General features: G+C 43.0%; 5 protein-coding genes, 1 long non-coding RNA gene and 1 other non-coding gene across 11 annotated transcripts; 2 read left to right on the forward strand and 5 right to left on the reverse strand.

Annotated features, from left to right (window-relative positions):
- Positions 1 to 30,902: 30,902 nt before the first annotated feature.
- Positions 30,903 to 63,571, reverse strand: MSH4 (mutS homolog 4). The gene is made up of 20 exons (XM_056355548.1): positions 60,979 to 63,571; positions 58,804 to 58,965; positions 54,480 to 54,643; positions 53,440 to 53,550; positions 52,207 to 52,322; positions 51,369 to 51,542; positions 48,847 to 49,019; positions 47,966 to 48,033; positions 43,842 to 43,916; positions 43,320 to 43,384; positions 42,617 to 42,786; positions 40,762 to 40,898; positions 40,234 to 40,337; positions 39,294 to 39,418; positions 37,339 to 37,539; positions 36,040 to 36,158; positions 35,395 to 35,523; positions 33,744 to 33,918; positions 32,058 to 32,146; positions 30,903 to 31,715 (listed from the first exon to the last, which is right to left on the reverse strand). Exons 1-20 carry the CDS (start codon positions 61,241 to 61,243, stop codon positions 31,530 to 31,532), a joined length of 2,808 nt encoding a protein of 935 aa, XP_056211523.1. The 5' UTR covers positions 61,244 to 63,571; the 3' UTR covers positions 30,903 to 31,529.
- Positions 63,572 to 63,712: 141 nt separating this feature from the next.
- Positions 63,713 to 75,067, reverse strand: RABGGTB (Rab geranylgeranyltransferase subunit beta). Its single transcript, XM_056355547.1, has 9 exons — positions 75,061 to 75,067; positions 74,650 to 74,758; positions 73,519 to 73,716; positions 70,899 to 71,004; positions 69,399 to 69,451; positions 69,169 to 69,279; positions 66,920 to 67,045; positions 65,954 to 66,103; positions 63,713 to 64,638 (listed from the first exon to the last, which is right to left on the reverse strand). Coding segments are annotated over exons 1-9 (996 nt in total). The 5' UTR covers positions 75,063 to 75,067; the 3' UTR covers positions 63,713 to 64,497.
- Positions 74,433 to 74,515, reverse strand: LOC130157297 (small nucleolar RNA SNORD45). The gene has a single exon (XR_008824779.1). It is a non-coding gene; the product is annotated as a small nucleolar RNA SNORD45 (small nucleolar RNA).
- A 14,442-nt stretch (positions 75,068 to 89,509) lies between the features above and the next one.
- On the reverse strand, positions 89,510 to 101,426 carry ACADM (acyl-CoA dehydrogenase medium chain). The gene is made up of 7 exons (XM_056356186.1): positions 101,403 to 101,426; positions 100,604 to 100,666; positions 95,862 to 95,990; positions 95,679 to 95,748; positions 93,216 to 93,316; positions 93,049 to 93,129; positions 89,510 to 90,611 (listed from the first exon to the last, which is right to left on the reverse strand). The coding sequence occupies exons 1-7, from the start codon at positions 101,424 to 101,426 to the stop codon at positions 90,528 to 90,530; spliced, it is 552 nt and encodes a 183-aa protein (XP_056212161.1). The 3' UTR covers positions 89,510 to 90,527.
- A 9,758-nt stretch (positions 101,427 to 111,184) lies between these two features.
- Positions 111,185 to 205,513, forward strand: SLC44A5 (solute carrier family 44 member 5). Of its 3 annotated transcripts, none has more exons than XM_056356231.1 (22): positions 111,185 to 111,619; positions 156,481 to 156,529; positions 165,337 to 165,410; positions 172,739 to 172,823; positions 176,339 to 176,423; positions 179,417 to 179,545; positions 180,326 to 180,386; positions 181,908 to 182,031; positions 183,267 to 183,350; positions 185,892 to 186,004; positions 186,446 to 186,577; positions 188,894 to 188,993; positions 191,019 to 191,111; positions 192,035 to 192,122; positions 193,336 to 193,598; positions 194,669 to 194,763; positions 195,150 to 195,253; positions 196,529 to 196,602; positions 198,427 to 198,497; positions 199,921 to 200,009; positions 200,653 to 200,737; positions 200,794 to 202,669. In XM_056356231.1, coding segments are annotated over exons 1-22 (2,037 nt in total). In that variant the 5' UTR covers positions 111,185 to 111,582; the 3' UTR covers positions 200,796 to 202,669. The 3 variants fall into 3 exon arrangements, with proteins under 3 accessions (XP_056212206.1, XP_056212204.1, XP_056212205.1); XM_056356229.1 differs by lacking the exon at positions 200,794 to 202,669 and adding an exon at positions 202,680 to 205,513 and having other exon boundaries at positions 111,273 to 111,619; XM_056356230.1 differs by lacking the exons at positions 111,185 to 111,619; positions 200,794 to 202,669 and adding exons at positions 111,693 to 111,921; positions 202,680 to 205,513.
- A 2,285-nt stretch (positions 205,514 to 207,798) lies between these two features.
- On the forward strand, positions 207,799 to 214,948 carry LOC130157170 (uncharacterized). 3 transcript variants are annotated; one of them, XR_008824710.1, is made up of 4 exons: positions 207,799 to 207,876; positions 210,147 to 210,934; positions 213,541 to 213,641; positions 213,744 to 214,948. It is a non-coding gene; the product is annotated as an uncharacterized LOC130157170 (long non-coding RNA). The 3 variants fall into 3 exon arrangements; XR_008824711.1 differs by lacking the exon at positions 210,147 to 210,934 and having other exon boundaries at positions 207,802 to 207,876; XR_008824709.1 differs by lacking the exons at positions 207,799 to 207,876; positions 210,147 to 210,934 and having other exon boundaries at positions 211,700 to 213,641.
- Positions 214,949 to 220,140: 5,192 nt separating this feature from the next.
- On the reverse strand, positions 220,141 to 231,151 carry LHX8 (LIM homeobox 8). The gene is made up of 8 exons (XM_056356101.1): positions 230,731 to 231,151; positions 230,385 to 230,543; positions 227,775 to 227,896; positions 226,054 to 226,274; positions 225,493 to 225,596; positions 223,162 to 223,257; positions 221,514 to 221,697; positions 220,141 to 220,734 (listed from the first exon to the last, which is right to left on the reverse strand). The coding sequence occupies exons 1-8, from the start codon at positions 230,875 to 230,877 to the stop codon at positions 220,658 to 220,660; spliced, it is 1,110 nt and encodes a 369-aa protein (XP_056212076.1). The 5' UTR covers positions 230,878 to 231,151; the 3' UTR covers positions 220,141 to 220,657.
- Between the last annotated feature and the right edge of the window lie 57,207 nt (positions 231,152 to 288,358).

Genomic DNA, 288,358 nt, shown 5'->3' on the forward strand with positions numbered 1-288,358 from the left:
GACCACTGACTTAACCAGATTAACCGTTTCTGACTGGATTTTCTTTAACGAAACATGTCAAAGCACCATCATGAGGGATCTTGCTTTGCCTTTAGCCAAGTCTAGTAGCAAACAATGTACTGAAGGAGTCCCAAACCTAGCAGGGGCACAGGAACACAGGCTGCCCACAGCCCTCTTCCAACAGCATCCCCTGCTCCCATGATGGGTGTGTGCCGTGTGCCGTGTGCTGTGTGGTTCAGTTTGTTGGGCAGTTTGTGGCGGCAGGACCTCTCTCAGCCTCCAATGTGAGATTGGAAAAAGGTTTTGTGGCTTCACTATTATCTTTCGTACTTTCACACCAACCTGAAAACTCTGGTGTCTACACTCAAAAAAGTGCTGTCCTATCTTTCATCGGCTTACTGGGTGTGGACTAAAAATGCATGATTCCAGAGGACTCAGGAATTTGGGTATTGATGACTGTGTAGGATACTCTTTTTCAAGTAAAAGTGTGATACATTGCAACTTGGTTTTCCTACCCACTGATAACAATCCCAATTTTTCTCTAGAAATAAATATTTTACAACTATGAATAATTCATAGGCACTTTTCATGGAAGTTAATCCGAGACCTTACAATAAAGATCATTGCAGCAAAGTGCCGTGCAAACAAAACCAAGGATGGCTCAGAACTCTGCTTGTTTATCTGACCATCAGAGAGAGTCAGGTCATTAATATAATTTAGATTAATGAATTGTTGATATTTATGAACATATCATAAATGGTTTCTTTGCTTAAGGGCTTTTTGGCTTTTTGCTTTCTTATGTGCCTCTTTTATTGCCATTAAGTTAAAAGAACAAAACCGCTACCAGCGGTGACTACAGACTACCACTCAAGGCTTCAGCATGCCTGTTCCATAATAAATAGAAACGGCTCAGGTGCTGGAAGTGTCGGTGTCACACTCAGTAGATCCCTTTACTGTTTCCAGCTCACTGGAGCTCTTAAGTAAGCGGCCTGTCAGTGTGCCACAAGATGTCTAATTGTGCATCCATGTCTCCATTCATTGTCATTGGAACAGATGCAGAAGATCATAGCTGCACGTAGAGCTGCAATGTTACGGTTGGAAACTAACCACAGAACCATTATGGAGGAACTGCTGGAGGAGAGAGCCTGCAAGATTCAAAGTAAGCCAAAGACAACCCAATGGCTACAGAGCTGTTCCAGAGCAGGAATTCGTGCTCTAGATTGTGTGAGCTTGGATTGTCTTCTTCCAGAATAGATGATACAGAAAATCTGTGTTGGTCTAGTGCTTTCATGGGGGGTGGACCACCAGGTTCACACCAGGTTCACGCTAGGGATGGAGGAGAGGTACGTGCAGCATGTACAGCATCTGACTTGGAACTGAGACTACCTGAGAGATCTTTGGGCCAAAGATAAGGCTTTCTCCATGGAACACTAAACCTGGAGTCCAAACTCCACCTCATTTCACACACAGACTTTTCTCAAGAGTCTTATCCTTGGGTGCTCAGGAGGCTGGAGCTCACTGAACGTCTCTGAATTTAGGTGCTTAAATGCCTGCTACACTGCTTCTAAAACCAAGACTCATTGTTTTCAGTAGCTAAAGTCTGGCCATGCTGATAGACCAAAGCTAGCGCAAATCTGCCCCTCAGCACTGCTGTCTTTATTTTGTGTAACGTTTTTCCGTGGGATTTGACGCTGCAGACAGAGCTGTTTCCTCCCTACCAGTTCAGTATCTAAATACATGTCTTTGTACATGCTTTAGCTGTCGTTTAACAGTTACCTGTACGGTCTCTCTCTTTTGCTTTACACATAAGTTTAAGGGTCTAATTTTTAAATAGCTTTATTAGGTTTTCCCACAACATTCCCTAAATCGAGCCATACTGCTTAGCTTTGCACTGCGTTAATTAGAGACACAGTCCAGAGCATAACGTGAACTAAGAACAGTTTATTCCCCTCTCCTGTAGGCAGAGATGGTATCTAGCATACCCTTTCTAAATCAACATACACAGTTTTGCAAATAATAAAAGGCTCCTCTTCCCTGCTTGAGGATATCCTTGCCTTTCCATTTGTGTTGGTGTTCTCTGATGATAAAACTTGGCTGTGGGTTAGCAAGGGTCTGGTGGCCGGTTTGTGCTCCCTGGTCCAGGCGTGGCTATGAAATGCCCTCCTGTGCATGGAGAAGGCACTGCAGCAGCTGCGGGCTAGTGCGCTGTAAAGAGAGCGCTAGAGCATGAGTGTTATTGCTGCTGTTATTGTGGCTAGTGAGCAATGGTCAGAAGGCGGAACCCCATGGGACTGAGGGTAAAGACACCAAAAATAGAGTGTCTGTATCCTAAAAAGCTAGGTGCTACTGCTGTGCTGAGTGACAGTTTGATGTCACTGGTTTGGAGATCAAACTTTATTCCACTTTGGTTATTAAACTTTTGGTTGTTACTGAGTCCAGGGTGAGTTGTCCTAGCAGTGAAACCTTTGATCGTGTAATATAAATGGAGGACTTTTCTGCCTTCAGACTCTGTCTGTCTCACTAACAGAATGAATCTCCCAGGTCATCTGCCACAGCTCCTGGAGAAGCACTGTCATCTGCATTTTTGCATCCTGAGTTGCTGGCCCCCATCTCACTCTCCCCAAAGAACTTGCAACCCAAGCTTTTAAATATATCTAATTCAAAAATTTAAAAATCTTTGATTTGGGGATGCTCACCCTGAGCTGGGTCAAAGTGACCCTTTTCAGATCAGAGCCCTGGGAGCCAGGAATTCTGTGCAGTTCTGAAAAATCAGAATCTGGTCACATAGATATAGAGATACCTGCAACCAGTGAAAGATGAGGAAATCCTGATCCTCTAAGGAATTCACCTAAGGTCGCAGAGCCTTATCAGTTACTATCAGTTTCCAACTCGGCCTCCATGCCCTAGAACTGCATCGTGAATTGCGCTTGGCTCACAGTGTCTGCACTCCCGGACCGTGGTTTGCTGGGCTTCACCTAGCAGTGTCATGTCTGTGCATCTTCCCCAGAACTGAATGCTGCTCACCATCTGGAAAAGGCACAATTAGAACAGAATTTTGAAAAACTGCCGCTGTCACTCCAGGTCAGCAGTTTCATTGTTTCCCACTCCTGTAACGATGTGGTGGAGCAGCTGCCGGGGCAGCCCCAGCCCCCTCACCAGCTGCCAGCACACCAGGCTGTTGCTTCTTACCAGCTATAGTACCCCTTGTCCTCTGCCTGTCCAAACTGGGATCCAGCAGCAAAGGTGCCCCCTCGGTCTTTTGCCTTTCCCCTTGGCTGGTTCAGCAAGATACTGTCTGAAAGAGAAGAGAGGGCAAACCTAAAGGGATGAAAAGGCAGCTGGATAAAGCAAGGAAATGTCCTTTTGACCCTGCTGGTTGCTGGCCCAGCCCAAGGAGCACAGTTGAGCTCTTCCCTGCATGGTGGGGAGGGCTCTGGCACCTGCGGTGGCTGTGAGCGTCACCTTGTCTGCACGGTACCTTCCGGCAGGGACCCCAAGACTCAGGAATGGTGACCTCTCCCTGCCTGGCCCTGTGCCTGTGCTTTAAACTCTTCCCTGCTGCCTGAGTGTGGGGGAGCTGGTCCCACATTGTAGAGACATCTCCACTCCCGCTGGAGAGCAATGCAGTCACTGATGAGGGATGTCCCAGGGCTGGCCCTGCTGTGCAGTCAGGCTGTGGCAGCCAGGGTCAGCCCGCCACATCGTGTCCCCCATTCCGCTATTTAACACCAAGCTCATCTTGGCTTTTTCAGTCCTGCTGATAACTCCATGCTGTTTGCACTCTCTAGATGAAGAATTCCCAAGAAGTGGAGAGCAGAAGCATGCCCCTGGGGTTCACACCAAGTTTGAAAATCTCGTGTGAACAAGTAAAGGTGCTGCAGCAAATAATGCAAGCTTTGTTTGATTTCATAGGCAGACATTAATTACAGTTTTTAAAAGCCCTGACTAGCACATACTGTTGCACGCAGCAACTGTCACTGCCTTCCTCATGCTGCTGTGACAGCTCAGGGCATGTCAGCAGTTTTGCAGTAAGCGCTGATGTAATGTTACAGCCAAGAAATGACATACATGAAAGATAAGAATATCAGTTCCACAGCAACTGTGTGTTTACAGGTGTTGTATAGAGAGAGTTAACAGGAATGCCTTTGATCGTAACAGAAATAGGACTGCTTAAAATAATGCGTTGTTTCTGTGTGTAACTCCGAGATGAACCGACAGTCATTTGAAGTCCACACCGCTAACTCATTGTTGCTTGTTACCATGTTAGAAGCCTAGAAAGGTGAAGGAGGCAGGGATGGGATATCTGCCACCTCATTCAGACTCTAGGGACCACGCAAATAATCTCTTTCATGCCTCTGTTACAAATGCCAGCTTCTTAAGGAAGGGCATGGTTGTTTCTCATCCAGCCGAAGGTGCTGGGGTGATTTAGCATCAAAGACATTTCATGAACTAGTGCCAGCCAGCGTGTCATGGTTTAACCCCAGCCAGCAGCTAAGGCCCACACAACCGTTTGTTCAGTACCCCCCAGTGGGATGGGGGAGAGAGCCGGAAGAGTAAAAGTGAGAAAACTGGTGGGTTGAGATAAAGACAGTTAAATACGTAAAGTAGAAGCCGCACACGCAAGCAAAGCAAAACAGGGAATCCGTTCGCTACTTCCCATCGGCAGGCAGGCGTTCAGCCATCTCCACGAAAGCAGGGCTCTGTCATGCATAATGGTTACTAATGGTTACTCGGGAGGACAAATGCCATAATGCCAAACGTCTCCCCCTTCTTCCCCCAGCTTATATACTCAGCATGACGTTCGATGGTATGGAATATTCCTTTGGCCAGTTCAGGTCACCTGTCCTGGCTGTGTGCCCTCCCAATTTCTTGTGCCCCTCCAGCCTTCTTGCTGACAGGGCCTGAAAAACTGACAGGTCCTTGACTTGGTATAAACATTACCTAGGAACACCTGAAACCATCAGCGTGTTGTCAACATGGTTCTCACACCACATCCAGAACACAAGCCTGCACCAGCCACCAAGAAAATTAACTCTGTCCCAGCTGAAACCAGGACACAGTGCCGGCCAGCTGCAGGCATTACAGGGATTTGAGATTCCCTGAGGCACTGGATTATCAAAACACTGGGTGTTCCAGTGGCCTTCTGTAACAACACACCACCTTGCAGGGATTTCTAAGCCTTGTTCAGCTCCCCTGGTGGTTTCTCAGCACAGATTGACTTGTATGAGTGTAAGAGGGGCGATAGCATGGCTGGTGTGTTCATTGGTGTGTCTCCCCTCCAGGACCAGACAGACACCCTCACCCTTCAGAACCAACCTCCTAAGGCCAAAGCAGAGCGATCTGAAGAGGCTCTGAAGGAAAAAAAAAAGGAACAACTGCAGGTAAATGGCAACTGTAACTCTACAGTCACCAAGATCCATCACTAAGTATGACTCACATCACACGATTCAGTGGATAGCAATAGGATCCCGCCCCAGATCTGAACTTTGAGGAGGAGTCAGAAATCTTAGTCTAGGGCCATCATTTTCTGATTTTATTTCTTTTTCTTTATTCTTTCATCCAGCATTTGTAGCTCTGTTTCCAAAACATTTTGTTAACTCCATCTAGTATGACCTTACTGCTGTCTATTCTTCTTTCCTTTCTTCCTCTCTTTTTTCTTAATTTTTTTTCACATTTAGATTTCTTTTTTTTTTTTTTTGTACCTTCTGAACCAAGTTCTTTGGTATCCCTGCGTTCTTTCATTTTTTCCTGAACTTGCAGGGAACAGCCCTGTCGTATGAAGTATATATTCAATTGTTGTCTGCTGGGGATGTGCTGTTTTTGACAGTGTGTAACTAAACACACGCTGCAGTTATCTATCTGAAATGAAACAGCCCTGAAATGACCCCCAAAAAGTTTTCTTTTAACTCAGGGCATTTCATCTGGTTCACAGCACAACCCCATGGGCAGTTGTCTCAACATGATCAAGGGGACAGAATGAGAACAGTGGGGTAAGCAAGGGGCTCAGTGAGTTTTTAGGTGAGAGAACTCCTTAGGAAAGGAGTGCAAATCTCTGAAACAGGCCTGGCCATGGGAAACAGTAGCAACAGTCCCTTTCACCCTCTGCCACAGCATTTAATTTACGTGAAAGGACAAATTCTGCTGTGCCACGGTGATGTTAATGGCAAGTACCACCAGGCAGTTCACTGGAGTGAGTTACACCGGCAGAGTCCAAAGAGTTTAACTCAGCAACACTATGTCATCAGTCTAATTCAGAGAGCATCCTTGGCCCGTGAGTTGAACCCAAATATCCCCTACATCTGAAGTTCTTGAGCAGAGGAGGAACTTCTTCCCAGCAGATCTGATCTCTGTTAACAGGCGCTGTGGTGCAGGGGTGCAGGCAAGGCACAACACTCATTTTCACCTCCGGCCCCCTCGTCTGCTTTCCTTAGCTTTATGTTGGTACTTGTCCCAAGCCAAAATACCTGCACAAGCATAAAGCACCTCATGCTCTTCCCACGCTACGAGCAGGAATGAAGTTGCTGGACAACCTGGCATCCCATCTTTCTAGCCATGAGGCTGTCCAGCCAGAGGGGTGGTCTAGGAGAGAATATCAGGGTTCTGATGGGCTGTGGAGGCCCACGTCCAGGTGGTGTTCACATCACTGGGACTCCTAAACCACTGGGTGCATTGAGGAAAATGTACCTTACGGCTGAAGATGCGTTTATGGCTTACAGATACCCTAATTGCTGGTATATTTGCTCGATTGTACGAGCTCCATATCTGCACATAGAAAATGATTTGAAGAACTTAAAACGTGTTCTGGAAATGAAGAACCAGCAGATTGACTGGCAGGAAAAGACGATCATGGAGCTAGAAACCAATGTGAGTTGTCATTTTCCCTCCAGAGGAGGCATCACAGAAGTAATAAAGTAAAAGTTTGGTTACAGCAGATGGACTTAAAAGAGGTGAGAAAACACAAGAGGCTGGGGCGAGACACAAAGAAGTTCATAAATGCCCACATAGCGTGGTGTTCCACTGTCAGCCTACAGAGTTGCTTCTACTATACCACGTCTCAGATTTTCACTCAGAAATTGGGATCTTTTCCCATCCCTTCACCCACCCATGACACCCTTGCTTTCTCCCACACATCCATTGATCCGTGTTGCTTCTCCATGCAATATCTGCTCAGCCTATGATGTTAGACAGTGACGCAAGTGGTGTAGGAAGAATGGAGGAAGGGGAACTTTGTGGTAGCCCAGGCCTTCATCTTGTACACCAGCCTGCACCGTACGTCCCTGCGGGAGTCAGGTAGCCATTCAGGGCTGGAGAGGGCAACTGGAGGAAGGCTGAGCCATGTGTGTCTTGCTGCTGCTTGTGCAGGCATTTAGGGCGCTCCCGGCTGCAAGTATGAGTTAGCAATGTTCAGCAAGCAGTCCCTAGCAAGGCTTGTGCTAGGAAAGATCTCTCTAACCCTAAAGTAATGCTTTGCTGCAGCCTATGCTGTTTTCTCATTCTTTGCGTGTGGGGGTCCATATCAAAGAACTCCCCAGTTCACCACCAATTACACTTTTTGTTGGAAAGGGGATTCATTTTGTAAGGCATAACCTACAGTGACAGCACACGCATAGTGTGGGGGCAGGATGAGGCAACACCACAGCTGGTTCAGCACAGCATTCAGCAAGATTTGTTTCCATTTACGGGGAAATCTGAGAACTCTGGTGATTATTTTGCTGAACAGATGCTTGAGTAGAGAAAAGTGCCTGTTTACAACTGAGGCTTGTTAACTGTGCTCCTTCCAGCATGCCGCTCCTGGAGCTAAGCCAGCTTCTGGAAACGCGCATCGTAGTGTTAGACTGGAAAAAACCCCACCCAAACAACAGCCTAAATAGTTCCTGGTCATTTAGCTGCTTTTGCTAATCAGCCACATACAAGCACACAGTCCTGCTCCTGCCCTTTATGGCAGTCAAACACTGAATTTACTGTGGTCCAAAGGCACAACAGCTTTCTGTTGAAAGATCTACCGTCATAAGTGCCAGAACATCTACAGGGCATCTCCACATGCTCTGAAAGATGGAGTGCCTCATGAGGGAGGAGGAGGGCATTTCAAACACAGGGTCAGGCTTGGCTCCTTGTCTGCTGAAAGGGCGGCTGGAAATGCAGGTGGCAGGAGAGGAGTGGTATAGGGTGAGGGTTGCAGCAGAGAGGGAAGGAGATGCACAGGTCTTCTCCCACGCTTCATGCTGTCATAGCTACTACTTGCTAAAACTATTAGGGAAGCAGGTGCCCGTGACAGTGATTCCTCTCTCAGAGCATTTCAAAACAGGGCCAGAGTCCTTGTCCTGCTCCAGCATAGTATACGGGGTTAGGCCAGAATGTCTGAGAATCAGGAGTATCCCTTATGGTTACATGCATGGACTGGAAGCCACTGCATAAAACTGATGCCTCTGCTGTAAGATGTGAGTTATTGCTAACTCCAATGCACAATATTTTGGTTCTTTATAGAAGATTGGGAAATTCAATAACCAAGCTCACACAGAGATAAGGGTACGCTGTGGTATCTTGTTTTCTTCCAAGTGTTGAATTCAGCAAAATTCAAACTGCTGGAAAACTAAGAACTAAGGTGATTAAGTATGCCAAATTCAAAACTGGGAAAAACAGGGCATCTGAGGCTGTGGTACCTGCCTATAAACATCTTACTGACGTTTTAATACGCTGCTATCGACATCCTCAAACTCTGTCCTTGACCTGCCCTGAGTAAAAGCTACCTACAGTTGGGATAGGATTCACTTCACTTAATTGTAGCTTATAGTTAAATGTCTAGTTTAAGCCTGTCATTTAAGCCAACACTGTCAGCAGTGGAGAGGAGTGTCTCCAAAGCGCAGACCACCTCATGTGAGTGCAGCACCAGGCTAAGGCTGCTGCTGGGTGTAATCCGCCCTGTTGGGTAACGCTTTGCTCCCCGTAACTGGGGAATCACAGTCCTAGAGGATTTGTGTCTGGTGAGGTTAGTTGAGCTGGATGATGCACATCATACCGCCTTGCACTCCTCCTTCGTTGCTAGACTGACCACTCACACCACAGTGCCCTTTCCATACTGGGCATCCCCATGGTCCCCAAGTGCCACTAGCTCCCTGTCCAAGAACAACGGCTGGTCCTGCTGGCTCCTGGGGGATAAAAGTTGTGGGGGCACCACCGAGGAAGATGTTTTATTTGCGCTGGACAAGACCAAGACCCTCCTGCTCCTCCATTAGAAGTAAGGGATAGTTCAGCTCTGCCCCTACTCAAGGCTCTGCTGATGACCCCACTTACTTCACCAGCATGATGTGGTGTGAGTCAGACCTCTAAGCGTCAGCTGCAGTCAAGATGACCGTCTCCATATATTCTCAAATTTTAGAAGTTGGTCTAGGGACAAATGAGATAAAGAACAAATTGTCTTGGATCAAGTGTTGGGCTTCCTTCAGAGTTAACCAACCTTCCTTTGTTGCAGGCCAAAAAAATTAGAAAACTGGTAGAAGAAATCACCATGCTGCAACAGCAGAATGAAGAACTCAGAGCCAGGATTGAGCTAAATACTGTCATCATAAGGTTTGTGCTGATATTTGCAACCTATGTGAGCTTGAAAGGAGACTGCAGATCTTAATTGCCCGAGGCTGACACTTATTTCAGAAGGGGAAAAGCTTATTTCCTCCTGAAAGTGTATTGGTGTCCTGATCTGCTTGTTTTGTTAAAAAATCCTTTTAATATCGGGATTTGCCTACTTTATCATAAGGAAGGCCGCATGTCTGTCTGCGTATGCCCGTGATTTTGGCATGCTGCTGAGGGCCAAGTTGCCAGTGGCTTCTGATCTCAGTGTCAGTGCCCTGAGACCCGTTAGTCAGTGGGTAACAAGGATGGGAAATGGGGCAAGTTCAGGAGAGACATCCTAACGATGCCCCTGTCACCCAGGCGGAGTTATTCATTGGTGGGGTTTTTTTCATCTGCACTGTCTGTTAGCGCCCTTGTCACAACTTGAGAAAGGTGACAAGGTTCCTTGTGTTAGGCGGTAATAAGTAGAGAAGGGTAGGATGGTCCCTGCCCCGGAGAGTTTATAATCTGCTGTCAGGCAAAGGACCACAGCTGGAGCCAGGCAGCAGGGGTACCAGGGGAGATGCTGGAGCTGAACTTGTCCCAGCACACCCGCTGCCTAGCTGATGTTGCCAGGGATTATGCCATTGGCCTAAAATGCAATTTAATGTTTAGCTGTCTTTTTAAAGCTTCAGCATCTCATCTCTGATTTAATTTTAGTTTTTGTCTTTCTGGTGTCTCCGGGATTAATGGCTTATTGTCTCCTGTGTGTAGATATTTTCAAAAGGCAGCATTGTTTGTACTAAGATGTAGATTGGGGTGAGGATTATGTTTCCTGTCACCTGAGTGTAAATGCCTGTAACACACTTGTCACTGTCTGAGGTAGGTGTCTACAGCCTTTCTGTGCTTGGGGAGGGAAAACCAGGAATTTGTAAGGCCTGGTTCACCAGACCAGTTTGAGACACCTGCTTTTGGGCTGGATGAATTGTGCCCTGGAAGGGGCAGTCTCTCTCCACACCTGTGACAGCAGCCAGGGTGCCTGGTTCAGTGCCTGGCATCTCTGCGTCACAGCTACCTGTTCCTGGCTGCGTCCTGCCAGCGTCCACCTGCGGCACTTTGCTTCTTGCTTGTAACTATGCAAGCACTGGTTTTAAAGAACATCTTTTGGGAGAAATTCTGAATTTGGTGTCAGCCTAGAAAGTCAGCTTGGAGGACAGTTATTTTCAACTGTTACAGTTTGGGGACAGCTCTAGGGACAGTGTCAGGCAGGGTTTTAAAGTCAGAGTCGTTACAACATGCAGTTTCCTGGCAGCAGTAGCCACCTCGACTGCTTATTTCTGTTGTACTGGCACTGCCTGGGAAGAGGCATGAACAAGCTTAGGGAGCTGTCCTTGCTGGGGAACGGTGCAGGTTAGGGCTTTTCCTGCTGATTCGGATTTGCAATTTGGGTGCCCAGGCGGCTGTGGCAGACCAGCAGCAGCAGGAGGAGGGAGGGCAGCAGCAGGGCTGGGAGCCAGAGCAAAGGGAGCCTTTGCAGCACGGTCAGGAGGGGGGTCCCAGAGGCAGCGGGGGGCTGAGGGATGCACCACAGAGATATCTGCAATCACAGCCAAGGGCAGGTGCAGGGGAAGGGAGATGAGCCTTGCAGGTGGGTCATGCACCAGCTTTGGACACAGGAGCTCCACAGAGCCTCTGCTTGGACTTCCCCAAGCGCTGGAATAAATCATCTGATTTCCCAGCATCTGAGATTCTCCCTCCAAATCTGTCATCGTGTTTTTGGTCCTTTGGCCTAAGGATGTTTGAGGAATGGTAGTTTCCAGCACCCTAGAAATTAGGAGGACCAGGAGGGTGTCTGGTCTCTGTCAGCATAGCCCAGGCACCTGCTGACCTGAGCCGTTTAGGCTTTAACGTGAGTTGAGGGCATGACTCAAGCACCTTCCCCTGCTTCTTATCACGTCGGTGTGCCCTTGCAGACCTGCGTGCCCCTGCGACAAGCCTGTTCCTAATACCCAGATGAGCTTTACCAGCCAGTCACACACTAACAGCTACACAAAGGCAGGGAAGGCATGTGTGCTTTTTTGTCTTTTGTTCTCCCCTCAGTGAATGCCGGCTGGAAAAGGACCTAGTAGGGCTTTGTGTATAACTTTTATGGCCTGTCTTGTCAGACACTGCAGAAGAAGAAGTAATTGCCTGTGTGACGAGGCTTTTTCTATGGAGTTATTTCTTTAGGGTGAGCTCCCATGTGGAATTTCTCGTGCCTCTTAGACCATGAGTTCGTGCCACAGCTGGCTCCCCAATGGGACTGTGAATAGGATATTCATCCTCTACCAGGTAAGCAGCTTTCTGAAAACTTCTGCCAGCTTGTGTCTTTCAGTCCTTCTACTCTGCTAGCCACTGCTTCATGGCTGAAAACTTTCAGGGAGTGCAGAACAGGCATACTCTTGATCACCTGAGCTCCATTTCCATAGGAACTGAGGCTAAAAAAGCAGACATTCTTATAAAATGATTTTTAAACAAAATCAGAAATGCCAGCCCAGCCCCACCATTTCAGAGACTTTTGATGACACAAAGAGAGTGGACCAGCAGTCTGTGACATCTTCCTTGGGCGTCAGCCTATAGCCAGAAAAGGAATTGTCCAGAATTTCATGTGTGCATCCAAAATCCATACCCAGCTGCTGCTGAACCCTGGAAATACTTAGTGGGGGAGGATAGGCGCCTCCCTCTTTATTTCTGTAAAACCCTACATTTCCTCTAAAACAGGTTAGGTACATGCCCAGAGCTGCCCCAGGCTGATCACATCAGGACCTGGCTCCTGCCCAAGTGTAATGGGGCTGCAGAAGCCAGATGTTCCTGCGTGCATCCTCCAGCGGGTGGTGGTGCCAGCACATGCCAAAACACATCTCGATCTGTCCCCACAGTCTGCCTGCACCACCCCACTTCTTTTTAAAGCAGTCACTTGGTTAGATAAGACAGACTCACGGAGGTTGTGGTGCCCATAGGAGATTTCCATGCCCTTCTTCCCAAAACACCATCGGGTTTTAGGGCATTCTGGGGAAAACATCTCCCTGGTCCTCACTGGTGACATTTCTCTGGTGCTGCAGTCAGGAACAGAGGGTTCGTTAGGACCAAGGAAGGAGGAGCTGCAGAAGGACCCATAGCCTTGTTACCGAAATCTCGGAATGAAGAACTTATCGACACCAATGTGATGTAGATAAGCAGACACTTCTTTATTGACGGCCGGGTGCGTGAGCGAGTCCTCTCACGATCAACACATGCCAGGTCTCAAAATCAGACACCATATATAGAACTTATTCATACATATTCATTAATTATTCATGCATAACCATGATATTTCCTGTAAATCATTAACATACTCTCCTCCTATATCCGATTCTGCGCAGTAGAGCTTAGAAAGGTCTAGAAATGGGTCTGGGGTACGATTTGGGTAGGTGGTATGTGAGTCGGTGGTTGCGATCTCCCCCTGCCGGAATTCCCTGCTACTAAAGTTCACGGTGTCTTGGCAGGTAACCACAAGCTGTTCCAGTCGACTCCTCCCAATTTCCATTAATCTCATATTCTGACATCTCAATACACTTTCTACATACAGAAGACTGGTCAGATACAAAGAAACCTTTCAAACCCTAAATTATTACCGAAGTTTCAACAATAATTCCAGCCCATTCTTCTGGCCTTGGTACGGGATGTACAGAGGATCTCATAGCAGCTTTTACTATATAACTGTAAGTTTCATTAAAATATATTTCTTATCCTTCTATTTTTCAATTTTATAAAATGATTTTATAAAATCAATTAATCAATCCAATAAAGTCAATCAATCTTAACTTATTAGCAAATCTGTAACATTTCCCCCCTTTGAAAGTGTTGAAAATAATTTTTCAATACTTTCACATTATTTACATATCATTTGTTTCAACATATTTTGGTGGTCGACTATGTCTTGATGGAATAGTTGGTACTTCTCTCATATGGTTGACTGAAATTCTATTGGTAAACTGTTTCTTCAAACATGCATGTACTAGCATGATCATCAGAAAGACTATTAGTAACAGAAACAAAGTTTTGATTATGGATTGTATCCAAGAGCTCAAATTCCATCCCGGTTTGTTAAAAATTTTCCCTAACCAGTCTTCTGACATATCTTCTTGAATCGATTCTGTTTCTTTTTCAATTTTATCTAATAAATCCAAATCATGTTCCACATCTTGTGTGACATTTGAAATGGGGATGCAACAGTGGTCCAGTTTATCCTTGAGATATCCACATACTCCATGTTCTTTAAGTAGGAGCATATCTGGTGCCATTCTATTTTATAAAGTCATTCTGGAGGTTGCCTGTAATTGTATATTCAATTCCTTAAACCCCTTTTTGGTAACGTTTGCTAATTTTTCCACTTGACCAGTTAACTGATAGAGCCATGCTCTGTTTCTGTATGAAGCTATAGGATTTAAAAGTGATTCAAGTGCCCAGCCAATTTTCACTCCTGTAGATAGTTCATTCCAATTATCATCATTTGTCTCAGATCCCTTTGTTCGTTTCAATTTTAAATTCTCTAGGGATCCTCTAAATGGTGATTTCTTCCAAATCGGACACAATGTTGGCATGCCTAAAGTAATTTGTTTCACCTTACCATCTAATGGTAAATGAGTTGTCCAGGTTCCATCACTTAATGCCCAAATTAAATGTCCTGGACTTTGAATAGTAGATTTTCTGCAACTAAACAGAGTTCCTTTCCTGAGTGTAAAAGTACCGGTTAAATTGAGAGTATTCTTAAGATCTCGACAGAAACAACCATATTTCAAAGCAGCAGCCAAAGGAGGAATTCTTTGAATTGTTAAGTCTGCATTGCTGCAGTCATACACTTTTTCCACATTTCCACCATGGTGCTATTTTATTTTCCTTTTCTCTCAATAAAGTTGTTTTATCATTAACTAAGGGTAACACTGCAAAAACTTTTCCATCCCAGGTGAAACACCAAAAAGTTCTGGCCATGTACTGAAATTGGGAAAATATGGACATAGACCATATAGAGTCCCATTGCTCTACTAATTGTGTACCTTGGCCAGTTTTGTTACACTTCCATTCCATGATATTTTTTGCTTACATTGGCTTTAAGTTGTTCATCATAAGAACACCATCCTAAGTGGAGTTTTGAACCCCCAGGAAGAAAAACTCGAGCTATGGCACTAGGTCAGGATCCTGTTATAAAATTATAATTCAGTAGTTTTTTTACAATCCGTTTCTTTACCTGGCAACTTCCACTGTTTTCTAATAACCTTTACTTGTTCATACCATTGAGTCACTGGCCTTTGTTCACAATAGGTGGTTTCATTTTTATGTTCCAGATTAGTCAGATTCATAGTTAAAATTCCCCACGGAATAGGTTCACTTACTGCCCTCGGTATTGGCAAACAAGCAGTGATCTGCGTGACATTTTGTAAATTGGCAAATCCTTTAATCAATCCTACCATCAAATTTTCCTCAGCCATTTGTTTGGGAATGTCAGTCACTTGTTCTGTTTCTATTTGTCTTTTGTTCCTGTCCACCAAGCCAGCCCATGATCCCACCAACACTACCGACCAAAATAAAACCCAATATAAAAATTAGACATGTTTCAGCGTCAATTTTAAAGTCTCTGGGTCACGATTGACAATCTTCCATGGAGTAGGTGCTTTCTTCACTCGCGTATAATGTCTCCAAGCATCTGATTCTGCTATCTTGATAGCTGTAAAAGTGGTTAACAGTATCTGGAAAGGTCCTCTCCAGCGCTCCTGCAAAGGTTCGGAGGCCCAGGTCTTCACATAGACATAGTCTCCTGGTTGGAAATCATGCACTGAATTTTCCAGGGGTAAAGGTCTATTCCAACTTACTGCACTCGGAATTGCAGCCGAAGTTTTCCTTAGAGAAAGCAAATAGTAATACACATCTTGTTTTCCTTTTACATGTATGTTTAGATTTGGTTCTGGAGACTCATATGTTTTTCCATATAATAATTCATAAGGACTGACTGAGGTTCCACTCTTTGCGATCTTTTCCTAATTGTCGTTGTCCTTTTGAAATCTCAAAGCCGAGATATATCACAGTCTGGCAGGCTGTCTGGGCTTTCTTCCTGGATACCTTGTACCCATTTAGTCCCAGGAAATTCAAGAGGTCGATAGTCACCTGTATACAAGTAAATCTTTCTTCTGTAGCAATCAGTATGTCATCCACATATTGTAAAAGTAAATGTCCAGGTCTTGGATTTATCCTGTTTCCAGATTTCAAGTTCCTTTGCTAACTGATTTCCAAAGATAGTTGGACTGTTTTTAAATCCTTGGGGTAATCTAGTCCATGTCAACTGCATCTTTCGCCCGGTTTGAGGATTTTCCCATTCAAAAGCAAACAGTTTTCTGCTTTCCTTTTCCAAAGGTATACAAAAGAAAGCAGCTTTTAAATCAAGCACTGTAAACCACTGATAAGTCTCCCTCAATGCTGTTAACAGTGTATAAGGGTTTGCTACTACAGGATAAATATCCTTAACTATTTGATTTACTGCTCTCAAGTCTTGCACCAGCCTATATTCACCCAAGGGTTTTCTGACTGGTAAAATAGGAGTATTATACTCAGATTCACATTATTCCAAAATTTTATACTCCAAAAATTTATCAATCAATTTCTTCAATTCCTGTCTCACTTCTGGTTTGATTGAATATTGTTTAATTCTCACTGTTCCTGTGCCTTCCTTCAAATCTATTTTAACAGGCTCTGCTAGTTTCGATTTACCAGGAATATCTGTTTCCCATACAGTAGGGATCACTGCCAAATCCACCTCCGGTGGAATTTCTTGTTCCTTTACTTTTTCTTGTATCATCAGGATTTCTCCCGTTTTTGACTCAGGTATTTTCAAGAAAAGTTCTCCTTCGTCAAAAACAATCTGTGCATTTAATTTGGATAACAAATCCCTTCCTAACAACGGTATCTGACATTTTGGTACATACAAGAATTCATGTGTGATTATCTTATTTCCAAATTTTAAATCCAGGGGTTGCAGGAATGGCCTGGTTTTGTTTCAATTTTTCCTTTACAAGTATTTAATACGAAAAAGGTCACTCCTGTATCCACTCCCAATCTCACAGGTTGAACAACTTTTTATTATTTTTTTTCCACTTTATTATCAAAAGTTACAGATAATTTGGTAATGGCTATAATAGTTAGCTTACATTCATCCTGCCAATCCTTTCTTTGTCTTAAGCGACAAATCCACATTTGGCATTTTACTTCTCTTACTATTCTGCAGTTAATGCTGTATTGTGTTATAATTCAGTGTGCCATTCATGGGCCACTTTTCCTGATCATCCAATATATAAAGGCCACCAATTAATACTCAATAATCTGGCTCTTTTGCAGATCATCCTGTAAATTTCCCCAATGTGCCAATAAACATCCCAACAAAAAATTTTTCGGGATTTTGTCATTTACAGCAAGATTACCCATGCTTTTACTTTTAAACAACTGAGTTAACTTAGTTGCCATGGTATGATCACTCACAGTACAATACACAATTATTCAACTCTGTCACTCTGATCCGCGGATCCACGCTCCACACTCGCTTTCGTTCTCAATTGCACGTCTCACCCTTACAGCCACACTCACACTTTTCCACAATTGTTAAACAAAAATATGAAACAATATTATACACTTAGTTTTCTTCTCAATACACAAAGTACACAATTCCATAACACAAAAAAAACCCTTCTAACTTCTTGTTAGAGGCACTACCTTAGAGAACACTAGAGCATGTAGGTTCTCTTGTTTCCACTTTTGTCCAACCCTGCAATAGCTTTCGCTTATGTCTTACGGGCAGGCGCCTAGGCTTCCTCTTCCACAAGGATCCTTATAGTCCAACCCTGCGCAGCTCTCACCGCGTCTGACAGGCAGACTTACTCAGTGAGACTCAAACCCACTGGTGGGTCTCCAACCCACTCCTTACCATACGCTTATTATAGTGGGACTCCTACCCACTTACTACAATTACAAGAAGAAGTGTCTTACCAAAAATCCAGGGAATGTTGCGAAGAGCCTTACGGATCGGGGATCGATGGGTATCCCCGAGAAATCCTCGGTGCCGGCTGGAACCGATCAGGTCCCCGACTCCTCCGGTCTCCTTCAGCGAGGTCCCATCTGGGTCGCCAAAACTGTTACCGAAATCTCGGAATGAAGAACTTATCGACACCAATGTGATGTAGATAAGCAGACACTTCTTTATTGACAGCCAGGTGCATGAGTGAGTCCTCTCACGATCAACACACACCAAGTTTCAAAATCAGACACCATATATAAAACTTATTCATACATATTCATTAAGTATTCATGCATAAACATAATAATTCCCAAAAATCATTAACATACTCTCCTTCCATATCCGATTCTGTGCAGTAAAGGTTAGAAAAGTCCAGAAATGGGTCTGGGGTACGATTTGGGTAGGTGGTCGCGATCTCCCCCTGCCGGAATTACCTGCCACTTAAGGTAACTGTTTCTTGACAGATAACCACAAGCTGTTCCAGTCCACTCTCCCCAGTTCCCATTAATCCTATATTCTGACATTTCAATACACTTTCTACATACAGAAGACTAGTCAAATACAAAGAAACCTTTCAAACTCTAAATTTATTACCTAAGTTTTAAACAATGATTCTAGCCCATTCTTCTGGCCTTGGTACAAGACTGTACAAAGGATTTCATAACAGCTTTTACTGTGCAACTAAGTTTCATTAAAATATTTCTTATCCCTCTATATTTCTATTAAAAATTTTATAAATTCAAATAAAGTCAATCAATCTTAACTTATTAGCAAATCTGTAACAATACCTTCTCACAGCAAGTTTTAACTCGGGCACCCACAGCCCTGTCTCTCCTGTTCCCTCAGCCCCTTCTCTCTGCCACTGCCACCTTCTTTCTCCTTTGTCTTTGTAGCAGCCAGCACTCTCAAGTAACCCTCAGCTGTGGAGCAGCAAGCAGACCTCTCCCCACAAGGAGCTGGGCATCCTGGGAAGACAGGGTTTCTCCCTTCCCATTAGGCAGCTTAATGCCAGCTTTGTAGGTAGCCACAGGTCCGAACTTCCAGGAATTTGCTGGTGCTACATTGGGAAGCACCAATGCTATCAGCTTGGCCATATGGAGAGTTTTCCCCCCATCCTAGTCTTTTTGCTGCCACGCCTACATGCAGATCCAGCCAGGAGCAGGGCCAGGCAGGAGTTCCCAGTGGGCCCTGTATTGTGCCCATTATATGTGGCTAGGTGTTGGAAGCAAAGATGAAGCACTGCATGGTGGCCTCTGTGTGAAGACCTAAGGGGCTGCCCTGGGCTGGACACAGCTGCCTCCACAATACTGAGCTGTCTGTGAGTTTTGTGGCATGGAGAGAACCCATACTGGAGTTACAGGATGAGTTATTCCTTCCCCTGCCCCGCCATGGCCTTTCAGTTACCATGACCCTTCAAAAAACAATTGAGGGTAGCCTCTTCCAGAAGTCCTCCTTGTCTGAGTGCTTCACAAGCTGGCAGAAGGAAGATGCCATGGGTATCTGCATGTGAGCTCCCTGCTACCCAAGTACCTGATAGGCCAGAAATCAGAAGATCGCTTCAATGTTGACTATGAGGTCACCTCTGACTCTTCATGTGACAGGCCATCCACAGGATTACCACTTCTGCTCAGTGCTTTCCTTCATACCCTAATGGATGCCACTGCATGGCACAGCACTATCAAAACTAGGCAGCTGCAACAAGGCTTGTACCATCCCATACCAGGTTAACTTCAATAAATAGCTCCTGTGCCTTGCCCCAGCACTGCCACCAATCCCCCACAAGGTTTCAACAGTTCATCTACTGTCCATGCTGTTTCTTCATCCTCTTCAGACCAGTCCACCCTGTTTCTTGCCTCTGCCTTCCTACTTCTCCAGGCTCCTCTTCCATCCAGCCTCTCTTCATCCAGGCCCCCTTCTTCTCCCAGGGCCTCTCCTACATCCAGGGCACCCAACACCCTCCCTCCACTTCTTCCAGGCCTCTCTTCACATGATCCTCCTCCTCCATACCCCTTAGAGCAATTTAACTGCTTAGCAGGAACCAGCCACAGCTGCACATTATCCACATCAGCCGACGCACCGCCCCTGAAGCCAGCCCACAGCTGGATATTATCAATGTTAATTAACCTGCTTCATTCCTCTTCTAAGAATTCTTCTTCAATTCCCCCCCTTTTTTTTTCTTTTTTTTCTCTTCCTTCTTAATGATGGTTTAATGATGATTTAATAATCATCACAACCTTTTCACAAATAAACTTTTCATACAGTCAAGACAACTTGTCCGTGAACTCTTTTCTTTTTCTTCTTAACAACTGCATGGTCTGCTTGTAGCTGTAAGTCATCCCATAGGCCCTCCAGAGGTCCCTTCTAAACCTCAGTATTCTGGGGTGTGCTGAGTGTCATGGGCCCTTGAGCAGCCACCAGAAGGCAATGCCTTCAAAGGCAGCTGGTGTATGAATGTTCATAGAATCACAGAATGCACAGAAAGCAGAACCTGGGGAGGGATGAGGCTATGAACTCTGGTATCCCTGGCATGCCTGAGGTTGGGACACCATGTCCACTGAAGTCCATAGCAGGATGACTCATGTTTGCCTGGAGTTCAGGGTTTTTCCCAACTCCTCCACATCACGATGACTCCCAGGTGCTCTGGGAGACTGACCTGATCTCCCTTTGTAGTTTGAAATGTATGGAATGGGCCACCTCCCCTCTCCTCAAAAGAAGGCTATCCAGGACTTTTGCCACTGGCAAGACCTTGCTGAGCAAAACAGGTCAATTTGGGTGTGGGTCTCCTTCAGGGAAGGACGCGGGCATCTCTTTGATCACCCTCGTATGCCTTGATTTGCTTGTTTCCAAGGGGTTCTCCTCTTCCCAAGCTGAGCTCCCATGTGGGAGGGTCAAGTTGTCAGGGAATATGGCTGTGGAGATCTGTCACAGTCTACCTCTGAGACGGGAGGAGAGCAACTAAGGTTTAAAAAATCCCCGCCCCCCCCCCGGCTAAACAACCAAGTAAACGTTTTAATTATAACAAAGCTACTTGAACTTGGAAAATGTAAAAAGCCTTGGCAAGGTGGGTTCTTGTTGAGAAACAACCATAGGAAGAAGAAGGAAAGAAAAGGAAGGAAAGGACAGAACACTGATAATGGTTGATCCTCTGGTGATGGGCACGCACGCACGTGGCTCCTTGGTTTTGCCTTTTATAGTCTAGTCCCTGCCTCTCAATTGCACCAGTTACACCCCTTGAGGATCTACCTCCTGATTTTCTGCACAGGTGGCATTGTAGGGGGTGCTTGCAAAGGGTCTTTTGGGTGGTCATAAGCCCCTTTCTCAAACAAACTCTGAATGGACTCTGGCCCTGTAGGGTGTGTTGCCATGCCAGACCTGACAGAGCACAGAACTGTGCACCCTCCAGCACACCCCCTCGTGTGAGCCAGCTCCTTATCCTTGCTGTGCTGAGCATGACTGCCTCACCAGGATGTTTGAACATCAACACACAATAACTCTTTCAGTCCCTCACAAGATCCCGTGGAGAAGTTACTTGAGAGAGACCTGCCTGACCCTCTGGTATGCTTTTTGTTGTTATGAATCTGCCTTCATTCACTGGGCACATGGGAGGTAAAAACAGGCTGTGACAGAGCCTGATAAGAGCAGGCAAGGTCCTCATGGCCCCTCACTCCCGCCCACAAAGAACTGTCCTCCAGCCAACAATGATCCTTCGTTGCCATTGAGCTTTGCCACACCCCTGGCGAGGTGTGTCTCTTTTTCTGTATGGGTTTGTGCAGTCTTGGCCTGAACTTACCCACTGTCTCCTGTCTTCTACAATGACCCACTGGAGAAAGGTCTCTCAGGGTTAGTTTGAGTGTCTGCACTGGAAACGTTTGAGAGGTAACTCAAAGCGTTCCTCATAGCTGAATGTGACCATGACTGGTGGCCACACTCACCATGAAGAGGGCAATGTGACAAAGGCAAACCCACTTAAAATCTTCCTCTCCTCTAGACTGTGACCTCCAAGTTGATTTGCCTTATGAATCTGGGACATAGAAGAATTGTTTCAATGTTAGGAAGCAGCATGCTTGCCAGGCCCTGGTCCTGATAGGGGACTTCAGCCACCCAGACTTGTTCTGGAAAAGCGGCACAGCAAAATGCAAACAGTCCAGGAAACCTCTGGAGTGTATTGAGGACAACTTCCTAGTGCAGGTGAGGGAGAGCTCGACCAGAGGAGAGGCACTGCTGGACCTGTTGTTTACTAGTACAGAAGACCTTACTGGTGAAGTCAGGAGTGGAGGTAGCCTGGACGACAGCGATTATGCCCTGGTAGAATTCTCAGTCTTGAGGGGTACAGGATGGGCCAAAGTAGAGGCGCAACCCTAAACCTCACACAAGCAAGCTGTCAGCTGTTTAGGGATCCCTTAGGAAACTGCCTTCAGAGATAAAGGAGCAAACACGAGGTGGGAGACGCTGAAAGGCATTTTTCTCAGGGTACAAGAAGCTCTCAAGCCCAATGTGAAAGCAGTCAGGCAGAGGAGGCAGAAGGCCAGCTTGGCTAAATCAAGACCTCTTAGCCAAATAAACCACAAAACCAAAATGTATGGGCAGCAGAGCCAGGGATACACATCCTGGGGCGATTGTAGGGAAATGGCCGGGGAGTGCAAGGAGGGGATCAGGAAAGCCAAGGCACAGCTGGAGCTGAACTTGGCTAGGGATGTGGAAAATAACAAGAAGGGTTTCTTCAGGTACTCAGGACAAGAAAGGAAGACGAAAGAAACTGTACCCACAGTGAGTGAAATGGGAGACCTGCCTACAACCGACACAGAGAAGACAGAGGTACTCAGCAACTTTTTTGCCTCAGTCTTCACTGGCAAGTGCTCTAGTGACACAACCCAATTCACAGAATCCAAAGGCCTGGACTGGGAGAATGACATACCACCCACTGTAGGAGAAGATCGGGTTTGATACCATCTAAGGAACTGTAGGAGAAGATCGGGTTTGATACCATCTAAGGAACCTTAACGTGCAGCTGAAGGTCCTGAAGGAACTGGCAGATGAATTTGCTAAGCCCATATCCATTAAACTTGAAAAGTCATGGCAACTGCTGAAATTCCTAGTGACTGGAAAAGGGGAAAAATAACCCCCATTTTTAAAAGGGAAAAAAGGACGACCCAGGAGCTGCAGGTTGCTCAGTCTTCCCTCTGCCCAGCAAGATCACAGAGCAGATCCTGCTGGAAACTATGCTAAGGCACATGGAAAACTAAGATGTGATTGATGACAGCCAATGTGGCTCCCATAGAGGCAAATCAAGCCTGACAAACATTGACCTTCTACAGTGGAGAATCTACAGCACTGGAGGATGAGGGAAGAGTGACCGACATCATCTATTTGTGTGAGGCATTTGATACTGTCCAGCACAACATCCTTGTCTCTAAAATGGAGAGACATGGATTTGATGGGTGGACTACTCGGTGGATAAGGAACTTGCTGGATGGTTGCACTCAAAAAGTTGCAGTCAACAGGTCTATGCCCGGGTGGAAGCCAGTGATGAGTGGTGTCCCTCAGGGGCATATTGGGACCAGTATTATTTAACATCTTTGTCAGGGACACAGACAGTGGGATTGAGTGCACCCTCAGCAAGTTTGTAGACGACAATAAGCTGAGCAGTGTGGTTGATACTCTAGAGGGAAGAAATGCCATCCAGAGGGACTTTGACAGGCTAGGGAGCTGGGCCCGTGTCAACCTCATGAAGCTCAACAAGGTCAAGTGCAAGGTCCTGCACCTGGGTTGGGGCAATCCCAAATGGATACAGGCTGGGCAATGAGTGGATTGAGAGCAGCCCTGCAGAGAAGGACTTGGGGGTATTGGTGTATGAAAAACTGACTATGAGCTGGCAATGCGTGCTCACAGCCCGCAAAGCTGGTTGTATCAGAAGCAGTGTGGCTAGCAGGTCGAGGGAGGGGATTCTGCCCCTCTTCACTGCTATTGTGGGACCCCACCTGGAGTACTGTGTTCAGCTCTCAGGCCGCCAGCACAGAAAAGGTGTGGATCTGCTTGAGCGAGTCCAGAGGAAGACCACAAAGATGATGAGGGGTCTGGAGCACCTCCCCTGTGAAGACAGAGTGAGGGGGCTGGGGTTGTTTAGCCTAGGGAAGAGAAGGCGCCCAAGAGACCTTCAGGAAAGATGGGAAGGAACTCTTTATCAGGGGGTCTAGTGATAGGATGAGGGGTAAAGGTCTTAAACCAAAAGAGGGTAGATTTATATTAGACATTAGGAAGAAATTAATTCTTTATGAGGGTGGTGAGACACTGGAACAGATCATCCAGAGAAGTTGTGGATGCCCCCTCCCTGGAAGTGTTCAAGGCCAGGGTAGATGGGCCATTGAGCAGCCTGATCTGGTGGAGTGTAGCCTTGCCTAAGGCAGAGGGTTGGAGGTGGATGTTCCTAAAGGTCCCTTCCACCCCAACCCATTCCATGATTCCTTCTATGATTCTAAAGTGGTACGAAGCAGCGGGAGCAAAACACTTCAGATGAGAGAGGCAAGGGCTTAATTAACATGAGGTGTTGGCAGGCAGGAGCTGCTAGGTATTTAGATGCTTCATGAGGAAGGAATGTCAGCGGCCCCCCAGGGCCCTGGTACACAGCATAAAAGCCTGCGCTGCTCCAGGGCCTGCATCCTCCTCTCTTGCCTCCCTTTCCTGGACAAACGAGGTAAGCCTAAGTCTGCTCCATCTCTCGCTGTGGGCTGAATGGCTGTCACGGTGGCTACTCAGGTTGATCCTTGGGCTGCCTCAGCTTGGCCCTGCAGTAGAACTCTTTAAGGGCTGTCACCTCTTTCCCTTTTGATGGGGCTGGCTGGGGAAGAGGAGGGGGGTTCTTTCCAGCAGAAGGGGATCAATGGGGCTCAGCGGCAGGGAGGTCTGCCCAACAGACCTTCTGCCACCAGCAGATGGTCTCTAACCAAATGGCCCAGTGCATCCAGCACCTTCTTCAGCGCAATGTTTTTTCTGGAGATGGGGTATGATCAGTCCTTCCACAGGTGCTTGAAACCCACTCTGCTGGCTCCTGCTCCACAAGTGAGTCAGCCTTCCTGAGCTGTGCCACTTGCAGGGCACAATGAGGGTCATGGCACACATAGGCACGCTGTCCGTTTTTAAACCAAAGTGTGTCCATGGAGAGAGCTGAGGAAAGGAAGGGCAGACTGATACTGAGGTTTGTGCTCACTGCCTGCTCTGTGTTTCAGCTTTGCCTCCCTCACCGAGAGATGTCTTGCTTCAGACCCTGTCCTCCACGCCCCTGCGGCGCTTCTGGCCCAAGCCCTCTTGCAAGCAGCTGCAGTGAGCCCTGTGTCGCCCGCTGCGCAGACTCGACCGTGGCCATTGAGGCCTCCCCGGTGGTGGTGACCCTGCCGGGCCCCATCCTCACCTCCTTCCCTCAGAGCACAGCCGTGGGATCCTCTCTGTCAGCTGCTGTTGGGAGCTCCCTCAGCGCTGGGGGGGTTCCCATCTCTTCTGGGGGCTCCTTTGGTCTGGGGGGGTCAGGGCTGTGTCTGCCTATCCCCCGCTGCAGTCTGAACTGCTGAAGATGGTGGATCACCCCCTTTGGAGTGGGAAGGAAGACAGAAACCCTGCAGCAGCTCAGGCATTCCCTTGCCTTAAAGGCAGGCTGGGTGTCCTTATCCCACCTGTCAGGATGGACCTGTGCCTGCTGCTCCTCGCTGTAGGGCAGATACCACACCCACCCACCACCCAGCCATGTCTCCTCTGGCTCTGGTTTTCTCTGAGCCCCCTTGAGAACGGGCTCATTCTCTTCTGCTTTGCTGAACCTCCTGATGAGACGGGGGAGGGTGCTGGAGTTAGGGACTGCTCTTTGTGGCCTGGGATTGCCACCAGGTAGAGCAGAATGGAAAAGGCAAGCGCTTTGTGTGGAGTTCGTCCTTGGGAAATGGGCCATTCTCTCTCTGTACCTCCCTGAACCCTGCAGACATGTGTCTTGGGCTCTGTTCTGTGCCACTGCATTTCCTCCTTCCCATTAAAGACTTTGTGCAGCATTGCTGGAGACTCGTGGTGGTTTGGTCTCCTCCTCCCTCAGTCAGCTACCCGCTCTGCAAGGGAGAGCACTCCTTCTGTCCCGAGCTTGCCATCAGTTGCAAACAGAGCTCCCTGAACTTACACCAAAGCACTAGAAACTAAGGAAGCAGGCAAGAGAAAGACTGAAAAACATCAGAAGAATGGAGCACGAGTCTGCAACCTGGTGATCACTGCCCTGTGATCAGCGCTCCAACAAGGCTTCTGCAGTACCGATCTCTGGGCGCCAGGTGGCAGCAGCGCTCCACTGACCCTGTGCTGAGCACGGGCCGGGATCTCGGCCCAGTTCACACCGCCCGACGACGGGAGCTGCTCGCTGCGGCTGCGGGGTTCCCTTCGCTCTGCGCTTTGCCCACTCGCAGCCCAGCCACTATTACCCGTTGCCTACGTACCACAAAGCACCCGCGTGGCTCGAGCGGTTAAATCCTTTGCATCTGACAGTTTTAACAGCTGTTGATGTGGTTCTTTCCATCCCTGCCCCCACCCCATTACAGAGGGAGAGCCAGCAGCATGGTGAACCCATGGCACAAGGGGCGGGGGGGCGTGTGGATGGTGGGGTCCTACGGATAAGCCCCAGCAATTGCTGTTGTTAAAGGAGAAATTCACACACACGTGGGTACCACTGGGCTTGCTTTAGTCACAACTCCGAGCTGGGCCACCACCCCAGTGAGCGAGAGAGAACCAAGTGATACAGCACAGCTTAAATGCGCTTATCAAACCATTAGTCAGCTTTTTTTTTTAGTTTGCTAGTTGCTGGGGCTCAGACACAAGAGCAGGATGTCAGACACCCTTTTCCCCTGGGTTATGGGACACTAACCCACACACTATGTAGTACACTATGACTCCACTGCTTGCTTCAGAAGTACGACTTTGTAGTCATTAGATAAGCAAAACCAAGCTTACTCAGCTTCCACAAGAATGTCGGGCTGTTGTATTAGCCGGTACCATGGAGCTGTGGATGGTTCTAACAGTGTGGGCTTCTCTGAGCTTGGTCTTTGCCTCTTTCAGGTGTCCCTTCTGCAGACCCAGCTGGCACAAGGACGAAAATGCAGGCGGGACTGTATTGTGTGCTGTGCAAACACCAGCCAGGAGCTGCCAGGCCTTGTCCAAGAGCTCTTTGACTCCTTGGCAGCTGTGGTCTGGGAGCCCAAAGCTGCTGTTGTGGAAGCTCAGAAGCTGGAACAGCCTCTGAACCTTCTTTTCCTGCAATGGAACAGCTGCAGCATCACAGGGTTCCTGTCTTGTGCCCTACTCAGAGACACATTCTGTTTTGCTGTAGGGTGCATTTGCTGTTTGCATTTGGAAGCATCTGTTAGTAACAGCAATGTTGAATTGTGTGGGTTTTTTTTTTTAAATAGAAGAGACTTTGCAGGACTGCACTTTTTGAGTAGGAAAAAGCAGTGGTATAAATATGTGGCTTAGGGAAAGCTCATACGAGGTTTGTCCTTGCACAAGTAAGCCATTACGAACTGTTGCACGATTTAACCTCTTGACTTCATAGCCGTTCCCTGTGATGGGAAAGTGAGCCGCTACCGGAGTGAAGGGGTGCAGAGCACGCGGCAGGGCTGGAAGGTGGGACAAGGGAGCGGGGTCTTTCCTTCACCTGCCTCTCACCCCCCCCAGGGAGCCGCTCTCGGCACAGCCCGCGCCCCGCGGGCGGCCCCCGCAGAGCCCCGGGGCCGCCAGGCTCAGAGGAGCCCGCGGCGGCACCGAGCCCCCGCCCGCCCCGGCGCGGAACGGCAGCCCAGCCCCTCCTCGGCCGGCTCCGGGCCGCGCTGCCCGGCGGGGCGTGGGCGGGGCCGGCGGGGCGTGGGCGGGGCCGGCGGCCGTGGCCGTAGGAAGGGCCGGCGGCGGGCCCGGCCCGGCCCCGGAAGGCGGGTTTAATTTCCGGCCACGCGGCGCCCCGGCGCGGCTGCGGCGGTGCGGGGCTTCCCCGGGAGCCTGGAAGGCTTTCGGGCCGGGCCGTGCGGCGGCGCGCTGGGTGAGCGGGCGGGCCCGGGCCTCCCCGTCGGGCAGCGGCCGGCCGGGGGGGACGTGGCGGGCCGGCGCTCGGCCGCGGCAGGGAGCGCCTGGTGCCGGCGGCGGGCGGGCTGAGGCGGGAGGACGGCCCGGGCGCGGCGGGGCTGCCGGCGGTTCTCGTCTCCCCGGCAGTGGCGGTGCTCAGCGGGCTGCTCGCGGTGCTGCCTTTTTTTCACTCGGAGCTGCGCCGCTGCCTCAGCGAGGAGGCGAGGAGCGGCGGCGGGGCCCGGGAGGGGGGTCGGCCCGCGGCGCCCTGCCGCCCCCCCGCCGCCTCCGGGTGCCCGGGCAGCCGCCGCAGCCGCCGCAGCTCTGCGCGGGGCTTTGTCTTTCCCCCAGCCGCCGGCCGGGGCCGTGGCAGCGGGCTGGGGCCGCAGGGGCTGCCCTGGGGCCTGCGGTAACGCTGGCGCAGGGGGGCGGCTCGGGAGCCTCTGCAGCCCCTGCGAGCGGGCACGACGAAAAAGAAAGCCGGCGGCGGGATCCCCACCCCCGCGATTGCTGTCTGTCTTTAAAAAGTATTACAAAAGGCAAGCGCGAGGAATTGGTTCCGCGGCCACCTGTCTTGCACTGACCTGCCCCTTCACCTTCCCTCTATCTTCTTTAGATGCTGAACAGTGCTCTGTGCAACGCTCCTCAATGCTTTTCTGAGATTTAGAAGCGACTAGCTGGCAATTGTTCAAGTGTAGGTTAAACTCCTGCTACATTATTTCCATTCATCTTCCCCCTCCTGATCATTCTTTCATATAGATACTGTATCACTTTCCTCACATTGTAGTGGTACTGTATGATCCTGACCTGATGGATTTATTAAATATCCTTGTTTCAAATGTATTTTTTTATTTTTTACAAATCCATCTTTTTCGGTATTGTAGCTTGTATTGGCAGAGAGCAGGCGGGGGGGGAGGCAGACAGGGCTCACATGTTGAAGCGGAAGAGGCCTTCGCAGGTGAAGGGTCGCCCGCTGCAGCTGCTGGCCCTGGCCCGCTGCCCCAGAAGTGCTCCCGCCACCCAAGGGCCCCTTCCACCATGGAGAGGCGGCAGCAGAGACGGAAAGTTACATCTGTCTCCCATTTGAGATGTCCTTTTCTGTCTCCCATTTGAGATGTCCTTTTCTGTCTCCCATTTGAGATGTCCTTTTCTTGAGAATTATGAGCACTATTTAATGACACACACTTTAGAGAAGAAAAAGCTCAATCATTCACTTGAGTGCTGCGATTATTCTCCAGCCAAACTGGCCTTTGGACTGTTCTGCGGTACTGCAGGCTCAAGATCAAGCCTTATTACTGAAGCACTAGAGGCACTTCTGTTATTGTGACCAGTCACTTAAAAACTGCTTACGGTTACAGTACTTCTTACCATGTATCAAATTAATTCCCAGTATTGTAGTCTAAAGCAATATAGTCTATTCAGGGAGCTTTTTTTTTTAAAAAAAAAATAATTTACACCTCAATATATAGTTCTGTTAGTATAAAAACCATGCAGGCCAAGTCTTGGGTGGCCATCTGTGAAGTACAAGTTGAAAATACATACACCAAGTGGAAAGCGTAAACTCAGCCTTGGTCTTTCAGGCCCAAAGAGGTGACACTGAATTCTGGTATCTTTTTGGTTTATGAGATTTTTGCTTTTTCTGCTTATAAGCTGCTTTGTCCCTCTGCAGGCCTGCTGCTGACAGGAAATTTGTGGAGGAAGACAAAGACTTTAGAGAGTGTATGTCTTGCTATGCTGGCTTTGGATACTCCAAATAATCTTCTTTCTTCTATCAGGCAGCCTTGTCTCACTGACACATGGTGATAACAGCCTTGGTTTTGAGGAAAGTCTGCATTAAAAAGCTAAAGTTAGTGCAGACATTAAGTGCGTTGTATAATTTTCTAGGACAAGATGTTTACAAGCTATACAAAATCGCAGTCTTGTCAGAGATAATGGTCTGTTGAAGTTTCAGGACTTTATCAGACAAACGTTGCATGCCTTTTGACTTTTACTGTCAGATGTTGACCAGGCTTAGTTTTAAATTTTCTCCTCAGTGTTCCAACACTGAGATTGCCACCTTCAGTAAGGAACCGCAAGAGAAGAAAGAGCATTTAAAAAAGCAGCAGTCTGACTTGCTACTTGCAGTTGCAGAGAGGGGACATGAAAGCACAATCTGCTTCCCTGCAATTACCCCGTTGTAAAATTTCCGAGATCCCTTTGCTTCCATCACCATTCTCAGATTAGCAATAAAGCTCACTGGACAGCCCCCTGACGGTACTTTTTCACCCCTCTGCCTCCTCCATGGAGTTCTGGACAGTGCTAGCAAAGATCCTAGAATTCAAACCAATCTGTCTATGGACAACTGTTACTAGTGATGCAAAAGTGAGTCTGAAATTACCTATATTTTAGTGTTCTGGTCCTGCTCCTTGGCATCTGGATGTCAGGAAAAAAGAACCACCCCAAAACAGACCCTCCTTAATTCAGATGTGTTTGGAGAGAGCAGTACGCATCTCTCTCACTCACAGTTCCCTCACTCTCCTGATGGACTGACTGAAAGTAACACGAAGGGTCTGAAATAAGGTGCACAAAAGAGGGAAACAGTTCTTATGGGGTCAAACTACCCCAGGCTCTCAGGTGTGAACCCCCAGAGCTGTTTTTTCTGGTGCTGCAGTGGCTGACCCCCACAGGGAGATAGGCACCCTGTCCCGTCAATGTGTGAAACGTGTATCCCTTGCCATATAGTTCCTCTTGTTAAAAAACCTGAATACAAAATATTTTCTTTCTGCCGTGATCCTCACTGGGGTAGACAACAAATATAGTATTACTGATGGTTATGAGTGATATATTTGGCAACATTTAAGGCCTAAAGTAAGCAGAATTGTGGTAAAAGCTTAAATAAATAAAAAAACTTCTTGGGTCAGAAAACACAGTGTGCCTACTACAACTGTTATTCTGTTGTGCTGCTGTGTTTACCAAGGTAGATACATAAAAAGGAAATTATAACTATATATAAAAATATATTTGTTGTTACAGATTGGATATTGGACTGTTGTATATTACCCATTTTACAGACATGCATAATAAGTTACACACACACTTATATATAAAGAAGTATGTAAGAACCCTTGGCCAAAGTTGGTTAGAAGGAAGTAAGGGAAGATAAATTCCTTCAAGCTGGAATACATGGCTATAGTCACTCAATGAAGCTGTATTTAAAAAAAAAAAAGAAGAAGGATATTCCACTTTTAATTGACTTCCTGCTACTCACTTTCTAAACAAAAACTGATCAACAGTGTCAGTATCACAGTAATTTGTTGTAACTGTGTTACAAAGCAGCTCTGGCTGCCCAGTTCTGGAGAGGAAACAGTCCTGAACTACTTGCATTATGTTGGATTCAGCATAATGCCTGAAAGCACTAGAACCCTCCTTGAGAAGGGAACAACAGGATTTATGGATGCATGTTCAACAGTGCAAGTAGAGCTTGCCTATGCAAGACAAGCAGACCATCTGTTTCAAAGACTGCTTTTTGTTAGGCAAGATCTTCAGTGTCAGATTAAGAGCTGTAACAGCAGATATATCATGTAGGAAATAATGTTATACAACTTCGTCTCTAAAATAAAGAAAGGGATGGTTCATTATCATAAAGAATTGTGTTCCTGATACGCCCTAAATGGTTATATTTCAGATATGGTTTGGGGGAAAACCCACAAAAGGTATGGTCTTTCAGTAGTGAGTGTAAGTTAGACTAAGAATTCAGAATTTAAAAACTTGTGAAAAGCAGTGTTTTCTAATACTACGGGAAAAAAAGGAATCATCTTGCAGTCATAAAAATTAGAGCAACATCCTCTGTTAAACATTACTGTTGCTCATCATTTTGTCTGGGTGCAGGACAACTAGCTTCATACTTCTTCTTCAGGCCTTTCAAATATATACGCAAACTGTCTGGATCCAATCGAGAATTTCTGACAGTCTGAAGCAATCTCATTGCTAAATGGTAAACAGCTCTCTGTTTCATCATCTCAGGAGTGCTCTTCTGCCTGTGCTGTTCTTAAAAACATACACATGCATTAACACACAAAATCAATTATGTTCTATTACTAAAATACTAATAATTAGCTATTTTCCAGCCTATTTCTGATCTGATTCTTGATTTGTGCACCAACATTACATTCAACACTCCTTAACCCCAAGGACTGCTCTGTATTGTCACCCAACAGTGACCTTCAGTACAATCTTGTATAACTGGCTCCAGAAATACAAACCTTAATGAAATAATTTTCATAAAACCAAAGGCAGTGCTTATCCTATAGCCTTTCAGAAACTGAAACATATTTGAGTTTTTGTAAAACTGTGTATTACAATATTATAATATTCTACTACATACCAAAATTTGTTTTGCAATACGATTTGTGATTTCCTTTGCATCCAAAATTACAGATGACGGTAGGGAGGAAACTTCTGCAGCTTTTAATCCTAAACATGTAAAACACAAATCAGGATTTTTGATGTCATTTTTTCCCCCTACCTTCCTGTCTGCCAGAATCGACTTAGCCTGCTTTTTAAAAGGTGAAGTTTTCATTTTTATTGAAATAATTTTGATACACATTTTGTGTGGCTTGCTTTTTTTTTTCTTTTTTAAAAAAATGAACATGTTTTTGAGACCTAAAATGTCTACTCTGTTGTTATGCCACCTCTAAGGTACACTTCCACATGAAGTTACTGCTGATAATACTGTAACTGGGCAGGTTGAGACACATTAGGGAGTAAAGAAAAAAAACAGCAGTGGTGACAACAGCTTTCTGGTTTTTAACTTGGCAGGCCAGAAAATACTTGTGCTAAATGCGCTCTCCATTAAATCCAGACATCCAGTGGATATGGATGTCATGTTCCAAATTCTACTCTGTTGCCAGCAGCCAAACTGCCAGATACTCAGGGTAAGAAAGAGATGTAAAGTATTTTCTTCTGCCCTAACATGATTTTTTTACTTTTTCCTTTGCGTGTGGCCCTGGGTGTTCTGAGGAAATTCTGTGCTTCATTGGGTGCTTTAACACTGCAGGGTTAAAACCAAAAAAGGGTCAAGAAGAGCCCTTGCACTCTTTCTCAGAATGTAACTTGCTCAAGTAAGGTAAAGCCAAGACACCAACATAGAGTTACTAAAGGTCTCCTATTCCCTGAGAGTACTCTCTAAACATACAATTCTTTCTTCTGAGTTAGCGGTGTCGTAGCATCTGAAATTAACCTTGCATTGCCAAAAGTAAAGAAACTTATTCTGAAAGTCTGATAAAGAAACATTTTAAGTCCAGTTAACTGAGGCCTGGCTGGAATAATTTGTAGTTGTCAATTACCAGCAGCTTGCAAAAATCATGTGTAGCTCATTTCCTATTGATTGAATGCCACCTAAATCAAGGATCCAACTTCAGAATCTAGTATTTGGAAACACAGATGTCTGTTATTCTTTAAAACATACAGCTATGCTTATTGTCACTTGCTCATTTCTTTATTGACCCATAACTAATCTATTGATCTGTTCAGTCTTCAGTATGATTTATTGTAAAATTAAGAGAAGTAAACCCACTTTCCGGAGAACGCTGATGCTTTAGTGGAACCTCTCAAAAGAGCCTTAGGCTGATACAGTAAAATGCCTGTCCTTGCTTAAAGAAACTTGCTCCTTTTTGCTAATCAAAAAAGGCCAAGCTGCTATTTAACTGATATATCATTACTTACAGCAGACCCATAAGAGACTTGTACATTACATAAACCTCAGCATTCATGGCTTTGAGTCTCCCCCACATCTTCACTCGCTTCTATAAGCAGAGATTAAATCACCTCAAGTACTGTGTGCTCAGAATGGCTCATCTCATTCAGAGGTGAATCAAGTAGCTACTGACATTACTAAAATGGTTTTTTCACTATGAAATTTCATGTAAGTTCGTCATACTACCCCAAACTCACATGTTACAGACCTGCAGTTATTACTCTGCAAGAGAGATACAAGCTCAGCAGAAATCTGTCAGCAGAAAGTTATCTTATATAATCTTTATTAAGTTAAAGTCACAGTGGAATCCATTACCATAGTTCTTTTCCTCTGTATATCCTTTAGAGAGTGTGTAAGTATAAGCAATTTTCTCCTTATTTACAGCACTGCTTCTCACATGTTGCACTTCAAAATGGTAATTTTCCACATTGGGATATAAAGCATCTATATGACATAGTTCCAGGAAATGAGTAGCAAATAATGTAAATGCCTAAATAAGGAAACAAGAAAAAGGATTTCTTTTGGAAATTATCCTGGAATAAATAACAATAAATAAGAAAAATTAAATAATCTCACAGATGTCAAACAAATCTCACAGGAGTAAAACAAAAGCTCTCTTTAAATTACTAAAGCAAATTAAAATCTTTAAGAAATGAGTTCTACCATTGTCAAGGATTTTTTTTCCAGCTGGGGATTCTTCTCCTTTCTCAATAGATGAAAAAAAAGAGTATCAGAAGGAACAGGAAATCCATGATGTTTACAGAATTTCACTAGGGTTAATCTGAGTAATTGTCAAATGGTTGCCTTAATACTCTCAAGGAATGTTTTGCCAAAAATACAAGCTACAGAAAATATCCAAGTTTTTCAAACCAAACCACTGAAGTACTCTGAATAAACTCTGATGAGAAACTGAACACCTACATGCTTATTTCAAAAAACTGACAACAACCTCAAGATGATCACATAAGTAATAGAGGTGAAACTTCCAACCCATCTAAACCCATCTTCCAGTTTCCAAACAAGCCTCTAACCTTTGTGACCAACTCGTAAGTTATGTGGAACTACCACTGTACTCTGGAAAGGTAAGAGTCAGTAAAGAAGTTTATATTTAACATTCAAGCATACACAGCTGTACTAAGCAAAACTAAAGAGACTGGGTTATTCTCCTTCTAGATAGAAATGCAAGCTTGTGAGCAAGCTGGAAAGAAATGGTAACCAGTGTACTGGTTTTGGCTAAGACAGAGTTAATTTTCTTCATTGTAGTTTCTATGGTCCTATGTTTTGGTTTTGTGATCAACAGAGTGTTGATAACACAGTCATGTTTTAGCTACTGCTAAGCAGCACTTGCACAGCATCAAGGCCTTTTCTGCTTTTTGCCCTACCCTGCCAAAAGCAGGCTGAGGGGCACAAGAAGTTGGGAGGAGACACAGCTGGGACAACTGACCCCCACTGACCAAAGTGATATTCCATACCATATATTCACACAGCAATACAAGCTGCATAAAAGATGGATGTTCAGAGCTACGGTCTTTGTCTTCTCAAGTAACCATCACATGTGACAAAGCCCTGCTTTCCTGGAAATGGCTGAACACCTGCCTGCTGATGGAAGGCAGTGAAGGAATTCCTTATTTTGCTTTGCTTGTGCACGCATCTTTGCTTTACCTGTTAAACTGTCTTTATCCCAGCCCACAAGCTTTTGCACTTTTACTCTCCCTATTCTCTCCCCATCTCACTGTCAGGGAGGGAGCAAAGTGGCTGGGTGGTGTTTAGCCAACTACAGGAATTAAATCACGACCACCAGTGAACCAAAGTGCATCTTATGTCAGCATTTTTTCTCTATCACTGTAATTCTTACTATTCATCAGGTATGAAAAATATCATACCTAAGCAAGAAGGCTCTATAAAATTGAAGTTAAATATGAGAAAATACTATATAAGGCTTACATTTTTTCAGAAACAGAATTACCTTTAAATTCAACAGATATTCACAGACAGCATAACAAATGCCAATACCTTCTTCAGCACTGGTACCTCTGCCAAGTTCGTCAATTATGATGAGTGATTTGTCATTAGCGTTTTGTATGATGTATGTTATCTAGGAAAATATTTAATGTGTTACCATTCCTATAAATGCATTTGTTAAAAGGTCTAATAGAAATACTGCTGTTAATAGGAATACTTTGTGTTATTCAGATGAAATTTAATGCAGAAATTTTTAAAAATCTTGTCAGATCTACAAATTTTACCTTTTGACAGCCTTTAAATAGCTGTCAATTCTAATCAAGCAAAGACTCATACTACAGCACTCCCTCTTCCATTGAACACATCACTTTCCCTCAAAATCGTATCAGTTTTGAAGAGGGAATTGAGAGGGCTTAGGCTCCTACAATTAATCATTTAAGGTCTAAGAGATTATAAAATGTTGAAACTCCTGTCCAACAGAGTACTGATTTTTACTCTTCTTGGGATATCTTTTTATTGAAGATATGCCTGGTTTTCTGTGATTTATTATCAAGGTAACAGATGAAAGCTGGATTTTTGACTACTTTTCAAAGTACAGTCAACAACAGTAAAAATGGGCCTTGGATCCTGGATTAACAATGTTTAATACCTCTTTCATTTCCTTCATGAATGTTGATGCACTTGTTTCTATATCATCATCCATACCTATTCTGGTAAAAATTTGCTCTGTGATTCGAAAAGAACAATACTCTGCTGGGACATAAGAACCTACAAAACAAGTAAATTATGAGTTTCTTGCGTCAGTACGGCAAATGCCAATTTGCCTGAATATGTCAGTGGGGAAAAAAAATAACCGGTTTTACACTTGGTCTTTATGCACTGCAGAGAATGCATTTTATTTGATAAAGTTTCACAATATTATGTTCTACCATTACTTTGTAAGAAAAGAATTATTATATAGACGCAATAATTTGAGAAGTTTATCAGTAAAACCTTAAGAAATCATATACCTGAAGCTGCATTTCAGTCTAAAGGGATGCAAAAGTAAGAATAAACACTAGGATTAATTTACGTTTTTGTAGCCATTGAATTACTAATCCCAAATTACCTCAGTTTCCCAAAACCAAGATTATATTGTGTTTATCAGGCTGTGAGGCTTATTAGTTTTATTGAATAGAGAAGAACAGGAAGCCTCCCAGAAGACTTTACAAACCTCCTCTATTCATATTAAACTTGTTTTTGAGACCAGCTCCTGAAGAACTTGCAGTTATTGGGGACTGGACCACAAACACAGGGTAGACAAATATTATTCCCCACTGCTAAGTAGTTTCATTCTAATAGAGTTAGGGTCAGCCCATTAAGGTCTTTCTCCTGTGCCATGAACCTTACCTTTAAGGTAAAAATTCTGAGGAATTCCTGAGTCTAGGGATGAGTCTCAGTTAAGACTTTACAAATACTTGGTTTACTTTTATAATTTTAATAATAGAAACTTGCCCTATTTATTACTACTTTTATTCGAAGCAGTTGATTATTTATCTATTAATTCTACTTGGGTACGTTACATTTCTCTGTGTAACTGAGGTATACTCAGGTTCACCTGTTCCTTCTGGATGACTAACACAATCATAGCCCAATGGGCCTACTTCAAGGACAGTCGCTAAGGTGCTCCAAAGGATTAAAGCATACAGCTGTGCTTCTCCTAAAGACAGACTGGGGAGTATTCCAGATGCACAGACAGGGTCCCATAAGTTTCCAATGGCAGACTGAAAACCTTGCAGTGGTCTCTGTCAGCAACACAAGAGCTGGTAGAAGCAAACACTTAAAAATTACCTGTAACTATTTAGATAGAAACTTATTCTAGAAGCCAAATCATTCAACTCCATAGATATTTTTAACTAGATAACAATAAATGTGCCACAGACTTCTAATACGGTGTACACTTACTCACCAATCTGTGCCATAATTTGACAGAGAGCAATCTGTTTTAGGTATGTTGATTTTCCACTCATATTTGGTCCTGTAATGATGACAAAATTGTTACCCTCTGTCAAATATGTGTTGTTAGACACAGGTTTTTCCACAGCTATCTTTTCAAGAATGGGATGCCATCCCTGCTTGATTGCTAAAGTATCCGTAAATTCTGGACGAACTAAATGACAAAAAGGATATAAAACATTGCAGAGTTAGTATGGAAACTTTTAGGTTATTAAAGTAGGGCATTCTGAAATAAAGTAATTCCTGCAGAGCAGAAGTCAGACTCTGTAGTTCTGATTCCTCCCCAGTTTTTACTTTCCTGTAGCGAGCAAGACTAACATGCAGAATTTAGGAAGAATCACCAGCCACGTATGGGTACAGATTCTCGTCGTCAAGCAAGTCTTCATGATTCATTACTACAAAAAGAATCCTATAACTAACACTTCATTGCTAAATTAACACTGTGTTTGTGTTCTGTAATAAGTAGGGTTGGACTGCAGTAATAAAAAGAAATAGAAAAGACTAAAACTTGGAAAGTAATTAAAACTGAAAACCTGAGAGCCAGTTTCATAGCTAATATATTTTTAATAATTTATTTTTATACTGCTAGAAGCTTATAAATTACAGGGGTCACGAACTCTAGTACTACTACATACGTAATTTATTATATAAGCATGGGAAAGGAAGTAGCGTTCCTTCTATTTTTGTTCTATTTTATTGTATTATTTGGATATATATTATGCCTACACATATCCATTTGATACCAGGACTCTCCGTATGTATTTCTGTCAGAATACAGTTCTTTTCTGAACCTCTTCTGTATGTCTCCTCTTTGTCCACCTCAGTGGCAGTACCCCAGGCTAACAAAGAAGCGTTGTTAATTTTGGTGGTCTTTCTAAATGCAGCAGCCTTCAAGAAAGAAGTGCCATAACAGTTTTCCAGGTTTAACATTGGGGAACGCTAACTACTTGGTGTGGATTTTAGTCATTCAATGATTTAGATGAGAGAGTCAAGTGGCAAGGGGGACTGAAACCTACAAATGAGAGTCCAGTTCTTTTGGTGGATACACATTCATGCCTGGCTGTGGGGAGAAGCTAAGTGGCTTTGGTCTTATTATTACTGCTGAAGAAAACTTGTGCTCTGATTAATTTGGTGGGAGAAGGTTGCCTCAAGCGTTACAGTTATTGTTCAGTTACATATCAATTCCTGTGCTATGGGAACCATCAGCACATGCAGATTCACAGTCCATGCTGCAAAGTAAACTGATCCTGCTCATGAACTGGAAACTACACAGCAGCATCAGTAACGATGAACTAATACATCTCCTCAGATGGCTTTCAGACCTGAGTCAGTATCTACACCATATTGTACTGTAGGTATCTCAGGTCATCATTAATTGAAGACAACGTGCTCATTTGTACATTGCATAACCGGGCTAAGGAAGCAGGATGAACAATATGCAGGTAAGCACATGATGCTGGATTCCTTAGAAGACTACTTCCAAAAATGTCTAAAAGTGCTATAGAAGTTGAAGCAGAAACAAAGGTAGCTACATCTTTTGTTTTACAGTAAATACTTAATGCTGGTCTGGTTATATTATCTTCTGCCCTTCCAGAACAGAAGTGTAAACTCAGATGTCCACAGATTTCTGCTTTTGAACCAAGTATGCTTAAACTGGCTAACTTGAAAAGACCAGCTGTGAAGGCTTACAGCAGCTAAATGGCAGAATGTAATTTAAATGAATAGAAGCAGAAAGAACATAGGCACAAAACTGGCAAGGACAGACCAGAGATACACACCTAAAGCATACAGATACCCACAAGAATAAATAATGTGGGCTCAGCAATGGAGAAAAGACAAAACAGACTGGATATTCTCCAGCAGGAGTGTCTTTATCTGGCCTGTGACAGAATCAAAGAATAAACTTACCATAATCGGAAAGAGTGCAGGCATGGGCAAATGAAAGCAGCATATCCAGCATTGACACGATGTCAGACAGCTTGTATAGGCAATGAATGTGTTCATAGATCTCATTCAGGAGTTTACACACTATTCTGAAATAAGACACTGATTTTAGTTGTTGCACAGTACATTCTGCCATTTCATACAACCTAAAGAAATAAAGCAAGTTAATAACGTTCATACTGCACACATTAGGGTAGGAGGTTACTCACAAAATGCAATCACCTCTGCCAAATGCAAACAAATGTATAAATTTCTTTGAAGCAAATTAAAATCTTATACCATCACCTCATATCAAATTCTGCTATCAGACACAAGACGCATAACTCAAATACCAACAGCTCATAAGAAAGCTTCACAGAGAGATACAGCCATGGAATCAAGTATGTTTTATTAACATGTCAAATGTGACTCTAATTCCCTTAAGCTTCACTTTAATAAAAACCCCACATGGTTTCTAGAAATAATTTCCATAGAACTGACATGCAACATTACACTTAGGAAGTCTTCTGATATAGACAGCAGAGCAACACAACATGCAGCAAGGACAAAATACAGAAACAAACAGTTCTTCTCTAAATGCAAGGAACTGATTAAAAGTAATGATTCTGCATTACAAAACTAAAGCATTCCTTCTGTCATTTTGTGTAGATAATTCATCCATAAACTTTTAACAAATATGATGGCCACCCTTATTAATAAATGTCTATATATTTGTAACCACATTTAATACAATACACACTTTGTGAGGGGTTTTTTTGCCTCAGGAAGTACACTTGACCAGCGTCACTTTGGATTATTTCTGTAAGTAGTGGTAACAGAAAGCATTAAGGAAACTTGTAATTAGCTGTTAATTGGCCAAAATCAATCTAGTTAGAAAATATGAAATAGTTTTAAATGGTCTTACAAGTAGGTCATGTGATATATTTCTCTCAGGGATTCCTGACATCTTTCATTCATTTTTATTAAATCTGCTGAAGTGAAGCTATATGTGTTTTTCATTTTAGTGATCTACAAGGAATTCAAAACAACAAGAACGTGACATATTATCAGAAATAAAAACAGTTTCTAAAAAGCAAACTGGGAAGACTACCGGGCAGGGGGAAGCAGAAAAAACAATGCCTGGTTTCGTTCTTCCCATATAATTTTTTATGAAAAATCCATACAAGAGAATGCAGTTACCAGCAAGATATATGACTTCATATTTACACACAACATAATTGCAGGTAATTGCCCATTTCTGACTATATTAAGTATGAGTAGAAATAGGGCAGTTATGAAAAAGTACAATTATACCTTTATTTACTTGTAGATATCTTCACTGAAATTATTTTGTTGCTTAAATTACTGTATAATGTGTACTTTATTCATGTATTATACATTTTATATACAATAAGTATACAAACATATGAAAAAAGTTATCTAGTACAGATACCTTTGTAAATTCTGGAGGAAGCTGGCCATGGGGTAAAGTTGAACAATCAGCATTCAACTGGATAAAAAATCCACGAGCAGAGCTGAAACCTGTTTTCATTGGTAGGCTGTACTTTTCTGCAAGTTGTGTTACCATACCTACATACCACAAATAAAGATTTGACCCAATTTACATGCATTTATGTGCATACACACACATATATATTTGTGTTGGCACAAAGTACATTGTTAATGTGATTTACAGGCACTGAACGTGTCATGCAAGTAACATAACAAAAGGCTTTCTGCGGTTGGTCTTCAGGGAGTTAAGTAACATATTAATGTAACAAATGTGGCCGCACAAAGCTATTGGGAAAAAATTTCCAGTGAAAAATCAGATAAATCCATGTGTTCTTTAAAGACAGATCATGCATTTGATCAACTCCCAGGTGAGCCTAACTACAGAAAGGAAAGTCTGCTCAAGCACTCAGCAGCAATGTCTAATCACTAGACAGAATATGAACTGCAGACTACGGACTCTCAGTTTTTAACCAGTTCATAATTCTAAGCAACTTTCCTCAGACTAAGAGTAATGGTGTACATTTGTAATCCCCCCTTAAATCCATCTTGTTCCTAGTTGAGAAGGTACCATATGCAGGGAACTGTTAGATGATAGAAGAGTATGTACTGTTAAATCATGAGAATTCTGAATACTGCAAAAAGGGTAACTGTTGTACTCCTGTGAGAGGAATGGAGTTACTCAGTGGTGCTTCCTTGCTGCTCATTGCTCTAAGCTTGACCACTCTCATGTTCCAACCACTCACAACATACACTAGCAACTTAGGCCATTCTGAATATAGAATCATAGAATGGTGTGGATTGGAAGGGACCTTCAGAGTCCAGCCCCCCTTCCACGGGCAGGGACATCTTCCACTAGATCAGGCTGCTCTAAGCCACAGCCAACCTGACTTTGGTGACGGGGCATGCACAACTTCTCCGGGAAACCCATTCCAGCATCTCATCACCCTCTTTGTAAAAAATTTCTTCCTTACCTCCAATCTAAATCTACCCTCTTTCACTTTAAAACCATCGTCCCTTTTCCGGTCAATACAAGCCCTGCTAAAACAAGCCCTTCTCCCTCCTCCTTACAAGCCCCCTTTACATACTGAAAGGCTCCCCACAACCTTCTCTTCTCCAGGCTGAACAACCCCAACTCTCCCAGCTCGTCTGCACAGGAGAGGCTCCCCAGACTTCGGACCAGTTTTGTGGCCTCCCCTGGACCCGCTCCAAGAGGTCCATGACCTTCTTGTGCCAGGGACCCCAGCGCTGGATGCAGTGCTCCGGGAGGGGGCTCACCAGAGCAGAGGGGCAGAATCACCTCCCTCAGCCTGCTGAACACGCTGCTTTTCACGTAGGCCCGGATACTTCTATTTTTACTTAATGCAGGAAGATTGCTTAAGCACGGTAACAGACATTTTGCTAAAATCCCTTTTGTTTGTATATTTCAACTCTTAATAGCTTGGCTAAAAAGTAGACCACAGATACATGAAGACTGCTTAAAATATAAAGAACAAAGATACCTTAATTCAAGAAGCTAAACCAAAGATTTACATGTTTTATGCAGAATGTTTTAGTTGGAATAATTCTATTTAACTTTTTCATACTTCTAGAGGATAAGGAACAACAAGAGTTTTAGATATAGGAATCACAGTATCTCAAAAGCACTTCAGTTACTTATCAATGACAATCAGTTTATACTGATACTAAATACTTTATACCCAGAAGAAAGTTAAAATACATATGGATACATGGCTTCTATATGCCAGATGCAACATACTTTGAGCTCCAAATAAATAAAAATCTTGGTTTAGAAATACCTGCTATGTCATCAACAATTTCTGTGTATGTTCTACGAGCTATGTCAAGGAATTCATTGATGTTAGGTTTAACAGCATAGCATTTCTGGGTCCTCATACTCAGACATCCTTTTGTGTACCTTGTATCATCATTAATTACAGTTGCAATCTTTTCAAGTATAATTCCAAATCTGCAATATCCATTGTATCAATAATTAGCTACCTATTACTTTACCATTTTTATTTTCAGTATCACCCAAAAATTAGAGTATTACAAAGAACCAAAGTAAATTACCTACTGTTAAAACCAAGCATAATTCCGTATCTGTTTTTGCCTCAGAATGAAGTACGACTATACCGAAGTCTGACCAAAGATATCATTCAAATCTTTGGGAGATATGAATTATTTCTCAAATACACAGGGAACAGCTGAGTTTTGGATTATTATTACTCTAGGAAACCACTACTTTTGTCTTTTCAGAATTATTTCTAATGGAATACAGTGCATCAGCAATTGCACTATCATAGCTAACCTTCTGTTGTTTTTTTTTCCCTGTATTTGTTTATTAGTTGAAAATTAGAATTTTGACAATTAAAATCAGCTTTTAGACAGAAGAATTGAGCTAAACCTCTAACTACAAATAAGCAAAAATGCAACATCTTTAATCTTAAGTTCTTAAGGTGAGAGTTTCTAACATACTTGCTACACTATTATGATAAATACCTTGTATCCTCAAGAGAATTGTAGTAAGCCTTTAGCAGCGATGTGTTACAGCTTCTTAAAGCAGCCTGTTGAAGATTAAAATATGGACACAAACAGTTACTTCTTTCTGTAGCCCAAAAAGGGCTTTTGTATGACTGAAAATTCTTAGATTCACCCAGGCTCATCAACAGTTGCACAACAGCAGCTTACAGAATCTGAGCAGGAATGTCCGTTAAATGCTTGTTACAAAATCAATTATTCAATTATTCAGGTAATGGTAGGAGTTCAGTTCTTAAAGAGTATTAGACTCAAATGCGTATTTTCAACTGGCTTAAGAATTTACACATTGGCAGTACTGTGTCCTGCAAGTTATAAATAACTTCTTTTTTTTTTAATTTGATGATCCCTATCGGTTCCTTCCAACTTGAGATATTCTATTCTATATTCTATGAAATTTAACAAACTGCTCTGTAAAAAATAAGGACAAAATGGTCTTTATTTGTTGTTGGTTTTTTTTTTAAAAATAAAATAAAGACAGCTTACTTTCAGAGGCTCCACAAGCTCTAGAGTATGCTTCAGGTAAATTAAATTAGTTATTTTTGATTCAGCAGTTTTAACCTGTTGAAAAATTTTACAAGTATTGGAGCTGTTTGTATGTCTGCCTGCTTGAGAGAGTACCTAAGAACTAGCAGAACTCATATTGTTAACTGTAAGTAAGGTTTTATACTTCTAAAGAAAATTGTTAAAATACTTTATAAGCTCACTTTGACAACTCGCCATGTAACTGCGTAAAAAAGTGTAGTTAAATTTTACATTGCCTACAGTGATAGTCTGCCCATCAGTAGGTAGTATTTTCATACATCTGCATGGACAATGATTGACTCTGAGAACACTGCTAACCCAAACCATGAACACTTCTTTGATCTTCTACGTATACATAGCTCTAAACTACATAGCCTGTACTCTTTCAAAGCAAACACATTATGTTTTGTAATTCAGAAGCATAGCTCTTTCCATAAATGCTGTTAAACACAAATTAACTCAACTTGGTTGACTCATCTTTGGATAATATATTTATATCCTTACACATACACCCATGTAATTAAAAAAAGTAAATAAAAGCAATAAATGTTTAAAAATTTTGCTTAAAGACCACTCTTGAAAATGTTTTGTCCACACACACATCCTACCTTCTTTTGCATGCCCCATTAACAATTATAAGAATTTTGCTGCTGATATTAGGGCACAGCGTATGTCCTGCATAGGATATACAGTACATATGCACTGTGTAAGAGGATTTTAAGAAACCAACATAGCTAAGCACATTATTTGGCTCTGAAGAAAATCTAGCATTAGTTTTCAACATGGACACAGGAGTATGACCCCATGTGAAATCTTTTCTTCTTTGCATATAACTCTACTTTTGTGATAGAGGACACCTCTCGCCTTACCTTACCTTCTATATAAAGTTGTTTTGGACTAAATGTATTTAACAGAAGAATCATAATCTGCAAATGAATATGGGGTCTCAGTCCCATGATGGAATCAGACATCCAAAGGACAGACATGGTCATATGTGAAGAGTTGGTATTTCATAATGGAATGTACCTTTTCTAAAATAGTTCTTTAGGAATTTTAACTGGTGTTAGAAGTGGATCTTTGTACATGCTGCACTTTAGGGTCAAAGGGAAAAACTGAATGAATACAATTATAGCCAGAAACTCTTCTACGTAATGTTACTTCTTTATGATTCATTAACGACTAAAATGCAAGCCTATCCTTTACAGTATCTGAAACTGATTTGTCCACAGTCACTCTGACAATGTAAAGCACGACAATTCAGAGAAGCAGATGACTTTGGTTTTGTGCTAGAGACATAGTCCTACAGATTTATGTGCTATGTCAGTGGATGAGCCCTAGTTTAACTTTTATATTTCCTGGAAATTCATTTAGACCAAAAATACTGGTACCTTCTTCCTGTCAGAGAAGCAATCAATATGTCGCATGCTTGGAACTTCATCAGAAACGGAATCTACTGAATTTGTTCTTCAGATGGGTGACCAAGTAATGCAGAGCAGATGGTCCTCATTTCCACCACAAGTTGGATATTGATCCAACTTCTAAGGATCCTTCATGATTGAGACAAGAGGGTCTTTTAAGGATTTTTTTTTTTTTTGGTCCAGATAGCTTTAATTTGCATATATATGCAGATTTCAGAAAAGGAAGTACTTCATATCACCAATTACATGATTTTTCAATCAACACATCTCAGCAAGACTGTCACTTGATGGTCCTCCTTAGGATGACAGAATGCTCATGTTGAACATACTGCTCGCTTTTAGTGATTGAAACTGTAGGCTTTTCAGCTGAAGACTTCATTTGTTGACCGGTGGAACATTTTGCAGTGACAATTCGTATGGTGAATGGGATCAGAACATACTGAATGGGTTAATCTAGCATTTGATAAAAGCAGCTGAGTTAGCACTCAAATTAACATGTCTGTTGCATGAATACGAAGCTCTGCTATATTGGACCAAATCAAGACTGAAAACGCTTCAGCTAAGTTTGGTGCACATGGTCCTATATGTACATAGAGGCACCCAGGCTGACAGTTTTAGTCATACAGCTAATCTTTTATTCACGTTACAGATCTCTACAAGGAAAGCCAGGAGCAATCAACATTCAGCTTTTTGGATATATCATTAAAGAGATTTTTCTGGATTAATTACACTCCTACTGGAGTCTGTATCTGATTTCTTTAACTGGCATTAGAGAAGTCATTTACGTAAGCAAGTAATTCAGCATGTGAGAAGACACCGAGAGGTGAGAAAGTTGTAAATATCTGTGATGCTGGCATACCAGCATAGAAACAGGTGAGCATAAGCCTCAAAAGCATTGGAAGAAATATCCTACTCAAGTACAGTAGGCAAATGTAACTTATAATGGAATGATGACAATATGCTGAGCAGAAAAAAGCTAAGGTTCAGTTATCTCAAGCTCACTGGTTAACCATAGTGTCTGGTCTCAACCAAGATCCAGTAGTAAGCTACATGTACTACATGTATTTATGTTTTGATATTTGTATTGCATGTGTTAATATACAGATTGATATACAAGGCAAGGTCTGACAAAAAAATAATCTTGCTTTGAAAAATGTTAATAGCCACTAGGCGGGAGAGAGCTTTTATACCCACCCCCCTTCAGCAATTTTTGTTTACAAATTAATTAAGAACAGGAGCTGACCTCCAGTCTAATAAAGACACATTGGCACACTGAAGGAAGGGAACCCTTAGTTTAATTAATCACAACTATCTCCTGGTAAAAACCATAAAAATATTCCAGTGTGATTTTCAAGGCAAAAGATTAAATCTGTCTTGACCTCCTAGAAGACTTCAAAAGGGAAGTTCACTATAAATACTGAGGAGGAAAGACTGTCAAGTTCCTGAAAGCACTCTAATGGGTGCAACATGAGGCATAAGGCATTCACACAGAGTGAAACTGCCAAATGCATAAGGGATAAAACACCTTCCTGCTAAAGCTGATAATCCTGCATAAGCAGATAAAGTATCGCTTGTCTTTCAACTAAACTAAGTTATGCTCTTATGAACAAATGCTTTTATCTGCATTTCATTTTGGTCCACCTTGCAAGATGTGCTATTTAAGGTAACAGGTAAGAGCAGGGTACTCTCTTAATCTGTAAGACAAGACCCTGAGAAAACTTAAGAGTAATCAGTTCTCCACTACTTCACTTATTGTTTGCATTCAAAGGTTAACAGAGAGGCATGGGTCAAGCTGAGAATTGGACAAAGAAAGGACTTTTAAACAGTATTCATAACCTAGGTATCTCTGTGTGCTTGAGACATAATGTTCTCTGCTTATGAGCATAGAAGAAACTTCTGTCTCATTTGATACTGCTTGCTTATGCTGTCCATGTGAGTATGCCATTTTCTGTCAGGTGATCGCTGTTCAGAGGAAGCACTTAACTCCTGCACGAAAGCTGTGCATAGCTCATACTATGTGTCTTGGAAAGCTACAGGTAAGTCCCAGTTCTGGCTTTGTATGTTTACACAACTGACTTTGTAATTGAATACAGATTTATCTGTATTATAAGCACAGTTGAGCAAAGTCACAGCACTTCTTAAGAACCTTTTTAAAAATGTTTTTTCAGGCAATGAAGACAAATACCTATAGATTTGTATTTCATGAAAGCTAAGAAGTTATTTAATTTCTAGTGAGAAAGATGCTTAATTTTCTTTAGGCTATCAAAAACTGCATTAACCTCCAAAAATAAGAAAGCAAATTTCTGCTACACACTTTTTTCTTTTATGCTGATGTGAAGAAAATTCTCCCCTCTCATCTTAATACTGTCAAACTGGATGTCCACTTATGAAGAATAAAAGTGGGGAGTGATGAATGAGTAAACATTTTTGGAAGTCACGTTTGCGTAGAATGTGATATTGAAGCAAACACAAATTTTTCTAACATTCTCCTATGAGAATCTTCTACTGCTGTAACATAAGCTATAGTCTCAATCTATAACATTATTCCATGTTTTTTTAAGGTGCAGTCTTTTTCTTATCATATCATGCAAATTTAAAGTTACCACATTTATATATTGCATGTTATAGACAGATAACTGATCATCTAAGGTGTACTTCAAAACATACTGTATCTTGCTTTGGAATTTGTACCAAAACTGAAAGTAGTTGTTCTGTATCCAGGAATTTTGAGATAACTGTAAAACAAAAGTAAACAGAACAGAAATTGAACAGTAGAATTGTAATAAAGCCAAATTTTTAAAAATGCACACAATTACTTAGCAATACTTATGCTGATCTCTTTCTTTCATTCTATCTTCACAAATTATTTACCAGAAAAAAAACCCAGGTTAAATCCAGCTTCTATCTAAATTATTTTGTCATTACTACACTTACTATGCCTAAGCATGTAGTGATTATTGTACAGGTGGACATTTATCAGTTCAGCAATATTCTTTTTGTTAGATTTAATCATATGTCTCTTGTGATAAAGATTAAGATTACATGACTCAGCTTCAGGTGGACTAACTCATACTCTGGTATTGTATTTTTTCTTATATTTCTCTGGACAACTATTTATGAAGCAATCAAAAAAAAAATATGCATCCAAACACATATTGCATCAATGATACCTTCATGTGATTTTAACATATACATTATGTATACTTGTATACTTCCAACATAGTGTATATCTAGCCATAGAGGTGAAGAGACAAACGCAAGTTGTTTGAAAAATCTATTGGCTCACTGACTTCTATCCATTTTATCAGAGAAATTCACTTTTCTTAGCAAAATACTGGAGAAAAGTATCACTACCATAAAGATTACTTCAAAAAATAAAGTGTGCACTATATAAGTGTCACCTGATGTCACCTGACAAACTATTAAAAGAATACTTTTCGAACATATTAAGCACGGCATGCTTTCATGGATTAGAAAAAAAAAGTTTAAAAAGAAATATAATAATATGTATTCCAAAAACTACCTATTAACTACCAATTAACTACTACCTGCTTGAAGACCAAAAAAGAGCTCCTCATCCTGGAGTAATTCCTGAACACAGTCCAGTCTCATGTTAATTGTTTCAGCATCAACTAATGGCTCCAGGATACTGGATCTAAGTCTTCGACTTCCACCTGGAGTTTTAGTGTAATTTAGGACACCAAAAAGTGTGTGGCTGTTCCTTTTGAGAGGGGGGGAAAAAATTATGCAAAGAATACACTCATAAAAATAAAGATGGTAAATATCAAGTGAAATTTTCAGGCAAGGGTATCCTACAAATTCGAGATACGCTTTTTGGGATGCTTAGCACCCCCCATTTGACACCATTTTTTGTGGTAGCATTCTATTCCTACTGCAGCAGTGTAGTTCACCTTTGTCCTCTCAACTGAGCTAATGAAAAGTGAACAAAACTAACCCTCTAAAAATGAGGCAAACTCTAATCTGAGATCAAATACTAATCAGAACATTTTCATCAAAATACATCTCTGAAAAATATTTAAAATACTTAGAAGCCCAAGAGAGAAATAAGCGTCTATTTTGTTTTTTTAAAGAACTACCTCACAGCGAATACAGGAGCCAAATAACATGCTTATGAATTATAAATATTATTTTCATATTCATGGCTTTTACATGTTACACATCCCCGGGTCTCACACATAAGTGTTGACTGTATCTGTTTAAAAGAAACAGCTTTTTTTATACATATATAAATATATATATAAATATAATAAATATTTACATCTAGTACATACCTAAACAGTTTCAGACAACTGAAGCTTTCAATGCTACTGGCTTGAACGAAAACCAGTGAAAACACTGGGGCCATATAAACATTGATTGAAACCAGAACTTGTATAGGAAGAAATCTGATACAAGTATACAAAACAAACTGCACGAAAATAGATAGATAGTACAGAAACTCCTGAAATATCACATTATAAAAGAACAAAGCAACAGTCCAGAGAATTAAGAAAGGGGGAAATTCAAACCCAGTTTTATTAAGGACATATTTACCACAATACGCAACTCATGACAAGACTTAAGGGGAACTCTACATTTGGGATAGTATCTACACCGCCTACCTTTAAGCAACTGAAGGCTCATTTCCTCCTGCCATAAATTAAGAGAGACAAGCCCCTCCACTAGCACAAAAACTTGATTTAGGCGTTTCTGGTGTGTGCCTGTACTATTAACTTTTACCTGTTAGTATCTGATACAAAGGTATCTAACCACACTTTAGAGGTAAAATCTATGTAATGAAAATAGCTGTGTATGGCCTGATTCAAACTTGCCACTGGGTCAGCAAAATTTCTCCAGCAATAATGAGGGGGGTAGGGGGAGAGAGAGTGTCTTGAAGCAGTTTACTGTTGCTCAGTTCCTCCTGTGACCTCCTTCCTCTCAAAATAATCTGTGGAATTAGCAGCAGCTTTCAGAGAAATATTGCTCTGAAAATCTCACCGATCTTAAGAGTGGCTGGCTCCTAGAGTTACATACGAAGCAATGAAGCAAACAAGAAGGAACTGGGGGCAGAGCATGACAGATGAACAGAAAGAAACTGTAATTACCTCCCAGTTCTGAAGAACAGATCTAACTGTGTACTGCCCACAGAAATTCTGGAAAGGGAAGAAAGCAGTGGCAGAAGTCTAAGGATGACTGATCTAGTCAAAGATGTCTCTGCCCACAGCAGGGAGTTTGGAACTAGATGAACTTTAAAGGTCCCTTCCAATCCAAGCCATTCTATGATATCTCTCCAAGTGGAAAGCTCTTATGAGTAATAATTGGGAGTGTGAGGAATCTCCAGGCTCCCCTTTTCGTATCGAGGTGATGAGTAGACTTCTGAACAGAGGTGGATCTCAGAACTTGGCAGGCAGCAAAGTACAAGTTCCAAGTCTTTTTTCCAAGAAACTTTCCATGTTTCTAACAAGAATAACAGTCTTGAGAAAGTAAGCCTTGCAGCTGCTTCTGCCTAGAAGGCAAGTAAGTCCCGGTGAAGGAAGTGCTCCAGGCACTGTTCTCATTGTGGAGAAATACCATCCAATCAAGTACCACATTCCCTGTGACCATCCTTACAGCAATTACTGTGTTTGCCACTATTCCTTACGGCTAAAGGAAAACAAAACAACCTTTCAAGCCTGGAGCCTTTATCTTGTGTTAAATGAGTAAAACCTAGGCATTTTAATCCAACATAAGCAACTTCTTGCAAAAACGTTGCTTCCTTCATTTTGCAATCTGTGAAATTTTGCATCATCATTTGTAAGTTTGAATAAAATACAGAAATCAATGTAAAGATGACTATGTACCATCTATTCCTGCAATTTACTTGTAGGATTTCCTAAGCTAGAAATTTTTTGCCAAATTGTAACGCATTTCTCTGTCCAAATATTATTTTTTTAAAAAAGCTCTGAATAGTATGTAAGTTCTGTCATACAGAAATGAATGTAACAGTCAGTTCTGACACAAACATCAAGGATACTTGGTGAAAATACAACTTTTATATAAAAGTGTAATTTGTAAACTTAAATATTCTTACCGAGGATCTCTGTTATTAATTACTAGTTCAAGATTTTGCGCTGATGAAGAATCTATCATAGCTGTTTTCTCACTCCCCTGGAAACGCACCTTGAGTGACTTAGGAGCATAAACTGAATTTTGAATAAATTCAACATATTTTAGCAAAGCTGCAGCAGCTGCAAGACAGTAATACCTTCGAAAGAAACAAGCTTTAATGAATGTTAAATAGTGCTATTTAAGTACCACAAAACCAAGCAGTGCACTACAGAAATCACATTCACACTTCTGCTTGACAACTACTGGGATAAGCACTGAAAAAGCAGAACATTTTAAGTATGTTCTAACCCATGTACAGTGCACATATGTGCATGGTAAACCAAATATTCATGAATGTTTGACTGTCTGTACACTTGATAGCCCACCTCTACAAAGCTGCTATTGTTAACATACATATTTCAGTAGTTACACGTGACTTGAAATGAAGACCCAGGTCACCAAGTATCATTACTCAAAAGTGATGGTAAAAGGAAAACATCTGCTGAGGCCAGAAAGGCTGGCAATCACAGCTGTTACATTGTATTGTTAAATAAAGAAGGAAAAGGAGAATATGGAAGTCTATGAAAACTCAAAAAAAAAAACCAACCCAGAATCTGTAACAGGCTTTCTATTTAAGTTTCTAGATATATCAGAAACACTGGGGGGCAAAAAAAAACCAAAACCAAAAAACCCCCCAAAAAACCCAGCTCTGTTTTATTTTCTGACTTTCGCAACAAGCCACAGACCTGTGTACTATGTATGTAAAAAGCTGTTAAAAACTTATCTGGACACAGTATGCTTTTTTCCTTATTTAAACATACTTTGACTGAACCTCCATGAAAACAGTGCTGAATTCAGATGCACACAATTGTTCTATGTATTCCAAACCCTTTGTTTCATTGAAGTACTTTCTCTGGACAGTTGTAAAAGTCACATTCTGTGAAGATGGGGTGAAAAGCAAATAGTTTAAAAAGTTACAGAGAGTTTTTCACCAGACAGATTTCCCTATTTTGCTAGTGATACATGTTTCCAAGAAAATCTATCAACCCGTTCAACTGTCTTTACAGAACTATTCATTCTAGCTTCTTAGCACAAGTAAGCCATACTATTGGAACTCATCTTTCCTTCTCTCTGGTAGTGAGCACATACAAAAAGGCTCATATGACTGCTTTAAGTCAATTAACATAGGCTTTTTCTTGGGTATTGCTTTTCCTCTCAAGAGCTAGCTAGTCCACATTGTGAATTTAACTTGGATTTGGATAAAGTTAATGACTTTTTGAGACGAGTTATTTTCATGCTAGCACTGATGCTCAGATTCAAAGTGTAGTTTTCCCTTGCCAAGGTTTAAGCCCAAAGGTAAAGCCTTTTTTAAGGTAAAGCCCAAAGGTAAAGCCTTTTGATAAGGTAAAGGCCTTATCAAGCCTTCAATGGTAAATAGGGAATAAAGATATGCAGGTTAATGTAACTGAATATGCACAATGCACCAGTGATTTATGCAAGAAAAAGAGGAGAGAAGTCAGTAAGGGAAAGAGGACTCATGAAGGAGCCATCAGCAGTGTAGACATGGAAACAATTCAAGTAGTAATTACTACAGTTTTTTAAATGTTCTGAGACTTGAATACTCATAAATTATGCATGCTAGTTCATCTCAGCCTCTTACTTCGTCAGTGCTCTTTTTCCTATTCTGTGATACACTAGCCCCATCTATTTATCAGGTTGAGAGAACAAAGGAGCAGCAAAGGACAATGCTTGCTTTTTTGATCTCTGATTCTTTCCAAGGTTCAGTATTGCTCAAATTACTTCAATGCCACACATTTAAAACTTCCAGCTGTAATTACTAATATACTTAACTCTGTAATTGTCAGGATTAGAACTAGCAATGCTGAAGCTGCATTTAGATTATCCTTTACCGTGGTAAAATTTGACCCGAAAAATGATACAAAACACAAAATGTGGCTGTGTTTAAGGTTTCAGAAGTTGTAGAAAACTTTCAAATCAAGAATCAAAGTGATCAACAAGAACTCTAGAACAGGGAATGAAATTTAAGAGCTTACCTTGAAATGTTCTGTTATCAGACTGAACAATTTTGTTGTGCTCCCTGCATCACAAGCAGTGTTTGACATTATTATTTCTAGTGGTGTTAAAATCTTGAGTTTAGTAATAACCTGAACAAAAAAAATTACATAATCATCTGAATGTGTACATTTTTTCATGCACTCACATTTTCAAGATGCACATTTCATTTTTATTTTTAGTACTGTCTATTACAGAAGTATTTCTGTAGCTGCCAGGTGCAATACGTACTTACGTGTGTTAAGGCCAGGATAAGCTTTAAAAGTACTAATGGTCAAAAAAAAAAAAAAAAAAGACATTATACAACACATTGATAGCCGTTTATATTCTGAGTTACATCTACTTAGTCTCCTAATTAAATTTATGTTTTACTTCTTTGACTACTGTAAAGATGCTACAAGCCACATTATTTTCCAGCATGCGTATCAACAACAAAACCATTTAACTAAGATGTTTTACTAACACTGCTGTTGCATAAATCAGTTTACTCTCACAATTAATGTTGAGTATGCAGTGCTGGTAGGCAGAACACCTGCCTGTAGACTTGAGTAAATTTCATTTTGAACTAACTGAGAAGGAGTATTTGTGCAACCATACAAAGCTGACCCTGCAGTTATTCTACTCCTGCCCAGCTCCCCCCCCTCCCCCCCATTTACACAGCCCTGCTCTCAAGAGTTGTTTTGTTTTGCCTGATGAAAATATTTGCAAGTTCTACTACCACCTATTGTCCAATGCTCCTCAAAGCCAGGCATCTCACTCCCACATAGTCCAAACACTATTTTTCTGCAGAAAGGCTATTTTTCTTTTGCAAAATATTATTTCCTCTTTATCTAAAATCTGAGACACATGAAATAGCAGTCCCTTCAACGCTGCACGTTTTCTAGAACTTGTTCCTTTAACTTTTGTGAAATTTCTTCTATAAATTAAAAAATTAATTTCCCATTGGTCATAAGCTTTTTTAAGACAGACAAACAAAATAATTAGCCTGTAAGGGATACTGCAATTAAGTATGCAACAATACCTTGGCATAAGTTGTATTGTCTGCAAATTGTGACAATATGACCTCAGGATTTTTTAAGTCAATACTGGCCATTCCTACTTCACCTCTGGCAAGGCCTCTTCCTTCTACTACAGCTACAATAACTGATGCAACGGTATGAGCAGAGACTGCAGATGAGGATGTAGCTGTAAAACATTCCATATATTCAGTTACAAGCCACCACTTTACATTAACAGAATTATACTTTGCCATTCCAAGTTAAATATGTGTTTATATTCCCACATCTGTGGAAAGCCCTTTCAGTTTACCAAACTTCATTAACAATTAAAAACTCCTTACTTGCCATACCATACAGACAAGGCACACCTTCCCAAGTATGAACATCATAACCTGACATTAGAAGACTTACTGAATGCATTTGAGACTGTCAGAACTAATCACATTTCTGTAGCAAGTGAAAACACCACTTCTGAGTCACCATCTCTGTACTAAACAAAAAAGATGTTTACTACACTCCTAAAGGCATGGCTATTATTAAACATTTGCCATTTTAAAATCAAGACAATGCACAGCTATTACCACTAGTTAAAATTGGATATATTAATTGCAGAGAGATACTGTAACATAATATTCTACTAAAAGCACAACTTGGATCAAGGTGGCTTAGATCTCACCAAGCTAGGGGAAACAAATGTCTTTTTCATATACATATATATTTAATCTGATTTTACACTAAACTTATTAAACTATTCTAAAATGCATACATATAAAGTATGCTTGAGAACCAATAATTTGATTTTCATTTTCATGTTTTTTTAAGAAACATTCTTAGCATCTTAAAATTGCTTCAAATTAAATTTTCCCAAATATCACAAACTCAACTAATCTCATCTCCTTCTTCAAATATCCACCCATGATTCCAAGACACGCCTTACAAAAATAAATGTAAAAATTAAGATTAAAGCTCCTTAACACCTAATGTCTTCCTTTCTGAAGACCCTAAACCTCACTGTATTTTCTTATCTAGTCTTCTTTCTTTTCCCACGTAGATAAAACGCCCAACCCAGCTGCTCTAGCAATTTACCCAACATAACATAGCAAATCTACCTTGGGATGGTACTGCAGACCTACAATAAACCTGATGTTTATACCTGAACTGAACTCTATAGACCTATGATTCGTAATCTCACATTATTCAGATCAAAACAGCTAATTTCATAAATGGGGCTGTTCTGTGTTCAGCTATGGCTGACTGCAGTATAGTTGACTGGAGACGAATTTTGACACATTCCTTCATCTCACTCCTCCCATACCACTTCATACAGTACTGAACTTTAACAGCACCAAGTCAAAAAACAACTGTCTCCTAGTGCTACTGTTTTGGTGTTTAAAACCTAAGCTGTGAGCCAATAAGAAGCATAGTCTCAGAGATGAGGCATCCTCTGCAATCAGAACTGGCGGGGATAAGATGATGGACAAAATGAGCTGACCCTCCCGCTTCTCCCCAGCTTCCCTCTGGGTGCCTGCCATCACAGATTGTACAACAGTATGTCTTAACCAAGACTAATAAAGTCCACACATGCCAAATTATGCCTCACTACGTAAGAAGCACTGCTTTGAAGCACTAAATTACAGTACTTCCTAGACACAACATTTACCTAATGGGGTGATACCATTTTAATTCTGTGTACTGAACTTTTAATCTATGAAAGACCGAAAATATGTATATAGTGCTTCTTTTAGTATCTCAGCTAATTTTTGTTTCATCTTTGCAAAATGGTGTTACATTCTTCCAGATTCTGTTGGAGAAGCTACTAATGACATTTTGCTTGGAAATCTGTGACCCAAGATTGTCATACTGTGTTACTTAGATGAGGAAATGTGCAACCTGCTGAGCAATACTGAAGTTATGACCCCACTATGAAAAGCAATTGATACATACACTTTGGCATAATTTCTCAAACTGGAAAAACCTTTCACAATCTCAGTCATCTTAACTTTCAGCTGAAAGCCAAACTAAACCTTACAATAGCTGAATTTAACAGATTCTTTACTTAAACCTTCTTGAATTCACTTAAATACTCAGAAAAGACGTCATTATTAAATAACCATTAAGTCTAAAGTATCCAAAATAAGAAAAATACTTGCATATAAAAGGCATGCCCCATTTACACTTTCAAAAACATCTAAACTATATTAGGATTTGGTAGCATAGGCATATTTACTGATTTGAAACACCAATAAACTCTACCTGCTTCATAGTGATCATTTACATTCTTTTCCACCATTAACTTCCCTTGTTCTTCACTGAATTTGCTCTCAAGAAGCAACGGGATAAGAGCATTGTCAAAACAGGGAGATCCCACTGAAGGGGTGTAATACACCAAACCTGCCATTTTCTTCTGAGTAAACTCAATCTGTACCCCCAAAATCAAAACTAATTCTTACCAGAAATCAGGAAGGGCAAGATCAGAATTGGAGTTTATCTAAGAATTTAAGATTAAAAGGCTATTTGAACTGCAATTGGCTACCACCTGCACGAAATCTTTGATGCTGCACACACCCAAGCCTGAACTTTCATTTATTCTACCTGTGTTCTGTAAGCCACAATATGTCAGCAACAGCATTCCCATGAAGTTTCATCTGAGGCCTGCTGAAAATGTAACTGTTATTCTGAATCTTCTAATCAGAACAACCCCTGGCCCATAACATCAGCTGATCCCAGTACTATCTCTTCTTTTCAAAGCAACTACAAGTTGAAGATAGTAATAAGCATTTCAAATAAAGTATGATAATTACACAAATTTTATTTGGACGCTGGTTAGTTTTTCAGTTTGCCACACTACAAAAAAATACAGCAACCAACAAACTTTCTTCAAAATGTGATATCCTGGACACGTTGCCTTTACTACAGATCAATGAAAGACTGATCAAGGAATCTCACATACAATACAGCAAGCATAAACAAATGTACAGATGCACACACACAAACACAGAATCACATAATTGTTTAGGTTGGAAAAGACCTTTAAGACCATCAAGACCAACTGTAAACCCAGCCCTGCCGAACCCACCACTAACCCATGTTCCTAAGCACCACAGCTATGCATCTTTTAAATACCTCCAGGGATGGTGACTCCACCACCTCCCCAGGCGGCCTGTTCCAGGGCTTGACAACCCCTTCCATGAAGAAAAGTTTCCTAATACCCAACCTAAACCTCCACTGGCCATTGCTTCTTGTCCTATTGCTTGTTATTTGGAAGAAGAGACCAACCCCACCTCGCTACAACCTCCCTTCAGGTTATAGACAGCAAGGTGGTCTCCCCTGAGCCTCCTTGGTGGCTAAACACCACACATGTAAAATCAGAGGAAACTGAAGACTTGGGTTTGTTTCACTGTTAAGTTGCATAAAGTCTAGAGAAACCTGTCCTATGGGTTTCAACATCATAGTTATTCTGATTCCCCAATTCCTGGAGTAGTCACAAAGAAAACTGTGGATCACAACAGCTTTAGAAAATTACAGAATTCATGTTAGTTGCATTTTGCAAAACAACGATTCAGTAGCAAGTAGAAAGCTAATTTGTATTCCCTACCAGGAATAAGTAATTTTTAAAAATAAATTTTAAAATAATTTAATTGCTTCAGAAAATTACCATTAAATAACTTCAAGAACACTAAAGACTCAATTGATAATTAGTCAGAATGTGAAAGAACTAACTTTGAATCTCTTTACTTCTGCACTACCAGAGCACACAGTCACATAACATGGCACAAGGCATCATTACCCTGTAACACAACTTTATTCATAAGAAGCACTGCAAAATGTACACCTAATGAGCCACTGCATAGGTGTTGTTCTGAAAAAAGTGCTCTACACCTTTGAAGATGCCAACACAAAATGCATAAAACTTGTATCAAGAAACAAGCCCCTAATAATGATACATGATATACAAGCCCCTAAAAAGAAACCTTGATTAGAAACGTGCATAAATTCGGCCTTTTCAGCTCAGTCACCACACAAAAGCAACATGTCCACAAAAATAATCCCACTTTGGACAATTAACAAAAGTCTGAATTCTAAGTACGTTGGTAACTTAAGCATGAATGCAAAGCAAACAACAAGAGGCTGCAATACCAAAACATCTAACCAGTATCTGAAGTAGTATTTTCCTCTATAGGTGCATCTTTCATTGGCAGGCATCCTCTGTCATACAGCGCATGTTATGTTTTGTGCTTTGAATATATTTCATTATCTTACTGTATCACATTAAAAATAAAGTATGTTTAATAAAATAATGTTAGAAATATAAGTAGGACTACTTCCTCTAAAAGCTGTTAATTTTACCTGAATATCCTATAAGAGGAGTACGGTTTCTGCAAACAGGTCTACTACAAGAGAGGGGTGTTCTTCCTATACATGTGCTATTCAGGCCTTGCAGAGAAGAACCTGTGAGATTCAATGTGCTAGCATTTTCTACACAGGAACTTTTGTCCCCGAAATATGAATCTGGTGGGGGAGGGAAGAAAAAAAATTAACTTTTGAAAGCAGACACATTAATTTTTTTATTCAGAAAGCAATATATAACTATACAGCTTAGAAGACTTTTTTTTCATACCACAGAGATATCCAAGCAATAACCTTTACTGTCATTCCACAAAAGCTCTCCAAAAGTAAAACAAAAGTCAGTCTGTTTTCAAAACAAGTTTTTATCTATATGGTTATCTTCAACAATGGCATTACTTGCAGCACCAACAAAAATCTTTGTTTACGTTGCCGGAGTGAAATAATACAACAGAAGTAACTTTACAATGCATAACTTCATGTCCTAATGAATTCCAGATTTATGAAAGAATGCTCTACTTCAGCTCTACCTCGCATTTGCCCATCAGTTGTAAAATGTGTATCTGGAACTGCACATGTTTATGAAAAATTTGTTTTAAAGCTCAGCATTTTTTTCAGAAAAAGGACAATAAAAGAAAGCAAAGAACCATGCTCAAAAACACCTCTGCTTGAGAATGATCTCCCTTTGAATTTACAGGGTTCAACTCTCAGAAATCATAAAATAATCTAGGACATGTTTGTTACCTACAGTATCTTAAGATTTACCTACATTTTTAAGTCCTGTGAATCTTTTTTTCCTCGTATCAGATCACTATTTAGTTTCAATAAATTATTTGAAGTATTTTACTTATTTTCAGTACCCTTGAGATAACTAAAAACAACATCACATCCTTAATCTATCTTGGGTAACTGCTTTTCAAGATCAAAAAATGATTAAAATATAAGGAGTTTTTCCACTTAAAACTTACAAAATTCCAAGTATTAAAGAGACACACAAACACAAATGTTTTTGTCCCTTCTGTTACATTAAAAATAGATCTACAAGATAAAATACTTCAGTACTGTTCTCAGATGACCCCTTGACTGCATGACATTTTCTCATGGTTGGTACAAAAATATTCACAGTATTGTTTTGGTGAGGTAGGTTGGTTGATTTTTTGGGGTGTGTGTGTGATTTTTGAAAATCTTATGAAACTGTGACAGCTGAAAAAAAGCGTTATTAGTTCAGATCGTTAAATATTTTTTTAAAAAGAGTGCACAATTCAGCACTGCAATACATACAGATTATTTTAAAAATAGCATTCACTTAGATTTTGGCGTAAGTTCTCTCAGAGGTTTGGGAGAAGAGACTCTGCTGTTAACATGGGGAAAAAACCCACACTTTGAAAGACCAGATGAACCAAACACCTACAGATATTTTTTAAAACCAACGTTTAACACATAAGTTGTGCCCTGCTCAAATCCGCATTCTAGGTTTTGTAGGTTTTGTTTGTTGCTTGGGTTTCTCCTAGGATTCACGACCGATCACAACCGCATTACCTTCTTCACATTTTATGCATACTAGAGACGTGTGTACTTCAGAATGCACTTCAGCAAGCGTTAAAATTATTTCCAATTCTTTCTATAGCTTTTCCACCGAAAAAAACCCACAAGCTGAGCTACGTTTTCCCGCCTGCCAAGACACTGCCTCTGCCGGCAGGTTCCAGCCTCCGGACGGGGCGAGGCGGAGGCTCGCCGTGCCGGGCTGCGAGGGGGGGGGGGTCGGGAGACGGGCTAACGGGCCAAAGAATCCGAACCACATCAAACCCCAAAACCAGCCAACCCAGAAACCAAAGCCCTTAACAACGGAACGTGGTTCAGGTCCCCAGTAAAGCAAACGTCTCGCAATTCCAACCAGCTTATTGACCCCATCGGGGAACTCAGATACTGCTATCTAAAAAACTTACACTAAGAAAACAATAAAACTTTAAATTAGTGCAAGAAACGACCACCCTGGCTCTGTCGGGGTGAACGGAATAAAAAATAATAACAAAAAAGAGGTCGCCAAGACAAAGGGACGCTGCTCCCCCCTTCCCAGTACCGCCGGTGCGGGCTCTTTCGAGGCCCGTCCCAGACTAGGGGGCAGAGGGCAAGTAAAGGGATGAAGGCCCGGACAGAGACGGCAACGCGGCACCCCACCTCCTCTTCCCGGAGCCGGCGGCTTCACCCTGCCGCCGCTGGTGGCCCGGCTGGGAGCGAGGCCTTCCCCACTGGAGCCACTCGGCCTCGCCGCGCCGCTGGAAAAGGCGTCGGTGCTTCCCGGCGTCTGCAGCAGCCCCAGGGCGTAGCGGGTCGTCGGCTCCGCTCGCCCGCCCAGCCCCGACGTGGAAGAGCCAGAGGCCGTATGGGACTCTGAGGAGGTCGCCCACCCGCCCGCGCTCGCCTTACTGCTGTCTTTTAACATGGCCGCCTCGCCCAGACCAGCCACCGCACCGAGCCCCGCGGCGACCCACCCGCCCCTCAAAATGGCGGCGGCCGGAGCCCACCGCAAACGCGTGCGCAGACGCCTTGCACGCGCACAGAGAGGGCGCGCGGGCCGGGGCGGGGCGCGGGTTCCTGGCTAAAGGGCCACGCCGCCGCGCCTGAAGCCGGTGCCACGGGCAGCGCAGCTGCTGGGCAGGCAGCGAGGCCCAGGCAGCAGCAGGGGAGGCTCTTCTAAAGGGTAACGCGCTTACACAGCTTGCCCTACACCCGTTCTTTGACTTTCAGAGACTTTCCACAGGGGCAGCACACCCTTCCCCCTGCGCAAGAGATCCCAGTAAAAAACACCGCTTGTTTACATCTAGAATGGTCTTAAATATCTGGCCTTCTATGTGCACTTTTGAACGCCGGAACACTGCTTTGCATGTCAGCATATAACGTAACATGTTAACTGCTTCAATTATCATTTTGACTAGTCAAATTTTGCCTCAGGAATGTAACACACCTGCATTAAAATACACTTCAGGCTGAAGCCAGGCCACAACTGATGGCTCCCAGCTCCAGAGAACTGCTCAGCTACAGGCCCCCAGCCGCCCCTGTGGCCCTCCAGCTGAGTGGCCCCAGTCAAATGTGAACCCCAATGTCTGAACCTCTCGCCCCACCGCAGCACAAAGGACTCAGTCTGGCAGCTGCTTGGCCCTTACTGCCACCACCCTGAATGGCGAGTCCCACGTCGGACCTTCCACAAGCCTTCCAACTCCTGAAGCTGGTCTTGGACCTTCTCTTCTCTGACAGAGATCCAAGTTCGTGGCAAGAAAAGCAGAAACAAAAGGGACATCCGTCTTCCACCACCCCTTCTTTCCTAACAGCCACAAACGGCAAGGCTGAGTTCACCTAACCAAGCTGTCTCAACAAAGCTGAAAGGGAGCATCCTTGGAATAAAGCACATGCCTCTGGACTTGACCGTTTTCTCAGAAGGCAACATAATAGCTGCCCATTCACACCATGCACACACAGATTTTCATTTAGTAAACGTATCTACAGACACACAATTTTATGTATCCAAATTACTCATTATCCTTCCACAAATTCTCATACGGTGTCTTGCCAAATTTATTGTTGGGAATGTCAGCTATGCTATAGCACTTAAGATGAAGTGCCAAGATAATGTCAGGAACTTTCCATACAAAGATTTCCATGGGAAAAAAAAAAGTTATTGAAGTACAAATTTCTGAAAGCCTTTATTAAAAGACCTATAACCCAAGACTCAGAACAGTAAATTAATTACTGCTAAGCTTCTAACTACATGGGGGGCGGGGGGGGGTGGGGCGGAGGAATCTTCAGTACTTTTAACAAAAGAAGAGGTAGACAGTAACACCACCAAAATGACAGGAGTCTGAACATAAACACACTGGGCAGCTGATTTTTTTTTCACAGTACATCTAATAAAAATGTTATTTTGTTTGCGTAAGAACAATTGTGATGACTCTCCTACAAATAAAATGTGTTAAAAAAACGATGTAAAGAATATTCTTCCATTCTTAGGAAGTTTTTGGTTTGTGCACATACTCACCCTTTTTTTAACCTATCATCTTTTAAGATCTTTACAAATCACAGCTGATTTTAGGAAATGAAGTAACCAGACCTTCCCCAGAGAAAAACTCTGATAGTATTAACGGGTTTTCAACCTACAGTGAAATGTTCTACACTGTCATATAGCATCACCCACACGTTAATTCCCAGGGTGTCTCAAGCCTATACTAGATTAGAAATTCTGAAGAGGATTCTATTTTGTCTACACAACATGGAAAAAATGGCAAATTCCTATGTACTGAACAGTGCTTCCTTAGATCAAAAGAAGTGGCACTTGCACAGGTTACCTGGAACAAGAAAAATTTTAAAATTTTCTGTTAAACACTGCAGTCAGATAAAACCTGATCAGTGCTCTCATTCCCTCACACTCAACACAAAACCTACTGTAACTTTCTTCCAAAGCCTGAAAAAGAAATTAATTCCAGACTTTGACCAAAGAATTCATCAGGCAACTGGACAGCTAAATCTAATTATGCTCTAGCAGGGTTTTTTACCTTATCTAAAAGCCCATAGAGAAGGCTTTAAAAATTCATTAGAATTACTTGAGCATTCATTTTCTCTGAAATCTTCTACAGATTAAGGTCTACCAAAAAGTTACTTTGTGCCGTTCCAGCTAACTCTACTAACACAAATAGGCTGGATAAAACTAACCAGGTGGCCTTTAGAGCTGTGTTTAAAACTTTAGACCTTCCTTAAGTACAGAGATTATCAAAGACTTCCTCCTCTTCACAATTACATTTTACCGCACATTTCAACTGAAATACCATTCAGTCTCAGCCAGGGTGTGTGGAATGTACATTAAGAGGCAATTTTAGGGCTTCTGTGAAAACAAAGAGGACTTCATCCTTCAGAGAACAAGTATTTTCCAGGGTTAGTTTTATTCTCAATTACACCATAATCAAGTTGGCAATTATCATCTTAGGAGCTATGAAAGCAGGATTTCAACCCAGCAATGAATTTAGGATCAGCTCTCAGTTACAAGTCTGTCCTATTAAGACCTTCTCTGGAATGCTTTATGTTTGCAAGTTTCACTAAACATACTTGAGATAGATTTTGCTGATACTTGAAAATGGAACCTAAGGGACTCATTAAAAAATGAAGACATTTATATACTTAATGGAACCATAATTTTTGCTTTCACCGGTACCAATTACTATCAGAAGAAAAAGCTTGTTTGACAGTATAGAAAACTGATGGCAAATGTCAACAGGATGAATTAAATGCACATGTGTATGGCATTAAGTGCATGGCTTAAGTAGGGTTTTGTTTGGCATTGGTTTGGGTTTTTTCCCCCCATATTCTTTTAAAGTGCTTTGTGTGACCCACCACCAAACATGCTTGTGTAAAGACATATGCTAGCATAGTTGGTATCACAGTAATACAAAAAACCAAGCATTCACACTATTGCTTTGACTTGAATTTTTCTACATCTCTTATATACAACTAAAGAACACGTTACACTCAGATAATTAGAACCAGCCTGTTCTGATAGTTTACAAAGTGAAAAAGCCCACAGTAAAGCTACTGCTTTACTTTCATAATGTAAACACATCTCAAAAGTATATGCTAAATTTCAGAGATGAGATTACTTAAATCAATAAAACCAAAGTAACTGGGCATATCAACCTTTTTTCTCTACAAGGCTTAGCTCACAAGCTCAGGCTGTATATTTATTCTTCGAAGGACATCTTCTGGCATACAAAAGACAGGATTGACGGCCTTAATCTGTTCTTCTCCTAATAAAGATAGTCCAGCAATTCCAAATAAGGTGTGAAACGGATCCACCTGGGAGAAGAAAGAAAGTTTGTGTCTGTTTCCAAAAGCCAACCAGCTTTTCATTTGTATGGAATGAAGCTTTTGCTTGCTAGCAAGAGAACTGCAAATCTCCGTGGCTGGAGAAGGCACCACAACTGAACAAACTCCCATTCGTGCTGACATGTGTTGACAGGTAAGACAATTTCCACAGCGTGCATTTACAGTACTATGATTTACTGAGAGACGCTTGTCAATATCAAAGCCAGAAAAGCATTAAGACTTTTAAGTGCTAGGCTTTTCTTGGAGAATTCTGAAAAGGGAAAAAAAGTCTTTCTGTGAGCTCTTAGAAATACAAAAACCTTCCCATTTCAAGAACATCAAAACACTTTCCAAATGACAGACCAGAGTCAAGAGATTCGTCCCCCTTCCCCCAAGTGGGAATAGTGTATCAGCTTGCAAGGAAATAGAAAGCTACTGCAGTTTTTAATGCATTTGTGGAGAAAAAAGAAGACATGATCAGCTGCAACAAAAACAGCTAAGACTTCCCCTTGACAGCTGACAAATAAGCAGCAAAGCGTTCTATAGGAATTGCACTGAGGTCTCATAACACTTTTAATTCTACCTGCCCATCACCCTTGAAAGATAGGAACTTTACTTGCAATTTTACCTGGACAATCTCAATTACTTCCACTTGAAACCAGAGAACAGACCAGCTAAACGATAACCGCTCTCTCAATCAAGCAGAAAATCCATACCACCAGCCTCTTCACAATGTTATCACAAAAGCTTCTTCCTCCCTCATCTAGACAAATGCCAGTGAGAGGATTTATTCAGTGGCTGGGCTGGCACAGGGCAGAAGTTAGTGTCTAAGGATTCTTAATAAAACTTAAGACTCATTCAGATCAGGCAAAACCACCGAGAGAGTTGAAGACTACTTAACCTGCACTGGACTCTAGCCTGCATATCATTTTAAAAACAAAACAAACCCCAGAACATCTCGCACATCCCCCAAAAACCACCATCAAACACAGTATTTTAGTAGTGATCTTCCAAGTGTGAGAAATTAATTTGTGTGGTATGTGTTATGGGAACCAAACCAGAATTTTTAAGGAGCAACAACTGACTTCAGTGGCAGATACCACAGTGCAAGTGCAATATAAAACATGTGCTTCCTAAGTGAGTCTTCAAAGACAACTCTACCCTATTGTTTGCTTCAGAGTAAACTGCAGGCTCTGCAGAACACTTACACCTGGATCACAAGTGAAGTTACACTCAAATGATAAAACTTACTTTTTCAGTTGAAATGTTCAATTCAGTACATTTTATGTAGTAAAGGATTCCTTACCATATCTCCTGGTCTGTCAGCAAATCCTCCAGTCTCCTCATCCTGGCAAGCCAAAATAAAGCAGCGCAGTTTCTCTCTGTCAATCCAATGTAACCTGCCAATCATCTTCAAAGATGCTAGCACCCACCACGAGTAACATACATCAGGTAACTGCCAAGCAGAGAATATTATTATTTGATTTTGTTTTAAACACGACGCTGCAAATTTTATTGGTGATTCTGCAGATTACTAGGTGTGCTGTCATAATAGTGTTGCAGAGAAACACCAGAGTTGCAGAGTTTCTTTGGGGTTAAAGAGAAAAAAATTCCTGGATGCAGTCCCTTTTCAGAGGACTTCCTTTTTTTCCAGGAAGGAAAAGTCTCTTTTTCAACTCTCTTTCCTTCAAGAAACAAAACCACAAGAATGTGATTTTGAAACAGCTTTCACATTCTGCGAGAAAGGCTGAAAAACCACAGTGCCTTTTTCAGAAGTACAAAGAACTTCACCTCAACTAGTTTCATAAAAAAAGCTACAGTACTATGCACCAAAAACCAACTAAACAAAATGGTTGGTTGGTTATCTATTTGCCAGTGGAGATTATCATAGCTACACAATTTCCTAGTGTGATGCGAAACACTAAACACCCAGGATTTACATCCAGTACAACAGTAATTTTTGTACAAATCCTAGAGAAGAGATCATTCCCAATGTCAGAAAATACTCAAGCCCTGATTTAACAGGAACCTGGTTCAGGTGGTCAGCAAGACATAATTCAGCACATATACTTTCTTGAACGGAGGACTCAAACTAAGCACAGCTAAGGACTGCATAACAAGTGTTAGTCACAAACTGAAGAATCAAAATGAAGGCCTGACTTTGTAAAGTTTACTAAAAATTTCTCAGCAGTCATTAAATTTTCCAGAAGTACTTCAGCTTCAGAAAAAGTATCTATTGAAGTTTGAACAAACAAAAGAAACCACCTACTACCTTCTCTGGTCGTCCGTTGAGACCTCCAGAAGGTAACTGGCGTTCACAAAGCCACCAACCCAGCAAGTCAACATTTATTTGATGCAACTGGTCGGTTATAGCCAGAAATCCTGTGCAACAATAGATCTAAAATTACAGACATAAATATTTTGTGTATTTAAAAACTAAGTATAGTTTGGCAGACTAAATACAGAAAGACCTCAAAGCAGGAATATAGCCATGCAAACACAATACAAAATAAGCACACAATTCGACTTTTAGTTTCAGTGAGTTTTACTTCTCCATTAGAAAAGCATGTTATTGTTACACTTGGGTTTGTGCAAAAGTACCAGTCACGCATCGTAATTATAAACCAGTAAGATTTTACTAATATAAGACACTAGTGCAAGGTTTGGAAAAAGATCCTCAAAGATCAGGCAGAGCCATACAGTTTTATTTTAAAAACACACACTGGGGTTCGTTGGTCAAGCCTGGGATGCTCAAACTGATTTCTGCAGGCTGGATATGGCCTTCACAAAAATTTTGCATCCAGCCCATGCTCTGTTCATGTGTGTGCGCCCCTCAGTCTAAGGCTCGTGGAGAGCCAACTGAAGACCAAATGAATTCTCTAGCAGAAACAGTTTAACCCTGATCATTAACTATCCTGGCAATCCCACATGCACCTAGTCACATCAGGCTTATTACCAGCATGCCATGTACTGTATGTGCATTGATTAACCTCTGTTTATTTTTTAGAGTGCAATGGTCACATTTCATGCAGTCACTAAGAAAGCAGCCAAGCACAAAGTGCAAGAACCAACAGTATCAACTGAAGGCTGCTCATAATTGCCTGTCCTAATAAAACACACCCCTATAAAGCCAACATCCCACACCCCGCACACCCCGCCCCCGTAAAAAAAAAAAGCCAACAAAAGCACACATCAACAAGGATGTGGCTATCTAAGAATAGTGCAAAATAAATGTGACACTCCCAGAAAACTTTTGAACTACTGTGCAGACAAAGGAGTTGGCCTTTGCAGCATTTTAAGGAGCTTATGAACATGCACTACGTATCTAATCCTCCCAGGAAATGCCAGCTGCAAACACAGTGAGTTCAGCTCTGACTGCCTTGACAACTATAACATGGTCCAGCCATGTAGACCATACAGGCAATGGTACTGTAGATAAGTGTACCTTATCTTAAAGAGTGTTTTATCAGATTTAAATTATTTTTCCCATTTTAAAAAAAGGGTATGGGGTGGGTGGGTGTTTTTTAAAAAACCCAACAAACAAACAAAACCCCCACTGCTTTTTCTCAACAAAACACCTCTAATACTTTCATGTGTTGAGGTAGGTAAATCCTGGCTATGACGCTGCTCACCATAATTATGCAAAATAAACAGGTGATTTGCAACAACATTACAGTATCTTATTAAAGGTTGATACTGATTCATAAATTCAGGTTAAGTGCAATGATCCCTTCTATGAAAAAAAATAAAAATAGCAAAGGTAGTTTTTATGTAAGTTTTCTGCTGGAAAATGTCATTGAGATTTTCTTCCTTGAAAGATACCTTAATTTTCCAGTTATAACACTGCATTCTCTTCTCAACTAGATTTTACTGAGCATTTTTCAGAATTCACTGTTACTAGTAAAATACTCTTCAGTGCCTACAACAAAACATGATAAACATTCCCACGCCCGAGTTAGGCATCTCATCTTAAAATTGACTTTCCTCAAAAAATTAAACAAGCCTTGCATTAAGAAGGTTCACGTCTCATTTCTGAGTACATCACTGATAAATATCAAACTATACGTATACTGTTTTTACTGATAGCATGCAAACACTACACTAAACATCAGCTATTTATCAGTAAAAATACTATACAATTGACCTTTATGTTTCATTATGATCTGTGGCAGAGTCAGTGATGGATCTTGTCCAACGTCTTCATTAACATTCATTCCAAATTCTCCAAAAATCCTCATACTATTCCAACACCACTATGTGAAGACTGAAATACTCCTAAAAGTTGTTCCCTTATGGTCTTTTTTTTGGTTTGTTTTCCTAGACCGTACCTTCCCAAGTCTCTACTCATCCTAGACTTATCTACCTATTTGCCCATTTATTTTAACTAAGATACTAGCATCAGGCATTTGGGAAACAATAAAGGTGGATCAATTGACGTCACTGATAGATGCTGTAAACACACTTATAGACAGTATGTGATGCTTGCTCATTTAAAACATTTCCATATAAAGAAAAACTCACCTGCCCTGCATGTGATTCGGAACCCGGTCTACAACCAAATCCTCCATCAAAGTTCATACAGGACAAAACGAATTCTACTGCTTTCCCCACATCAATAGCATCCAGTCTTCCCTGCAAGTCAGAAAAGCAACTAATGCACTTTATATTCCACCAAACCCATCAACTACAGGAACTTCAGGAGTAGCACAGAGAAGATTCTGTACTTGTGAAGGTAATGATTTAGGGCTTACCAGAAGCGCAAGAGTTGCTGCAGCACAGAAGGAGAACCTTGTATCTATTTCTCCTAGAATGTGGGGGTAGGAAATAAAATAAAGAGTTTTAATTTTTTTTTATTGTTAATTAAATCACCACTGAAAATATGGAACAAAACATTAAAATACTAGGTTTTACACAGAACAACTATCAGCCAAAAACTGCCCCTGTACTCTTTCCTCTTCCAGCCCACGAATTATTTAATCAGTAATTTAGAAAGTGTACACTACAACAAGTGACCTGTTAAGTTTACTGCACGTAAAGCAAACAACTCATTTCAAACTGGCGTACTGTCAGATATATAACCAAATCAACTAGTGGCAATTTACAAATAACTATAAATTTTAGAGTTCACCTGTAGCGCTCTACTAGATAATTCCAGAGCTGTGGACTCAAAAATACTCAGATACAGCACTTGACCTGCCTTAAATCTGGGCAGAAGTAGAAGCTATTTTTGTTTCAGAAGACTGACGAAAGTTGCAAGTTTTCTTTTGCATACTTATACCTGGAAGCTACACCTGTATCAGAAAGATTGCTCAGCAAGTCCATACCAATGTAGCTCTCCTAGCACAAACTCTGAGCAATTAATATTTGAAGTAAAAATTTAAAATTGAACCCAGACACAAACATTCATTTTTTTGGTCAAACTGATCTAAGACACTTCTTCTTAAGAAATGCACAAGCTGAAACATAAAAAAAAACCCACATGCTGTTCTGAATCACACCAGCTATTGGACCCCTTCAGTTGTGCTGTAATGGCCTCTAAGAGGTAACAGTAAGCCATTGTGCATTCAGTATGTTTGTTTCAATACTTTAACAAGAAGGATCCAGCGAACTATGAACTATTTTAACACATAGCCTAACAGCTACCTTTACAAGTAGCATACATATACTGCCATAATCTTGATTGCTGAATTTTACCAAAACTATGAGCAATATGCAACAGATTTTATTAAAATGTAAGCATTCCATGGGGACAGATATTTTATATTGACTAAATATTTATGCTGCAGCTTAAAAATACCATCTTTGTTCACAATTTAAGTGCAGAAACAAAATCAGTGTTAACAGAAGTTCGTAAGTACAAAGCCAGCTTTTCTCATTCCCATATAGTGAAAAATTCTTTCGCAGCCAACATGGATAAAGACCGTAACTGCCTGCCATTGAATGGCAAGCATAAAACATTCCCTATGGAATAGCATATCTAGCATATCCAAGTACTGTCAAGTTACAAATGGTCAAAAGTCATCGTCTTTAAGATCTGGACAATTTATTTGTAATACAAGAAAGGAACTGAAGTTTTTCATTCCTTTCATAAATATTAAACACAACTCTGCCCTTCACAAAACCTCCTTTTTCAAAATTCAAAATAGAAGTGTTCACATACAATACATAAGCAAAAAGACCGTCCAAGAAGACTTCAGTTCATGGACTTACATGTCAACCTAGTCACTAAATTTTAAAGATCTGAAAATTACCCCATTTGTCTCCAGCAAATGATCCATCTTCTTGTTGCAAGTTCTGTATATATTCAACAATTTTATTTACATCAACAACATGGAGACTATCATATAAGGTAAGAATCTGGAGAGGGTGGGAAAAAGACACAGTAACAATCAAAGAGAGGCAAAAATTTTAAAATTTTTTAAAAATTGCTTTTTAAAAAATCCTGGATTTATAAAAGACTTTAATTGACTGTGAATACTGTTTGGTAAGGTTTACTGAAATAAAATTTCATTCACTGCAGTTCATCTATCTCTATCTAAAAACTTTAAGAAATTCTCAAATGAAAACACAGGCAATTCAAGCTGACCACTTTCATGCTTTGCTCTTTCCAACTTCTATCTCTCTTTTCAAACTCATAATGAGGTTTATTTGTTTTTATGTTAGCATTATGTAGAACACAGATTTGCATTACAGTTAATTTTGTAATGGAATAATGACATCCTAGACTTACAAATTTGCAGTTTGTGCACTGCTGCTACTTGGATATATGCAAGTGTAAGTTAAGCAGCTAGTTACTAACACCACTAACAGTCCAAGCCCATCAGCAATGATTGGTTTTGAGTTATAAGACTTTTATTTACATTCAATTTAAAAATAAAATTAACAGAACCAAACTTCAGTAATTTAAGAAGTATGAACAATATGATTACACACAAACTGTAGAGTCAATGTATTTCTGGAAGAAAAATACAGGTCATAGTAGCGAACACAAAGGTTTCTGAGCTAGCATTGATTTGAACCAGTGAAATCTCTATGACACAATGTCATGTGAAAACAACACCATTTCTGAGCCCCAGCTGGCTTTGTGGGTTTACTCATAACTTGCATAATCTGTAAAGACAGTAATTAAGAATTTACTATAAACAGCACAACAGAAAGACCAGTTGAAACCAATCAATATTATAGTGCCAATTCTGAAAAATATCAACTTCTATGACTTTGCACACCTAGGGTTAGCTGGAATCTTTTCAATTGTTAAGATAAAATGTAAGTCTTATGGAGATGCAAAAAAAAAATGTACAACTCCAACAGAAAATATATAATCATAGTGTGCTCCTTAAAAAGCAAATCTGAACAAACTACTATTAACTGTGATCAAAGGAAGATATGACATGACCCTTTAAATATTCTGGACACATACACAGAACTAAATGGTGTTTTCTCACTAAGAACGTGCACTCTCACTAAGAACGTGCACTCTCACTAAGAACGTGCACTCTCACTAAGAACGTGCACTCTCACTAAGAACGTGCACTCTCACTAAGAACGTGCACTCTCACTAAGAACGTGCACTCTCACTAAGAACATTATGGTTAAACACAAAAACTTTACATCAGCACTTGCTAACACTTTTTAATTTGCATAAATCTAGAGCAGTTAACATGAAAAACACTTGATGTTACTAGGAGATATTATCTAAGAACTACCATCTCTAATAAGTAAAAGTAAGCAACCTCACATCATAGCCTTTTCTCCTTATACTGGATTGTGAAAGGACTGATTGGACAGTCTGGAAAAGCTCAAGCTTCACAACATAAATAAACTTTAGCTCCAGAATTACTGGTACGCTGAGAACCAGGAAGCTAAAGTAGTGATAAATGTCAACTTTAGAGCAGATAATACACAACAACACTCATCACCAACTCAAGAAAACAGCATTTTTCTGTCCTACCCAAGGGTTTCAAATCCAACACACTTTCTTCCTAAAACTGGAAGCTATCTTATTTATTTGTAGCACCCTTTAAATATTTCTTCCAGAAGACTGGACTAGAGATACAGTATGCAAGCAATCAAGCAATTGTTCAGAAGTGTTTGAGACTTTTTGGTATTTTTTTCCCATGATGGTTTGCAGGAGGGGGGAAGGGGGGGGGGGGGGGAAGAGAGGGGGAGGGGAGGAGACACATGAGAGTGAGAGATTAAATCTATATTGGAGATAATTACAGTGAAAAAATAAGACTGAGAATCACTTATTCTCAGGGGAAGCGTACTACCAAATAAAATGCTCAACAAACTGGTATAATTTTAAAGTTTTACACTAAAAAAACGTATTTGAGGAACACAACAAGAACAGAGTACCACAATTTTTCTTTTGTACAGTACTAAAGTGTAAACACACTACACAATCATGCATGTTACATAAATTATATAAATACTACATAACTATCTATTAGTGCATTATAATATATAAGAATCATAATATAGTAATATATACATTAAAAAATAAAATCCAAAACTTTATTCTGGTCATATGTATGTTTCACCTCAATGTACACTAAGAACTTATAAAATCCAAAATTATCTACAAAAAACTCCAGTAAAACCTGTGACTAAGAACTATTTCAAGACTGTCACAAAACTTACCAAGAATGCAGTCACCATTAAATGATCATTAAAAGCACAACGTTCCTAATTCTGACAGTTTTTTAGGAAATTATACAGCTAAATCCTGAAGTTTTTCCCATTAGATCATTTTTTTTTAAAGTAACATACTGGAAGTTTTTGCCATTGGCATCCAACAGCACCCACGTTCATAAGGCTTCCATCATCAAAATAATTAAGTGTTTTTTTCTAAAATTACCCTGTTACATTTACCTGGATGGCACTGAGGGTATACAGAAGATGAGGATCATGACCTATGCTGGCACTTACTCCACCACATTCATGTTGACATGATCTGATGAATGACAGAATTTCTTCTTTGTTCATTCGGTGCAGCTGCCCCATGAGATCCATTGCTGTCAGCCCCCAGTACACACCACTCATCCTCAAATATTCCGACATACAGTATTCCTAAGTAGTGGATTATTTTAGTTCTTAATCAGATAAGCACATCATCAACAAAGAGCAATGAAAAAAACATTTACAAACTGTAATGCACCAACCATCTTCCATCCCATTAACAACTTACTTCGTATCAGCCACTCATAAATATTCTGTACACACATGCATACGTACAGGCACACACAGGTATACAGCTACGTGTACTACGTTCCCTTCCTCCCGTTATTTCCTAGTTCAAAGCATCAAGCTCAATATCAAATTAAACCTGTACAAGCAGTTAGGCACCGATTCACTTCGGCTCATCAGCTATCACCTTACCCAAACTACTGCTCAAATTACCACCCCAACTAGTCCCAAAAATAACAAGTTAACATTTAATGAACGTTACAAGCGTCCAAACTCCTACAATCTAAAGTTGCACTGGGAAGTGAAATTTCATACCGAGTTCTTACACAGATCACGCCTCCTACAGAACCCATCAACATTATTTTCTACGTGCAGAACTTTTAAAGCACGAGAGCAATCGCAAGCAATAGCGCTCAGAGTCCTTTCGTGGACTGCAAAAGCAACCGCAACTCCTTCTGACGAGCAGTTACTGCTGCTTTCCACCCGGTGGAACCAGCACCCAGTTCTCGCAGGCTACACCCCGTGCCCCGCGGCTGCGCGGATGCAGCCACGCTCCCCTGCGTCCTAGGGGATGAAGAAAGCACAAGCAGTTCATTTCTCAGGTCTTAGAGTAATTCTAGAGCTGAACTGATAATCTTGAAGCTTATACTCAGCTAATACACGCCGAAACTCATCACGGACCTCGGGAAACCGACTGCAGGGCGAGAAACAATTAGCGTGTGCGCGCACACCAGGCCCTTGGCTCCGAGCATGGAGGTGGCGGTTGCCATGACCGTTAACAAAAGCATAGCTGTACCGAAACAGATCGATACCTACGTAATCATCTTTCTTCGTTCCATACGAAGCGATATAGTCCGCGTGCTTCTCCGAAAGTAACGTGTTCGGGGCGTCAGGTTTTATTATAACATCCTTTTGCGACGTCCCCTGAAAAAGCACGGACACAACGCGAGCGGCACGGTCAGCCCGAGGGGTGCCGGCACCCGCAGCAGGGCCGCTCGGGGGCTGGGTGCGCGCCTCCCGCCGGCGCGGCCCGGTCCCGCCACGCCCCGCCCGCGGCCCGAGACCCCCAACAACGCCACGACACCCCCCCCGGCTGGCCCGAAAGAGGCCGGGGGGCAGGCGGAGGTCCCGGCGGGACACAGGCCCCGCGGACGCGGCTGCCGCGCCACCATCACCAGGTGCGGGCGGCGGGAGCGCTCCCGGGGCCGCTCCGCAGCCGGCGTAGGGATGGCCGCCGCCGCCAGCCCGCGCCGCCCCCCGACCCGCGGAGCGGCGCGGCGCGACCGGGAGCCTCTGCGCGGCGCCCCGAAGGCGGCGGCGCGTGCCTCCCCACCACGGACACCCGTACCCACCATGGCCGCCGCCCGCACCGGAAGGAGCGTCGCCCGGCGGCGCGGGGCGGGGCGGGCGCTGGGCCCGGCAGGGCCCCACTGCGGCTGCCTGGCCCCGCCTGGCCGCGTAGGCGTGCGGGGGGGGCCGCGGAGCCGGCGAGGGGCGGAAGCAGCGCACGCGTGGCGGGCGCTGGTACCGGCTGTCCTGCACGGCAGCGAGACCGACAGCGTTGGCTGTAGCTGCAGTTTCCTGCCGCTGTCACCGAAACCGGGAATCACACCTCGTCACACCACTGCAGCATTAAGAAGCGGGCGCGCCTTTATTGCAGCGCTGGGTGCTCGGGGGCATCTCCACAGATCAAGCACACCTGTGCAGATGTTACCGTTACATTTATATACAACAATTACAAGGTCGTAAAGTCCCAGTTACAATGATAGGTTAGCAATTTGCATATAATTGTAATATTTGCTGCGTAATCCTTTTCTGTTACTACACTTGTTCAGGGGAAGGGTCTTCACCTGGGCAAGGGTCATCTTGACCTGTGGGCGTGATTTTTAGTATTATAATGAAGGTAGTTCACTTCAGGACACCTTAAGTTAGTTTTGTTGCCAAGTTGGACGGCTGGATATCGGCCTTGCCAAGCTGTCCAATAACTCATCCTATACACAACAGAACCTGGGTGCTCTGCTTATCCTCTGGAGAATAAGGACTAAGGGTATTATGGTCTATAGCACAGGGACTTCCAGTAACAGTCTTGGGTAACAAGCAGCAAAGCAATTCATACGTCATTGGTTAGTAAGTGCTAACATAATTCTAACATGGAGGTTAACTCCTTAAAATCAAAATGCTCTTATAACTAACAGTTACATAAACACAAAATATAGAAAGATTCAGTAAAATCTTAAAATAATCTGCAACACTGCTGCCTCAGCCCTACCGGAAAGCAAATCCAAGAACTTAGCCACAGGGCAGGTAAGGGTAACTGTCCTTTTGTTAAAGAACTCCACCCTTTGCTTCCTAATTAAAATTGCCTGGGGTGATGATGATGCTGATTACCAAGGCTGGATGCTGGCACATGGAGCACACCAGGTGGGGAACACCATTCCCATCCTGTACAAGTACCGTGTGTGACGCTGGCTGGTACAGAGCAGCTGGACTGAGGCCTGGGTTTTATGTATGTCAAATACCTGTCAAGAACATCGCATCGCTGGTCTTCCCACAGGTAAACATGTTGGTGGTTTACAGTGATTAAACACTTTCTTTAAAGAACTGATTTCCCAGGTGGCCTACCAGAGGATACTCCCGAGCACTGCAAAACCAATACCCGATGACAGTAATTGTACAGTCCAGCACTAAATCCAGGTGACGGAAGAGAGACCACAGCAAGACAAAGGCATTTTGGTGAGAAACTGCCAATGAATTCACAGAATTCTTGAGGTTTGAAGGGACCTCTTAGGATCAAGTGCAACCCACCCGCCCCAGCAGAGACAGCTAGAGCAGGCTGTCTGGGACCATGTCCAGCTGAGTTTTGAGTATCTCCAGAGATGGCAACTCCACCTCTGCCAGTGTATGACATCCCTCACAAGAGAGAGGAGGAAAAAAAAAAAAAGTGTTTTCTTGTGTTCCAGTGGAATTTCATGTTTTAAGTTGCACGCATTGCCTCTTGTCCCATCAGTGGATGCTGCTGAGGAGACGCTGGGTCCCTCCTCGTCATTGCATCCCATCACGAATTTATGCACATACATAAGACTAACCCTGAGCCTTCTCTTGTACAGGCTGAAGAGTCTCAGCCTCTTCTCATGTGACAGATGCTCCAGTCCCTTAATCATCTTGGTGGCCGTGCTGGACTCTCTCCAGTTAAGTCCGTATCTTGCTTCCACTGGGGAGCCTAGAACTGGACACAGTACTGCAGGTATGGCCCCAGTACTGCAGAGTAATTTGTTCAAGCAGCTCAGGGAACATCCATTCTGCCAGCACTGCCAAGAAGGGTCTATCCAAGGTTAAAAAAAAAACCAACACGATTCCTTCTTCTCAGCTGTTCTTGCTGGAAACATAGTTAAGTATATACATAGATGGAAAGCAGTAATAGGTTTAAGTACACTGTATTTGAAATAAACATGATTTTGGAAGTCTTTCTTAAGGAAAAGTTACACACTTTTGCTTGGAGTGAATCATCCTAATTGAACATTTACTCGCTTAGGTGAGTGCAACAGTGCAAAAGGCCACAATTCTCTCAAGCCAGTATCATTACTATTGGGTAGTACCTAAATCCTCAGAACAGGCACACATGCAGACTGTAGCAGTGCAGGCCTTCACGCTGCCAAACCGGAAAGGCTATTCAGCTGCTGTTCGCACAGCATAGTAGGAGCTGAAGTACAGCCACTAACATACTGCAGACACTGAACAACTTACCCAAAATACAAGTTAAGTGATGTGACAAGGTAAATTAATAAAAACCAAACACACTTCTCTTAAAAAAAATTATTAGAATGCAGCAATGACCATCAGACATAACATTCTGATTATCTAATTTTATAGTGAGAAAACATTGTATTATAAGGTTCTCATTTCTTGCCTGTTTTGTATTTGAAGAACTGATCACTTTGGAATGAATGCAAAATTATTAGAAAATACCAGCTTTGTTAATCAGGAATGAAGTGAGGGACTGGACAGGGAGAACAGAAACACTGCTTAATAATGTACAACGTAAAAAGATTTTGAAGGAAGGTTGGGGGTTTTTCCTCCATGCCTTTTTAATTCTATTGAGAAATGCACTAAAATCCTCTTCCCTGAGAACACAGAACACTACAGCAGTGCCAGATACATTTTATACATTTCTTTAAGCCTTAATTTTGCCAACAAGTTCACGAGCTATGACCATCCTTTGAATCTGAGCAGTTCCCTCATAAATCTGAAAAGAAGAATTGCAGTAATGTTAGCTGATGATTTTTTAACCAATCTATACTTTTAAACTTTCGTGGCACTAACCCTGTGTGCATTGGGATGTGCAGAAAGACAAGAAAACTGAGAAAATTCCAGTGTGACAGAGTAATACAGCGGGCTAAATGGAATAAATAGCGTACAAGACACTGAGAGACAGTCTTGTCCTCTCAGGTGCTCTTATCTTAACTCCGTAAGGTTCTCATAAAAATAAACAGATGTTGTGGGTGAAGAAGGATGAGGAAAATTCTTATCTGAGGAAGCAAATACATAATTTAGGTTTTACAAAGTAGGATTTAAAACTATAGGTGGAAGGGAGGAGGTGACTTGTGCCAAAGTGGTGTATTTTCTTTGACTAGCCTTTCAAGGTCATACCAAATATTCTCTTTGATCTATTTGTTTCCATTTCTTCTTATTAACTAGTACTCTTTCCAGAGCAGGGGTTTTTTTTGTTTTTTTGTTTTGTTTTGTTAATAATGTATTCTTGCATTTTCTTCTAGAAACAGTCAGCATTATCCCTCTGTTTTGTTTGTTTGCTGGCAGCGAAGTCAAAGATAGACAACAAAGTATATATGAAGCTCTAGTGCCAAAGAAGGCCATGTGCTCCACAGGTATATTGCAATGTAATGCAAGGGCTGAGGCAACCTAATTTAGAGGTTAAAGTGTTCCAGCTCCCAGTTCTGCCAGAACTTGGTTTGGGAAACTGCTCAAATTCATGCAAATCTACTTTTCCATTCACTTATTGGAATAATCTTCCCAAGAACCTCACAAAGTCTTTTGAAAATAAAAACACTATAACCTGTATTCACATTAATTTTTTGGTTCAGAAGAAATTTTTCATTCCCAAACTGAATTCTCTGACTGCTGCTGCTTACCCCATGTTGATACTGTTCATAGAGCAAATTGTGTTTTGTGAACAGTAGATGCCTTCTGGAGCAAACCAAAATGAAAGCTCTGCTTTCACTATATACCAAACACCTACTGGGACACCAGTCCCGAATGAAGACATAATGGTCCAAGCCTACAACTGGATCCTTACAATTTTATGTGTATCGGGGACATACAATTCAAGGGACCAAACAGGCTTGCTATGAAGTCAGCCTGCCCAAACTGCTTACAGTGCAGTTGTCCGGGCCTCAGCAGCTATTCGTGCAATCTACTAATCTGCTCCTACTGTGCTAAATTACTTGCTGATGAAGACAGCCATGGACCTCAAGTGTAAAGACATCAAAACTGACAATCTCGTCAAGTAATTACCAGAGGTTTATAAGCCAATGCTAATATAGTGTCAACAATCATTGTCAATTAAAGAAGGGAAGTTTTCAAAATCTGAGAAAGAAAACTAGATTCCAAGTTTCTACCAGAGTAGCCTAGATTTGTAGTCAGACAAACCTAAAGCAGAGTAAGGACATGTAAAAATGTTACCAGTAAAATCAGTATTAGAATACTGTAATACTGAAAAAGATGAAATATGTGGAAGAAAAGTTGGAAAACCAAGTTTTTGTACATGAAACTTACGGCCAAATGCATATACCATCTGGAATTGGGCAGTAATGCAGTAATGTGCAGTGAAGTGCAAGGTATATTCAAGGGATGTGGACAAAATAATTGCAAAGAAAAAAGCCTTTCCTGAATTGTTTTTGGGATGAAGTGGAACAGAACACCACCAAAAATACTAAATATGATTAGTCTGAACAATTAAAAAAAAGCCTACATAGCCATGCATTTGTGATGGATCAGTGTAATGGAAAATCTAAATAACTGGGATACTGTAAAATCAGTCTCAGCTTTCACATAAAGTTCTAACGGTCACATCATCTTTCTCTACAAAACCATGCAACCTGCCAAGCAAAAAGCCCAATCATAATAAAGTTCACTTAGTCATTCATTCATTTCCTCACTCACAGGAGTGCAATTAGTTCTAAGAAACTTTAGATTCCATAACAATGGCTGTCTTTCCTTAAATAGAGAAAAATAAATTCTTGGCTAGTGAGATTAGTTTTCATTTTAGAAGTAGCTGTAAGAGAAATACTAACTACCTAGATTCTTAAGAATGACAGCTGTTATAGCTAACTAACATTACAGTTCATGGTCTGCATGCATTTCTTGGTATCATCTGTTTTGGTATGTTTTATCTAGTCACTAATAAACATCACTGGTTTTGCTGAACACAAAATATTCTTGCTGAATAAAGAACTGTAGCATAGTGTACGCTAACAGAAGAATTACAACATGACATAGAATAATTTCTTGGCAGTAACACTGCAGAAAAAAAAACCTGGGGATTATGGGTGCCTGGGCTAAACATGAGTAAATATGGGAGGGTTTTGCTGTTAAAAAAAAAAAAAAGAAAAAAGGCTAATCACTCCAGGTTGTGTCACACTTCTGTTAACACAACAAATGCAAGATCATCATTCCATGATACTCAGCACTGCTGATTTTCAGTCAGAGTGTTCCACAGAGCTTACAATACCAAAGCTGCAAACAGAAGGTTTAGAGCACAGCAACAAAAACAAGGCTGGAAACAGAAAGCAAAAAAAACCCCAACCAACCACCAACCCAACCAAACGAAAAAAACCCACAAAAAAACCAAAACAAACCACACAAACCCCACAACTTACAAGAAGAAAGGTGAAGAAGCTGCTTTAGTGTTCAGGCTGAGAGGAAAGCTAAATTATAGGCAGGTGCTAGTCCACAATACATGTTGGAAGGTCAGAGGATTTCCATCACTGAAGGTTTTCAAGACCAGCATTATACATAAACCATCCTACTTTCAGAATCCCAAAGCAAGCACTAGTATTTTGATCGGTTTCTTCTACAGTGTTTTTTTCTAAGAGCTCAAAAGCTTCAAAATTAAGAGTACAAGAATTTCAGGGAGTTACCACATTGGGGCAGGGGGGAGAAAAGACCAATTTATTTCTCTTAAGTAGGTTGAGTTGGTCCAGTGCAATAACTTTTCTATGCCAGAATTTGCCTGATTTTAATGACTCTTTCTTTACATTGAAGGATTATTGCTTTTATCGTAAAAACTTTTTTTATATGTGTACATCATGATCTGAAATAAGTAGCCATGTTTATTTTATATAAAATTTAGGCATTATATAAAGATCCCATTCTCTCTTTTACTTACCTGGCAGATGTTAGCATCTCTCATTAGTTTTTCTACAGGGTATTCAGTATTAAATCCATTTCCTCCAAAAATCTGTACTGCATCTGTAGCTACTCGGTTTGCAATGTCACCAGCAAATGCCTTTGCAATGGAAGCATAGCAGGTGCTCCTGTGACCAGCATCACCTTCCCATCCAGCTCTCTGGTAAGCCATCCTAGCAAATTCCACTTTAATTGCCATTTCAGCAAGCAAGAAAGATACTGCTTGGTGCTATGAATGACAAAGTAAACTAGGTTAACATTGCCCGCTTAAAATTCTATGACATCCAAGAAAGAGATAATCTTCTTAATACAATAATCTCTCCAACAAACCCAGTAAATTCTACTAGAGGAGTTCTACAGAATATAGGTCAGGCTCTCATAATTGTATATTGAATTAGACTTTTTAAGTTTTTAATTCTCAAATCCATTTAGTCAGAGGGGTTAAATACTGTGAGATTGGTATTTACCTTGCTATTTATTCACATTTCTTTGAAACTGGTAAGTGGTGTGATCAGCAGGGTATTCTGTTAGTATTAATACTGTGCATCTTGTTTCACATACCTCAGAGGTTTTTCTCCTTTCCTGAAAATCCCTGTTTATTAGCACTGAATAACTTAAGTACATCCTGCTCATACACGAGTTTCAGGTTTTTGGGCTTTCGGTTTTCTTTTTGCTTTTACCATTATCATTGATAAATTATAAAAAAAAATCCTGAAGTACTGCACAGCTAACTTTACTCAAATGGTGCTGACCTACATAGTTGGAAACATAAAAATGGCAGTGAGATAATATAAAAATTAAGGAACTAAACCAATCAAGGAATAACCTTGAAAAATCAGTAGTAGTACATCTGGTGTGAAAGCATAGCTTCTATTTATGTTCTCTCTCCTTCTTCCCCCTCCCCACCCTCACTTACTTCAACAATTGCTTTCCCAAAGGTTTTTCTCTCCAAAGCGTATCTAGTAGCTTCATCAAGTGCTCTTTTTGCTAATCCAACAGCACCAGCAGCTACCTGAATTGAATATAGCACAGAATGAAAAAATCAGAAATACCTGCTATATTTTACAAATAAGTTATTTCTGATACTGATGTGAATAAGCTGTAAATAATATGGTCAAGTTTGTATTCATAAACCAATATTCATTTTAATGCATAAATAAGCTTGTAATTGTATAGCGACAAAGGGGTTAAAATGTCTGAAAGATCATATAGACTGTTCTGGCAAGAAAGTTGCAAATCTCTGCAAGGGGAGCTGTCCTCCTTATCTGCAAAGCAAGCTGCCCTACCAAGGAGATAACGGGACAGCAGGATGGCCTTGAGTAAAATTACGAGGGGTATTGTAAAAACCCTGGGAAAGATTTCTACAAGTCTGCCAACTCATCACTTTTGAGACCTAAGGTGAAAAGTACACCATGAGGAAGACCTACGGCCTTCCTCCCATAGACCACTGCCCACATTCTAAAGACCCCGGCCCACAATTTTTGGAAGAATCTGCGCAAGCGTGGAAGACTGATAAGCTAATTAGCATACGGAGCGAGGGTAGGCGGGTTCAGGTAATGAATATGTATAGGCGTTAATGGAATATTCATTGTTTCATTATATAAATATAAGATAATCTGCCCCTCTGGGTGTGTACGATTGGTGGAAGGATCCCCCATACACCCGGCGCCGACAATAAAGAATATTTAGTCACTAAAATCTGGTTTTGGACCTGTGAATCAATCTGGCAACCCAGATGGGACACCTCTCTGCCTGGCCGTAGGACCCGCTGGGAAGTGGACTCCCTTGGGTACCCCCAGGATTTTTCCCGGAGGGACTCCCCAACTCACCGGATCACTGCGGGGGCAGACAAGAATCCCATTATAGTAAGTGACAATATTCTTTATTGCTTTATTCTGGTATTACCGGTTATCTGTTCTCTGGAGCTGCCCGTAAGACGAGAGGATTGACTCCCGCAGGGTGGCGTCTGGGTATACTTTGTGACTCGTGTCTCAAGTATACGTCTGATCTGGAAAACTCAGGTATACTTCTGTAGCTAGCACCCCAAGTATACTTCTGGTTCCGTTTGGGTTTTATCGGCATTTAATTGCCATCTGGAATCTGGCAAGTTTGCTTATAAAGCTTATTTGCTGCAGTGTTGCTTATTTTGGTTACCGGATTTATGGAATGTGGAATTTGACTTTGACAATTGTTACTGTGATTTCGGCTATATTTTTGATAATAATAGTGAGTTCTTGGTGTTGCTGTAGAAAGATACCTGCGTGCTGCATTTTGTAAGTATTAATTCTGTAAGTGATACGTGTGTTCTGCGAGTGTAAGCTGGAAAAATGGGAGGAAAGCAGAGTGGTGGGATTTTAAAGAAAAGCCCGTTAGGATGCGTTTTGGGTCACTGGAGGGATATTGGAGGGTCTGTTGGTGGAAATGTGAATAAGAAAACATTGATAAAGTACTGCAATCAATGGTGGCCACTTTATAAGCTGGAAGGAGGGGAAAAGTGGCCTTGTAATGGAACTATAAATTATAATACTTTGCTGCAGTTAATGTTGTTCCTACGGAGAGAAGGAAAATGGGATGAAGTAATGTATGCTGATATGTTTTTCACTCTGAGGAATCACCCAGAGTGGCAAAAGGGGTGTGGAATTAACCTAGCACCACAAGATCCCTTAATATTAGCAATGGAAAAGGATATGAGGAAGGATGGGATAGGAAAACTGAAGAGATGTTGTTCAGCATGTAGTATTGGTCAGAGATGTTTAAAATTAAGTGAGTCAGAAGAAAGGGTGGAAGATTACGTTCCACCTTTACCGATCGTGGAAAATGGGAAAGCTGAGGGATCCGATGGTGAGGAACCCAGAGACAATGTGAACCCTAAAGGGTTCACTCCAATTACTGCTCGTACACGGAGCAAAGCAGGATTAGGGAGCAAATCAGGACCAGTAATACAGGCTCCCTTGCGACAGGCTGTGGGAACTAATGGGCCTGTTAGAATCAAGATTCCTTTTTCCACTAGTGAATTAGATTCATGGAAAGAGGCAGTAAAAGGTTATAGAGACGATCCGGAGAGGATAGCCAGTAGGTTCGAATTAATTGTGAAAAATTTGGATCCGGACTGGAAAGATACAGAAATAATGTTAGCAGCTTTATCTGAAACTGAGAAACAACTGATAATTAAAACTGCACGAACGCATGTACAAGTTCAAATAGCCTCAGGAGTTTTACCTGGAACTGTGGAAGTCCATGTTCCAAGGGCAGATCCTGACTGGGATTATAATGATGATAATGATTATAGATTATTAAAAAGATATCAAGAATGGATAAGAATCGCTTTAGAAAATGCCATTCCTAAGTCCATGAATTGGTCCAGGCTATATATTATAAAACAAGGACCATCTGAGACACCCTCAGAATTCTTAGATCGTTTAAGAACAGCTATGCAAAAATTTACAACGATAGATCCTTCCTCAGAAGAGGGTAAATTACAGTTGGTTTCATTATTTCTAGGACAGTCAACAGAAGACATAAGGAAAAAACTCCAAAAATTACAAGGGGCAGACATGAGAGACTTAGAAAAACTGGTAGAAGAAGCATGGAGAGTGTTTAGAAACCGGGAAGGGGAGGAAAGACAGAAACTGGGACAGACTATTGCAGCAGCAACAGTAGCCGCATTGAATAACCAAGGACCAACTTTTCAAGTTAAAAATAGGGGAGATGGGAAACGAATAAGGACCCAGCAACCACCTCTAAGATCAGATCAGTGTGCCTATTGTAAAGAAGTAGGCCATTGGAAAGGGGAGTGTCCAAAGCGAGGGAGAGCTCGAAACATGATAGCAAATGTTTCATCGGATCAATGAAGTCGACCAGGAGAATCTACCCTAGCAGATCCTCTGGTTAAAATAGAGCTAGGGAAATCAAGACAGAAAATGGAATTTTTAATAGATACAGGCGCCTCTTATTCAGTGCTAAACCAGAAATTAATGCCAGAGGATAAAGACTTTGTGACTGTAGTGGGAGCCACTGGCCAACAACAAAAAGCCTTTTTCATAAAGCCGTTAGAGTATAAATTGGGAAAACAGATGGGAATACATAGGTTCTTACATTTACCAGGATCACCAAAATCTTTTATTAGGCCGAGATTTATTAGAACAACTAGAAGCAGAAATAGTCTTTGAAAAAGGGAAAATGGAGTTAAGGATAGGAGAAGAACAGCTAATAAATGTATTGAGTTTAGCATTAATACAGACTGACCCTAAAGGTGAGATACCTTCGGAGATCACAGATCAAGTATATCCAGGAGTCTGGGCCACCGAAGTTCCCGGAAAGGCCAAGAATGTGACTCCAATAACCATAAAATTAAAACCAGGGGAAAAACCTGTTAAGGTTAAACAGTATCCTTTAAAGATAGAGGATAGGAGAGGAATTAAAGAAATAATTGATAAATTTTTACAGTATGGGCTACTAGTCGAATGTGAATCGGAATACAATATGCCTATATTACCAATCAAGAAGGCAGATGGAAAAAGCTATAGGCTGGTTCAGGATTTAAGAGCCATAAATAAAATCACTGAGGATATACATCCAGCAGTGGCGAACCCATATACTCTGTTGACTAAAGAATAGTCAAGTTTGGTTTACTGTACTGGATTTAAAGGATGCTTTTTTCTGCTTAGCCTTAGCTATGGAAAGTCAAAAGTTATTTGCCTTTGAATGGGAAAACCCCGACTCAGGCAGAAAGACACAGCTTACGTGGACAGTATTACCTCAAGGGTTCAAAAATAGCCCCGCTATTTTTGGGAATCAATTAGCTAAGGAACTCGAGACTTGGACGCCTCCAGACACTGAGGGGACTTTGTTGCAATATGTGGACGATCTCTTAATAGCTACTGAGACTAAAGAGAGTTGCATTCGATGGACTATAAGTCTCCTTAATTTTCTGGGTTTAAATGGATATCGAGTTTCCCAACAGAAAGCCCAACTGGTTCAGCAATGCGTGACTTATCTGGGATTTGAAATCTCGGGAGGACAACGAGAACTGGGAACCGAACAAAGTTATTTGTCAAACTCCAGAACCCCAAACGGTAAAGGAACTACGAACTTTTCTGGGAATGACAGGTTGGTGCCGTCTTTGGATTTATAACTATGGACTGGTGGTGAAACCTCTGTATGAATTGGTAAAGAATGATCAGTCCAAGTTAGTCTGGACTGGAGAAGCGCGAAAGGCTTTTAAACAACTTAAACAAGAACTGATGCAGGCTCCGGCCTTGGGATTGCCGGATCTCTCAAAACCCTTTTGGTTATTCTCTCATGAGAGACAAGGGATAGCTTTGGGAGTACTAGCACAAAAACTGGGTCCCTATAAACGAGCAGTAGCTTACTTCTCTAAACAGTTGGATGAAGTAAGCAGAGGATGGCCTGGATGTCTTCGGGCTGTTGCCGCGGTTGTTATTAATATACAGGAAGCTCGAAAGTTTACGATGGGACAGAGAATGACAGTGTTAGTCTCCCATACAGTCTCAGCAGTTTTGGAACAAAAAGGAAACCATTGGCTCTCACCGCAGAGATTTTTAAAATATCAGGCAATATTAGTGGAACAAGAGGATGTGGAAATTGTTGTCACTAACGTTGTGAACCCAGCTTCTTTCCTCAGCGGGACTCTGGATGAACCAGTGATACATGATTGTATAGAAACGATGGAAACTGTGTATTCGAGCCGACCTGATCTTAAGGAGGAACCTTCAGAAGATGCTGACGAATCTTGGTATACTGATGGAAGCAGCTTTGTGAAACAAGGGCAACGTAAGGCAGGGTATGCCGTTACCACCACTAAACAGGTAATCAAGTCTAAACCAATACCCCCTGGGACGTCTGCCCAGAAAGCAGAGATAATTGCTCTTACACGGGCATTGGAATTGGCAGCAGGAAAGAAAATAAATATTTGGACAGACTCTAAGTATGCATTCGGTGTGGTGCATGCTCATGGAGCAACCTGGAAAGAACGAGGACTGCTGACCGCTCAAGGAAAACAAATAAAGCATGCTGAAGAAATCTTACAATTGCTAGAAGCTGTGAAACAACCGGAAAAAGTAGCTATTATGCATTGTCGGGGACACCAGAAAGGGAATGCTGATTTTGAGATAGGAAATCGATTGGCAGATCAAGAGGCTAAGCGGGTAGCTGAATTAACCAACGTAAAGACTTTTTCAGGACAACCCTTAGAAGAGAAATGGAATGGACCGTATCAAGTACTGTTGACAACTCATACTGCTACCAAGATTAAAGAACAAGCCGCTTGGATCCACTATTCAAGAGTGAAGAAAGCTCCAGACTCACAATGGGAGGCTACGCGGATGGAACCCCTAAAGTTACGGCTGTGTCGAAAGGATGGACAATAATTGTTATGGTAACAGGATTATGGTTGAAAAATGTCAATGCATGGGACCAGAATATATATTTACAATTGCTAAGAAACATTGCTCAGAATTTTAACCTAACTTCTTGTTGGATTTGTACTCAAAAGCCTGAAAATGCAGGTCGGGGATTTCCCCTGATAGGTAGTGCATTTCCGAATGATTCCGAAACACATACAGCTTTTTCAGAAATGAATATTTCAGAGTACACCCAATTAGAGGTTAAGGATTTGTCTTGGTCATTGGATATTAATGCTCCTTTGAACTCTAGTAGAGGTGTCCCGTGTGTTCAAAGGTGCTCCTTAAATAAGACCGAACCTGAAACAGGAGGGAATTCGACCGATAAAAGGTGTGGGAAAACAGTCTTCATAGGCAGGTACCCTAATTGTACATCCTACTGGAAATATGGAGGGGCAAATCTTTGGAATAAAAACCAGACCAGGAGGGGAAACAACACTACCCCTAAGGGATGGCCCATTCCCTCAGGGATTGGATGGTACTGGATATGCGGAGACAAAGCCTGAAAAGTTTTACCCTTAGGCTGGCAGGGTGAATGTGCTGTAGGACCTGTTTTTCCGCACATCTCTACAGTTCGTAACCTGACACAAGGACTAATTAGATCATATATTAAAAGGATTAGACGAGAAAGTACAAATCCTCTTATACAGAGGCCTACTGCCTTTCACAGTTTTGCTCGTTGGTTTTTGCCATGGTTAGGAGTAAGTGAATTAGAAAAAGCTTTAGTAAACCTCTCTGCTACTATGGAAATTGCCATGAACTTTACTGCTGATGCCATACAGGCACAACAAGAGGAAATTAAAAGCATCTCAAGAATAACCCTACAAAATAGACTGGCGCTTGATATGCTATTCAGCAAAGAAGGAGGAGTGTGCACATTAATAAATACAAGTTGTTGCACATACATAGACAACGACAAGAGAGTAACTTTGGATTTAGAAAAGATTTGGGAACAAACCAGGATATTACATGAGATTACAAAGGATGATCTTTCTTGGAGTTTTGAGGAAATATGGAACAAGTTAATGTCCTGGTTGCCTAATGTACAATGGTTAAAACAGGTGTTAGCTGCCATAGTTTTGTTGACTGTTTTAATAATACTTGTGTGTATTCTGTTCAAATGCTTATTCTATTGTACTTTTGAAAGATAAAATAGCAAAGGAATTTGCTTGTATCAAGAAAAGGGGGGAATGATGTGAGTAAGCTGTAAATAATATGGTCAAGTTTGTATTCATAAACCAATATTCATTTTAATGCATAAATAAGCTTGTAATTGTATAGCGACAAAGGGGTTAAAATGTCTGAAAGATCATATAGACTGTTCTGGCAAGAAAGTTGCAAATCTCTGCAAGGGGAGCTGTCCTCCTTATCTGCAAAGCAAGCTGCCCTACCAAGGAGATAACGGGACAGCAGGATGGCCTTGAGTAAAATTACGAGGGGTATTGTAAAAACCCTGGGAAAGATTTCTACAAGTCTGCCAACTCATCACTTTTGAGACCTAAGGTGAAAAGTACACCATGAGGAAGACCTACGGCCTTCCTCCCATAGACCACTGCCCACATTCTAAAGACCCCGGCCCACAATTTTTGGAAGAATCTGCGCAAGCGTGGAAGACTGATAAGCTAATTAGCATACGGAGCGAGGGTAGGCGGGTTCAGGTGATGAATATGTATAGGCGTTAATGGAATATTCATTGTTTCATTATATAAATATAAGATAATCTGCCCCTCTGGGTGTGTACGATTGGTGGAAGGATCCCCCGTACACCCGGCGCCGACAATAAAGAATATTTAGTCACTAAAATCTGGTTTTGGACCTGTGAATCAATACTTACAGGTCATCTGGTCTCATCAAAAGCTCCCATTGAGATTTTAAAGCCAGCTCCCTCAGATATTAATACATTTTCTTTCAGAACTCTCACATCTCTCACATTTTCAAAGACCTGCTATATCTGAGCAGCTCTGACAGATTAATTTCCTGAAATGGAAAATTTACAGAGGTGCAACTACATTGCATTATTCAAATGTACAATATGTTTTCATTCTTCAGTTTACTCAAAGCATAAAGTACGCTTTTTTCCCAAAAAGTTTTCATCTAAAAATTACCATATACATGACAAACACTAGTTTTGCACTTACAGACCAGTGTGCACTTGATTTGTCTAAGCTGAGCAGTTTTACTTTCTCCTTATTATGAAAGCAGTCTGTAGCTCTAATTAGTCTTCTTGTCTTTCTCTAGTTCAACTATATCCTTTGAGATGGGAGTGGAAAAATTAAATAATCTAATAGGCAGGCAGTACAGGTATACTACAACTAAATAAATAATTGAGCTTTTCAAGTCTTCAGATTCCTTCCCTAATGTTCAACATCCAGTTTTGTCTACTACTAAAAATAGTACTTTTTTTAAAAAAGAAAAAAAGAACTAGCACCAGTGTCTCCAAGGCCACTTCCTTGAACAGCAGTAGCTACAATTAAATCTCATTGTGTGCGTATTATGGTTAAAATTGCCCAACTTGCTTCTTATCCTTTCAAGGTATACTATTCCACATTCACTGGCACTTGTCAAGAAAATAGTTCTCAAAGATTCTTTTGCAGCTGTTCAGTCATCTCACTTTAGACTTTTCTAAATAACTTATTTGAATTAATAACATTATAGTTAAGTACATCTTATGAATAGTTTCTGAATGTTGTGAAAATGAAGATTGTTGTACATGAGCATATGAAAACGTTCAGTTGCGTAACAGTCTTTTTTCTATAATGGTAATTTGTTGCAGTATTAGTTTAGAACTGTAATTCCTGGCTTGTCAAATACGAAATAGTCTTCACCTTTCTTCCAATTTGGATTCCAGGGCTATCTGCTTCTACAATGAATCCAGTAAAGGCTCTGCTTGCAGGAGTTTTTGGATCTGGATCGGTATGAACTATCAAAAAATACCTAGTGTAAAACGAAGAAGAGGGATGCAGTTTATCCTCACAATTAACAACCAGATACTTTTTTTAGTTAGCAGTTTAACTGTTTTTATGTGCAGTTCTACCATATAATAAATTCTATCTGTAAGTTAACAACCCTTTTTTCTTGCCCTTCCCAAAAATAAACTGAGGGGGAGCAAGAGGAAGTTTCAAAGATTCAAGATTTCATAAAATTCAATAAAATTACTTCAGATCAACAGATCTTAATCAATCAATCAAGCAAAGATTCTTCACCTTTTCCATGTATCATAAGTCTTTATATTATAAGCTTAATGAATAGTACAAAAGAAGCTCAGTCACAGCACCTACATAAAAAATAATGGTTAGAAAATACATACTTGCAGGTAAAATATTATGCTATCACCTGATTTCAAAGATCTTACTTTTATTCTTCTAAGTTGTAAGTAAGTATTTCTCTTGGAAATTAGCAGTTGTAAATCATATTTATGGTGTTCAGTAATGTCAAAAGATATCTAGTAGATTGATGGATCTGCCTTGAACAAGGAAGTAAATAACTGGCAAATTCAACTTTTGGATAAATGCATAAAGTTTTCTCACTTGAATTAAGAAGAATTTGTATGTTGCAAATCAGCATGATGTGAAACATGATGAAAGAGGTTTATATTGTAAAGCACGCTCCATAGACACCATAGCAATATCTGGATTCTCTGACAGCTGAAAGCTGTCTTCCCTTCAGAAAATAAAAATGTAACACCATAATCCAACAGTGTTTCCAGCCTCACTAGAAGCAAGAGGTGTTTCTAGTAGAATCAGAAGCAACTGATCTCAATCACAGCTACAAAGCAAGGCAGTTAGTAACACCAGCCTGCTGAGTACTTTGCAAGTTAAATTCTATCGCTGTCCTGCCCTGAAAAAAAAGCAGAATTAATTTTGTTTCATAGCAGCAAGATGTGACAGGCCTTCTGGAGTGAGTTGTCATATCATCGCTCATTTTCCTTTTTAGGCTTTGCACAGCACTGACACTGTGTTCTTATATCCTATCATGATAAACTGGTCAAAGATGAAAGTGCAGCGTGTTGGAACACAATAAATATTCCGATTTATAAACGATCTTTACAGAATTTAATTTTGAGGGGAGCCACTATAGAACATAACAGAAAATATATCATGAGTTATAACATCAGTTTGCTTTCCACACCTTCTGACCATTAATAACATACTCCTCTCCTCTCTTCTCAGCCTTTGTGTTTTTATACTAGCCACATCAGAGCCTGCTCCAGGCTCTGTTACACAGTACGCCTAAAAGAAAATAAAATGTAAAATCGTAAGGAATAAGATTTTTATTTTTAAGGAACCACAGATTATGGCAGACTATGTGCATCAAACTGATCTGTAAAAGGTTTAAGTGAACTGCATGGTAAAACCCAAAACATTGAATAAAATAAAATACCACAACAACTCGACCCCAAAAACCCAACAACAGCTGTCAGAGCAAGAATCCAAACATACATGAGTTAATTTTCTTTATAAATCCATAATACATAAAATTGTCTTTTAATGAAACAGTACTGTTCTGTAACCTTTGAGTCATTACATCCTCAGACTTCAAACTAATATGAAAGCTGAGGATCTTTAAAACCTGAAAATAAGAGCACTAAGTAACAGTTTATGTGTACTGTGTTCTTGAGGTCTAGTTGTTCAGATTTTAATGCACTGCACTTGCATCTTTACTTCTTTCTGTGTAACAAGTACTGCTTATATCAGGGGTCCTCAAACTACAGCCCGCAGGCCAGATACAGCCCCCCAGGGTCCTCAATCCGGCCCCCCGTATTTACAGAACCCCCCCGCCGGGGGTTGGGGGGGGAAACCAAGCAGCCACAGATGACCTCCTGCCACTTCAACCGTGCGCCGGCCCCCTGTTTAAAAAGTTTGAGGACCCCTGGCTTATATCATACTTAAGATCAAAAATACAATTTAATTACCATTCAGCCTGAGGTTTTCCTTATAGAAATTCCGTATTTTTCTTAAATGCCTACACCCCTTCTTGAAAGGGAAATAAAAGGTGTTAATTTTTGGTAAGTAAATTAGGATGGGGATGATTATCCAAGTATTATCTTCTATTTGCTTATTGAATGTATTTTATTAGCCATTCCCTGCCTTTCAGTAAATGCCACTGTTTATTTACAAACCAAAATATGTGCTATGTTGTGAGTACTTGTCAGTGTTGGGGCGGGGGGGACGCACACAAAACACGGAAAAAGAAACAAGGGGGGGAAAAGGGACAGGAAAAAAATGGGAAAAAAAGGGGGGGAGGAAAGGGGGGAGAAGGAAAATGGAAAAAAGAAAAAAGAAAATAGAAAAAAGAAAGCTAAAGAAGAAAAAAAGGACTAATACTATTAATATGGTTTAGGAACATTCTACAGTGTAGCAGTTATACTTACACACATCATTGGTTCCTCTGTCATTCTTCCCAAGTATTTTTTCTGCTGATGTTCATTTCCTGCAATGATTACTGGCATTTGCTGAAAGAGAGTATTTAGACCATTAATCCATCCTTTTTAAATGTACAGGTTCTAGTTTAAGGGACGTAAGAAAAGACAGAACTTACCCTCAGGGAATTAGCTTCAATGGTAGTTTGAACTCCTGTACATCCAGAAGCCAACTCTTCTGTAACAAGGCATGCTTCAAGATTGCCAAGGCCAAAGCCACCTACAATTGAAATATTTCATTTACCAGAATGGGTTTAAATTGTAACATAGGTGATTTACACTAATTAATTAACAAAAACATATTCCCCCACATACATTTGATTGTGTACTGCCTTTGGTTAGACATTCTCATGCAAGGTTTTTAAATAAAGTTTTGTCAGAAGAGTAATAGGCGATTTGAAAATTAGATGTTGCAGTTCCAGGGTTATTGTGTGATTAATGTGGGACAAGTTGCACAAAGTGGCAAGGATGTACCACTCAAATTTTTTGACTACTTTATATTTGAGAATTAAGAGTTCTTAGGAAGCAGAGAAAGGGGTCCTGAGCTACCACAGCATGGGTGGGGGGCGGGGGGGAATTGTTTATGTTAGTCAGACAACCAACGCGGTAACCTGCTTCTGATAGAAGCCAGCACTTCAGGAAGCACATACAAATACAACAACAATACAACTATACTTCTTCAAAAGTATTTCCCCACGCCTTCAGGTGACTTCCTCAGCCAAAGAGATACCTCCCTTTGGTATCTTTGTTACGCTAACCCCTGACAGATACTTCTTACGTGAATTTGCCCAGTCTCTTTTTGAATCTATGTAAAATTTTAGCAACAGTACCATCCAGGGGCAATGAGTTTCACAAATTAACTACACACTGCATGCAGAACCACCTCCTTCCATTTATTTTGAACATGCCATCTGCTGATTTAATTTGATGCCTTCTAGTTATATTGAAAGGGACAGTGAACTATCAATCCCTTTTCACTCTCTCCTTGACACTGACATTTTTGTCGTTTCTCACACAGAAGCTACATCTCACACAGAAGATACATCTTTTATCATCTCTGTCACCCTTTTAGGAACCTTTTACATTTCCACAATACTCTTTTGAGATGGAAGGATCTGACTACATAATGATTTAAAGAGGTAAATGCAATTTGGATTCAGGCAGCAGCATAATTACATCTTCCGCTCTTTTCTTCATTCCCTTAAAGGTCCCTTCTTACCCTAACTTTTATGGTTTTTACCACTTCTGAGTTATGCCAATGTTCACAGAACTATATATTATAAACCCTAAAATCTCTTTTTTTGAGAGGCAGTAACTAGCTCAGAAGATACCATTTCCCTGCAAAGTTTGGACTGATTCTTTCCCTTCACATGTGCATCACTTTTCCTTTTTTAAATGGCATTTGCCATTTTAACAGTCACTCAGTTTCATGACCTTCTCCTGCAGCTCTCTGCACCAGCCTCATCTTTTCTACACTGAATAACTTGCTATTATCAGTAAACTCTATCACCTCAGTATTGACCCCCTTTTCCAGTTTATTTATAGGTATTGCAAGCAGCACAAGACCCAGCAAGGCTGTGCTGTTAATTTTTGCAGTATGAAACCTGATGATTTTTAAAACTCATTCTGGAAGTTCAAGCATTCTGTATCAACCAGGCTTTCCTTGTTCACACACTGATCAGCTACTTCAGAAACCCCAGTTATTTTATGAGGCATGACTTCCTTTCACAAAAACCTTTCTCTACCATATCGTGTTTATCTGTGTCCACTATTTCTGTACTTCATCTTACATGCTCTTAATTTACATTGTGTTTCAGACTTACTAGTATGTATTTCCCCAGATCTCCCTTGGAAACATTTTAAAGCAATGGTGTCCAATTTTCCACTTGTAATTTTTCATGTAATAATTAAGTGATTATACACTGTGGTAGTCCTGCTATTTCAGCCTTCAGTTTCTCTAGAAGTTGTGGCTGAATAAATCTGCTCCTCATAATTGCTCCTTTTGTCTCTTTGTTCCTTAACCTCGCTAATTAAATTTTTGATACAAGATATACCCTCTCATTAGTCTTCCAAAAAAAGAGTCTGCTATGAATACTTTCCTAACTTCTTTTTCAAGTAATATAAATGCAAAAAAGGAAATAATTTAACATTGTTTCCATGGTTGCTCATTTACCTGAACACTGCCAAAGCATTGCTGTACCGCACCTAATCTAAACTGAAAAATCGTCCTTCTGGAACAAACTCTTAAATTGCTCCAGCCTGTGTCAGAGACTAGAACAAAGCATGACCTTCTAATTTCTCTGCCTCATCAGTTGACACAGTGCACCAGGGGAACATTAGGCAGTCGTAATCACAGTAGGAAAATCTGGTCATAAAATACTAAATCGTAGTCTGTCTAATTTGTCTCCTGATTACATCCACACATAGTTAACACCTCTACGTGTCAACCTGCCAACTGATTAGATTTATATTACTCAAGTATGCAATTGTTTATTTTATACAGAATCCATAATTACACATACAAATGTCACCTAATGCCTTTTCTTTGTTTCATTTTACAGATTAAAAAGTTGATTACTTACCACACTTTTCTGGTATGTGTGAATTTTTAAGACCAAGTTCCCAAGCCCATTTTATAAGTGGAAGCAGATACTGAAATAGACAGGGAAAAAAAATCACCTTCTATATCATCACAATTAACACTTCAAACTTTAAGCAGGTTAAGATAAAAGTCTAATTTTTCCCTTACGCTATGGTAGATTTACCTCTCCAGTTTTGTCATATTGCGCAACAACAGAAATAATTTCCTCCAGAGCAAATTTACAAGTGGTAGCTTGAAACGCTTTCTGTTCATCAGTAAGTTCTATTAAAAAAAAAAATAAATCACAAATTCTCTACTATGTTTAATTTTGCCAGTTGTCAGACTGTGAGAAAATAGAGGACAGTCCTTGCAGGACAACCCAAACCACTACTTCCTAGGCCTCTCCAAGAAGCAGAAGAAGTAAGCTTCCTCTTCCTCCTGGGGGAAAAGCTCCATTATTCTCTCATCAACACCTACAATGCACTTACTTCTGACAAAATTACCCACAAAATATTGAAAATGGAGTAGAGAAGACTGCATAACATAAAATGTATTACCAAAAGAAACAAGAATGTTGTGCTAATTAAATGAAGAGGAGGCAGATGTCTGAAGATCCTGGCTATTCAGTTTCAAACATCTAGCTGCTGACCCACTAAATTTGCTTCAGGTATATAATATGCCAAGATGAGGATGAATTTCCTCATAAAATTTCTTTATAACCAAGTTCAACTATGTCTACATTAGTTACTTCAACATTGTAAATGACAACATGAGATAATTATTCAAAACTAAGACACTTTGGCAATAAAAAAGCTTAAGATAGGAGTTAAAAGAAGAAAACCTTATAAACACTACACACATACCTGACTTGTCGGAGCTGAGGAAGAAAGTAATTTTGGTTTTCAAACACTATTTTAAAAAAGAATAGAAATTATTTAGAATAAACACCTCCAGTGTTTATTCTACACCTGTTATTATTATAATGGATATATAATATCCATTATATAACACTGGATATATAATATCCAGTGTTATTCTACACCTGTAATGCAGGATTTTGTTTGGTTTTAACGCTGCAATTAGCCCTTAATTGCTATATTTCTTTCAAAAACTGTGATCTTACCAAAGCTCAAGCAAGCTCCAGGTTTGCCTATACGTAAATTTTCAGCAGATTTACTAGAATGTGACCTCCACCCATGCCCTGCAACGGGGGTTTGAAGCATCTGCTAAAGAGAAAAAGAACGTGAGGCGTGAGATCTTTACAGCTCAGGTCTCCTAAAGCTTCTAGCCTGGCTGCAGCACAACTTTAAATGTAGATTCCGTCTTGAGAAACAGTATCACATCAAGTATAATACAATTACTACAGTGGTAAAATAATTCTTGGCTACATTAAGTTTTGTTCCTGTGGCAAGCAGCGCTCACATGAACTGGAAGCTATACCAGCAATCCCAGGCTTTAACAGCACTGAGCATGAGTGAACTGCCGTATTCACCTTTAAGTATTGCACCAACTGATAATTTAAAAACAGTGAAGCATAATTAAATCGTATGTTCACAGAGACGTAGCAATATATTTCTTTCATTTATACACACACTCATCAAACCCAATTTTCTTGCCCACTGGTGAATATTCTATCTCTTCAATGTTTACCTACATGCAGACTAAGCAAGACTTTAAGAACAACCTACCCATTAACCAATATCTATTGATCAGAATATTTTGATAATACCTTGTTTCTTTTAATAAGCTGCTGCCATGGACACTTCATGACTATTGTTATTATACTCCAGCTCGGACAGAACTCAGCAGACTAGCTGAAGTTTATTCCTAACACTTATCACAAACATATTCTTTCTCATTGTAGGAGCTTTGTTTGCTTTCTTATAATTTAGTGCCCACAAACGTTATTGTTACAGCTATTTTCAGAATGCCTCAATACTGTGCAAAAACATGTCTGAATTTGTTTCTAAAAGGTTGTTTTACTTTTTTCCATCTTTCAATAGTTATGAATCTCTGAAATGTTTGGGGGAAAAAAGTGAAAAATAATATTTAATGGGATAAATTTCTAGAACTACCCAAGTCAATACTATGCAAAACCAAATTCAGCTAAACACTAAGAAAAGGCTTGTTCTTGATTTTCTTACGTGAAAATTTTGGAAGGGGGAAAAAAAAGCAATCAGATTGGTCACTTATTTCATAACATTAAAAAAATCAGATTAATCGTAACAGTGCGAACATACCACAGAAATGTTACTGGAAACTCTAGAAGACAAGGACATTACAGAAAGTTACACAGCTGGGGAGACAACACATGGCTTCAAAATAAAGTTGTGGTAAATAACTGTGCTCTTAAAAAATAAGAATGCTACCCAGAGATAGTTACAAAGTCACACCACAAAAAGTATGAAGAACACAGGTATCAACACAGTGAAAAAAGTATTTCTAGAGGACACTGAAAAGATCTATGAAGTTGAAAGATGAAGAAATGCAGGAAGACCACTGCTAGGCATAGAAGAGGGGGAGGTTATCACACGATTGAATACGGAACCATTAAGTCAGTTTATTAATAGTGCAGGATTGCATTTTCTAGTAGGCAATATATTACCAAGTTTTCATAAGCCACAGACATTGCAAAATGGTATGCTGCTAAGTTTTGTGATACTGCTACTGCTCTTAAATAGAAAACCAAAATGAACAAACAAACAGTACCAACAAACATCCAGAAAGACCTCGATTCTTTGGAATGTTTTATATCTTATTTTATCTGGAAAAAGACATGATAAGGCTGAAAAAAAGCCAGACGATTGTAATAGGCGTTTTTTTGTTGTTTTGGTTTTTTGGGTTTTTTAAGGAGCAGCCCTTGACAGACTTATACATAGCTTTGCCACCAAAAAGTTTTAGCTACACGCGAAAAAATACTGAATTCAAACTAACACTAGAAGTTACACCCTGTATGAAAGAAGCTGTCAAATCTACCCTAGAGAGCTTACGTCTGTTGTGGGTTTTGTACCACAGTAGTAGGCAAGGGCCACACAGAAAGTTAGTCTGGACCATCTCAACACTCCCCCCACAGAAATAAGAACTGGAGAGGTCGGAGTCATACTTGGAAGTTGCATGAGTGATTTAAGTGACAGAGGATTGTGGTTTGCTATGTGTAAGAATCTGGATGACCATCTGTCTACTCTGTCAGCTTTCCTGTTGCTTGACTCTGAGGAACAGTTAGATTCAGAGACAAGCTACTGCTAGTAACGCTCAGACGCAACTTCAACTGCGTTTCCTTGCAGTACTGCATGAGCCCTGCCACAGTCAGAAATACGGTCGGTAAAGTGGCAAGACTGACACTAGAATAACCTGCTGTCAGGAAAAGGGTATGGCAAGGACGCACAGGGAAGTGATGCCATCTTTATTACCTTAATACCCAAAGAGCTACGGAACATCTTTGAAAAGATGCACATCATAGGAAAAGAGAGGACAACAAGCTAAGGTCACTAACCTTGGTTCTGCCTCACAGAACTGGGGACAGAAATGAAAAGGGTTGTCAAGAGCAGTTTGTTGCTGGGGTAGTGTTGCAGGAGGCTGAACGTACAACAGCAGTGCCCTGTGGTGGGCATCCACTAGCGTTGGCTGCCCTCGCCTAGAGCGTCACTTATCATCTGCGCAATGCCAGCTGGCCTCAGATGGAGGCTTCTTCCCTCACTGACACGGTCACAGCAACACTCTGGAGACTGGCCAGGCTGTCATCGCTTTGGGGCAGCAAACCACTGCTGCCGGGGCGCTCTGTCAAGAGCCCTTCAACTCAGACTCACGACTCCGGAAACGGGGCGAACAGAAAAAGGCCCGCGAAGGGCTGCGCCAGGTGCCACCGAGCCCTGAGCGCCCTCTCCTGGCCGGCTCGCAGCGAGGACGCTGCTGCCGACTGCGCACAGCAGCGGTGAGTGCCGCCCCGCCACGGGGGCGCAGCCCGCGCGCTGAGGCCCCCGCCCTTCTGAAGCCGCCCGCCGCGCGCGGGCGCGCAGCCCGAGGTGCCGGCGGGGCCCCCCCGGGCCGCGCAGCACGGCCCTGGCGCACCAACAGCCCCGGGGCACGGCGGCACCGGCGGCGCAGGGCCGACTCGCGGGCCGCAGCGCAGCGGCGCCAGGCGCAGAACAGGGTGCGGGCGGCGGCCCTGCACCGGCTCCGCTCTCCGGGGCGGCCCCGCGGCCTTCCCGCCGCCTGGGCCAGGGCTGGGCGGTCACGGCGGCGGGGGCTGGGCCGGGCCCGCCCCGCCTCAGCCGCCCGCGCGACTCGAGCCTGCGGCCCTGCCTCACCCGCCCCGGCCCCGGGCCTCCCGTCCTGCCCGCACCGCCCGGCTGCTCACCCGAGCTGCCCTCGGCGCCGACGTGCCGGTGGAGCCTCCCGGCGGGGCGGGGCCCTCTGGGGCGGGGCGGGGCCGCTCACTGGGCCGGGGGCCGGCTGGGCCGGGGGCGGGGCTGCTGCACCCCCACGCTGCGCGGGGAGCCTGCCGCGGGGGCTGCGGGGGCTGCGCAGGGCCGGGTGGGGTCGGGCCGGGTGGTCGCCCCACGCCCGGGGGAAGGGGGCTGCCCGCGCCGTGCTCCGCTTGCCCTGCGGCACGTGGAGAGGGCGTGCGCCGTGTGCGGCAGGCGGGGGCCGTGGCGCTTCCCCGGCCGGGCAGCGCGCCGGGCGCCGTGGGAAGGGCCGCTGCCCGGGGCTGCGCCGGGCCGCCTGCCGCGCTGCGAGGCTCCTGGGCCGCCTCCAGCCATCCGCACCTCCTCCCTGCGCGCTGCCCTGCCGGGCCGCCTGAGGTCTGTTCCCAGGGTCTCATGGCCTCCCAGCGCAAGAAGCGCACAGCCTGCTGGCATGGCTGGCCTTTTCAAATGTGAGTTTTATACAGATGTGAACTTTAATGCCATTCTTCGCTTGGGGTACCGTAGCGATGCGTCCCGCGTTGATGGTGAAGTAAAATGTGCTTACAGATGCGCTCAGCTCTGGCTGCAAGTTAAAGAAAAAGGACTGACTTTATACATTCTCTGCAGCACGTAAAAGACGCTCTTTTGAATACTGATGCTTCAGCGGTGGAAAGCACTCTTTCAAGACAAATCGTTACTTTGATTTGTGGATGAATGACCCTTTTTGGTTGGAAATTTTAACAGAATTACCAAAACATAACACACTTTTATGGAACCTGGATTTTGGGTAACATTTCATTTTGCACAACAGTTCAAAGTAAGGTGTCCTAAATATTTTTAGCAGCATTATTGCCTTCATATGTTTGGTTCTTGGCTGCTTGTTTTGTTCCTGACAGTTGAGAGTGTTGATTTTGTACTTGGTTCCAAAGAAATAGGAAGCTAGTCATGTAAGAGTTGTTTTTTTGGCATACATACCAATTAATCAAAAAGGAGCTGATTATAATGTTTTGTAGGCTTTATACTGGCATGACTGCAGGTGTTTGCCAAACAGAAGCATGTAAGCTTTGACTTAGTGCATAGGCTGCTGATTCTTCACTCCACAGTATCAGTGGGTGTTGGTTTTCCCCTGTACTTGAAGGGTAGTTTAGTAAAAGGCATAAGCATAATTTATAACTTTATGTTACTTATGTATTTCATGAACTCTTTTGTATGTTCTTCCTATTCTAAATCTAGTTTTAAGTACACCATACCACTGGATCGTGTGGCTGTAGGACTTTTAATTATCCACCCTCAAGTCTGTATTTTGCGTTCCATTTTACATAAGGTTCTGTTCCATAGGTCATGTTTCTGAATATGGTGTGGGAGTTTAATTACCAAGCAGTCCATTTTCTATCCTTATATTATGTGTATGGTTTGTGTATAAATAGCATCTCTATACTCCTCGGTTGATGTATCATCTCAACAGCCTTTGTTATGATGATATATAAGGAAATACACGCATCTCATTTTAATGTACACTCTCACAGGTAACGAACAACTCCAGCTGACCAAGTCAGGTGCTGGAACACCTGTAAAGAACATGAAGCACATTTATTAGCTGGAGGAAGGGATTTAAGTGCTACAGTGCTCAGAATTGAGATGCTATTTCTAGGTGCCTTTGAGATAGGATCCACAACCCTTCAGTAAATAAATAAGCTCTTTTTTGCACTGAGGTGAAGAGACAGCTTGGAACAGGGTTGAGGACACCCCTAAGGCTGAGAGACTGAATAAATCAGTACACTGAAGGAGTGTTGACCTTAGGAAGTAATGCAGACCAGTACTGTTGGACTTACAGAGTAGAAGGGATGAATTAAAGACCTGGGAAGCACTCTAGAGGGATTTTGCTTTGGGCTTGACAGAATGTCCCCTGCTAAGTGGCTGGAGTGTGCTAGGTGCACTCTTAGATCGTGTCTTCCAGTTAGTTTCATGCAAAATTCAGTTCATGTGCTTTGAAATCTCTCTGTGAATCACTTAAGGTGCAGTAACTGGGGACAACTGGGAGATTCACCTCTCCTTACCTGAACTAAACTATTCACGTAGACAGAGCATGGGAAGGTAGTTGTCTGAAACTGTCCAGCTGAGGAAATCAAGTCCAGGAATACACCGTAATGTTTGCTGTTCTCCAGGTCTGCCCTACACTAGAAGCATCTTTGCATGTGAAATTTGCTACTTGCCTCTGAAGACGGGTGTCTATGTGCTTTCTGGAAGCAAGCTTCTGTATTAAAAGGCTGATAACTATCTGTGATCTCCTGCAGTGTTGTAGAGGTTGAAGAACATTGGTTGTTCCAGGACAAGGAGGAAAAGACTACACAGAGCCGAGACAAAAGTATTCAAGGGCATTTCTGCTAAATGACAGGAACAACCAAGGTAAGGTACTAGAATCAGCTCTTGATTAAGGTCACTGGTTAACGCAGCTTGCAGTTCTGAAGCTATGCCCTTGCTTGTCTTTCTCCACTCTCTCAAATAATTTTCTTGCTACCTGTGTTCACATCTTCTTGGGAAGACGAATGTGAAATTTTTTGACAATGTCTTGTCAACAGAGTTTTTACAGTCTGGAGGGGAAAAGTCAAAGCACTGGCAACCTCCACCCAGTGGTCTGTGCCTACTAAGTAGTTGGGAAGGGAGGGATGTGATAGATGGTGAGGTTCCCTGTCAAAGCCTGAACCACTTGAACTTGGAGGTTCAAAGTTATTTACATAAGGGGTGACAACAGATGGAAGTTTCTGTTAAGTCTATCTTGTGTTTTAGCATTTCTCACAAAAGCAAGAAATATGGCATCTGCCTTTCCTTTTTATCTTCTCAAACCCTTACTACTCTGTCGTATTTCTTCCTTACTATCCCTCTGATCACTGTTACTATGGTAAAGTTTGTATACTGCACAGTTTATTCCATTATTAACTCAGAATACTATTGTTTATATTAACCACCAGAATACATGATGCTTATTGTGGAAATGTAGAAGATAGCAAGTAAATGCAGTCAGGATATTACATTACAAAATGCAGTTCATTCCTTAGTTAGCATCTGTATTTTAGGCTGAAGTGGTTTTTTTTTTAGTAGTAGTTATAAATTTTTTACAGTTTATTTTTTCAATTGTTAACAACAAGCTGTATTTTAACATTTTCTAATGAAACTTCATTTTAGAAATGGAAAGCAACTTGAATTTTCTGCGGTGATTTATGTAGTGCAAGTTACTGAAGCTACTGCAGTAAACAGACATTGTAAAGTTTAGTGTGCAGGTCCTGAATTCATGATCTGCAAAGCAGAATCCTTTTCAATGTAGTGCAATGCAACAACCATGGCAACTCCTTTTTAATAAAGTGATGAAATATTTTTTGTGTTTCTTTGATCTTGGCTACAATATAACTTCAGACATCGTAAACCCAACATTTTTTTCCTAAAATTCTGTTGCAAGCTCATGTAATTTTTGTGGTTTGTCTTGTTTTTTGGTTTGGTCTCTTTTCGGCTTTTTCATGGTCTTTATTAAACTTCTTTGGGGAAAGAAAAAAAAAAAAAAGAAAATCATGTGTATGGGAACCTTTGAATTATCTAAAAATTAAGATAATGTGATGCTTCAATTAAAATATTTTCAAGTATATTTTTAGCTTGTTTGATTCCTGGGTATCACAGACATTACTTCATTTCAAGTTTTCAGTCTTTTTCAATTACAAAGCCATACCTCCTTAAAGTCTTGGAGGGTTTTAATTTGACTACTGTTTTTTCATTGATGTCATAAAAACATACTGAGTTACATTTACGTTACTATGTAACATGCAACTGTAAAGAAAAAGAAGGGACAGATACACAGAGCTTGAGAACAAATAAAAACCAGCTACATCTTGTGACAATTTTGGCCTCTGTGACTTTCTGAAGATGAGGAAAGTCAGTGGAAATCTCATAAGATAGCTTCTGAACCATGCCTTAGAATAAAGAGCACCTCTCCAGGTTTTTTTTCAAAGTATGATGAAATTCAATTTAGAATTTTTCAGGCAGGACTAAACTACTTGAAGAAACAAGTACTTACTTAGACTTCAATGGCTTTCACTTGTGTGCAATATAAACAATTTAATCATTACAAAGAGAAAACAGCAAGGTACGGTCTATCTATGTGTAAAGGAAGCATCCAAGACACTGTGGCACTAAATCAGTTTTAATCCCCGTATTGAAAGGTGCTGCAGCAGGCAGTTTAGCAGCTAAAGGACTCTTCCAGCTGTATTCCTTGGTGTACTCCTCCCCATGGAATCTGTGCTGCTTCACGCCTGGTCCAGCCAGCACATCTCTGGGCCATGTGGCAGGGGCTGGGGCGGGGGGCTGCAGGGCAGTGTGGGGGCTTACCCGCTGGCACAGGGGCCTGGGCAAGCTGCAGCCCAGCCCTTTGTGTTACGGTAGAACAAAGAAGTTACAGTAAAGCCTGTATGATTATTTTTAGGCAGTGTGGCAAATGACAAAAGCAAATTCTGCCATAAATCGCAAGAGTTCAGTTTTCATAAGGGCTGATGGAACTTGCGCCCACATACTAAAGACATTCAGTAATGAGTACAGCTGTTGCTGTTGTTGAACTGCAAAAGGTAGACTACCTGAGATTAGAGCACTGTTGAGGCATGTGCGGTGAAAAATTAAAGAGAGAGAGAAATCCTGTGTTGGAGATCCTGGAAGAAGTAGTATGGGGTTGAGAGTATGGGCACAAGAAGGCAAAGACTGAGGTTTTCACCTACTGTTCATACAACAGACAACAAGGCTCTTTGTGACACCGGTAGCTAAGGCTTGTTTTGCCATGAAAGTAATGAGTTTTGGTTACTAGGCGAGATCAAATGTCCTGCTAGCATACTATCCTGCTTATGGCAGTTGCAACAAAGAACACCTGGGGAAGATTTCAAGAACAGAGCATTTACTGATCATGTAGTGTTATTTTTGTCAAGTTTTTTTTCCTACCCTCCAAAAATTTAGAAGTTTCCTGAGCTGAAGGTGATGCCTTTGTATTTAATAATGCTTCATGGATGTCTCTTCCATTAATGTGACCAGTTGCTTTTGGTATGTGTTGGGAGACACAGCTTAGTTTCTCACACTGTGAAGAACCACTTTGGCTTGCTTGTTTTCAGCCTGACATCTGCTAACTTCATTTGTTGTCCCTACTGCTTGAATTGGAAGAGGCAGTAAACGGTCAGTCCCCAAGAATCTTCTGTGTGTCAATGATTTAAGAGAAAAATGTCTTGATAACCCCTTAGCTGTCTGTTTTCCAAGCTGAATAATCTCTTTGGGTATTTTCTACATTGTCTTGGTTTTGTGGCAGAAGAATTGGAATCAGCAAGTGGCTCATGTTCTTCCGTCAAGATGAGAGTGAAAGTTCTCTTCTCCGTTTGTGTTATTTTCTGGTACTCTTTTTTTTTTTTTTTTTTTTTTTGACTACCTCTGAACACTGAAAGGTAAATTTTCATATATTATCTATGATAACAAATGCATAGCTATTAGTCGACTCAAAGCTCATCTTTCTATATAACTATTTCTGTGCACCCCTTGTCTGCATCATTTTACATTTATCTGCCCTGAGCTCATCTGGAACTGTTTTGAGTCCCATAAGTATCAGCAACAAAAGTTTCCACTTCAGTGTTCCTCTCCTTTTTCAAGTCATTTATGAGTAGTACCTGGAGCAGCAAAGAGTCCCGACATGTAAGTCTTTGAGATTCCATAGGCGATCCCACCCCTGTGACAAATTTTTGTTTAGTCTTGAAATTAAAAAAAAAAAAATAAATTGTGAGGGTATTGTGGTGAGTTGACCTTGGCTGGATGCTGGGTGCCCACCAAGCCATGCTATCACTCCCCTCCTCAGCAGAACAGGGCGGGAGAAAATAAGATGAAAAAAAAAAGCCCAGCTTGTGGGTCAAGACAAAGGCAGTTTAATGAAGCAACAACAAAAATCACGTGTGTGGAAGCAAAGAAAACAAAAGGTGTTATTCCCTACTTCCATCAGCAGTTGATGTTCAGCCTCTTCCCAGGAGGCAGGGAAGACAAACATCATAAATAATGAGTGTCCCCCCTTACCTTCTCCTTTCCCTTAGCTCTTCTATCTGAGCAGACGTCATATGGTATGGAATATCCCGTTGGTCACTTTGTGTCACCTGTCCCATCTGTGTCCCCTCCCGCAGCCCAGTGGTGAGGGGCAGGGGGAAGGCTGGGGAGACAGCCTGGACGCTGTGCGAGCCCGGCTCAGCCGCAGCCAGAGCGCTGGTGTGTTACCAGCACCTTTCTGGCTGCCGGTACGAGCGCAGCGCTGTGAGGGTGCTGGGGGCTCAGCCAGACCCGGTATGGGTATGTGGAAGGGAAGTGTCTGCTCCTTTAAGGGTATCTGCTCAAGAACCTTTTCCATGCAAAAAGGGAGGACAGGAAGAGGAGGAAGCCAGAAACAAGATCATTAAGTGACAAAGATCCGACTAACGAATGGTAAGGGAGGCAGTGATGAGATGTAAGCCCAGTCAGTCACACTAATTGGTAAGGGAATGTTTGTTTCAGTAAGATTATCTAGTCAAAGGGCTTATCAAATGGGATACCAACAAAAAGTGGGAAGCCATAAACAAAATATGGGGACACAGACTTGACAGGCAAACACAACGGTGACAAAGACAAGGAACAAACTGGCTCTCAGTAAACTGCAGGCACACTGGGACTTTGCAGCTTATAGTGATGTAAACCTGAGGGTCCAGAATGTTGGGAAGGGGTCTGAAGGGGAAGGATGTCTGGAGGAACAGACAGAATGGAGTACAAAATGGATCAGTCGTGTAAAAGAGGGCAGTCAGCGCACATGTCTGACTGAGCCCAGCACCTGATCACCACAGTCGTCTTATTAAATCCTATCTTCTTATTAAACATTTTCTTAGCTATCTCTCTTTGTAATATCACTATCCGAAGTGTTTGTGTGTTGTAAGGAAGAAGTGCCTGCCACTGAGGGTCCTGTGTGTGTGGTTTCGGTACCAGCAAATGGAGCCAGACTGGGCATGTGGGTGCCCCTGGCTGCGGTGCCAGCTGCAGGGTGAGGTCTCAGTGTCGGCTGCTGATGCGGGTTCAGCTGCTGAGGCAGGAGCAGCATCTGCCCTGGCAGGCTGCTGTGGGGAGGGACCCGGGTGGCTGGGGCAAACGAGGGGCTGCCTGTGCTTGTGTTGAATGTTGGTCCTCTGTGTAGAAGCACAGAAGAACAGAAGGCCAGGGTTGGAAGGGAGCTCTGGAGGTCATTCAGTCCAACCCCTGATAAACCAGTGTCTCCTACAGCAAGCTGCACAGAGTCACGTTCTGAATGTCTCCAGAGAGACAATGTCTCTCTCTCCGGGCAGCCTGTCCCATGCTCTGTCACCCTCAAGGTAAATAAGTTCTTTCTCATATTCAGAAGGAACTTCTTGTGTTGCTGTTCATGCCCATTGCCCCTTGTCCTGTCACTGGGCACCAGTGAAAAGAGCCTGGCCCCATCCTCCTGGCACTCATCCTTAAGGTATTGGTATGCATTGATAAGGTCCCCTTCTCAGCCTTCTCCAGCTAAACAGCCCTAGCTCTCTCAACCTTTCCCCATCAGGGAGATGCTCCTGTCCCCTCATCATCTTGGCAGCCCTCCACTGGCCCCCCTCCACTAAGCTCCCTGTCCCTTTTGCAATGGGGAGCCTAGCACTGGGCACAGAGCTCGTTATGTGCCTCACTGGGGTAGAGCAGAAGAGGCTCATCGTCTCCCTTGATCTGTAGGTACCATTGAAGGGAGTGCCTCACCTGTAGCAGTACATGTGACTGGCCAATTCACGCGTGTCCTATGTGCGTGTCTCTAGGACATGCGCTCAGCTTTGCCACTGGCTGAACCTGCAGATGGGAGGGTGGCAGCCACGTCCCTGCACCAGGGCAGAGACCCTGGGCTCAAGTGGCTGGGCAGAAAGGCTGGAGCTGCAAGAGGTGACAGCCACTCCTAACACCCCTTACCATTTTTTGGCCGTAACAAGACTTTTCCTTCTGTGGTGGCTTAATTTATTTCAGGTTTTTTGGTGAGGAACCTTGTGGAACATTTTCAGAAATCCAAATATCCTGAAGATCAGCTGTATTCCCTGATCTTTGTGCCTGCTGACTCCTTAGGAAGTCTCTGGTAGTCCCGTGAGCCCTGATTTCTCTTTCCAAAAATCATACTTCCCAATATATCAAATATTCCAAATCTGTCTGCATTATTGTAGATTCTACTCTTTGCAACGTGCAGAGGCAAGGTTTATCAGACTGCAGTTTTCTGGATTTTCATTGGAAGTACTTTCAAAAACGTTTATCACCCGCATGCCTATATACACATAGGAAACTTAAGGAAAATACCGTTGGCCCTGCATATTCTCCTCCTGCTCTTGGCCTTTTAAAAAATGATTATTTTTGGTGTCCACACCTTTTGCAAATTAATGCTTAAACTTTTTTTGGCCTGCCTTATTGTGCTTTCATATTTAACCTGCCAAATTTTGTGATCCTTTGTAATTTACCCATTTGAGCACAGCTTTGACTTATCAAAAAATTCCTCCTTGTCTGTAGCAACTGCCCTTTTCATTCTGTCCAGACATGCTGGCTTCCTTTTGTCATCTCTCAGGCCCTTCTGAGAGACATGAATAGGTGACCTGCTGTGTCTCAAAGTGGCTTCCTTATACAGCCTTCTATCTACCTGAGAAACTCTTAACTTACGTAGTTTTTAGTGCTGTTCTAACCTTTTAAATTATTTTTAGCAAGTTTTCTCCCCTTTTAGTGTATTTTTAATTTATTCCTTGGTTCTGGTAGTCAGAACCAAGCCAAAAGTTACTTCTTATCCTGCAGGAGTCTATACTAACTTCTCAATACTGTATGTGGTTTTATTCTCTAAAAAAATCATAAGAATCCTAATTTTGTATTGGTCCATAAACCCTAATGAAAAGGAAGAAAAACCTTTGCTAGAGTGCATGTGAGAGTTGTTTGGTTTTTTTGCCAGAGCTCAGAAGTGCTGTGTAAGTAAAAACTTATTTCTGATTGTTAGTCACAGCCTAATGTATATGTATGTTCTGTTATATATAACTTCTGCTACATGTTATATATAGCATATGTGTTAAATATAACATGTTAAATACAATACAGAATATATATTTTGGATTATATGATACAGTATTATATATAATATTTTATATACACAATAATACACACATGCAATGTATGTATTGTATATGCTGTGTATTATATATACTACATATAATATATGATACATAGATAATGTATTTTATATACTTATTTGTAGGACCAGCTATACAATGTTTGTTGAGATTCCAATGTCCATTCTTGAAAGTAGGCTATAGATAGGTACACCCTTCTGCACAAAGGGAACAGAATAACACTGAGCTGTAGAATAATACCGAAGCTTCTCTCAGAATACGACTTCAGCTCTAAATAGCACATCCTGTCAAGCCCTGCTACCTTCAGGTTGCCATGCCTTATCAGAACGGGCCAGAAGACGTTAGCCCACTGCCTTGCCTCTTACAAAGCTGTCCTACGCAGCTGTTTTCACATTCAACTCAGTCTCTGACACAGGAAGCTCTTTTCTCTGTAGGTGAGATTGTCCGAGTTCTCTTAGTCATCCGTGCTGAGATGGAATAAGATTTCTTTGTAGATAGCAAAGTGTGTCATCACTTTCCTGCATCAGGTGTTGGCCCTTGAGATCCATTCCCCGGCAGGCAGACAGGCATCTTGGGTAGCTGTACCTGGTAAGTGGCTTAAGAGGGTAGGTGGGCTAGGTTTAGGAAAGAACTCTCGTTCACTTTGCAGACCACCAGTGGTGCACTGAGCACAGAAACCTCTGCCTGGGCAGTGTTCTGATGAAAGGAGGTCACTGGAGGAAGCAACTACCTGTTTTAAAAGTCAAGGGAGAAACAGATCCTCACAGTGTAGCGCAGAGGGGGAAATAGCTCCCCCCAGTACTAGTGAACAAAACCCTGTATGTGTAATTCAGTAACTATGGGAGCCACTGGCCCGGACTGGGGCCTCTGGGAGGACGGATGAGGTGCTACACGTGCCTGGTGCGGTTTCGTGAGAGCTCACCAAGGTGCCAGCTCGGCAGGGCCTGGTGGCGTGCTGGCAGGGGAGGGGGCCCTTTCCGTGCCTGCCTCTGGCACACAAATGGTCGGTTTGCGATTCGATACGAGCATAGTAACAACTTCCACGGTCTGTGCACGTTAATTTACTCATAGATAAAATAATCTCGTGCTGCCGAGGGTCTCAGGCTAGCCCCCGAAAGGGTTCCTCTCTCGGCAGGCGCCTGCTCCTCAGGCGGCTCCCGTCAGCACGCACGCGGTGGCCTGCGGGCGCACGGCGGCCGGGGTGGCACGGGGCCGCCTCGCGTGCGGCGGTACGGAACGTTCGGTGCGGTAGGCCGGCGGCGGGCCCCGACAACAGCCTGACGGAGCAGCGCGGGGAGGCAGGCACCTGCCTGTCGCGTCCTCTCGCCGCGGCGGCCGTTCGCGTCGCTGCGACCGAAAAGCAGTCTCCGCAGGCGGGCCAAGGGCTCTGCGGCGGCCGCGGCCCCGCCGGGCGGGCGGGGGCGGGGGGGGGGGACAGCCTCAGGGAGGCGCACACCCAGCACCCCGCGGCTGTGGGGACAGAGCCAGATTTGCGACCGAACCGCCTGAGCGCCCCGCGCGGCGACCCCGCGGCCGGGCGGGCTCAGCCCCCCCGAGCGCTGCGGCCGCTGCCCCGGCCCCGCGCCCCGCGCCTGGGCAGAGCCGCTCCCGCCGCGCGCTCAGCACGGGTGGCCCGGACAGCTCCGCGCGCCGCGGCGGGGCCGCTCCCCCGGGGCGGGCCGGGGCGGCTGCGGGGCAGGCAGCCAGCGTCCCGCCCGCCGCACAGCCCGGGGCGCAGGAGGGGAGAGCCCCCCCGGCCCCGGAGGCGGTACGGGCGCCCGCAGGAGCCGGGGCCGGGGCGGCTGCGGACAGGCACGGTTCGAGACTGGGGGCGCGCCCCCGCGGCATGGCTCTCCTCGCGGGCGGCGGCAGGGGGCCGAGGACGGAGCCCCCCCCCCCCCCCCACTACGGCTGCCGGCCTCGCCGGGTACGGCGCCCGCTGCCAGAGCTGTAGCCCGGGGCCGACCGGGCCCCGGCGAAGTTAGCGTGGCGCGTCCCGGGGCGGGGCCGGCGGCGGGGCCGGTTGCGGGCCGTCCTGCCGCCCCTCCGCCTTCCCCCGGCGTGCCCCCTCCGCCCGCGGCCCCCCCCGGCGCGGCGCGGGTACCGCCCCCGCGGGCTCGGCGCAGGCGTGGGCCGCGGAGCCGACGGGACGGGAGGGTCAGTGCGGGGCGCGGGCGCTGTTCCGAGCGGCCGTGGCCGAGCGGAGCGGGAGGTTGCCCGGCCGCCGCCGCCTCCTCTCATGCCTTCGCGGCAACAAAGGACGCGCTGAGCGGCAGGCGGAGGCGCCTGCCCCAGGCTGTGCCGGCGCGGAGGGCACCGGGAGACGATGGCGAGGAAAGGAGAAACCTCCGCGCCTCTCTACGGTGAGCGCCCGGGCGCGGGGGCGAGGAGGGGCGGGCGGTGCAGCGGCCGGCCTGTTTACGTTGTGGATCCCGCCGGCGTGCGGCGGCCGGAGTTTGTTTTCCTCGGCGGATGCCGGGGGCGGGGTGGGCGTAGGCCCACCCCCATCCCCCCTCCGCGTGCGGGAGGCAGCCCCGGAGGCGCCGAGCACCTCTCCGCTCCCGCTGCGGCTCGCCCGGCCCGGAGAAGGCAGGACGGGGGGCTGGGGAAGGGGAGCCGGGGGGCGCAGAGATGGGGGCGGGTGCCCCCCCCGCCCTGCCAGCAGGTGCGTTGCGGCCGCTTTGTCCGCGCCCTGGGGAGGGGAGGGCTGCGGAGGCGCCCGCCGGGCCCGGGGCGGTGCGGAGGAGGCCGGCGGGCGGCAGGTGTGCGGTGGCGGGAGGGCTAGGCCAGGCCGTGCAGGGCTGGTGTGTGGGGCTGGCGGCCGCTTACCCGGCGGGCTGGGTGGCAGCACGGGGGGCCGGGGGCGCTGGCGGGGGGCAGCGGCGGGCGGAGCCGGGGTTCCCGGGCCGGGCAGCGCAGCCGGCGCGCCGGGGAAGGCCCGCGGGGCAGCCGGCCCCTTGCAGCGGCCGCCACAGACCCGGCTCCCTCCGGCGGCGCGGCGGCAGAGCGAGCGCGGGCTGGGCTGCGTGGCGCGGGCGGGCGGCCGCCGCGGCACCGCGGGCCTGTGGTGCGACGCGTTTACGACTGGGGAAACTCCGTTTTGTAACGCAGCTCCGCGGCCCGCACCCCGGCCCGGCTGCAGGAGCAGTCACCGCCTGGCTGCCCCCCTGAAGGGGAAGGAAAGCCCGCTTGCGGGGGGCCGCGCAGGCCGGAGAGGAACGGGCGTGTTCCAGGGGCGAAACCCAAATAGGTGTGTCCGCAGTTACTTCTGAGGGAACCTGTTCCTGCTCCCATAGAATTCAGGTGGCTTCGCCCGTGACTGCAGAGGGGTAGGCCCAGGGCCAGCGATACTTGGCACCGGTGGCGGGAAGCCTGGCGGGGAAGTATCCCTCTGAAAGGAGAGCAGGAACGCGGCATTCCGGAGGGGAAAATACCCTTTGAGGAGAGTCCGGTGCATGCCGCGCTTGCTTCCGTGCCAGCTGAATGTCCTGTTGGCATAACACGACCCTTTCTTAACTTTGTTTTTTCAGAGCTTGTTACTCAGATAGGAAAGGGTGATCCTGTCATTACTCAGCTTGAGGGAGTCAGAATTATCCTGACTAGAATTTTTGCTATTTTAGCTGTTTCATGTCATCAGTGTGTTCACTTCCTTTTATGTGCTTTGCGTAAGTGGATTTTGTCAGGGGCAACGTGTATTGCCTTACCACATTTGCAGGAATCTTGAGTAATTGCTCCAGATATGTATTGGGAAGGAAGGTTTGAATTCAGATCTGTTCTCCCTGTTAGATCACACAGTGTTGAAGACTTATGAAAGTGCAGCACTTCCAAATTCAGCATATACAATATGGCTTTCCTTTTACATTAGGCTGCTGCGATAGTTACTCTCTTGACTTTGTTGTCTCTGCTGGTAACTGGTTACTTATTAGCCCACGGGTGTATTTTTCAGAGCTATAGGTGTCCTAAACTTCTCTCCTTGGTATTTCAATGATTCCTCAGTTGCAGCATTCATAAATGACAGAAGCAGATTCTTCTCAAAAGTTTTGGTCTTTTAACTTGTGGCATCAATCTGATTCTGTAGAACAGATGAGTCAAGCCCATGGTTGACAGCTGATGTTAGGCTCTGTGAGCAGTTTCATAACTACCTTGGATTTCACTTTTAGGTAATGAGTATCCCATCAGATGACTGGTTATTATGGGTTGGACTGACTGCTGGAAGCCAAGGTACCAGCCGGAAGGGTTGATTGCTAGTGTGAGTATGGCTCTGTAAAAAGTTTTGATAAGCCCAGAGACATTTTGAGGCCTGTTCCTCTTAAGCTCTCTCACTTTTAGCCATGTTTCTCTTCTGCATGCATGTGTGAGAAGGATTGTAGATTTGTCTTTGAAAACAAGCTTCTCGGTGATTCCTTAAGTTTAGCCTTCATTGGGATAGCTGTAAGCTGGCTCTAGGAACTGCATCAAGTGTTTCCTTAAAATGGGTCAGATACAAAGGTTTTGTCAAGAATGATGATGTTGACTTTACCAAGGCGCATCTCTCTAGTATGGGACTTCCAAATGAGAAAAAACCCAAAGTTCTTTCCCACCAGGAAGGTTGCTACTGAAGCTACAGAGGCAAATCACTTGTTATTTTGTTTTCTCATTATAGCTGACTTTTGAGGTTTTGACATCATTGGTTTTTAACAAAAGTAACTGCAATGTTAAGGGCTGTCATGTGACTGTTGAAATCAATGGTAAAATTCTTTTTGACTTCATTGCAGAATCAGGTTCTTAGCGGTGATTGTACCATAAGCAATTTCTTATAGTGGCAAAATGTAGTTCATTGTTAGCTTACAGATCACTGAAGTCCAGATGGATGATGGCATTGTCTGTTAAAGAAAGCTTTTATCACACTTTTAAGAAACATTGTTGAGAGAAAGTATACGAGTGCCAAATTTTATTACTTTCAACTCAAATTTCGCTAGCTTGCTTTTTTATATTTGTATGTTTAGATCTCTCTAGGAAGAACTTCTTTTCAATGATTTCTTTTGCCAGTAGTGGGTGCAGTTGAAATATGTCTATAATTGGTATTCCTAGTTACTGCTGTGAAGTGATCCTGTCAGATTTTTTACTAAAAAGAATTCTATTTGTTTGTTTTCCCAAGTAGGTGAGGTTCTTCTGCTTCCCGTGGAAGAGCTTTCGATTAACTATGAAACTTTCTATCAATATGTGTTATTTCCTTCTAGCTTGTCTTGTGTTTCCCTTTCTTAACTTCATCCTGTTACACATATGTAACATGCAGGAAGGACATCCTTGGGCTGAGGAAAATGGGCTATTTAGCCATAGCAGTGTTATATGACGCGGAAGCTACTGGCTGTGGCACTGCTGCAGGTAAAGGCTCCGTAGCTCCCACTGGCAAATCCTTATGTATCATGTTATGTAATTCATTTTGCCTTCTGAGGTTCAAATTTCATACTGGTGGGGTACGTTCATGTTAAAGCTGAAAGTTGATTTAACACTTCATTCACCTTTGAATATACTCAGAAGTGTTAGAAGTAGCTGAAACTCAGATTCAGATGGATTAAACCTTTCTTTCTCTGACATAAATTTGGTCCACTTTATCTAGGCTTTGCATTCCATGCTTTAGGTGGCCTGAATCATTTATTCTTTGAACATTCCTGCTGAACCTAGGTACCAAGCTTCAGCAATGTCTGATTTTCCTAACATCCTAGTTTTAGGTAAAACACTTCACTGTGGAATAAATTTAGGGGGATGGGGAGAAAAACAGGGAGAATTTTAAAAGCGGCACTTTGTAGTATGTTTCCTGTTATTACTGCAGATAGGTCTCTTTGAGTAAGAACTTTCTTAGCAGGATGCTTCATATTTTGCATGGTCCTATTGTAATGTCCTCCACAACATCCCTTTCCAAGAGTTACAGTCAATGACTCAATATCCAAGTGGAAACGAGTAGCAAGTGGTCTCTGTATTGGGACAAATAAAGTTTAGAATCTTCATCAATGACATAGACAGTGGGATTGCATGCACCCTCACAGGTTTGCAGATGACACCAAACTGGTGTGGTTTATACACGAGAGGGAGGGGCTGGCATCCAGAGGGGCCTTGATGGGCTTGAGGGGTGGACCCGTGTGAACCTCTTGAAGTCCAACAAGGCCAAGTGCAAGGTCCTGCACCTGGGTCGTGGCAACCCCCAGGATCAGTACAGTCTGGGAGATGAATGGATTGAGAGCAGCCCAGCAGAGAAGGGCTTTGGGTACTGGTGGATGAAAAACTGTGTATGAGCTGGCAATGTGTGCTGGCAGCCCAGAAAGCCAGCCGTATCCTGGCCTACATAAAAAGCAGCGTGTTCAGCAGGCTGAGGGAGGTGATTCTGCCCCTCTGCTCTGGTGAGCCCCCTCCCGGAGCACTGCATCCAGCGCTGGGGTCCCTGGCACAAGAAGGTCATGGACCTCTTGGAGTGGGTCCAGGGGAGGCCACAAAACTGGTCCGAAGTCTGGGGAGCCTCTCCTGTGCAGACGAGCTGGGAGAGTTGGGGTTGTTCAGCCTGGAGAAGAGAAGGTTGTGGGGAGCCTTTCAGTATGTAAAGGGGGCTTGTAAGGAGGAGGGAGAAGGGCTTGTTTTAGCAGGGCTTGTATTGACCGGAAAAGGGACGATGGTTTTAAAGTGAAAGAGGGTAGATTTAGATTGGAGGTAAGGAAGAAATTTTTTACAAAGAGGGTGATGAGATGCTGGAATGGGTTTCCCGGAGAAGTTGTGCATGCCCCGTCACTGGAAGTGTTCAAAGTCAGGTTGGCTGTGGCTTAGAGCAGCCTGATCTAGTGGAAGATGTCCCTGCTCATGGTGATTGGACTGGATATTCAAAGACCCCTTCCAACCCAAAGCACTATCTGAGCTGTATACCGCTTTTGTATTTGTAGCAAAGCACCTATTGTCCCAAGTTGTTTAGATTACTGAAATTCCTATACTGTTCCTGTATTTTGCCTGGGTAGTTAATTACATGGAGAAGGTGGTATGTTGACTTTAAATTGTGATGAGGTTCTGAACAGTAGGTAATTAAATTGAGTTCGACTATCTGTTCCAATTTTTTCCATTTTAATGGAAATTCTAAAGCAAATTCCATGAGTACCAAAATGCAGGAAGCTGGGTTTCATACCCTTATGTCTTGTGATTGATGCATTTTGTTGTCCAAGTGATTGAAGTTTTGGGGGACATTTAGACAGCAGCTTCCCCTTCCCCCATCTTTGATTCTCTGCAGTCTAATGTGGTGTTTGCTTAACCTTTTGTGCCTTGAGGCATGTACAGGGTAGTCTTTGTCTGCCTCCTGCTGATTTTCACAAAATGTAAAATTATCTTAATGCATATCCACTCTTCTAGCAGATTTAATGGAAGTTGGTGATGGAATCCCAAGTTATTGGAAAGTATTAAAAAAAAAACATACAGGATGTTTATGCAATCACATTGTAAATTTATTGAAAAGTAGGTTTATTAAACACAATGCTTACACTACTTGTGAAAGGGTGATTTGTTGAAAAAAAAATGAAGATACTGCAGTATGTACTTTGGCGGAGGTCAAAGTGACGAAGCAATTTTAGGCCATTTATGTGGCTGCTGTTTCTCTCTTCATAAACAAAATGAACTCGGTAGAGGACACGTACAAGACCATCACACTTTGTGTATGCGAGCTAGCTTTCTAATATCTCAAATTATGAGGAAGATGTCTTCCCAGATCAGAACTGGGCTCTAAATCAGTTGTCTAATGTGGAGATGTGTCTGCATACTCTGAGCTGTATGACGTATTTATTACTTGTAGTCAGGAAGTTCATGATCATGTTGAATGTTATTGTAATGAGGTTTTTTTCTTGGAATAGGTAAGACATGAAGTATACATCATAATTCACTGAACAATCAGTATGGTATCAAGAAAGAATTAGAAATGTAGTACAAATTTGTTTCATTTTACCTTTTTGTCATTATAAGATTTTAACTTAATCTCTAAAGAAGTCAATAGAAAGTTGTGCCCCAAAACTTTAGGAAGCACAGGACTGATAACCCTAACTTTTTCTTATGCATGTTAAATTACAGTGTTAGAGGAAAAAAATAAAGATCCCTGTAGAACCGTGTGAGAGTGAACACAAAGGTTTGCAGTAGCTTTCTAGATAAATTACAGTCAATGATGTAAATACACATTTCAGGACTGTTTAAATACACATTTTCATAATCCATATTTTGAAGACTTTAAATGCATGTTATTGACTGCAATAGGATGTAAGTATGTGTCTAGTCAGTGTTAAGAACACATACTGTTTTTATTGGGCTATGGTGACTATCTCTATTAATGAGTATTTAAAAAAAAAAAAAAAGAGTATTTACCCAGTAGAACAGAGGCTTGCTGAACAGAAGTGTGGTTTATTATGTATTACAGTAAAACCCTGATTACAAAGGTAACTGAATGTTCTTAGTTTTTTGTGCAGCTGTGGTATTTCAGAAGTGTCTGTGCTTTGGTGATAGTGGTAACTTCATGGGCTTCCTGGTTTGTGCTGATTTAAGAAACAGTTTAAATGTCATTTCCTCATTTGGATTATCATGGAGACTTTTGTGGGATGACTTGGATTTATAAAAGAAGGTGTATTCTGAGTTTTTTGCAAGGGGTCTTCAACAGATTATTGACAAGATGTGAAAAGCAGCTCCGTTAAATTTGCAAACATCTCCTTTGATACAGCAACTAGTGTTTATTAATGCAAGTAGCTGAAGAAGAAGAAACGGTTAGGTCAGTAAGTGAATAGGCAGTAAAATCACTAGGGTTTAGTCAGTACAAATTGCTCATCTAGTGGTCTAGTACTTCTTTGCATTTCTTGAGCCAAATTAATTACTACAGTTTCCAGTCCAATTAAGATTCTAGAGTATGTGAAAGCATCGAGGATCTGATTTGAGCTTGAGTGTTGTACTTCTTTCAGCTTATTGACTTAAGCTGAGCCATTCTTGGGAGTAAGGTATTGCTTAGCCATGAACAAGGGTGACACAATCAGAGCATCTTTAAGGAGATTAACTTAACTGTTATGCATGGTTATACATTATTCAGCTGATTATTGCTGAGTGGTATGTCACTGAGCATTAGCCAGAAAGAAGTAGTTTAGCAAGCTAGGCTTCTTTATGACTAAATAAACTTTGGTATGTCTTTTAACAAGCAGGATGTTAATACGTAGTTGAGGGGAAATCTTCTCTGCTACCATACAATTTGACAATGATGTAATGAAATTAACCCTGATCTTTGCAGAGTCCTCTGTCAGATGGATTGCAGCAGTTTCTCTGTGATACATACCCACACCATCCTGGAGTTTGTATCTCCTCCTCATGCAGGAGGAGATAAAGCTCAAACCCACTGCTTTTACTGGGTTAACAAACCAAGGCTTTATGTGTGTGTGTGTAATTTTTAAAGCCTTTAATGTTCTAAGGTCCCTGGGCTATGTGTTCTGAAAAAGGAGACATTGCACAGAAACATGAAGCACAACTATGGCAGAGTTAGAATTTGTACCCTTACTTGGTAGTTTTGTCAGAGTTTGTGAATCATTCTGTTTACGAATCCGTTGATATTTCTATGCATCAGGGCACTGAGAGAACCAATATGTAGTCATTACCCTGACCAGTCTCACCTGGGGCTTCCACCCATGTCCTCTGACCAAGGTTTCCATTTAAGCTCAGGCTGGTGCTTTTCATTCCTGCCTGAGCTGTGTCCTAGGAGGTCTGTCCCCAGTCCCGTTCCTGAAGTGCTGTGTCAAATTGCTGGGTGGACCCTGGCCTGTTACCCTGTCTTGCCTGATGGACATTGAACTGTCAGTAGGACCTGATCCTGCCACCGCTTTGCACGCGTGCCTCTGCTGCTGTAAGTGTGAAGGTATGGCACAGCCTGTGTTTTGGGCATCCTGGGGTCCAGGCTCTCCTTCCCTTAGGGAGCAGCCTGGCTCTTGCGGTTCCTTGATGCTCTGTACTCTGTCTCCACATCATTTTGTCCCCTCAATATGACTATAGAATGCTAAAAGCTAGTCTTTTTTTGATTAGTCAGCATTTTGTGCATTTGCCGCAAAGCAGTTGTTTTCACAACTCTACTTGATAAAAAGAAATTAAAAAGAAACTTCTTTATGTCAAATGCAGAGATGCTAATGGTTGGGTGAAAGTGAGACTTGGCACTTTTCTTATACCACTTTGACGTGTTTATGCTCTGATGTGCTGGCAGTTGAGTATCCACAGGTGTTCTGACTCTTTCCAAGCATATCTCACTTTCAAAATCAGCTACAGTCTTAACTGTACAATAAAACCAAAGTGAAATCTAGCCCTGCCTATTTGTCTCTCGTGCACATACATGTAGTATACTTGTTTACGTATTTTTAGAAGCCTAGTGGAATTCTCAAAGACAAGACGGGAGGCTTGTCCAACCAGGAAGCAGATAAATAGACAGTACCTTGAACTTGTCTGGCTACGGCTGCATAAGTAACTGATATGTTTGTGTTTCAGTGGGCAGTCCTGACAAATTAAAAAAAAATTCAGCTTTGTAGTTCGTTCTTCCTTTTTCAGTCCAAGATGGCTTACTGAATTCAGTCCCAAAGCACTCATGTTTTTGTGTATCAAGTCTTCACAAAGTCCTGCTCCAGTGCCCCCAAGCTGTAGCTCAGCTGTGCTCCTAGCCTTTCATGGGAAAAGAACAAGTCATAGGCTTTAGAGAGTTCCTTAGGTTGCTGTGTTTTCGGGTTTGGGTTTCTAGTTCTTTTAATGCATTTTAGGATATCTCTATCATTAGGCTGTCATGCTGCTTTAAAAAGAGATGAAAGAAATAAAGGCTGAAACATTTTTGCATGCTGAATGTAGTCATTATGCCACAAAACATATCTTTGGTCCTAGTAGTGAATTTCAGGTCTAGTTAATCAGAACTTTCTTGGAAGTCAGGGCTTTGAAGCATATTCCGGGACTTGCTCAGATCACTTGCTATGGTTGGACTGTTGGCTGCTGTTTACCATCCAGAACTTCTCTTAGGTTTGGACTGGAAGAGAGTGCACTTCTGTACTTGGAAAAGAAGATAGGTGTTTACAGGAACATGGAGTTGTTTCTTACAGTACAGGTTAAAAATAAGTGGGGTTTTTTCACCAGCCTCTGTAGTTCTTTGGCATTTAGGAGAATTTCTTAAATTTTCATAATTATTTGGTTTGTTAGAGGTGAAGGAAGGGACAGGAAATCAAGAAAAGTTTGGTGTAGTATACCACAGTTGGGCTGTAATAAGAAAATTTAGCTTCTGTGCTAAGCTGAAAATCTTGTTTGTGAGAAAAGAGGAAACATCTTATAAATAAAGCCAATAAATCTATTATTACAGTAACTAAAATCATAACAGTCTAATGCAATAATCTGTATTAGTTCAAATCTAGTTATTGCAGAAGGAGTACTTCTGTACAGAAAAAAAGTCTCTATAGTTACAGTTAAGTGTTATATTAATGCTTGTTAGTTTATATTCCATTGTCCTTTTTCCTTCTGTCTCTGCTCCAGAACCTAAAGTTGGTGGCTTCTGTCTGGTGCTGGGTGTGCGTGTGTGTGCATTCCTATGAGTTACCAGCATCTGGAGTCCCTTGCCAGGAGAAATACGATGTCGATAATGATGTTTTTTTCTTCCTCACTCTAGGATCCACTTTGGGACTTCTAAAATATGATTGCTAACATACTTTTGTACCTTGCTCTTCACTGGCCTACAAATTATATCCAAAATTACTATATATGGTGTGTTTTACTTATGTTAAATACTTGCTCTTTGTTCTCTTCTGTTATCCTTGAAAAACAGCATTTTCCAGCACCGTTATTTCTTTACTGTCCGTGGTGAGCTGTTTGTAGTCACCATGTGTCCAGTGCTAAGCATGTGCCCCACCTTTTGTCATCCCATGCCTGTAACAGTATATTACTATCAAATTTTGTGTCTCCACTTCTCAAGGTCTCTCCTGTCATACCAGACCTGTATTTCTCCACACTGCATCCTTATGTTAGTCATAAATATCTCATTCTGCACAGACTAATTAGTTGTTACTGTTACCTGTAGAAACATGGTTGTATCATACCATGATAAGCAAATATAAAACAAATTAGCCATGATGACTTGGTCAGAAGAAACTGCTGTTACTACAGTTCAACCAAACAAAAACAAACCTGGAGGTGATTTAGTAAATTCAGTAACTGATCTTGGATGTCAAAAAAGTTGTCTTCTGTGCGTTTGCTCTTGAAGTGCAAAAGCACATAACGTTCACAGTTGATTAACTGTGTTCGGTATTTGTTTCTCCTGTTGCTAGTACCTGGCTCAGGGGAAGTCAGGTTTACAAAATCTGCTAGTGTATGTAATTTTCCCTAGCATCTGGGTGTTCTGTTGAGGAGACAGTGTCTCGTTAATGACTGTTAGCCTAATAACAGTACAGAAACATCTAGCAGGATAACATAAATTAAGCTGACTTAGAACTACTAAAGCACATAAACATAAGAGGTTTCCTGTGAGGTTAGGGACAAGGCTGTTTGATGAAATACAACTCTGCTTTGTTTAATACAATTAAGATAAACACATCCCCAAATTTGTTAACAATCTTGTTTAGTTACAGTGAAGGCTAAACAAAACCTAATGGCTATGCATTGTACAACATATGCACAAGCTCAAACATTTAGTTTTTCACATGTTTTCCTGCTGAATGTGTCCTCAATCCTGTGGGACTTTAAAGGTGTTTCAGCCATAGGTTGAGGAAGCAGTGAAGAAGTACCCAAGAAAATCCTGGAAGAAGACAAAGAGAATAACCTTTCAAAGTCCCTTCAAACTTTATTTTCTATGATCACTTATTTGGGAGGTGGTAGAGTCTCAGCAAGTTTGAGAGCCAGAAGTCTCAGTATTTTCCCTCCATATTTTTCAGTCTGAATTTGTTGGTACTAATGTTTTATGATCCTGGAATTCCAGTCTCTGGAATTTTCCTCTATCCAGGTATGCATATAAATACTTTTATACCTGTTATTCTGAGTAATAGAGCTGCAATCCACATGAAACGTCAGGGATGTTTTTGGGTTTTGTTTGGGTCTGGGTTTTTTTTTCGTATCGTGTTAATCTACTGTGGTACTTCACAGCAGCTGGGCTGCTGTCAGCACCCATAAATAAAAGTAGCCAGGAGGAAAACTCTTTAGGGAGAGGATAATGACTGTGGTTCACAACAGGTATTTGGTGGGTTACTTCTCCAGCAGGAAGTCTTGTGCTTCTCCAGCAGGAAGTACCTGCTGTTTCTTAAACCAGGAGGTAATCCATTAAAATACGTGTTTTAGCGTGTGCTTCTGATGTGGTAAGGGTGGGAACCTGTTTCTGCCCTAAGAGCGTGCGTCGCCAGAAGGAGGAGCTCTAACACACGAGTGGGCCAGGATTCTGCTGAACTGTCTCTTCTGCACAGCTGATAATGTATAGAAACTAAGTATCTTTTTCAGGTAAACGGATTTCTGCTGGGCCAGTTGCATGCAGAGCATCTAGACTTGTACAAGCTGATGTACCATGAAATATGGTGGCTAAATTAGTGTCCTTCATAATCATTGTACTTTGAAATAAATGAATACGCTGAATAATAGCTCTGGTACTTATTATTTCAGATTATTTGTACTCAGTGTTACAGTAAAGCTAATTGTTTTTTCCATCACTTATCTTTTTCTACAAGTGTTGAATTTCTTAGACGTGATCAGGTTGTTAAAAAACAGCTGAGTAACAGTGTAGCAAAATACAGTATTTAGTTTTAGATTCCACCCCCCGCAGCAGAATGATAAATAGTTCCTATGCTGTTGCTTTAGTCTAGCTGAAAAAAGGCAATGAGCTGTGTTTGTGAATACCCCTTTTTGTTGGTTTCAGTACAATGCAGCATCTGTGCTAGCATCTACACAACTGCTATTAACAGAAAAATGATAATAAGTGCCATGCGCCTGTGACCGATGCTCTTGAACTCTTGTAGTATTTACCCCCATAAGTAATTTAAAGTTTTGAGTGGCATTTGTGAGGTAATAAAGTGCTTAGATGCATATATATGTATGTATTTAGAAAAAATATATATAATGTGTACATACATACTTATTTCCTTCTTGGCATTTTTCTGGCCTCTGTCCCGGTCCTTACTATGCCTGGACAAAGCATCAATAACAGAATTACTATAGCTATGAATACATGATTTCATTTGGAAAGCAAGAAATGTAACGTGTGCATACATTGTATTTCTATTTGTGTAGTTTATGCTGAGTAGACCCTTGCTAATTTGTGCCGATGGCCTCTTCACAAATGACTGGGTGTTGTGGCAAGAGGCACACTAGGCCAGCATCTTGTCACGAGCTTGGGGCTAGCCACCGTTTTGAGACTCCATCTGAGGGAGAATGTCCCTTTCCAGAGCTGTCTGGAAGCTTATGTTGCAGTTGTAGAGAAAATTATAAAAAGAGCTCAGCTATTGGGAGCTGCTGTCTTTTTCTTCTGATCCCTTTGTAATGAAAGGTTTTCCCTTTCAACTGAGGGAACCAAAAAACGTGGTAAATCGTGAATGAGTGGTTTGGGGTACTGAAAAACAAAAGAGGAAGAGAAATCAATGGAGTTTCTTAACAAAACCAATCCAACCCAACCCCAAAACAAGTGAATCTGTAACTGAGGATAGTAAACAAATAAACAAACCTGCTAGAATTCCGAGCCATACACCATCGATGAAGTTGTATAGTATGCCTGGAAATGTAGCTTTGCAAGCAGAAGGAAATAAACCCCTCAGCTGCTAAGAGCTCTCTTCTAAGACTTTTCCCTGTTATGTGCACTGTAACCACTGCCAGAAAAAGATATGTGAGAAAACCTATGAATGTTGTTTATTTATGCTCTATCTCACTCAAAGGTATAAGGAAAATGTAATAAGAAAGTGTGACACAGCAAAAGAGCAGTTTGGGGAAGTGTTTCTTTTGTCCCCACAGAATGAGTTCCATTCGTTGATGCCATCAACTGCACATAACGTAGCTGTATTTGCAAGTCAAGATGGGAACTCATATCCATGCAGGTATCACAGTGGAGTTATTACCTCCTCTCTGACAGTGTTGGAACATCTTAGCACTTGGTATAATTTCAAAGCATAAACATGAGCATTGGGAAACCTCAGTGGACTTACTGAACAGGCTAAGGTCATGCTGGGATTGACCTAGGATAAGGGCCTGCGCTGGAGTTAGTGTGCGCTATCTCCTACCTGCATTGTCTATCTACCAACACATGTAAGTACAGAGATTGAGAGGAATCAGAGGTGTGATGTTCTGCACATCAGTAATCCAGGAGATTTCTAGTAACAATAGCATTTTGCTGCTTGTGGTACACTGAGCTGGAGGACCCGCCAGCTATCTGGGGAGGTTAATAGCATGCACCTGATTCAAAGCAAAACAACTTTTGAATGGCTGCACCTGATCTGTAAAAATGCTGCATTTTGAAGATTTACTTTTTTAAAGTTTTTACTAAAATGTATAAATTCAAGCATTATGAATAAAGCCTATGGCTGACTCTGTACTAGTAAAGTAAATACGCAAGGGTGCAGGCTCCAGTGCCGGCATGCAGTTGTTTGTACCATTTAGCTGTTAGCACCTTCAGCAGCAAAAGTTCTACCATCCACCAATGAATTATTCTACAAGGAATTAAGGGATATCTTTAGATCAGCTGCCCTTGTCCTTATGGGTGATTTTAACTCCCCAGCATCAACTGGGAGCATTGTAGGGCGGACACAAACAGGTCCAGGAAGTTCCTGAAGCCTGCTGGAGATAACTTGTTGGTGCAGGTATGGAGGCAGCAGGCTAGGAAAGGTGCCCTCCTAGATCTGTTGCTTGCAGACAGAGGGACTCGTGGGTGAAGTGTGGCTGGTGGCTGTCTCGGTCGGAGTGGCCAGGAAGAAGTAGTCGAGTTTCAAATCGTTGGTGACAGGAGAAGCACTGTCACCAAAAGCAAAGCTTTGGCCCTGGACATGGGGGGAGCAGGCTCAGGTCCCCCAGGTTGGTAAGGTCCCCCAGGAGTCTGCTTTTGAAGGTACAGGGGTCCATGGGTGCTGATTACTTTTTAAGAGCCATCTCTTAAGAGCAGAGGAGAAGGCAATTCCAAAGTGTGGGAAGTCAAGCAAGTGGAGAGATCTGGATAGGCTAGAGAGCTGGGCAATCACCAAACATATGAAATTTAACGAGAGAAAGTGCTGGATTCTCCACCTGGGATGGGGTAATCCTGGTTTCATGTACAAACTGGGGGACGACAGGCCTGGAGAGCAGCCCTGCAGAAAGAGATCTGGGGGTCTGGGTTGACGGCAAGTTGACTATGACTCAACAGTGTGCCCTGGCAGCCAAGAGAGCGAACCGTGTCCTGGGGTGCATCAAGCACAGGACAGCTGGCCGGTCGAGGGAGGCGAATGTCCCACTCTACACCATGCTGGTGCGGCCCCACCTTGGGTTCTGTGTGCAGTTTTGGGGGCCTCAGTACAAGAAGGACATCAAACTGCTAGATTGTGTCCGGAGGAGAGCAACCAAGATGGTGAAAGGTCTCGAAGGCAAGACTTACGAGGAGCACCTGAGGTCGCTTGGCTTGTTCAGCCTGGAGAAGAGGAGGCTGAGGGGTGCCCTCATTGCTGAGGGGTGGCCTCATCACAGCCTACAGCTTCCTCAAGGAGGGCAGCAGAGGAGAGGTGCTGATCTCCTCTCTCCAGTGACCAGCAACAGGACACAAGGGAATGGACTGAAGCTGCGTCAGGGGAAGTTCAGGTTGGACGTTAGGAAAAGGTTCTTCACTGGGAGGGTGGCCGGTCCCTGGAACAGGCTCCCCGGGGAAGCAGTGACGGCACTGAGCCTGCCAGAGTTCAAGGAGCATCTGGGTGATGCTCTTAGTCAGGGGTCCTCAAACTACAGCCCGCAGGCCGGATACAGCCCCCCAGGGTCCTCAATCTGGCCCCCAGTATTTACAGAACCCCCCTGCCAGGGGTTGGAGGGGGAAACCAAGCAGCCACAGATGACCTCCTGCCACTTAATCTGCGTGCCGGCCCCCTGTTTAAAAAGTTTGAGGACCCCTGCTCTTAGTCATACAGTTTAGTTTTAGGTAGTCTCACAAGGAGCAGGGAGCTGGACTTGATGATCCTTATGGGTCCCTTCCAGCTTGAGAACTTCTATGATTCTATGATCATTAAGACTGCTTACAGTAATCAAGTGCCTGAGTATTTGCAGGCTCTGGGCCAGGGCCCATAGTATGGAAAGAAGGGAGAGATCCTCCAAAATCCACAAAAACATGGTGGTGATGTTTCCTTAACAGAAGTTGAAGCTAGTGATGAATTTGACTTTGTGGGCAGAATTTTCAGATGAAACAAAAAAATATCTCAAAGGTGTGTAACTGTCAAGCTTAACCATGCTGCCCTAGTCTGTAGGGGTGTGGGAAATGGGAATGTGGAGGGTCAATTAACATCAGCTGGTTTTTGGCTTGTTTTAAGCTGTTGGATTGTGTCCGTTCAGTTAGCAGGATCAGTTGATGGTAATACTGCACTCAGTGTGAGCATGAAAACCTGTTAGATTTCACTAGTTCTAACAGTCTGTAACTTGCACTAAACTCTGTTTAACCATTTCTTGTAATATTTAAGGGCAAAGTGTCATACTTAATGTCAGTACCAAAGCTTTATAATTACTATCTTTAGAAGGCATCCTGCAGTGAATTTGCTATTAAGTACTGAATTTGCTTGTAAAATAATGACCTAAGTCATAGTTGTCCAACTAAATAAGGGCAACTTAATAGCAATAATCCTTAATGTAGGCTGCTGTGTATTTTAAAATACTCAGGTTTTCTCATGTTTATGGGTAATTCTGCTTCTAGCCTGCATAATAAGTGAAACTGGAAAAGGAAGTAGTTTCTGTTCTTACTCTGCTAGCCCTTGAGCCTTTCTGGAGCACTGGAGGAAAGGGTAGGACTGTAGTCTGTGTAGCTGTACTTTTTTGGCCATTTCAAGCATGTTTGCACTCTCCTGCCCTGTCTGCCCATCCTCCCATACAAAACTGATGAGCACTTGCAGACCTTTAGGATCTGTCTCAAAGGGCAGTATCTTAAAACATGTCTTCCTGATGTTAGTGCAGTTTAACTTAGATATTAGTCATGATTAGTGTGGTAAGGAGCAAAGCCAGACATCTCTGCTTTGCCTTGCTCTACCACTGCAGGATGCTGGGTTATATGTGATTTCCTTTTACAATGGGGATTTGTTTGCTTTTCAACTGCGTCCTCACCTTTCCTTTTACAAAGAAGGATGAAAGCTAAATATTAGAAAATTAAATTATGTACTTTTGTGTGCTGCATTTGTGTGCTACGTTTATATTTAATGACAACTATGTGCTGTGTTCTTTCTCTGCTGCTTTAGTTGCCTGTAAAAGCTGCAGCAAGTTACATTGTGATTACTTGCAGCTTCCTCTGGACCACTTAAGATATGATCTGGCAACCAGATACTCCTCGTATTACTGATGTAGATGCTTCTAAGTAATTGTGTGGTTATGTTCCTGAAAGGATAAAGAATTTTTTAAAATTATTTATTTATTTATTGTTATTTAATAATTATGCTAATTATTCATGTAGGTTACAAGTTCTTGTACTATAGCTGTTGTAATTACAGGCATCTATTTTATATCATCTGTGACTGCAGCTCACCTTGCATCTGGAGTGTCTGCTTTGCCTTTCATTATTGTCGGTTTGACTTTGTTACAGTTTTAGTTTATCACCCGCTCCTTCATTGCTTGCCTCTGTTTTAGAGGAATTCTGTGAATTTGCCTCCCCACCCTCACTGTACTGGTTTCAACAGATCTGACCTATAGCAAAATAAAAGTGAGTGAAAGGCAAGGACTTTGATGTTTTCTTCTGTATTACATTTGCATTGGATGTCACAATAAGAACTTTTTTTTAAATAAAGGGTAATTGCAGGTGGCCAAAATAGAATTGTATTTTGAAGACAACATTTCTGTCAAGATGAATTTGTACTTGACTTCCAGCTGTGAATTCTCCATAATGCATGACTTTTCACTGTAGGGAAAACTGCCATTTTCTTTTGGCAAAACCTTAGTAGTGATAAACATTGATCAGCAAGTTGTTGGAGGTGATTTTGTTAATTTCTTTTGCGGCTTTCATAGAACTAGGTAGAAAGCACATTGCAGCAGTTTTCTATGCAGCTGAAAGTTACTTGAAAATCTTTTCCAGACCTTCTGGTGAGTTAAAAGGCTGAATCTGTAATAAAGTATTTTGGCTATGAGAAAATCTTCCTCTGAAAGGACTGAGTATGATAAATGTTGTTGTGGACTATCTTATTAGAAGAAAATCAAGAAATATTTAATGGGTAATTATTAATTTTTATTTTAATATATTTTATATTTATATATATAAATTAATAATAATAATTTTTTTTAAAAAAGGAAGCCTCCTGTTTTCAGCAGTTAGGTTTTAATGACTGGTGTGTTGCTCAAGACAGGAGACTTACAGACTATGTGAAAAGAAGCTCGCACTTCAGGACCATTTTTTCAGTCACTTTTCTTGAACAAGTAATACACTCAAAGCAATTGTGGGTGTAATTGTATGGATATGACTCTGACAAAAGTATCAGAGTGTCCCAGAAATAATAGATCTTACTACCTAATGTTCAGAACTCTGTTTGGCTTGATGCACGTATTTCTGGTGATGTGCTGTGCAAAACAACTGAAACACTTCTAACACTGGGAATATGAGTAGGATGGAATGTGAATTGGGAGACAGATTTTTGTTCTAATTCTCTAGTGAGTGGGAAGTATTTAAAGGAGGGGGAAAATCCAGTCACAGAGGTAAAGAAAATGCCGTATCTTTTTTTTTTTTTTCTTTAAGTCTTTAAAGTGTATTGTGAAGACACATAATTGCTTCAGTGTTCCAGCACAAGTTGGATAACAACTAAAGTAGGGCTTAGCAAGGCAGATATCAAAGTCATAGTGAGGGAGATGGGAACCATGTCTTGCTATAAAGCAAACACCTAGCTAAAAATATGTTGCAAGACCATAGAGGTCACTGGCAAACTTGACTTCACTTTAATAATATTTCCAGTTTTCTGAGTGCAGTTATTCACAACTCTGAAAGTTTTTTACTTTTTTTTTTTTTTTTTTTTTAAGTCTATAGGGAAGCAGGAATAGAGACTGATTATTGGTATGTCTAAAAAAGCCTGAGATTGAAAAGCATTGGATTCCATCCTTAGATGGACTGGTACTGGGAGACAGTACATACTGAACCAGACTGGACATGCACCGGTTTGTGCTTGGAGCTCTGGTATCTCTTAAGCTATGCAGCCTGATACAAAGCTTAACTGTGACTTGGGGAATCTTTATTCTAATCTTGTTATTGCCACTGTTCTTTGGATGACATTGGGCAAGTTACTGTTTTGAGTCTGTTAGTTTCGCCAATTCTTAATCACAGAAAGTTGTAACATTTTGTAGATGAAAGCACTGTATGAGAACTAGGGTTTATTCTTCTGCTTCTTTCTCAGTTAAAGATCTTGCTCATGTTGAAGTAGCAGCAGGTAACACAGTGATTTTTAAGTAGAAGTGTAATATTTGAAGTATTAAAAAAAAAAAAAAAAGTCTGTGCATGTCTGTACCAGCATGTAGAAGTTTTACTTTAATGGATGCTTTAGGATTGATGGCAGAAGAATTTTTTTGTATCCTGAATAATTTTTAATATGACAGTAAGATACTAAACATTCTTTAATTTTTCTTTCCTAATGGTTAATTAAAAAATTAGAGAAGTTCCTTTCGTTAATTCTCAAAACATGGACAGCTGTATAGTCAGAGAATTGCTTCCTTCAGCTCTTCACTTGACTAAGAGTATCTGTTCGAGCGAGAGGGCTAAATTTAACGGCATCACTATCTAACTGTTTAATTTAACTTACACCTTCAGTAAAAACAGAATTCAACTGAAGCAGACTCAAGTAAGTCTAGGAATGATCAGGTAATTTTAGATAAAATTATTGCTGAGCCTGGTTAACTTCCCAAAGGATCTGTCTATCTCTGAGGCTGCGCAGGAAATCATGACATTTTAGACCCTGGTAGTTTCTCTACCACATCTTGTTCACTGCACTTGACAAATTCCTTTAAAATAAATTTTCTTTATACTCCATGTATCTGTGCGATAGATAGCTCAAGAACTTCCTCTCTTGCTTTTCATCAGTTTCTGTCAACTATTTTATGCTGTAAAGGTGATCCTCTGGATAAAGGAGTTCTAGTTCTACACAGATGCTGCATAGGTCATGATAGACGGTGGCATTCCTGAGCTGTTGTGGTCTGCCAAATCTTGGCTGAATGCATTACTTGTCTGTGGGTGGGCTTTTGAATAGATAAACCCTTATACTAGATCTGGTGTCTGTGTGCTTTGGAATGCCCTTTACCTAGAGGGAACGAGGGATGCAAAGTTCCCTCTCCAGTATCTATAATCTGTGAAGGGGCTCTCTTAATGAAGCTCCATTTGTTGTCTTCTGGACATTTGGAAAATGGGCATTTTACACAAGAGTGGAAAGGCATTTTGGAAACAGGTCCATTAGTGATCCTCTTAACTATGAAGCTAAAGAACAAAGATCCAGCAAGAGCTAACCTGGATATAGTGGGAGGTGAAAAACCAACTCAAAGCAGGAAGTCTCTGCATTTATTTGGATTTCCATTGTTTTTGGAATTACGCCTTTTCTCTAGGTGATGAAGACACTCATTGCAATAGCTGGTAATGTTCTGCAAATATTGTTCGACAAAGTCAGAAAGATCAGTGTTGCTTTTCCCAGGGGGCAAAAAAAGCCCAGTAATACCCTGACTACTTTTGTCTCTAAAGCAGTGTCTTCTCTGTCACAATGACTTTGCAAGAAACTTGCTCAAACACTGTAACCTTTCTGCAATTAAAGTAATTGTTGTTTCCTCAGATTGCATATCCTACTTCCAATAGCATTACCTGCTTTACAGGCGATTTAGCAAAGAACTGTAAGTGCCTTCCTCTAAAGTCTTATCCTGGTCTTGCTGTCAATTCAGTAGAATTTTGTTAGCTTTTTGATAATGTTAACTGCAATTTAATATTTATTGACTGTAAGAGTAGTCATTGCATGAGATTAAAATAGAAAACTGAGATTTGTATACACTTACTTCCTCCGTCAAAATGATACAGGCAAATTCTATTTCTTGACAAACACTACAAATCACTGATACTTCAAAAAAATTTTTTTGCTATGAATGTAAGGTCAGAACAATAGGTAAATGATAGGTGAGACAGAAAAACATGGTATTGGCTGGAGGATCAGAGGAACTACCTGATAACTGATTTGCTGCATCTTTGGGACTAATTCCAAAGCAGGAATGTGTGATTCCTCTTTCTTGGAAAGAGCACAAGCTGGTTTTATGCTGTTCTTTGAATTTTTGTCTATATCGCACCTCAGCGTATGGATATTTCTGATACATTTTGCTACCACTAAAGAAATGTTTCATCTCATCTGGTCCCTGGAAGTGGGAGCAAGTGGTTTCTGGCAAAATATTTTGGGGTTATGTTTTAGTGATTGAAGTGCTTTAATAAGTCACTGTAATGTGAAAAGGGAGGTCAAAGAAAGGAAAGCTTAAAAGAAACATTTAAGTGAATTGGTAAATGTGTTTTGAAAGGCTGGTAACACAGACATGGATTAAACATAGGGTAGGCATAACCTCAGTCTCTCTTATCACCCTCCACAAATGGAGAGACCAACTTGCTAACAGGCACAGTTTTACTGGAAATCTTACATTGTCAAAATATTGTGAACAGCTGAGGACTGTGTGGAAAGAAAAGAGAAAATTCAAATGACATGGAGCACAGAAAGAACATTATAAAGTAAAAAGAAATCATTCAAAGATAATATATTACTGCCAGAGACAAAGACAGTAATATCAGGACCTTAAAGTTGCATATGATGAAGCCAACAGTGAAAAAAAAATAGTAATACAGTCTAAGAAATAACCAAAGGTATGGAAGAGTTTAAGGGACTTGAAGTAAGGAGGAAAAAAGAAGAGGAGGCAAGAAAAGCTGAGGGAAAGGAAAAGAGAAAATAAATATTCACAGAATCATAGACTGATTGAGGTTAGAAGGGACCTCTGGACATCATCTGGTCCAACTCCCCTGCTGAAGTGGGGCCACCCAGAGCCATGTCCAGATGGCTCATGAGTATCTCCAAGGATGGAGGCTCCACCACCTCCTTGATGGTACTAGGTCACCATCAAGGTGAAAAAGTGTCTCCTGGTGTTCAGGGAGACCCTCCTGTGTGCCCGTTGCCTCCGGTCATGCCCCTGGGCACCACAGGAGGAGCCTGGCTCTGTCCTCAGCACCCTCCCTGCGGGTGTCTGCACACACGGACGAGACCCCTGAGCTCTGCTCCAGGCTGAGCAGCCCCAGCTCTGCCGGCCTCTCCTTGGAGGAGAGATGCTCCACTCCCTCAAGCATCTTGGTGGTCCTTCACTGGACTCTGCAGTATGGAAATTTGGAAATCAAAATGTCACTGTGGATTTAAGACATAATGTGGCAAATGAGGTTTATGTACAAAGCCCTGAATTTATGATTGGAATTAATTGTATGCTAAAAGGAAAGTACACGCTTAAAATTAAGCCCAATCTTAAATGCTTTCCTGAATCGAGCCATACTTAAGGGGGTAGATTAAGTATTGCAGTAGAGGGAATATGAATATCATGGTGTAATTACCAAGAGCCCCACTTCCACTTACACAAAGAAGAGGTTGGATCAAGTTTGAATATGTGACATTAATGCTAGCATTTACTAACTTTTGAGATCCTGTCATATTGGTATTAACTGTGTATATTTGCAGGGGCTGTTGCAGCCTTTGCCTAACTTGATTTGTGCCTTGGATGCATGTATACCCATGTAACATACAAATATATTAAAAAAAAAATGTTGGGGTTTTTTTGAGTAGTAATTCTCATTTTATTAAGTGTCACTCTGGATACAACCAGATGGATTCTGCCATTTCTTATAACTTGAGGCATCTGACTGAAGCAAAAAGAGACTGGGGAAGTGATTACTGTTTAACAGGACTTTAATTTGATAAATTCTCTAGTGACTGGTCTTCTGCTAGGAGAGTTGTGTTTTACAATGAAGTTACTGTCAGGAATGTGCCCAGGGACTTCATGACATGGAGATCACTGGCAGTATAAACTCACTTACAGGGGATTTTGCTAAATATAGGTTTGATACCTGTAAAAAAGAATTAATATATGTTCAAATAAATGCATGATTTAAATATTGACTATAATCTCAATGTTATTTTATGTGTGATTATTAGTTGAATGTAAATGAATGTAAAAATGTATAAAGAAAAACTACCACTGAAGAAGAAAATAGTAGAAATAAGAACGGAGTTATAGTTACTGTAGAGAAAGTGCTCTTTTTTAGCTACTTTGCAATATTAAGAAGAGTAACAGGTACAGCCGGTGTTTCCTCTTTGTTTCTGTATATTTGAATGTGGTAGTTCTAACTGAAATAGTGTCTGAATAGATTTTGAACACATGCACATGTTGGAAATAGAAATCAAATTCTGGCATATCAGAGTCTTACTAAAAACCAAAACATGTTAAGGGGAGTGTGTACTGATTGTCTTTAAAGCAAACCAAATAAATCCCCAAAATACATGTTTGGGGCAGTAATTCATCTGGAAACTGGATGAAAGTATAAAGTGACATTCACTGCCCCAGTAAAACTGACAGCAAAAGTATAGCCTCAATGACAATAGAAGAGTCTAGGGAAGCGTAAAAGAATATGGTAGTACCATTATCTTCAGAGAGTTACTTTTCACGACCACATGATTGCAGAATTGGGCCCAAGGTACTTGTCTCTTTCCCTTAAGACAATGTCAATGAGAAATTTCAGTCATACTGGTTTCTAAAGCACATCTGTTCAGTGCAACACAATGGATGTAGCAATACGTCTATATATTTCTATCATAACCGGCCCATAAAGTTCATCCATTGATCTCCAGACTCGCTTCCATGGCTGCTGTACTTCAGCTGTCATGCTATTATTCACGCTTGCACACTCCTGTCTTTTCTCAAGACCTTGCAGTGAAAATGACTCAAGTGTGCTTGCCTGGAGGTGGTTTTCAGTCTTGTCAGAACCTGGCTGTTCCTTACTGTTGGCACGAGGGAGAGGCAGGAGGGCATGGCTAGGGGTTAGGACTAGCCTCTTGAGTTTCAACCTGCTCTGTAGCTGACCAGACAGGTGCTTCAACTAGTCTTCAAAGAGAAAAGATACGCTGAGGAGTACAAGAAACTGAAAACGATCAATTTGGATATAAATCTGTTAAATTTTAACCTGCTCAATTCTTCTTCTTGTGAGGAAAAATTGATCTGCAGTGTGGTGGGTTGACCCTGGCTGGATGCCATGTGCCCACCACAGCCACTCTTATCACTCTCCTCCTCAGCTGGGCAGGGGAGAGAAAATATAATGAAAGGCTTGTGGGCCAAGGTAAGGGACAGGGAATCACTCAGTGATTACTGTCACAGGTAAAACAGACTCAACTTGGGGATAATTAGTTTAATTTATTAACATTCAAATAAGACACACACACACGCCACCACCCCACCCCCCCTTCTTCCTGGGCTTAATTCTCAATTTCTCTACATCCCCCCCACTCCCGAGCAGCTCAGGGGGATGGGGAATGGGGGCTTCGGTCAGTCCACAACATGCTGACTCAGTGGCTCCTTCCTCCTCAGGAGGAGGGTCCTCACACTCTGCCCCAGCTCCAGTGAGGGACCCCCCCCAGTGTGGGGACACAAGTCCAGCCAGAAAACCTGTTTCGGCATGGCCTTCCAATGGGTCACAGCCTCCTTCGGGCATGCCCCTGCTCCAGCATGGGATTCTTTATGAGCTGCAGGCGTATGTTTATCTGCTCCACTGTTAACCTCCATGGCGTGAAGGAAACTGCCTGCCTCACCATGGTCTTCACCACGGGCTGCAGAGGAATCTCTGCTCTGGCACCTGGAGCACCTCCTCCTTCTCTTTCACTGACATTGGTGCCTGCAGAGTTGTTGCTCTCACACAGTCTCTTTTCTCCTGCTGGCACAGATATTTAATTTTTTTAAATTTTTCTAACTATGCTAAGCCAGAGGTGCTGCTGCTGATTAGCTTGGCCTTGGCCAGCAGTGGGTCCATCTTGGAGCTGGCTGGCATTGGGTTCCATTGGACATGGGAAAAGCTTGTATTATCTTCTTATAGAAGTCACCCCTGTAGCTGTGCAGCTAACAAAAACCTTGCCATGCAAGCCCATTACATACAGCTTTTGGTTTTGATTTCTAAAGGTTAAAAGATTGGCATTTTTTTGATTGTACAATTCGGATATCAATAAACTAACACAGTCTTCAAATGTAAAGGTGATCTTCGTTCAAATTATATAGGTGCAAGGCAAATTCTGTTGTGTTTTATTATTTTAATACCTCAGGAGCAAACAGCTTTTTTTAAACTAAGATTTCTGGTAAGACTTGCAGCTCGCATTGATGCTCTTAACCCCTCATTTCAGATATAAAATGCAATGTCGGGGTGACTGTCCTGTCACCCCTAATTTCCATGGATACACACTTCAATTCCTGTATAATTGGCGTGCTGAATCCACAAGAAGTCTGTCCTCTGAAAGAAGTAAGAACATTGTAGGGTAGATGTGTTGTACTATGACTTCTAACACATTTAAACTAAGGTAATTTCTCTGAACTATGAGGTTAAGCTAATAAAAGTTAGTTGCCTTGGGAGGTTAATGAGGCAGCAAATAAGTTACCTAAACCCAGACAGACAAGCTGCAAATGTTGGTTACAATTGTGAATTCTGAAGTTGGTACCCTAGAGAAGGTGGGATTGGTCTGACCTTCAGAGTCCTCTAGTGTTCCTTCTGTCTGTTGCTGTGTAGTGTCTGACAGTTTATGGGACTGTTTCTATGAACACCTCTAGTGATGAAAGACTGCTGTTAGTGTGACTTTCATGGTCCTGAACTAGGAGCACATACTTGCCCAATTAATGACTGTTTTGTGATGGTCAAAACTATTTGTCCTCATCTCACTTGCTAATAAAATTAGGTAAATTGAATATTAAATCTAACTTAGAGACTGAATGTCTTGCTGTTATCACTAATGCATAAGCAAATATTCCTGTAGGGAGATGTAATTGGAGGGGTGTAAAACAATGGGAAGCAAGAAACTTCCCTAAGAAGGGAAAATAAAAGAAAACAACTTGGCTGAGCATGTGATGCTTTATAGCAGCTGACAGGAAGTAGCAGGGCTAGGATATGTCTGCAGTGCTGGAATGATTCAGAATTTATGATTCTTAATCGTGAGCTTACACCACTTGGAGCTGTTTTGCAAAGATCTCGGAAGAGTTTACTGCTCTACAGTGCCAACAGGGTGGTTCCCACGTGAAGGTGTTGTGGCTAGAAGGCTAAGGAAAGTCCCAGATACAGTGCCCTCATCTCGGGTGAGGACACAATCTGCATAGCGTAGACGAGAGCCTGACTTACTAGATTGTAGACTAGGCTGGATACTAGTTGTTTCTCAGTTCTGGGGACAGGGCATGGAGCAGACTGGAAAGCAGGAATCGTGGCAAAGAAACCTCACAGGAGCATGAAGGAGACCAAGTAGGAAAGTTAGCTGAGTGAGGAAAGACCTGGATTCAAGTCTGTGCAGTAGATTTTTTTCTTTTTTTTTCTTCTTCTTCTTTTTTTTTTGGCTGAGAGCTGTTCAGTATAAAGCAAGTACTCTCACAGACTGGAAACCAAGCCTCTCCCAGCAAGCGAGTGTACCTGTCTACCAGTCATGTTTTCCCCTTGGCTTACAAACGGTGGTTTCACAAGTTTTACATTCCTGTCCATGTAGTGGTCTGCCTGTAAGAGGATCCCTCAAGTCTATCTTACCTGGTTTCTTTTTTTAGGTCCCTGGTTCAGTTTATAGACCTGTCTGTTTACCTTATCGCAGCCTATACTGGATTACTACAGTTGCGAAAACCTTTCAGAAAATAGTAAAAGGCCAGTCAGGAAGCTTCTGATTCTTATTGTTGGCATTTTTTTCTTTAGCATAAAGTCTGCTGCGTAAAAAATTAGATAAGCTGAAGACTTTTGCTGTTTTCTGTGCAAATGTTTGTAGCTTTTCTTGAAATTGCTGCTCTGTGTAGTGATTGCAACACAAATTTAAGTTACTCTTTAAGAACTCCATCTGTCTTTATTTTAAAAACGGAAGATAGAATTTAGAAGCAGTAGGGAGAGATGAAGTTTTTTCAAGCAGCCTTTCAGACTAGTTCAAGTCTCATTCAGCTTACAGGCAAGACTAACCAGGGCCCTTTCCTGTGGAACTGATAGAGAAATCTCTCCTTTTAACTGAGCAAGTTACAAAAGATTTGCAAATGTTATTGTAGAATACTTAGTGAATGTACATATAAACAGTGTTCACATTAATAAAATGTGTTAGTAAATATATCTACAGTCATGGGAAGACTAATAGCTATACCTCAAAATCCATATGCTGTGATGATGAATGCTAGTATTTATTGTTGAAATTTTCAAGCTATGCTTAATTGCAGCTAGCTGATGAGCTGATGCTTTAGAGAGGCTAAAGATTGAAACTGTAACCCTGTGGCTGGCACTCAAGTTGTGATTGCAACAGTGTGTGCCAATCGAAGAGAGAGTCTGTTACAGCTGTTTCCATTGCTTCCCCCCCCCCCCCCCCCAGCTTGATCCATGTCATCTTGAATGTGTGAAAAAATGGGAGTAAAATCACAACAAAACAAATGCAAACAGTAATTCAGTCAAGTGGCATCCTAAAGCAAAAGCGTGATTTGAACAGTCTGAGAACACCACCATAACTGAGACTAAATTACAGCCTGCTTAATATGAGATCTGTGAATACTAGATGTATAAACCATCTTTCTGTCAAGGTTGATCAGAATGAAAACCTGTTGTCCAGGAGCAGCCCTGTTGCATATATGGCACAGTAGAATGACAGTAAAAATTATGTTAGGAAGAGAAGGGAGGAGAATTTGGGATGGAGGATTAAAGGACATGTGAACTAGGAAAATGATGATTGAAGGACATATGGTACAGATGGAAAAGTATTACAGAGCCTGGAACATTGGAGGTCACAGATTACTGGAATATAAATTAGGAATCTTTTGCACATTTTCTGCTTATGCTTTAGCCAGAGGAATTCCATGGAGATCTGCCTGTTACTACAGGATTGCTGTCTCAACACAACAGTCGTTACTGCTGAACTAGGAAGGGTGTAGTCTGCTAGTTAAATATAGGTCATACCAGTGTCCATTGAATAACACATGGACACATGTCACCTTGGGAGTGTTAAAATCTTGTATTGTACAGTTGCAGTGTTGCAGTGAAGAAAATCCTTCCAATTACCATTTAAAATCTATATATGTGTATGCTCACAGGTACACACAGAAACGAATCGTAGGTGAAATACAGTCATTGCAAAATTGGTAACACTGGGGGGTTTTTTAGCTTCTCCAGAGATTTGGAATATTTACTGAGTGCTGATAATAAATTAACGTATTTCACATTTATCTGTAGTATAGTACAGATATAGTGTCTTTCTCCTCACTTTCCGTTTTTTAAGAGATTAGTGGATTAACGGAATGCTAAGGAAACAGCAGGGTATAAGCATGCACTGTGAAATCTTCCCTTCACACACTGGCAGTTTAGTTTCACAATACCTTTTGTTCCTATCAACCAGAGGCTCATCAGAATGAATATCATGGTGTGGTGGTTCACTGTAGAAGGCAAATTCAGACCACAGACATGAAATTTATGTTGATGTGCAATTCCCTCAAGGTCTCAAGAGGTTAGATTAATGTACTAGGGTAATGCATTCTGTAAGCTCAATTCTAATTTAAGCATGTATCTAAAGGCATGAAGAGAGTGCTGGGACCTGCCCTGTCTGCAAGTAGATGTGTTCTGATTGCGTTCTATCAGTGTACAACTGGGAAAGACAGAGCAGAATTCTTCATGGCGCCAGTTACAGAGTTGCTAGCCACATAAACCTATTTCAGTGTTGTAAACTGCAGCATAGCAAAGCCTGTTAGCACCACCTTCATGGCTGAATGTTAGGCTTATGTGCTTTGCAGCATGTGGCAAGAATCAAAGACAGGGTGTACTTCAGTACATCTTTTTTGGTATCTGTTTACTAGCAACTGACTTCATACATGGTAGAGAAAAGTGTAAATAGCCTGAGTATTAACATGTTCCATTTTAAAGACAGTTGTTACTAGGACATATAACAACAACAACAATAATAATTTATTAGTTTTTTTATTATTATTAAAACATTTAATGACTATACCTTTAAGCGCCAGATACCCCAATTGAAAAAGTATTGCAGTGGATTCAGCAACAAAAATGTAATGCTAAAGGCTCAATTTTTAGGATTTACTTTACTTCTAATTCCTAGGATTTCACAGTTTTCATAGGTTATCTTTGTCCTGACAGTCTTTTGTAAGAGCAAGAATTCTAGTTTCCAGTTACAATCTATGCAATTATTAGTATATACCAAACATAAGATATCAGTTTATATATATATATATATATATATGCGCTGGAGGTTAAACTAGAAACTAGCTTTCAGGCATCTGGGCCTAATATTAAGCATTTTGAGCTGAGGAAATAATATCAGAAGTTCCAGTCAGCAAGTTCTTATATCCATTATGATTTTATTGCTTATCATTGTTCTTAAAATGTTAAGGGCCATCAAGAGTGCATAAAGCTGAGCCTGGCACTATAAAATGCTCTTTTTTCTGTGTCTTTTTGTAAGGAGGTGAGGCATATTTCCCTTCTGAGGCTGGGAAGGAATTTTCTGATCTTTCAGCAGAGTGAAACAAACCCTGATTTTGATGGCTTCCATCTTCTCTTATGTTTTTGCAGCTCTTTTAAAAAGCTTTCTCAGTGTTACTAAGATTAATATGTATTCTGAGAATCTCCCCAAATCATATTTTACCTCCTACTTTGGTCTGGTTGTGATTTGTCTTTGAGGTGTTAAACATTCACATTAAATATTCACATCCACAGTGGGCTGTGATTCTTCCCCCCCTCACCCCAGGAGGTGGAATACACTTTTCATGTCATTTGTGTATAAAGTGTGAGAGTAGTCTGGAGTTGCTACAAAGGCTGTAAGAGCACCTCTTCCCTCTTAGATAACAGTGAGGATCTGAACCAGCATTTACATTTGACAAAATGCCCAGCTTTTGGATCCTGAACATTCTCTTCTTAACATGCTACTAAGGCACAGGCTGCCATTTTTATAATGGAAGCAGATGTTGGGCTGGGTTAGCATTGAGTAGCCTTTCTTTTGAATAGCATGTTGTTTAGACTGTAGAAAGCATTCTAGAAATGTTCCTACAATGTTTATCTTTTGTAATCACCTCTTCACTAATTCCACATACCTTATGGTTGATCCACATCTAATGATTCTTATATATGGGGTTTACTCCTGTAATCATTTCAGCCGAGACTGAGCATTCAGGACTGTTATTTATGCCATTGTGTCTGTGAATTTACATCTAGGATTATATTTGTCAGCTGTTTGGTTCTAAATCGATATGCCAACAGCAATAGAAAACGTGTTCCTAATTGCATTGCAAACTGGGAAATCTGCAACTAGTTCTAATAAACTCAGTCTTACCCATTGAGCACACCATGTATTTTGCTGTTGAAATGGAGGGGGGGAACCTGAGCCAGCTCTGTGCCTTAGAAAATAACTTGACACCTGCTGCTGCATGAACAGGTTGTTTCATAGAATAAGAATTTTCTCATAATGCGTAGTGCTCTGTATAGAGGATTGGGGATGTATGTCTGCAGAGTATCATTGCAAGTTAGCCTGCATACAGGTTAAAGAGTCACCACGCATCCTTTTTTTCAGGTATTTAGCTGATGTGAAGTTTTTCGGACTTAATCCTCTTACATTCAAAATCATTCAAACAATATTCAGATCACCATTCAAGTCGTGGGGCTTTTTTTATTGTAGCACCTAAGAATTAGATGTATGGAGACGTTATTTTCTGTGTCAGTGTAACCGTATTTCATGAATTGTGGATGTTGGCAATGCTGACAAGTGCCTCTTAGGAACAAAAACCTTTAACAAATGTTGGATTACTTAATTATTAGCTGTCTTATTACCTGGGTCAATGGATGCAGACCAACATGGCATAAACACGTTGTGCCTTTAGGGGTCTATAGGGACAGAAAACATCAAAAAAATAGTCACAGCCCCCTTCCTTTCTCAAAGAACACATTGGGCTTTGTTTAAATGCAAGCTGTTGATTCCAGAGGACTTTTTCCAGAAGACAAAATAGAGGATATAGTGGAAGCCTGTTTTTTGTTCATAAACGGAAAAATTTGGTATGAAAGGTCACTTCTGACCATTTCTAAGCAACTGTAAGGGATTTATTTGCTCAAATAAATTCTTTAATCTGCCTGTGTTATCGTTTTGTGAATATATTCACTGTTCCAGCTACACAGAGCCATTGTTAATGCCAGCAAGGCTGCAGAACACATCCTACAGTAAGTAAACGACAATAGTCTCAGAAATGAAGGCAAAAATGAAAATGTGGCTGCCTGTTAAAATACTGGATCTAATTAACATAATCTTACAAACTCCACTTGTAACTGCCTATCTAATAGTTCAAAAACAACCGTGGAGAGCTGGTGCTTTGTTCACTATACCAGATGGTGTGCTGTACATAGACTGCTTTCAGAAAGGCAGGCATTCATAACAATGCATCTTGTGTACAGTGTTACATATACATAAATCTTAACCTCTGATAAAGCAGCGATACCAGTGAGTCGCCAAATCTCCATCTGAATAGTTTTCTTTACATCATACTTTGTTCTTTTTTTTTTTTTTTTAAAAAAAAGAGTATCTCTACAAGTTGTGTTTATCTATACAGAGAACAGACAGTAAATTATCAAGCGTCTAATGGTGAGGCTTTATAAGCTTATCACTCTTTTTTTGTGGACAAATCTATTGTTTGCTTAACACTGTAATCAGTCTGAAGCAGAACCAGTGATTTTGGTGCTCAAACGTCATACCAGATACTAGTAACCAAGTGCCAAAATGGGCCATGCACCAGGGCAGTTAGTGTTTCACAAAAACTGTGTGCGTGTCATTCAAAACCACCCTTTGTAAAGGGAAGATAAAGCACTTCCTAGCTTTTGGAAATGCTTTAAACGGTTGATGTACTCGTGGTGCGTGAAGTTGGCCAGGCTGATGTGGTGTGGTTTACCAGACACCGCGCTGCTTGCACCATCTGTGGGTATTTCAGCAACGTGTGGGTGAAACCGCCCTTCAAACCGTGGCGGAGGGTATCCTTTGAAGCCAAAATGTCGAGCAGGCGTGGATCTGGGATCTGTCGTTCCGAGGGGCGCTCACCGGTCACGCCCCCGCGGCCGTCCCGCGTCAGGGCGGGGTTCGCCGTGCCGAGGGGCCCGCGGCGCCCGGGCGAGGCCGGCGGGGACGGTGCGGGGACCAGGAGCCGGCCCGGGCCCTCGGCGAGGCGGCAGGGCAGGTGTCGGGCCGGGGCGGTCGGAGCGGCTCCAGCCCCTCGGGCAGGCCGCGGTAGCGGGGGCCGCGGGGCCGGGCGGCGCGGCCGGTGTCCCGGCGCAGGCACGGCTGCGGCGCGGCAGGAGGCCCGGCGCCCGCGGGCGGGGGCTCGGCCGCGGCTGAGGGCGCTGCCCGGAGCCGCTGTCGGGCCGCGGACGGCGGCAGCCCCCTGTGCGGCGGGCTGGGCCCCGGCCGCCCGGCCCGCGGCGCTGTCTCGGTCGCGTGTGGCCCGGCGGGCTCCCCGTGCCGCGGGCACCGGCGGGGGCTCTGCGGCCCGGGTTGAAGAAGGTCGCCTTTGTGTCGGATAGGGAATGCGGGCGTGGGGTGGGGACCCCGCGGAAAAAGTGCCTGAGCAGTTCACCAATAAAGGTGATTAATACGGTAATGTCATCCAAGGACTTGTTAGGGAGACCGGGTAAAATTTTACTAATTCCCCAAGCTACATAGGGAGATTTTCTGTCTGTTTCTCTGCTTTCCCTGGTCAGCATCTCCAGGCCAGGCTCTCAGGCAGGAGGGCTGCGGCACGGGCTCCCTAAGGCCATGCATTACATTGCTGGAGACAGTTTTTCTAGAGACTTCGTGCTCCTTTGCAAGAATGAACGTTATAGATTTGTGTCCCCTTTCCCCCACAATAAAGGACTGGGGGTGTGAATATTTATATAGTCTATTGAAAAACAAAGTTTGAGAGGCAGTAGTTGTTGAGTGAATCAGGATGTCTGGCTTGCAATTTTTAGGAATTACTGTAATTTCTTAGCGTTCTTCAAAAAAGCAGAAGTTTGCGTGTATATTTCTGTCAGTACATTGCACCAAGGAATACCCTCATGCCGTTTCTCTGGTTTTGAACTGTTCGATGCTACAGAATTCTTATTCAAATACTGCTGCACAAATAGAAAGAACACAATTGGTAGAGCTACTTCTAATACTCTCTTTACATCTGAAAAAAAATTTGACTTTGCTTAAGAAGTTTTAACTTGAAGGTACTGTATAGACTATAATAGGTGTTTTCTAGCAGATACTTGTTAGTATAAAAAAATAGGCAATAAGATCCAATTTAAAGTTAACTATATGTTCTTAGTTCTTAAGGAGATGTGTGTGAAAATCTATGAAATGTCTCCATTTCAAAGTAATTTACTGCAGAAGGCCAAGCTTTCGTCTCACAGAAGATTATAGTCATTATCAAAGGTCAGACTCCACTAGAGTGCTAAACATTTAGTGGAACAAATTTTGTTAGTCCTAAAAATGTATTGTGGAAGAGCAGTAGTAGCCTAATTTCCCCTTAACAATAAACTGCAACTTGTTCTAGAACTGAAGATTATCTTGCTTATTTTATGCCTTCCCTTTGATTCCATTATCAGGCTTATTTAGTATGTAGTAACAGTGACGGGGGTTTTGTTGTTTTTGTCCATAAAACCAGAAGATTATTTTCAAATCCCTATGTTCACCTGCAGGCATATAGTTCCTCATAAAAGTGGGGTCCTGATTGTAAAAGTGATCTCATCAGTTGCTGAACGTGCTCAGCAGGCATATTGCTGGAGGGCTGCTGAAATGGAGGAGTAGTACCTGTGTAGTATGCCAAGGAGCAGTGTCTGCAGGACATGAAGAGCAAGAAAAAAGAAAGGATAGAACCTTATCTTACTATTTTGTCTTCTGAGAACTGGATAAGTAATCATGACTGAAGAATTAAACGCTAGTTACATTTGGAATTGTGGAACAACGTGAGACACATGATTGCTATGCACATTTTATGTTGGACGTTTTAACAGAATGTTCCATTAGGATTTTTGAAGTCAATTTTCAGAGAATGTTAGATCACTAGAAAAATTCAGCTAAGCAAAACCAGACAACCATTGGCCATTTCAGTTTAAATCAGCAACCATTAGAAAAGGCCTGATACACAGAAGAGGACAGACCTTCAAAACTGTGCATTACTGTTAGGGCTCTGATTACTGCAGTTTCAAGAATGGCTTTTGTGAAGTAGACACTGGTTTATTCAGAAGGTTGTGGGTCTGACTGTCCCCTTGCTTGCAAAGTTATTGAATTCATTCATACAAATAAAATACTGGCAAATAGATGATGTATACAAAGTCCAGAATAATGCAGCTTTTGTTTTCTCCACCTGACATTTTTATATCTGAAAAATGCGTATAATTGTACTTCCTTTCCCAGTATAAACAGTGCAGTGCTTTATTAATGCTAAATGTTGATAGATAATACCCTCCTTCAGAGGTTATAAAAGTGTTATTTTAATGGTTTATAGAGAAGGTTTTAGGTGGTATGGTATCTGCATGCAGCATTTTACAGCATAAGATAAAGTAGGAAAGATTGCGGTTATATGTGATGGTATAAAGCATTTGGGGCTAGAGGAGTAGCTAGGAATATGTACAGAAAAAATCATTGGCTAACAGCTGTCATCTAGAGGCTAGATCAGCTGGAGTAAAGCAGCCTAGAAACAGAAGCCTCTGGCATTTTCTGATCCTGGGTAGGAAGCATCTGATTATTTCAAAACATCACTTTTTCCAGTGAAAGCATCATCAGAGACTGTATCTTAGATGCTGGGGGTTTTTTAAAGCATTAGATAAGTTTCAAGAACAACCACCCTTCCTAGCTGGATTAATAAGGAAAAGTGTTGGGGAAAAGAGATAACTGTATGATAACTGCTTTTCTCTAGAGTTCATCCAGTCTTCTGGGCCCAATCTGGCTTTGCCCAATCTGCCTTTGACAAGATGTCTCATAGAACCTCAGAATAGTTGAGGTGGCAGAGCAATACTCTTCCAACAGACTTTGCTGCATTTCAGAAGCGTCTTGGTAGTTGTGTCTTTGCTTGGAAATTCCATGGAACTTGTGGCTGTAGTAGTCCCAGAACAAGATAAGAAATGGGAACTGGGAGACAAAAGAACAGACAATATTTCATCTCTCAAGAATAATTTGGGGGAACAGCTAATATGTATATTGAAATGGAAGCCTTAATGAAGCTGTGTAGGTGATGCAAACTACCGGCAAACTTACTGTTGGATGTCAGTGTAAAACCTCCTGTAGCTATCAGTATTCTTGATCACATATGGCAGAATAGTGATTGATTAAATTGTAATATATAAACTATACATTTTCAGTCCCCTTTCTGTGGTAGCTGTTTGACAACTGGTGTTTTTCAAAATCTGCCTAACAACAACAATGTATTATCATTAGTATCAGAAGTGTATTAGGTGTGGACCTTTTGACATTTGATCATATCATGCTGGTGAAAGAGATTGCGGTATTTTGCCTAAGCTTAAGTGAACACAGACAACATGTTGATTGTATGTTCAGGCACCCTCAGGAAAAAACATTGCAGAATTCTTGGACAAACTGATGGTCAGCTGGGTGTATGATGTGCTGTTATTCACTCTGTCTTGTGGCTGTGACATGGAGAACTTCATGCATCTTCAGATACATGAATAATTGGGATAATGAAGTAACATTACTTTTAAAGTTTATGAATCATAGAGCCTAATTTATGCCTTAGTTTTCTTACCACTGTGGAAAAAATGGCCAGCCTTCTCCATTGGACTGTCACTGACCTCAGGATTCCCAGATGATGTCCTTTATGGTGTGTATATATGTAGTGCTTATGGCCTGGACTGCTTGAGAAGCAAAGGAGTCTGTATGATAGGTAAAACTGACACAGAAGTACATAGTACTTTGGTCTTCTTGAAACCTCCTTAAACCCTTGTCTTTCTCATGCCCTTCAATAAGACTTGTGGAGGTGATACTTGGTTTGTGAGCAGTGTTGAATGCCCTCAGCTGCACTGTAGTCAGTGGCAGTCATTTTTGAAACTCAGACCGCATGTGTATGGAAAACTGGGACTTGCATGTGAAGGTTTGTGTCCTTGCAACTGCGTAAAGAAAAGAATGCTTATGTGATGAGATGACCTGTCTCATCTGCCACCTCCTCTTCCCTCTTCACCCCTCAATTTTTGGCAAGTCATGAGCCAGTATCGTAGTACAAACAGAGTACTGGATTCAAATACCATCCGGGTTTCAGCACTTTGTCTAGTTCATGACTGTGCCCTCCACCACCAGTGCCTCCCTCGTTAGCCCCTTGAACATTCTGATGGTGGCTGTCCACGGACAAATAACCCAAGCATAGTGGTCAGCCAGTGATCACAGTGTCATTCCAGAGCAATCGTTGCATATGCTTTTGCCTTTCAGAAAAACAGGGAATGTAGTGGCAAGCTGATGGAAAGGAAGGAAAGGAATGTGTGGATGTGGAAACAAATTGGAAGAATTCTGTGGGAGTTAGACAATGTGGAAGATAGAGCATTTCAACTAGTGTCATTTGTTCTGCTGTTGAACCACAACATCTTTTCCCATGTGTTAATCTTTCTGAAAAATCCAGAGAGGGAATGAATTAACACTGGTCTAATGCACTAGCAGGTATATTAGCACCATGAAGAGGTGTTCCTTTGAGTGTGTAGCTTATTGGAGAATTTATTGCACTGTACATTAATAAAAATTTGCCTATTCTGGTTGCTGTTTGTTACTGCAGTTCCTGTTTTGTGAGTTGATGAAAAACCTCTTGCAAAATGTTTTGCTTTGAGATCTGGATGATTGTCATATAATAGAGCAAATAGTTTTTCATTACTGTTGGTAACTTCCTTCTTGCATTACTATTAACAATGCAATCCAAGCCACCAGGTAGATCTTTTTGAAGCTTTGCATTCTGGCAATTTCTAATAAGATGAACGATAAGAATACTTCTGGCATCTGGCAGAAAAACTCTTAACTTCTGTGTAATAGCATAATAAGAAAAATTTGGTTAAAACATTTCAAGGAAGTAAAAATGGTTTTTCATATTGGAAAGGAAGATTTTACTGGTCTGGCTGTATGTTACATAATAAATATTGGAGTAGGGATAGTATTCTAGATTGATCCAGTATGAGCTATGCAGACATACACATAATTCTGTTCTGACAGTAATTCTTTCAGCTGCACGGAGTGCCTTTCTGTTCACACATAAGGGCATGTCTTCCAGCCTACTGTTCTGCAGCATGGATCTGATTTTATATCTCTTGTAACTTGAGTTGGAGCAGTCTGTTTGTTTAGTGGGGGACAGGCACCATCATCTCTTGTGGCATCGACGTTTTTAAGGAAATAATTGTTTGTTTCTTTGATAGAAACTCCAGGGAAGGATGCAGGGCTGTGAATTTTGCCCAGAAGTAGGTACCCAAGTACCTGTAGGGAACAGAGCCAAAGATGCACTTATTTTTATTCAGTGTTTTTTACCGGCTAGTCCATCATCATGTTGCCTCAACATGCCAGATGCCACTATCCTGTTGACAGACTTCTATTTCACTGTTGTTAGATGGCCTAAGCAGCAGAGAGCTGTGGATTCCACTGTAAGAACCCAGAATCTATAGCCCTGACTTTAATCACCTAATGTTGACATTTCTTAATTTATTTTATTGTCTCCAGTAGCTTCTACTTGCACCATTTTGTTCAACCTATATGAATGTTTCAAATGTGAAGGCAAATATTTTACTTACCTTTTGGATATTTACTTAATTTAATTCATAATGCTTGGGGTACCAGAGCTCCTGCGCATGTGTGGGCACATGAAGAAACAATGAAGGGGGTCTGTCCTGCCATGCAGTGTTTCCAACAAGTGTGACATACATAAGCTGTGATTTAATATAGGATCGAGACATTAAAACTCTAGTACAATTATTTAATGCAGTGATATTGCTGACTCACATTTCAATGTGTGGCATCCATTTGCTAAGACTTCTATGCTGAATTCTCCACTTTTAAAAGACAAAAACATTTAATTGTTTTTCTGGAAAAAAAATCTGTCTGCATGAATGGCTAACGGGAAGTAAATATAAAACCCCCCACAACTCACAGTCAGAAAAGACAGTTTTCTGAGATTTAAAAATAGAATTTAGGGTGAGTTGTATTTATCCTCTCATTAGCTTTTCTGGCTAACAAGCAGAAATACTGTCACAATAAAAGGTATTTCAAAGAAAGCTACCATTTCATATTTATTACACAAGAGGAATCATAAATGTGCTTTTATTATAATTGAAATACGTGTGTATATCCGTATATGATCTCATAGCAAACAAGTTATACCTGAACCTTTCAAAGAGGAAAAAATCCCTGTATGCTTGTAAACCAGGTACAAGACTTAGCAGAAGAGCTGTGTTTATGGTGTCAACCTTTTGACTTAATAGACTGCTTTCACACATTTGTGTCCTACAGTAATAATGTATTATTTTACATTACCAGAACCATTAGCTGTTTCTGTATAACAAACATTACATGTGACTTGCAACGTAGCTTAAGATTGCCTAAAAAAATCTTCTAAGTAAAATAATATTGACTGCAACTTAACAGTGGTATACATCTCAAACATTTATTTGGATTATTTGCAAAATTAGACTAAACTTTGCAAAGATTAGGCTTTCATTTATGTTAGAGAAGTTCCTGCTTCTGAAAGGGATAGATATGCAAGAGCTTGTGTTACTTTGGGTTTTCCTGCTTCTACCCAGAATAGAAGGGCATCATCATCAAAATCTTCGTATGATTTTTTTAGAGAAACTGGGATGAGGCTCATTCAGTCGCAGTCCACCCCAAGCATTTGTTAGCAGCCTGATTTGTTGGCTTGTGCACTTGTACCTTTGAGCATTGAATTAGCAGATTGTGTACACTTGCCCAAAAGAAGACATTACTGTTGCTGAGGCATGCTACAGGAAGTTTTAATTACTTGAACATACCTATTTACCCCAGTAGAGGGAAGCAGCACATACACATACAGCTCCAACGCCCTTCAAATAAAAATACTATTCTCTTAAAGCCGCACCTGTTCTAGCCACAGGCATGTGTAATTTTTTACCAAACAAAAAGTAAGAAAACTGAAGAAACTAATAGCTATTAAAGAAGAAATGGCGTTTTATTAGAGTTGGGTAACATATTGCTAGCCAAATGCCTGGTCAGTTAGTGTACGTCTGTGTTTAGCACTGTCTGTTCAGAGCCTTCTGTCACTGTCCTATGTTGAGATTTACTGAAGCACCTTCTGACAGAGGTTCAAACTTAGGTGGGAGCACAGTAGAACCATAGTCACTTGGCTTCTCTGTCACTTTTTGTATTTGCCTGAGGAGAGCAGGAAGTCCTGGGAGGTAGTTAATTATGGGAGTTCAGTCAATGGTTAATATTTTACAAAAGATAATCCACACCCTCATATTATTTTCACTCTGTTTACTGATACTGCTTATACCAAGTATCTCATTCAGTAAACATTAGAACAGTGCTGTTAAGTTCTGTAATAACAGAATGGGCTGTGACTTCAGATCACAGGCATCTTTTGTGAACTATAATCTGCAATCATTCTCCTTTGTCATTGTGTACTACACAGTGACAGGGTTGACTTAAAAATGTTAATTTTTGTTGTTCCCGCATGTAGTTCAGCCCTGTCTTGTAAAATTATTGCAGGAATGTGTATACAAGTGTACATGTTACTCGTTACAGAGTTCTACAATTGGTGTTTTAATCATACTCTACAGAGAATGGAAATTTCATACTGGTCAGGATCACCACACAGGGATTCTGTTCCTTTGTGGCCAAATGGAGAGGTTGCTGGGTTTTTGGTTTGTTTTTTTTTAAGTGGCTTTGGGATTCACATAGTAGCTACAATGCCTTGTACTTCCTTTCACTATATAGGCATTACAGTATCTAAAGTAACAACACTAAGTCTTTCTAGTGCTAAGTCTTCTATTCTGCGCTTTTGTGCTAGGCAGAAAGACAAAATGTACATTTTATAAAGAAAACAATTTGGTAAATTATGACTACTCCTACAGATAAATGTTCCACTTGACAAAAATGAGAATTTGATATACAGCAGGTTACATTTTAGAGTTAAATGTGTCAGAGTAAATCTTGCTTTTCCCACTTGCATAACTTGTACTTTAGGGAAGCTAGTCACGTGTATAGAGGGAGAAAAATTTGGCCAGGTGTGACTTGTAAAGACTATTTTCTCTCACAGTAGCACAGGCTACAAAAGCACAGTAATTACTGACAGTGTGATGCCTTATTCTCAGTTAGCAAATTGGTGGTATTTTTTGCAGTTGTATTGACTTCCATAAGATTATTTTACAAATGGTATTCAGGTGCATACATTTCCCTTTCTGCTTATACGTTGTAGGTTAATACAAGCTGATAAGAGTAATTCCTTTTCATTCTTACTAGTAGACTGGCTTGGAGTAGGTGGGGAAGGCACTGAGTGATAACTTTCTGTTCAGTGTAAGGCCTGCCTACTTTGTGAATTTTCATTCTGATTCATGACAATCAGCTTTATTTTAAAGTCTTTTTAAATATTATTTTTGCGTATCTGTGCTTGCTGGGGAAAGTGTGCTAGCAACATAGGAGTTGGCAGTTAATATCTCACACAGCTTGCTAAAGTGATCCAGGTACAGTAACATGGATAGAGATGAAGAAAACTACTATGGAAGACACGGTAATTTACCTGCTTTCTTATGACAATTTGTAAATGCCTGATCTAAATCTCATTTATTTCAGTTGTATTATTTCACTTGACTTTAATGGGCTTCAGTTCATCCTCAAATGGCTTTCTATAACCTCTTCAATTATTAGCAATATCCTATTTTTTTTTCTAGCATGACATTTGCAAGTTTATTTAAATTACAGGTCAAAGGTAAACTTTTTGTACATCTTGTCAATTTGTATTTTAGATAAGTAATTTAGAATTGCTTTTTAAAATTATTATAGTAATCAAGTGCAACAGTTACATTCATATACTGTTTGAAGTCAGAACTGGTAAATGAAGTGTCTTGTGAAATTTTTATTTTGGTGATAATTCAATGTACAAAAGTACATTGTACAAAAACGTTTCATATCATAAAGCAGCCTTTGAAATAGATGTCTCATCTGCAAAGAGTGCATATCATCTCAGTTTTTAATCTTAGCAAAAAAACGACAGGCGTTACCCCTTGCCACTGCTTTCTTCCTTATGCCTACCAGACTCTAAAGCTTGGAATTTGCTTTCTTAATATGTTTGGGCTTTTATAGCTAAGGAAGTGGTTTGCTTTTACCAGGAGCTATGTAAATATTAATAACATCAATAATTTCCACCTCACTCCCAAGAAGTCTTCTCTATTTTTAAAGAATGGTAGTAATTAAGTAGGAAATTTGATATCTAATTTGGAAAAAAAACAGAATGAAAAAACCAGCATTTTGCTTGTGCTGTGAAGCTGTGATCAGAGTTGCTGTCATATGTTGTGGTAAGGAATATTCCAGTGATGCTACAGACTCCTTCTGTCTGTGAATGTTAGTGTTTTTTTAACTTTAGAATCTAGTTATCTTTTCCTATGTAGACTGCCATATTCTGTAATGGATTTATGTTGAGACCTAGGTGACAGAGGAAGACAATTTGAGCAGTGTTGCACTGCACCATGCCATGATAAGCACACTGACTTCTGGCAGCAAGGAACAATTCTTGGAAGAAGTTTGCAGTACTGCAGTAATTTTACTGCTGTTAATGACACTTACTATCTCACAGCATCCCTCTTCTTGCCTGATGGAGATTAAAGTCTCCATTTGAATCAGAGCTGATTTTCTGGAGTGCTTTTTTTTTATTTTTTTTATTAGTTAGAGGATATTAGTTTTCATTGTAGCAATATTGTGGAGTTCACCTACAACACTTGAGTATGCTCCATAAATACATGTATTTTTTGACATACATTTTTCTTTGTTCTGTTTCAGAGGCACACAGGTATGACATAAATAACAAAACTTGAGCTACATACACTGTTAGACACTGTTGATCTTATTATGGAAAGGAGGACAGTTGAGGAAACACATTACATCTTGCCCAGCTGGTTGCATTATAAAACTATTCTGCCTGATGGAGACATTCTGGAAGCTCAGGAGGTTGCCCCTGTCAACAAGCTTTCTCGGAACAACACAGACTGCAGAAACATCTGTATGCAAAATACAGGTGTATGGCTTCCCTGCTGAAAGTCTGTATCGTATGTTTGAAAAAGTAGCTTGTTGCCATACCAAGGAGATCAGAAATCACTGCTTTCTATCTGGAAAGTAAACAATGCATAATGTGTGAGAAAAGATAAAAATGAACAAGCGCACTAAAATACATTTGGGGCATGCTACGTCTTAGCTGGCTGCCACCAGACAGTTACAGCAATGATGGACTTCAAGACATCCTTTTGACTCTCTCTGTGCTGAGACATGGTTCATTTACCTAATCTCTTCCCAGCAGGTATTTGTCTAATCCATTCTTGAAAGCTTAGGGTGAGGAAAATTCAGAAGTATGCTTGGAAAACCTGTTCTAGTGTATAACTGCCTATGTGTTCTGAAAGGTTTCCTAATGCCTAATGTAAACCACCTTTGCTGTAAATGAAGTTAGCTTCTGTCTCTGACAGAGGAAGCTGAGGACAACTGATCACTGTGGTTTTTATATGGTATTTGAAGACTGTTTTGTGCTCCTTCCCTTAATCACAGTCACTGAAGTTTGCATTCATTTACTGCATTTTGTAAACTCTTAATGTCTTCTATTTAATCAGTCCTACTCTCTCCATTTGTCTGTATCTTCTGAAATTCTAGTGCCATGATCTAGAAATAGTTTTTTCAGCTGAGGCCGTACATGTCCCAAGCACAAGGAACAGTGACTTCACCTGTCATACTCACAATTCTTGAATGAGTTTGTGCTTTCTTTTGCAAAGCGATCACTTTACTGAATCTCTGTTTGTAGTCTGCCATAATACTTCAGGGTTCTTCTCATCAGTGGTGTTGAAAGCAATTCTGTATGGATTTGTGAATGGAATTTGTCTTTATAACATCCGTCAATTTATGAAGATCACTTTGAATTGTTAAATTGTTTATGAATTTCTGTTTGATTATGTCTCCAGAAGTGTTGTAACAATTGTCACCTGCACAGTCACAATGTGTTCATTCCACTTCATTGTTCAAATTGTTAAGGAAAGTGTTGAATAGCTTTGAAGAATAGGTTTCTTGAGTAGTGGGACTGAGCTAACTACTAACATTCAAGAGTGAGAACTTGTGGTCTTAATGAGTGATTCAGTGAAAGTGTTTGTCCCCATAGGCAAGTTAATTGTAAGAAAGAATTACTAGGAATGGACTGAGATCAAATAGAAATTGTCATCATGTGGTTGTATAAATCACAGCCAATAGTTGTGGTGAATATCCTATCCAGTTCTAGCCCTTCCTTTTCCAGAGGTATGTAGTAGCACTGAAAGAGGTACAGAAAAGGAATATAAGCATGACCAAAAGTATGGAATGGCTTATGTAGGAGAAACAATTGAGCAGACTAGGACTCTGGGAGACAGACAAGTAAAAAGGACTGTAATAACCAGTACAATTATTAGCAGCATGCCATGCTGCTCCATGATGTAGGGCAAGTTAAGTAGAGATTCATGGAATAAATGAGAAAGAAATTTGCCCACAACTTTTAAATACAAAGTCACTACCTTTGGTTTAGAAAAGTGTTGCAAATCTCTGTAAACTCATTTTTATGGAAATACCACTATGTTTGCCTTGATTTTGCATTTCTCCTTACGTATTCACTGTGGTCCCTTGTTAGACACAGGGTATGGGTCCAGTGGATCTCTTGTGATCTCGTTTGGCTGTTTTTAACTGCTAAACTTGGCTCCTGTATAAGCAATGAACAAATGTTCACTTCAGTATGCCTTAGGGCCAATAGGGAGTAATGTTACAGATGCTGAATTGTTCTGGAGATAAATTATTTTGTAGAAATACTTACTTTGTAGAAATTGCTGTGCAAAAAGGTTCTTCAAAATACAGGTTTTGGCCCAGCATCAGGTATTGTTGTGGTACACTTGTTTTCTGGACCATGGTGGGTTCCTGTAGTACCTGTGTAGCAGCATAAAACATCTTCTGCTCCCTGGAGTTGTCACACATCACTCCTCCAAAGTTTTAGCTTTCCCAGTCTCTTCTGTGTTAAAACATACTTGTATTAGGAGCCTGGTAAGGTGGACCTGAACACCTCAAACGAAGGCTAAATAAAATTTTATTATCTGCTGTGTTTATTGTACTGGACTGTGTGTATTTTGATAAGGTTTTTCTGATATAAACCAAGAACAAAATCTGGCATTTAGTTAATAAGTAAACTCTGCTTTTGTGAAGTTGCTGAATTCTTCTCTAATTGAAGAAGTATTTTTTCTGTGGGCAGGCAAAGGCTTAGGCTGGTAACACCCTTTAATACCAGGTATGTTCAGCAGAGGAGATCCTTTAGAAGGCAGTAAGAAAGCAGTCTGAAACAGTATTGTAGTGTTGACATGTGAGTGAAGAAATAATTTTTCATTGCACAGATTTTGGTTCAGTGTATCTCCATAATCACTGAACTTTAAAAAAATCCCATAAAGCTGAATAGCTGTCTTCAAAAGGAAAAGTCCAAATCCTGGTCTGTTGAACGAGGGACTGCATCTTGCTCTTCACACAGTTGTTTGAAAATTGAAAATGTAAGTTCTACTATAAATTTTTGTTACTCTTTCCCAAGTGAAATCATACTGTAATTCATCTTACTGAAGTCCACATTTGAAGCACAGATTGGTGGGTTAGTATTTGGCATTTTCTTGATATAGTTTGTTTGCTTGTAGAGTGACTCAATTGCAACTAAGCTAACCAGGATAGCTGTGTGAAACAAATTCCTTCCCCTGTAAACTTTGGCCAGCTGTTACTGCCTGCTTCTAGGAGGAACTTGACTTGACCTTCTGGTTCTGAGATTCATGTAAAGCAACAACTGTGTTCAGGGGTGTATGCATAACCAACTTTAAAACCTGCTATTCTTCCTACACTGGGATATGTGATGGGTGTGTCCACTTGAGAGTTAGAGAATATTGTTTGAAACATGTGCTTTTCTGCCGGCCTTGCAGTGCTGCACATCATCTCCAGCTCTGGAGAAGCTAGTGCAGTTACCCTAGCTGTGCAGGGTAGCGTAGAGCAAGGTCCACACTGAATTTCCACAGTTTCCAGCCATGCTTTGTCATCTGGTAAGTCCAATGCAAAAAGAGCAGACCTGCAGCTTTATGTCTGTAAAGTCCTGTAACCAAAGTAGTGGGAAGTAAGAATAACTCTGCAAGACTGTAAGTGTAACATTAAATACAGACATTACTCCAAACTGTTCTTTTAGAGAAAAATCAGAAGGGCTTAACCTATAGCTCCAGAGAGGTAGGTTCACTCCCTTTGCTGCCAAACTCACATAGCACGGGGCTATGAGATATAATCCTTGCCTCTCAAATATCAGTGACCTTCTACTGTGAACACTGTGCACAGGTGTAGTGATAGGATGTACATTAAAGGTTATTTATCATGTGGTAAATATGAGGCCCTCAAAGTGTTAAAGCTAGAAGAAAAAAGCTTTGATCTCATGTACAAAAACTAGGTGATTGTATTGGTGAATTACTGATACTCCCTGCATGAAATGATTTTAACAGAACTGATTAAATAGGAATATATGGAAGATGTTCTTCAAAGACTGCTTTTAACACCCCCCCCCTCTATACAGATTTTATTTTAAATAAGGACGTATTTTTATACTGTTTTTATTTTAAATGCAGGTGAACCAAGGAAATTTGACCCAAAGTTCAGAGGACCTATTCATAACAGGTAAATACTATAACTTGTTCTATTTAATTCTTTTGGTTTTGCAGTGAACAGGCGATAAAAAAAATTGTTAACAAAACTTACGAATTTGATTCTGTAATTCTTTTAAACCCAGAGGCAATCCTTGCCACCCTTGAGGATGTATCATTACTGGGGAATATTTACTGTGTGCTCTTAAGTTCTTTCAATTTGAATGCCAGTTCTGTATGCCTCATATTATCAAGTAGCTGCTGCCTTACCTTGTGCTGATAGAAGCAGGACCATTTGAGGTGGTGTTATGTTCTGGGGTGCCACGGCCATGTGGTGCAGCCTACCTTGTTTTCATACAGCATAGGGCTGGAACCCTGGCACACTATTCTTCAGTTTGCAGCTGATTTTCCTGCTCCCATAGTTGCCTCATCAAAGGACTTACTTGGTTCTCCCCAGTGTATGGCCTGGGTGCATCCCATTTCATTTGTACTGTGGCTGGCCAGTGGTGTAAATCCCTGGCAGAAAGTCAGTAGTGCTTGAACAGTGACAGCAGTGAAGTACTGCCAGTGATGTGGCTGGCTGCTGAGTGACTCAGCCCAGAAACCCTTAAGTGAATGGTTTTCACACGTATGAAAAGTGTCTCTGAAGTGAGTGAGACTACCTGTGGCACTGTGGACTGCAGGGGTGGTCCTAAAATATTGCAATTTAATGGTATTTTTGCGCAGTCTGTTACTGTGCCTTTCGGTCATGTGTGAGGAGTGGTGAAACACTGGTGATGGTATGCCTGGAGGACTTGTCTTGTTTTTACTGTTATTGTGTGGTCTAGTTAGTAAAAACTGTTTTTGCACAGGGCGTGCTGTCACATCTGTGTAGCTGCTGTCACAGCTTCTGCAATTCCAGGTGTATATATATGTGCTCTTCTAATTGTACGTTCCTCAGCAGCTTCTTGAAAACACAGCCAAATGAAAACAATACAGCACTACTATACCACATGTGTTCGTGCATTTTATAATGCTTTGGTGAGAGTATTGTTGGAAACAATATGAAAAGATTAAGGGTATCGCTTCATTATACAGTAGACCATAAGGCGAGCTGCATTGATGCTTATTGAGCATATTTTGCAATGAGGTGCACTTGGATTTAGATTCAGCGGACTGTTTCTGCAAGATGACTTGCTTGACCTTTTGGGGTCATCAATGCAGCACTGTGCACTGCACTATTGACATGCCTTTGAAGTAGTTTAAGATTATTGTTAATTTTTTGTAAAGACAATGAATGAACTGGATTTTTTAAAATTTATTTTTCCAGTTACTAAGAGTAAATGATTAAGAAACCATGGTCTTTCAAGCAAATAAAAGGCTATCTAGGTCCTATGAACAAAATGTCTTCTCAGAAGATATTCCAAAGAGTTCAACAAGAGGGAAATGGGCGTCTTCCCTGAATTTGCTTCTGATTTTGGGACTTTCCACTTTTCTGTGGGAGAAGAGATACTAGGAAGCTGAAAGCATACATTTTTGTCCAGACAAATGATTGCTAGTTATGGCTATGTGGGTGGGAGCTGTTTGTACACCTTGCCATAACTGGTATAACTCTATGTACAGTGTGCGTGGGGAAACACTTTGCTTTCTGCTCATAAAATAATTTGCCCTGTGCTTGGTTTCATTGTCAGTTTTCATTGAAAAGGTTGTCTTCATTTTTGAAAAATGGAGAGGGTGGGTTTCTAGGGAGACAGGCTGCATTGAAAGGTGCAGAGACAGCTGGAAAAGGTCACATCCCATCATTGTAACTGCTGAAGTTGGTGCATTTTTGTAGGTGCTGTAGAGTAGAAATGATGTTTTGAAGTTGTTGAGCACCAAGCTATCCCCCAGTCCACTAAAAGCCTGAAAAACAGAAACCAAGTCTTAATAATGGTGTATTAATATCTCTTAAAGAGTGGATTACTCCCACAATTTTTGTCAGATGGATCCTTTGCAAGGAGATTCAGTTCTCAACTTTTCTTTTTTTTTTTTTTTTTTTTTTTTTTTTTAATAGAAAAGAGCTGTTGTCAGTGGTTAAAAATGTTCAGCAACAGTGGGAAAAAGGAGTGTTCGACAAGGCAATGTATACACTGCTTTGCTAGTACCATCATTCTCAGGGGGGTTGTGTGTGGAGTTTGGTATATTTCATGCAGACATCTTTTCATTAAAAAGGATTAAAATGCAATGACTGTGTTGATTGACTCTGAGCCAACCAACTCATGAAAATCCAAAACTGTGTTTTCAAGATGATGTCTTTTATTGGTATAACTACGTACTGAAATTCTTTCAGGTTTTTTTCTGCTCTCATTCTGTACCATTCAAGACTGTCTCTGTTGTCCATAGAAAGATTAGTGTACAGTGGAAATATGTTGAAAAAGTGGATTTTATCTAACTTAAAAGTAGTTCTGAAACACACTTCTTTGTTACAAAGCCTCCTGCCAGAACAATCTGTCTTGGCTTGAATTCACTTAATAGTCAGTGCTGCAGATAAAAGCATGTCTGTTACTACTTAGAAGGTTCTGTAGTTTACAAGTGCAGTGAAATTGCTCAGCAAGCATCTAAGAAATCGGGGGCAATTCATTGGTGTTTTTCCAGATGTAAATGTAACATAGAGAATAAGTTCTAAACTAGCATTCACCATCCTTAGTGAGAAGAATAGAGAACCACAATTTATTTATTGATTTTTATCTTTCTCAACAGAAAATTTATGACAGAGAACACTGCAGCCTTGTAGTACTCTCACTCGAATGCACGCACCTTGTTCTTGTCTATGCAAGATGTATTTCTTCTTTTCCTTTCTGAAAGCTAATAATTTTAGAAATGAATGGAAATGTTTGTTTAGAAAGTTGATCCTAATTTGAGAAGTATCTTTATGATATTGCCAATGTGACTTTGTATGGACTCTGTGTAGGAATGAATTTAAGCAATAGTTTAGGGATGTTATTAAATGTTCATCTATGTACATTACTATCAGAAAATACTAGTAAGGTTTTATCTATTGTATCATAGAATCGTAGCATCGTTAATGTTGGAAAAGACCTTTGAGATCATCAAGTTCAACTGTTAACCCAGGACTGCCAAGTCCATCATTAAACGATGTCCCTACGCACCATGTCTATGTGCTTTTTAAACACCTCCAGGGATGGTGACTCCACCACCTCCCTAGGCAACCTGTTCCAGTGCTTGACCACCCTTTCAATGAAGAAATTTTTCCTAATATCCAGTCTAAACCGCCCCTGGTGCAACTTGAGGCCATTTCCACCAAGTGAGTAAGCTTACAGTAAGTAAGAAATTGCAGTAGCTCTGCAATTTTGCAGCTCAAAATGATGTGGCAGGAGTTTTGGTAGACAACTTTCTAGAGGAAAATTGAAACTCCTGGTGTTCCTTGTCAGTCTGAGCCGGAGATGTGTACCTTGCAGTCACCAGATCTGATGATCAGTTTAACTGAATTCATATGAGACAAAACCTGGCACATCATGTTTTAAGTCTAAGCTATCTCTGATTACTCAAAGGCAGAAATTTCCTCCAAGCCATCTTTCCCCCCACCAGAGGTTCACCCCTAGGAACTGAGTAAGTTGGGTGCCTCTCAGTTTCCAAATGTACGAACACTTGTCCAGTGTCACAACCCTAAAGCTGTCCATCTGTCAATCTCTCCCCCACTGGCGTTGAATGGTCTCAATTATTTCATGCCAATGCCGGATGAAGCAGGGAATGTTGTGGGGAAGACTTGTGAAGTTAAGGGTTCGTAAGGAATTTAGATAGAATATGTTATGCTTCTTTAAGAATAAAAAAAAATTTCTTCCACCAACATCATCATAAGATATCTGAAATATGTTTGTGGATAAATCAGTCAGGTACCATCATACAGGTGGGAAAACAAGCCTCTCCATAGTTATACTACAATGGATATAAGACAAACCATCTTCCTCCATTTAGATTTTCTCTAAATTCCAGTAGGGGCATTTATAACAGTCAATACAATCATGGCATATTTTTCTAAACTGCTTTGGCAAAATCAAATTAGCAAATCACGCTTCTGACATCTCCAATTTTGCAGAGTTTGTCTTGACTCTTTGCCTTGCCCTTGGTGATTTTTCTCCCTCCTCTATGTAGTTTCTTGAGTTTTTTCTCATTTTCCTCTTCCTGGTTAGACACATTGCAGGTATTTTTTTTCCTGTTATGTTTTAAAAACTACCGACACCCCTGGGCTATCTTTAATTGTTCACCATCCTTCTAGAATTTCAGTGTTCTTGTTAAGACAAAGATCACCTTTTCCTTTCTGACTGGAAAATGTAGTTAATGGGTTCTCACACAAACTGAATCTCAGTAAATTTCCGTAACCATTTAGCTGTCGTCTTTAAGGGTTTGAAAAAAACTAATAAAAATTCCTGACCTTAACTAGCAATAGAAACTTCGCCTTCTCACAAATATAAATGTCACTCATAGATATCTGCATGGCACATCACTTGATACTGCGGTCAGTATTGAAATAATAAACAGTTTTGCCATGTAAATTATCCTTTGTGCTTTTTAAACTAAATAGCCTGCTAGAGATGTTACTTAGACTACACTAAGAGTCTACCATAGGTAAATATTGGTGGAATACAAAATTATTTTTCTTGTTACTAAGATTTTATTGGTCCATATATGTTTTATTACGTGTTGTCTGTATCAAAATAATTTGCCACGCATTCACTAATATGAGTGGGAAAGCCTACTTTTTTTTTTGAGTTCTTGTTTTGTGTTTCTGGCTTGGGGCATACAGCATCTGCAGGTGTTGCTCATTTGCAGATACTGAAATTTGAGTTTTCCAGAACGAAACCATACTTAAAGTGTGGAGCCTGTAACTAAGATGTATGAACTCAGTAAATCCATGCAGGTCAGTGCAGGTCAGTCATACTCATTAGGAAAATGCAGAATTTCAGTTGATGGAAAACAGCTTGTGGTGAAAACTTGTATAAATATCTTTTTCTGTGCAGTTTTGGCCTTCACAGGAGAAGTGGCAATTCATGGGGGATTTTGAAAGAAACTCTCTGCAAAACTTTAGTTTATGGGCACCTTGCACGCTCAGTCAGCTGTGCAGGGTGGTGCCCTCAATGTCACTGTGCTGATAGATACACCCATTTGTACAGCAGACCTTGCTGCTCAGTCCAGCCCCAGTGAAGAAAGGGGTCTTCAGAGCTACATGGCATCGTATGGCACAGTGTAACATCACCTTGACACAACGTGATGTAGGGAAGTGTGAAAACACAAGCTGTTAGTCCAGCAGGGAGGAGGAACTCAGAAGTGAGGACATTAGTCGTCACCTTAATGTGGCAACAGAGGTGAAAGCAGTGACCTGAAACTAACGCTGTGAGCATCCTGAGCCTCACTTTGCTCTGTGGTTGCACAGGGCTGGGCTCCAGCTGACTTGCAGGTGCCGATATACTGCTAGTGCTGTTTCACTAATAAACGTCGTCCTTTCTTGCTAGCACAGCATCTTGAGTGAAATTGCACTTCTGACAGATTGGACGTGGAAATGCCAAACAGAGGGAGGTTCTAGTCAGTCATTAACGGTTAAGTGCATGAACTGTCAGTGAATAAATGGCTTTTATGCACTAATATTCTGTGTGGTGATTTTATCCTTGCATTCTTTATTTGCTAGGTTGCCATTACCCTTGCACAAAATACTCTTTGCTTGCTACACCACATGTAACACCGCAAGAGAAGCCAAGAGGCAAGTACGTTTCTGAGATGGTGGAAAGCAAATCAAGCTCCATAAATTAGGCTAAATGACAGCAGTAAGCAGTAAAATGTGATGTGGCAGCCTGAAATGTGCACTTAAGCAAATGAAGGTCTTCTATTATGTCACCTGAAAATGAGGAATCTGAGGGTTTTATCAGAAATTTATCTTTGTGGAAACGTCTTGGTTCAGATTAAGGAACTTGGATATCTAAAAAGTACCAAAAAACATCGACATTTCTAATACTGGCTATTAGCAAAGGCGTTTTTTATTTTTTGGTCATACGTACTATAGGAAATGTAAAGTACTTTTTCTCATTAATTTTTGCATGTCTACACATAATTATTATATAAAAGTACGATAGCGCTATCTATAAGAAAGATTATAGAGCCTGTATGATAAATGGTGTTCTCAGTTCTTATAATCATATTTCCATCAATCCATCTTCCTTAGGGTTCAGTTTAACAGTTCAGTCTCCTGAATGATTTTGCTCTGCCTCATTAGCCTGCAACAAACGGAAGAAGCAGATTTGCCATAACAGATCACCTTCTTAGTTTGAAAAAATTTGTATCAAATCTGTGTTCAGTCAAAGCATGGCTGGATAATTTCTGAGTAAGTTTCAGTAGTAAGCATAGGCTTCCAGTATCTCCTGTTAAGGAAGAGGCAATTCTCATTGCTTCAGTTCCTGCAACTTTGGAAACTCCCAGAATCTTCACAGTACAACCTTGTGTCTTTACAGAGTTATTTTAATTTATTCATTTAAGATGTTTTACTTTTTTTTTTTTTTTCCCTCTCCATGTGGAGCCTTGTATTTATGAGGTAATGTTATGATCTTACTGGAAGTGAGCTACTTGAGCTAGCAATGATGTTAAATAGAGCCAGGATTTGACCTGTAGTATCTAGTAAAACAAGCCTTTATTTTGAATGAGCAACAATTAGTCTGTATAAACTGTTTCAAAATTTTCTGAGGCTATCCAAATAGGATTTATGTGCTTCCTGTATATTTATAAATTATTTGTATAATAATATTTGGCAACAGTGAGTTCTACTAGGTAACTGTGCAGAAGTTTGTGTATTACAAAGAACAGAAAATCCTGCATTCTGGTAAAGCGTTTGTTGGTACTTGTTCACGGTGGCTCTGCAAAACTTTGAAAGGAAGCTTTACCACAAAGGGATGTAATCTTTGATTGCATTTAGGTATCGTAAAATGAGACCTGTGAGGATTGAACTGGAAGAGGTTTTGGGACTACAGGAGTTGTAATTAAAGTATTTATGGTGCCATATTTCTCCTGAGACATCTTGAATTAAATATCGTACCTCTTAAAAATGGCTCTGATGGGGTAAGAGCCAAGCCTGAGCAGTGTCAGAATTGCTGCTGAACAGAGGCTGTGAAAATGAGCAGCGTTGTTTCAGCATTACCTCTTCTGCTTGCCCTTTCTTGGGTTACTGTCGTATTGACCTTGAATCCTGGACCACCTTGGCCTCACTAAAAATTTATTTCCATGGGATGCTAAAACTGGGTATAGAGAAGCATACAGGATTTTGCATTCCTTTTCTATACCTGGGAATGCTTTTCAGGTTCTGAAACTTTTTAAAAGCTCTGCCATCTTTATCTCCTTCTTGCTAAAGAACAGTGGCTCTCTAAGAGGAGGCATAGAGTGGAAAATGGAGGGAATGGTGGATGCTAAAAATGGCTGCGTGCCAGCTGGCGTTTGGGATCTAAGGTTTCTGTCACTGGCGAGATTCTGCTCGCATCCATGTGGCTCCACGCACGGCCTTGTGGGCAGGGATGCACCGCGCTTGTTGTACGAAGGTATCCTTGACATCAGTGTGCGGCATGCATTGGGTTTCCCACTTGCCTGTAAGGACAGAGCGGGACAGGACCCGGCTCAGGTCAGATGGCAGCGGTGTGTGGCACAGCTGTGGGGATGGCCTGGTGTGGCACCGTGGGTGCTGCGGGCACCAGCCCTGCCCTGACAGGGTGGTTGCAGCCTGGGCATCTTCAGGCTGCACAGCCCCCCCTGCCCGAGCTGCCTGTGGTGGGATGTGGTGAGCAACGGCAGCCGCAGGCATCCTTCAGATAAAGAGGCCGCAGGCAACATGCCCCTTTATGAGTATTCGCTCCTATGTTAATTAAACCCTGTCGAGACCATTAGCTGCAGCTGTTTCTTAACCAGTGAGGCCTGCAGACGGAACTGTTTTACTTCCACGCATCTTCAGAAACAAGGGCTTGTGAAGGAGAGAACTGCTACCCCCCTGCCGGACCCTGGGAGCCAGTGGTCTCCGCACATGTGTGCTGACCTGCTCGCTTGGGAGTGTCATGCTTCACATTAATTACACTCCTGAAACTGCTCTGATCAAGGTCAGACGCTGCAGAAAAATAAGATCCACATCTCCACTCTTCTGCCTGCATGAACTTAATATGCAGACCAACAAGTAGAAGACAGTAATTCAACTGAATACTCACAGAGTACTCACAGTTTTCAGACTGAGGAATGCTGTTCTTTGATTGCTTGTCTGTAAAAGAAAGTGTGGCTCTCCACAATACCTTGGGGATTCTTTTGTCCTCTCCGTAGAGCACATTTTGTTTGTGTTAAATGAGGTCAAGCAGCTGAGTCAGAATTTTGTGCGGAGATCAGGGGAGTTGCATATAGGCTTTTTTTAATTTCAAGCTGTTAAATTTCCATTCATAAGCTGTTTATAATAAAGGTAAGTTGTGCTGAATCTTTCTTTCATCACATTGTTTGAAATACATGATGCCATATATATATATTGGGCGACATGCTACCGCAGGTGCCCTGTAGTAGCTTATACTGTAAGTGATCTCATGGATTCAGTGTTGTGAGGTATTATTTGTTTAAAGGATATTTAAATCTGTTCCTTAATTTTTTTTTATTGCTGTCTACAACACAAAAGGCATATGCATTTATTTGCTGTGAAAGCAGGGCCTTACACCTCAAACATGATTTTGTGAATAACACTTCTACTAGGCGCAGATGCAGACATCTTATTCACATGTTAAAATACTCTATGACATTTGGTGTTTTCAAAGGGTCATATTAGACATCTTGTTTTTAAAAAGTGTTAATTTCTGTCCCTAGGCACTGTACAGACGTTATTTGCTGTGTGATCTTCATAGTCGTCATTCTGGGTTACATTGCATTGGGAATTGTGGGTAAGTAAACGCAGGTGTATAGTGCTTTCTTATACACAGGGGAAGCAACTTTGTGAATGTTAGAATTTTTAACTGAATTTTGTTTATATCTGTGTAAAGCTTTTCAATCAATAAGCAGTGCGTTGCCTAGAAGCAAATAATGACTTAACATTCAGTGTCTGTTGTAATTAGGGAGAAGTTCAAAACCACATTTACTGATGAAAAACTCGAAATCATGTTCAAGTGAAAATACATGGTTTGATAATTTTGCTATCATAAAGTAACTGTAGTGGAAAAATTCACTGTCATTTGTCATTAAACCAACAGCAAAAGTTAGAGATAAACACTGGTTTTGGAAGGCTTTTGGTTCTGTAAAATATTACTGAAAGAACCGATGTGAGCAGTAAGGAGAAGTAAGAGAAATTACTTTATTCATTGTGGGATACAGAGTTGTTTGTGCATCAGGATAATCATTAATAATAGCTATTTTATTTTGTTTGTGTGAGAGTATCGTATGATTGCCTGTGTGTAAAAGGACAAATGGTGCTGTAAAAGTGTACTTACTGTGTATCTGCACATGTGTCTGAGCTTTTTCAATTTGCTTTAAAAGATTGTTTTGGCCAAAAAATCTTTTGCCAAAGAAAAAAAAAAGCCATTAGTTTTCTTCATAATTCTGTAATACCATTTTCTGTTCTGTATAGAGAAAAGGTTGTGCAATCTCCATCCTTGGGGATATTCAAAAGCTGTCTGGATGTGGTCCTGAGAAACCTGTTCTAGGTGACCCAGCCTGAGCAGATGACCTCCAGAGGTCCCTCCAACCCAACCATTCTGTGAAAAGCTATCTTCTATAGTGTGAAAAGGTGACTGTAAGCAAGACTCTTTAATATAGGTGATTCCAATAACTGAGAGAATACTGTACCCTCCCACTAAATTGTACAGTCACATAACATCCTCCAATACAATGCTGAGCTGTCTCCTCAGACTTTGCCAGTAGTAGCTGAGCACTGAAAAAATTCTGAAAAATCGGTTCTCTCTCTCAAGCACCAGGAATACTCTTGTGTGTATTTTTTCTTTCTCTTATTCGCCTGCACTTACTGCTTCATCATCAACCATTATGTCTTCAGGAAGACAGAGAAGTGAGGAAGCGAATGGTATATACCAGCAAGTGAGAGGGGCATGGAGGACCCTTGCAAGGAAGTGTGAAGCGTGCACTAGGAAGCAAACACCAGGGTAACAGGTGGATAATGATGCTTGCAGGTGGAAGAAATTACTTATTTTCAAAACCACTTTGGTTTTTTCTTGTTTAATGTCTTTGAGCCTCTGTTTCCCAAAAATGAATGATAACTTCAGATCTATAAATGTAAGAAAAGTGGGCAGGGCAAAAAGTGAATTCAGAAGCTATCAAGCTGTACTTGATTTTATACCATACTTCTTAGCAGTATAGGATTCTCTTTGGGATTGGATCCAGGAAGAAGGTCCCTAACTGTACTGCATGGCATGATTGTGCAGTCAGCTTCAGACTAACTTGAAGTGCAGTCCTTTGACAGTTTTTTCACAAGTCAGTGTCTATGATTGTGATGCTTAAGTTAACATCAGTGGCATCTGTGTGGAGACAAGTCCAAGATCTCTTTGTTTTGTAGCCACTACTGGATTCTGTATATGCAAAATGCATCACAGTTCTGGCTACTGTTTGGATCCTATGGGCCCTTTCCTTTGCTGTGGAATGAAGCATGTTCTTGCCCTTGTGGCCTAATTGAATTGTTCCCACTTCGTTTAATTCCAAATTGACACTGCTGTTCATTTGACTTGTGAAAGTACTTCGAGCAGAAATAGTCATGACTCCCAGTTACAGGAGATTGGAGAAGGACTTACCACAATATACGTGCAATGTATTTCTCTGCTTATTAAACCTGCTTTGGAATAGCCTGAAGAAAAATAGGTGAATTTTTAGTCCTAAGAAGCAACAGTGGCTGCTGGACTGTGCACAGCTGTTGCAGACCTGCTGTGCCTTCCACTTGGTTCTGTGAGTATGCCATGTCTGAAGGACATCCCTCTAATGTCTGTCCTCCTCTTCACTGATGTTCTGCTGTCCTGTCACTGCTCAAATGCAAAGCCAGAACTGAAGAAGCTGGACTCAGATCAGAGGAGTTTTTTTCCTGAGCGTACAAATGCTCTGGTGACTGATGACCTGCCCTTGTGCAGACAAGCAGTATTCTGAAGTGCTGCTACCTGGACAGAGGGAAAGGAGAGCACTGGAAGTTTCTAGCTGTACAGTACTCTTGCGCTGCCAGATTTTGGTGCTCTTTTCCAGCACTACATAAATCTTATTCTTTTGGCTAGAACTCTATGTCAACTTTGTATGTGCATTTTCCAAAGAATCCCATATGATAGATGTTGCAGAAGTGGATAGTAGCAGAAGCAGACTGGCCAGTTCCTCGGTTCTTCATGTCTGTAATCTCAGACAATGCAGTTACTGTGATGTGAGACACTGAATCAATCATATTCCTTGCTCTATGCGTGCAGTAGTTTCCTACTGGACAAAAGGAGTCTCAACAGCCTTCTCTTGCAAACCTTATGAAGTACTGGCTAGAAGAGAACCTATTCCTGGAACTAGATACCAAATTTGTTGCTGGTGACCTTTTCTGCCTTTCTTACAGAGATTTGAATTTTCAACCCAGAAACATTTAGTTCAGCTCCAAATCTATATCCATGTGGTCCCTGCTTTTCATCTTCCTTTGTACTATACTTCAGCTATTCTTTTTACTCTTGATTTATTTGTAAGTAAAAGATGAGATCAGCTTTGGTACAGTTCCAGAGGCCAGCCCTGTACAAAACGCATGAGAGTCAAAGAAGTTCACATTATGAAAAAATAGATTATAAATAAATCCTTAGTCATGAATTATGCTTTATGGTTTATTATAGAAAAAAGATAGATTGCCACAATTTCTTGAATATGTGTGAATACCACTTTGGTTCCCTGTTTGATTTGGCTTGAGAAATAAGCAATAAATGCAGGTTCATCATACAACTGCTATGACTTAAAATCTAAGTCAGATTTTGCCCTCAGTATTGTAAGTATGGCTCACACAGACTTCAGCTATATATGTGCCAGTGAAGTAGAATGTTTTTATGTTTCAGGGGGGTTGAAATGTAGTCTGAGTAGAAGGTAATCAATTCTCCTTGAAAGATGAAACTCAATTATGTTTGATACTAGCCTTTCTTAGTTCTACTTCAGCGATGGCTGCTGCTGAGTGACTGCATTGAATAGAAGTAGTTGTTCTATTATTTACTTTCTTATCATGCTTTTAACTTTACAGGTGAACTAACAGTGCTAATTTAACATTCTGTGTAGTTTTACTTCCTATGAAACTGACTTAACTCTGCATGTTTATTTCAGAGACACTTGGCTTACCCAGGCGATACCTTACAGATATTCAATTTCTTAATTTAAGATTATTTTAATTCAGAAAAGTTCACATGAAAGGCAGCAAATAAGTTATTCTGGAAAAAGAGTCTCACATTCCAAAGGACAGGTTAATACAAAGTAATAACTCTTGTTGTATTGCTCCAAGGGATACTTAACACAATACCAGTGTTATCCACAGGGATTTACAAATTCTGTGTCATCTGTTCTGTTACCTGTTTCAATACATTAGTAAATTGATTGTGTTAAAAAGCCATAAGAACAATTTGGCAGGTCAGTTTCACCATACATTAAAACATTAGAATCATACCTTTAAGGGAAGCAAAATAATTATATGAAGGACTTTGAAAAATACATAGTGGGAATGAGACAGTATAAGCAGATTGGCTGTTCATCTTTAAGTATCACAGGATGCCATTGTTTTAATCACATTTTCTCCTTGACAGGGAGCTTTCCAGCCTTTACAACCACTGACATAGCCCATAGACCATAGAAAAAAAGGAGTGCATCTGATAGACAATTAGTGACAGACATTAGCTATTTTTGATACTGTCCATGTGTGTTGGCTGCACATCAGTAAAAGGGCTGGCATAACTGCAGGCCTCCCGAAAATGCCATACCAGTGTCATAGGATGTTACATTGCTGCTCTGAAGGCTGTCAAGCGTAGTGTGGTTCAGCTGTTCTTTAATTTTCTTTTTTAGCCCAGATGTTTGTGCCAGCACTCAGACTGTAGCCTTATGAGCATCAGAACATGCTGGAATAAAAATTGTAGGCGACTGGATTCCTTTTCATTTAGTACTTGATAGTGAGTCACCAATAGTGCAGCAGAACATGCAAAACATGGTGCTACTCTCTCAGTCTAGTTCTTGCAATAACTTTCTTCCCTCGGTGAGTGGTGTTGAGGTAGGTACTTACTCTTCACTGACTAGGCCAGAAAAATTGTGTATTTATCCAATGGATTCTTTCACTGTCATTGCTCTAAGCTTTCGAAGAGGATTAAGTTCCTTGATCTTGATCGTTAGCCCTGGCACAGGTGATGAAAGAAGCTGAGTATTTTCTCTTCTGTTGGTCATTTCCCTTCTCTTTCTGCTGCAGAGTTAGTTAAATGCTAAATGTGTATGCTGTAAATCAGACCAAATTATTTTTGTTTCACTGTGGAATTTAGCTGTGAGGCACGTTCCTCCATCCACCCAACAGCTGATCTCAGTGATAGAATTTCACAAAGTGTGCTAAATCTATTTTTTTAAAAGCAGCTTCTTATTAATACTGTTTTATTAAAAATATGACTGAAGCCTTAGGCGCACAGGACAACTATTGCCAAGCAGGAGTAGTCTTAGGCAATTTGATAATGGCAAAACAGGTACAATCTGAACAGAAATTTTGTTCAGAAATGAGCAGTGTGGTCCATTGTTTATATTCTGCTAATTTCTACTAAATAATCGAGAAACACACTGCAGAAGATGAATGATTAAATTTGAGGCCAAGGATTGATACAAACCCAGTGAAACCATGGGAGCCTTTTGAAATATTTCAGCAGACTTTGTGTTAGAACTAAGAAGAATGTGAGGAGAATACACTGCTCTGCCCATTTGATGGAGCTGGGTTTTATTCTTGTTTGCTCTGTTAGTCCACCCAAACAGGCTGAAGGAAGTAAGCCTGGGTCACATGGGCCCTCCTTAAGGAAAGAGCCCTAATAAGACTGAGATGGCAAAAAAAACCCCAACCAACATTATGTTGCAGTGCTTATCTCCTTTCTCCCAAGTTTGTCTGAGGAGTGAAAAGCAATTCCAGGTTTAATATGCTACTTAGGAAAGGGATATTGTTGGCAGTAGCAACTCCTTCCAAATTATCTATATGAAGCAGATACAAGTCTAGCTACTAAATTCTCGTCTGTACTTTGAATCTGGCATGGTGGGGGTTATCTCTACTGCTTCCTGTTTTGCTGGTGTTAAAGAAAAAATACAGCCAAATGTGAAAAATTAGTCCCTTTAATAATGTGCTAAAGTAATTTAGAAAAACTAATTTGGGGCTGGGAAAACACTGATGTGTTAGAGTCATCTAACATACAAGTCAGGTCTTTCAGGTCTGTATAGGCAGCTGATTTATTTGGGACCAGGCTTTCACTTGTGTGGCAAGTGAGATCATACTAAAGTAGCAGAAAAAACTCCCGCTTGTCAGAGTCATGGTGGAAGAAAGTGTACATGGCATAACGTGCAGCCTCATTGCAGTCACCAGACAGCTTTCTGCTTTCTAATGCCATGTACACGTATGACTCGTCAACCAGCCATAGGAATTGCTAAGAGAGAGCTGATGCCTCCTAAATGTTCCTGTAAATAATGCTACTGAAATAGGTAAGTAGGGGCTAAGAAATGAAAAAGTAAATGGGTTTTGACACTGGTGAAGCTCTTTAGCTTTCTCTGAGCATCAGCACACCACAATTAATCTGAAATGCAGTTAATCTGAATGTTCAGAAATTGGTACCAAGCAGCAGGTTAATTTAAAAACTCCAAAACACAGAAAAACTAATATAGGTTAAAAAGAGCCAGCAGATTCATTTTGGTAGTCTAAAGCCATTCCAGGTGAAAGGCAGCATTACAGATTCTCTAACTATTTGCAAGTCATTGAAGATATGTCGTGCATCTGTCCCGAACATTTCAACAGATTTACAGTCTGCTGCTCTGAGATCTTACATAGGTTCGGTCTCTACTGCACATACCGTTATTGTTAAGCACTGCTATTCTTACCAAAGTGACCTTGAGGAAAATGACAGTTTCCCAGATGACTAAATATAATGTCACAGAGTTGAGAGAAAATGGGATAATTGCAGAGAAGCAAGCTCAAGGTGGTTTGCATAGATCAAAGCCCAAAGTGTATGCAAAGTGGGCTCCCAGCATTCAGTATATCATGCAAGAGGAGGAAGGTTGGGTCTAAAATCTTTTCAATACCTGTAATCTTCCCTACATAATACAAGTATAGGGAAGTGTTTGAGAGAAGTTAAATGTTCTTTTCTAACAGTTCTCTAGCAACCTGATTTTAGGGTGTCAGGGTAGTGATATTCTGGTATTGTATCTTACTTTCAGGCGATATTAAAAATAAACGAAATTTCCATTATCTAGGGTCAAAGAAGCAGTTAGTAGTCAGAATAGTTCAAAGGCTAGTCATTGGCTAGTCATGAAGGAGGCTTAGTCAGGTCTGCACAGTACAGCGTAGAAATAGCAATACCTAGAGTGATAGCTGGTGCGTACTTGATCCTTAAAGGGAAATAATGGTGCAGGTGAAAATGGCTTGGAGAAGAAATCCTGCTTTGAAGTGAAGAAAAGTTCAGCATAAACCTCTCTTCCCATTCAGTACTGGGGTTCACGCTGGCAAATAATACATAGGTTGCCAGGTGCAGGCCTAGTAACTGAAAATTGGGGCAATTGCCAAGTGAGAGATCAGGAAATGTCTCCATTTACAAAGTAAAGAGTTTGTCTCCATTCTTAGTGGAAACGGAGTCCATTTGGATTCAGGCACACCCTGTGCCTTTCTGTCACACACCCAGGTAATCCCAGTAATTTCAATGCCCTTGTAGTTGTCCGTGAAGGCTTAAATTTGTCTACATAGTTACCTCCTCTTCTTTCCGCTTTTAATAACTGTTACTTTTATGTCCGCTACATCATATTGTGGATACAACCTAGATATATATGCCCTGAGGCAAAAAGTGAACTGGTTTGCTTTCTTACTGATTCATCCGTATCTTAGTTCAGTTTTGTTTGGTTTATATTTTAGTTTTTCGTTAGGAGATCTACAAATCAATACTATTCAGTGGTAATCAACAAAGATTAAAATGGTACATTAGAGGTGATACATTTTCATACTAGGGCAGTTCAACTATTAACTGTGTACCCTTGACTAAAATGCTAAAAGAACTGTGTATATTTGCAGCTTGGGTGCACGGCGACCCCAGGAAAGTAATTTATCCAACTGACAGCTATGGACAGTTTTGTGGTCAGAAAGACACCCTCAATGAGTGAGTACTAAATCCACTTGCATACCTTTATTACTCATGCACTGTGAATAAGATGTGAGTTTTCAAATCTCTCTGTCTGGTGGGGATTCTTGTGGGAAGTTGAAGAGACAGTGACACTCTTACTGTATTTATTCCAAGTAAAGTTCAGAAATAGATTAGTTGCTCGGTGCAAATCTAGACCCAAATTATTACTACAATTAAGTTGTTTTCATCATTCAGAGAATAATTTTGGTAAAGTATCAATATAACTTAAAGATTGCATCACTAATTGCATGGAAAGTGACTAGCTGGCACAGCTTCTAACTGGCACAGTTTGGATAGTTAATAACGTATTGCGTAATTTGTCTGTCCACCTTGGGATAAGAGTAGTTCTAAAGCATTGTAACCTGGTTCTTAGTTTTTCTCAGCATGCGCCAAGTCACAAAAAAGATCATAAGGAAAAGCTCTTGTTTTTTTCTGGTGCTTATCCATTGCTGGTAGAGAGCAGACTGAGTCATCTGGGAGACAGGCAGATGTAACCATACCTTCCCTGGGGCTATCAGCCAAATGGCTCTATATACTCGTCTCTGTTTCCCAGGGGGGTTTATATTTCAAATTGTGAGAGTTAATTAGTTTATATCAACAGAATACTTACACATGAAAATAGCTGCTCAGGAAAGAAAGATGTCACGTCAATGTTTTCCCTGAAAGCAGAGAAACAGCTTTATGAACTAGAATTCAAAAGAATATTTGATTTTTCCCCTCACCTTCTCCCTTTTAAAAAGTCACCCTTTATGCCCTTCTCACTGTCAAGAAGCTGAATGCTATGCAGGAAGCAACACAGAAGCTACGGTTTGATAACAGCTCTTTGCTGCTTATTTCTTTTCCCATTTAGTTTTCTGGGAAACAATCTGAATCCACTGTCCAAGGGATAGTTCAGAAGGGGAGGAGCAGGAGACAGGGAGTGGAACAGAGGTAGAGCTAGGACTTTATGTCCTCTCAAATTTTTTATGGAGGAAACAGGCTGGATAGTGTAAGACCTGTTCCACCCCCTGGCTAAGGTTCTTCACAGCACTTGTTGAGTCCAGCTTCCTGAAGGAGAAAAACTAGGACAAAAAGTCATAGTGTTGTGCATGTTCCCCTCACTGCACCTCTTCCCTGCTTCTGCTTTCTGCTCCACCCACCCCCCCCACCCCCCATTTTGTCCTTATCCTCCTTCTGGTCTGTAGGAAGTAGTGGACAAATGGGCTTGGGAGTCTCAGACGTAGAGCGTCCGTGCACTGTGGAGGATGTAGCCAGATGCTTCCCTCTAATTCTTACTATCTACCCCCACCCCCTCTTTATCTTTGTTACTCAAGCCTTCCCTTGAGTTATTTCTTACAGTGTGATTTCCAGTATTCACAAATGTCCCTCCATATATATGATTGCTGGAGAGTAATACAGCTTCTGAGACTGCATTTTGGCATTTATTTGCTACATTGAGGAGTTTCTTATAAAAATATAAGCCAAAAGACACATAATACAACCTGCTAAAAAAGCAGGAGTGTTTATGGCAGTGGCCTGGGAGGACCCTCTGAACAAGTCCCTTTAAAAGTGGAGGTGTGGAATGTGCTGTCAGGACTTCGTTGATACCGTTGCCAGATTTTTCAGATGCCCTGAAAGTAAGCAGTGTGAAAGGCATAACCCAGGTCCAAAGTCCCCAAGGGCTTATTCTGAGACTTTCCTGGGAAAGTGATCATGGTCTCTGCGTCTTGAATCTTTTGCTTGGAACAAGCATTCCCAGCAGTCTCACTGAGGAATAGAAAAGAGTAGCTACAAACCAAGCCAACACTCACAGCCCATGTTAAAACCCATTTAAACTCCAATGAATTCCATGCAGTCATGTTAATTCTACTGTGTGTTGTCATGTGAGTCTCTCTTAGGCCTCTTTGTGTCTCCGTGTAATCCATCCATTAATCTCCATGTAATCTTTAAGCTTGTTTTGCCTTCTACAGAGCAGAGTAGCCATGGAATACAATACCATTTCATTATAAAAAATACAAACCAGGCTTTCCGTGGCTGTTTTCTTATGTATGTGTTTGGACTTTCTTTTTTGCTGTCAATATCAGCAAGTGGGCTAAGACATAAGAAAAAAAAAAAGATTCAATTAATTTAATTTTAAGCAGCTCACAGATTATAAATACTGTCAAGAAACTATTGAAGAATGATGACATTTCAGTCCAAAATCTTATTCTGTTACTTTGAAGGAGTAATAACTAACGATAGTGAATTGGTTTTGCCAGGATGCATGGTTTGTTAAACAGTGCATAGTAGAACATAGCTCAGTGAAAACCATTTAACCTCATAAAATGTCAGGCAGTTGAGCGAATCCCCGTTTTAAAGGGAGCTTGAATGTGCATTAATGCTATGTAACAGCTTTGAAGGCACAGCCATATTCAGCAACTGGTGGGAACCATGTGCTGGTGGAAGATCTGAGCGTACATCCTGGACTGGGGGATACAGTGGAAAGATGTGGGAGCAGGACTTGTGCCAAGTCCAGAGGTAGAAGAGGGGCAGCCTTGTTAGCCCAAGCATGCTTCATTGTTAACATGCCCCCAAGGCAGAGCTCCCTCTGTGCTGCGTTGCCACAGTGGGGTCAGCCGTAGCTCAAATGCCAGTCCCTGCCTTCTCTTGCACCTCATAGACCATAGCGGGGCATATGCATCAGTATTGCTTCTGGGGACACTGTATAGTCCTGGCATGGCTCGCTGACTAGTCTGGTGTGAAAAGGGCAGGACTACTGCCATACCACCTTCACGAGAGCGGTCTGATAATTTTCTGACATAGGAAAGATTAACAGCATATTTTGCTGTCTTCAAAACCCAGGTATTTACATCCGGAGATCGTGGAATAATGTGTTTTCAACAAATGCAAACTGAGATGAGAGCTACCTCACAGTCCCAAAGTTCCAGAAGCCACCAAGTGTGTGGATTCTGGGGTGCAAACCCATCAGACTGTCCCTTATTTATATCAAAGGATGTTTATCAGCATTACTAGCAGGTGCTATTATGATTCTGTTTCCCGGCCAGCTGCTTTCGATTTCCAACCGTAAAAAGCTTTTGATTGATTTTGGTGCCACCTTCTGATCAACAAAAAATAGGCAGCTTTTACAGTGTAGCATTTGCTGATAGTGATTGTGCATGCAGTACGTTCACAGTGTGTTCATTGTAAGCAAAGGGACCACAGTGTTTTTGCAGAGGTATTTTACAGACCTCACTTCTCAGAGCCAGGACTACAGATAGCTGTAACAGTGCCTAGGGTTGTTTCAGCTTAAAATCTTGCTGTAGAAAAAACTTTTCAAAACTTGCATTCTTTAGAACAAATACTTGTGGTTTCAGAAATGTCTTGGCATGGAACGTTCAGGTTCTGCTTGGGGTTTGGTTTTTTGTCTTGTGTTTGCAATGTGGCCATTCACAGTAATAGAAATTAAATACAAATGTATGCTATAACAAGCAACCACATTTATAACATCAATTATCTTATATCCACTTCCATAGGAACAAGACCGTTTTGTTTTACTTTAACATTCTGAAATGTGCCAGCCCCATAGTGTTAATAAACCTACAGTGCCCTACAACACAGGTGAGTGAAATACAGAGATAAAATACTTTCCCTGCCTCTTAGTCATGGTGCTTAAGAACTAGACATACGTTTGTTTGGATTTAAAAATTGATGTTCGTATCCTTCAGAATAGAATATGATTGTTTTATTGTTTTATAGATGGTGTGTTGCACACAGTCTCTGAGGCATGTGATGGTCAGCAAGAATAAATAGAAGTGTGCAAGGTTGTGTATTTTGGATAAGAGTTGACAAAAAAAAGTCTGTTTAGTTAAATACAGCAATTTGCAGCTTATGATTTCGTCACAGGCAGCTATCCAGTAGTAATCAGTGTGTGTAGAAAATAATTTTGATTGATGTCCAGGGTTTTCTGAACTAGTTATGTTCAAGAAAATGTGCCTGTCCCCAGTGACAGGAGTATCTGGGTGTGGTTAGGGCCTATGGCACTTTCAAAAGTGAAGATTTTGAAAGCTTGTTCTGGCCTTATGCCACGATTTGTACTTCATTAGCCATGCTGCGGCTTCTTGTGAGGCTGTGAAATAAACACAGTCACTGAGGGTTAGAATTATGCTCCTGATGTTTCTTTACATGAGACCATTTTACTGACCTGGATGATGAACAACTGCACCACCAGTTATGTCAGCTCATCTTATGTGACAACTTATGGCATAGGGTAGGTCAGAGGAATTAGGTGCAAGGCTGCTGTGATGCAACTTTGCTGCCAAAGTAATAGTACTGTGTAATTAAACTGCAGGTGGCAGCGTATGGTCTCAGCCATCTCGGTAAACATTCAGTGAAGTCCAGTATTAATTTGGATGAGGGTTGTTATCTGGTAACCAGTTTACTGATTACAAATGTTAATTGTCTATTTATTTGACTATTTTAAAATGTTTCCCATTCCTGCCTGCCCTTACTCCTGATCCCTATTCTTGATAGATGTTTCTGGCCTGTCAGTTAGTGTGACTGTATGGACTATTTGACACAGCTGAAGAGATGGAAATCTCCAGCCAGGAAGAACAAGAACCCTCTTAACGCTGACCAGTTGCTGTCAGAATGGAAACTTTCTGTATCAGCAGCAAATCTGCTTCAGAAACGCCCATCTGTCCACATGCAGACACTGACACTGTTGCCCTGCAGTCTTTAGACTCTGTTGCTGGAACAATTCAGCCTGTTCAGAAACACTGAGGTCATTGTGTGGGATTTGGCTGGTGCTGTGGTCAAGTTGGCAGTGGTCATGAATCAAGTAAGGTGAAATACTTGTTGAAGGAGAGTTTGGTGGAGCAGAGTAGTTGTTCTGTTTATTTTAAAACATACGATATCTCCAAAACAGAGAATGTTTGTCAGTGCTGTTTGGTGCTGCAGATGGTGAATTCTCTGGTCTTTTGTGCAAATGTTGAAGAAACGTTTGTTTGATAATTCCTCTTTTGAACCACAGGCAAGGTCTTTCATTCCTGTCCCGTTCCTATCAAACGACAGAAGAGAAAAACCCAAGAACCAGCACAGGAAGAGCTTTAGCTCTTGAGTAAGACTGTGGGTTCCACAGACAGCACATTTCAGTGCCTGTTCCATAGATGGGAAACTGAGGTTATAGTAAAGTGTACACTTGTTAGGCAATTGTTGTCCCAGCAAGGAAAAACTCTTGGGTTTTGTTTTTTGGCCATTGGGTAGTCCGTAGGATGTAGTACTGTAGAAAGACCCTCTTGGAGCATCTGCCCTGTTCTAAGGATTAGTACAAGATCTTTTTGCAGATTCCTTTAGGTGGATCGTATATGGTGAAATGCCCTTGAGGTAAAATGCGGTTCTGTGCATGATGTCTCCCTGGGATAGCAGAGCTTTGCAAAGGGTGTTTGGGTAGCACAGCTTTGGAAACAGAGAACAGCCTTCTAGGAAAGGCTGAAACTTGCTAAAAAGATGGACTTCACTACCTCATAGTGTTCGGGAATGCTGAGGAGTCAGAATGGATGTACACTTGCATGATTCCAGTGGCCAGCAGAGCCTTCACAGTCTGTGTATTGGGGCAGCTGCTTCTCCATTACATAAATCCAAATCTTAACTTCCAAGTGGATGCATTTATCAAACCCCAGTCCTCATTTGATTTCTCACATAAATCTAGCTTTTAATGGCTGTACCTTGAGTGGCATGAGTTTCATTCCTGGCACGTGCAGCCCTCTTGCTTTGTAACTAGGGGAGATTCATCATTAACCAGTACTAAAAAGTCACCTTTGAGTGATCTACACCTAACTTGACTTGAACTATCTCTGTGGAGGTCTATTTGACTGAAGAGGCTGTGTAGAAATACGGAACAATTTTAGCTGCATGATACTTTTTTTTTTTTTTTTTAAATAAAGCTCTCCTTATAAATGTAACAGAAAGAAGTTACATGTATCCTGTGGAAGTAGCTACTGCATCATGCTCATATACACTGCTGCTGATGGAAGTAGAGGGGGACCTGACAGATTTTTTCCTGGTGTTCCAAAAAAAAAAAAAAAAAAGTGTTTTTTTTTTTTCAACAGACTGAAAGCTCTGCTTATCTGCCAGGATATGTAGAACCTAAGAGGAAACAGAGAATGGCTTGATATGCCAGATACAAGGAGGGACTTTGAAAGTGTGTTCTATCAAAGAATTTTAGAAGTATTCATCTAGAGCAGGGGTCCTCAAACTTTTTAAACAGGGGGCCGGTGCACGGATGAAGTGGCAGGAGGTCATCTGTGACTGCTTGGTTTCCCCCCCCAGCCCCCGGCGGGGGGTTCTGTAAATACGGGGGGCCGGATTGAGGACGCTGAGGGGCCGTATCTGGCCCATGGGTAGTTTGAGGACCCCTGATCTAGGGAGTCAAAAGGAAAACCTATGTCCCTTTCTAAATGTTGCAGTAAATATTACTGAAGGCAATTCCATAAACCAGTGCACTTTTATAGGTGGCCTTTTTCTTGCTTTTTAATTGCACTGACTTTCCTTATCCTTCCCTACCCCCAGTGTATCTTCACTCTTTTTTTTTTTTTTTTTTCTTTTTCTTGCAGCTTTGTGTCTCAAAGTGCCCAGACAGGTTTGCAACCTACATTGATGTTCAAGCTTCCTACAGATATAAACCAGATCAGTGGAATTACTTCAAGCAGTTCTGCAAACCTGGTTTTAACAATCCTCGCAAGGTGTGTATGTGTCAGTAGGGAATGAAATACGTTTTTTCTTCAAGCAATATGTAATATCCATGGTTTTACTGAGCTACATCAAAGCTTGGAATTACTCTGATTTCACTATATAAGGAGCTGTCCCATATAGATGGTTTGCCAGTGATTTAATCAGGGTTGAAGATCTTGTATGCACACCAAATCCCCCAGTCCTTAGATGATTACTGTTTGCTTCAAAGAGTATCTGCAGCTACCCATGTGGTTGCAGTACTGTGGCAAGCAGTATCCTTTAGTACTGAGGTGCTCTACAGCAGTATAGCCGAATATCTGAAAGCAGTTCTTGGGGCTCCTGAGTCATCTATAGCTACTTAGTAATTTTAGCTAGAAAAACTAATCTGTCCTTCATGGAACTGATTTTGCACTTAAATGTACTGTGTTCTCCCATCTTTAAAACACCTTGCAATTCAGCTATATTTATTGTGTCAAATTCTCACTCTAAGAGAAAAGGCAAAGGGGAGGCCAAGGAACAATTGCCTAGTCACTTCTGGCTTAGATGCTGATCTGAAGTGAACAGGTCTTTTGGTTTTTGTCACTAGAAAAAGAAAAAATAGTCTTTTCCCAAATCACAATGACAATTTGGATTCTTACTTACACCATGAATGTACCTTGCAGCTCCACCAGTCAAGTTTGGGGAGGAAGCTACAAAGCCCAGTTTGGGGCATTTTCTCAGACTGGGTGAGAAACGAGAAACACGTAGTTATTCTACTATGTATTCAGCGTTCCTGTTTTTCCCCTTTTTAGTCTGTTGCTCAAGTCCTACGTGATGAAGATTGTCCTTCGATGATCATTCCAAGCAGGCCTTGTGAGTGGTTCTACTTCTTACACACATCTTAGCAGATTATAAACATTCACATTAAAGCACAACTCCAGTCTGAAAAGTGCTTTGTGGCAAGGTCACTAAATGCTGTCTGTTATTTGACAGTGATGTCCATTCAATTTTAATCAGTTTGAAAGTATAAAGATTTATTACTATTTTGTCTAACTACCATCCATGAACATTTAGTGTGTGATCAGGTCAAGCTGAGCTTTTTCTTGCTTTTGAATCATCACTGATAACAAAAGCTTTACAGCTCAAATTATACCTTCCAAAAAATGTGATCAAGCAACCCATTGGCGTCAAGAAAATGCCACAAACGTAGGAAGGATCATATGGCCAGCTGTTTAAGTTCAGATGATACTTGAGCCCAGTTATGAGACAGCTCACTTCTCCGTTGCAGTGCTGGCTGTGCAGGGCATACAGAGGAGTTAAGGGGCCAAAAAATTTTTTTGTCACAGTGGTCAGCAGGTGTTTCTGAGTAGATAACCACAGGTCTCAGAGCCAATGCTTTAAAATAGACATCATGTAAATCAGGAAGAGGTTATCAAAAAGAGAAAATACAGATTAAATTTAAAAAAAAATCAGCGATTTATATGAAAACTCATGTACTGACCCGAGACAGAAAACAGTTTACAAAGAATCTTATTTTAAACTGCAGCAAGGGACCAAGATTACAGTTGGAGGAAAATAAACATGTTAATTATTTCCTCAGAGTAATTGGTGGGGTAGATATTCTAGACTGAATATTGAACATTGGAATTGATTAGAACCTGCTAAGGAGAGCACAGAATTGTTATATAAAGTACAGCTGTGTAGGAGGACTAACCTGGTCTTCCCTTTGGAATGAAAACCAGGACTTTTTGCAGCAAAGAGCAGGGCAACATAAATAAGTATGTAAACATCTCTCCTTGTCTCTCTCTTTTGTAATCTCCTCCTCCCTCTGTCTAACCAATAGTCTTTTCTCCATTGCTCCTCTCCAAGTATATCTAGTGATAGTGGCTGGTACTGGAGCTCGTCTGACACATGAGGAACTGACACTTGCTGTTATGTATTGTTTTGCGTGCTAATACCATTCGTGACCAGTCATGTTGAGTCTGTCCCTCGGGGCTGGTTTGATTATTACAATGAAATGACATATTTGAGAAGCTGCAGTTTTTGTAAGCTGCTGCAATACTGATAGAGAGTAACTTCTGCATTTATTATGAGTTCTTAAACTGCTACAGATACTACTGTTGTTACTCGGTAGCACCTGGAATCTCCAGTTGCAAGCTAGGATTCCACCATGCCTGTAGCTTGGACAAAAAGCCCCAGACCATAAAAATCATAATCTTGAATATAATGGCACTTCCAAAATTTGTCAAAGTTAGCATATTGTTAGGTAAGCAGTTGAAAGACAAAATTGACTGTGGATCTGAAATGATTTTAATATTTCACTAAAGGTGGGTGATAGAGGTGGAGCTTGTTGTGAAATGTAACATGCATACTTTTTTTTGATATTTTAAATAGTTCTTAAGAGATGCTTCCCAGACTTCTCCACGAAGAATGGTGTGCTAACTGTGGCAAATCAGACTACGTTCAAAGATGGAAGAGGGAAAACAAGAAATGTAACTGATCTCAGGGAAGCTGCAAAGTAGGTCTTAGCTTTCTTAAGTGCTTGTTTGGTGGATTTCAAGATCATGAAATAATTTAGGAATCAAAAAAATAATCAGAATCTGTTGTAGCAAAAGGCTGAGGGTACCCAGGCAAGACTTGCTAGTAAATGATCTCTCTGTGCCTGAGCACTTACAAGGGTCCAGTAAGGGAGATACCAGCACTGAGGTATGCAGAAATACCAGCACTGAGGTATGCAGAAATGAGCAAGGAGCAAAAGTTGTAGTCTGATTGTCTCAGACTGACTGCCAGTTTTTAAATCATTCTCGTTGTTTTTTGTAGAGAAAATTCATATTAAAGAAAGCTAAAGGAGGTTCAAAATTAAATCCTTGTGCTGCCGGACTCAGGCCACCCGGTAATGGCCTTGGCTATTCCTTCCTATGATGGCCCTTCCACTAATGTGGAGTGTCATAGTACTTTGGGCATCTCACCTCATCACAGTGCTCCTGTTTTTAGTACATGTCTAAAGATCAAAAAGCAATGTACTGGGGTCTGATGCATGACAACACCTCCCTTGCAGATGAACAGCAAGCATCTCCAATCCTGGGCATCAACCAGGATGAGAGAAAACTGCTGCAATAGCCTCACTTTTCCAGCTACCGTCAGTCCTCAGCCTGTCAGGAGCCCAGGGGTACTTTTCCTTACCTCTCAATCCAAAGCTACCACATTTTAGCGTCTTACCAACACTGATAATATCTGCACCTAATTAAGTTCACTTTTTCTGGCTTCTACAACTACATTGTCTGTTCTTCGATAAGAAGATCCTTCATTTCTTCTTACGAAAACATTCATGTGGGCAAGCACTTTGCAGGATAGGAAGACAGGGCCATAAAGTCAACCTTCTGCTTCATTGAGCTGTTTTCTGCTTCTCTGCTGTTAGCAGTTCTGGAGTCACAACTCTTCAGCTCTTAGATCTTAATAGTATGTACTTCTCTTGTGACATAATAAGCAATTATACCTGGTGATAGTTAGTGCTTATAAAGCTTTTTTAATAAAGCTTTTTCAGGAGCTGTATAACCATTTTTACACAGGTTTTTTTTCTTTGGTGTAACTGTGATTGATTTGGCTTCGTTGCAGAACTGGACCTGGAGGACAGCAATATACTCTTATCACTAGCAAAGATATTTCAAATTCTTTCACTGAGACTATTTGTTGTTTAAATACATTCTGCTTTTCTACTTAAAGCAACCTTTTCTTTGGTTTGTCTTTTCTTAGCGGCATCAATAATGTCCTGGATGCAAGATCATTTGGAATGAAAATTTTTGAAGACTATGCCATTTCTTGGTATTGGATTTTAATGTAAGATTTTCTTGGGTTTTTTTTAATTTTTTTGGACTCATTTTGGAGTGTGCAGGGAATTAAAAAATGATCCTGTGTGTGTTTGTTACCAGTCTGACTTTTAACTCAAGGAGCAACTGAAATTTCTTTTCAACACATGGTAATAACATTGTTACGGTTCTGTAGTGGCGTAAGGATAGCACAGCATACATACATAAAGTGTCAGTTGATCTGGAGGAGCTTTTTAGTATCGTACCAAGCAGAAAAACAGGAGATGCTGTCTTCTGTTGCAGGACCCATCTGCATGATAATTCCAAAACTGAAAAATTAAGAGACTTTCAAACCAATTGCAGTTGCTAAGTGTCATTTGTATATATATAAAATACATAGTTTATAAATTCATACTAGCCATATATAGTTAAAAATCCATTGTAATCCATAAATCAAATCTGTAAATCCAATGCAGCAGGCAAAGCAACATCAAAACCAAAAAGTATTGAACAGTGTTAACTCTGTCTTGCAATAAATACTCCCTAATCACCAATCGGTAAAAATGCAACACTGAAACAAAGTAGCAGTTGTTTTGCTGAAGCAAATACATAAGTATATGTACATTCTTAGCCCATTAGTACTGTTTTTGATGGACCAGGGTGTTGATCGGTTTAAACAGGAGCAGTGTTCTTTGCCAGGTGAGAGCCTGTAACATTCACATATTAAGCATACATTATTCAAGCCTGAATGCAAATCCACAAGAATAAATACATAAACTTTAGATAATAAACAATAGGGAGAATTAGTCAGTCCAGAAACAGAAGTTGTCAGCTTTTAAAGGTGTTTCCACGGATGGGAGGACAGCTTTCTCATAGTCTGATACTGTGCTCACAACAGTGAGTAGCAAGAAACCGGCTCTTATTCAGCAAGCTTGGTCCTTTCTAGGTCTATTATTGAAACCAGGGTTATGGTGCAGTTTCTTTCCAAGGAGATATCACTGAACAGAGGCTGGAGAGAGTTGACCATTTTTTAACAGAAGTTCTAAATACTGAAGCCAGTTTCCACATTTCAAATACAGTATTCTTGTAAGGAATTGTTGCTACTTTTTAAGTAGTTGGATAGGATTTTCTTCACACTTTTCACTAAATGGTAGCATATATCAAACGATTTCTGGACAAATGTATTTAAATGCCAGAGTCTGGGTGATGACAGTGAAGACCTGATAGTGAAAGGAGGCTAGATTAAAAACTAAATATGAAATTGCTCTAGGTTTTTTAGCGTACCCCAAAAGAATTGCTGCTTTCAAGCCTCAGTTTTAAGGGAACTGATCTATTGAGGACAGTTGTTACCATGTACTCCGTTTTGGTGTTACAATGACACATGTATAGCTAAAGATAACATTAGATAAAGGTAACTTACTGCTTTCAAGTCATGAGCTCCAAAACTACAATTTGTTTTGAGGAATACAATCTGAATTCAAACAAGTCATTCAGAAAGGGAAAATACCTCATGCTAGGAGGCCTTTAAAGGGCTGGGAGTTAAAAGCAGCTTACAAAGGTTTAACTAAATAAATCGATGATGTTTTTCTTGTCCCTCTGCCTGTCTGGCTTAGTTTGCCCAAAACATCTGGGTTTGATTGTTTATGATCAGGCTAACCCATTTTTGTCTTTGGTAACTGGCTAAATAAGATGGGAGCATTCAGAAGTTACTGAACACAGGCAAGAAGAGGTTTTAAATTTTTCTGAGTCCGTACTATTACAAAATTCTGATGTAATAGCTACAAAAAATTCTGAGAGATGAAGTGTTCTGTGAAGCATCTGAGCTGGATGTTGGATGGGATTATTAATCACATTAGAAGGCCTCAATGTGTAAAAAGGTCTTTTGCAGTCATTTTTTCCTTTCTTACTTGCTTTCTGGGAGTGAAACTGAAAACAGGTATTTCTTTACCACAGACTTGATCAAGAGAAGACACTGTAGGTGCGTTTCCTAGGGGGCCCCACTGATAGCTCTTAATAGTTTCTTTTGTGCATCACAGTGCCCTGAGCATTTCCTCTTCTAATGGGTAGAAAGAGTCTCTGTTTTTCCTCCTAAATTTAATTCTTTTTTTTTTTCTAGGAAAGCTCCTACAATGTTACTTTACTAACATTGTTTCTTTGCAGGTAGGGATTTTTAATGGAGGACAGAAAAGAGTAATCTCCCCACACATAAGTATCCCTCCAGTTAAACTTTCTGCACTGCGAACTAGACCATGGCCTGAAAAAGGCAGTGATTTGTTCAGCTGGTGTAAGTGGCCAAAAAGGCATTGTACTAGTCCCATCCAGCTAACCTGGGAACCTAGTGTATGCAAAAATTTCTGGCTCTGCCTTGTGAGATCATCATATATAAGCTATTTGTTTCTAATAGCAGATAATAGCCATGAGGATGTATTTCATAAGGAAGATTTTGAAATACATTTTTACAAATCATTCTCTTATTTGCGATGAAGTGACCCTTGTTTGGAGTAACAGGCATGCAAGAAAGTGAAGATTCTCACATTTGTTTTCCCTGTGTTTCTGTTTTCTGTCTTTCTAGTGGGCTGTTCGTTGCAATGATTGTGAGTCTGCTCTTCCTTGTGTTACTGAGGTTCACAGCTGGGGTTCTCTTCTGGATTTTCATCTTTGGTGTGATTGGAATTATCGGTTATGGTAGGTGTTACCTTCTGGCTTCTGAGGCTGTTTTTTCTTATTGATTAAGTTTGGGCAAAGAAAATCAGTAATTACATCAATTAAATGGTATGACTGGGAGAATTAATGCCTAGTTTTAGACAGTTACTTGAGAAGGGCTTAAATGGCAGTGAAATTTAGTAAGAATCAAACTGTGCTGATACTTAGCACCAGATACAGTAACCTGAATTATCTACTTACAGTATGCTTAGTCTGTTTTCACTTGTACTGATACTTCTTTTCTATATATGTGATGTCTAGTTACTCAAGTGACTAGTCATGACTAGTCTCACAGTGATGCATTTTTGGGTTTTGTTTACCTGGCGTGCTGAGGACAAAACACTTGGCTCATAAAGATTTTTTAAAAAACTTGTCTTTGCACTCTTCAGAAACACTCATTTTATATTAATTGTTTTTTAAAAGGCATCTGGCATTGTTACTGGGAGTATGATCATCTTAAAGGAATACCTGGATCTGACCTTACTGTTTACGATATTGGATTCCAGACAGACTTCAGAGTGTACCTGCAATTGAGGCAAACATGGTTAGCATTTAGTAAGTGCCCTTTACACTTGCTATCTGTTAATGGATACTCAGGAGGATCAATCACTGTCTTGCTACAGTTGCTGCCTTGTTAAATCTCCTCCTCTACATATGTCACTCAGAGAAGTAAGCAGAATTCTCTTTCTTTGTATTGTGCAAAAATCTACTTTTTTTGCAAGAAGACTAGTATATTTGTAAGGGGAGATAATGCAATTGCGGTAGTGATGAGAGTGAAAATGCTTGTGTTAACATCGTTCCACTTACTGCGTGTTCAGTCTTCATAATAGTGAAGCAGAAGGCAATAACTGTTAGTTAGTCCTGATGAAGTTACGTTAGGAGGGGCGCTTTTCTCTTCTAGTTTGTTTATTCCTCCTTTTTGAGGACCCCAGGAATGAGATTAATAACTCTACACATCTTTGTAGAGCTGTTTACATTCAGGCCACTGAATTTTCTTGGGGACTGATCTAAGAGCATGGAATGAATCATCACAGATTTCATCACCTTTATTTTCAGAAGTGTTTCACTGCCTTCTCTTACAAGGGCGGTGTCTTTAAAACAAAATTCTACTGAAATATGACAACCTGTAGTATACACATCCCTCCCCAGAGAAGGAGTGGTAGAAGAGAGAACAAATACCTGTTAAATATTGCTTGCACTGCTGTTTCTGCTCTGTTAGAAGGCACACAGACAGTAACTGATGATGAATGGGACATAACCTAAAACACTGCCTCTCCCTGTTGGCAGCTAAATTAATAGAGCAGCAGTTTAGTGTTTAAATCTCCTTCCTCTGCTTTGTGTCTTTATTTAACTCTATGTTGGATCATTGAGCTTGTGAGATATCTTTTATATATTGTTGAGGCAGAGTTCTTTAGTATGCTACCTCTAGAGAACATTACAACTTTACTACACTTTTCCTTCTAACTCTCCAAGCTCTTCCCCTGCTGGATTCTTAGCAGCCAATATATAGTTTATCCAAGGGTCAGTGTCACTTTCAGACAAGTAAATTAAGGTACTCAGGAATTAAATTATTTTTCCAAAGTCACCCAGCAAAGCAGTTAAATATCCTTGAAGAAAATGTAGGTCCTCTTAGGCCTAGTACATTCACCGGCCTAGTACATTCACCGTGTACTGACACTACTTTCCTTTTTCACAATGGTTTGGGACAAGCTACATTAACTTAACAGAGCTGAACTAGTATGAGACCAACTTTAAAGAAACCTGATTCTGTATTCCTTCATGGGGAACCATATCAAAAATAGGTGCTGAATTGTGTGTAACAAAAACTTTGTTCTGAAAAAAGTCTGGCTCTGAGCACCACGGTGGTCACTGCCACCACCAGTTCTGATGGCTGGGGGTACTGATAATACTCGGGACTGCAGTTTAACATCATCTGTGACTGTCTGGGTCTGGATTCTGAGACTATGTCTAAGCTGTGGGACATGAAGCCAATTCCCGAGTCCCTTTGCAAACCTCCAGACAATCCAAGGCTTTGCGATACTATCACTTCTATTTTCTTCTCCTTCCACAAAACTTCTTGGTTTCAGCTGGAGGAGACAGTTCCTGCTGTGTGCAACCATGCACAACTGCTGGGCAGGTTTAAATGTTATTTACCTATCTGAAGCACCTAGATTTAACGGATATGTCTCAGAGTCAGGGGAGATATGCTTCAGGCATTAAAGACTCTTGTCTTCTCTAGATGAAGTCCAGAGAATTTTTTTACTTTCTACTGCAGAAGTAGGTTTTGAACCGACACAAATGGAAATCAGACAGAAGCAGACTCTTTAAACCAGATCTGGGTTGTGATTCAAACGCTGCTCATAACTAAAGAGAGGAAATGTTCTAGGTCATGGTGCTCTCAGCTCTCTAACCTCAGGCAAGTTTGTATGATTCCAGCAGCACAACCGGAAGGTGAAAATAATTTGTCCAAAACTGTCCTATCTTAGACTCTTGTTATTTTCTTACTCAGACAAGGTGAAAGGAGCTCATGCCACGTTAATACTCAAACTAAACTGTTGATTCAAGTACATCTAATGTTAGAATAATATATATCAGAAAAGTGCACTCTTGGTGAAAGTTTCTTCTAAAATTTTAAGTGCTAATGTCAGGGTCCTACACATTCTGACTAACTCTCTGCATGTAGAATTTCCCTACACTGGAACTGTGAAATGGGACTGAAGATTGGCAGGTGCAGTGAGAGGAAGAGACAACTGCTCTAGCAGAGAATTCATGAACAGCAGTTTAAAATACAAGGGGGGAAATGATTTATAGAGGCAGCGTACTCATTGAATTTTTGATAAATCAAACTTTTTTGTTTGGTTTTTTTTACAGTGATAATACTTTGTGTTGTTGAGGTCATAATCATACTGATGCTGATCTTCCTAAGGAATCGGATCCGGATTGCTATTGCGCTGTTGAAGGAAGGTAGTAGGTATGTTTGTCTGATTTTAATATATTTTGAATTTTATTAAATGATCTCTAGAATACACTCTTCTTGAACTTCATCTTGCATTACCAAGGGCAGAAATTTGAGGGTTAGAGTACAGCACTGGATTTGTTGAGCCAAATAGGTAGTATAAGGAATGCCAATTCTCTGTTAATGAGGTTGTGCTTATAAAAGCTTTTTCTTTAGCAGTAAGACATTTCTTGCCTCTCAGCTGCCTGCCTTAAGAGTACATATGCTATTAGTGGTACCACATATCCTCAGTGCAAGAAAGTGTACTAGCAGAGATGCTACGTGTAGTATACTGTTAACAGGAGCCGGGGCTGACAACTTTGCTCTGTCGTTGGATTGTCTCCAGCGTGACATAGTAGTGGTTAGAGGATTGGTGTTATTTTGGCTATAGCTTTTGTTTAGGAGAGACTGGATTCTTCTGGCTCAAATCAAACCTTTGAGTAGACATGCATAAATCTGCAGAGAGAAAAGGAGACTTCCATTTTCAGCTCTGAGTAAAGAAGAAAGCAGAGCACGATAATGAGAGTTGAAGGTCTAGGACACCTCTTCATTTTGTGTTTCCTGAAATCTGCATAGACTTTGTTCATGGTGGTTCCTGGTTTATACAGTGCCAACACTTACTTCTTTTTTTAAAAAAATGGGAATATAAAAAAGGAGAAATTGACTTAAAATGTCAGACCCTTGGATTTCATTGCAAGTAGGCTAAGGTCTCATAGGCCTTGGAAGTAGAACTCCGTTGTTAGAGCACATAGGGTTAGCTCTGAGTTTATCTATGTGCACTTGCTTGTAGTTTTCTCCATTGACATTGTGGATTTGGGGTTTTGGGGAGTTTTGTAATGGGATTAAGAAATTCTGAAGTTCTGCATTCAGCCAGGTACCTGTTTCCTGTCTTACGCTACTGTGCAGTTCGAGCATAGTGATTATTTTTGGCAGCACTAAATTATACTCTTTAATTCCTGTTCATTAAAATCCAGGAACACTTCTAACATTCTGCAACCCTTTTGTTCACAACCTTGGCAAGTAGAAGGGTTTCAAGAAGTTCATAAACTTCCTGCTGGCAAGTAATAACATTTTCAGCAGCATGAAATGGTCACTTGGGGGCGATATTTTTACTCTCATGCATAATACATGAGGTGGAACACTGTATGTAATTACTGTGAATCTAACAGACCTACCCTGTATTCAGGAAGATGAAAAAGAAGCTGCTAATGACTGGAAATCAAATTACATGTTTTAATACCTTTTAACTACTCTTTCAAAAATACTACAATTATAATGCTAATAATTGACTTGAAATTCATAGTTAGAAACAATCAACAGTTGTTACTCAGTTTGTTGGACTGAGCTGAGACTGTCCATTATCTTAGTGATAACTAAGAGCCCTGCCATCAACTGCTGAACACTGCTAATAGGTAGTGATTCTTTCTCAGCCTGAGGCTGTGTCCTCTTGTGTGACTCTTAATGGACTTTTACATCTCTTGACTCAGGCAGGAATTGATGCCCTTAACCTCTTGATTGCACTTGACAGTTCCCTTGCATTCTGCCCAACATTTACTAGTTTAGCAGCAGGAACTGAGTAAATTTGTCTCCTTTTACATTCTGGAAACTGCCTTCTGTAAAACAAATAGCGTCACAAGTGCCACAAGTCATGGGAGAAATAGTGCAGGAAATAGTCTTAAGAGACAAAAAGGCTTGTAATAAACTTACATCATCACTGGAAGGAAAATGTAGAGTAACAGTAAGAGGTTGGTGACAGGAGTATATAGAGAACCAACCTGTAAGCTTCAGTGAACAAAACACATGCTCTCTGAAATCACATCCCATGAGATACCCAGCCGGAGGTGTTCACCTCTGAGATTGCTGCGGGCAGTTCACCCAGAGTTGATGCTACCACTATCAACAAGTAGCTCAGTGTAAAAAGGATGATACTAGAAGAGGATTGATAAAAAGCTTGTTTCTTAAATTGTTGTAGCTTACCGGTATGTTTTGTTTCTTTCATAGGGCTATTGGCTACATAATGTCTACGTTGTTCTACCCAATCGTCACCTTTATACTCATTGCAATTTGTATTTCTTACTGGGCTGTGACAGCTGTGTATCCTTCTGTCTGTGTACCTCTGGAGGAACAGTCTTCTGGTCTGAAAGACTAGATAAATTCTCTGCTATTTCACCTTAACCAAACTAACGTTAAGAGTGCATTTGCTGCACTGATGCACTCTTTCTCACTGCCCGTTTGCATGTGATGTACAAATAGGACAGTGAATTTAATTTCATTAAGAAGAATTGGACTAAAATTCATGCCAAATCAGAGGGATCATCAAGGCCTTGTGTACTACATAAGGTTGACTTTAAGGGGTAAAAAAGGGCTCTCAGCAAAGAGTGAATATGGCCTTTAGTGTGCTGCATGCTCTATAGGCCTGATGTTAGTGGTCTCTTAGCTAGGGGCGGGCTCCAGGTGTGTTTTGTTCAGAAAAGTATAGGCAAGGAGTAAGAGAACATGCAGTGCACCGAGTCTTCTCTAAATTGCATAACAGCAGCCACCATCTGTTCCCAGAACAGCAAGGGTTGGTAAAGTATCAGAAATGGGGAAATCGCTTATTGAAAACTAATATTTTGTTCACATGCAAGGGGGGCCAGTTATTGCTGTTCAGGACAATGCTAATTTATCTTTATGGTCTGTGTCTACTTCCACTAATACACAAACTGTCAAAGAACTACTGCATAATCTGCCCTGTCAAAGGCAGATGTGCAGGGGTGACTGAATCAACTTTCAAGGTTATTCCGCTTGCCCATTCTGGTTAGGGGTTATTACAGCTCCAGGATGGAGTTTGCCTTAGTTCTCTAAGTAACAATGGTATTTGGTCTCGTCTATCAACACTTTGTATACATCTCTGCATAGCAAAAGCAGTTTTCCTGTTGCCTGCTCAAGTTCTTTAGAGCTAGTGGTTACCCAGTGCAGTATCCTAAGCTGCTGAAAGCTTACAGTTCTATCATTCCGCCTTAAAATATTTCGTTCAGTTTTCTGGCTACATCAGGAGAACCTGTGTATAAAGTAATGGCTAATCAAACACTCTGCAAGTATGCAAACCTGACTTGTGATCCAGAGGTAAGTGTAACAGATACTTAACCTATAGTGAGAGCTATGTTAATTGCATTTCTTAATCACTGTTAAATGCAATGCTAGGTGAAAATGTGCGTATTTTAAGTAACAATTCCTCATGTTCAATCTGAAAATAGTACTTAGTGTTCAGGTAACACTTCTTTGTTCAAAGCAATTTACAGATATAAACTGATTTTTGAGCTAAACTATCCTGTTAAATAGGTAAATATTAACCTAATAATTTACAGAGTGAGAAAGAAAGACACAGAAATACAGGTTTATTTGGAAAGTTGTTCTTGAATTCATGAAAATTCTGTTTTTGTGGTCCTCAAAAAGCAATGGAAGACTTTGAAACCTGTGCTTCAAAGTTTCCCAAGGATCAGCCATGTTTTGAAGCAGAAGCTTAGCTTCTTTTGGCATAGAAATAACCTTTATGAAGCTCAAAAAATATTTGTCTTCAGTCAAATGTTTTTACTTGACTGTGGGGTTGAATTTTCAGAATGTTTTGAAAACTGGAAATACTTATTAAATGTTACATCAGAGTTATTTTCAGGTGTTTAAATTTCAGTGTACTGCTCTGGTTATGTATGTGCCAAACAATTCCCCACCCTGCTGATGATGTCTGAACACTAAAAAAGAAAGGAATTAGAAATTGACTAGTTTTATTTCATGCCAAAACGGAGCAAATACATGAAATGAACAATAGAAATAGGGAAAAATAATTCAATTTTAAGACTACACCTGTTTTAATACTCTGAGATAGGTAAGGAAAGTTACAACCACGTCCACAACTTGTGTAAAATGGCACAGCTCTGCTGATTTCAGTTTGGCTGTGGGGATTTACCTAAACTGTAGATTTGTCCTCTGGTTTTGAAATAATTATTTTTTTTTTAATGTGAACAGATTTTCTTTAATGAAACTGAAGCTTTTATGTGTCTTAAAAGTAGATTTCTGTAATTAAATTCCATTTATGTAGGTTTCAGGCATGCAGTGAACAGCCCTGTTTACTAACTGCATCGTTTATAAAGTTGAGCACCTGTATAAGATACTAATATGAATCCTTAAATATGTAAACAGGTTACATAGTATTGGAGTGCGGTGTTGGGTGAGCTAATGAAACATCAGCAGAGTTATGTTACTTGTATTAAGCTACTAAACTTCAGAGACTGCACAGAATTGACTGCTTACCATTGTGTTGACTGTTTTTCTTTCTATACAGACTTTTAACACAACCAATGTGACTAAAGTATGTCCGGGTGCTCAGTGTACTTTTGCTTTTTATGGAGGAGAAAGCCTGTACCATAAGTACATCTTCATCTTCCAGTTGGCCAATGCTTTTGTCTTTCTCTGGCTGGTGAACTTTGCAATTGCACTGGGTCAGTGTACCCTTGCTGGTGCCTTTGCCTCTTATTACTGGGCCTCTCGAAAACCAGCTGATATTCCACTGTGGCCGCTCTTCTCTTCATTTGGACGAGCAATACGGTAAGACTCTGGAGATGGATGTGAGCCTTGTCATCTCTCCAACAAGTGCTCTTTTTACATCTAGGGAAGCCAGACTTAGAATATCAAATGAAAACGATTAGTCAGCTTTGTGGTTTAATCTCGGTAGGCAGCCAGGCCCCCGCAGCCGCTCGCTCCCTCCCTCCCAGCGGGGTGGGGAGAGACTCGGGAGGGTGAAAGTGCAGAGACTCATGGGCTGAGGCAAAGGCAGTTTAATAGGTAAAGCAAAGCAGTGTGCGCAAGCAAATAAGGAATTAGTTCACTACTTCCCATCACAGGCAAGCGTTCAGCCATCCCCCAGACAAGAGGCCTTCATCACACCTAACGGTGACTGGGGAAGACAGATGCCATAACTCCCCGCAGCCCCCTTCCTCCTCCTTCCCCCAGCGCTCCATGCTGAGCGTGAGGCCGTACGGGGTGGGTACCCCTGGGCTCGGGGGGGGGCAGCTGGCGCGGCATGTCCCCCCCCAGCTCCCTGTGCCCCCCAGCTGCTGCCTGTGGGGGGGTGAGGAGCAGAACAGCCCCTGGCACTGTTCAGCAACAGCTAAACCACTGATGTGCTATCAGCTCTGTTTTCATCACAAATCCAAAACATAGCACCATACAAGTTACTATGAAGAAAACTAATTCTATTCCATCCAAAACCAGTATGATCAGGAAAATCTCATTGCTAAGAGGAGGCTGGATTGTGTAGCCCAATAGCGGCAAGGCTGCTGCAGCTCCATGTGCCCCCAGTGACAAGGCCAAGCAGGTATTCCCAGTAGGCACACACACCCAGATACATGTACACAACACATACACAGCTGTCCACATAGAGCAACAGATGGGCGCACACAGTGCTCACAAAAACACCAGCAGCACCAGTGGCTTCATCCTGTTCCTCTCTGGTGGACCAGGATGAAGGTCCATTAGAATATGTAATTCTCACTAATGGACCTTCCTCCAGTTACAATTTTACTTTTATATATATATATATACACACACACACACATATGTATATAATAGTATATATGCACATATGCACAACATAACAGTAATTTATTTTGTTCTAGATACCATACAGGTTCACTGGCCTTTGGAGCCTTAATTCTTGCAGTTGTCCAGCTTATTAGAGTAATACTGGAGTACTTGGATCACAAACTGAAAGGTGAGATTTATGATTCTGCTGTAGGTTATTAAGACCTTCTTTGGTAAATTACTTCCTTACTTTCCCAAGAGGTATTTTCATCAATGAAAACAGATAAATTCCACATTATTTTTAGCCATTGTAGTTCCATGTGAAGCCAGTGAATCTGTGCTGATTTATTCAAATTGAGTCTTTGTCCATGGGAGCCTAATGCAAAGTTCATGTGGGATGTGGATCTGATCTAATCAAAAGCAGGTGAGATAAATTTGGTTGAAAGAGTCCATACCTAGAAGAAAAGAAATAAAAGTGTCTGCTTTTGTCACAATTTAACATTTTCTTCTGAATACTTTGTGTTCTGAAGACTGTTCATGAGTTCTATGTGTGATGTACTCTCTCCTTTTTTTCAGGTACACAGAACTCCTTCACTAGATTTCTACTCTGCTGCCTCAAATGCTGTTTCTGGTGTTTGGAAAAATTCTTAAAATTTATAAACAGAAATGCCTACATCATGGTACGTGTTCTCTCTGCATGTGGTCTCCCCTATCTGGGACACTAAAATACCCTAGCCACTACTAGCTGGACAACAGCCAGTAGTACTAGAATCTGATGAATAAATAATGGGATTTATGGAAGTTTTTAGGAAATGCATATGGTCCTACAACGAAAAAGTAAGATCTTTCTTCTTCTCCTAAACTCGGCCTCTTTTCATGCCTGTCCATGTCCATCCCCCTCACCCCCCAAAGTCATTAGAAGGGGATGGCATAAATGGTTAACCCCCCCTCTGATTCAGCACTTGAAATCCTGATTTCAACAGGAATATTAGCTTGTTTCATGCTGCATGTTGATGATGCTTCTATTTGGAGGCAGTGTTTGAGTAAGGAGGGCAGAAGGCATGTGGTATTTGTATTTCCTCCTGGAAGTCAAAAGCATAAATTCTACTAGCAGCAGCAGTGATATTTCTCTAAAATAACCCTTCTCAACTTCCAGGAGATTCCAGTTTTCACCTGTATAAACATACACAGATTTCAGCCTAGGATGTTCTGACTGGAAGTAATTTCAGTGATTAAATGGTGCAGTCATAGACTTGTCTTAAAGGAGGTGGCTGTAATGGTCCGTTATAACCCATGTTCATGCAATTTATATCTCAAATTAATGCCATCTTGAAGAAGTATTCTTTTTGACTGTCTTGTTTACGGTTGGTAAACTGACTTCACCAAGAGCTGTTCTAATATACCTTACCAACTTACCCTTGTGGACACTGTTCCAGGAAGAAGAAATGGATTCCTGAACAGCTTTAGCTGCTTTACTTTATGGTGATATAAATCCACTGACTTGGTACTGGCATTGCTGATTTCTTCTTAAGTGAGAGCAGTATCAGGTCCAAGGAGATGCCTATAGGAGTCAACTCACTTCTGCTCTACAAGTGCCTGTGCCTTTCCACTGACTGTAAATCTAGTGCTGGTAGCTAGCAAAGTCAGAAGGACCCCTCAGCAAGTATCTTATTTGCTGTACTTGGCAAACTAAGTACTGAGTCTACTGCCTGCAAGGTCACAGGGACTGGCATGCTCATCACTGGGTGATTTGAAAGGGAAGGATGGATAATATTCTGTCCCAGCCTGGTGGGAAGCACTGAGAGGCAGCAGGTGGCTGGGGGAAGTGTTTTGTGTTCGTCTGAGTTTCAAGGCCACATATTAGAAAGAACTATGTATTACACACAGTAAGATTCTGGCATACAAGGAGGTATTCTCATAATTTAAAATTCTTAACAGCTACTATTGTTTTGCAGATTGCCATATATGGTAAAAACTTCTGCACCTCGGCAAAGGAAGCATTCTTTTTGCTCATGCGGAATGTGGTGAGGTAAGGGGCCATCTCCCAGTCCTTGGAAATGTCAGGATTTCCTGCTATTGCGCTCTGAAGACACACTTATTTCCTCTCCCATGTCTCCTCCAAATATTGTTGTATGCTGCTTCTGTGCTCAGACATGACCCTCACTTCTAGCACTCAGTGTGTAACGGCAGGCTGTCCAGCATAGTACCCTAAGCAAGGCTGATATAATCTTAACAGTTTCCTTGTGGTTACTCTTTTAAATTCATAAGCACCCAGTAGATTGTAATAGTGCCTCCCAAAGAACCAATGGAGCCCCTGAGAGATCTATGGATGTACAGGAATGGGGTGCTTGTGACCTGCCATATGTGCATTTCTTGAGCTTTGGTCTGCTCACTGCCTATGAAGAAGAAAGCAGAGACACCTGTGTCTTCAGTGTCATCCAGAAAGCTTACAAGGTATCAGAGTGGCAATAAAGAAGAGAGAGTACTTTGCTTCCAAAACCAGTATCTTTAATACAACCAGATCTCCCCTGGTGCTGGGAACTCCCCTGGCCCTTTTCCCTACTACCAAGACTGCTGCCAAACTCCCTGCTCTCATCAGTACTTTTCATTGCTCCTCGCTCTTCCTATACTACTGTGAGATCAAAAATTTATGGGAGAATAACTTAGGAGCAGGCCGTGTTTAATACAATAGCAGACCATCTAATTACCAAGCAAGAGACACAGTAAAACTGGTTCGGTGGTTTAAATTTTTTTAAGTTAAAGGACTGGGAGGAGGAGGGGAATGGAGGAGGAGGCTGAAAGAGGAAAATTAAAGGGATGCTTAAGATGGAAATGGGAGGAGAATGGAATGCATTCACTCTGTTACTCTGCGTTAATATCAGTACAGTGGCGTCCACACCATGTAGTGCCTGTGCAACACGAAAGAGAATCTGCCTTCATTTCCTTTCAGAACATCGCCTCACTGTCCTTTGTGCTTTATCAGTAAGAATAGCTAAAAGCCAGGCATATAATTCTATCATTTCAGAGATATTTTTTTTATTCTGTATTTTGCCTGTTCTGAATTCTGACAGGTCAATGAAGATTTGTTCTCTTCAATATTTCTTAACATTTTATCCTTCGTGGTAGTCAGTGCTGTATATCCATAGCCTTCAGCACTGTTGAGGCTGATGATACAAAGCTCATTTTCCATCCCATTATTTACCTGCAGTTTCTGATAAGACAGACTGGCAGGATTTTGGGCAGAAACTCCCTGCTGTTGCTTTCCATGAGGGTTGCAGATTTTACTGTCAATTTTTCTGTCTACCTTCATTCATTCACCTGTGATTGTCTCCCTGCTTTGAGGCCTCCTGCCTTCTGTGTTGTACCATGATATCTTCAAAACAGTAGATTTTGCATGTTATGGGATCATGAAATGTGGCCAGATAGGACCAAGTGAAAAGAAGACCTACCAGCAATCTACGCAAACGTGGCTTTGGGTTTTTTTAGTGTGTACTTTGCCTCTTCTGGGCTGGCTTATCTTTGACCCTAGAAGAAAGGCTGAAATAAAAATATTTTGATGCTTTTGTTTAGTTTTTTTTCAACCAGCAAGAGCAATAAACAGTCTTCAAGTGCTATAATGGTATTGCTGTGTTAAAGCCTAACTGAACAAGAGGCTCAGTGCTTTTTTGCCTCCTGGGATTAGGCTGTAATAAAGCCCATCTCAGTGTTGTGTTTCTGCATTGCATTGTCAGCCTGTGAAACCAGCAGAAAATGGCTTCTTGGTCATGTTTATCAGTTATCCATAGATTTAAGGAGAAAGAACACAAATGTCTGGTTTGTGATGATTGTGTATCATTTGTCCTTTGCTGAACAGAGTTGCAGTTCTGGACAAAGTGACAGACTTCCTTTTATTCCTGGGGAAAATTCTTGTTGCTGGTGGTGTAGGTAAGCTAGTAGATTTTTATCAAACAGTATGTTCTTTTTTCTGGTACCTACAAGTATGCCTGCCATATTCATGTATGCTTAGTTAACAGCTGGAGGTTCTCACTGGTCTGGCTGTCCTGGGAAGCTGTTCCCCTGTTTGTAGGATTTGCAAGACTGAACTAAAATACTTCCCCCACCCCACGCCCTTTCCCTTCCCCCCAACCGCTGGCTCTCCCCCTGTGTGTTGTTGACAGCGTCTTTTCCATAACTGCTTTTACAGCTCTTGCATTTGTTGCTGAGGTAAGGACTTCTGCAGCCAAAGCATCATAGCTGTATCAAACTAAATTCACATCCAGTAAGTCAGCCACAATTGATTCTCCTTTCAGAAGTGAACAAAATTGCAAATGAGTGCAAATGAGATCTACTTGGTAGCAGACAGCATGTGTACAAAGAGGAGGTGGTGCAGGTCTGCAGGCGATGGGCCTAAAGCTCTGCTGTGTTCAAGCCCTTTATAGCTATAAGCAGCAGTAAAAGAAAAAGGGTATTTTTAACACCCTTATGGCATTTTCTTAGTTACCAGTAAACATCAAAGTATATTACTCATGTTTTTCTGTGACAGAAAAGTGATTTTTTTTTTTTAAGTGAAACACTTCCAGAAATTCAAGTTGGCAGTATTCCCTTATATTTTTTTCTAAATTTTCACAGCAGTTTCAAAGCATTATTTTACAAATAACTGTATTATCTATGCTGTATACTTTTCAACATTACTAATTAATTATATTTTAACAAAAAATTGAAAATTAGTACCAAGAACAGATCTAAAAGATTTTGTCATTACTGTAGAATGACTTTCAAACTGGGGTAGCAAATTTGATTGGAGACATATTCTCTGAAATGTAAGCCATGAAATACTGAAATTAATTTGTGTCTTTATCCTCTTCAGGAATAAATTCTTTGAGCGATTTGTGTTGAGGATACTGGTCTGTTCTAAACTTATTGTTGTGCTTATCATGAGCACTGCCGTTTCTCCTTTCAATCTGAAATAATTAAGTATTTCTTCAAGCAGCAAAATTTAAAGCAGCAGAATTTTTCTCACTCTTTTTGTGTCTTAGAAAGGATCCACCCAATGGTCGTTATCCCATGTCATTGGCTTGTTTATCATTATTTATTAATTTTACTGTTAAATCCAACAGAATGATTAAAAAATTCATTAATGTCTTTCTGGGCCCATAAATATTTTTATGGTAATTGACTCATTTGACATGTTTCTTCTGTTAGAATACAGATCCAGCAGATGATTAGTCTTGGAGGAATTTCTTGTTTACAAACTCTGATTTAAACCAACCTTGGATCTTGTCACCTGTTTGTTTTATCTCATCCATTCTTTAGGCATTAGGAAGTCAGCTTTGGCATAGGAATCACTAATCTTCTGTGCTTCTTGCAGGTGTTCTTGCGTTCTTTTTCTTCACACAGAGAATACCAGTCTTTGCACAGGAAGCACCAACGTTAAATTACTACTGGGTACCATTGTTGGTAAGGCAACCATCTAATATCCTGAACGCTGAGGGCAGTTTGAGGTGCTCAGACTACCCCAGGCATGGTCTGATAACAGGCCCTGTTGTCGTCTTCTTGGTGGCATACTGTCCACTGACGTGAGGACTGATCTGCTGCTTTAGGCCTCTCTGGATACTTCAGGCAGAAGTGGCACTGCAGTAACTGCACCTTCAGAAAAACTAGGTTCCATATCTGCTTTGCTCAGACTTCCCAGACAGCAAAGGCTGGTGGTGAGGCACTGAAGATGGTGTGGCTTTTAGTGGAAGGGACTTTCAGTGCATGTCTTTCTCCTTTTGTAGCCCCCCTAGACTCTTGAACATCTCCAGATGAGCGATTCTTTAGAATAATCTTGAAGGAGTTCAGAGTATTCTGGGCATATATTTTGTTTGGGGGTTGAAATGGCTCCGATTTTGCAGCTAGAAAACCAGCAGCTACTGCATGTTAGATAGAACACAGTGTCTTAAACCTGTGATGCCTTTCCACAGCAGTAGTGATTTTTGGTCAGAAACTGCCATTAAACCCTCCCACATTTGCTTAGTAGACTAGGCTTCTGACTTGTGTTAACACTCCCACATTGGTGCCAAACTAAATTTGGGGTTTTACTGTGGTTTGTTTTTTGTAGACGGTCATTATTGGCTCCTACCTAGTTGCACATGCGTTCTTCAGCGTCTATGCAATGTGTGTTGACACGCTTTTCCTCTGCTTTTGTAAGTACTACCTTTTCTTTCGCTGATACGCCTGCAAATCATGGGAAGAAGAGTAGAGTTCTGGTGACATGCTAGCAGACTGCGAAAAAGGAACTGCTTCTGCTTTTCAGACTGGCTCCTTGATACATTCTTCAATGCAGAAGTGTTTTAGTATTCAAATTTAATTAGATTAAGTAATGGAGGGTGGCTGTGTGGCTCATGGGGATATCTGGCTTTTGTTTTTCAGATGTTCCTTAACTTTCATTAAGAATTTGCTTCTGGGTGCTTTGCAAAGAGCCCTGCACAGCAATGATTAACTCAAACCTTGTGTTAATAACAAGGTTACTCTTTGGTATATAGGTAGTCCTTTGTTTTCACCTTAATGTCCCTGAACAATTATGCTGAATTACCTTCAAATTTGTGTGAAACACCATTTAAAAAGCTGTATGTCCCTTGGACCCCCCAATGGCAAGCAGTCATGGGCACCATCAAAGGGACTGCTGTTCAATGTGTCCTGTCAGAGCATACAAAAATCACGAAAGAAATCTGTTGGTCTCAAATTAGGACATGATTATAAGAAGAGGATGTACTTATTAAGAAATACATTTCATTTGCTAGTTTTACTAAATTAAAGAAATAAAGATACAGTTTTTCTATAGCAAAAGTCATTCTGGTAGGTTCAAGTAGAATTTACATGGCAGTGATTGTTCTTGCAATTGATGGATTATTTGGTAATACTAAAGGAATAATGAAATAGTCATAGCCTTGTTCTAGCATATATACAGTGGATCACTGAAGCAAGATATAAACAGTAATACGGATTCTCATTTTACAATAGCATAAATTCTTTCTTTTCTTTAAACACCCACCTTCCTAACCCTGCTTCCCCAGGAACCTAAGGTTAGTCATGATTGTGGAAATACTGTGTTCCCAAAGAATTACAGGAATAAAATCAGTCACAAAACTGAAAACTGTTGTCTAGTTGAGAAGTACGTCCTGTTTATTTCATGTTATGGACTTTGGTTCTAAAGAAACGTGATCACAGTCAAGACACTGCATGGAAAGTGATCAAACTAATAAAATTTAGAAAGTTTGTTGGTGTCTCAAAAATTAACAGATTTTTTTTTCAATTTATTCCAAAGACACATGGTATATACTGCCATGGAGATTTACGAAGGTTTGCTTCCTTTGACCTCTTCGGTCATTTCTTACGACTCGTGCTGTCTTTTTGGCCTTGCAGATACCACGCTTTGCTTCAGCAGGGTTGCATTTGCAATGATTGTGCTTCACTGCACACTCCTTCCAGATTGCCCATCACTGAGAAATTTTTCACTGGTCTGTGACTATTGCATGGCACAAATACTGGGCTGAACCCAGACAGGTGATTTAGTCATGACCTTCTGAAGGAAAAAAAAGTAATACATCTACCTCGTTATTTTAAATTCATATTCTGTTTTGCTTCCCATGCTTCCATTCAGTAACGGACAATAGAGATCATATAGAATATTGCACGCTTGTGGCATCAGGTTTTCAAAAGAACTTTACCTTTGACAGTAAAAAAGGGTCCAGTTTTTAAAAGTGTTTAAATCCACAGTGCTCTTTGGGACAAATTTTCTAGCAAGAAGTAGCCAAAATGCCAGACTTCAGTGGAGGTGTGAGTGTTTCTGAAAAGTTCCACCTATACTGCCAAACCAAAGAACTAGAGGATAAAAAGGGTACAGTGCTATCATTTAGAAATGGCCAGATGTTTGTTTGTCTGCTTTGTGTAAAACCTCTTCTGGTTTGAGAAAATAGAAATTGTACTGTCCTTCATCAGCTTATTGATACAGCTAAATTGCCTTGATTGAGATTTTTTTTTTTTTAATGTTTGTTCTTTTGCTCTCTCCTTTCTTCAATTCTGTCTGTGTGTGTGTGTGGTTGTACTGCTGTTTGCTTTTTGGTTGCTTTTGCTGTGTAAATTCAGGTGAAGATCTGGAAAGAAATGATGGATCTACAGCAAAACCCTACTTCATGTCAGCTAGCCTTCACCAAATTCTAGGGAAGAAGGAACTAAGCCCTAAGAAGGCAGTGGGATAACATAAACTAAGCCTCGACATCAAAACAGTGTCACTTTTAAAACGTGTACAAAGTAGGCAAAAGTAAAAAATGTAAATTATGCTTCTGATTAATGGGTGATTCTTTTTTCCTTTTGCTTATATCTAAAAAAGTGAGCAACATTGATAATGTTAACTAGTTTAAATGCTTAAACTAACAGCTGTGAAGACAAGGCCACGTTTTAGTTTATAGAGTGCCTATGAAAAGGAAAAAGTAAATTTGAAGCTTTTTTAAGTCTATAATAATGTTTTAATAACTTTTGTAACACAAGTTGCTGCCTTAGATGACAGCAGTTTTGATAATGTTTCTTTTTATAAGTGTATATTTGTAAAAGAAATTCAGGCAATTTTTTGAAAGCACTAACATGTAACCTAATTAGCCATAAAAAGATAGTTCAAGACTCTCTAGTTAACCAGGAGATGGTACTAAATTTGTAAATATGGTGCTATGATTGTATTTTTTTGTACAAGCTGGTTCACAGCTATTTAAACTGTGATTATACATTCATTAATTATTCCCTACACTGAAAAATGTAGTGATATTTTAATCACATCCACAACTACATCTTTTAAGAAATGATGGTACCCTGCAGGTCCAAAGATGGTAGTCAGAGAAGACTATAGCTGGTACTGCCTAAAGTGAAGTTTTCTGTGCGTTGTGCTTAAAATGTAACTGAGAGAAGGTCCCACTGCACTTGATTTGTGGTTCACACAAATGAGGTTTCATCTGGTACAAGATGGTGAATGTATCATTTTTAGCTGATGTCTGAGAGAGATGCACTTGTGTTAATATCCCCCTATCTCTAATGAGTCTCTGATTGTGTTCTGCATTACGAGGAAGTTGAGCTTCACTGAAAAGAAAATCAAATGCAGTCTTTTTTTTTTTTCCCTTGGAAGAAAGTCTTGGCCGTATATGTGTACAAGGAGCTCCACTGCCTCTGCCTAGCTCGGGAGCGCTTCTTAACAAGACACTGTGATGACCATGTCGGTGCTGAGGGCCAGGTGGGCTCTTCTTGTGGGTCTCGAGGCTCTCAGTGGCTCTCACAGTAAGGTGTTAAGACATTGAACTTGAGTCTTCTCATGATGCAGGGTGAACTATTTGGCTACTGAGAGATGCTCCAAAAGATTTAGTTTTCTTTTGGATTATTAGATTTGCCCGGTCATTAGTACAAAATCTATTGGTAGAAAGCACATTAACATTTTGTTCAGTTTTATGACCCTCCTGTTAGCAGAACTGCCACTGAGGTCAGTAACAGCTCTGCTCATGGAAAAAATCTTACACTGGAGTAGTTCTCAAGTCTGTTACTGCTATGAGCTGAGCCAGAAAGGTTTTAATTTGTTAGTCTCATGGGTCCCCAAGGACACAACTCTACCAAGGCCTGCCTCCGGTTTTCATGGATTCAACTGTACTGAATAAGGTATTCCATTACTGTTGGCTTTCCAGGAGTGGCACGTGCCATACCTCTGCCGGGTCTGTCACGGGCGTTCAGCACCTGGAAATACTTTTTTAGCCCCAGGAGTCCATTAGTGTCACAAAGAGAAAGGCATATTCTTTTCCAGATAATCTGAATGCAAGCTTCTGGGGAAAATTTACTGACGATCCACATCCCAAAGTGAGTTTGCTTTCTAAATTAGGCTCCAGCTTGTGACAGCTGTAACCGCTACAAAGGCAGAAAAGCTGTTCTTGGTGCAGCAGCTCCAGGGTCATGTTGATGCACAAGTAATTACCATCTGTGCATCTGCAGTCATGGGCATGGTGCGATCTTGAAATCCGGTGAACCGAGGTGCAAGTGGCAGGGGTAGCTGTACGTGTTCCCTGAGAGCCAGCGGGCGCCTTTCCCTGAGGCAGAAATGAGTGGTTCAGTTTAGGACTCAAACAAGGTAAAATAAAGGTGTGCAGTTTCAAATGTAACTACTGATCATGGGCATCTTCTGTTTTTGACAACTCCTCGTGAGATACCCCAGAGTAAACTTGACTTTCAGAAAGGGCTGACTAACCTACCTTTGGAAAAAATCAGACTTGACTGATGTTTTTCATCATCGTCATCATTCCTTTCTCGTTAACATGCGTGGCACTGGATGTAGACACACGCACCCCCCATTATTCTAATCTCTTCTGAGAATTAAGTCCATGAGTTTTTGGGGTATGTGTTGTGTCACCGTTCTGTGATTTAAAAGCTGCTGGTCTGAATTACCACCATGTGCTAAAGCTTTTTTTTTTTTTTTTTCTCCTACTACTGTGTGATTAGTTTGCAGCTAAAGAAACTGCATTAAGTAATCTATATTTCTACTGGACTTGAGTGTCTTACTGGGAGCTCAACTGATAAAAGTGTATTTCTGAATACAGTGTGCTTTTTTTATCATATGAATGTAACCATAGAATTTACTAGGAATAAAACATAATAGAAATAGTATACAGTTATTTGATTAGAAGACTTTTGTAACAAACCTATGCATTTACTAAAGGAATTTCTAAAATTGAAAGTTTTAAATTGTATTATTATTTATATAAGTAAAAATATATATATGTATAAATTTGCTCCACTCGCTATTTTGTGAAATGATTTAGAATGTAAGTGATCATCATTTCTGAGAAGAAAATTTAAAAGCCATTTTCTTAATGAGAACTGTGAAAATACAAAGCAATATCATGTAGATTTTGTAATCAAGAAATTGAATAAATTATAATGATTTAATATTAAAATTGGCTTTTTAAATATAAATTGCTATTAGTGAATGAAGTAGAAATCAATGCAAGTATTTACTTGGGAAAGAATCACTTAAAATATTTTAGGACTAACTTATTATAATGGTTTCTAACTAATCCTGTGGGCCAGAGTCTGCAGACAGACACCACGCAGGAGGTCCTGGGAATGGCATGTATGGATTTGGATGTTTATTTTGTTCCTTGATTTAATCTGAAATTCAGAATTCTGCTCTTCACTTCAGAGGGGCACACGTGGCCATCTGTACCACAGCGAGTGGTGCCGGCTGTGCTTTGCTCTGGGGCCGTGGGAGCGGGGTGCAGGCAAGGGCTGGCGGTTCCGTGGCGGTGGCGCGGCTGGGGGTGATGCTGCAGGACCCCAGACCCCATCGTTCCGCCTGCGCCAGGGAAGGGCTTGGCAGGCCAGCGGTCCTGCCCGGCTGTGGGCTCTGCGGAAAGGCAGGGTGGCTCTGCAGACAGGCCCTGTGCGCGAGTAGGAGGAACTCCCTTGAAGGTCATGAACAAGCAGAATGCAGAAACCGAGAGACAGTAGAAAACTCCCGCTATCCCATCCACGCAGGCATGTCTGGTTTGGTGCTGGTTGGATTCATTGTGTCTCCCTAGGACGTATTAATGGATGGCTCTCATTTCCATGTTTTATACCAAAGTTTTAATGTCCAGCTTTCAAATCTTGTAAGAAAAAAAAAAAAAAAAAAGGAAAAAAGTGACCCCAGAAACAAAACAATCAAGAAAGATGGGATCATTTCTTAACGCTGAGGTTTTTTTTTTCCCAAGTGCTACTCAGCAGCTGATTCTTGGCTGTTAGGAGGATGCTGAATAGCCTTTTAAATGTCAATATTTGAAAATACGAAATAGATTACTGTTCCATGTTCTGCTGTAGAACAGAGAAAGATTTTGATGGATGCAATGTCAAGCTGATTCTGGGGCAGTCAGTAAGTGTTCTTCTACAAATGGGTTGTCAGAGCAATGATGGCGAAGAATAGACTGACTGTTCTCGGTAACATGGAATGTCTCCCTTTGACCAAGTGCTCGGCCTGGAAGCTGTGTCCCTTCTGACAAAAGTGCCTTACTGGCTATTATTTCACTCGGCTTATGTTTTGAGGTTTATTCACACCGGGTAGACTACAGGACAGACAAGACCAGACAGGAAGAACAATACTCTTTATTTCAAATTAAGTGGTACAGTATGAATTGTGGAAAAGCTGAGATGTGTTTGGACTGCATGATGCGGCACAGGTGGTTTTACTGCTGCTGTTGTCAGATGGTGGAAGTAGGCTGTGTGTTCTGGGGGGAACACATGCCAGTGCTGGTGTTGCAAATAATTAAATAAAAACAATGCAAGACTGTTCCATCTTCAGTCATAGGCTTTTTTAATAGCTTTAATTTACAGTACAGTGGAGTTACGAGTAGGGCCTGTTCTGCTTTTGGTTACAGTGACAGTATGTGTTGTACCTGCGTAACTGCGGGGAGAGCCAGGCTCCGGCTGCTTCGGACGGGAGGACAAAAGCTGAGCAAATACATAGTATGTTCCTGTAGCGCATCTCCTTGCGTGTTCATAAGCATAAAGTTCATTCTCCATTTCAAGACCGATAATTTGCTATTCTGGAAGTGGTTTTTAATTTCTAAATTTTTAAACTTTTGATACAGGTGGTTTTTGAGGTAATACGTAATTTGTACTGCACTGTAATCAAATTAGAAAGATAACTGTTCCTTCATGTTTCAGTAACACTAGTGCTACTAATACTGGAATTGTTTGTTACTCTATGTTACAAGACGTCCAAATGTTTTTGTCCCAAATAATGAGTTGTAAAATCATGGGGGAAAAAAAAAAAAAAGACGACGACTGTTTGAGGTTCAAGAAATGGAAGGGAAGTTACTGTGTCATTAATATGATTATTAAAGTTTTATTATTACCTTGCCAAAACCAAACTAACATGAGCACGACAGTTTGAGCTCTAAACCCTGATGCTTCTGCTGTGCAGAAATGGGAACGCGCTGCCTATCTTTGATAACTGAAGGTTTAATATTGTTGCTACTCCAATGTTTTACAGCTCTTGGGGATCGTTCTAATAAACATTTAGATACAAAACGGAGCGCGTGTGTCTGTGTGCGCGGCGCGCGGCTGGGGCTGTGCCCGCCCCCGGCGTGAGGCGGCGGCGCGGGCGGGGCCGGGGGGGGGGCGGGCACGAGCCGCGGGGCGGTTTGCGGGCGCGCGGCAGGGCGGGGGCTGGCAGCCGCGGGGCGGGGCGGGGCGGGGCGGGGCGGGGCGCCGCGCTCCTTACCCAGGCGGGCTCCTGCGCTGCGTCTCTGGAGGCCGGAGGGTCACTTGTTACATCGTCCGTGTAAGTGTTCTGGGCCCGGCGGTAATCACACGCGGGGGGTCGGCGGAAACTGTTCCGGGCTCTTGCAGCAGACGGGGCGCCTGTTAAATCAGGCGGACCCGCACGCTGTGGTGTAGGAGCAGCCCCCCGGCTCGCAGCCCCCCCGCTCGCAGCCCCCCCCGCAGCCCCCGCGGCGCGGTTCCCTCCTCCCTCCGGGTGAGGTCAGCGGGGCGCCGCGCTCTCGGCGCTGCCCCGCTCCCGGCTCCCGGGGAGCAGCTGTGGCGAGGCCACGGCCCCAGGCTGGCCGGTGGCCCCTTGAGACGAGTGAGGCCGGCGGGGCACCACCTCTGCCCGAAGTGCGTTTTTCTGGCAGGCGGGGGGAGAACGCGACCAAAAGCAGCGCAAAAGCCTCTCGGAGCTGAGGCCGAGTTACAGCGGCGGCGGCGGTGGGGCGGGGTTTGGAGGCAGGGCGAGGGGGGGCTTTGGGCTCCCGCTTAGCCGCTAAGGCAAGCGTTGTAAGTCGTTCCGTATGTGGGGAGCCTTGTCTGAGGGTGCTGCTGGCATTCAGCAATCGCTGCAATGAAACCTCGAGATGAAGTTTTGAATTAGCACAACAAGCTAACGATGCCGACACATGTGGCCAGCCAGGCAGAAGAGTGCAACTGCAGCGGGGGGCGACATTGGCGGTGCCTCAAGGGGGAGAGCGTGGCTGTGTGTTCAGGGTTCGGTGACTGACAGCAAACTGATGCACTGAAGCTCACAGGGTACACAGAAACTTTAAATTCAGAGCTCAGCATATACCGCTTGAGGGTAAACGGGCAGTATATCAGGCCTACACTGTAGGATGCTGTTTCTTAGAGAAGGTTTAATGCCATCGGTTCTGGGGGGGGGCTGGTGGGTTTGTGTTGGCCAGCCAGCTGTGCCACCGTGGCTGTGAGCAGCGGGACTGGCCCAGCGCAGCAGAGGCGCGAGGCCGCTGTGCTCGGGGGGTGGCGGGAAAAGGCACATTGTGAGAAGGCAGAGCCGCACGGGGAGCAGAATGGCTCAGCCCGCGTGGCTTAGAGGTGGGCAGTTTGAAAAACTGAACAGGGAAAGGTGAACTGTAAAAGTTCTTCAGGGGGCTACCGGTGTATCCCTCGGTACTGGAGCCCAGCTTAGCAGTGAGGCTGCCAAGGCCATGCCACACGGGCAGAGGTACAAGCCTGGCAGAGAACAGTTGCTCAGAAGAGCTAAGGGATGCTGCTGTTCTACAGTAAATCTTCACAAAAGCATACCCTTTCTTGTTCTTTTTCTTTTAGCATTTGATCAGATGCAAATTTGGCAAACAAATTGGCTTTTTGTTCTGTAACGCATCACTGTGAAGTTCAGTTCTGACCGCAGCAGTGAACAACAACAATAGTAAAGCACTGTGTATGTTAAAGCACAGTTGTAAGGGGATTTTTGGAGCATAGAGGACCTTTACTATGTGTCTCATATGTATGTAGTTATTTTAATTAAATCTGGATTAGTTGTTTTTTAAACTACATCAGTATCTGCTGTTAACACACATGGTCTGTTGGAACTGACTGCAGCTAATAGTTGTATTGTCCTCCTTCAGAAAATGTCAGGCTTACTAACAAAATTGTCTTCTTGCCTCCTTTTAAATGTGTTTGCAGACCAATATGTTTTACATCACACTTGGTTTTCTTGCCATTCATATTGCATTTAAATCTATTGCTGGCTGCATGCCATAGAAACTTTAATCCACATCCAGATGAATTCAAAAGCTGCTGAGTTTTCTCTTGTGTCCTGGCTGTCTAATCTCCAGACTTTTCCAGGGATCCTGCTTCTTTTGCAAGGTTTGTTCTTTCTAGTTACCCTAGGGGAACGTTGCACCCTGCAAATCTCCCCTACAGGCCTGGGGTGTGCACCAGTGAGCTGTGCCATCACTTGAGCAGATGCAGCACAGCTGCTCGTCTTTAATCGCTGGGTTTGTTGTGGGAAGCACCAGCTTCTGTGCCCTGCTTGGGGAACTCTCCTCACTGGCATCGGTGCCTGCGCAGGGAGAGTGGCTGCCTGCCTTTCCACTTGGGCACGTGCGGCAGTAATCGTGCTGCAGTTGCGCTGGGATGGAACAGTGGTGCTCTCAGCAGCGGTGCGGGCTGGCTGCAATATCCACTGAAGAAGGAAGTGATAACGTAACCAATCTGTTATAATGAAACAGACCCTGGTCATAAACATGGGGTAAAATGTTTCTGGTTTTGTCTTGGCTGATGTTTGATATGTACCACCTGTGATGTTTGCCTTTGCAGATGAAGGTTGCTGGTGGTGCATTTCCTTCTAGGAACTGGCATGCTACTTTGCAAATCCACACAACTGCAGGTGGCTTGGAGAAGGAAAAGAAGGGATTGCTTCATACAGAGCTTCATAATGTAGTTTCTGGTTGCCATCATTTTCAACACATCTGACCAACTCAATTTCCTGTCTTGAATCAACTTTCATTTCATCAAGTCCCAGGTTCTCATTTCAACATGTTGGTTTGGCTGGGCTCTACGGCTGATCTATTTTAATTTTGGAGTCTGAAGGAGCCCAAGTTTGGGAAAGAATCATAGTTGTCTCAGGAGAAGATTGCGTGCTTAATTTGCTCCAAATGATAATGTCAAAGGGGGAGTGGGCGTTGTTCCTGTGGTTTGTTTTTGTTTTAATTTTTTTTTTAGTTTATGCAGTTCCAGTTTCTTACAGGAAAACTAAATACTTGAATAGCGTTATCATATTGGTATGATTAAGCTCACAGCCGGGTTATTTTGTGAGGACACTAAGAATGGTCCAAACCAGTTCAACACATCATAATATAATACTCAGCTGTATTGGCTCTGGGCCACCACAGCTTAGAAAAGTCAATGTTATCTTTGTGAGCTTAATATTAGTGGCTCTTGGTGTCCAGTGGTGGCAGCTCTTTCTGAACTGATGTCATGACAAGAGAACTGTAGCTGCAGGTTTGAACATACCCTGTGGAGTATGTCTTGGTGTTTCAGTCCGCTACCAAGACACCTGCACAAATTGCTGCACAGACACTGAAGATCAAAATGCATATTAAAAGGTAATATTTCTATGAATTTAACTATGTGTAACATGCATATGCACATATTTTTTGTCTTAAATTCGTATTTTGGGTAAGTGCCTGTATACATGTTTTAGAAATGCCAGTATTTCTGCTGATTATTTCTGGAAATAGTAAAAAGGGTGTCTGTTAGTTGTTCCTGAATTCAGCAAACTACAGTTTACATCCTATTTAAATGATAGTTTTACAGTTAGCTTTCATGGATGACCTGCTAACTCACACTAAAAAAAAAATCAAAATGTTTCCTTGTGTGGTTTTGTTTTTGGGTTGTTGTCTTTTTTTTTAAATGGATTAGCTGACTTTCAAATGCAATGGCTTAATTTTAACATAAGAAAGTGTGTAACTTTTTTATATACTGGTGTACTGTTATTTGCTCTAGGTTTCCCATATTTTGGTGATAAACTTTGTTTGTAGGCAGTTTGGAGCAGGAGACAGCTGTCTCCCACGAGGTCAGCTTGGGAAATACATTGGTGCAGTTTGTGATGGCAGCTGATAGAAGTTATCATTCGGGGGATGGGGGTGGGTGGAATTGGTTCCTGTTGAGATGTCCGAGGGCCTTACAAAAAAACACACACACACACACAAACCCGACCAACCACAAGACAGCAGTGTCTGAAAGAGAGCTGATACATAGTCATGTGTGTGCCCAACAGGGAAAAGCTTTTTACAAGAGGGGTGGGGAAGAAGTCCCGGGGGGGGGGGGGGGGGGGGGGCGGGGAGGGGAGCGGTGTAGAGAGAGGGATGTGCAGTCTGCAGGCAGCAAGGCAGTTACGAGGTCTTTTCCCAGGACTGCTGTTGGTTTGCTGTATCCTTACTTGTGTGGGGAAAAAACCAAATTAGCAGGAGTAGAAAAGAAAAGATGGGCAGGGAGGTGAATGGCAGATGGAGAGTCAAACATTTGACTTTGGTTACTCCACCTGTGCTGCTAATCCTGGCCATGATTAAATACTGTAAAGCTCACTTATCTTACATTGTGTTTTTAACTGTTTCAACCAAAAGAGTAAATTCTTACTTCATTATTCCTTTTTTAACTTAAGGGCTTCACAGCTATAGGTAACATATGAAGTGAGTACATTTTAAAGCACAAACCAGATGAAGAGAGAAAAGCGCACACACATGCATACACACATACTGACACATATATATTTATAAATTATGGTGTTTTTAAAGCATTTGTCTAAACTGGTCTGAGCTACACCCTGTTTTTTTTTCTTGATAGATTTTACCCTGGTCAATACCTGTTTGCCAGTTCATCCTGGTACAGTCCATTCTGAAGGTGTAAATACCCTCTTATAATGATGATATGTTGGATGGCTTTTTGTCATCTTAATATTTGCATGAATAATTGCTCCTGCATAAGATCACCATGTGTTGACATAAAAGCAATTATGATGGGAGCGTAGCTGTGCTGGAGCCGGCAGCATGACACAAAGAGGCAAAATCTGTCCTTGTTCTATTGGATGCTTTAAAAGCATGTTCCCACACGTTGCTTTTTCGCACACACAGAAGTCACCAAAACCTTTTGCACATTTCCATTAATATAAAATGAGAGAGAAAACTGAACAGGATCAGGAAAAGGTGCATCTTTATAGCTCAGTGTTTAGATTAGATTGTGTGATTTTTTAATTATTTTTTGGGGGGCTCTTTTTCTTGTGGAAGTAGTATTGTTTCCTTATTGGTTTTGTTCTGTTTTGAGCCACTTTGTCAAAACCTACTCTCAAAAGTCTCTTTATATAGATTTGATTTTTCACTTCTTGCTCTGCCTTTCAAAATGGTAGTCCAGAATACTTACTGACAGAGCCCAGGTGACCTGATTTAAGACTAGTCTGTTGTAGTGCCAGACATAGCTTGGAGATTATTTTTTTCCCCTAGCCCTGATCCTACTCCTGGAAGAAGCTGTAATTCTTTCATTCTGGAAGTACCTTTAATATTAATAGACTGACTGTGGGTGTCCCCATCAAATTGATTTACCCAGTTTTTAACAAGAAGGGAGTGATCAATAGCCTGCATGAAGGTACCGTATTGCACCAGCAGCCTGGTGAGAAGATGTTAGACCTCAGAAGAGTTATGTTGTGTTACCTCATTTGGTGACAGCAAGTCAGTAGGCTGGGAGTCAGCACTGATTCTAAAATCAGTCATATTTTTCATCTCAGGGGAGTATATTTGGAAAATACAGAGTACACTGCACAGACTTAAATTACTAGGAAAAAAATGTGACTGCCAGACAATTTATCCCTCAAATCCAGTAGATGAAGAACAAAATTTTGGTTCTAGGGCAAGTTTACACTTGAAACCACCCTTACTACTCCACAGAAGCTGTATGGCTGGGCTGGCTCCCAAGCAGTTTTAAGCGATCTCCGTGATGCATCTCTGGAGAAGGGCATGTATTGCATTTCTGGCTGGTGTCCTTACACACAGAGCCACATTTGTAAAATGCTTAGAAACCATATGGCCATTATTGCAGCAGCTTAGAACAAAGAAATAAGCCCTGAGCGTCTACACCTGAGTGCAGAAAGAGAGCCACTGCCTTTGTTGTGAGTTGTGAATACTGTCTGTTATCTTGGCCTTTTGAGGTTTTGCAACAGGGCCCTTAAGCAGCATGAGCGAACTAGGCTCCTCTCAAGGATTGGTGGAGAAGGGGAAAATGAAGGAGAGAGTGCCACGGAAGAGGATGCAGTTGTAACAAGTAAGTTTGGTGTAGCCCAGAAAGATTTTGCACATTTTAAAAGCTCCTCTGCTAACAGGTTCTTAGTTTTGTTCTTTTTCTTCCCTGGCATCCATTTCATAGAAGATCAGATTTAAAGCCATTTGATTCTAGAAGGTTTAAGTCTGCCTAAGTCAAGATCAAGTGTGGAATATAAAACCATCATCCTTAAAGAGAATGAGAAAGTGTAAGTGATGATAATGAGCCAGCTGGGGATAATGATGGATGCCAGGATAAAGGATGAATGCAGATAAGAATCAAGATTTATTTTTCTCTTGGAGACTACTCTTGATGCGCAATTTCTTTAAAACAATGCAGAAAACATTTGACAGGGAGTTGTTTTAGCATATATGGAAAAACTATGACTCAGTAAGTCTTTAAGTTCAGTTTATACAGCATATCAGTCTACAGTAATCCTTTTCCCCACGGGAGAGGAAAATAGCTATCGTCACAGACTTGTGTTGCAGTTATTACTACCAGACTTATTGGAAAAAAACTGTAAATAATTTTAGTGGTGGTCTTGTAAAAAATGTAGACCTCTAGAGTTTGAGATAATATTCTTCTAAGTGACATAATCCCAAACATACCTGTTTTTCAAAGTTAAGTTGTTGATGAAAGCACACAGTTAGTACCCACAGTATTCCTTTTTTTTTTTTTTTTTTTTTTTTTAAACCTCCAGGAACAGAGAAGCTGTCAGAATGTCAGCTTGCTCAGAACATGTTCTGGACTCGGCATTTCTCAACGGGCTGAACATCAGTGACAACCTTACCTACGAGTGAAAAGGCATCCTCTTGTAACTTGGAAGGAAAACTATTCTGCTTGAAACCAGGGTAGCTGTATAAGACAACAGAAGGTCATTCTCTAAAAGTGATGTTAGAATTGCATTCCATTCCTGTGTGTTAAAGCCAGTTAGAAGTACCCACTGTCACAGCAGAGACCCTCTACAGTATCTTGTTCTCTTAGGTTCCATCCAAGAACACGTGTGAGAGAGAGTGCTAACAGAGTGGTGTGTTTTCAGTAACTATTCATTCTATTTTAAAAGGAAATATAGGAGCATTAAAATGTGCAAACATATACTTCAATGTAAATCCATTTACTAACAACTTAGAAGCAGTTTGTCTTTCTTGTTATTAATCTTGTACTATCTTTCTCTGTCCCTAGATGTCACTATTCTGGAGGCTCATCCACACGTAACTAAACTGGATTTTCAAAAATTTACTAAACCAGTTCAGGGTTCTTTTTCTGCTCTACATTTAAACTAATAAATTGTTTAATTTTTTTTTGAAAAAGCTTGGTTATCATGCTGTTAGTGACTTGTATGACAAGTGTAGTAGCTTAATTTTTAATTGTAGAATGAGCAGGAGTTAAAAGTTAACAAGCAACAACAGTAATACATTGAATTAAGTTGGCAGAAGTTAAGTTTTTGAACTTGCAAAATTTTTTCTGCTGCAGGTGCACACCTTTTTCCCAAGTAGTCATCTAGGGACTACATATGGAGTAGCTGGATATTTGGAGCTTAAACGTAAGTTACTGTAATGATAACAGCCACGGGTGAAATCGGCAGTATGGAACAACGTGAAGCCTGGGCCAGGGTCGGCAGGGCTCCGGGCAGCTGGTCACTGGCCCTGCACGGGGCGATCAGAGCGGTGGCCTTCTGTGAATTCCTGCCTTGGCATTCATGTCGCTAGCACAGCAGAGAACGGGGATGGTCATTACAGCGGGTTACACGTGGGCTTGTACAAAAAGCAGAAGGCTTGCAACTTCTTCTTTAATAATATATACTTCATAAACCAGCTGTCATTCTGAATGAAGGATAGAAACAGGTTTATCTGTCAGAGACTATTGTGACTTTTGAATCAGTAATGATTTTAAATGCAGTGTAATTTTTAAAAGAGACAAGGAAAAGGGGGACAAAAGCACAGGTACATGTGTTGAAATATTTCTGGAAACAGTGTCTTTTATGAAGACGCTATTCCTTGTATGTCTACTTGACTACCCATCTTTATAACATCACTAACTTCACATGTCCTAAGGGGTGGCGTAGTGCAAGATGGTAACTTGGGGGTTCAAGAAGGCATACCACCAACCCAGAGCTGAGCTGTGACATTTCATAGGCTGGGGGAGGAGACAAGAATCATCAGTTTTTTCAGAAGCGAAAAGTATTCATAACAGTTATCTATACCTACAAAAACTGAAAGAGTAAAGGAAAGGTCAAAGTGTAGTAAGATCAACTTGCCTAAACTTTAAGCAACTCTTCAGCTTCAGAGGTAATTGCGGAAGGGAGACAGAAGGTAGTTATGGCTATTGTAATGCAAATATAAAAAACACGGACTTCTGGCCAAAAACCAACTCACAGAATCAGGTAGCATTAGCAAATGTCAGCAAGGGTAAAGAAAACAGCATTCTGTACATTTATGAATGAATCTAATCAAAAGTAAGGCTAGTGCTGATCTGTTACTCAGATCAAAGCTACAGCCAGTGAGTACCAGAAGGCCAAACTGGATCTTCACTTGTATCAGCTTTGACCACAAAAAACCCCAATCAAACATAGAGAGAAATCTATGAACAAGTCACTAGTACAGTTAGTACCAAGGTCAACAAAAGCAAGCTTTCTAGATAATTGCAAACTAAATGTTTTCAGGTAGCTTGGGCCTGCTGCACTTTCTCCTAGGGCAGTTGAGCTAGATAGCAGCCTCTCCAAACCATCAACTCTTATTTTTGGAGAGACACCAGGACTGAAACGGTGTCTAGAGCCCAGGAACTGTGCAGAGGAAAGCCAGGGAATCCAATAAAGCATTATTTCATTTGTCTAATTATTTTATCCAAGAATTTTATAATCTCAACCACGCCAGCATTAATAAGAATACAAACAATGAGATTGCCTGTAACAGCTGTGTGTGTGGTCAAGAAGCTGTACACATCGCTGTCTGGCATAAGCAAGACAGGGACATAACCTAGGATAGCAAAGTTGGAAAGTAAGCTGTTGCAAGCAGTTCACACGATACATTCTCTTGTTTGAAAAAACGGAATTACCGAAGGGTCAGGTTCTAGTCAGTATTTTAGGTAATTACCTGAGTGACAGAATAAAGAGATTCTTAGTGAATTTTTGACAACACAAAAGAGGCAGAACCGGGGAAACTCAGAAATGGAATTCAAAATTGTTTTGAAAACTTGGAGAAATAGTAAGAAAGAAGTGGGGTGAAATTCAATATGGTAAAATAGATTGCAATAATCTATGGAGAGGGGTGAACATCAGGGGACAAGATAACAGCTTGTGACAAGCAGAACATGGAGGGCAGTGTTGTTAGAAGAAAAGCAGTCATCACCCTGCAACACACAGCAGCAACCAACTTGTGTGCCCTAATCCTCCTGCTGAGCATCAGTAGGGGCTTGGCTAAAACTGAGCTTCGTGCTTCAAGAAGATGGACAAAGAAAACAGCATAGAAACAGTTAAGACATTTACAAAACGTGACTTGGTATGAAAAACTCAGTGAATTGGATTTGTTTGGCAGGGAGAAGTCTGGGGGGTTTATTGGAATTTATTTATTTTTTACCCTAAGAAAGTGCCAGAGTTTTTGTGGATTTCTACTATTGGAGAAATTGAAGAACAGATTAGTCAAACATCTCTGCTAGTGGTAGCTGAAATATTTCATCGTGCCTGAGGGTGAAAAGCAGGCTAGAGAATGCCCAAAGTACTTTTCAGATTTACCTTTATATGAACACAAACCTGTATTTCCACTGAACAGCTGGAATGTCAAAATATCTAGGATGCTATACCAATAGGCTACTGCAAACTGAAATACTACCAACTTCTAATAATCAGACATCCTTTAGAGATTCTGTGAAGTTTGCACTAGGAGGATACTTTTCGTGTATATTTCTCCCTCCTTCTACAGCAGGTTGAAAATAATAAGTTTTAGTTTGCAGTGTAGTTGCTTGTTGCAACACACAATATGCCAGCTAGCCCCAACCTGCATTGGTTGGACAGGTCAGGGAAGGAAGGAGAAAAGGACTGGAAGTTGATAGCCAGTCTCCTCACAGTACTTTTTGAGACACAACTGTTAGAGTGGTAATTCCTCCTTTGAGAACCTCCTGATGCAAAATAGGCTCTGCATCATTAGTTCTATTTTGGATTTTTTAAGATATGTTGTATTGCAACTTAGCATAGAAACTGTCACCCTACCTCGCAGGCTAAGCACTTTGGGATCAGAGGGGACACATTACAAATACAGTGCTCTGCAAAAGCACCCATGTAGCAGAGCACTAGGCAAAGCTCTGTATTGTTCTCTGTTCAAGGCAGGTCGCTTTTAAGTGAGATGTTAAGACCAATTTATTTCATATGATAATTTCATACATCTCCTCAATTTTACATTGAGCCTGTGCAGTCTAAAAGGCCCCGACTCAGCATTCTACCCGTTCCTGCTATAGCTGCATTCTCTTCTAGTAAGGAAAGTCCATAAATTTCCTCAGCCCGGCAACATCCAAGTTACTCTTTTAACAGCAAGAGGCAGTAAGGATGGCTCCAGGGTGAGAAGAGCTCAGCAGTAGTCACAAATGCAAGCCCATGCACAAGCAGGAGAAGACGACAAGCATTCAGACTTGCAAGTCAGGCTACAGCAACAGCTTCAGCTGAGAGCAGCAAACTAACGCTGTCCTGTTTTCCACGTGCTCTGTCAGCCCCATGCAGCCTAACACCAGCCGCAACAGCTGAAGCTACCACGGCACAGGTCTGGCATTCTCAATGGGAAGACTCGAAAGTCCAGATCCTCTGCTGGGGCTTCCCATTTTCAATGCTACATTTCCCCAGCTGCACTTACAAGTAGCTGCTCAAGCACTCACAGCAGCAAAGATCAGTTCTGCTGCTTCCTATTTTCATAGGGAAACAGGAAAGCTGCTCCCCATTTACTTCAATCCTGCACTGACTTTGGAACTGAACAGAAGGCAGTGTTTCATACATAAGCTTAGACTTACGTTTCAGGCAACCTGAAGCTGTTCAGTCCTTCAAATTAGAGTGAATGATTACTTTTTTTTCCAAGGGACTTGATAGAAGTCAAGTCACATTTTAAAACAAGACAACTCGATAGTATTTTAAATTGCCAAGTTGCATTAAGATCTAGATTAGCATTATTTAGCATTTAACTGGTAGAAGCTGAGCAGTAATCTTGTCCTACTTGCATATCAGACCCAACAAATGAACGAAAACCAGTCTGTCTACCAATATGCATGCAGCTTTGTATCAAAGATACATGGAGCTAGCTTAGGTACTGAAAACAGCATACCAAATTCAGCGTTCCACCCAGAGTATTTCACTAAGAAGTCACGTATGTTAGAATAAAATGTAAAGTCAATCAAGTTCCACAACACTCCATGTCTTTAGTGTTCTGTGGAAAAAAAAAAAAGTGGCAGGATAATATTAGCCTAGACAAACCACTGTGTCAGTGCAAACAGATTGCTTTTGCTACTCAGATTAGCTCAGACATCTGTGAGTAGCACTTGAAACAGTGCCAACATTTAATTTAGGGAACTTGAATAATTCAGAGCTTGCCATTAAAGCCCATGCCCTCAGAAGCCATCATCTTTCCACTGCAGCAGGGAGAATGCTACCTTTTCCACATTGAAATGGTTTGACCAGGAAGTTAAAAAAAAATTCACAGAGTAGTGACACTAACTCGAGAGTTAGGAAAGAAGAAAAAAAAAACAAAAACCAACAAAAACCCACACACACATATGGACAAACCCCCTGCTTCAAGAGTATGATTTCCTTCTGATGCAAGTAAAGTTTAGGTGTGCAGACGGGACCTACTAGTCTTAAATCCTTGAAGGAACTAGTCTGTGAAGGCAAAAATGAGTTGAATCGATAGTACACAACTAGCCTTTGTCCATCAAATCAGTGTACCAAAACATGCTTTGCCATTAAGTCTTAGCACATTAACAATTTAAAACACAGTAGACTTTTGTGCATTTGACTGAATGCCAGTCTGTTCATATGCAGTTCTATACAGGTCAGTTAAAATACTGAACTAAATTGACTTTAAAAATGCAGACTCTGTTTCGAAGTATTGCACATTGGTTACCAGCCTGCTTAACAAAATCATGAGGTAAAAACCATGGAAGAAAAGAGAAGCTGAAGTAGTAAAAATTCAAAATGTTAAAGAAGATGCAAATTCAGGTCCTCTACTTGCTAACTTAAGCCACAGTTAAAAGTCTAGCCCATACATCCACCATCTCCCTCGCCCTGCAGGTGTGCACCTTCAGGAGTAGCACTGTTTTGTGTATACTTAAAGTAGTAATTTGGAGTGTTTCAAGACTAAGCCCATTAAAGTTTTTTTTAAAAATCAATCGAGACAGATGTGAACACTCCTGAAAGGGTTTGGTGTAGTATATGTAAGGATACTAGGGACCTTCTCTTAAAACTGAAGACTCAGGTTAAGCACTTGACAAATAATCACAGTTCAGCCATAAACACAGCAACATTTTTGCTTGACATGCTACAGCAGAAACTTTATTCAGTTCATTCTGAAAATATTTGCAACCAAAATTTATTTTTGTAAATTCACAGAAATAAGCTTTAACATATAGGCTGTATACAACTCAAATACAGGTAATACTTTCAGCAATAACTTACAAACTAATGATAAACTACAATTTCACAAAGAATTGTAAACATTTTGCACAATTGTCAGTCCTTTCTTTTAGGCAAAGTGCTCTTTCGATGACAAATAAATTAACACACATAACTAGAGTGGACTACTTCCAGACAATACAAAAAAAAGTGTTTAATAAGGCTTGTAAACAACGTAATAGTTATTTATGTAGAATCCATAAAAGTGTCTTGCAGGCTAAATATACTTACATACCTGGGCAGCAAAAATGATCTTGAAAATGCTTTAGATGTTAAATAAAAAGTTAACATTAATACCTTTCCAATGATATTTTTAATACACAATAAATGACTTCAGGTTATATCCTTAATAGCTTGTATCCCTGACAGAAAGGAATTAGGTGTGACTTAGTGGCAGTTGTGTCATTGAATGGGGTAGCAAAGACTGGAGTCCAAGAGCTGTAGGTGAATGAGCTACAAAGACAAAAATATTTACCCGTCAGATTCATCTGTGGTAGAAAAAAGATTATAAGCCAGTAAATCCCGCTGGGCAGTAACAGTTCACTGCTCCCAGCTGCTGCAGCATGCTCTGTTTTCCCTCGCCCAGCATTCACACTCCTCCACCCGCAGCCCACCTTACACCACTGCCTTGGAGAAAAACAGGCTCAGGCCACACATGCAGCTCAGAGTCCAGTTCTCCCCAAACCCTCACAGTCTCTTCTAATCACAAACACAAGCCAAAGTTGACTTGCTGGGTCAAAGTATTGACGACAAAATAAAAACGACGACTGTTTCAGTACTTCTGACCACCCTGCTCCCTGCACTATGTCTTACTGTGGGGGAAGCTTAAGTTTCCAGTGAAGCTGCTGGACTGAGTTCACCTACAGTCCCCCAGGGGAAAAGCCAAGGAGTAGGTGGTAAACAGTTTTCATTAAAATTACACATTAAAAAATGTGGCATGGGTGTTTAAAAAAAGCCAAGCATTTGAGTTCCTATTACTAGCATTCATAGGCTGGAAGAAGCACAAAAAGTGGTCTTCATTCCCAGATCTTCAGCTATGCTCTTACAGCAAAGGACTACTGCTTGATGAGGCGCCCTTAATGAGACACAGATAGCAAGGACAGTATTAAGATACTCTATAAAGGACACTAGAAATTAAAAATGCACTAAGTTTCATTAATCAGTACTTGGTAAACTGTTCTTGCTACAATGAAGAATGGTTTTACGTGGCTACGCGAAGCGATTACACCTACCATCCATATAGCTGTGCAGGGCAGTTAGCATAGTCCCGTCCTGGGGTACGTACGCAGAGTATGCCATTTCTTCTAACATGGGCGGCGACAGCCGGGAGGGCTGAACTGCTGTGACAGGAGCAGTAGACGAATGATTAGGACTAACGTGTTTCTTGTGGCGTGCTCTGCAATTCTGAAACCACACCTGAGAAGGGAGAAAAATTTCTGTGATGTTGATAGATTGGGTTCTGTTTCAACATTAGCATAATAAAACCCTCAGCATTCTAACTTCAGCTGAATTCAGTTAGTTAATCAGGCCACTCACATAACCCCAACTGTCCAAATGAAGAAATACCCATTCTCAGCCTACACAGTGCCTCAAGCAAGCACGGTCAAGCCAGGAAGGCTTCTGCAGGGACCGGCAGCACGAAGGACAGCGAGGGCTGCAGGGTCCCACAGGCTGAGCGACGGCACCTGCAGCCCCACGCCCTGCTGGGGCTGCTGCCCACACACATAACGGGGCACAGCCCAAGCCCCGCTGCCCACAAAGCGGGTTTCTCACAGGATACCCACTTTCCTTTTCACATTGAGAAGTGTGAAAGTGTCATGGCACTCTCCAAAACTAGCCGGCTGCAACAAGGTCTTTTACCATCTCATACCATCATACTCTTCACACCAGTCCCTCTGCTGCCTTCTCCTCATCTTGTCTCTCCTCATCCAGGATGCACATGCTCGCTCTCTCTCCTTCATCCTCCTCTCTCTTCCTTGGCTGCCCAACCCCTTAACAGAACCAGCCACACCTGCACCTTGTCTACATCAGCCAACCCACCGCCCAGGAAGCCAGCCCACAGCTGTATGTTATCAATGTTAATTAACCCAGCTTCATTCCTCTACAATTCCCCCCTTTTTTTTCTTTTTAACATTTCATACCTCATGGTTTTAGCAATCACCACAAATTTTTTACAAATAAACTTTTCATACAGTCCTCTATAATTCCTCTACATGTAATCTTCTGTACTTTTTAAGGCTTGATTGCAGCTGCCAGATACCTCATTTCTATATAAACACTCCATTTTTGCAAGCTAGAAAGAGCCCAAGGAACCGCAAACTTTTTATTTATACAAGCATATAAATACATAATGTGTACTATATAAGAGTTCATGTTTGTGTATAAAAGCCCACATATGGTGTTTGCTGAGAGACATCTTCAGGCAAAGATTCTAAGTTCCTGTTTCTCTCAGTTTTGCATGCCATGGGTATATATTTTAACTCTGTTCCCTAGAACAGATCACCAGGTGCTTGCACCTAACGTGTCAAACCTGAAGATGTTTGCAAAAAGAGTGCAGGTCTTAAGAACAGACTATTAAAGTCAAAAACTTGTATTTAGAAGAGCTCAGTGCCACTTTCTGTACTATTTAGTCTGAGGAGTTTCTTCCTGGAAGATTATTAATCCTCCATACAAAGTGCAAGAGGAATACAGCAAGATTTCCAAATTAGCAGGTTTGTTCTAGACCTGTTCCTGACTAAGGGGATGCTGTCGGAAGCTATGCTAAAACTGCCAGCTTAGAACTTTTTCCATCTCAGAATAACAACCTGGAGAAAACCGTTATTAAGTATTCCCAGTGGATGAGTACCAGACTTTGTTAATCAACTAACTTTGCACAATTACCTGTATAACACGCCTGCTCAAGCCTGTTCTTTCTGCCAGTTTCTGAAGTGTTTGTGCATCCGGATTGTTGTCCTGAGCAAACTGTGCTTGCATAACCTGAAAAGGCAAGGTAAGAGATTGTAGTTTTTGTGTGTGCAGTCCTGAGAGCAGCATTAGAGACTCCTCTCAGACCGTGCAGAAGGGAAAAAAAAAAAAAAAAAATCAACCCTCAAAGCCAAAAATACAAGCTACCCCTTATTATGCTTAACTATGCTGAGACGTTTACCAGAAATGATATAAATTAATTCCGCTTGGTGGCAGTAAAAAAAAAAAAAAAAAAAAAAGGAGGAGCCACTCTGTTACGGTTGCATTAAAAGGACTGTGGGAGAAAATCTACTGCAAAGCAATTCAAACACACTCGATAAAGAAAACTTCTGTAGCAGCAGACCACGGTGCGCCACATAAGGAAGGAAGGAACTATGATCCACCTCTGAACTTGTCAGTTGCTATCTGCATCTTGCATATACAGAGCAACCTGACCCTCTTTTCAGCTGCCTGGAGGATGCCGGCAACTGGGAAGCACTTTGTGCCTTGTTTACCTTTAATCGACCCAAGGAACACAGAGGCTCCACCTTGGCTGACCTGCACCATGTAATTGTTTGCTTACACTTTTTTTTTTTTAACAGGAAATTTAAGTGAACACTTGTCATTAGGATATGAATTATGTTTTTTCTGTGAGGAAGTAGATGTCAGCTTGGCCTGCATCCTGAACAGTTTTAGAGCCTGTAAGAGTTTACCTTATTTAAGAAAGTAAGGCTTCACGGATTTCTGCATGGTACCTTCAGCAACTTAGTAAACTGTAGTTTCTCATTCCTGGATTTTGACCTTTGATGGTCTGCACATTTTCCCCGGTTTCATCTTTAAACATTCAGGCTACTGCTCTCCACACTCAGAAATGCTGAAACTATTTACCTTCCTACTCTTTCATACCAAGACATCAAGAAGCGTGGACACCCTCTTGTACAAGTGCTTCACGAGGTGTGTTACTACATGCTGCCACTCAGACAATCCATCACCTATCGGGCTGATGCTTCTCTTATTGGAGGCAAAGCCTTACACCAGCATCAAGGACAGCTATAGACACAGTTGCGCTGGGCAGACAACAAGTGTCATTAAGTGAGGCCCTAAGATCTCCAACACCTGCTGAAGTAGGTTATGACCCATTTAAAATCAGGAAAAGAGGGGAACATGGAAGTTTCAATGACAGCAGAGGGGAAAAAGCCCTGAGTGCAGTTCCTGCCCTGATGGCTGGGCCTGTCTCCCCTTCAGCTGCTGCTGGAAGAGAAAGCTCCCTTTCGCAAAAGTCCAAGCCTGATTTGCAGAGCCCTTGCCAGATCATTGCTGACATGCTTGTTTGGTATTCACCACGCATTCTGTCTCCAGCCACAACTGAAATACCAAACCAAGCTTTGGACAGCCACATGCTGTGTTATATGGTGATGCTTAAATGTCTCACATGTTTTATGACAGCGCAGCTTTAGTTTTTCTCAACTGCTTTCACCACGAACATGGGGACAGGCCGAGAAAACAGAACTCTGACAGAGACAGTAGCAAACGAACAGTGTGGTGGCCATGTGTGACCAGAAATTCAGAGACACATTATAAACTGAAAGCACGGGTGCATAGCTAGGTTTAGGTGGAAAGCCACAGCATCCTTCCCACTACAGGCTGAAACCTCTACACCTGGCCTCACCACTACCCCTTTCACAGGGAGCTGGCCCCAAGCACAGTGCATTTCCCTAGAAAGCTAATTTAAGTGAAGTGGTGATCCAGAGGGCAAAATAACTCCTATTTGAGGCAGTCCAGAGCTAACTCTTGCCAAGGCAGCAACAAGACAAGAAGCGTTGAAAACGGAGCAGATGCAGGCATTACAACAAAATTCAAGCTTCCACCCTGTTAATGTCTTGAAGTTCTACACAGTACCCATCTCTAGTACAACTCTTCACATTACATAATTCTAAAAATATTTTGTCTTCATTATGTGTAGCGATGTAAATGCCTGATTAAATCGATTTTATCGAGCAATCAAAATAGAACCACCTTTTTGTTTCCACTCTGCAGAATTACTGGCTGCCCCCAGGGAAATAAAAAGCTTGAAGAATAACTATTTCATATTAAACTGCTGAAGCTGACAAACAATTCCAGAAACATGCTGTGTCTTGACAGTTTATGAAATAGTTTAAAAGCACGCAAGCTTTCTGTTTTCCCCACACACGCATCCGACTTCCTACCAGTTCAGCACCCATGTCCTGCGCCAGCCTGAGCTATGCAAGTTTTTAGCGCTTCCTCTACCTGGAGTTGATCTGCTGTGAAGCTGGTCCGAGCTCTTTTTGCTGGTTTTGGATGGTTAACATCTTGTTCTGTTAGTAATGCACCTTCCACACTAATCCCATTACCTGAAGCATTAAAAAGAAAACAACATCATCTGCTAAACATTCAAAATGATGTTATTTGTAACTCAGACTGTCCTCCAACAATAGCCAACAGTACTTAGGCAGCTGAATTTCAACTGTAAAAAAAAAGCCGCCTTCTGTTCAAAGTTAAATTGATCTGGCACCATTACCCATTACACCCCAAATTACTCCCTTGCAAGCGAGGGAAAAAATAAATCCAGCATGACATTTTATCAACTAGATATGCCCTTGCTCTCTTTTCCTTAGGATAGAAAACAAGTTACACAAACTGAAAAAAATTAAAACAAAATAATTTGCACATTATTTTAATTCAAGAACCTGTGCTTCCAGCCTTAGTAAAGCCAGGTAATTACCACTTAATAAGGAAGATGAGGTAAACCCCAACAATTTGATTAAAACTAAACCACAAACATAGTTCTTAACAAAAGCAGTACATTACCATTTTCAACTTCTCTTTTCAGATTGTCCAACATGCAGTCATAATGTACTCTACAAAGGACCTTCTCTTCCACCAAAGCAAACTCCTCTCCAGTGGAGAGTTGTCTTTTGCAGGAGAAGCACGCAAAACATGCCAAGTGGTACACGTTTCCTTTAGCCCTTCGGACCCAGTCAGTAGAATGAATGTGCCTCCCGCAGCGGGAGCAGCGGGTGCCATACCGCCTGCAAGAATAAAGGCAACAGGAGGGTGAAGGCACAGACACTAACCATCTCGGGTGAGATGGTGACTCTGGGAGGGCTAGAGGCGACCAGGAAGGGGTAGCGGAGCTGAGACCTGCAGGAAATGGGCCACCCGCAAGGGATAAGGGATGAGGTGACAGCGTAACTGTGCTTTTATTGAGAAAAAAAAAAAAAAAAAAAAAAAGCAGCAAGTTTGCATCTGGCAGCTTAAGGCAAGACCACTACTGAACTACGGAAGTTAATATTTTCATAAGGCAAAGAGTAAACCTGAAGCATCTTAACTGTGACACAAATTCACCGCTCTTCATCTTCCCTGTTATAATTAGTTTTTAAAAAGCTATGAGTGGGAGATGGAAACAGCTGACTGTATTCAAAATTCTCCCCATTATTCAAATGTATTTCACATTACTCCAGTGGTAGCCTGAATTATTATATTTAGCTACATCAACTTTCAACAATCACTCGGTTCCCTTCAGCAGAAGAGGGACAACCTGTATCCTCATAGTTATTTCCTTAATTACCGCAACATTATGATTTTAAAAGAAATTCAAATATCTGCAAGTATTTACATTACCGCAGAAGAATATTTCTCTTTGAAGAGGAAACTAGCCACCAAGATATGCTGATTATTTAGATAAGAATTTGTCCTGAAAATCTTTGCAGACTTGGAAGGTCTTTTTCTGAAGTCCCAGAACACTTTCTTTTTCCAGAAGTTCACAGTATTCAACTTGCCCTCTCCCTCTCTTTCAGCGTCAATACTGACTAGCTGAACATCATCCACTCACTACACAGGTGAGAACTCCATAAATGGTTTAGTCTAGGGAAGCACTAGCAATCACATCGAAATTAACAGCAAAAATTTTTCCTGCTTTCTGGACTAAAGATTTTTGTATCATGAGTACTCTCAATGCCAACACGAATAAATAAGTTTTTTCCTTACAGGAATAGACCTTAAATTTGGAGAATGGTTCATGTTCTAAATCAGATTTATCACAGAAAGGTGTAACTGCTGAAAGTTTGTTTTAAAGATCACAGGATATATTCTGGGTTGTTTTTGTAGTTCCACGTGATGCCCTAAGCCTCACACCAGTGAAGTGCTAGCCCAAACAGAGTACCACCTCAACTCTTCCTTGTACCCTCAATCGACACCACCTAAGGATGATTCTTCGCACATACGACAGCTTTACAACCTTGCTGTGGCAGGGACTCAACCTACTTCCCTGGCCCCCGCGCATGCAGAAGTGAACTGCTCTATAAATGTTGTTACAGAGGGGCAGAAGGCCAGTCCTGGGGGGTAATTACATTAGACAGGCTTGGGGTTTCCCAAGTACCTCTACAAGATGTGTCAGAGTTTAACTACCGAAAAGAAACCTAGCAAATAAAAAACCAAAGAGCCTCGTTGTGCATTTTAGTTGTGGCTTAAGTGAAGAGTAACAAGCAAGAGTAACATTATCCAAAAAATTACAATCTCCTACGATATACCTGAAATAGTCAAGTTTGCAGAAGATATCTTTATCTTTGATGTAACAGCTGGTGTGCCTTCCTAGAGAAGTCCTGCAAACACTGCATGAGAGACAGCGCACGTGCCAGCAGAGGTCGTTTACCTGCAAAAATGCAAAAATACCCCTCAACGTTCGTGCTACTGGTACTGTATTTCACGTTTACAAAAACTATTTTTTCTATCCATACAGATGAGGCCAAAAATTACACGTACTACTACTCACAGAAAATTTATCTTCAAGGCAAAACATTTTTCCTTTAGAACTGCATGCGTATTAAGGGTTAAATAATTTGATAGAGGTCTTCAGAGTAAGTTCTCTTAGTCTGTAATTAAAAGCACCAGAGAGGAAGCAAAAGATTCAAGCTGCACGTAGATATTTTGTGCCCAGGTCTGTTCTCATCACATTAGAGTAACAGAGCAAGTTTTGGCCTCGCATGACCTCAGGAAGGCAGCTAACTTACATACTTGTATTTCCCAGTCTGTAAAAAGTCCTGCTTCACAAACAACAAACTCTGCAAAGGGATTAATTTGAAATTTTAAGATGTGAGTATTGGGGGAGGGGGGAGGTCTGCAAAACAGAAACACCTCATGAATCACATCTTCTTTTGCCAGGTTTCTGTTAAAGCCAAGTCAGTGAATGAAGCGTGAGTTTCAAGATACCAGCATTTGTTTTAATAGCAAATTCAAGAATTCTCCAACATGTAACATCCATAGTGAAACTAGACATAGTCACGGAAAGCAGCAGAAATCAGCAGTTTTGAAATCTTGCATATAATTTTGGGGCAAATAAATTGAGTGCAATTACTTTCATTCCTTCTTTCCTATAAAGACCACTCTTTGTTGTACATTGCACATCATGCATAAGCCAAACAAATTATTTGAAAGCCCAAGACTCCGAGTGACCATAAAAATGAAGTAATAACCCTCTGCATAATCCCATGCTGCATGGGAGGAATTATGTAAACCAAACAATGACTAAGTTCAGAATTTTATTTTTTTTCTGAGCCAATTTCTCATCTCATACCAAACAGCCCAGATATTGCCTACGGCAAAGCAGCAGATCTGCGATAACCCAGAACGTGCCTTTCCTCAAAGCGCTGCCAGACAAAGCACGGTGAGCGCGAGGCACCGCCTGCGGCACGCGGGCTGGGACCCCCGCGCCCGTCCCGCCGCACCGCACCACTCTGCGCCGCCCAGCGCCCTTCCGGCTGCTGCCCTTGCTGGCAGCCGTCTTCCCCGACACTGGCAAATTCACAACACCGCGATACAACGCCACGCTGCTGGTAACAGCTGTCAAGCCGATCCTCCCGAGTATTTCCCAGGACGGCTGCGCCGCGGGCAGGCCCGGGGCGGCCCAAGCAGTTGCCCCCCCGACGGGCCCCGGGCCGCCGCTGCGCTGCTCCGCCCGGCGGGGCTGACGGCCCGGCCACGCACGGCGCATCTCGCTGCGGCCTCTTCGGAGGCCGATGCTCTTCCACGGAGCGGGACACCGATCGCTTCGGTACTTGTCCCATCTGACGTCACTTATCTACATTCTCATTAATTTACAGGGCTGAAGTTGGACACCACGCTGGTGGTCATCAGCAAGACAGCAGTTCCCTTGCACAGATGCCTTTCTCTCTCTGCCTATGCGGGAAGCGGTAACAGCTAACTCGAACCTCTGGCTAAACCATTTAGAGGTCTGTTGCTCCAAGCCGTACTATCCCAGTCCTTTAGACAGCAGAGATCAGTGAACGAGCTACCACGGGAGTTAGCGGGATGGGCACCAAGTTCCAGCTAGCTCTGCTCCCAGTCCCAGCACACCTTGCCGAGGCGGCCGGGGCTTGCTGGAACAGAGGGTACATGGCACCCCCCTGCACCCGCTCCCACGGGAACACATACCGGCCCAGCACACGCCTGCCTTCGACCCCTGCGCTCCTGCCGAGATCTAACAACTGATCTAATCGAGACGTTTCCGGTGGTGTTCGGCTTTGCGGGACACACAACGGCTTAATTTAAGGCTGCATCTAAGTGGAACCAAGCGACTTCTAGCACGGCTGTCTGACCTCCCTTCTGAAAGGGGAGCGGGAGAAAATCTGAGCCAGAACAATTCTACCGGCCGTAAAACAGAAGGAAAATACCCACCACCGCATTAACGCATGGCTTTCTTTTTAAATGATCTTACTCGGTCCCGAATCCTAAGGCCAGCAAAACCGCTCCGCGGTCCCGCAGCGCGTTTCCTTCCCCGACACCACCAGGCCAGCAAGCCGCCGCGGCTCATGCCCGCGTCCCTCGAGCGGCACCTCCGCAGTCCGCAGCCCGGTACGGCGCCAGCGGCGGCGCCGCCGCCCACCCCCCACCCCGCTCCCTCCCGGCGCGCCAGGGAATCGCTGCCCGGGGCGCCGCAGCACCCGGCCCGAGCCCCGCCGCCAGCAGGGGCCACACCGGGCGCAGCGGGGGCGACCCGCGCCGGTGCCCGCAGCCCAGGCAGGCCTGCGGGGCTAGGCCCCGGGAGACGACGACGCCAGCCCCAGCCGCCCCGGCTGGCTGTGCCCCGGGCGCGGCACCGCGGCGCCACGTCGGTGGGAAGCCGCCACTCGCCGGGCGCTTACCTTCAGCAGGTACTTGTCCACGATCTCCAGGCCGCAGCTGCTGCACACGCACTTGCCGGGGGCGCAGCCGGAGCCCGAGGCCATGGACCGCGGCGAGGAGGACGGCGACAGGGCGGCGGAAGAAGAGCAGGAGTCCTCGTCGGCCGCGGCGGGGCCGGCCTGCGGGGATCGCACGGGAGACGGCGGTCAGCGCCCGGCTGCCGCCCGCCTCGCCCAGCAGAGGCAAGGGTCCGCGCCGGCACCTGCGGCGCCCCGCCAGGAAGGGCAGCGGCTTGGCGTCCCTCCGCGGGGCCGCGCCCGGGGAAGCGGTGGAGCCGCCGGGCGACCGGAGCGGCCGCCACCCCGCAGCCGGCACCGGCGCCGCGCTCGCCCCGCGCCGCCCCCGTCCGCGCCCGCTCGCCGCCCCGCGCACCTTCTCCGAGGGGCCGCCGAGCGCGGGAAGGTCCTTGTCCTCCAGCCTGCAGACGAACATCGGGTCGCTCTTCCAGTACATGGCACTGCCCTACCGCATACCAGCTGCGCGGCGCGGCGGGGCGCGGCGAGGCTGCTCCGGGGACCCCGCGCCAGCTCTCTGCTCGCAGCGCCTGCAGGAAAAAAGTTTTGTTTTCGAGGGGGTGGGCCCGGCCGCGCGGACCTGCCTCGCTGGCCTCACCTCCTGCGCAGGGCCCGCCTTCTGCCGGCGGGATGGCGGCTCCGCCGGCGGGCCGCGCGGCTCTCGCGCAGAGGAGGGGGGGCACCCCAGCAGCGACGGCAACGAAAAAAACCCAGAGGGTCCCCCCCCGTTCGCCTCCGCCGCTTGCCACGGCTCACCCCGCCGCAGGCCCCGGTGACGTCTGTCCCGACACAGCCGGCGCGCGCGCGAGGGGGGCCGGAGGGCTCCGCGCCGCCCAGCCCCAGAGCCCGCGCGCGCCCGTGACCGCCCGGCAACCCCCGCCCCGCGTCCGCGGCGCCCCGCCGTAAAACCTTCCTCATTAAGCCCAAACGGGAGCATCTGAGCGGCCCCAAGGCCGCCCCGTCAGCGCGGTTCAAAGCAAGCCTGACCGACCATGGACGTTGCTAATCTACATCGGTGTCCGCCGCGGACCGAGGCGCCGGGAGCCGGCTGCTCGCCGCTCCCGGAGAACTAGGACACTTCCTTCAGCCGTAGGCTACCGGCACGCTTTTTCCACGATTACAAACCTCCCCCGCAGAGTTCCCTCAAACCAAATAATGCCGGTGCTCGCGGAACATTTCGGGAGAATAAAGCAACAGCTTGTCCGTCGCAGGTGAGGCAAATAACCGGGGCGTCAGCTTCTCTGCACGTATTTAACTAGCCAGGTGTTTTTAATTAAACTTGTCGTTATGTTTCCATCTTTCCCCCGTCTCTTTGTTTCAGCTCTGCCCGACGATAGACGCAAGACATGTTGCAGAGCCTCAGTAAAGCAAACAGAGAATTGCCCGTACGCTTAGAAATACGATAAGTTTGATAAAAGGGAATTCTGCTTTCGAGAAGCTGTACGAAAGGAGAAGCCCCGTATTCTTCTTCCCCCTAAAAATTACGACCGTTGGTTCAAATTGCAGGACTCGATTTTGCAGGACCGTAACGGAACGAGCGGCGGTGCCGAGCCCCAGTAAACTCGGGACGTCCGTAGTCGGTCACTCGTTTGTCCCGGGCTAAAACTGATCTAAACCCCGGACAGAATTTAGTCCTAATGTCCCTGACAGCCGTTACCGCAGCGAGGCAAGCAGTGTTGTGGTTTGGTTTGTTTTTTTTTTCTGGCCGCGACGAGGCTGAGAGCAGCGCGACAGCCCGCCCGGCCGCCCAGCCACGGCACGGCGCGGCGGGCAGAGCGGGGGCGGACGCGGGACCCCGCCGGCCCCGCCGGCCTGGAAGCGGCTTTCGGGCGTCTCCCCGGCGGGCCCGGGTCTGCCCGCGACGCCCCCGGCCCGGCCCCTCTCCCTGGGCGGCCCGCGGGGCCGTATCCTGCAGACCCCGGGCACTGCGCACCGGGGCGTCCCCTCGGGGCCCCGCTCCCCTGGGCTGCGCGGGGGCGCGGGCCGAGCGTCCAGGCCCACGCGTCGGCGCGACCCCGTGGGCTCCGGCGGGGAGTAGCCCGTCGGGCCCCTGCCTCTGCGCGGGGCTGCCCGCCCGCGGCTGCCAGAAACACGACGCAAGGACTGTCATCTGTCCCGGGCGGCGCGACAGCAAGCGACCACCTGGCGGGAGGCCTCCAGAGAGCCGTGCCCGGGGGAGCGGGGGCCGGCCCCGCCGGGAGGGGAGCCACTGACAAGCGCAGGGCGCGGCGAGAGCGTGGCACGGCCGGCAGCAGCGTCGAGCGGGTTGCCCGTCGCTCCTTCCCTGCTCTGTTAGAGAAGTTAGTTCAGGGTGTTCGTGCGCGCTTCACGGAGGGCTGCGCGTGGGATTTCTATAGCATAACTCCTTTCTGCGTGCATACACCTTTGCTCTCTGAAGAATACAGCAGTAGGAGCCAACAAAGTCAGTCCGCGCGCTGCTCCCCGCGGCGACCGTGGACTTGCGGCAGTAGCTCACAAAGCGGTTGCTGGCGGAATGCCGTGGACCGGGGATGTCTCCGTGTCTCTTAGCGTTCTCGGCGCCCGGCTGCGCCAGACGAGGAGCGAGTGCGGCGGACATCCGCGGATGCACTGGCAGGCCCCCCCGACCACCCCCCAAGCCGCGGTCCTCTCCGCCCCCTGCCTCAGCTCGGGCCGTGGCGTCGGGGTCGCCCCCGGGTGTCCCGCCGCCCCCACCCCCGAGGTCCTGGGGTGTAAGGGTCTCTGTGGCGGCGGAGTGGGGGGCGCGCTGCGAGGGTGCGGGGCTTGTCCGGGGCATTCCCGAGGGCTGCGTGGAGCCCGGGGCTGGGTCGGCGGTCCTGGGGACGCGGAGGGGCGTGAGGACGAGTCCCCCTGAGAACCGGCGTGGAGACACTCATGTAGCAGAGCCTGGTTATTGCTACGGCCAGGGGTGTTTCGCGAGAGGTGAGCGTTTTTTGCCGAGCTGCTTGGAAAGGGGCGTTATTTCCGAGAAGACCTGGGAAACGCTGTGGTGTGTACAGGGTGGACGGGGAAAGTACACGGGCTTGGTTGTCCGCGCTCCACCCGTGCTTCGCCTGTGTGCTTTTACACCTATCCCCCCAAAGTCTCCTCTGAACTCCATCGTTTCAGTTACACACCCTCGCTATTTCATTGAGCGTTCCCAGCACCGGTTTTGGCGGAGGTCAAAGCAGGCAGGCACGCAGGCTTTAGGGGATTCCGATTGCTGCGCGCCCCCGCCTCTCTTGCTGCTGTCTCCGAGCCCCGGGCAGGACCCCGCGGGGACCGTCGGCGGGCTCTCAGCAGGGAGAGATGGGGAGGAAGGGAAATCTGCCCGGGGGGTGGGGGGCAGGCAGCGCGCCGCGGCTGGGCTGGGCAGGGTGGCCCCGGCCTGGTCCTGCCGAGGTTGCGAGCGGAACGGGGGACTCCCGCGGGACCCTCAGACGGGGGTACTGCGTCTGGTTCTGATTCTCGTCTCTCGCAAGTAATGCAAGGATGTGAGTGGGTGGGAGTGCTAATCAGTCCGCTTGTAGGAGAGATCTCTTAACACTTGACGGAAAGGCACGGCGCGGGGGAAGCGCGGGAGCGGAGAGCGGGGGCTGCTCCGGCGAGAGGCGGTCGCCATACGGGCTTCTTGACCAGCGACGGCACCGCGCTGCGAGCCTCTGGAGGTTCTCTGGAGCTTGCTCCAGCGAAACTGGTTTTTCCGCTAAAACAAGGTCTGCTGAGAAATCACAAACGGCATTGTGTCCAGCTCACGAAAAACGGGTGCCGAGGCCCGGGCCACGGTGAACACGGCTGCCCACCCCCGTCTGGCCCCGTCTGGCACGGTCCCCGGCGGGGGCCGGTGCCGGGCGCGGCTGTTGGGGCGGCGGCAGGGACGGGCGGCCCCGGGGCGGAGCTGGCCCCGCGGCTCGGAGCCCGCCTCCCCTCGCCGCTGCCCCCGGCCCGCAGCCTCACCGCCCCGCTCCTCGGGGCCGGCGGGGGGGTCCCGCAGGCAGGCTGCCCCGGCGCCCCGCTGCGCTGTCGCTGCGGGGCCTGTTGTCGCCCGCTTCGCCAGCAGCTCTCTGGCAAGGGGGGCAACCCGGGGAGGAGAGCCTGACAGCCGTTGCCGGACAGGGCTCCCTTCCCCGCAAGCCCCCCGCCTTCTCTCAGCCACCTCACGCGTACTTCGGTGCTTGCACACCTGCCAGTGCCCAGAGGCTTTCCACCTGTGGGCCGCAGCCTCCTGGACGGAGCGGGGGTGGGGTGGGCCGGGGGGTCGGCGGGGGAGTCCGGCCGGCGCTCTCGGGCTCACATTTCGCGAGTTTGCATCCCCGCTGGCTCCAGCCACTGGTAAATGCTGCAGGGTTTGGACTAGCCCTGCATTCTTGGTTCTGGACTGGTTTAACGAGTAAACGAACCCAGTCTCTTACCAATGACTTGTTTTCCAAATCAGTGCGATACGCTTGTCTTGGGCCAGGCTGTCTGTCTCGGCTGTGTGGGTCCAGGATCTTCCAAAGCTGCAGACGTGGCTTTTGTTCACGGCTGTTCCAGTGTGCAGCTCTGCGTTGCTTAATGGGGAACGACCAGATCAGTCGAAGGGAAAAGTTTCTCATTCCTAATTGGATTCCCGAGCCAGTGGTTCCCCCACCAACACTCAGAATTCGATGCAATGTGCCCCCCCCCGCCCCGGGAAAAAAAATGGGGGCTGGGGCGGGGAGGCAGAGGGCAAGAAGGGAGTTAGTGGGATGCAGCCCTGCACCTTTTTAGAGCACTGCCCCTTGCACTGCGGGAGGAAGCGCAGGGAGTAATTTCGGCACCCCAGTGTGTAACTGCAATAATTTTGCTTCATTTACTCAGATCTACTTACTCCACCTCTTGGTCCCCGCACTAGGAACAAGGCTGTCTGGATGAAACCTGTGCGTGTTCGATTTAAGCGTTGCACTTCTCTGTCCCTGAAAATCGGTGAACGCTTCATCTAGAAGTTGAATTTTTAAGCGTCTGTGCTAATTGTGTCACGCTGTCATTCAGCTAGGGAAAGTGCTGGGGACAGAGGAAATTAAAGCAGCGATCAAATTATGTAAAAGAGCATTTTGCCCTTAACGCCCTGGAGGGCAAAACCAAAATGGAAACCATCTAGGTTTGTTTATAAATACATAGCTGCAAAGCTCGCTGCATGTTTTCGGTTGTAAGGACGGCCTGTTTTCCGTGAGCACGGTAACTCGGTGCTGAAGGGCCTGAAAGGTTCCCCTGAGCTATCCTATCTGCCAGCTTAATGCCTTTCCCTTCTGTTTATGCGATGAGTAAACACTGCTCTGGCAGCAGACCGGGGCCGTCAAATGGAACCGCGTGTGCCGGGGGGAGGAGGGGGCCCGCCGGAGCTCGGCAGGTTCTCAGCTCCTTCGGCGGCCGCCGGTGAGGACCGGGACCCTCGCTGCCCCGGCGCGGGGGGCGCGGGGGTGCGTACCGCAGGAACCTGGCCCTGGACGGACTTGTGCGAAGCATCCCTGGGGCTGCGGCAGCAGCAGGGCTCCCCCGGGGAGCGATCCTGTACCCCCGCCGGCTGCCTGGCTTTCCCGCTCCCCCCGTGCGCCCCGGCGGGGGGCGGCTCCCACCGACGGCCGGGCGACCGACGGCTCTCCGCAGCTCGTCCCTCAGGACGCAGCGAGGCCCGGGAGGGCAGCCTGCGCCGGGACCCCGTGCAGGTGTGGCGGAAGCCCTAAACCCTCCCGGCTCCCCCCCCGGGAGCCCGTATCGTGGTGTCCCGCCCCGGTAGGGGCGCGATCAGCGGCTCCGCGGTGTTGTGCGCATCCTCCGCGCCGGGCATTGCGCCTGGCACCCTGAGGCGACCCGCACTGCCCCCCTCCCCGACGGCTCTCGTACGGCTCCGCACTGTTCCCCTCCCGGTCCCGCACTGTCCGACACCCCCCCACACCCCACCCCTCCCCGGATCTCTCTCATTACTCCCCGGTCCTCTTCCGCCTCCCGCCTGGCCCCGCGCTCTCCCCGGTCTCTCACGGCTCCCCGGGGACCCCCCACCGCTGCCCGTCCCCGGAGAGCATCGCGGGGCTCCGCAGCAGCGCTGCCCGGGGCCCCTTCGTGCTGCCGGCCCCCGTGAGCTCGGCCGGCCGGGAACAGGGGTCGGTCCCGCCCTGGCCAGGGGGCCGCGGGGAAGCGGCGCGGGAGGCCGGAGGCGGCAGAGACCGTGGGGAGAGGCCGGCCGAGGCGAGACCCGACGGCAGCCCCAGAGACCGCAACCGGCGGGCGGGCTGCCGGGGCCCCGCCGGTCAGGGCGGCCCTGGGCCCGGGCGCGGCTCGACGGGCGGCTCCGACAGCCGCTGTGGCCGCCGCAGAGACGGCCCAGCACGGTGGGCTGTGCTTGGGGGCTTCCCCGACGGGCCGCCCGGCTGCGCCCCGCGGTCGGCTCACTGGTAACCGGCCCTGGAGGGGCGGCTGGGGGCAGGTGTGGGTCACGGCCGCGGGCGGGGGCAGCAGCAGCAGCAGCAGCAGCAGCAGCAGCAGCAGGGCCGGCTGGCAGGACGCGTGGCTGCCTCTGTCCGCCGCAGGACCTTCTCCCTCATTCGGGCCGTGCGTCTGAGCGCCCAGCGCCGCTCCGCCTGGGGCGGCTATGGGCAGTTCCCTCTTTCGGCGAATGAGAACTCCCTCCCCCACAGCAGAGCAAAGGCTTTTCAGAGAAAAATCGCATTTGCTACCTTGGGATCAAATCCCGCCTCTTTCCAGCGTCCCAGGCCACGCTGCGGTAAGCGGGGTGCGTGATGCCCTCAGCCCTGTCTCCTTGCGGCGATACAGCGCCCCGAGCACGGCACAGGCTTTGGAACGTCTTTGCTTTGCTTGAAATTCACTCAGGGATTTCCATGTGGCTGGCTTTCAAGTTTCTTGGGGCTCAGCTGCAGACACGTTGAGGGGACTTCTCCTCACGTTGCGCTTAGCGCGGTGAAGCCCGACAGCCGGGAGGTGTTGTACTGCCTCTGGGGCTCACGCTCCTGCCTCCCTGCCGAGCAGGCGCCGGTGGGAGCGCTGGCTGCTGCTCGGAGATGCGGGTGGCACTGGCTGCTGCGTGGTTAATGCAGCGGCACTGCCCGGGGCATGTTGCACCGCAGCTCGGTGGTGGGACTTGTGGCATGTCGCCGTGAAGGACTGTTTGCAATGTGAATTAAAGGGCGGATTCACTGTACTTCAAGATGAAAGCTTTCAAAGCCTTCCCCAGCTAATTTATGACTTTGCATGCTGATACGATGTTCAGCATGTGTATTGAAACGAAAATACGTCAAAACCTGAGCACATTTGGGACTATCTAGTTAGAGATGTTTTGTTTACTAAGTGGACAAGCTGGGAAGGGAGCTGATGAAAAAAGGTGATTCACTCATACCCGATCCGAAAACCACAGCGTGCCTCCAGAAACAGGATCCCGGTTTGCTACCTGCCGGTCACAGTTGCTGAAATGTTTGCATCTGTACACAAGTAAATCAACATTCATAATTTTGTGACTGGGGTGTACAAAGTGCTACTGTAATTCTCTGAAATAAAATACACTTCCTTTGAAAGTGCAGGGGCTGCAGGTGTTCAGTGTACTGTTTTAAGTAGAAATAAGGAATCTTACTCTTCTTTGTGTTTGTCATTTTTACGCTGATATGGCTGCCTTAACTCTTGACTGACACTCATAGAACTAAATGGGGAGATTTTACCTGGTGCCAGAGTGATGCTGTTCTGGTGATGTGCCTGGGCAGTGCTTGTTTCCGTCCAGGCATCTACTTTTATTGGCTTTAGTGCTCGAAAAGCAGCCCGGTACTTCTGGGCAGGGGACAAGGTAGGGGACATGCCAAGTATGTTTAACACAACTCCCTTTGTCCACCTGCTTGTTCTGAACAGTTTTCTGAGATTAACTAATCTGTTCACACATGAAAGCACAGTGGTCAGGATTTAAAATGCATCTTTGATCTGTGAGCATATTGCGGCTTTAGGAAAAAGTGTTGTGCTGTGCTACCTTGGCAGTAAGTGTTGGGGACCTGGATTCAGTCCTGCTTCTACCGCAGTCAGTAGCACCCCTGGCTATTGTGCTGCTGCTTTTGAAGGGCAGCAAGGAAGTGTTTCACTGAACACATATTAAACAAACAAACAAACAAACAAACAAAAAGGTAGTAAAAAAGTAGCAAGAGATTGATTACTTAAGCAGCACATGAAGCAGCTAAAAGATACTGGTTGCACACATAGGAGTAGTCTTGTTCACCTTACTGCTCTGCACAAAACTGCTTGTTCCCTTCATGTGGCTTAAGAGCCATCGCACTCTCTATGATACTCCCAGTTCTCTTTGCACTCCACAACAGAAGTCTGACAGAAGGTGATCTTTCTTTACTGGTGATCAAATGATAATCTTCTGTTCATTGCTTCAGCTTGGGATTGCAAGAAGGAGAAGAGAGTGTCAGAGGGAGTGACTGGAGATTTTAAAGGCAACTGTTTGTTTTGATCTGTGCAAACAAACATTCAAAAATGAGTCAGCTCTGGCTGGTTACCTGGAAAAAGCTTTACATAAAGCAGCACTTCACCGTGTGTTTTGCTGTTCCTTAGGACCATCTGAAAGTCAGTGCTTGAGCAGAAGAAAAAATTACTTATCTAACTCTCAGGGATGAAAGAAAATTCAAGAATTCAATGGAGAACTGACTTGCTGTCAGGGTTGTGCAGGTTATGATATTGATGCTATTCTACTGCTGTGCTATAAATACCGAAACATGAGATGCTCAGCAACCAGCCCCTGATGGCATCACAAGGCAGGTTTACAGAATGAAGAATCCCATGGGCTGGTGCTCAGCACGCCATTCCAGAGGGCTGCAGAACTGCAGATGGCATATTGCCCTGCTCCTTACCACTGAAACACTCCCAGTTCGTGGAGCCCATTGGGCTGGAGTCCGTGATTTTGGCAAGCAGAAAGATGACTCCCTGGAAGCCTGCCTGCTTTGGGCCCACCACAGCAGTGGCTGTGCTGCCATCAAGGTCTGTGTGGTTTTGCCTTCTACCTGGCTGCAAGCAGGGTGGGAGACGTGGCCCCTCTCTATCTTGTCTTGCTGTTTAAACTTTGCAGTTGTTTTGCTATGTTTCCATGTCTACTTTGCACTGTTGTTTTGAGAACCTGTGTTTTCTTGTAAGACAAAATCACAGAGAGTTCAGAAGTGGAAATTACATTTATTCTGTCTTCACTGCATTCCACTGGGTGTATTTGCAGTTCATGCCAGTGTTTTGGAGGTGATTTTCATACTGATGGCTGATCACGCCCCACATTCTCAAGGAGCAACAGACCAGGACATATGATGCTGCTTTGTGTCTGAATGTTGGTGTTAAATGGGATATGCAGGATCCCATAGCAAGTATCTTAGACAGCTAAATTTCTGCGGAGGGATGAGAGGAGAACAGATCATATGGATTCTATTCAGTGCTAGAAGCTGTGAATGTACTATTCAGCTATGATAGGTATGGCTAGATGATATATACAAGAAGAACGGAGTCTGACCAGGCAGCTATTACATCTAGAGACCAAAGAAGGTGTTGTTACAATGAGGGACTCCTTCCCAGAATGAAGGAATAGTGACACTAGGTTTAGAATGTTGATTGGTGCAGCAGATATGTGAAAAGATCAAATGTGTGGTGCCCCTCTAACCACAAGTATGTCTTCTGGAACAGGCAGAGGCACTAGCTAGGGCTCATTCCTGCAGTAGGATGGTGACTGGTCTGGTCTATGACAACATTTCTGGAATGAACACAGCTCATGGATACACTTGCCCAACTGACAGGCAAGGTGCCTTCCTCACTGCCAGCTGCCCTGTGCATAGTTAAGAGCTCTCCCTGCAATATTTCTTCATTTATGCTGTTGTTTGCCGTCTGAGGCATTTGAGGTTAATGTTGGCTGCATCAGAGGGGCATCCCAGTGGAGCAACATTTGCTCCCTGGTGCTCAGGTATCAGGCTGGCTGAAGATCAGCAGCTATGTGGTAGATCCCCCTTCTTGGACTTCTCATGTGCAGTGTATGCTGCTGCAGGCTCCAGCTCTTGTTGAGCTCCAGGAGCATCCCTGCAGTATGGGTTCACGTGTGCATACTCAGGGTGAGAGGCTTGTCTGTCCATGCAGGGGGAAAAGTCTGGGCACCATCTGGAGAAAAGCGAGGTGAGAGGAGAGATCCATGAACAGCATCAAGGTGATGGGAGAGCAGCTGGACCATCCAACAAATCCTTCATGCTGTATTTCTTTTCTGCTTTCTGGCAGGGTTACGACTCCTAGGCTGGGACTTACCCCATGAGTCTGGCAACAGGTGTAGTGTATCTTGTGTATGTACATGTATGTACATGATGTACAGACTTGTGTACATCAGTGGGCAGGTGGCTACAGCGTCCTCTGTGTGTGCAGAGGTGGGCTAGTTTGGAAGACTTAACAGGGATTAATAACCCTCTGACGTCTGGTTGTCACATATGCGTGATACTGTGTATGATGAAAGAACTGTGCAGAGGCTCAGCTGTCTGGTGCCTTCACACCACCTGCAGCTCAGGCATTACCACTGCAGTGGGGGTGTGCATCCCTCTCCACACTGTGGCCCCATCCCTCCCGCACAGTGCCCTCAGGGATGGCAGCAAGCTCCAGCCCTTCGCCAGTCACTGCAGTGCTGTTCTTAACACCAGAAACCCAGACTACTGCACTGCTACTGCTCTGCACACAGCAGCACTCATTTGTCTTCTGCTGGTGTCTCCTCAAATGGGGTCTGTGGGCCATGTGTCTGATTGTTACCTGGGCATATGCAATGGCTTAGCTAGAGAAATGAGTCTGGGTTCCATGTGGGTACTTCAAAATGGACAGAGCAGGCTGCCTTGGAATGAGGTGCCCTAAAGAAGTGTCTGTACCAAGCAAGAGGGAGATGTCAGCTCAGATCAACGAAGCATTTCTATCTTTTCCTTTGTTTTTGTTTTTGTTTTTTTTTTAACAAGTGTCAGACCTTCCTCATCCCTAGGCTAATATCTTTCTAATATCTTTCTTTATATTATACATTGTAGTTAAAGTTTCCCTGCACTGATTATTCCAAATAGCAGATCCTGTGTACAGTCCCAATACTTCTGAGCAAGTTCCTTACCAGAAATCCTAAGAAGCAGTGAAAGTATTTGCCTCGGAATCAGTGGGAACTGTGTGCTATACATCTATCAGCTCACACCAAATGAAAGGCTTTGTTTTGTTTTGTTTTGATCTAGATGTAGCAATTTGTGATTAGGATTTAAAAAGAGGACTTACAATGACTTAATTGTGTTTTGTGTACTTACTTTTAACACTGCAAGCAAGATAAGTCAGAATGGGATTCATTCATTTTAATTTGTTGTTGTTACTAGTTATATGATTAAGATGTCAAATACAAGAACATTTTTATTTGAGTAGAAAAAATGTTTAAAAATAGGTATGTACAAGAAATAGCATTTTTTGTCAGGACCTGTCTTAAGAAATACTGTTACATACGTTCCTGGATTCTGCTTTTTCTGCAGTTCATATCACTAAACAAGTTCTGCTCAGTGCAACGGGACCATTCCTTCTTTCTAGCTCTGTTACCCTTCAGGGTTTGTAAAGATGCTATGATGGTTAGTAGGCTGTTTTTACTATAAGTGAAAATTTGAACCAAGTATGCTTTCACCAGTTTGATTTAGCAAATGAACTTGTTTATATCCCCTGTGTGTAAGCACCAGTTGCATTTTGTTAATAAGAACAGTTAACGTCGGGCCACCTGCTCTGCCAGTGCATCTTCACAGTTTCACTGACCACAGCATGTCTTGTTTTGTCACAGGGGATGAGGCAGGTAATTCCTTCACCTCACTTTCAGGGAACAGTTATATACTGGCAACAGAAAGTTTCTAGCTTTCAAGACCCGTTGAGCTCAGATGCTCTCACAAAGCATATGCGTTAGGGTTTGTCTCAGTCTTTAGCAAGGTACACATCAAGACGTGCAAGGAGACTCCATTCAGCTTGGTCCAGCAGAGGGAAGAGCTCACATCTTTTCCAGGGTTCAGCACCATGCTCCTATGCTGAGCACCCATGGGCCACATTGGTGCAGGATTTGTCTGTTCATGACCTTCTTTCTCTTGTTTTAGATGTGAGGTAATCAGGCAAAAGCACAAGCTCGTGGGTCTGATGCAAAGTGCTTTGAAGACCATGATCAGGAATGAGTAAGGAAACAGAATTAGACCAGCTCAGTGAGCAGAAGCGATGCTTTAAATATGTTCTGGCCTATGTATGTATGCTTCCTTCCACTTAAATTCCCGAATCAAAACAGTTATTTTAGGAAAGCACTGGAAGAGTAATGGATCCAGTTAAGGGGCACTGGGATACTGGAGGAAGGGGGTGTTTTAAGGTTGTATGCGTACAGTTCGCAATACTAATAAACAGTCCCAGGGGTGGATTATGTAAACTCACATGCATCTATGAGTAGGTTTCATAGTCTGTGTTAGTGTCACTGTCTGTTCAGTGCTCTGGCCTGCAATCTGAAACTGTGGATTCCAGCAGCAGCATCTCCGCGCCTCATGTAAGAGCTCCACAATCTGCAATATGCATCAGAAAAAAAAGTAATTTAGACCCCCACCAGCCTCACATTAGGCTTACCCTGCTCAGGGTGAAGACAATCTATTGACTTTGGTGGGACAGCCCTGGGCCCACTGCCATCGGAAGAGGATGTTACCCAGGCCAGCAGGTCCCTGCGCAGACAGCTAGCACTGCCTCCAGCCCTGGCTTCTGCCGCCTCAGCCCTTGCCTCACATGTAGGTATTGGGTGATGGGAGGGTTAGCACAATATCCAGTTCCAGAGTTCTGGAAGTGGGAAATGTGCTCTAACGCTCAAGACACGTTGCAGCCAGGCTGTCAGAGGTGCAGGGCACTGTCCTGCAGGGTGCTGGTGAGGCCAGTGCCCCTGCCTGCAGGGAGCTGTGCGGGGGCAGCCAGCATGCTGGCCGTCACGGCGGGGCACCAGCAGCGTGTGCTGGCATGCCAGCTTTTTCCGGGCTGCCTGTGCATGTGAGGCAGCAGCGAGCCAGAGCATGGCCCATGCAATGGCTCCCTTCGTGGAGAGGGACGGGCTATATAATTCTGTGGTGCATATCTCCAGGCGTGCTGCTCGGACCTGTTTTGCAGAGGAATGATGCCTGTTTTACTTGGCAGGGCGGAACTTAGGAACTTCGCCTCTGGGATGTTTTGAGGCTTTTTGACTTACTCTGTACACAGCAGACCAGTTTTGAGTTAAACAGTCCCTCCTGGACTGGAGTCACAGTGGTCCAATTTACTGCATTTTCATATAGTTCATACTCCTCTTAATTTTGTCTTTCATTTCTAAGAAAGGCCACCCTAGACAAATGGCTTAATTCATGTAACGTGTTACAGTTTTGGATGCAAAAGCTACTTGCGTATTTAGTGATGACAAGTGTAGGAGTTCTGTGTTTAAAAATGAAACTGCAGCTCCATTCATGCAACAGCCCTGTGGTCCTTGCTCTGTCAAAGTGCCCACTGCCTTCAGTCTGAAAAATGACTGCAAGATTGTTCTTCTCTCTGTGGATTTTAAGTTTATCATGGAAGTATGCATGTACACAGATGAAATACATATGTTTGTCTGCAAAGGAATGGTTATGCTGACATTTTAGATATGCTGAGTGAAAGACTGTAATCCATAAATATGGGTAAATTCTTCGAAGTGCAGCAGTGCAGGTACAGACTTTTAATTTTGTAGTGTCATTTATGATTTCAGCCTTTCATTCTGGAACAGGTATTTTTTCCCCCCCTTCTGCTTTTCTTCAAGTGTGATCTCAAATTCTAAAAAAAATAAGTGAACAGTCTGATTAACAAAATCAAAACACTGTATTGAGATTTTGATCTTACATTTTTCAGTTTATTGGACAACATTACTTTCAAAACCTGAAAAAAGTAGGTTGAAATATCATGTTTTGTTTTACTGGAAATGCTTTCTCTTCATCTTTATTTTAAAACTAGCATTCCTCAAAAGTGACGTATTTTTCCCCAAATTGTTTCATTTCTGACAAGCTGGTGTTTTCTGAGGTACTTGTGTCCATTGGAAATTTTCTGACTGGTGCTGGTATAAAGTCCTAATTGTTTTTTGTTTTGAGATGAAGCCCATTTTTTTTGAAAGGTTGGTTGAATTTAGCCTGTGTCAAGTTCCGTGCATGAATCTTTCTTTAAGCATGGGCGGGGTCCGGCCGCGCTGGAGAGGCAGGGCTGGGATGGCTTTGCTGATCCAGGAGAGGAGCCATGGCCAAGACGTTGTCCCTGCTAAATGGCTGCCTTGGCAGAAGGCCAGGTCGGAGCTGTGTGCCAGCTGGGCTACCGCCTGCGCTCTCAAAGTAGAGACATGCACTTAAAAAATGTTATCTTATATTTTCAAGTTAACCAGTCCTGGGAGGATTAGCAGATTAAATGCTGGTCATCGTAACTTTACTTAATTTCAGTTGTTGTACCATTGAAATATTTTCCTATAAAATATCGGGGATCAGTCTGAATTGCTTCTGAAATCGGGGGCATTTTTCTGTTGAGCTGAGTGGGCTAAGCTTCACTGCTGTGCTATGGACTCAGAACAGGAGGAACTTGCCCATTTTCTCCAAATCTGTTACCAATGTGCAGAAAAGCAACTGCAGCTGCAGCAGCCTACAAGTCAGCGAGTGTGTGGGACACGCTGCTGGCCGCTGAGGTGTGCGTGGCTTATCGGGGGGAGGCAGCTGGGGATTGCAGGGCTGGCAGTGCTGGCAATGCTGCTGGTGCCCAGGGGGCACAGGCTTCCCATCCGATGGGCAGCCCCATGCCGTAGTGCCCTCTCCTGCCCGTGACAGGAGGGACTTGCCCCGGACCTGCAGGGACATGCAGGAGGGGAGAGCTGGGCGTTAAATCTGTACGTGCCCCGGGTGCCTTGCATGGATAGCAACATTTATTTTTGGCAAATGATGCTGCCCTTTGGTGAAGAGCTGTTGAGGACTGTTCCACCACTGTCCAGAGTATACTTGGAAAGCCTCAACTTCAAGGCATTATTGGTCTTGATCCAAAGCCAATGGAAATATCTGCATTACATTTAACGGCCTCTGGAACAAGCACTTACGGAAATGTAATGTCTTATTTATTGGCTTGCTTGATACAAGAACGCCAGCAAAGGAAAGTTGTTCAAATGCCTCCAGATTACTGGCTCTTGAGCATCAGTCTGCTGCTTTCTTTTTTTGGGGGGTGTGTGTGCTTTTTGGAAGGATGGGTAAGTTTTGACTCAAAAGTGAGAAGTCAGACTTTAAGAACTAACACATACCAAAGCAGGGAGCCCCAAGAGCTTTCGATCTGTGTGCCAGGAGAGATGCTCCCCCACCCAGACAAAGGTAGCCTGCAGTCGTCCTTCCTGCAGAAAGAGCCCCTCACCGTGCTCCCCTCAGGCCTTAATGAGTTTAGTCTGCAGGATTTCCTCTTCCGGTGACATTATCAGAAGAAATTACTCTGTACCATTACCTGTGGCAAATGAAGGCTGACAGGCGTCCCCCTGCCCTCCTCTTCCAGACTGTGTGTGACTCCCCGAGACAGGAAAGTATTGTCTGGACTTGACCCTTTGAAGTTTCCTTCACCTCCACCTACTGGCTTGCCACGATTTCAGCACTGCGGTCCCCTGCCCCTGCCCCATGCGCTTGGAAGCTGTGGATGCTGCCGTGGTTATTACATCTGGATGCCATGGGCACACGTGGGGGGCCTGCTCTTGGGAACCTGGTGGGGGGAGCCTGCAGGGGGTCCCCAGCACCCCTCCTGGCCAGCCCTGGGTGCCAAGGGCTGGCCTGTGGCTCACCGAGGAGGGGTGCGTTGGGCTCTGTGGCACATTGGGTGGGGGCTGCCGCTGTGTGTCACGGCTGGGCCAGGGAGCTGGCTCAGGGCTGGGGGGCTGGCAGATTGCGGGGATCCAGCTATGTGTGGCCCCTGTGCCTGAGCACCCTCATCCTGAGTATCCCGTCCGATGGAGATGAACTGCTTCATGGCAGGCTTGTAAGACTAACCCAGGATTTTTGCCTTTTTGAAAGAAAAAGGTTGTATGGAATTGTTCATAGAATCTAACTCTTCCAAGAATGACCACACATGAGCTTGCCCGTGTATGTTTTACAGCAGGCAGAGCAGTGCTCCCCTGGCTGTAAAACACTCAGTGCCGCAGCATTCTGCTGGTCCTTCTGCAGCACGAGCAATGGGGAGACGTGGGAATCTGTGGCCCACATACTGGTCTGTCATGTGTGCAGCCTGGATGATCCCAGCACCTGCTCAGTCCCTAGCACCCTGGAGTCGACAAGCCTAAATGTGTACTAGCTTGCTCGGCGGCAACAAATTGTCCTAACCATACCCTGTGAATGCTGAATTAAGCCCTTGGTGAATGAAGGTTGAATTTGGAAGCAGCTAAGTAAGCCTGATATGTGCTGTGTATTCTGTGGTTTTATACATAACTGTTCAATATCTTATAAACTTTCCCACAAAATCAAACAACACCCCTCTTAAGGGAGTGGTTTTCCAGCAGTTCTGAAAAACAAGTTGTGTGGCATCTGGGTACACAGAACTACAGCTAAACACCACTTTGTTGTTGAGTTTTTCCTTTCCCTCTGATTTTACTTTTAAACATTCATTGCATGGCTGTATCATTAATCTTGAAAATTTTGGAAGGGTATACCTCAAGAGTGTTTTCTCTGTTTAGGACTCTGCTGGCTTCACTTTATATCTTTTGGCTATGTCCACAGCCAGGCATTGTTTAGCCTATGTTATGTGACTCAGATCGGTTTTGTTTTACATCCACTTTATCATTCTGTATCTCCTATAGAATTACACAGAAATTCAGGCCGCTGTCTGTACAACTAGATAAAGAAATGTAACTCTGTGCATGAGCTGCAAGGGCACCGCAAATACCACAGCCTTGATTAAAAATGTCTACCTAGCAAAAAATGGGGAAGTCTTTTTGCAGGACAGAGTGTCTCAACCCTTATCTGACAATATTGAATGACAAAAGGTGATGTCTTGGGGCATCAGCCCTGGGAGGGTGAAACAAGCTTCAGGAAAGCATTTACACCATGCGCCTTGTGGCTTCAGTGCTGGGATCCCAGAGACTGCAGGGAGGACACCCAGGAGAAAGGCGAGTACCCGCCTGGAGGATGCCCAGGAGAAACATCTTGGTCCCTGATTGTAACTTCATTCTACTTTCCTTTCACCGGCTGGGGGGATGCACTCTCCAGAGAAGGATTTACCGTGGTTGTCAGCAGCAGTAAGGTCTGCTATTGCTTTCTTCTCTGGCCCAAAATGCTGGCTTGCTGGGAAACTTTCTGAGGCTGTTGGAAAAGCACCACCCTCTGAGCCCCATCTGCAGGGAGGTAACTTGGCTCAGCTCCTTGGCTTTAACATGGATAAGGGAGGACACAAGGGGGATTACTGCTTCTTGTGGGGCATTTCTTTCCATGGCAGCTGTCTCTCCAGGGGAACGGAGGGCCTTTCCTGCTCCCAGGTGAGGCAGCAAGAATGAAACCCTGACTGGGGGACCCGGTATGGATTTGCATTGCTATCGCTGCATCTGATTCTACAGCTTTTCTGGGGCTTCATTAACCCAGTTACTTGATTCACAACTTGGAGAATTAGCATGGTTTTCTGTAACTGGGAGGCCTTCATGTAAAGCTTGATCTTGGTATAATTCTCAATCAGTTTGGTAATTTTATTGGGCCTCAAATATTCTGTGGCTGGAGGAAATGCTCTACGTAAAACTCACAGCTTCATCTGGTAGTGATTTGTCATTTACCATGTTTTGGGCTTGCTGCCAGCTCAGCTGTTGCCAAATGAAAGGAAGACAAGGGAATAAAATGATTATCAGGAAAAAGGCTTAGAAATGTTGCAAATGAAATAAATGAAGAATAACTTAAAACTAAGATGAGGCTATATATAATCAATCACAGGAATCATGGGGGCAGGCAGCAAGGGAGTTCAGGTTTCCCCCAGACTAGAGTTTTTTTCACACTGAGAACATTTCTGTGTTATCCTTCAAATATATGTGATTAAGTGGACCACCAAGACAAAACTTCCTGTCAACCTGTAAAACCACACTTACCTCTGTTTTCTGTGTCTTTGTATGGGTTATCTATTATTAGTGGTTAAAAAGCCTGTTACTGTTACTCCCTGTGGTGGGAACTAAAGGTCAGGGAGGTATGTGGACAGGCAACAAGGCCAGTCTCTGACCCAAAGAGGACAGGACTGCGGTACTGTTTGGAAGGAGATGCTGTCCCTGAAAGGGCTGCTTTGCAGGGCTCAACAGCCTGTCTGGAAACTGCTGGTGAATTCACCATCACAAGACGCAGCAGCCCCGGGACGGCGCCAGGACAGCTTCTACCAGCGCGGACGTGTGAGGCTGGGCTGCTGAGCCCCAGCCCTGCGCCACACGCAGCAGCTGCTGGTCTGTTCTCATGGGGCTGGGGCTGTGCGGGAGGTACCTGGTAATTTCAGAAGCAGTGTGCCTGGGCCTGGGAATCGACTGGTGTCCCTCACCTATAGAATAGATGGAAGACTATTTTAAAATGGACTGCCTAAATTCATAACCACTTTGAAAAAAAGTCCTGAGTTTTAGTTAATGGAAGTTTTGCTTTGAAGGGCTGAGCACTACAGGTGAAAAAATTTTGTATTCCATACATGAACTTTCAATGTTCGTATTTAGTTTGTGTAAGGAGCTGTTTCTTTACACTTCCACTACTGGGTTTTGGTTTAATACAGATATGTGCATTTAGGCAGAAGCTGTGACTTTATGTTGTGAAAAAATAAAAGGTCAAAAGATAAAGGTGATTCAACAAATACTTTATCTGAATATCAGGCACTTCTAGGGCTTGTAAACTGTTTTGAAGACAGTTCCACAGCTCTGTCAGCAGCCAGCTGTGAGGGGAATTTCCCCCAACTTTTAGTATGCCCCTAATTTAATAGTTTTTCTTCTCAGCTATGTGAGGCAAGTCAGTAAAATTTAATAGAGGCAGAAACAGAGGTGTAGGGAGACAAATTACTTGCCTAAGGTCCTGCAGACCGGGGTGTGCTAGCACACTGCTAGCCCAGCAGCACGTCCTGCTGTGGGTGCCCACAGGTATAGCCTGCTGTGAGGGTGCTCTTTCCAGTCACACCGAACCCTGGCTAGGCAGGAAAGGGGTGGCACTGTGTGGAAGGGGCCGTGCCAAGCGCAGGGCCGGGAAGGCAGAGGGACAGACAGGGAGACACCCTTTCTGTTACTCATTTGGGTTGGGGTGGGGGGGGTACAGGCATGCTGGAGCAGAAACTGCTCCCGTTTATCCACCCTGCTGCAGTAGTCAGAGGTGAGTGACGAAGTCTGGGCCCGCAACAAGAGCAGCAGCACCGTAATCCTGCTGCATGGTACCTGGCGTGCAGAGGTGGGCTTCTTGCAGGCTTCTTATCTTTTGCTAGAAAGAAGTTGAACAAAGGAGCAGTTATTCTGGTAAACATGCACTTCTGCCAGCTCTAACCCTGCTTATGATGTCCCAGTTTTCTCGGTCCAGACATCCCCTCCACTAATGAACTGCAAGCACTGCATTTGCTCTTCTTTGCCCGCTGCCCTTATCATGGTTATCCTTCCCACAGTTACTACTGCTACTTTCATCCCTTACTCTCCCTTCCAAATCCACTCTTCCTCCTCCTGCCTTTAATTTTTCTCCTGCTTTGAGATGCATATTGCCTTAGCTACTTTTCCCCTGCTGTGCTAAATTGGTCCTTGAGGAAGGTAATGCCTTCCATCATCATGTATCATTGCTGATTTTCCCTTATAGAAAGGAATGGATGCTGTCGAGGGGGTCCTGGCCTTGATGATAGGCGGCTTGATGTCTGTTATGGTTGTAGTCTTCAAATACATGAGCAAGAGAAATTTTCTTGACTTGTGGTCTTTTTATTCTTTCTTGAAGGTGCACTGGTACACTGAGAATAAGGAACCTAAATTGAGCTGGCAGAGGCTTCTTTGTGGTATCAGCACGCTGGAATACAGTTCTGTCTTATTCAGAGGGCAGAATACTGTTGCTCTTGGTGTGAGATGCACCCCTACTCCACCAGCTCTTCTCCCTATCCAAAGCTTTAGCTGATATTGAATACTTGTACACTTTTAATGGTGGTGAGCTATATCTTTCTGATATAACTAAAGAAGCTATTAGTGAGCCTAATGGAGAACTCAGATCAAGAAAATGTCAAGTTTTATTCCAACCCTTGAGACCAACTTCCTAGGTAGTACTGTGTACAGTGCTATGTACAAACCTAACTTAGGCAGTGTTAATTGAGCTGAAACCTGTAGGGACAGCACACACTCAAAGAAATATCTGTTTGTTGTGCTTGAACTTTTGGTTAGTGAAAGACAGGATCCATTTAGAAAAGGAGATGAGGAAAGGAAGACTGCTGAGGTGCTAAATAGACATAGGAAGGCAATGATAATTTAGAAGAGGATTTGTATTCCATATCTGTAGAGCAGTGACAATGATATACAAAAAGAAAGAGGTAAACACATTTATATATACGTAGAGCAATGATTTTTGATATTCCAGAAATGTGAATTCCTTTTCCATGCTGCGTTCTGATGACAGTGTGCTTTTCCGAACCATGAAAATGTAGATGGTCACCACACTGAAAACTCTTCTTTTGCATACTTTGGTCACCTGTTACCCTATTTCCAATCATTTGGTGTCATTTGCATGAAGTGAAGTCTGGAAATATGATGTACTTGGGGCAGCTGCTTGAGCAGTTTGGAAGATCTGTGGAGTTCAGTCTTTGAAATTAATGTTAGTATGTCTGGGTGCATTATTTGAGGCTGTGTAAGAAGCAAAGAAATTAATATGATTCAGCCTGTTTTGTTCTACACTGGGGTCCATCATGATTGCTGGGGTTTAATCTCGGTAGGCAGTCAGGCCCCCCCAGCCGCTCGCTCCCTCCCCCCAGCGGGGTGGGGAGAGACTCGGGAGGGTGAAAGTGAGAAAACGGGTGGGCTGAGATGAAGGCAGTTCCCCAGGTACAGCACAAGCTGTGTGCACAAGCAGAGCAAGCCCAGGCGTTCCCCCAGCACCTCCCAGGGCAGGAGGTGCTCAGCCCCCCCAGGGCAGCAGGGCTCCAGCACACCTAACGGGGCTGGGGGAGACCAGCGCCATCGCTGCCAGCGGCCCCCCTTCCTCCTCCTTCCCCCAGCGCTCCATGCTGAGCGTGAGGCCGTACGGGGTGGGTACCCCTGGGCTCGGGGGGGGCAGCTGGCGCGGCATGTCCCCCCCCAGCTCCCTGTGCCCCCCAGCTGCTGGCTGTGGGGGGTGAGGAGCAGAACAGCCCCCGGCGCTGTGCAGGCACTGCTCGGCAGTAACAAAAACCACCCCTGTGTTATCAACTCTGTTTTTATCACAAATCTAAACCATCAAACTGTACAAGCTACTACAAAGAAAATTAACTCTAGCCTGTCCAAAACCAGTACAATGATGCATCAAAGGTCAAAGTTAAAAAGAAGAGTTAATAGGAAGTCAAGATGCCAGAAGGAAAAAGCTATGTAGTGATCTGATCAAAAAATACCGGTTGTACCTTGCTGAGAGACCAAAGTGTTCTTTGCACCCGCAGGTTTCTGCACCCGCAGGTTCCCTCAAGCAGGGTCTGGCTGGTTAGCAGCTAGTACAGAATGGCTAGTGAGAAAGTGTGTTTACCTTTTTTTTTTTGTTTGTTACCAAAATCATGGGTAAATGCAGGCTACAGAGGTTCACATAGCAGCTTTGTCAGAAAGATTAAGAAGTGAAAGTAAATGTTGTGGGGGCTGGCTAGTCTTTGTCTGCTGCCATCCTTGGAGATGTTCAAGCCTGATCTCCTTTCGAAGTGTCCCTTCTTTGAGTAAAGGTTGCCAGATCGCCTTCTGAGGTTTCTTTCAATCAAAATTATTTTATGATTTCTGATAAGAGAAATTTAGCAAAAAAGTTTGACTTATTCATTTATTCTGTCTAGATATTTCTTCAGCATATCCTTGCTTACTGCTGCATTTCTATGAGAATACCCTGTTTTGATTAACTGCCTGGAAAGATTTCTGATTATTTAATGATATGCTTATGAGTAATTCATGCTCCTTCCAGATGAGTGAGTCAAAATCCAGGCTAGCCAGCTATGAGTTATGCACCCAATTCGAAAATTCATTTTCATTTATTTTATTAATCTAAACTGTAGGATTTCTCTAGTATTTGTCTGCTCAAAACCAATGAGAATGCCATTTCTAAGCCCCTCAGCAGAATAATGGTAATATGCTTTGGAAACAGGAAAACCAGAAAGAAAATATTTACATTTCTAAACAAAGTATCTATCCAAGCAGGTAATCACTCTGAGGAAGGCGGAAGGAATGTCCCCAGGCTGAGAGCAGCCCATGCAGTTGCACCAGCAGTAGGAGTGGTGGGGAAGGGTAGCAGCTGTGTGCCTATTGCCAAACAGAAAGAATACTACTGCACTGTGAGTAGCTAGTAGAAAAAGCGCAAATTAAATGGGCTTCCAGGAAGACTTTCTAGGCACATCAGAGTTGTTTTACACTAACAAACAATCATTACTATTGTCACAAAATCAGGATAGCAACAGCTGGGAGGGGTCCCTGGAGCTCGCCCAGTGCAACCCCACCGCCCCAGCAGGGTCAGTTACACCAGGCTGGGTTTTGAATATCTCTGCAAACGGAGAGTCCACGGCCTCTCCTGGGCGACGTCTGACAGTGTCTGACCACCCTCACAGTGAGAGGGGGTTTCCTTACGTTCAGGTGGAGCTTCCCCTGTTTCAGTTTGTGCCCATTGCCTCTTGTCCTGTCAATGGACTGCCTCTTCTTCCTCCCCTTCCACCAGGTATTTATACAAATGGATAAGACACCCAAGCCCCTTCCTCCCAAAACTGAGGAGTCCCAGCACTCTCCAACTGCCTTCATTTTCCAGCCTAGGAAACCAGTTCCTAGTGCAGAAGATGCAACGAACTTTTTCCTGTCAGATGACTTCCAGCTCTTGCCTGAGATCTGCCCACCTCATTGAATCTCGGTTTGTGAACACCAGGGGTTTCTCAGAGCAGGCCATGCCCGCTGCCCGCGGCTTTCCTGGTGTACTCACCGCCGGGCGGCAGACGGGGCTGGGGGCTCTGGGCACAGCCTGGCGTGGGCAAGCGGCTGGGTGGGTCTCTGCTCTGAGGGCGTTTCTGCACAGAGCTCCCTGCCAAGCTCCCGCCCAGGCTGGCCTCGCCGCTGCCAGCCAGCAGAATGACTCAGTTCCCCTGCCTGGGATGCATTCGGGACATGCAAGGTCAGCATCTTACCTCGCGTTTCTGTGTTTTACCTGAAAGTTTGCTAGTCATGGATAAGCTGTTCCAGACTGAAATTGAGGATGTGACCCAGCTGGTTTTCTGGTGTAGTGAGCTGCAAGGGTAGAGGGCTGAGATCAATCGTACATGGAGCGTCTGTGGGCATATGGACACACTCTTTATGTATAAAACCAGTTGTGAATTAAAACTGATTAGAAAAAGAAGAGCCACAAAAATGAAACTCTTTCTGATGACAGGATCAACTTCTATTAAACGCTCCGCAGTTTAGAGTTTGCTGCTTTAAGAGGCAAAAAAGCAATCCTGATTTAAAACAAACAAATAAATCTCCCTTTTTTCCTGTTTTCTTATGCCACTATTCCCACTATGTAATCCGAGTAAAAAAGAAAGCGTGCTGCTAAACCTTCTGAAGCCTTCATTTGGCATCTGCATGAAGAACTTTAAGAGAAATAATGCAAACAAGTTGAATGTATATAAGGAGCCTTGGAAGATTATATCACAGATAAGGAAAATGCTTAGGATTTTCTTTTTGTATGTGTAATGCCTTTGCAACCTACTAGCAACATTATTCCCTGCATGAGGGCCCCCTAATTATTTCATCATGCAGCAGGAAATTCTGGTAGGTCATATATAAACAGCCTGAGGCAGAGACCTCTTCATCAGATAGAGCGTGACATCTGACATCTGTGCAGCCTGCCGTTCGCATGCCACAATTAGCCAGGCGGTCCAAACACTAAGTAATGCAGGCGCAACTGGGAGCATGGGGCTAACTAGTGGTGGCAAAGGTCTCCCCTAATCCAAGACTAAAACTTCTGCATCCCTTCCCTTCCTTGACGGCCACATCCCACCCCTTGCCTGGCTGAGCCCACAACAGTCTTGGTCAGGGTGTGGTGCCAGCCTGTCCAGGTGGGGTGGGATCCTGACCCTGCTGTGCACAGAGGCTCTCCCCGAGGACGGGGCATTGCAGGCATCCCGCACGTGGCCCTCGGGCAGAGCCGGGTGTGCAGCGGCTGTGCCAGGGCCAGGCTGGTGCGCCAAGCCCGGCAGAGGAATGGCATGGTCACTGCTTCGGCTGGGGCTCAGCCCGATGCCACGCTTAGAGCTCCCCCAGCACCCACGCTCCCTTAGTGAAGGCACCGGCTCCCAGTGCTGCCAGCTGGGAGCCTGGGATGCAGTGGTGAAGAATGGCTGGAAGTATGGGGACAGCTAAAAATTGGGTGACTGTGATGGACTGGGGCTCTGCCTCAGGCATGATCCATGACCGCTTATTTTTTCTTCTCATGGTACTTATCTTTATGGTTCCTCAACAACAAGGCAGGTTATTTTTCCTTCAATGAGTGATGATCAGTTGTGCTTCCTTGGGGAGGAGCTGGGGAAGTGTAGGGAAAGCATGTGCCAGCAGCTGCCACTCTGCCCTTCCGAATTTCTTACCTGAAATTCCCTACCTCGCTGCATCCCCCTTCCAGTGCCAGCTTGCCTGGGCCATGCTGGGTGCCCAGGAGAACCACAACAGCATTGCTAGCTCTGGCATTGGTTAGTTCATCTAGCTTTCTTGGGTGAAAGTAATAGACTGCATGAAAAACAAAGGAAAATTCTCCAAAGGAACATTCTAGGGCAAAAGCCGTTCCCTAGTGTGACATGTATCTTCCCCTCCAGTGTATATTTCCACTGTCTTCAAATACACAAGTCTATTTCATTATTATTGTTCAGACTATTGAACTCTGTTTTCATATGCCTTGGCTGTTTTGAATCAAATAAGAAAGGGTTTTTTACATATTTTTTGACTTGGGCTTTTTTTTGACTTAAGCATGATCCTAGAAAAATCTATGTTCAGCAGTGTTCTGCGCTCTGTCCAAATCTATTTACACAGGAAAAGGTTCTTCCCATTACTGCATTTAAGGCCATGATAAATTCCACAAGTTTTAAGAAATTGAGGATAGCAACAATGTTTGAAGATAGGCTTTTAGTGTTAATACTAGGCTACTGAGGCTTGAGCTCTGCTGAGTCTCTGACTACAAAATCTTCTTCAGGCAAACAATTCATAATCAGTCTTTTGTCCAATTTCAGTCATTCAGTAATGCTAAGGATTTCCTGAAAAGTCAGTATTTTTTTCCCCTTGGGTATGTGGCTGAATCAGGTTAAATTTGTTTGCTGAAATCAGCTATTTTGAAATCCAATTGTGTCACTGACTGAAATGGCTTCCTATTTTCTTCTGCTGCTTTCTGATGTACTTTTTACATCAGTTGCATTTGTAATCAGATAATTCCTCATTAACCATTTTTTCTAACCTACCATTCCTTTATTGCATCATTGTAAACTTCAGTATGCATGCTTTCACTTTTAATTTGAAGACTGTAACAGAACATTTTTTGCACTTAGTGGAAGTTTAAAATCTAATCTCTGAACTGGACTAGAAAGTCCAACAAGCTCCACCTGCATCTTTAAGACTCTCAGATAATCCTGACCCTGTGTACCTGGGTTAATTCCTGACTTGGGGGATACTCCTTTACTATCCCTTTGTTTCAGGATGAATAAAATGAAATGTTTACCCTTAAGACTTTCAGTATTTCTGGCAAATGAAAATATTATTTAAAACTGCCCTTGTCCTTATGGGTGATTTTAACTCCCCAGCATCAACTGGGAGCATTGTAGGGCGGACACAAACAGGTCCAGGAAGTTCCTGAAGCCTGCTGGAGATAACTTGTTGGTGCAGGTATGGAGGCAGCAGGCTAGGAAAGGTGCCCTCCTAGATCTGTTGCTTGTAGACAGAGGGACTCGTGGGTGAAGTGTGGCTGGTGGCTGTCTCGGTCGGAGTGGCCAGGAAGAAGTAGCCGAGTTTCAAATCGTTGGTGACAGGAGAAGCACTGTCACCAAAAGCAAAGCTTTGGCCCTGGACATGGGGGGAGCAGGCTCAGGTCCCCCAGGTTGGTAAGGTCCCCCAGGAGTCTGCTTTTGAAGGTACAGGGGTCCATGGGTGCTGGTTACTTTTTAAGAGCCATCTCTTAAGAGCAGAGGAGAAGGCAATTCCAAAGTGTGGGAAGTCAAGCAAGTGGAGAGATCTGGATAGGCTAGAGAGCTGGGCAATCACCAAACATATGAAATTTAACGAGAGAAAGTGCTGGATTCTCCACCTGGGATGGGGTAATCGTGGTTTCATGTACAAACTGGGGGACGACAGGCCTGGAGAGCAGCCCTGCAGAAAGAGATCTGGGGGTCTGGGTTGACGGCAAGTTGACTATGACTCAACAGTGTGCCCTGGCAGCCAAGAGAGCGAACCGTGTCCTGGGGTGCATCAAGCACAGGACAGCTGGCCGGTCGAGGGAGGCGAATGTCCCACTCTACACCATGCTGGTGCGGCCCCACCTTGGGTTCTGTGTGCAGTTTTGGGGGCCTCAGTACAAGAAGGACATCAAACTGCTAGATTGTGTCCGGAGGAGAGCAACCAAGATGGTGAAAGGTCTCGAAGGCAAGACTTACGAGGAGCACCTGAGGTCGCTTGGCTTGTTCAGCCTGGAGAAGAGGAGGCTGAGGGGTGCCCTCATTGCTGAGGGGTGGCCTCATCACAGCCTACAGCTTCCTCAAGGAGGGCAGCAGAGGAGAGGTGCTGATCTCCTCTCTCCAGTGACCAGCAACAGGACACAAGGGAATGGACTGAAGCTGCGTCAGGGGAAGTTCAGGTTGGACGTTAGGAAAAGGTTCTTCACTGGGAGGGTGGCCGGTCCCTGGAACAGGCTCCCCGGGGAAGCAGTGACGGCACTGAGCCTGCCAGAGTTCAAGGAGCATCTGGGTGATGCTCTTAGTCATACAGTTTAGTTTTAGGTAGTCCCACAAGGAGCAGGGAGTTGGACTCGACGATTACAGGTCCCTTCCAGTTTGAGAACTTCTGTGATTCTGTGAGTCTATGACTTGTTTTACACCTTTTAAGGTGAAACTCTGATCTACTTAGAGCTTCCTCTGCTCTATTCTGCAGCCTGGAACCTAGACATTTAGCTGGAAGCAAAATAATATTTATTTTTCATTAATCCATAAACAAGAACAGTATCCCATGAAGTTCAGGCTAGTATTACCAATGGTGGATGATGGTGCATTGCCAAAGTTCAAGCCATTCAATTTACTGTTGGCTTGAAAATTACCAAGTAAATAGATTATTTCTTCCTTCCATTATTACTGAAGCATTAGTGGCCACAGAAGGGGGGAAAGTCCCTCTCAGGGAAGTTTTTAATCATTTTTCAATGCAAAGAGGATCTAGTTTGCTATTCACAATGCAAAAGCTCACTTCCCCACCATGATTCAGCTATTGGAAGATGTTACTATTAGAGTCGCCATAATCTATGCTACTGAATACAGAACACTCCTGTAGCTTCAACAGTCACCTTGTCATCATGTGACAGTTCTGTGTTACGAAATTTGTCACAAACATTTGTGAGTTTTATTTTTAGAAGCTACGCGAGGATTATTCTTATGATTCTGTCTGGTTTGCACGGTCGTACATCTAACAATTCATGAGAGGCAATTGGGAAGCTTCTGCATAAACTCCCCTAAGCCTTGTAGCAATCATCGCTGATCCTTGTAAAATGACTCGGATGGCCCCAACCATCCGCCCCGGGGTGTCCAGCCGCTCCCTGCCCACGGCCTGGGCCTGTCGGTGAGCTGCCTGCAGCAGGGTCACCCCGGCTTGCCCTGGCGTGGGACGCCCCAGGCCTGCCCCGCTGCCGCTGTTCCTCCTGCCGTGGCTGGGGAAGGGGAGTGTGGGTGAGGGAAGGCTGCTCTGGCTGAGCCGGGGACAAAATCCCAAGAGAACAAGTGACTGTGGGAGACTGGGGCTTTTGTCAGGAAATCCAGGAGCGCTCGACCAGCCAGCAGTGCTGGGCAGGGTGAGCTGCAGATGCTGCGAGCAGCGGCTGAGCAACGTGGAGCTCAAGCTGCCATCTCAGGCAACCACGCCAAGACCGACACACCCTGTGGAAAATAACACAGCCCGAGGCGATGGCTCTCGTCTGGAAATGGCTGCGGATTACATCCGGGCAGGGGAAAGCGTGGCAGGGATGGAGGGGGTGAGTGGGGTGGCGGGCAGGGGGCCGGGGAGCTGGCGAGGCCACATGGGGGCTGGGGGCCGCAGCTGTGCCTTTCCAGAAGCAGTGGCAGCAGGGCGCAGCTGAGGACGCCTGTGCTAGGGTGCAGGGAAAGGCCGTTTGTCACGGATACCTGCCGCAGATCAAGTCCTTAGTCCTGCTCATCAGGTGCATTAAGCAAAAAGGTAGCAGCTCTAGGACGTGCCCTGTTTTTTAGCAGGGCACGCAGGAACAGGATTCCTAAGTCACACTCCTGGAAGCCGCCTCTCCTGAAGGCAGAAGCCAGGTACGAAGCCACCCATGTGGCAGGCAGGAGAGCTAGAGCAGGACTGGGTGCCACCCATGGTGAACATTCAAGACATTGTCCAACCCCCCTCATTTCTAATCCATTTGTAATATGTGATGGATCAGATTTTTAATGTCTCTACTACAGTTACAGCAAGAGTTGAACACTTAACGGATCCCAGAGATTCTCCACAGGAGTGACAGTTTCCCTGAACACGGTGCTGACTCACTCCTTTGCTAGGTACAGATTTTCACCAACAGCTGCTCCACAGTCTCTCCATCATGTGAACCCGCCGATGCTGAGGCAGGCTTTTGTTGTGCTTTCTCCATCAATATGAATATTAGTAAGATCCTTCTGCCATTTGGCCACCTGTTTTCACTAAGAATTTGGGAGACGGCATGCTCTTCCTCTGTCAGAGCTAGCTGAAGTTGATGAAGGGTTACAAGCCGATGAAGTGGGGACTGTCAGAGAGAGTGTGCGTACATGAATATACTCAGCTCGGCTTCGCCAGTGAGCCTGATTTGTTAGGAAACTGAGCTGAATACTCAAGTCTGTTTTTTCCTGAGTGTCTTTGCAGAAAGAACACTTCTCATTTCCTGGAGTGGGAGAGATTTGGGAGAGATGGTCAATGCTAAAAATATTTTTTTTAGCCTGGTGCCTCAAGTTCTGCCAGGTGCCTTCAGGAAAACAGGTCACACAGTTGTGCGTGCTCAGTGGTTTGTCCAGGAGATGGCTTCTGCCCACTGCCGCTTGTGCTTCGTACCCGAGATGCTTCCCCATGAAATGGAACAAGCTTTTGATGGTCTTGAGGAAGAGTCACGGCTCTGGCCAAAGGTAGGCAAATCATGCAACTTTATGTAAGGGAAATAACAGACCTGGGGTAGACGTGAACACAGAACACTTTGAGAGGGTGGGACTGCTGCTGATACATGGTATTGATGGAGAAGAAAGGGATACTGAGTCAGATGATGACGAGTGCAGGAAAACTGGTGTCTTCAATCTGCTGCCGAGAGTGCCACTGTGTGCAGCTGTCCTAGCTGAACGAAGTGTTTGAGGAACTGGAGAGTGCAGCACTGTGTCTGGATTAACCAAGCTGTCAGTGCTGAATAAAGTTCCCAGAAGAGTGTTGACACCAGCTGGAATGAATGTGTTTGTTGCTTGACAGCAGTGAAAAGCAAGCTTGTGCAACCGTGCAGGGTACCCTCAGAGGCCTTTTTTAACTCTGTCCTTCATTTTAATTTGCAGGTAGATTATATGTTCTTGCAGTTTTGTCATGATGATTGATTGTTAATTGTTTTTATTCTTAATTTTGCTGGGAAATGCTGGTATGGGAAATCAGAATGAATTAACTGGAAACATGCTTGTTGCTAATGGTGGGCTCTATAAGCCACTTAGAACTGAAACATGGAATGTAATAGGCCCGTGGCCTACAAGGCAATGGCTTGAACAACTCCATGAGACTCAGCAGTCTGTACAAGCAGCTTCTCAAGCAACTGTTGGGACTGAGCCAGGCTACTCCAGTGGCAGAAAAACAGGCAGAGGTGTCTGTGGATGTGGATTGCTAAGGAGAGGAGTACATTACCAGAAAACCTGGCTCTGTGTTCTGGAGCTACAGTTGTCTCCATGTAACCTGGGGCACAAGAAGGGTGACATCCCACCCGGCAAGGCAGAAGGGCCCTGGACTTTCCACTCTGGGAAAGGATTTGTTCAATCATGGAGTGATTCCCATGAGCTGTCCAGGAGATCAGAATCTGTGTACGACGGGGCAGTTTTTGTAGGTTTGCTGGGAGGCAGAAAACATGGAAGGTACTACAGTAAATTCAATACTATATTTTTTGAGCCTGAATAGTACTTTCTTTTCCTTGATCATGCAGTGCTTGTACCCCTCTTCGGTCCTCAGTTCTGAGAGCACCAGAACATTGATATATCCTTTAGTATGTAGGTGACCGTGAGGAAACTTTGCTTTTCCCATCACAAAAACTCATTTGGTTGTCTCTGGTGCACATGTTCTTTTTAACTTTCTGCCAAGTGCGCACTAGTGAATAAGAAGCCAGCTAACAGTTTACCAGCTACATTGCTATTTCATCCTGTACGGCTGTGCTGCTTGGTGTCCAAGGCCCATCCCTGCCTGCGAGGATGGCTGCTGAGCCATGGCTAAGGCTGTGAACTCCCTGGGTTCCAGGAGAATGCCTGGATCCTTGGCACTGTGGCCACATGAATAATGAATGGGCTTGTAAGTGAGATGCTATCACTGCATCTCTAGAAGCTGTGGGTTTGTCTGTTTGTCTAGTTCATTGGCTTGGCCTCTGTCAACAAAAAGTAGTTGAGTTCTGAGATAATTATACTTCTGAGGGCATGGATATATGAGAGTCATTACACATCTCATTCCAGATAAGGTGAATAAACAGATCATAACTGATTCCTGTTTGTTTTGCTCTCTTGCTCCTGCAGCTCACCTGACTGCACTCCATGTGGCATGCTGTCCGGTGGGAATGGCACACAAGCTGCGTTGCCTGGCATTACACCATCTCATAGCTCCTTTCTAAGGGGCAGGAACGTGGAAATCTGATGAAACTGAGACAGTTCTGTCCAGCTCAATGAACGTTACACTTTTTGATTCTGGTTCAGAAAGCCTCTTAGGGAAGTTTCTTGCATGCATACTTAAGTGATGCTGAAACCCATGGGATTCAAGCTCACAATAAATTCTGGCCTGATTACTGCTTGAGTTCAGCACGTGCTTGGGGTATTTTAGTGCTGGCAACTGGGCCACATGTTTGACACATGGGATTATTTATCAAGAAAGCCAAACATATTCTGCTCTGGGGCTTCTGCCTGTTCCATTCTAGGGAGACTTTTTTCTCCACAAGGCAGCACAAAACTTTAACTAAATTTTACTGGTTCTTTAAAGCATATAGGCAGTTAGCTGTGTCCGAGACAAAACTCTGAGTAAACTGTGCTGTGGAAAACAAAGATACTCCCCTCAGATGTTTTGTTGCAGACTAGTGATTCTAGCAGTCAGCAGATCCATGGTGTTTCCCACAGCAGAACCTTTTTGCATTTTTTTTTTTTTGCCTTCTTTCACATCCCTTGGTATGCAACTTCATTTCTGAAATCAGCTGTCTAAGTCTCTCATGTTGATTTCCTGTGAGTGTAGAAGTATCAGGCAGAGGTGGCATGATCTCCTTGGTTCTCTGTTAGTAGCATGTGGGTTTTGCTGTAAGACTGAAATACTTGGCTTAAATTAAGCCTTTGTTCATGTTATAGCACATATGGATGGTACCTTTTTGGGCAGTGATACGACAGAGTAAAAAAGGATGATTGTCACTCTGTCTCTAATCTCTATGAACCTCTGAAATCCAGTATCCTATGAAATCTGTGACACCCTGTAAGGATGTGGTAGGTAATGCTCTGGACCTCATCAGTGTGCATGGGCACAGCTTTTTGCCCAGTGTTTGCGTGGAACCTCCTAGAAATGTAGACAGGAAGCAATGGAGTGGGTGGAGGTGAAATTCATTGTTGTGGCATCCAGGCAGCCCTGGTGAAGATCTCAGTCTGGGCTTGATGCTGCTTACCTGTGCCTTTAAAAATCCTTCAGTAATAAAAGTTGAAATGTAATCATTACTAATTATGTCATCAGCACCATCTGTTGGAAATAGTTGAGACTCAAGATGCTGAAGATTTTGAGCAATTTTGCCCTTATGCATCAGAAAGTGAATGTAACGCATACCTCCTGTGGTTGTCTTAAAGATCTTTATCTTCTCTTAATACTTCCCTCTCTCTGCACCAAATTCCTATAATTATTGCTGAAGAAGAATGAAGAATATCTGGTTTTTAGTAGGCATTACATAGATTTATGCATAGAGAGAATTATTACTGCAGATGGTGCAGGAAGAGAACATTTAAAAAGCATAAAGATACATATGTTGAAGGTAAAATCTAAAATAAAAAACCTTGATATGGATGGGAATTTCATGAATGAATTTCTTTTTCTTTTTCCCTCTTCTTTAATGAAGAACACAAGTAAAATTGCAGATTCAAACACTTTTGAATACTGGGGCAGGCAGGGGGTTGATTAGAGTTCTCTAATTATAACTAATGACAGAAATAACATAGGCTCCTGTTTTGCCTAGATGATATAGGAATTGAGCCACCTCATATAAATACAGCACATCTCCCCTTATTTTTCTTACGGCAGATGGTACAAAACCGACTCAGTAAGCCAGGCTGCCGGTTCAGGTTCTCAAGAACCAGACACCTCACACTATCTCCCAGCGCCTGGGACTGTTCACTGGATTCTTGGTTATGTGAAATGGTATCTGACAATGATGTAGCAGCAGGTATTTGCGATTAGAGCTGTTCTCGGCACACTTGCCCTCATTTCAGCTGCAGCCTGTTACTGGGCTCTGTGTAACTCCAGGTACTCCGACTTGGGCATTTTGGTGCTTCCAAATGTTATGCTGCACTAGCAGTTACAAGCAGACAGAATTCCCGACCCAAACGGCAAGTGGTGCTTCTGTGGTGTTATTCTATGAATCCTTGTGTGTATTTTGATACTTGCTCAAACTTCTGACTGTGTGCAGCCTGGGAAGCACGGGCCAGGAAAAAGCGCTTTTTGCTGGAACGTAGTCTGAGCAAGACCCCTGTAAAAGCACCGCCGGCGCTGCGCGTACCACGGGGAGCGCTGAGCCCAGCGCCGCGCAGGGAGCGGGCCGGGGGCGCCCTCGGGTGCGGGGTGCGGGCCCTGCGGCGGGGGCCGGAGGCTGCTTTTCAGTGAGGGCCAGCGCCACCGAGCCTGGTAACGACGTGCCCCCTAATGCTGTTTGTTTTGTCTGCTAACGAACGCGCTCGCTGAAGCGGGCACCTTGTGCCCCAGCGCCGCGGAAAACAACAGCGCCGAGCGTTTCGGTTACGGACAGCCCCGGCAGTATTGACGCGGCTCAGCTGCCCCGGCAGCGGTGGGCGAACGGACGGCGGCCCCATGCCCGCTGCGAGGGCACCCGCCCGCCGCCCCGCCCGGCCCCGCCCGGCCCCGCCCGGCCGTAGTCTCGCCGAGCGCCGCCGCGGGCCGGGCCGGCTCGCTGGGAACGGGGCGCAGGGCGGCTCCCCCCCGGCGGGCCCGGGCCGGCCGAGCAGCGGGCTCCCCCCCGGCGCCCCCCCGGGTTGCGAGGGCAGAGCCGGGCGCTGCCGGCGGCGCGGGCGCTGGGAGCCGCGGGAAGGGGCAGCGGGGCGGGAGGCAGAAGTGAGCTGGCGCGCAGGCCGCAGCGGCCGCTGCCTTTTTTAATTTTTTATTTCCCCAGGGAACCCCGTGTTTATTAGAACGTTAAAATCCATGGCCTCACACATCCCATGGCTAATCCCAGCGCCGGCCAGCAGCCCCCTCCTGGGCCCGCGCCACTCAGGCAGGGCTGGGGGGGAGCTGGGGCCAGGGCAGTGCCCGAGCTGCGTGGCCCCCCTTGGGATGAGGGCACCCACGCACGCATGCTGCACCGTTCCTCAAACCTCGGGAGAAGGTGAGTATGTGTGACGTGGTTAAGTGTAACTGTGGAAGTAGCCCAAGTAACTGTTTTGTAAAACACAAGTTTTTATATGTGTTTTACGCCAGGACACAAAGGAGCAGAATCGATGTTTTTGCCTGACGTTGGGTGTAGGGCAGGAATAACTCTAGGCTGCTGCACAAAACAGTTAGAAGCTTTTCTCATGAATAAAATGTTTGCAATGCAAGTGTTCTTCTTGTTTTAGACAGCTCCATCTTAAAGTCCTATCAGACCTTGCCCGGCGGTGGGCCTGGGGCCACTGTCAGTGGCAGTGCCTGGGCTGCCGAGCTGTGCCCCTGCCAGCAGCGCCCCGCTGCCTGCGGGGGACAGGCCTGCTACAAGGAAAGCAGAATAGGGCATAAAGAAGGAAAGTAACTGGTGGTAAATCAAAAAAGGAATGCAATCCTTCGGAAGTTAGCAATCTTGTCTCCTTATTTTCCTGCTCCTGTTTGCAGACCGAGTTAGCAAGAGCTGGTTATTGCACCAAACACAACAGGTAGCCCTTAACATGACTGTGTTGGAAGAAACATGGATGTGTGTCACATGCGGTGTGTCACTGCAAGTTCTCATGTGTTTTCAGGCACTGGGTTGTGTCTGCAGATGCATCTGATCAGTGTGGGTCCTATGCTGGGTGTCTTTTCCAGGAATAATTGTATATGCCTCCCCTTCAGTGACAATGAGTGCAAATTAATCTTGCCATTTGGCAGGGTAAATTACAGGATGTAGAAGTTATGGTGTGGCCTGATGGCCTGTTAAAGATGACATGCTCCAATAAACTGTAGTTACCGTAGTGGTTTCTACAGTATTAGTGGGTATTTTGCAAATTAAGGTGACAGTGAGGGCAGTCCAGGTAGAGGAGATACTGACAGTAGAGAGGGCAACTAAATTTTAGAGGAATCTGATTCTTGCAAGAACCTTAAAACATGAAACATGCCTTTAATTCTTCACATTAAGACAATACAACATGCAACTCAGTTCTTATGGTCAAAGCATCTGAGCTACATACTCTTCCTCGGTTATGCCTATGCCTTAAGTCCGTATGATTTAGATAATAAGGGTTGTGACATGACTCTTGTATTCAGTGAAATAGTTAAACAACATTTTGGTTTGTAAAAGTCCCATGGTTCAGGGGACTCAAAATGCATTTTTGCTTCAGTGGTTAGAGGAACTTCAGACACACATATCTTCATGAAAAAACGTTTGTGTACATATATATATACACACTTATAATTTATATTTATTTAGATTTATAATTTCTTTTTATTTATAATAGACCCATCTATCAAATAGACTGGTGTGCCTTCAGGTCTTCTTGTAAATGTAAGATATGCATCAGTGACACTAGGGATATGACCCATTTGACTCCTGGTGCAATCCCTACGATTTAAATAAATGACAAAAGATTTGCATCTGGTCGAAAATATTTCTATTTGCCACCAATGAAACAATGCTTATCTGCAGGGCTTTCATTGTCAGCATTTTCTTCCCTTTCTGTATTATGATTCTTTCTTGGCTACTGGCTACACACATCAAAACACAATAAATTATCTCCTTAATAGGGGAATTTCGTAAACAGACAAAACCCAGCCAGGGAGCCGCTTTTAAATGTTGAAGAGATCTCAGTCTGACTTACAAGTCGCATAAATAGGGGCCTTGAGTTTCAAACATAGCCGTGATTTTGCCAAAGGTGGTGTTGCAATGCCAGCTGGTGGAAAGCAGCAACTTGGACAGTGAGACCCGTCCCCTTCCTCCACCCGTTGTATTCTTCCCGAGAACCTGATCTTGAAGTCAGTGGTTTTCAGTGGTCAGGAGAGCCAGCAAACTCAGCGTAGGAGTCCGGTAGCAGCAGACGGGAGCAGTTGGCTTGGGACTGCTGTGGTAGCAAGTTCTCGTCCTCTGGGGAGTGTCTGTGCATGTGTTAATCTGGGATAGCACTGCGCACTAATGACCTGATGACTATAAAGAACAAAGAAGGGCTAATGTGTATAGAAACCACAATTAGTCTGAGTCGAAATAATTTTGGGAAAGGATGTTATAAGAGGCTTTATTGGGGTAGTGCTGGGTGTCTGCTGTAGGCCCTCAGGGTTGGATTTGAAAATGGAGAGAGATCTCAGCAATGTTATTTAGAGAGATAAGTAGTACCAGTAATAGTATCATTATGGGAGACTTTTAACTTTCCAGATATAGATTGGAGAGCAACTGCTACTAATAATTACAGGGTCCAGATATTTCTGCTTGTGTTGGTCTTGATGTTTCTTTGCATATGGAAGAGCTTTGGAATTTCTTGAAATCAAAGGTATAAAAGCTATCCAGAGTCTGTATGGCAGACAAAGAAAAAAAATTGTTGTGGGGAATGACTCCAGACTGAACTGGAAAAATACCTCAAAAGGACACCATGAATAAGTAAAGAGCCTATTATGAAAAGAAAAATATATTAATCCGAACAAAAAGTTGTGCTTTAGAGGTAAAAAGTGGAAAATGAAGACTACCAAAGGCTATGTGAGCTGTATTTTGATGAGGGAAATTCAGAGTTTCTTCAACCAAGTCTGCACTGAGACTGGAAAAAGAAGTAAAAGGTCATTTAAAATATAATGCATTTAAAATATGTTGATCATAAACGGATATAATAAACTAACACTTTGTCCAAGTTTCCCATAAATAATATTTCAGCCTTGTGGGCAGATGCTGGATGGCTAACGAGACAAAAAGACAGGGAAAAAGACCTGCATTAGAGACAGTCTGTGGTGGGTCAACCCTGGCCACCTACCAGCTTCTCACTCACTCTTCCTCACCCTGCAGTGGGATGGAGGACAGAATCAGAAGGGCAAAAGCCAGAACATCGAGACGGTAAAGACAGTGTAAGTGAAGGGAGGGGGGAAAAAAACCCAACAAACCAAACCCAAGTGATACAGAGGCAATCACCTACCACCTCCCTCCAGCAGAGTGATGCGATGTGCTTTAGTAAAGCTGCCTGGCTGAGGTGGCGGTGGGTGGTCAGAGACCAGTGGTCTGTAACTCCAGGGCAGAATGAGGAGGGGTGCAGAGGGGGTGGTTGACAGCTGCCGGTTTGTCAACTGGCCCAGCAGAGCAAAGCAGCTTTACTTTGGAAAGGGTAATGAAAGGTGTGGAGGTAAATGATAAATGGGATAAAATACAGCATGAATTTGGGAAAGAGAGGTCATCCCAGACTAATGTGGTATCTTTTGCTTAAAGAAGTTTCCTATTTCTTCTTCGTGGAGTCTCAATCCTTGGAGATATTAAAAATCCAACTGGACATAGGCCTGGGCAAGTGGATCGGCCAGCCCTGCTTGAGCAGGGGGGGTTGGACCAGATGACGTCCAGAGGTCTCTTCCAACCTCAGCCATTCTGTGGTTCTATGAGAAGGAGCATGGTTATTGGGCTGGGTGGGCTTGCCAGCCTCTTCAAGGGCTGTGTTATCGTCTGTGAAGATCTGCTGTGTTACCATCCTTGGAGATCTGCTCTGTTTTCATCCATGAAGATGTCCCAAGAGGGACCAGTTGCCCCAGGAAATGCAGGACTGTAATGGTATTGTGTAACCAGAAACGGGGGCAGCCAGCCTCATGCAGACAGTATTTGGGGTTATCACTTATATTAGTGATTTTAGCAGAAGGGTGTGAGGGGTAGCACCTCGGTTCAGAAAACAGCTATCCCAGAGGCTTCGGTGACTCAGTTGTTGACATTGGAGCATCTGGGCAAACCACAGACCTGCCACATGAGTTCATCCTGGCTGTGCTACGGCAGGCAGCATGCATGACTCCTTCCAGCCCAGGTGCTAAGAGGTGCCGGACGAGGTGCATTCATATCCCAAGTCTGTAGCTGAGCACTTTTATGAAAAGGAAGCAAGAAATTAGCTAGAACTGTTTGAAATTATTTTTTAAAAATATTTTTTTTAGGAGGAACATCTTCCAATTTTTTCCTCTGCAAGTTTACAGAGGGAATAGTCACTTAAAGTTCTGGGGGTGTTACCACTGAGTGGAAAATGATTTTTCAAATTATTGAAAGATGGAATGTCTTCTCCTTGGGTATTTCAAAGAAAACCCCCGAACTATTGAAGAAAAATGTTCAAAAAGAAGATGAAAACTTTGTCACTTTTGTCATTTCCCCCACCTCAGGAACTGAAAACAGCCCTTGGTCAGCTGTTGGACTCTGCTCTTGCCTGCTCTGGCACAACAGTGCCATGCTCTTCCCAGAGTGCAGCCTTGAGCAGTAACGGTTACAGAATTGTCCAAAACCAGATGGTGGCATTGGAGCCTAAATGACTCACAACTGAAATGCTTTAGTCTTAAATTCCTCCCTGATGTTACTCCATCAAAGCCAATTAATTTGGTCTCCTGAGCCAGCATCCTCCTAAACTTTGCCAAACCTCTTTGGCTTGTTACTGTTGCTTGCAAATGGTTTTAGAATGCAGACGTGTGTTCAGAGAGCATGGTCAGTGGGCAAAGACTTGTGATTAGGAAAAGAGCTCTGCCCGCCCAGAAATCTACAGTCAGCCTGAAGATACTTGTTACTAGTCATTAACAATGGGTCTGGTAAAGCTGGAAGGTTTTTAGAGACAAATATTGATTTTTATCCCTTTGAATTTGCTGGGTTTTTCCTTGCCTCAAATTCTGCCAGCTGTTATGAATGCTCTCCTCTCTGGAGAAGGGAAAGTAATAAGTAATACTCACATGTCTATCTTTTCTTATTTGTTGCTAGAACATTTGTCTTTTCCATGACACCAGTGTTTTAAAATAATAAGAATTGCACTGAGGTCCACGTTTGACAGCAAAAATTCTGCCCAGATTAAGAAGCGCTGGATGGCTTGGCAAACGATAGCCTGACACGGTCCCTTCTCTCCCGGTCACTGATTCAGATCCAGACCAGATCAATAATCACCAGCTGCTCACTCCAGGGGAATGTAGTGCAGCTACCCGACGTGAGCCAAGTGCTGTTGGAGACTGAGTGGTCCTCTTGCCTCCAGCCTCCCCTGCTGCTAAGCTGATCTCCAGTCTCAAAGGCAAAGCTGTGGCTTGGAGAGCCAGTGGGCTGAGAGAAATGTGGGGAGGATTAGGCAAGTGTCAGTGGGGTTGAAAAGCTCTCCCTGCCGGTATCACACTTTAAATTTATCATTTATGTTGTAGATGCTTTGGTAAGTATCTGTGTCCCACTGAGAGGGTCTTGTACAGCTTGGTCTTACAAGCAGGGAGGGAAACAGAGAAACCATTTCTTCCCGCTGTCTTGCTTTCCACCCAGAAGTAACTCGAGAGAATTTCCTGGAGTTACTCCAGTTAAAAATTGGAGAAATAGGGGAGTCTTTGTTTAATGCAGTTCTTCAGAAATGCCATTTCTTGCGGCTGATGTCACCTCACAATGCCACATGCATCATTATGTAATGTAGGCATACTGTATTGGTTGGAAATGTTTCTAACACTGTAAGGCTGAAGTCAAAGTAAAGTGGAAGAGCATACGAGTGGCTGAACATTCAACTTGTCTTCAGCCAGGCGTGTGTGTGGGGTGAGGGCGTTTGTCCTTGGGCCCAATGTTTCTTTCCACAGGCTTCAGTTTGATTATATTTAAACTTTTAAGAAGCAGCAGTACCTTCCCAGGCTTTTCAGGTGCATTTTCCCTGTGTTCCAGGGAAGAATATAAAACCACAACACCGGTGCTGAAGCAAACAGCAGACTGAAATGTTTTGGCAAGGAGTCATCCTTCCATTCAAAGAGCCAGGGCTCATGGTGGGGGGTCAGGTCTCTGCTGATCTTGGTGCCCCTCATGTCTTTCTGTAATGCAATGCTGCATTTCCCTTGTGGAGGGGGAGAATGCCGTTCCATCTGGTAATGATGTTATTCTTATTGCATTCGTGTGTTGCACTGCTGTACAGACCTTGAAAATATACATCCAGCCATCTGATCCAGCTTTTTTTTTTACTATACACATTCACTTACTCTTCAGCTCTGAGGCATATTGACTTAATTCCCTCTGTTTTCTGATGCTGTGTGTGGTTTAATCACATCCCCAGGAAGAGGTGTAATTATTAAACCACAGGAAAGTTAATGACTGGTATTTGCTCTTCAGCATAACCCATTTTGGTGTCCGGGGTTTGGCGTGTCATCCAATGGGAAAACCAGCTTGGAGGCATAATCCTCAAACCACACATGATTTTCCAGTGATTTATACATCTTTTTTCACATACCAGTTAGAACAATAGTTTTGCTGGTTATTTTAGAAACCTGTGTTTTTTCGATCAAGCTGTGAGGTCCTTACCATGAAGCAGAAGGTATTACCTGCTGAAAATTCTTCCCTGGAATTAACTCATGTTTTATGTGGGGGATGGGTATTTCACCGTATGCAAACTAGATTTTACGTAAAATTTGCATACATGTGTAAATGTTGCCTGCAGTACTTGTCATTACACAAATGCATAATTCAGGGTTTTTTGTTAAATCAAGAGCTCCTAATGTACTTTGCTTATTATGTATAAAATCCCTAGGAAATTGGCTAACAATTGCTCAACATTTTCTTTACTGAAGGGATTTCCTGGCAGTCTTGCAATAGCAGTTGCTTATTAGTAGCTTTCCGTATGTCTTATGAATTCTATTTAACTAAAGATCCATTAAACTGTATCAGTTTTTATATTGGTCAAAAGGAAAGGCTAGAACCCATTAGAAAACAGCCTTCCTGCATTCAAGTTGGTATTTTATTTAGGAAATGATGATCTGGAATCAAATCTCTGCTTTTTGTCTGTGAGGTTCATTAAATGATAATAATAATAAAGGCTTGGAAACAGTGCCAGTTTAATCATCTTTCTTAGTCCCCACGTGAAGTTTGCAAACCAAACAAGAAATCTGTGAGCCGTGGTTACCTGAACTGCTGCTGCGCTGATCCCTCGCTGATTGCACGCGGCAGCCTGCCCTGCCTTTGCTCCACCACCCCTCCAAACCAGTGAGCAGCTGTGGAGAGACTTGGTTCGTGCAGGTGTAGGGAATGGCCAGAATTGTGCTGTGGGGGTGAAGGAGGCTCGTGCAGGGCTCCTGCTGTTCGTTAGGTGTAAAGTGCTAAGGTGAAGAGGGAAGGGCACACCAGTGACAGGACAGTCTGTTCAGGGAATAACTGGGTGTTATCAAGGAAAACACCCCTGGAATAAGGTGCTATTCTGTGTGAGTAAAGGTATCAGAACTGCAATAAGTAAACTCAAAACAACCCTGCCTGTTTAAAGGGGCTGGTTGTTAGTTCTGGAAATGGAGGATTAACTATTTGCTGATGTGAAAATGACCGTGGTTTGCCTTCTGTTTCACAGAGCTGAATAAACTGGAATTCAGCTGTAAAATTGCTCAGTTGCATGCTGATAGTTCTGCTTCTTGAGCATTTGTGAGACTTCTACTCTTACCATGCATGAAATTAACTTTCCCCCTTTTTAAGATGTTTAGTCTGAGCTTTACATGGGACTGCTCTTAAAACCTACAGAAAATTTAAAGGGTTGGTTCTGGGCTCACGCACAAACTTGACGCTGGTGGTGGTTTACTACATTTGCTTTAAAGACTGTTTCTGATTTCATATATTTCAGTTCAAGAATGCCAGGTTTCCTGATTTAAACTGGCCTTGAGGTCAAAAACAGGCTTTAAATTTTTGCGTAGGAATTTATGGTCGTTTGCATATTGAAGGGGATGTAAACCCCTTACACAACACAGTGACAAACTCTGCATGGGTGTAAAGATCGCACATGATTTGGACACTGGAGAATCCGTCTTTGGGACAGAAATTCATCCTCCCTCAGCCCGAACGCCTCATCCACCTCCTCATCCTGGCAGCCTAGAGAGGACAGCAAAGCTTCCTCACCACCAACCAAATTTCCCCACCGTTTAGGCACAGGTGAGTTGTATCAGTGAAGGTGATCCTCAAAAGAGGCACTTCTGCACATCCCCCTTGGCGCTGACAGGGGCCAGGAGGGCTGATGTGCAGCGAAGCTGGCTGCGTGCTGTCAGAAGTATGTGGCTATGCAGTCTGAACTTGTGAAAATCAGATGATTTCTGAATGAAAATGTGCATGGCACAGGAATTATTTCCATGTTTTAGGGGAGATGAAATGTGGGAATGTGCCTTTGTTTTTGTACAAATGGGGCTCAAAATAAAAGAATGTCATTGGGGAGTAGGGAGGCGGTTGTTCAGTTAGAAAGTTTGAAACTTGTTTTTGAAGCAAGAGAACGTATTGGGGGTTTTTTCCACTCTATAAATAACTCTTGGCAGGCAGAAACAACCTTGATTGCATGAGATGAAGTAGAGCAACCAGCAGGCTCTACAGCAGAATAAATGGCACTGTGCCAAGAGCTTCATCAAATGAATAATAGCTTCCACTTGACAATCAGTAAAGTGCCTCTTCTCCTGTGGATTTAGTTTTTAATGATGATTAGAGAGGATGGGCCCCTAAAATTTCTCTGGTAGAAATGACCTCCTATTAATTTCTGTTACTTGAAATGCTGAATTTCAAAGCTATTTTACAGCTGCAAAACCAAAGGCACTGACATAAAGGAACTATTATCTTTGTAATTGTAGCAACAAGTACTAAATTTGTCATTGATTAACAGAGACTTTTTAACTTCATGATCCTTCTGTTGGCTATGTCCCTCACATAATGTTCTGAGCTTTCCAGGTTGTTGTCCTTTGAAAGTAAAATGTTTGTTAGAGTGTGAAAGTACATCTTGTGGACTAGAAACCCTTTCTGTACTACTGCCTTTTTCTAATTCAATTCCTTTGTGTGTTTTTTTTCTAACATTTGGTATTGATCATTGTGGGTAGCAAAGGGTATGTTTCAGTACATGTAGCGTGGGAGAGTCCTTCCCAGGTGCTGTATTCAGGGGGAGGTGGGTGTGCTTTGTCAGCGGGGTGCCTTGCAGACAGCCAGAACAAGTAGGTAAATCCCAGTTGCCATTTTCCCCGCGAACAAAGGCATTTCCCTGCTCTGCTGGGTAAAGAAACACGGGGATTTTAATGCAGAAGGAGTTTAATTGCCTTGAAAACCTAGACCTGCAAACATATCCCCTGCCTCCTTTCCTTGTGGTTTTTTTGTGTGTTTTGTTTTGTTTAAAGAAAAGTCGTAGAAAGAAACTTTGGTGAACGCTGTTAGAGCCTCCAGGATGCTGTTTTAGTGGGGAGTTCTAAGAAAGGCTGGTTAGGTCTTATTTCTAGTCTAGACTTCAGTCCTTGGGCTGGCGCTTTGGGACAACACATGCTGCACGGTGTTTAATAAGACAGCGTAATTTTACAAAGCTATAAACCGCTTTGTACGATCCCCTCAGTGTTTGAAACATCCAGAAGGTGCCTGTTTCGTTGTGAGCAAGGAGCCAAGAAGTACTCCAGCAGTGTGCAGGTGCGGGCGCTGGGGGGGACAGGCTGCCTGGTGCCTGCCGCCCCTGGCCGCAGGAAGGAGGGCGAGGCGAGGAGCCCCTTCCCCAGCCCTGCCCTGGGCCGTGGGTGGCGGGAGCAGCAGGCTCCGGGGGGGCTGCCCAACCCTCCCTGCCCCTGCACCGAGGCAGAAAGGGAGGCAGAAAGGGATAGACGGGAGCAAGAAGGAAGGAGCAAACGGTAATTAATGGTCATATGGCATAAGGCTGTTACTAAGTGAGCAAAATGGTGCTTGAAGGAGGTAAAATAAACTTTCTTTTTTACATCCAAAGGGGATTTCAGAGTGCTGTCTCCCGTGTGCCACGCTGCGATGGAGCATTAGCAGAAGATGACGTAAGGAGCATTGTCATGGGAAATTTTTGTCGGTGCAGGTACTCAGACTTGTTACATGCGGGGATGTGACTGCCTTGGCGTGTCTGGCTTGACTGACTGCATTGTGAGCCCTCTGAATCGTGCTAATAGGAAGCTTTCCCAGCTACTGATGGTACTTAGAAGAATGCTGCAGGAAAAAAATAACGAGTAGAGACTTACGACCACTATCCAGATTTCTGGATGTACAGTTAGGGTGTGAGTGACTACTGACCATAAAAAAAAGCAGTCAGTTGTAACTGCTTGCTTAGAATATTTTAAAATATTTTGTTCTGCATTTCAGGTGGTTTTTTTTACGTTGCGTTTATACTACCAGTGATTGCATTTTCTTAGTAAAAAACTGGCTTTGAATAAAAAAATTGGAAGTTGTCATTTAGACTATTGAAACTGGATTTTGAATTGCATTTTGCAACTGGCAATATGTCATAACCGACCTTTTTCCCTACATAAAAAGTCAGTGTTGATGAATCAGCATATTTTTGAAATAAACATTTCTCTAAAATGTCTTGGCAAGCAATGTAAGTATACAGAGCAGAGCGTGCAAGCAGATACAGGATTTTATTTCTGGAACTGGTCATTCTATATGTGTACCATGGGAGTTGGGATTTTCTTCAGTTTTGCCACGAGTGAAAACTGTTTTGCAAATCTTTTCTGTAGATACTTGTTTTGGCTGCCTTTGTGTGTTGTGTGATACGGTGGGGTTTTTGCTACATTAACAAAATAACTCAAATTAGCACTTTGCATTTGCAAGTTTGGATGTTGGGTGGTGTGAACCTTGCATAATATTTGCATAAAAGGCGTTGTGTCTGTGATACCTGCTGTTGCGAAATTACACAGCATTTCTGTGGAAAGCCCACTGAAGAGAACAGCAAGAGAATGGCTGAGGTGCGGGTTCCCCCTGCAAAGTGAGTGGCTGTGGGGGATTCTGGCCTTCCTGGGGCTCCATCCCTAGCAGCATGCACAGCAGCTGGAGAAGGACTGGGCAGCGCGGTGCCTGGCTCACTGAGGACTGGGGGGGCTTGTGCGGTGGAGGAGTGAGGGCTTGGTGCTGTGGTTTTGTTAGGACACGCAGTCCTGCCAGCCGTTAATAGCTGGGCTCAGCTTTTGGATGCCTCTTTTCTACCCACAGTCTCAGGAGTGATGGTTTTAAGGACAGATTTAAATTAGCTATTAGGAGGAAAGCCTTCCCCATGGGGGCGGCGAGGTGCTGGCCCAGGCTGCCCGGAGCAGCTGTGGGTGCCCCATCCCTGGCAGGGCTCAAGGCCAGGCTGGACGGGGCTGGGAGCAGCCTGGGCTGGGGGGAGGGGTCCCTGCCTGTGGTGGGGGGTGGGACTGGACGGTCTTGAAGGTCCCTGCCAACCCAAACCATACTGCAATTCTGTGATTCTATGACTTCTGAACACAGCTGGGCAGTTTGTAGGAAACCAGCAGTCGCTGCCTGCAACACCCAGGTGTAATGTGGAGATGCTCAGAGCAGTGTTCGCTGGGATGAGTTGACAATGATGAGGCACAGTATCTTGGGGATGGGTGCATCACTCTAGCAGCAGCCCTGCTCACTGGGCTGCAGAACATGCCTCCACCCACTCTTTGCAATGGGATTACAGTCTGGATTTTTCTCCTTGAGCAACTGGGACCTATATTAAATATTTGCACAATAATATTTTTATGATTATTGGCAGAAGTTGGGTTTCATTTAGCAAGCAGTGCCCTATCGCTTCATCTAGAGTTCTCTCACAAATGGTGTGTGATCAGCTAACAGCATTTAAATTACATTTCTGTGCTATCAAACATGTACTTCAGGGAATTTTCACTGAAACTGTTGGAGCTCTTATCAAGGTTTGGAGAATACAGTAGAATATCCAATGCTGACAACACTGAATTGCTTTTCTGAGATGCCACAACACTTCAAAAATTGTTTCCTGCTTTAAAGTCAGGGGAATACGGCACTATCTTGGATATTGCTGTGTGGTAACTGTTAGTAAATACTTCTTTTACCACAGTAACCTGTGTGTGACGGAGGTAACACCAGACAGCACTGAGACAGTAATGTAGCCTTGGTTTGCGGCTGAGGGGCTGGGGAGGAAAGCGGAGGTAAAGGAGTGCTCAGAAAATCAGATTACACTAGTAAGATGGGCTTGTCTTCTCAACAGGCAGGGGCTTGGTAGCATATACTGTGGCTCTACAAAGTTCATACTCAAACGAGATGGTAGCAAGAAGACTGCTTTTACAAACTCCCTACTGCTGATACATGTCCTTTGCATACTCAGGCATCTTTAAGAAAAATCCAGCATTTTCTTTCAAAATTGATGACCCATTTTTCCTTTCTTTTTGTGCCTGCCTTCATCACAGAAGGACTTCCCAGTATTTACAGGGGGCTTCAGTGTAAATGCTGGCACTGTTGGCACACACTTGGTAAGGCTGTGGCAGCCTAGTGTTTGTGCTTTTATGTAAAATTAAATATACCTGGGCTATCTCAAAGGCACTAGCATTGCCCTTGGAGCTTTGAATCACTGTACATCTGTGAAAGCCAAATAAGGTTGTGGATAATACCCTACTAGGGATGCTGCCAAGACTGAGTCAAATTCAACCCAAATATGTTAAAGTTTGAGTTTATTGTGTCAAGTTAATAAGCACAGCTTTAACACCAGACAAAGACAAGAGCTGAAACCAGGTGAATATGGCTTCAAACCACACAGGAGTTTCCCTTGTGATTTTTTTTTTCTGTTTGAGTTGAATTGAATAAAATAATCAAAATACCCTGTAGGAATTATAAGCTTTAAAGTGTTTTATTCCAGTAATGTGGTTTGGATAATTTGTGGCAGCCTGGAACTCAGAAATTGGTCAAAATAATTTATGGAAGGTATTAGAAATAAAAATTAGCTTTAGAAACCAACCCCTTGAAAAATTCTTGTGATTTAATCTTGTGGAGACTGATTGGACTAGCCTGAAAAGCTTTGTTACAAAAGATGTATTTTTTAGGTGATCAAGTTTTAGAGATCATTCATATTTTTCCACAAGAAATCTAACTCTTCTGTATGCCGTCATACTTTTTGTCATTAAGAACAACTATAATTATTTTTCTAGAAGTTTCTTCACTCTTCCAGTCTCCATTTACTAGCTACCTTAAAGAGAAAAAAGCAATCAGTCAATTGTTTCAAAGACTGGTAAAGCCCTGAAGCCCTCTGAAATCTAAACATGCAAGAAGAAGGAACAAAGAATCCAGCTTTCCACAGCAACCCTCTAGCAGCTTCCTCAGCTGAAACAGAACTCACAGGTTTTGTCCTGCCACAAGTTGTGCGCTGCTATGTCTGTGGCAAAACAGAATTATGGTCTTGAGGTGCACTCTTTTCTTAACTACAGCTAATTTTCATGTTATGGAGCAGATTCTTCTCAAACAGATGGTCACACTCCTATTTTATCAGCTGGAGATCAGACCATGGAAATTTCGGAAACTCTGAATGCAAGTGGAATTGAATCTACTGCTTTATTATTTTGGATTTAGCATATTTTCTACAGGTTTTATAGATCTGAGATAAATTTAGCTACCAAAGTGAGAGACTTTCTTCACAGGGGATGAAATATGTGTTAACAGATTACAAGAAAATGCTCCAGCAGAGCCTCTGCAAGACTCTGAAAGGGTTGCTTGATCATTTTTGATGCCCAGGACTTTTATTTTCTCTTAAGAGGCAGATTTTTGTTTTTCTTTGCAACAGGCACAAGATCTTGACATTAAGGGAAATTCAACCAAGTAAAACTAAAGACAGAAAGAAAAAGCGGAGAGCTAGATTGTCAGATGCTGCTAATTAGCTTATTTCATTGGCTTTGGTGCTGCTTTTGAGCTGAGGGAGGTGGACTCTAGTGTATCTATAACCCAGAGTGCCTCCATCTGCCAGTGAATTAGCTAGCAATCTTAACTGAAAAGAAAACCAAATTATTTATGCATCTGCTTTGGCATAACACCTCCACACCACTGTTCCAGAAGCATTTCAGATGGGAACTAGAACCCTGGAGAACTGCCTTTGTGTTTGGGGTGGATGTGCTCTAAATGAGCAATGCCTCCTGCCTTCGAATGGCTGGTGGTGAATCCCACCCTTGCTGCTGAGAAGGTGACAAAAGATTTGGCTCCATTGACTAAATGGCAGCAAAGTCTGTGTTAACTTCGAGAGACTTTTATTAGTGATGCAAAAGCTTCTTCTACAAGGCTGCTTATGAATCTTGGCTTCTCTAGTGTGATATTCCTGAAAAAATGTCTAAAAAGGTGCTTAGACCTCACTGACGATGGAGTTTAATCCTTACTGCTCACAAGTGATTACTTCTTGCTATAAGGCAATTGGCTAAAATATCCTAATAGTTTCCTGAAGTCAGGATGAATTTGACTTGAACTGATGAACTGCAAAGCTGTAGTATCTCACGAGTGGGATGGAATAATAGTTATTCCAATATTCCCAAGGAGCCCTGAGAAACAAATGAACGTGTTCAGGGCTCTGCTTTGTTAATATGGGAGTAATAATAGACGTTTGTTGCGAAATTTAAGATCAGAACTTGCTGCCCTTGCTCTTGCTGTGGTAATCAAAATGATTCTATTTCCCTGGTATCATCATGCTGATCTTCCAAAATGTGAAAGCAGTACATGATGCAGCTCAGTGACTCACCCCAAAGAAAACAATGCTTAATTGTCTTTAATAAAAGCTGCATTTTTCAGGAAATTTAAGCCCCAGAACAGCCATGTTCAGGCAATCTGGTATTTATCAGTGAAGAAGGCCCCTTGTGGGGTGTGTAAGTGTTTGCCACAACGTTTGGGGAAGAACTGACTGATCCCTGACTGTCTGCATCGGTGGGTGGGTCTCTGGAGGGTCCTCAGCCCTGGCCCACCCCTGATGCTGTTAAGCCCCTGATGTAATCCCTATCTTTGCCCCTATCTTTGTTTTTTGATGCATTTCAGTGGAAGGACAGCAACGAGCTGTTAGAAAACCCTGTTCACTATAGAAAGCTGCAACCACTTGAAGACCTGCCAAAATGTAGGCTAATTATTTTTTAGTTAATTATATGGCAGAGGTACATTTGAAGGAAAAATGCGTATCCAGGACCCCCAATGACACCGGGGCTGTAATGAGCTGAATTCTACTCGCTGTGGCTGTGATGAGCTAGCACCTCTGTGGAAGGCTAGCGTCAGACCTACCTGCCACTGTAGCCTTATTCTGAAGCTGCCGAGATATCTAAGAAGTCCTCTCCCCTTGGCTCAGTAACACAGGTGAACTGTTTGGTAGCAGCGATACTTTACCTGTTCTTGCTGCAGACAAAACTGATGTCTCCCGCTCACCAGACACAGCTGGCTCCTCTTGCTCCTGGGACTTCGCTTTGCCTCTCCCTGCGTGCTCCCATCCCCTTGCTCACTAACCAGCTCGCTGAGTGAAAAATATAGTAAAAGTGTAGTTTTTCCAGTTAAGAGAGAAGGAACTTTGATGGTTCGTGCAGGTAGGTTCACTGGAAATAATGCAGCAGGTAGTCCTTGTCCCTGAGTATATCGACTCAAGGCTTCCTGGGCTGTTGCAGTTTGTTAAAAGTGCAATAGAAGTAACGAGGCATTGAAGTTCTACCCATGGTGCTCCTCACACAGGACTGTAGGGCAGGTTTTAGCCAGCTCTGCGCTGAGCGGCGCACCGCCTTGCCAGCCCAGGCAGATGGCTAGGTGTTACTGCTAGCCCCGAGGATGACAGCAGAGAGCTTGCAGCATGCTCCCTTCCCTTCTGGAGAGTCAGCCAGTGCTTATGTCTCGGTGCAAGGGAGGGAAGAGCAAACCCACAAAGCTGCATCCCAAACCACTCAATTCTTGCTTTGGCACTGATTCTCAAACCAGGGCATACGCTTCCCTCTTTGCTTCGATGGGACTTTAGTATGTGTTTAAGGTTAAGCACATGCTTAGATCCTTTCCTGGATTAGGAACCACTGAAAACTGGTAAAGCATCTTGTATAAGGGTGTGCAAGCCAAAAGGATGGTTGGCATGACAACAGCTGAAAAATTCCCCCAGTTCAAAAAGCTAGAGCACAATAAGGAGAGGAATGCTTCTTCCCACCTTGCCGGTCTGGCTAATAGCTTCAGGCATGTTCAGCCAGCTTTCTGGTCCTCCTAACCTCTTAAATGTGGTTAGCTTCCACACCTTGCTCAATGCTGGATGAATGGTTACAGATATCAGAGTGTCTATTTTTTTGGTCACTTTTGCTCATTGCTACATTATACTCGTGTGATCTCCTAATGGACCAAATTTAGCCTTCACTCAGGAACTTTCTGTGTAATTGCTCCTGCCTATTAAGGTAATCGTATGCATTTGATCATGGTTTTGACTTTAGCCAGAGAAATGTCCAGCGCAGCTCCAACAGGTTGTTAAGAAGACCTCTGTATGTCCTTCTAAAGTGACAAGTTTGCATGCTTTTCAAACACGGTTGTTGTGGGTACTTTTAAGTTTGCTCAGCAAAAAGACTGTCCTGAACTGGAAGGGACCTGTGAGGACCGTTGAGTCCAACTCCTGACTCCACACAGGGCATCGTAAAAGCTAAACCATGTATCTAAGAGCACTGTCCAAAGACTCCTGAAACACTGACAGGCTTGGGGCCATGACCACTTCTCTGGGGAGCTTGTTCCAGTAACACCGTATTTTATTTAGGGTGCTGACTTTGATGGAAAACTGTAATCCAGAAAATCATTTCAGCAAAGCACTATCTAAGCAAAGCTTTACTTAAGTCTTGGATTTCTTTATTTAAATCTTGTCCCTCAGTAATATGCTTTACATGCGCAAAAGGAATCTTTTATGAATTTTATTTGCAGAGAATTAAAGAGAGTGAATGAAGAGCCAAGTTTGCTTTACAGACTGAGCCCCTGAGATCGCATTATTGACCCATCCATGTTCCTCTCCTGGTGATACAATGCAGCCTCCAGGCAGTCTGGAATGACAGTCTGACAGTGTGAATCATCATGTTCTGAGAAGCACCTATGAATTCTCCAGGGTACCTCTGCTCTCCAATGGGGAAGGTGGAAGAAGTGTGCTGAGTCCTGTTATTCATCTCTGCTGGGTTCAGGTGTGGATAGATCCTCTTTAGCATGGATTTTGTAACGCTGTGTGTGCACTACTGTGAATAACAACACAACCGAAATTTTTTTTTTTCTCCACTGTTGATTCCATTTTTTTCTTTGTTGTGTCCTGTGGCAAAGATAAGCTTTTATGTAGAGAAAGAAAGACACAGATAAAGTCTCTCACAGCATTAGTAATTAATGAAATTGTTATTTTTTGTTACCGTAAGTAGCAAGTGTGCAATGTTCCATGTTGGTATTTAGGCAACTATCCTATAAGGAAGGTTCCAGCACTTCAGGAGTGTATAGCCTAATTCCTGGGTTTTAGAACCAATAGAAATAATAAGTGGTGACTGAGGATGATTCTTTTGTTCAGCTGTTAACACTACATTTTAGCACTGAAAAGCAAATAGGGGCCTGGCAGTCAAAAATGCTGAATAAACTGAATTGCACAGGAGATGCCATGATCAACAATGCTGTCATGACCTTGCTGTTTATTGGGCTGGGTTTGCAAAACCGCAGTGTTTTGAAAAAATCATTTCCATATGAGTATTGGTGTGAGATTTTACTTCCTGAACATATCTTCCTCAGTTTTTCATGGTTTTCACTGCCATGGAGCTATGAGTAGAAACCTATCTGTTTTCAATTGGTTGCCAGAATGCTCACATACTTAGACTGTGCAGTTAAAATTGATTTATTTTGTGGATGTGAAGTTGCAGTTACAAAGTTTTACTGAATAGTCTTCATTGGTAAAGAAAAAGCTCAGACACACTGCAGAGAGATTAAATACCTGTGAACCCATAGGCTTTGGTCTGAGTAATGAAACAGAAAGCCATCTTCGATCATCCCAGGGAGAAGGGCCTGGGACACTGTGTTGTCAGCCTGCTAGGAGACCTCAGTTTCATACTCAGTGTGGAGTGTAGGTAGTAATGGATGTTTGATGGAATATTCTGAATAAGGTCACAATTGCCCTTTGCTTTTCTTGCCATAGTCCTTCTTTAGAAGGAGCTCTGTTTGTTAGCCAGGGTACCACCACACTGTGTGTCACAGTAGCTGGGGCTGGACCACTGATGGCTACAGCTAGAGGGTTGCTTTAAATGAAGCTGGTGAACGGCCTAGAGCACAAGTCTGATGAGGAGCAGCTGAGGGAACTGAGGGTGTTTAGTCTGGAGAGGAGGAGGTTCAAGGGGAACCTTATCACTCTCTACCACTACCTGAAAGGAAGCTGCCCAGGGAGGTGATGGAGTCACCGTCCCTGGAAGTGTTACAAAAAAAGTGTAGATGTGGTGCTTAGAAGCATGCTTTAGTGGTGGGCTTGGCAGTCCTGGGCTAACAGTTGGACTCGATGGTCTTAAAGGTCTTTTCTAGCCTAAATGATTCTATGATTGCTATGCCTCTGCTTTTCTGCTCCTTCTTGCTGGACTACACATGCCTTTGGGCACAGATGAGGTGTGGAGAGTGGGCTTGTGTTTGGTGAACAAGCTGAAGACTTTGGTCATCAAAGTTCGGTCGCCTGCTGTGATGTGACTTCTCGTGTGCCCTTGGGTAAACCCTTCAGCCACTCACTATGCCACAGCTCGTGTTATGCAAAATGGTGCACAACCTCACCTCTCAGGGGTTTTAAAAGGAAAAAATTACCTAATACAAATCAAGTTGTGCAGCTTCTATGGCAATACAAAGTGCTACACGAGTCCTGGAACCATGATTTGGCCTCCCTTGGGTCCCCTGGGTGTTTTGCTTCTGCTGATCATAGAAGGAGTTCACAGTCACTCAGCGCAGAGGAAAGGTTCAGATTAACAACTGTATTTCTTACGCTCACATTCATCTGTCATCTTTGCTCAGTCTCCCAGCATGATTAAGTCATCCAGGAATGAGTTGAAAGGGCTGGGTTTGTAATTAAAATGGGAACACGTGTCTGAGTTTTCTTTTACCTGTTGCAGAACATGGAGCACAGGGCATGTAAGACATGAGTTAGATGTAAACTTCCATGAGGAATTGAGTAATCCTTTCAGTGATACTGCCTGCAGCTTGCTTGCTTGCTTTTGATGCAGCTATAGGGTTACTAGAGGGTTGTTCACATCTCTGTGACTCTTGGGATCCTGGGATTTTGATGACATTTCCTTTCACTGTCTATTTCTCTTCTGCTCATTTGTAAAAGCGCATACTTTTTTAGTTTGTTTAAAGGAGTTCTAGTCATGTTTTTCACGTAATTTCTTTCTCAAGGCATCTAAACTGAAAAGAATAGAGTCTTGGCAGCATTTTGGCTCCAGTCTTTGGCAGGTATTGAGGAAAAGTATGGTGTGAAAAGTGTAAGCTTACACTATTTACATCTACAGTGAGTAGTTGATGACAATGGATTACCGCATTGGGTTTGTTACCTTTGAGTACCAGTTGCCTTTTGCAGCTCAAAACCCACCATGTGCAAATGTCTGGCTGCCAGGTTTTTCTGAGTTAGGTTTTGTCCGTGGATGCACAGGTAAGCTTCCCAGAAATGTCTGTAACTTCAGCCGGTGTTTTCCTGGGTAAGCAGCAGAAACCTCAAGGTAATTCCTTATTACATGTTTGCATGTCAGCAGGTGCTCAGTGCCTGTGCCTGGTGCAAGGGTGATGCTTTGTACCAGTGTGGAATGCTTGTAGGGTGATGGGCTGCCCTGTCTCCTCCTGGGTGGCCCCAGGGTTTCCCAGCTGGCACCCGTGGTGCCCCATCGCCAGTGACCCATGACTTGGGCTGGTCCACGGGTTGTCCCCAGAAAAAACTGTAATTTGGATATGTTTTTTAAGAGCTCAGCCTACCTCGAAGACCTCATTGAGGAGTTTTGATACCTGATGCTTGCAAAGCAGCCACCTGAAGCTCTGCTCTGAAGGAGTCTTCACAGAGCACTGTGCTGGTGCAGGAGAACTGGGTAAGGCTAGGGTGAATGTGGCTGGCACTGCAGTTGTTATTAGCATGTGCTTTACCTGCTGCTTCAGGTGTATCACAGTCACCCTTTGAGATTAAAGCTCATGTTAAAAGGGCAACTGTAGTTTGCTGTGTTGAAAGATGGGGAAAATACAGGACCAAAAAATGGGGAATGTATTTATAGTTGCACAGAGAATCTACAAGAAAGCAAAAGAAAGATCAAATCTCCCAACTCCTGGGCCTCAGCTGTAATCACAAACCCATTTTAGTCTCATTCATTTGTATTGTCATCATGAGCTGATTTATTAAAATCCCTAAAGGTCACAGTCCTCCCTATAGTAAGAATGAGACAATGAGACAAACCGTTATAATCTGTACTTGCCATAATCTGCTATAATTGTGTTAGCATTTATGTTTATTGATATACCTGGGAAACTCTTTTTAGAGTTTACTTTTGCTTGCTCCAGTTGTACATTCTCAGTCAAATAAGTAAACCTTGATATCCCACTGGAAGCCATCATCTGTCCTCAGCTTACTCAAAGAATGACCGAAGCAGGAGGAGTGCTTTGGTACAGACCCCGGCTCGTCTCTGTGGAAGCACACCTTGCTCCCACCGCGCCGGCGCTGCGGGCTGGATCTGGCACTGTGCTCCGTAACTCGGGCAGGTGTGCTCGGCTGTGGTTGTGCGCTGACTGCTTGTGGCACATGGTTTTAAGCTACTAAGGTAGTGGAAGGATTCAGAGCTATCCTTGTTAATGTCAGGCAAAAGATCAGTAAGATTTGCGGGAAAAAAAATAATTCATGTTTGTGAAATTGCCCACTCCTGGTTTTGTCCTTACTCCTTTTTCTGGTTATGAAGAAAATTGTGTTTTTCCCTTCAGACCCTGTGTCAGATAACGGAGATTCCTGGTCTGGGGACTCCATCTTCATGTCTGACAGCCTGTGCCGTATTCTTCTTTATGAATGCGAGTGAGTACCTAGGTTGAATGTGTTTGTCATCCAGAGCCACAGTGGCAGCGAGTTCCCCAGCAGACCCATGTGTCACCTGAAGAAAGTCTCCGGCTCCCTTCTGGAGCTTGCCACCTGGTAATGTTGCCTGGCCCTTGCCCTCCCGCTGGTGAAAGGTGGCGAGGAGGCTGGCGGCTTCCCTGCCTTCCCCCTCGCTGGCAGGCTGCTTGCTTGGCCAAAGGTGGGGCTTTGGGCTCCCCACTGCCTGACTGTGTTTTGCTGCCTAACAGCTCTTTAGGAAGTCACCTCTTCCCTCAGGAGCGTTTTGTGAGCTCAGCAAGGGGGCTGGGGGAGCCGTCGGGTTCTGGCCAGTGGCACCAGGTGGGAGGGTGGTACAGCGGCTGCTCCACGCTGGGCAGCTATAAGGAGTCATCAAAAATCTGGTTGCTTTTTATTTCAGCCACAGCTTTCATTTTCACTGGTAACAGTGGGTCACCCGTGTTCAGATGCAGGGGGAAGTAATTTTGCAGAAAACAGAAGCATTGCTCCTTGGCCTGAGCTGGCAGGAAGAGGGAAGGCTGCCAGAAGCAGCACAGGAATCGATGAGATTCCAAGGACATGAGGAATGGGCTTGTGTGCCTTCTCGGACAGCAGCGGTATTTTTAAAATGTAGTTTGCATAAGCTGGGAAGGGTTTACTCATTACACTGATTTCAAAACTGGCCCCAGCAAGCCTGCCGTCTGCCAGCGGCCGGGGCCAGCTGTGGGCTGCGCTGGGCCCCTCCGGCACCGGCCACTGTCATCTGCAGCACTGCCAGGTGTCAGCACTCCTGTCCCCTCTGGGCCCGGCTGTGTTCACCCCTGTGTCGGACCAGAAGGCAGCTGGGTTCAGGCTTGGATACTTTCTTTTTCCTTATTGGACTCAAAAACTGGAGAAAAAAGGAAAAAGAAAATGAAAAAATATTTAATTTGGGATTTTTTTAATGCTTTTGCCTAACTATAATGGAATTTATGAACACAGACTTGAAATAATTTGGCTGAATATTTTTCACCCAGCTATAATTTTAATATTTTAAGCTTGTATTAAAATGGAAACTGCTGAACAAACATTTCTGAAGTGCCACATCTGTATCTGTGAAGAAGATTAGCATCTTTTCCACAGAGAGGTAGTATTGCTTGTGCCTGTCATTTCAGATTTGACTTCTGATCTTTTAAAATGCATTTTTCCACTTAATTTGTGCACTGCTTTATTTTTCTGTCCTCCGCATACATGATACTAATAATAACTCCAAACAATTGTTATAACAATCGTATGAAGAAATGGTGGTTACTATCAACTTTAGGAAAAATCTGAGGCTTATCTGATATGAAGCTCACTGAAAACAATATGCCTCTATATGACAACCAAAGCAAAAAGGTGTCTTTAGATTCAGCTGTTTGAGTAAGAACCCACATTCAATCTCTTGTCATTCTGAATTTTTGTATACCTAATTTTTAATTTATTTTGTGAAAAATCGATTTAATGATTTTATTTTCATCCTCACGGCTTCATTTTTGCTATTTAATTCTGCAAGAGCCTGGCTTTCCACTTGGGTATTCCTCCAGGCCCCAGACTGTGCTGCCAGCGGTGGGGAGGGTCGGAGGAGGAGACCCCAGTCTGCTTGGGGACCACTCATTTGCTATTTTTAATTCACTCCAAGCTTCAAGAACTGTGTTTTTTTGGTTTATTTTGGTTTTCTCCCTGACAGGGCAGGGCATCAGCTCATCTTGGCAGTTACTCTGCCCATCCCAGTGTCTCGGGCTGCGGTTTCAAGCACAGGAGAGGCGGCGTAGGGCTGGGAGCGGTGCTCCATGCTGGGAGCACTTCTGCTTGGCCAGGCCCTTGCGTGGTGTTTGCTGGAGGGGCAGGGCTTGTTGGGCCGGTGCCCCTCGGCCCGCCGCTGCTGCCGGCTGTGCCACAGCCCGTGGTGGCCGGGCTCGCCACGTCTCTTCCTTGTGCGCTCAATGTCGGCCGCAGCAGCCTGTCCCCTGCGCAACAGCACGGGGCTTGTGCCAGATGCTCCTCTCCTGGCAGCCTGGATGAGATCTGCAGGGGAGTGTAATGAGGATGCTGCCATAAGCCAGCTCTAAATGCACCTGGGTGCTCTAGCTGCTTTGGGGTTCAGGCTTGGCAGAGCCCGAGGGGGCACTGCTGTGTCTGCGTCCAGGTCATGCTACAGCTGCACCAGTCCTGCGGGTCCTGCGCAGCAGCCAGAGCTGTTACTGGATGTGGCTTTGCTTCCTCACCTGCTGCAAGATCTCAGAGGTTCCTAAAGTGTTTGTTAATTGGTGGTGCTTTTTCCCTGGCCTAGACTCGCTCTGTTCAATGCCTGTTTCCGGGTGCTGAGCCATACCAGCCACTGCTGCATCGCCAGGAACTCCTGGGCTTGTGGTATCTTGTGCATCTGTTGGTCAGACTGCATCGTAATTTCATCTTAAAGAAATTATTTGTTATCGCCAGTGAATCCCTTTAGAGAAAGGGAACAAATAATGTTCTCCTGTGCCTCATCAGCTGACTTGGTGCTAGCTTTCAACAAGCAGCCTCAGATCTGGAAGCAGCCTGGACAGGGAAGCACATAGCTCAACATGAGCAGAACTGCACCAAAAGCAAACAGAATAGTGCTACAAGTGCAACTTTCCCTGAATGTCAGTGCTGCCAGTGGCAAGCCCATGTAGGTGTATCTGTAAAAGCTGCCAGAGGTGACAACTGGGCTAAACCCCCTGCGCAGGGGCCTGTCTGTCCTGCCCAGAGCTAAGTCTGCTTCCTCTGCATGTTCATCATTCCTGGGCTGTGGAACTAGCTCTGCATAGAGCTTAGCTGCTTTGCCTTTGACTGACCAGGTCGACGGGGATGCGGCTTCACCTGGAAGAGGGCCCTGCTGCCTCTGGGTCTCGGCATGGGCAGGTTCCCTGCCTGCGGCCGCGGGGTCCCTGGGCCCGGGGAAGTGGGTGCCTGTCCTCACAGGGGTGCACCTTCCAGGTTAGGGAGGCTGAGTGCTGTGCCGGCAGTGG

Source organism: Falco biarmicus, chromosome 11 (assembly GCF_023638135.1).
Source record: "Falco biarmicus isolate bFalBia1 chromosome 11, bFalBia1.pri, whole genome shotgun sequence".
NCBI lineage: Eukaryota > Metazoa > Chordata > Aves > Falconiformes > Falconidae > Falco > Falco biarmicus.

Excerpts from the sequence above, each read along its gene's own strand:
- MSH4 (XM_056355548.1), bottom strand. The coding sequence starts at position 61,243 with ATGTTAAAAGACAGCAGTAAGGCGAGCGCGGGCGGGTGGGCGACCTCC. Across the intron at positions 53,551-54,479 it reads ACAATACAACTTATGCCAAG|GTTATTACTAAACTCAAGAT; the intron begins GTATTGTTGCAT and ends TTTTTTGTTCAG. Across the intron at positions 49,020-51,368 it reads ATTAATAACAGAGATCCTCG|GAACAGCCACACACTTTTTG; the intron begins GTAAGAATATTT and ends CCCTCTCAAAAG.
- RABGGTB (XM_056355547.1), bottom strand. Across the intron at positions 69,452-70,898 it reads ATTTGCTGGAGACAAATGGG|GAGAAATAGATACAAGGTTC; the intron begins GTAATTTTCAGA and ends CCCACATTCTAG. Across the intron at positions 66,104-66,919 it reads TCAACGGACGACCAGAGAAG|TTACCTGATGTATGTTACTC; the intron begins GTAGTAGGTGGT and ends TCTGCTTGGCAG.
- ACADM (XM_056356186.1), bottom strand. The coding sequence starts at position 101,426 with ATGACCTATGGAACAGAACCTTAT. Across the intron at positions 95,749-95,861 it reads AATATGACAAAACTGGAGAG|TATCTGCTTCCACTTATAAA; the intron begins GTAAATCTACCA and ends TGTCTATTTCAG. Across the intron at positions 90,612-93,048 it reads CAGAGGAACCAATGATGTGT|GTATTTTTTGATAGTTCATA; the intron begins GTAAGTATAACT and ends GTTTTACACTAG.
- SLC44A5 (XM_056356229.1), top strand. The coding sequence starts at position 111,583 with ATGGCGAGGAAAGGAGAAACCTCCGCGCCTCTCTACG. Across the intron at positions 111,620-156,480 it reads AACCTCCGCGCCTCTCTACG|GTGAACCAAGGAAATTTGAC; the intron begins GTGAGCGCCCGG and ends TTTTAAATGCAG. Across the intron at positions 188,994-191,018 it reads CTGTTGAAGGAAGGTAGTAG|GGCTATTGGCTACATAATGT; the intron begins GTATGTTTGTCT and ends TTTCTTTCATAG.
- LHX8 (XM_056356101.1), bottom strand. The coding sequence starts at position 230,877 with ATGTACTGGAAGAGCGACCCGATGTTCGTCTGCAGGCTGGAGGACAAG. Across the intron at positions 223,258-225,492 it reads TCACAGCAGATCAACTCCAG|GTTATGCAAGCACAGTTTGC; the intron begins GTAGAGGAAGCG and ends TTGCCTTTTCAG. Across the intron at positions 221,698-223,161 it reads TGAGCAGGCGTGTTATACAG|GTGTGGTTTCAGAATTGCAG; the intron begins GTAATTGTGCAA and ends CTCCCTTCTCAG.